Genomic DNA, 260,292 nt, shown 5'->3' with positions numbered 1-260,292 from the left:
ATGGAGCTGGAGGCCATTATCCTTAGCAAACTAATGCAGGAGCAGAAAACCAAATACTGCATGTTCTCACTTGTAAGTGGGAGCTAAGCGATGAGAGCACATGGACCCAGAGAAGGGAACAGCATACACTGGGGCCTCCTTGAGGGTGATGGGTGGGTGGAGGGAGAGGAACAGAAAGAAATAACTATTGGTTAATAGGCTTCGTACCTGGGTGACAAAATAATCTGTACAACAAACCCCCATGACACTAGTTTACCTATATAACAAACCTTCATATGTACCCCTGAACCTAAAATAAAAGTTAACAAAAAAAAGTACTCATTCCATGTAAGTAATGACGGTGAAAATGCGTCTGTTTAATCCTTATTAGCATGCTATAATGCCATTTGGTTTAATCAAGTAGCTAGTCATTTATTGGACTCTAAGATTATTACACGTGACTCCATGTGTTTTTATCTTTGATGTCTTAAATATGCCTCAAGAAATAACTGCAAAATCTAATACTCTCACCCACCTGTACTTCGCCAGAATCAAAGATAGCATTGAGCGGGAAATAACAGTGTTTTGTTTAAATGTGTAGCCCTGGATATAGAAGAGGAGCCAGCATTTTCCATTGTCATTAAGAAAGTGACAGTAAATGAGTAGCAAGTCCCTCTGAAAGCCTGTCTCTATTAATATGCTGAGAATTCTGTTGCAATCTTGTCCTTATTCGTTCAAGCACATCATAGTGCTTTTCATCACAGCAGCAATATACTGCATAATGGCAGGTTTTAGTCTGTGTTGACTTCTAAAGGATGCACAGGGAGGAGCCTGAACCCTTGAGCTGAAATTTCCAGCTTCGTCTATGAGACAAATAGGCTCGTCATCTCATTCGCTACATCAGAAGAACATCCTGGGGGAATTATTTTGCCCTCAGCTTCCAGAAGACAGGTGATACATTTCTAGTTGTTCATGGTTGTGTTATGTACTTTTCGTGTCTCCATGGATTATTCTCTTTGATTGCAACTTGTGATTTACCATCTTCTCTGTTTTTTGGGGGGTGTTTGTTTTGCAGGGGTTTTTTGTTTTGTTTTGTTTTGTTATTTGTTTTTGCTTTTGAGACAGAGTTTTGCTTTTGTCACCCAGGCTGGAGTGTGATGGCACAGTCTCAGCTCACTGCAACTTCTGTCTCCAGGTTCAAGCAATTCTCCTGCCTCGGCCTCTGAGTAGCTGGGATTACAGGTGCCCACCACCATGCCCAGCTAATTTTGTATTTTTAGTAGAGATGGGGTTTCACCATGTTGGCCGGGCTGCACTCGAACTCCGGACCTTAAGTGATCCACCCGCCTCGGCCTCTCAAAGTGCTGGGATTACAGACATGAGCCACCATGCCCAGCCATTATCATCTTCTCTGGCCACTTTACCCCCATCTCTGTCAGTCCTTCCTATGCTAATATAATAATGATGACACCAGTGCAGAGGAAGGGCTCAGTGTCTATATCTCGGTGAGGTTCCTGCTCCACAGCACTGGGTCCTGGCCTCAGTGGAGCTTTCACATAAGAACAAGCAAAAGAGAAAGCTACTGCTACAGAAAAGGAACAAAGCAAACCATGCAGAGTGTGGATGCAGGGAAGGGATGATGCCAGAGAAACCACAGATCTAAGGATATCAGGATATCACTGCTTAAGCACCACTTTGAAGCTGATTCTAGGGAGAAGCAGGATAAGCTATGTGGTAGAACCACAAAGAGAGCCACGGCCAATAAGGAGGCTCATGTCCCAACAGCATCCTCACCCCCACCAAGGTGACGCAGGCCGAGCACCCTGGCTTCTGGGCACAGGGCAACTCCCGCAGCCTGCTCTCTTCAGGGCAAACCTCTTTAGGAAGGGTGGTGAGGTTTCTCCTCCTCACTTTCCTGGCCCCAGAGACTCTATAGGAACCTCCCAATCTCAGTAGAGTAGCCTTGGTCTGGTCTCCAGCTGAAGCGTTGTCTAGGAGCCTGAACTTAAAGAGATTCTGCTTCTTGAACCTAGCAGGGAAACTGAAGTGGAGGTGTTGGCAGCTGCCTTATTTCCACTTCCAGTTAAGGGCTCCTCTGGTTGTGTATTTGTCATTACCCATCCTGTGAAAAGGCTCTTTTGTTACAGATTCAACTTCTAACCTGAAAAGAATAACAATTGATGTGTTGAGTAGAAAGCATTTCATACTATTTTCTGCTTTAAAATGACTCCTTTACATAATGTTTAGGCCCCTGTGCCTTTTGTTTAACATGCTTTTGACAGTCTAATTCTTTAAAAGGAAAGCACGGGAGTCAGACAAAGGAATTTATCGTTAGACACAAGTGAGTAGAGTAGGCTAAGACTAGGATTCTCTTTCTGTGGGCTTTGTTAATACGATCGGCTGCCAGGCAGACCGGTCTACACAGCAGCTAGAGGCAGACAGCAGAGGGCCGAGCTGTAGATTATCAGGGCTTCCTGGATTCATAACTACTTCCTCCCCTCACCCTTCACAGAGAAGCCAGAAGAAGTCCACAAAGCTAAATCCTGTAGCTCTTAGAATACCTGAAGGAAACAGTATCAGCTAGATTCATGCCACATCCTAGGACTGGCCTGGAAATAATCTTTTGAGCCCTAGAATAGGTCTGGTGAATTCAGTCATTTCATGACTATTGACCACCTACTATGTGAGATTGTTTTAGGCACTGAGAGTACAGCAGCAAATGACAATGACCAAAAACAATCCCTGTCCTTAAGGGAAATTCTATTTTAATACGGGAGACAGACTATAAGCAAGGTAAGTACCATATCTGTTATGTTAGTGGCATATGCATTAAAACAAACACAGCGGGGAACCTAGGTTAGAAATGCTGGGCTTGGGAAGGTGGTGAAATTTTAGATGGGGTGATTCGCGAAGACCTTTCACAGAAGATGACTGTTTAGTAAAAGCCAAGGGAGCAAGCCATGCAGATGAGATGACTGGAGGAAGAGCTTTGCAGACAGAAGAAACTGCAAGTGCAAAGGCCCGATAGTGGGAGTGCGCCTGGTAAGTTTGAGGGACATCAAGGAAGCTGTGGATGGAGCAGAATGAGTGAGGGGAGGTGGTAGTCAACGAATGCAGAGAGGTAATAAGGAACCAACGACAAGATGGCCCTTAACTCTGAGGGAGACGGCAACCACTGAAGGGTTCTGAGCAGAGGAGAGACTTGACCCAATCAAGGCTTTAAAAATAATTCTGGCCACTATCATGACAGTAAGTAGAAGCACAAGGATAGAAGCAGGCAGACCACTTAGGAGGTTACCGCAGGAACCCAAGTAGGAGTTGGTGATGACTTTTTCACCTACCCTCACTTCTGAGGCCTAGAAGGAGCAGAGAGGCACATCCATCATATCCTAATGGTCAAAGCAGGCACAGGCCAGGTCAGACTCAGAAAGGGAGATGGATCCTGCTTCTCAATGAGAGACATGTCAAATAATTGCTGTCCTCTATTCTGCCACATCGACCATCCTTCTGGGTTTTCCTGGGCCTTCTTGGATATTCACTAAATATTTTAGCATCTGGCTCATAAATTTCTTTTCTGCCCCAGTTTTTGCTACCATTCAGGGAACTTCTACATCTAAACCAAGAACCCAGAAAACACTTTAACCTTGATTTCCTGGATTCCTGTGATTTTCCATCCCCTTCTGTGTCTTAGAAATATGAACTCATACCTTTTCACCTCTGTCATTCCCAGGACAGTTGCCTACAGTACTTCTAGTCCTTCAACTCCTCTATTAATCCATGAGGTCTTGCACTGATTTTCCTATTGAGATATGATCCTGTGGTCATCTCTTTCACCACTATCTTTTCAGCTCTCTCAACTCAATCTGCCCGGATCCTCTGCATCTGCCATCTGTCCTCTGCGGTGGTTACTCTGTAAACCCCAAATCAGGAATTGTTATAAGCATCTGCCTTCTTCACTCGCATCTGTGCTGCTGTGTAGCAGACACTGCTAGAGGTGAAAAAATTTACATGATATAGATTTGTACTACTCCAATTTTATGATTTTTATCTTCAGATAGGTCCTGAATGCCAATTAGCAATCCATGATTGTTCCATGTCCCTGATCCAATCTTCCTAGTCCCCCAAATAGCTATTTTAATTCTTTACTAGTCTCATCGAACCCCCTAATCCCACACCTGCTTCCTCTTAGATGAAAATTTGATTCTCAGTTAACAGAAATAATTGGAGCTATCAGTTGCAGCTCTCAACTCTGAGCCCCTCAAGTGCAAATGTGTCTGCACCTGCAATCTACTTTTCTCCTTCCTCCATGTTGGAGGAAAATTCAGCACTCTTTAACCTCTTTTATCTTCAACATCTTCTTCACAATAGCCTCAGGTTGTAAGACTATTTACTCAATCCCTTAACTTTGTAACATACTAGTTATTGACTTATCTAACTGCATCACAACCAAACATGAAAGAATGGCCTTATCTTACTACCTCTGTTTCTTCACTTCCAGTCTAACTTCAGTGCACTTCGGCATGGATTTACCTTTGCACTGAAACTGCTCTTGCTGAGGGCAAAAATGGTTTCCTAATTGCTAGCTCCAATAGATCCTGATTCTTAACTTACTTTCTCTTTCTGTGGTATTTAGATCTTTTGACACTCCCTCATTAAAATTATCTCCTCCTTTTCAAGGTGTCTGTGACACCAATATCTTTGCAATTCCCCTTTGTTTCTCTAATAAATTCACCGTGAACTTTCCTGGGCTGCTTTCCTTTGCCCACCTCTTACATGATGGTCACCACAAAGATCTTCCCAAGGTGCTCCTTTCTCATTGCTTGCCCTGAAAGAGGGCACCCACTTCAATAACTTCAACCCCTATCTGTCTACTACTGACTCCCAAATACTAAGTCAGCTCAGGCTTCTCTCTGGAACTGTTTCATTTAGTCCATATGTATTGAGTGCCTTGGGTGTTCCAGGCTCTGTGTCATGTGCTAATAACATCAGTGACAATGAACAAAAGAGGCACGACAATGCTCTCACTTCCTGAACTTATATGCACTTCAAAAACTGGACTCTTCTCTCCCCATAAAGTTTCCCTTTATTATTCCCTATTTAATTAATAACAGCAATATCCATGTAGTAACTGAAGCCAGAAATGTATGTCATTCTTGATTCCTCCCAGTTGTTTATGACCCCCTTTTTTTTTTTTTTTTTTTTGAGATGGGGTCTCACTCTGTCACCCAGGCTGGAGTGCAGTGGCATGAGCTCAGCTGACTGCAGCCTCCACCTCCAGGATTCAAGTGACTCTCCTGCCTCAGCCTCCCGAGTAGCTGGGACTACAGGTGCACACCACCATACCTGGCTAAGTCTTGTATTTTTAGTAGGGACAGGATTTTGCCATGTTGACCAGGCTAGTCTCAAACTCATGACCTCAGGTGATCTGCCCACCTCAGCCTCCCAAAGTGCTGGGCTTACAGGCATGAGCCACTGTGCCCAGCCCCTATCCATCATTTTTTTTATTTTTTATTTTTTATTATTTTTTTTTAGATGGAGTCTTGCTCTGTCACCCAGGCTGGAGTGCAGTGGCATGATCTCAGCTCACTGTGAACTCTGCCTCCCGGGTTCACACCATTCTCCTGCCTCAGCCTCCCGAGTAGCTGGGACTACAGGCACCAGCCACCACACCCGGCTAGTTTTTTGTATTTTTAGTAGAGATGGGGTTTCACCATGTTAGCCAGGATGGTCTTGGTGTTCTGACCTTGTGATCCACCTGCCTCAGCCTCCCAAAGTGCTGGGATTACAGGCATGAGCCACTGCACCCAGCCCCGTTATTTTTTATAAACACCATTCAATCTCTGCTCCTCGGTCTATTCTCAATTATACTGACAGTCCAGCTTTGTATCTGGCAATAGGTTCAGAAGAGTTTTATTAGGTTTATGTATTAATATTTGATCTATCTCTTCAGTCCAGACTGTATTTGTATAGGTTATCCTTAAGCAAAAGTATCAATCCTATTACCTTCATATAACAAAAGGAAATTGATTGCTTTTTACTTAAAACAAAACAAAACATTTCTTGGCTTGTTGTGTATTGAGCAGGCTCTCAGCATCTTGCTTCTTCTTGACACCTTTGCCGAATATGTGATGATCCAACTGCCTCAAAGTGTGACCCAAAGGGAGAACTCAGAGGTTGGTGCTCTGATGGAAGCTTACATATGCATTTATAGTCCCTGACCTTGGCAACTGTAATAGTTTCCTTAATTGGGTCTGCTTTCAGTAACCGGAAGGCAGTCATTCATTTTTTCTTTTTTTTTTTTTAACTTTTATTTTAAGTTCAGTGGTACACATGCAGGTTTGTTACATAGGTAAACATGTGTCATGGAGGTTTGTTGTACAGGTTATTTCATCACCCAGGTATTAAGCCTGGTATCCATTAGTTATTTTTCCTGATCCTCTCCTTCCTCCCCACCTCCACCCTCCAATAGGCCCTAGTGTGTGTTGCTCCCTTCTATGTGTCCATGTGTTCTCATCATTTAGCTCCCACTTATAAGTGAGAACATGCAGTATTTGGTTTTCTGGTGCTGTGTGAGTTTGCTAAGGATGATGGGCTCAAGGTCCATCCATGTCCCTGCAAAGACATGATCTCATTCTTTGTATGGCTGCATAGTATTCTATGATGTATATGTATCATATTTTCTTCATCCAGCCTATTCACAATAGCAAAGACATGGAATCAACCTAACACTGCAACAATGATAGACTGAAAGGCAGCATTTTAAAGTGGCCCTTTGGCTATTTGTCAATCTGTGTGTGATATAATTATTCTTCTAATTGTTGGCAAGCAAGATAGAAATGCGCAAGTCTGTAAATTCATCATGTCACACTTTCCTATTTGTACATGAATGTTTGTAGCAAGTGTTTGAAACAAACTTTTTGGATTGCAACAAAGGTTGCTGGATTGTTGCCATTTTATTTTTTGCCCCTAGTCCTCCCTCTCACACTCCTCAGTTGTTCTTTTAAACTACCGCTTATGTGATCTTTTGAAAACTTTAATGTAATCATGTTTTCCTCTGTTTTAAGCCTCTCACCATCCCACCTTCCTACAGGATAATAGACAAGCATATACGAAAGTTTATGATCAGTCACTACCTATGTATATACTATTTCTCAACATTGGTTGGTATCCTAACAGGTAAAGGACCAAAAATATCCAAGGTATTACAGTATATTCATTTTCCCCTTTTGGTTCATATTTTACAGCATCCTTTGTCATGCTGTCAAATTCTATGAGCCAGGTGCAATATTTCAATCCCTCCTTCAATTCCTGCTGCAAATTTAGACCTAAGAGTGGGAAATGGGGAAGAGTATTTACTTTTGAAGTTTCAAAAGTGAAAGAAAGTTTGGTATAAACCAAGAAGTGATCAGTATGAAATTTCAAAGGACAAAAATGAAAACTTAGCAGCAGGATTTGGATAATATACCTCTATAATTTGTATTGAATTGTCCAGTATTTTCAGTGTAATGCAACACAATGTCTCTTCTCACTGTGAGAAATAAAGAACTGTACTTAATAATGAGGAAGTAAATAAGGAAGTAATATTTGAACTTGCCAGATCCTTCTTAAATGTTCATGTAAACTGAGAAGATATTTGGAAGAGTCTATGAAAAGATAAAAACGCAAAATATTTTGAGATAGGGCACTGGGTTGTTTCAACAGCTTGTCTCATAAACAAGAGAATTTGTAAATACCTGCTGCTATGGAGTTAACCTGGGTATATTGATTTTCTAAAAGACTTAAGCAACCTATGAAATTATAAACATTTTTGAAAATGAGTAAGATGAAATAGCTTTAATAGTATACATGGGTTAACATGAATATTTCAGAATCTTCTTTGGAATTTGATCTTTGCTCCAAATGGGAAGGGGCAAAAAATACCATTTTAGAGCAAAACTGTCTCTTGGGTGGCTTGCCCATGTCCAGGTGTTTGCTGTGAAGAGACACAGTAGTTGGAGTCCTCAGCCTACACCGTCACTCCCTGCAACTCTCACCACCTGGTTCACCATGGCTCACTCTAGGGGCCCTGAGTACACATGCTGAGTCAGGCAATGATGAAGCCACGAAGCCAGAAAAAGATTCTGACTATCTGGGAAATTACAGAACCATTCATTTCTGCAGCACAATGTTTACCCATGTGTTGAGATTTCTTGAAAACAAAAAAAAAGACAATTGATGAAGGACTTGTCACTGGGCTTAGCCTTGCCGCTATGCTGAATTTAAACTCTCTTTGTCTTATAGTAGAGAAGTTTCCTTTGAAATATCGTGCATCTGTATGAATATCACATAATAGTGTTTATTTTTGCTTACTTTTTTCCATGCGAGTAATACACAGACACAGAAAAATGAATTCCCAGATTGACCAATAAGAAGTTAGGCAGAAAGAATGTCTTCCTTTATTAACTTCTGTACTCCTACTTCTCTCCTTGGAGGTCAGTATTATTAACAGATTGAATTTCATTTGTTCTAGAAATTTCTGTACGTGTCTACATACACATACGCGTTTTTTGTGTGTTGTTTGTGTGTGTGTGTGTGTGTGTGTTTTTGAGACAGAGTCTCACTCTGTCGCCCAGGCTGGAGTGCAGTGGTGCGATCTTGGCTCACTGCAATCTTTGCCTCCCAGGTTCATGCCATTCTCCTGCCTCAGCCTCCCGAGTAGCTGAGACTACAGGCGCCCGCCACCACGCCTGGCTAATTTTTTATATTTTTTAGTAGAGACAGGGTTTCACCGTGTTAGCCAGGATGGTCTCGATCTCCTGACCTTGTGATCCACCTGCCTCGGCCTCCCAAAGTGCTGGGATTACAGGCATGAGCCACCACATCTGGCCACATACACGATTTTAAAACATACACACAAAAATGGAATCAAACTAAAAGTTATTCCGTGATTTCGTTTTTCACCTGAGGGTCATGGAGATTTTTTCCATAGGTGTATATGGAGTTCTGTCTCATTTATGTTAATGTCAGCACAGTATTCCATGAAAAGGAAATGTTCTGTAATTTATTTAGTTACACCTATGCTGCCCCACCCTCTGTCTCAGTTGATGGACTTTTACTTATATGTAGGCTTTTCTTATCATAAACATTGTGGCAAGGAATATTACTGTAAAGAGATCTGTGACATATATAAGAATATCTTTTGGGGATAGAATTGAAAAGGTAAACTTGCTGCATCAAAGTATATGTCCATTTAAAGTCATGACAGATCCTGTCAAATTGCCTTCAAAAGTCCTTCACTTTTTACATTCCCATCAACAGCTAGTGCTCCCTTCTTACATATCTTCAGCAACGTTTGAAATTAACACTCTTTCTATTTTTGCTAATCTGATGGATAAAAGATGATATTTCATTTTAATTCAAATTCCTTTCACCGTGAAGCAGTTGAATTTTTTAAACCGATACATAATATTTTACACATTTATGGGCTACTTTAAACAATGTTTATTTCTCCTTTAGGTTCTTTTGAATTTGCCTTCTAACTTTTGGTGTCTTGCATTATATGACAGTGTGCATGTTTTATGAAATCAAATCTGTTACACTTTTTACATATGATTTCTGTGCTTTGCTTCTCCAGCTCTTAAATGCCATTCACTATGACAACAATGAGAGAATAAAATGAAAGAGAAAGAGGGGGTTATTAAGCAGAAGGAATTGCTCCACGCTCACTGAAGGCCAGTGGCTTTCCAAAGAGCTGGGGAGATGTATTTTTCCATGGGGCCTTAACAGCCACTTGTTATCTGTCACAGAGCAGGCCCAAGACAGAGCATCTAGTTACACCCATTCAAATGCATCCCACATAACCTCATTAATATCTATTCTATTTTATCCCACTAGGGGGTAATGTTGGGCTAAAGACCATTCCTGGTGACTAAATTTGAAGCCAGCATTCAACATGTTCTGATTGAAGTTTTATTTCTGTGGTCAAAACTAAAAGGATCCATTCCTCCCTTAATGCTAGAGACACTTAGGAAAAAAAAAAAAGAGGGAAGAGCTTTGAATTCAAGTGTAACTGAAATGATATTATCAAGAAGAGCTTGACAAAAGCTTCTGCTCCAGACAGCACTCAGCAGAGACAATGGATTATTCTATTACAGACACAGGAAGCCACGGACAAAAAGAGGAAAAGATTCAATGGAAGAGAGATGATGTCCTTCATGATGCAAACATCACCTAACATTAAATATTTCCACAGGATTTTATTTCTGCTTAAAATCTAATTTCCTCTTGGGTTCATGGCCTTAAGCTGGCAAAATCCCCTCCTAAAACACTGTCAACGTCATATTCCTGCAGTGCCAGTGTCTCATGGGTCACAGAGCCCTCCTCCGTGGACTGCCTAACTGGCACTCTTCCATCAGAGAGCCAGCGTGTGGGAACAGGTGACTCCCCGGTGGCCTCACTCACAGTCATAGCTCATGGAGAAACACAATGGGTGGAGGCCATTTTTTTTTCTCTGCCCCCTCTACAATCACGTACAAAAGCACCTTCTAGGTAAGATCACCCTTCAAACTTCCAAAGATCTCCCCCTCTCCAAGGGCACTCAGTGTCATGGTACACTTTTAATTTTCTCTGCAAAGGAGGCAAACTCAATTCCTCTTTTAACAGCTCCCTTAAAAATATTAAAGATCTGAATAAAGAAACTTAAAGGTCAAAATGATCCAAATTAAATGAGACAATTGTTTAAGGATTCAAGGGTGTTACTTTTTTTTTCTTCTTTTCTTTTCTTTTTTTTGAGACAGAGCCTTGCTCTGCTGCCAGGCTGGAGTGCAGTGACGTGATCTCAGCTCACTGCAATCTCCACCTCCCGGGTTCAAGTAATTCTCCTGCCTCAGCCTCCAGAGTAGCTGAGACTATAGCTGCGTGCCACCATGCCTGGCTAATTGTTTTTATTATTATTATTTTTAGTAGAGACTGGGTTTCACCGTGTTAGCCATGATGGTCTTGGTCTCCTGACCTCGTGATCCGCCCGCCTCAGCCTCCCAGAGTGCTGGGATTACAGGCATGAGCCACCGCACCCAGCCAAGGGCATTACTTTTAAAACAATACAGCCTGGACCTTGTCAGAAAGATGGAAGCAGGGTGGGCCTTCCAGTATTCCACTAAGAAGCTCACAGACAACACCACCAGCACACAAAGTAGGATAATTTTCTTTCCTGGATTTGGTGAGACAAAGAGGAAGAGAGAGAGAGAGAGAGAGAGAGAGAGAGAGAACTGTACGCATGTGGGAGAAAGACATAAAGAGCTCACTAAGTAAAAGAGCTAGGCTGAATTTCAAGAACATCCAGAGTAAAGGAGGCCAGCCCCCTTAGAGATTTTCACATTCTGTTTCTTTTCTTTTCCTTTTTTTTAAGAGATGGGGTCGTGCTATGTTGTTCAGGATGGTCTTGAACTCTCAGTCTCCCAGGTAGCTTGGATTATAGGTGTGAGCCACAGCACCCAGCTACGCATTCCATATCTTTTTTTTTTTTTTTAGACGGAGTTCCACTCTTGTTGCCCAGGCTGGAGTGTAGTGTCATGATTTTGGCTCACTACGACCTCTGCCTCCCGGGTTCAGGCAATTCTTCTGCCTCAGTTTCCGAGTATCTGAGTTTACAGGTGTCCCCCACCACATTTTTTAGCAGAGATGGGGTTTCACCATGTTAGCCAGGCTGGTCTTGAACTCCTGACCTCAAGTGATCCACCTGCCTTGGCCTCCCAAATTGCTGAGATTACAGGCATAAGCCACTGTGCCCAGCCTACACATTCTATTTCTGACTGTCACCTTTAGCTCTGACTGACCCCAAGGTATTGAGAGGAGCAACAGGGCCAAGCTACCTGAACCAGGCGTCAGCAGGTAACACAGTCACTTGTCTACACTTCCATGGATATTTTCTACGGTTTCCCTTCCCCATCTACAGACAGACAGTTTGGAAGTGGGAAGACATATTATGCCCAGTTTAAAGTCTGTAATTTGAGAGCCTGGGGAGGGGGTAGAAAGGGAAGAGTAGCAAAAGAGCAAAGCGGAGCACAGATCACTGGAGCCCTCTCCTGGGAATAAATGTTCCCTCCCCACACACATCTCTGCCCTTCCTAAATGGACTCCCATCTCTATCTTCTTTCCCTCCCTCCTCACTAACTGCAGCTGCCAATTTGAAAGTCTTGTGAGTCAAAAAAAACAAGCCTGGAGATTTCTGTGAGCTCTCTGATTCCCAAGAAGAGGAAAGGAAGAAAATTAGTAAAATGGCTTAGTGAAGCTAAGCCTGTGGGCAGACTACCCTGAGTTACCTGTTCTTCACTCTGCCTGTATTTTTCAATATCTATTTATAATACTGCCTGAAATGCCACTAGGCAGAGCAATTTGGGTTTAGTACTGTCCCCAGACGTGGGCAGTTGGTGTCCTGCCTTGGGCCTCAGGCTTTAGTGGGCTCTGCCTTGTCCAGCCACTCTGACTATGCTGCCCCCACCACGCACTGCTCTGGAAGGACCAAGGAGACTGTTGTCAGGGGGACTGTGCCAGTCACCTTGTCTAGACCACACTCTGGTAACCAGAATCCCATTACCCTGCCCAAACAGCTCTGAGCCCCTCCTAGGACCTGCCCAGTCTTCTCCTCATGCTCGTGAGAGCAGAGCCATGTACCTAGGCATGGCACCCTGGGCAGAAGGGTGCCTAGGAGTTGCCTGTTGGGAGGATTGTTTACAGACCCTCTATATATAAGCTGGGGTGTCACATCCACATGCACAACGCCATCCACAGTGAGTTACAGAATGGTGGGGGGTGGGCCTAGGGCCTCCATGTGTACTCTTCCCCGACCCAAACATGCTTTGGGTAGGCAAGCTTGGGTTAGCAATATTTCTTTTAAAAGGGACTACAATACTAACTCATTAGTATGAAATCAGTTTACAAACTCACCATTGGACTCTACCACTATAGATAATGTCAGCAAAAAGAGTCAAACTCTGTAAAATATTTGAAGAGGTTTATTCTGAGCCAAATATGAGTGAGCAATACCCATGACACAGCCCTCAGGAGTCCTGAGAACATGCGCCCAAGGGGGTCAGGCTACAGGTTGGTTTTATGTAATTTAGGAAGATATAAGCTATCAGTCAATACATGTTAAGATGTGTATTGGTTCAGTCTGGAAAGGTGGAACAACTGGAAGTGGTGGGTAGGGGGGTGCTTTCAGGTCATAGGTGGGTTCAAAGATTTTCCGATTGGCATTTGGTTATTATCTAAAGACTTGGAACCAATAAAAATGAACGTCCAGGTTGAGGTAAGGGATTGTGGAGACCAGGCTTTTATCATTCAGGTGAAGCCTCCAGGTAGCAAGGCTTCAGGGAGAAAAGAATGTAAATGTTTCTTATCAGACTTAATGAATCTGTTCCATCAGTAATTCTGAAAGGGAGGAGGTATAATGAGGCATGTCCAATACCACCTTCCCATCAAGGCCTGAACTAGTTTTTCAGGTTAACTAACTTTGGAATGCCCTTGGTTCAGATAAGGGATCCATTCAGATGGTTGGGGGACCTGGAATTTTATTTTTCATTTACAATAAGCAGGATCAAGAAGAGGTGGAGAAGACACTGAGTTATATGCCTGGGTCCTGTACCAATGCTGTGCACAATCAGACATCTAATCAATGACTCTAGCCTTGGGCTGACACCCTGAATGACATTACTATTCACCTCATGACAAGCAGCCCAATCGCAAGCCTAATGCCGAAGACAGGCATGTCTGACAAGTTTCATTGTGTAAGCCAAGTCCTGGCTTGTGTGTTTTGTTGGTAAGGATTCCAACACATTTTCTGGAGTCACAAAAAAAGGGTGCCATGATCACTTAGCCAGAACCACAATTGGAGCCAGATAGAAAAATAGCCACACATGTGCCAGGTGTTTGCCACCCTTGGTCAAGCAGAAGTATTTGAAAATTTCCTGTGGGTATTACTCTTTAGACTCAATCCTATCTTAGACTGGAAACATCCTAAAGAGGCTAAAATAAAGACTAGAATCCTAACTAAAATATCTGGGTTTTTATTTTCTGAAAACCAGAGTTACCTTCTTTCTGCTAAATCTAAGTCGAGCGGATGGTCCTTAGGAATATGCATAAAGGTGATTGCCATATTCTTCTCAACTTTTCCTCTTAAGTAATTTGTCAACTATTCATCAGTGCAGGAGCAAGAGGCTCAGAAGCCAAGCAAAATGGCTCTCAAAGAGGCGAAGATGCTGAACAGAGATTTTGGTAGTCTCTTGACATTAGAGAAATAAAAGTTGTGGTTTGAGAATGAAAAGAGAACAAGGATGTAAGAAGCCAAAATCCTGGAGAAAATGTAAATATGGAGAAGTTAACTCTGAATGGGTACCCCTTTCCCTTCAAGGCGTTTTCTGACTCTTAACATGCAAAGCAGCAGGTTAGGAAGCTGAGTCAAACTTCAGGTATTCTCTCTGAACAGGGAGATAAAAATTATTTCAAAGTCTGCCAAGGAGTTGAGATCCTAGAAGATGCCCCAAACTATTAGGTGGGATTCCTGAAAATCTATATCTTAAAAGTACATATGGGCCAGGCACGGTGGCTCATGCCTGTAATCCCAGCACTTTGGGAGGCCAAGGCGGGCAGATCACGAAGTCAAGAGCTCGAGACCATCCTGGCCGACATGGTGAAACCCTGTCTTTACTAAAAATACAAAAATTAGCCGGGCGTGGTGGCACACACCTGTAGTCCCAGCTACTCGGGAGGCTGAAGCAGGAGAATCGCTTGAACCCCGGAGGCGGAGGTTGCAGTGAGCCGAGATCGCACCACTGCACTCCAGCCTGGTGACTGAGGGAGACTCCGTCTCAACAACAACAACAACAACAAAAAGCACATGTGAATAAAAAATAGTCTTTATCAAAGCTGAAACCCAGACACCAGTTTAATCACAAAGATAAAGAGAGCTGTGCCTATTTTCACTGCATGGCAAAAAGAAGCTACATCCTCTCTGGATGAATATAATATTATCCAGATCCTATATAATTTTTCATATATATGTATGACATTTAATTTTAAAAGTATCAAGTATACTATGGGACAGGACTAGAGAAAAAAACAGAAATAAAATCAAACCCACAGATGATCCAGATATTGGCATTATCAGATACACACAGGCTTTTAAAAGATTGTATTTAATTTGTTTAAGAATATAAATTAGATGGAGAATTTCATGAGAAGAATGGAATAAAAATTGAATGCAAATTTCATAACAGATAAAAATAATAACTGAAGTTAAAAACTCAATGGATGAGCTGTGTAGAAAACTAGACATAGCTAAAAATGTCCAGCCCTTTCAGTACCCATATATGCTATCCACCAGGTCTGCATATATTCACCCACTAGGGGCCTGGGAACTGGGGAACTACCTATCCCATTCCAACTCTGCTGGCACCTGACCACTTCCTCCAGGGCCTGAGGTCAGGCCAACCCACCCACCCAACACCACCACAATGAACGCCCACTTACACGGGCCTAAAGGGGGGGGGTCCCCGCTTTGCAAGAAGCAGCAATACTGCCACATCAGAGAACAGGCGAGCCTTAAAGCTATCTGTATCAGTTTGAGTGATGGGGTTATGTCTGAAACCATGTCCTTGGAGAGTCACAAAACAGACATTTCCCATGGCTCTCAACCACATTGTGGTCTGGAGATAGACTACAATGTGCATTTAAACTAGGAGTCAGGAGAAGAGCTTCGGAAGACGGCAGATAGGAGGCAGGGTTAACGTGCATCTCCCACTTGGATGGACAGAACAGTGTGTGGAGATTCACACTGTGAACTTTTGTTCCAAGAACCACACACAAATGTACCAGGAAAACTGAAAGAATTGAGAGATCTTTGAAAGAAATGGCACGCTGCTGCAAACTCAGAAAGACAGGTCAATATGGTTGGCTGTGTCCCCACCCAAACCCCATCTTGAGACATAGTTCCCATAATCCCCACGTGTAATGGGAGGGAACTGGTGGGAGGTAGTGTAATCATGCGGGCAGTTACCCTCATGTTGTTCTCATGATAGTGAGTTCTCATGCGATCTGATGGTTTCATAAGGGGCTTGTCCCCCTTTTTGCTGGACACTTCTTTTTGATCCCACAATGTGAAGAAAGACCTATTTGCTTCCCCTCTACCATGATTATAAGTTTCTTGAGGCCTCCCCAGCCATGGTGAACCATGAGTTAATTAAACCTCTTCCTTTATAAATTACCCAGTCTCGGGTATGTCTTTATTAGCAGCTTGAGAACAGACTAATACACAGGTGAAAAACTGTGAATTCCCAAAGTGTGAGCGGGGGAAACCTGCCTCTGAACACACATCCCCACTGGGGAATCTGAAAACCCAGATCACCAGAGAAGGACTTAACCTTACCTACAGCTTGAATGGATTTAGAGAGCCACACGAAATATAAAAGTAGAAACAGCAGTGGGAAGAGACTTGCAGCCACTCCCAGTCTCCTGCTCAAGCTAGGGGAAACCATCCCTGATTCACAGGGGTCCTTAGGGAAGGCAGCCAGCAGAATTAGGGAGGGGTCACAGGGTGAAAGAAGCTTCCAAGTGAATTTTGTGATAATCTCTATTGGGCATGGACTTCCTTGAATAGAATCCAGGATGGAGACTACTGGGGGAGTGAACAGGAACTGCTGCAGATACAAGTGCAGAAGCTGCCACCATTGTGAGCAGATGGGGAGGGGCAAGGCCCGAAAGCCCTGCTTGCTTTCTCAGCAGGGAATCTTATGGCCTGGGGCAAGTCTGAGTTCTCTGTGCAGGCTGCCCGGATATAAACTCAGTGCCATTAGCGGGGCACTGTGGGAGTGAGATTGGCCTCACCAACTGCATAGGAGCTGGGTAAGGCCTTTTGCTACCAGCTATCCCCTACTTCCCTGGTGAACAATACTGCTAAGTAGAGGCAGCCATACTTTCCCCTAGAACATAACTCCATTGGCTTCAGAACCACCCCTCCTTCCCCCACAGTGGCCATGGCAAGCCCTGTCCAAAAAGAGTGAGCTCAGGCCTGCCTAGCCCTCCCCCAACCTGATGGTATTTCTCTACGCACTCTGGTAGCCAAACACAAAAGACATAAACCCTAGGGAGCTTTGTGCCCCCCTTCCACCATTGCGTGAGAAACCAGAACACTTCCCCTAGCCAATGTAGGGCAAGCTTATATCCCACTGCTAATACTGTAGCTGGTGCTCTCTTCCAAGTGCTACCCCCTGGCTGGAGGCCAACCAACTCAGCCGATTACAGAAACTCATGAATAACACTGCTCCCAAGAAGAAGAAATCAACAGCTAATTCCACTGCCTACAACATGTGGGCTAACCAGAGGTCCTGAGTCCATCTGAGTGGCAACTTCACTGCTAGCATAACCAGCATTTGAGAAAGCACACTAAACATATCTACAACCAAAGATCCTCACAGAGTCTATGTTTCTCCCCTGCCACCTCCACCAGAGCAGGTGCTGGTATCCATGGCTGGGAGACCTGAAGCCTGGTCACATCACTGGACTCTTTGTAGGCATTCCCTAGCACCAGCCCAGTGCCTGTTAGCTCTGCTGGGTGGCTGGACACAGAAGAACAGTAACAATCGCTGCAGTCCAGCTCTCAGGAAGCCGCATCCCTAGGGGAAGGGGGAGAGCACCATATCAAGGGATCACCCTGTAAGACAAAAGAATCTGAAAAGCAGATATTTTGGCTGGTGGGTAGTTTCTCACAGCAAAGACCCAATTGTAGTCCTGGGTGCAGTAGGGAAAGTCTTGTAGGATACGATGAATTTCTCTGAGTTTCTCTTCAAAAGTTTAGCCTGCTAACTTCCTTGCCCTTTGTCCTCAAATCTAACTTTCTTGTTCTCCATGCCACCTTGCTCCTAGTTACTGTAAACAGCCTACCCCCTTCCCGTCAGCTCTAATCAATAACTCACATCTTTTCTCTTAGTTACCTGCACCCATTGTTCCCCCAAAACTGTACATCTCACATGCTTCACCACTGTACCTCATGTCCCCCTTCCCTTCCATATTTAGAAAAATATTTACAAGTAGCTAATCAGGTCAGTTTAGATTGTGTGGTCCAACCCCAGCCCATGGGGAAGTGACACAGAGGTAGGAATTGCATTAACAATAAAACCCCCCTGCTTTCCTTTGTTCCCTGTGCTCTTGCGACCCTGATTGACACGAGTAGCACCCTTCTGCAGAAGTAAATTGCTTTGCTGAGAAAACTTTTGCCTGAGTGCTGGTTTCACTTTGTGGTACCAAGCATTTATTTCTAGAGCATTTTTATCTCCAACAATCTGGGGGCTCATCCGGGATTCCCATTCTCCTCTGGGGGCTTGTGCAGGTTTCCCATTCTCCTCTGAGGAAGGGCCTCTAGTCCTCTCCTGTGAGGAGATGTGCCCCGCTGCCTAGTTGTGGTGGCCTCAAGGGTAAAGGAATGAGACCCACACAGTGAGACAAATAAACCCAAACTCTCAGCAATGCAAGGAATAAAAAAGCTGGCAGCTTGAAGAAATGAGGCTCACATACCGTGGCAACCAGGTAACTCTGTGCACACACTAAAGTAAGAAAAGTCGCAGGGGCAACAAAGTATTTCCTTGGTGGTCAGAATTCTGGAGGTTGAAAGTGTGTATGAATGATCACAAGCACTACTATTTGTGGTGCTGTTTGTGTGAGTGGTACTAAGTACTACTGCTGTGCAGAGTGAGTGAGTCCAATCTGCAGTTCTGTGGTCACCTTATACAGCTTAGGGCAGCCCTTTGGGGGTCCCATCTGGGGTTTATACTGACCCACCATCAATGCTAAGAAGGACATGAAATATTCCCGCCAAGGAAGCAGCCAGAGTGGATGAAGTGAAAGTAAAGTGCAAAGAACCTCCAGCAGGTAAGGCTAAAGGATAGGCATGAAATCCTTAATATGAAGGATTGAGCCTTAACAAGTCCCCCAAGGAATAATAGGCAAGAAATTTCTAATATGAAAAATTGAGCCTCAATAAGCCTCCAGAAAAGGATAGGCAAGAAATTTCTAATACGAGGGACTGAGCCTAACTAGGATCCAACATAAGACATACCCCAAGCAAGACAAGGAATACAAAAGATAAAGATGATACTACAAATACCTCCTCCAATAGTCCCCTAACTTTCATGTGAAAATATTAGAAAGATAATGAAAAGTTAGAAAAGCCATTTCCCATGCCTAAATACTCTAGCACATAGGATCCCCTAGACCGTCTTCCCCTCTCAGTGCCCTCAACCCTTCCCCTCAAGCAGTCGTTTCCGTCCCTGACCCCACTTCAGATCCTTCGCCTGTCCAGGCACCTAAGTCACCAGGCAGCTTTTGTTAGGTTGTCAGTGTCAAAGATCTGCCACAATGTGTCGTCGGCATTGTCTGGCCCCTGTTGCACCCCCATGATTGGCAGAGCCCACACTCCTGCCCCCCAGCTGGTCCGGCATCCAGGCACCATGTCAATGGCGCCTCCACAGGACATGCAGATCGGGCCACAGCCCACACCCTGAGCAGCCTGTATTATAGGACGTCTGCCTTACTTCTGCCAGGGCCAAGTAGTGCAAGGCTTCGGCTGAAGCTCCAGGCAGCTAGGCACCCCCACAGCTAATTTTCCTAAGCAAGTAAATAATCTTCCAGCTGATATATCCACTAGCATTTGTTGTAGTTGAGCCAGTGTTAGAAGTAGAAATGTACCACTAGAAAAGTATTACTTGTGTGTAAATATGAAACTATTCTATTTAAAAAAAAAGGATGATTTACATTAACTACTAATACTTCACTTGACCCAGCAAGTTTCTTAACAAGAGATCCAAATCTAGGAGAAATTCCTTTCAGGACAAGACAATACTTGTTTATAGATGATTCCTCCCAAGTGATTGAAGGAAAAAGACACAACAGGTGTTCAGTAATTGATAGAGAAGCTCTTAAAGAGAGTCAGGAAAATTGCCTAATAATTAGTCTGTTCAAACTTGTGAGCTGTTTGCACTTAGTCAAGCCTTATACATTTAAAAAAGTTTTAGACTGAATAAAGTCTTATTAATAGTAAAGGCCAAAACCTTGTTCATAAGGAGTTAATCACCCAAGTATTGAATAACCTTCAGTGCCAGAAGAAATAACTATTGTCTGTCCATGTCCCTGGACACCAGAAAAAGCTTGTCTTTCAAGAATCAAGGAAATAACGTAGCAGATCAGATAAGTCAAGCAGGCCTCTGTTTCTTCTGAAATGTCTGTTTTCCACTTAACTCCTTACCTTCCTCCTCCTACCCTGATCCCTGTTTTCTCTGCCACTGAGAAAGAAAAGCTAATGAAAAATAGATGCTAGAGAAAGCTCAGAATGAACTTTCTCTACCTTGTTAACAAACAGGACAACAAAAAGATATCCTGTCCCATCTGCATCAGAAGACCCACTAGGGACCCCAAACCATGTGTAACACAGTTCTTAAAATTTATAAATGTATAAGAATTTATACCCTGGCCAAACAAGTTACAGATAGTTGCTTACTGATAAACGAACTACAAAAGAAATTACCCCTCAGGAGAAGGAGTCCAAGCTTAAGACCACTCCAAAGTACCTAAATTGATTACAGAGACATCTCCAATAAGTCATCTAAAATACTTACTAATGGTAACAAATCACCTCACTCACTAAGTCAAAGCTATTCCCTTTGCAGATGCAATAGCCAATAATACAGTTATAGCATTAATTGAAAATATAGTGTCCAAGTTTAAAATCATTAAAAAGCTATCCCAAGCCCTAGACATTAAATATCATACTCCTTGGCACCCATCTTCATTAAGGAAAGTAGATAAGACAAATCAGATTTTAAAGAACCACTTAACCAAATCAGTTCTAGAGACTCAGTTACCATAAACCAAATACCTTCCTGTTGCCCTGTTAAAAATCTGGACTGCCCCTCAGAAAGTATTAGCCTTTCTCCTTATGAGATAGTCTAGAGAGTGCCTTATTTACACTCCACTGCTGACCTTCCCACATTTAAAACAAAAGACCAATTCCTCAGGAATTACATACTTGGTCTCTCCTCTACTTTCTCTTTTCTTAAAACCAAAAGTCTCATAGTATAAGTGCCATCTCTAGAGTTCCCGGCACATCAGCATCAGCCCAAGGATCATGTCCTCATCAAAAGCTAGAAAGAAGGAAAACTCAAGCCAACCTGGGAGGGACCTTACCTAGTGCTTCTAACCACTGAAACTGCAGTCTGGACAGCAGAAAAAGGATGGACCCATCACACCCAAGTCAAGAAAGCACCGCCACCCCTGAAGTCATAGGCCATTATCCAAGAGGAGAACTCCCTCAAACTAAAGCTAAGAAAAGTTTAACTCTCTTTCATCTATTCTATTATTCTTTCTTCTTTCCTCATTCTATTGCTGACCTTGTTATCAAGGTAACTAAGTCAGACTCACCCCATATCATTACCTTTGATGCTTGCCTTGTTATACCTTGTGAGGAGTACGAACAATGGCAAAGGCAAATCTCTACCTTAGAAAAATATCTCTACCACTTCAGAGAAGCCACTGACCCTGCACCTTGCTCATGGCGGAGGTACCAAGACACCCCAAGTTAAGAAATATGTTCTCAAAAGGCAGATGTCATCCTAACCACCAGAGAACATGGCAGGACTTCCCCACAAAAGGCTGTACCAACCTAAATCTTACCTCCGCCTTTCCAAAAGAACCACCCCCTCTAACTGTCAACCTTACCGTTGGATCAGTGATTATCTCCATTAATGCCCCTACCTCCACCAACCCTGCACCCCCTTTAGAATGCTTTTACAGCTTAGGAGCAGAGGACAATAGATACGACCCTATAGGCTTTTTCAAAATATGCTTTATTGCCCCCCTTCCCTTCTCCTTCTAAACCTTCTACCCTGTCCGACAACAATGCCAAAGTAAATATTGTAGAAGTGAAGGATCTAAGACAAACTCTAGCAGTTGAAACAGGATATCAAGATGTAAATGCCTGGTTGGAATAGATCCAATATTCCATCCACATGTTAAACAAAAGCAATTGTTATGCTTGTGCGCATGGCAGACCAGAGGCCCAGATTGTCCCCTTTCCACTAAGACAGTCCTTCAGTCTACCAGACATAAGCTGTATAGTAGCTCTTTTCCAGGATTCCACAGCCTGTGGCAACAAGTCATGCCAAGCTCTCTCTCTGTTACATCCTGAAGTTCAACACCCTGAAGGCAGCCCCCAAGGGCCATCCAGCTTCCATCTCCCAACATCAATTTCACCTTGTGTCTCACACAACAGGGGGAGAACTTGGTATTCCTTAGAAGCTTAACAAGATGTAGTGAGCTCAAGCCCTTCCAAGAGCTTACCCATCAGTCTGCCCTTAGTCATCCTCGAGCAGATGTATAGTAGTATTGCAGTGGACCCTTAATGGACACCCTGCCAAGTAACTGGAGCAGCACTTGTGCTCTTGTCCAATTGGCTATCCCTTTCACTCTAGCATTTCATCAACCAGAAAAAGAAAAACCACAACACTGAAAAATAAGAGAAGCCCCTTATGGGTCTTTTGACTCTCAAGTTTACATAGATGCCATTAGAGTCCCACAGGGAGTGCCTGACAGATTCAAAGCCCATGACCAAATAGCTGCAAGATTTGAATCTATATTTTTACAGATAACTATTAATAAAAATGTAGCTTAGATAAATTACATCTATTATAATCATCAGTGGTTTATTAATTACACCAAGGATGCTATCAAAAGAGTAGCTGGCCAATTAAGGCCTACTAGCCAAATGGCTTAGGAAAACAGAATAGCTCTAGACATGTTATTGACCAAAAAGTAGAGTTTGTGTTATGATTAAAACCCAGTGTTGTACCTTCATCTCAAACAACAATGACCCCAATAGGAGCATAACAAAGGCCTTGCAAGTACTTTTCGCTTTATCCAATGAATTAACTAAAAATTCTAGAGTCAATGACCCTATTTCAGGATAGCTAAGAAAGTAGTTTAGTAAATGGAAAGGAATCATAGCCTCAATTCTTATTTCTCTTGCTTTCATAATAAGTGCATTCATTCTTGTTAAGGTTGTGTCATACCATGCATCCGTAGGCTCATACAAAGGATTGTACAAACAGTACTTACTAAAGCTTCCCTTATTTCTCTTCCACCTTATTCAAGTAAGCTTTTCCTTTTAGAAAATCAAATCGAACGGCAAAGCCAAGACTTGTTAAAAAAGTTTGAAGAGGCCGGGCATGCTGGTTCATGCCTGTAATCCCAGCACTTTGGGAGGCCGAGGCGGGTGGATCATGAGGTCAAGAGATGGAGACCATCCTGGCCAACATGGAGAAACCCCATCTCTACTAAAAATACAGAAAAAAAAAAATTGCCAGGAGTGGTGGCAGGCGCCTGTAGTCCCAGCTACTCGGGAGGCTGAGGCAGGAGAATCACTTGAACCCGGGAGGCAGAGGTTGCAGTGAGCCAAGATAGTGCCACTGCACAATCTTGAAGATAACATCAGAAAAACACTTCTGTACATTGGCTTATGCAAAGAATTGATGACCAAGAACCCAAAAGCAAATGCAACAAAAACAAAAATAAATAAATGGGATCTAATTAAACTAAAAAGCTTCTGCACAGCAAAAGAAATAATCCACGGAGTAAATAGACAAGTCATAGAGTGGAAGAAAATATTCACAAACAATGCATTCGACAAAAGACTAAAATCCAGAATCTATAAGGAACTCAAACAAATCAGCAAGAAAAAAAAATTCCATCAAAAAGTGGGAAAAGGACATGGATAGACAATTCTCAAAAGAAAATATACAAATGGCCCACAAACATAAGAAAAAATGCTCAACATCACTAACTATCAGAAAAATGCAAATTAAAATCACAATGCGATACCACCTTACTCCTACAAGAATGACCATAATTTAAAAATCATAAAATAATAGATGCTGGTGTGGATGTGGTGAAAAGGGAACACTTTTACACTGATGAGGGAAATGTAAATTAGTACAACCACTATGGAAAACAGTATGGAGATTCCTTAAAAATTTAAAAGTAGAACTACCATTTGATCCAGCAAGGAAAAGAAGTCATTATATGAAAATGACACTTGCACATTCATATTTACAGCAGCACAATTTGTAATTGCAAAAATATGGAGCCAACCAAATGTCCATCAACCAATGAGTAGATAAAAAAAAATGCAGTATATATACACCATAAAATACCTCTCAGCCATAAAAAGAAATGAAATAATGGCAATTGCGGCAACTTCTACGGCGTTGGAGACCATTATTCTAAGTAGAGTAACTAAAAAATGGAAAATCAAATATCGTATGTTCTCATTTATAAGTAGGAACTAAACTATGAGGATGCAAAGGCATAAGAATGATATGATGGACCTTGGAGACTCAAGAAGGGTGGGAGGGGATGAGGCATAAAAGACTAATGGCACAGTGTACACTGCTCGGATGACAAGTGCCCCAAAATCTCAGAAATCACCACTTAAGAACTCTCCATGTAATAAAAAATCACCTATTCCCCAAAAACTATTAAAATAACAAAATTTTAATATAAATAAATAAACTATGAATCAGAAGCCCTGTAACAGGGGTGTGATAGGGAAACGAATCAAGTTCCTGCCTACCTGGGATGGGGAGCAGGTACACCACCCTTACCCCCTCTCAGAGGCTCCAGGCACTTCACCAGGAGCTCCTCCCAGCCACCCTCAGCAGGGCTGGTGCCTGCACTTGCCACTGGGGTATTCATGGGCAAATCAGGGCCTCAATCTCTGCCCAGCTGTGTTTCCCCACTCCCACAGAACAGGAAGCTCAGAGCACCAGGCACTCCACTGTCTAGCCCTTCACCTGAAACAACAGAGAGCACCTCACAGTAAACAAAGAACAGGTACACACCTACCTGCTTGTGCTGCAGCTGACTCTTACCCACAAGCACCATCTACTGGCCTGTAGGGCAAACCACACAGCCCAATATAAAATCCGCCAATAGAAGTGCATAGGGCTATAGAAACAAAGCCCAAAGACTCTACCCAATCCACTCCTCTCCAGATGAGAAGGAACCGGTGTAAGAATTCCGGCATCATGAAAAACCTGAATGTTGCGGTACCACCAAAGTATCACTATGTCTCCAGCAATGGCCCCTAATCAAAATGAAAACCCAGAAATGACAGATAAATAATTCACCAGCACTTTGGGAGGCCAAGGCAGGCGGATCACAAGGTCAGATTGAGACCATCCTGGCTAACACGGTGAAACCTCGTCTCTACTAAAAATACAAAAAATTAGCCAGGCGTGGTGGTGGGCGCCTGTAGTCCCAGCTACTCGGGAGGCTGAGGCAGGAGAATGGCGTGAACCCGGGAGGCGGAGCTTGCAGTGAGCCGAGATCGCGCCACTGCACTCTAGCCTGGGCAACAGAACGAGACTCCGTCTCAGAAAAAAAAAAAAAAAAAAGAATTCAAAGCGTGGATTGCAAGGAAGCTCAACAAGATCCAAGATGAGGCTGAAAATCAACACAAAGCAACTTCAAAAGCAATGCAGGAAACGAAAGAAGAGATAAACATCTTAAGAAGAAATCAATCACAGCTACTGGAACTGAGAAACTCATTTAAGAAATTTCAAAATATAATGGAATGCATTAACAAAAGGCTACATGAAGTAGAAGAAAGAATTTCAGAGCTTGAAGACTGGTCTTTCAAACTAACCCAGCTGGACAAAAATAAAGACAAAAGAACATTAAAAAATTAACCAAGTCTCCAAGAAAGATGGGAGTATATAAAGCAATGAAACCTGCAAATTATTGGCATTCCTATGAGAGAAGGAGAAAAAATAAACAACCTGGAAAACATATCTGAGGAAATAATTCAAGAAAATTCCCTAATCTTGTTAAAGAGGTAGACATCCAGATACAAGAAATCCAGAGGACACCTGCCAGATAATATACAAAATGAGCATCACCAAGGCATATAGACAGAGACTAAGTTCAACCCTAAAGAAAAATTCTTTAAGGCAGCTAGAGCAAAAGGTCAGATCACATACAATGGGAACCTCATCAGGCTAAAAGAGGACTTCTCAGCAGAAACCTTACAAGCCAGAAGAGATTGGGGGCCTTATTTTTAGCATTCTCAATGAAAAGAAATTCCAACCAAGAATTTAATATTCCACCAAACTCAGCTTAATAAGCGAAGGAGAAATAAAATCCTTTCCAAACAAGTAAACTCTAAGGGAATTTGTTAACACTAAACTAGCCTTATCAGAGGTCCTTAAGAAAGTTCTAAAGATGGAAATGAAAGAATAAATCTGATACCACAAAAACACACAAGTGTATAACCACAGAACCTATGAAGCAACTACACCATCAAGTCTACAAAACAACCAGCTAACAACATGATGACAGGATTAAAACTACACTTATCAGCCGGGCACAGTGACTCACACCTGTAATCCCAGCACTTTGTGAGGCCGAGGTGGGTGGATCACTTGAGGTCAGGAGTTTGAGACCAGCCTGGTCAATATGGTGAAACCCTATCTCTACTAAAAATACAAAAATTAGTTGGGCATGGTGGTGGGTGCCTGTAATTCCAACTACTTGGGGGAATGAGATAGGATAATTGCTTGAACCCAGGAGGCAGAGGTTACAGTGAGCCGAGATCACACCACTGCACTCCAGCCTGGGTGACAGAGCAAGACTCCATCTCAAGAAAAAAACAAACAAACAAACAAACAAAAAACCCTCACTTATCAATATTACCCTTGAATGTAAATGGTCTTAACACCCCACTTAAAAGGTACAGAGTGGCAAGTTAGATAAACAAGTCCCATGTGTCTTCAAGAGATCCATCTCATATGTAATGATACCCAGGGCTCAAAGTAAAGGGTTGAAGAAAGATCTGTCACACAAATGGAAAACAAAAAAGAGCAGAGGTTGCCATTCTTAATATTGATAAAACAGACTTTAAACAAACAATGATCAAAAAGGTCAACAAAGGGCATTAAATAATGATAAAGGGTTCAATTCTACAAGAAGACGTAACTATCCTAAACATATATGCACCCAACATTGGAGTACCCAGATTCATAAAACTAGTACTTTTAGACCTATGAAAAGACATAGACAGCCACACTATAATAATGGGGGACTTCAACATCCCACTGATTGTGTTAGACAGATCATTGAGGCAGAAAACTAACAGAAATTCTGGACTTAATTTTGACACTTGAACAACAGGACTGAACAGACACCTACAGAACACACAACCCATCAACCAGAGAATATACATTCTTCTCATCTGCACACAGAACATACTCTAAGATCAACCACATGATCAGCCATAAAGCAAGTCTCAATGGATTCAAAAAAGTTGAAATCATACCAACCATACTTTCAAATCATAGTGGAATAGTAATACTAATCAATACCAGAAGATCTCTCAAAACCACACAGTTACATGGAAATTAAATGACTTACTCATGAATGACTTTTGGGTAAACAATGAAATTAGGCAGAAATCAAAAAATGCTTTGAAATAAATGGAAACAGAAGCATAACATACCAACATCTCTGAGATGCAGCAAAAGCAGTGTTAGAAGGAAAATTTATAGCTATAAAGGCCTGCATCAAGGAGTTAGAAAGATCTCAAACTAACAGTGTAATATTGAACCTAGAGGAACTGGAATAATAAGAACTAACCCCAAATCTAGTAGAAGAAAAGAAATAACTAAAATCAGAGCAGAACTGAGTACAGTTGAGACCCCAAAATCTATACAAAGGATCAACAAAACTAAAAGATGGTTTTTTGAAAGGTTAAACAAGATCAATAGACCACTAGCTAGATAATCAAATAAAAAAGAGAGAAGATCCAAATACGCACAATCAGAAACGACAAAGGTGTCATTATGACTGATCCCACAGAAATACAAAAGATACTCAGAGACTATTATGACCACCTTTCTGCACACAAACTAGAAAATTTAGGGGAAGTGGATAAATTCCTGGAAACACACAACCTCCCAAGGCTGAATCAGGAAGAAATCAAAACCCTGAACAGACCAACACTGAGTTCTGAAATTGAATCAAATAAAAAACCCAGCAACCAAAAAGAGCCTTGGACCAGATGAATTCACAACTGAATTCTACCAGACATACAAAGAAGAGCTGGCACTAATCCTACTGATACTATACCAAATAATTGAGGAGAAGAAACTCCTCCTCAACTCATTCTACAAAGCCACCATGACTCTGATACTAAAATATGCCAAAGACACAACTAAAAAAGAAAAATACAGGCCAATATCCCTGCTGAACACAGATGCAAAAATCCTCAACCAAATCCAGAAACACGTCAAAAAATTAATTTGCCATAATCAAGTGGGCTTTATTCCTAGGATACAGGGTTAGTTCAACACATATGCAAATCAATAAATGTGTTTCACCACATAAACAGAATTAAAAATAAAAACCATATGATCATCTCAACAGATGCAGAAAAAGCTTTTGATAAAATCTGACATCCATTCATGATAAAAACCCTCAACAAACTAGGCTTCAAGAGAACATACCTCAAACTAATAAGAGCCATCTATGACAAACACAGCCAACATTATACTGAATAAGCAAAAACTGGAAGCATTCTCCTTGAGAACTAGAGCAAGACAAGGATGCCTACTATCTCCACTCCTACTTAACGTGGTACTGGAAGTCCTAGCCAGAGCAATCAGGCAAGAGAAAGGAAGAAAAGGCATCCAAATAGGAAAAGAAGAAGCCAATTTTCCCTTTGCTAATGATATGATTGTATACCTATGAAACCCTAAAGATACTGCCAAAAGGGTCCCAAAATTGATAAATAACTTCAGTAAAGTTTTAGGATACAAAATCAATGTACAAAAATCAGTTGTATTTCTATACATCAATGGTATTCAAGTTGAGAGCAATCAAAATGCAATTCCATTGACAGTAAACACACACACACACACACAAACACACACACAAAATATCTAGGAATACAGATAACAAAGGAGGTGTACAGATAACCAAGGCATATGTACCCTCTGAACCTGAAAGTCGAAATCAAAAAATATTTTCATTAAAATAAAAGCTTGACCTAATTGGCTTATGTAGAATCTCATCTCCAACACCTGGTGAAATATTCAACACCTTTCTCCTAAGACATAGACAAGGTTGACCTCTATCACCACTTCTCTTTAATATTATTGGTTGGTGCAAAAGTAATTGCAGCTGTAGACTGTGAATTTTAAATCCTTATAACTAGGCTCATCTTTATTAATCAGAATAGAAACCATTGCAAACAACACACTTTTGCCAACAAGAAATTTGTTTATTCCTCTAGCATAAAAAATCTGTGCTTCAGGATTTGACAAACTCTTGGAAAGCATTTTCTGCATCCTGCTGGTTGTGAAGTATTTTCCCTGCAAAAAGTCATTGAGATGCTTGAAGAAGTGGTAGTCCGTTGGTGAGAGATCAGGTGAATATGGCAGATCAGGCAAAACTTCATAGCCCAATTCATTCAACTTTTGAAGCGTTGGTTGTGTGATGTGTGGTCGGGCATTGTCCTGGGGAAGAATTGGGCCCTTTCTGTTGACCAATGCCGGCTGCAAGTGTTGGAGTTTTCGGTGCATCTCACTGAGGCACCCACTTATCGAGCTTTTTCACCTTTCCAATTTGCTTCAAATGCTGAACAACCATAGAATGGTCAACGTTGCTTTCTTTGGCAGCTTCTGGTGTAGTTGTAAGAGGATCAGCTTCGATGATTGCTCTCAATTGGTTATTGTCAACATTCGATGGCTGGCCACTATGCTCCCCATCTTCAACTGTCTCATCTCCTTTGCAAAACTTCTTGAGCCACCACTGCACTGTATGTTCGTTAGCAGTTCCAAATGCATTGCTGATGTTGTGAGTTGTCTCCACTGCTTTATGACCATTTTGAGCTCAAATAAGAAAATCACTTGAATTTGCTTTTTGTATAACATCATTTCCATAGTCTAAAATAAACATAAAATAAACAGCAAGTAATAAGTCATTAGCAAAACAACATAAAGTGAGAAATGTGCATTAAAATGATATATAACATAACCCCATTTATTTAAGAATTATTCCAATATCAAACGGCAAATGTCAACAATGCAAAAACTGTGATTATGTTTGCACAAACTTACTAAAGGTCCTAGCTGGGGCAAGAATTCAAGAGAAACAAATAACATTGTAAGGATTAAAAAAGAAGAAGGAGAAACAAAACGGTCACTCTTTGTAGACGATATGATGGTGTAGCCAAATAATCCAAAAGCTATTGAAATTAATAAGGGGATTTAGATGGTGGCTGAATATAATCAATACACAAAATTTATTTTAGTTATTTACACCAGAAACTAACAAACTAGCAAAGAAACTTTGAAAGCCATACCACCTACAGAAGCGTCCAGAAACATAAATCTCAAAATAAATTTAACAAAATATGTGTTAAGACACTCCCAGCCAAGTTGGGAGGATCGCTTGAACCCAGCAGTTCAAGAATAGCCTGGGAAACATGGCATCTCTACAAAAAACACAAAATTAGCCGGGGTTGGTGGTGCACACCTGTAGTCCCAGCTACTTTGTAGACTGAAGAGGATCACCTGAGCCTAGCAGGTGGAGGTTGCAGTGAGCTGTGATCGCCACCACCGCCCTCCAACCTGGGCAACAGAGTGAGACCTTGTCTCAAAAAAACCTCAAAAAACAAAAAACCTCTACACTGATAATTACAAAATGGTTTTGAAGGAAGGTAAAGAAAACTTAAACAAATGGGAGAATATATTTAAGGAACACGGCTGTGCTTTGATCAAGGAATAGGCTGACGCGGACACCCGGGCCAGAGTTACTCAGGGAGTTTAGAGTGCAGGCGTATAACTCCACTTGTTATCACAGCCATGTAGCCATAACATGAGAAGGCCATCTCTCGACCTATGCCACTATTGTCTGTAAAAGGTATAATTGCCCTGCTGACACTGCACAGGCGCTGATGCCAAGAGAAAGAGAGAGCCAAAGCTGTCGGTCTTTGCAGATACACATAGGGGAGTCAGAACACAGCTCTGCTCACTCATGCCCAAAGAGAGAAAGAGTTAAGCTGCTGACCCTGAAGGCAAGGGAGAGCTGGCCATGCACGCAGCTATGTGGGAGCTGCAGGACTAAGCAGCTGAGACAGGGCAGACAGTGTGAGAAAGCTGTTGATGAGAGCTGCTGCTGAGTAAATTCATCTTTCACCTGCCCACAGCCTCCTGAGTGTTCTTTCTGCTCATCCACCCACTCCCTTCGGACCTCAATATGACATTTGGCGTAGTCATGAACCTGACAATATATTACATTCATGGATTGGAAGGCTCAATATTATAAAGATGTCCATTTTCTCCTAATGAATCTATAGACAAAACTCCAGTCAAACTTCCGTTTCGTTTTGTTTTAGTGGAAATAAACCTGGTTCTAAAATTAATAGGGCAATAGCCTAGAATATCCAAGGCAGTCTTAAAGAGCAGAGTTCGAAAACTACTGAATACTAAACCTTATATTTAAGTTGTAATAATTAAGACAATGTGGAATTGGCACAGGTGAAACAGACCAATAGAATAGATTGAAGAGCTCGAAACAGACACATACATAAAACGTTTGATTTAGTACAAAAGTTGCAATGAAGAGCATTGGAGAAAGTTCAGTCTTCCCAACAAATGGTGATGGTCAATCCATATGAAAACAGACTTTTCCTCATTCCCTCAAGGTCAATATTGGTGGTGCTTATTTAGCAAGTTCAAGTAGAAATCCCAAAAGGATTTTTTTAAACTTTGCCACAGTTGCCACACCATATGGAGCCTCAGTATCAGGGCTTCTCACGTCCCATCCTCTCTGAGATTCAGAAACAGCTGGACAGCCCTTGGCCTCAAGGAGACAGATTTGTAGAGCCAGCACTCATGAAGGTCAGGCAGTTCCACTGGCAAGTGTCCTCATCCAATAAGGTCAGGTGTCCCAAGAGGCAGTAGGATCACTGCTAGGAAGCCTCTAAGAAAGTCTTCTGTAGGTTTCCAGGAAGATAAGAAGAGTAAGGGGCCAATAATCCCCTAAATCTTCTTAGTATTTGAGTTTTCCTGGGCTTTAGTTTGTTCCAATGTTCCACTACTAGAGCTTTCACTGATCATTCATATTGATCTTGTCTACATCTTTGTTCATTTCCCTCCATAGTTCTAGCAGAAAGCTTTGAATTTGATAATAGCCCTTACTTTCTGTCTATAGTAATAATAATAGCTTCCATTTAGTGTGTATGCAATGTACATCAAGAAAATTATGTTCAATATATTATTTCTTATTCTTGTAACAATCCTCCTAGGCTAATATTTATTATTCCCATTTGACAAAAGGGGAAAAGTAAGGAACTTGCCCAATCTCATCTAGCAAGCAGGCAGTAAAGCCAAGGTTCAACTTCAAGCCTTTTTGATTCCAAAGCCCAAGACTTTCCACTGAAACATACCGCCTCCCATGTCATCGATATGCCAGGGCTGAGACCCTAGGGATTTGCCTGGCCTGGGGTGAAGGTGGTACTTACTGGCTGCAGAACCCTTCACTGCATACTTCTGAGCTCAGCGGGGCAGTCCTCACCCACAGGAGGAGGGACTCGCAGGTGGGTGAGCTGACACACTGGGAAGGCAAAGGTCCCAGGGTGTGCAGCAACACACGCAGTATACCTGTTTTATTACTTTATTCTCTTAACTAGTTTCTTTGGATCAGGTCTACATTTCTGATCACCTCCTGAATTTACAGGCACCTACTCAAAACTTTATGAACAGCTATTTGAAACAAACCCCTTGGCAACAGAGACATTGTTCTCTGTTTCTCCAACTAGTACCTTGCTGGTCACTCCTGCTCAAGTCTCCTTTGCTGATTCCTCATTATCATCTTGATTTCCAGTGTTGAAGTGCCCAGGTCTAGGTCCTTGGTCCTCTTTTTTTTCTCCATTTGTGCTCACTAGATGATCTCATTCAGTCCCATGCATTAAATACCATCTGTATGTTGATGACTTTCCCCTGATCGAAGAATCACACACCCACTTGTTTGATTGAAATTATGACTTGGACATCTAATAGACATAGTAAATCTGATGTGTCCAAAGCTGAATTCTTTATTTCACCCACTCCCTTAAACCTGCTCCTCCCATGCTACCTCCATTCTTCCCTTTGTTCAGGCCAAATTATCTTGGAATCATTCTTGGCTGCTCTTTCTTCTACCTCCATTTCAAATATGTCAGAGAATTCTGTCAGGCCTGAACTATTCTAACCACCTCCTCTGCTATTCCCCTAGTCCCAACCACCATCACATCTTACTTGTATTTGGCAAATACCTCCTAATTGGTCTATCTGCTAGGATCATATCCCCCTACAGTTATTTTTATTTTTTATTATATATGTATAGATATATATACATACACACACACACACACACACACACATATATATTTTTCTTTTTTTTGAGACAGAATCTTGCTCTGTCGCCCAGGCTGGAGTGCAGTGGTGCAGTCTTGGCTCACTGCAACTTCTGTCTCCCAGGTTTAAAAGATTCTCCTGCCTCAGCCTCCCGAGTAGCTGGGATTACAGGCACCCACCACCACGCCCGGCTAATTTTTGTATTTTTAATAGAGCGGGGTTTCACCATGTTGGCCAGGCTGGTCTCGAACTCCTGACCTCAAGTGATCTACCTGCCTTGGCCTCCCATAGTGCTAGGATTACAGGCATAAGCCACTGAGCCCAGCCTACAGTTATTCTTTTTAAAAATGTAAGCCAGATCATACACTTCTCTGCCCAAATGTCCAGTAGCTTCCTATCACACTAATAATCAAATCCAAAGTCTTCACCATGGCCCAGATGCTCTAGCTCTGGTGGCTGCTCTAACTGGTCACTTACTGCTCTGACACATCCACCTTGTCCCTCTGATCTCTTCGTTGTTGCTTGAACATTCAAGCGCATTCCTGCCACAGAGCCTTGGTGATTGTAGTTCCGTATGCATGGACTACACTTTTCTAAGCTATAAGCATGGCTTGTTCCATCACTTCATTCTGGTCTCTGTTCAAATGCTACCTTATTAGTGAGGCCTTCCCAAGTAATGCATCAAAAACAACAGCCCCCAATTGCTGTATGTCTCCCTTATCTTTCCTCATAGCACTTATTTATTGCCTGAAATATTACCAGTGTATTTATTTATTATCTTTTTTACCCTTTCCCCTACCCCTAGTATAATTCCATGAAAGCAAATATTCTTTCACGTCCTGAAGGCCTAGAACAGTGCTTGAAGCATAGAGAGTATTGAATAATATTTGTTAAATAAATGAAACTTATATTGAGCTCCTACATGTATAAAGCACTATGCTAAAGGATGAAATAAACATGAAGTAAACACAGTTAACAAAAATCCTGTTATAAATGAGGACAGGATTATATACCCAATCATAAATTAGATTAACCCTAATCATAACTAAACAGAGGGATGGAGGGGATCCCTCTTTTAAAAGCTATACAGGGGATTGAAAATAGTAAGTGATTCCAAGTCATTACATATGTTTATTTTATGTAAAGTTTTAGAATCCAGCCTCAGAGGATGGCCAAATTCCAGTGGTGCCTTAACTGGCTCTGGGGGCAGGATAGCAGGCTGGGTGAGGGGCTAGTCTAAATTTTCATCTTAGGAGCATGGTGGAGGGAAGAGAGTATTTTCAGGCCCAACAGAGATACGAAACATTTCAATCATCTTCTCCTACCCTTCTTTCAGCTTCTGTGAAACACTGTTCTCATGGACAGTGACAATGCCTCATACTGAAAATTCACTGTTTGATTTTTTTAGTTGAATTTTCACTAGAAGAGGCAAGCTTAAATTTTCAAAGAGAACAGCTATGTATAACTCTTCTGAAACTCAGAACATAAAACTTACAGGGCAGAGGATTCCTTTGGAGAAACTTGGAGCTTGATAATCTGGAGTTTAAAAAAGGTACTAGAAAAGGAATGTTTTCTCCTACTTTCCTGAGCCTAGAGTTTTCTGTTCCTTTTCATTATATTCATAGAAACTTCTACAGGTAATAAATGTCTATATAGTAGCAACTCTAAGTACTCATTTCCAGGCTGGCACCCCCAAACCATGAAAAATTATATACTGGTAAAAGTTTTGGTCAGTACTTACAGGACTGTTTGAAATTTAAGGACCTAAGTTATTTAGCTGATTAAAATTAAGACCATATATGACAAAGTATACATGTCACAATATGGATTCCAAAGCAACTTATGAAATAAAATGAATCTAATGTGCTGAAGAGGATTGGAGCCAAGAATCTCTGAAACAGTGGTTGCCAGTTGTTAAGGACATGCCTGGAACACATGATCTAAAGGAGAAAGGGCACTTAGTTGCCCTGCTAGCTGGCCCCAGTCAAGTTAGTTATGCACATAAATTGGTTCATTTAAAATACACATTGTGCTTATGTGTGTCAGACAAGTGGAAGACACAGGAAATACATTGATGTAGCATTCTGATCCTCAAAGATCTCCCAATCTATCAGAGGATATAAATGCAAAATTAACAATTACAAAACAGTGGGGAAGTGCAATAGAAGGGACTTGTGCAGTAAATATGGAATCACTGAAAAAGTGTCTAACCACCCTGGGGGCAGGGTAGGGAGGAATAGTTAGGGAGGAAGAATGGGGAAGGCGACATCTCCTCTGAGTCTCAGGGGTGAATAGGAGTTGGCCAAACACGGAGGAGAGAAGGGCATTCCGCACAGAAAGAAGAGCATAAGAGTGAGGCAGAAGCAAGAGAGAACATTTAGGAGGAATGAAAATCAGTTTAGTGTTGCTAGGATGTAAAAAAATGTTTCTGCTTTTGCTCCCTGTCTCTTATTTTAACTCTATATATCTACCTATCTATCTATCTATCATCTATCTATCTATCTATCTATCTATCTATCTATCTATCTATCTATCTATCTATCATCTACCTATCTATCTATATCTATCATGACTTTTCATTCAGAAGTTTTAAATTTTGATCCAATAAAATTTCTCAATAGTTTCCTTTATTTCTTTTACCAACTTTGTCTGATTCAAGTATGCTTTCCCTATTCCAAGTTAATAAAAAAAATCTTGTATATTTTGTAGTGCTTTTATTATAGTTTTTTCTTTAATAGTTAGGACTTTAATTCATGTCTTTTTGTGAATGAGATTTAAAAGAGATTTCCCCCCATGTTGGAAGTGCCATTGTTTTTCATATAAAATTAAGAGTAGACAGTAGCCAAATTGTACAGTGTCCTAGATGATATAATAAAGACCTTAAATTTTGTTCAAAGTCTGATGACAATAGATTTAAGGGGTTTTTTATTATTTTAAATTTATTTCGTATCCAGATATAGTAAAACACAGTCTTTTTGGTGTATAGTTCTATGAGTTTTGACAAATTCATAAAGTCCTGTAACCACCATTGCCATGACTATGATACAGTAGAGTTTCATCACTCTCCAAAAACTCAACCCCTTTGTAGTCAAATCCTTCCCTGCTCCTGAGAACCATTGGTCTGTTCTCCTCTATAGCACTGCCTTTTCCAAAATGTTATACGAACGGAGTCACACAGTGTGTAGCCTTTTGAGTCTGGCTTCTTCCACTTAGCATAATTCATTTGAGGTTCCTCCATGGTTCCTCCATGTTTCAAGTGTCAGTATATCATTCCTTTTCATTGCTGAGTAGTATTTCATTGTTCTATAAAGATACCACAGCTTGTTTATCCATTCACTAATTGACTTTCTGAGGCCCTCCCAATTTCCAGTCTCTGAAAACTGGGGTTTAGGGAGTAAGGCTATTGTTCAAATATTATATTTTTTGCATTTCATGTTTTCTCTTTTAAAAATCATGTTTGTGCTGTTTTATAAACATGTTGATAACAACATGTAAATTTGTTTAACTGGCTTCAATGCTCACTGCCAGTCCTTTCATATTCCAACTTCTTCATTTTTTTAATTGTCTAAAATGTTTAAGTTTTTATAATTTCAAAGTCATTAGTAAATCTCAGGTTAACATAAACAACAGGTATTCAATAAATTTTTGATTAATGTAAACCTTAATATGGCCAAATACATTCAACTTGATTCTATGTTTTGTCTTAAGAACAAATTTTGGTGAATAACTTTCCTGGACAAGTGTAAAACTTGCCTTGGAATTATTTTGTTTCGCTTTGTATTATTTCACAAACAAAATCACAATCTCAAATGGTATTTTTTGAATAGATGGAAGTTGCAAAGGGAACTTAAGCTCAAATTTAGTTTTTAAATTTCAAGTATAAAAACTCCAATTACCACTGTACCATGAATATTGACTAATTCATCTAAGTAAGCATTTTTTTTTAACTATACTTTAAGTTCTGGGATACATGTGCAGAACGTGCAGGTTTGTTACATAGGTATACACGTGCCATGGTGGTTTGCTGCACCCATCAACTCATCATCTACATTAGGTATTTCTCCTAATGCTACCCCTCCCCTAGCCCCCGACCCCCTGACAGGCCGGGTGTGTGACGTTCCCCTCCCATGTCCATGTGTTCTCATTGTTCAACTCCCACTTATGAGTGAGAACATGTGGTGTTTGGTTTTCTATGCATTTTTATATGTTTTGAACCATCATTCTCAGGAAAGTCTAGAGTTTTACAAAATCTTTGAGTGCAAAATGTTTAAGGTTATTCTCCAACTATTTAGATATGACAAACACTTTTACTTCATTTTAACATGGCAATTTATTAACAGATTTTTTTTATCTAAGTTTTTCCATTTATTCAAGATCATGGAATTTAAATAAAATAAAGCTGCATTTAGAGCTGATAAGTGGATTCACAGGTGATACTTTGCCTGTTAAAATGAGCTTTTAGGCCAGGCGCGGTGGCTCACGCCTGTAATCACAGTACTTTGGGAGGCCGAGGTGGGCGGATCACTTGAAGTCAGGAGTTCAAGACCAGCCTGGCCAACATGGTGAAACCCCGCCCCTACTAAAAATACAAAAATTAGCCAGACACAGTGGCGCATGCCTGTAACCCCAGCTACTCAGAAGGCTGAGGCAGGAGAATCTCTTGAACCTGGGAGGCAGAGGTTGCAGTGAGCTGAGATACCACCACTACACTCCAACCTGGGTGACAGAGTGAGACTCTGTCCCAAAAATAATAATAAATAAAATTTAATGTCAGGTACGGTGGCTCACGCCTGTAATCCCAGCACTTTGGGAGGCCGAGGTGGGTGGATCACAAGGTCAGGAGATCGAGACCATCCTGGCTAACACGGTGAAACCCTGTCTCTAGTAAAAATACAAAAAAAATTAGCTGGGCGTGGTGGCGGGCACCTGTAGTCCCACTACTCAGGAGGCTGAGGCAGGAGAAAGGCCTGAACCCGGGAGGTGGAGCTTGCAGAGAGCTGAGATCACACCACTGCACTGAAGCCTGGGCGATAGAGCGAGATTCTGTCTCAAAAAATAAAATAAAATAAATAAAATAAAATAAAATAAAAAATTTAAAAATTAAATGAGCTTGTGGCACCTTAACTAGTAAACTGTGAAAAGAAGAAAACTATTGATAGAGATGTTTATCTCAATATAGGCTGCAATCTATACTACTAGAAAAAACATTATTATTAAAACGGTAAATATAGTGTCCCATTTCAAAAAGACACAAATAATAAACTAGGGTCTGATCACATCCAAAATGAATCACATCCAAAATGAATAGGCTCATTCACATTGCAAACTATCTGTTAAGCAGAGCACTGTGCACCAGTTATCAGTCCCAGGGGAGCAAAACATCATACTCTGATTACCGGTTCCAGGGAAGGACTCTAAACACTTCTGCCCTTTGCATATTGACATCAGAGTAGGCAAGGGAAACACAACAAAGTCAAGTGCTGGATGGAGCAACGGGTTAGCTTTAAGAGAAGAGACAGAGCAAGACCAGCTTCAGTAGTGTGTTATGATCTCCCATGCCCAGTGGGTCTCTTCTGGCAGCTGAAGTAGGGCAGTAGGCTACACATGCCCCTCTCCTGGGGTCGACAAAGGACCCCAACCTCCCAGGGGAGTTTGAAATACTGAAAGCTGGTGGCATGCCTAAGGGCCACTAATGCATACTCTTATGCAGAACAAAGGAGTACATACTGAGTCTCAAACAGGGAAAGATATTCCTATGCAAGGTGATAAGCCCAGTGCAGGTTGTGTGGGCTCTTAGTAAGCAAGTGTGCCCAGCCCAAGGCCCATTCGTATGTGGCTAAGCAGGAATGGAGAGGCGGCATGCACAATGGCTTTCCCAACACTATCCTTTTTTTTTTTTTTCTTGCTTGCTTGATTTCTTGCTTGCCTTCTTTCTTTCCTCCTTCCTTCCTTTCTTTCTTTCTTTTATTTTCTTTTTTTTTCTTTTTTTAGACAAAGTCTCACTGTCACCCAGGCTGGAGTTCAGTGGCAGGATCTTGTCTCACTGCAGCCTCTGCCACCCAGGTTCAAGCAATTCTCCTGTCTCAGCCTCCCGAGTAGCTGGGACTACAGGCGTGTGCCACCACACCCCACTAATTTTGTATTTTTAGTAGAGATGGGGTTTCATCATGTTGGTCAGGCTTGTCTCCAACTCCTGACCTCAGGTGATCCACCTGCCTCAGCCTCCCAAAGAGCTGGGATTACAGAAATGAGCCACCACCCCCAGCCACCCAACACTATCCTAACCAGCTGTACCTGGGTGACAACTTCTGCTCAACAAGACCGTAAGTCTGAGTACCTCTATGGTTTAACCCTTGACCCTTTTTCATTTAAAAGCCATACATGTGAAAGTCATCACATAATTTTTAAAAAGATATGGGCAAAAATGAAACTTATGTGAATTCAGACTTTGATAGGTAGCTGCATCTCCCAGAACAAATATGGAGATCATAAAACAAATTAAAGTTACCGTAGGAAAATGAAATATCTATCATGCATATATAGAAACTTGATGGGTTTTAAGTAAATTTAGATAATAAGCCAAACAATTTACTAATGTAAAAAGCCACAAGTAAAGGACATAATTTGAACAGACAGCTATTTAATAACTCACTGAAGAAATATACAAAATCTGGAAACGTTTACCAAAAGTTAAAGATTGACGAATGCTATTGAAATGCAAAAGATTCCATAATATTCTGACAGGCTTTTTTTACACTCCTATCACGAAGATTTCCATTATGTTTTCCCAAATATAATCTCGAGAACACCGGACAGCTCTCACCCAGAGGCTGGTTAGGTTGACGGCTCTGGTCCTGAAAAGAACACTTCCCTCAGGAAACGGTAGTCACACCCCTCCGGTTAAATTTCAGAAGTCCTGCTGAAATACATAGAGATATAACCCTTGCATTGCTTTATTTTATTTGTTCTGACTTTTCCAGCAGGTATTTCGAACGCAGATGACATTTCTAGGTTAATTATGATGTTATTTCTATTCTTCTACCGCTTATTCTCTTGTCTCTGTACATTTCCGGGAGCTAGGGCGCAAGGGGTTGTTTGCTCTCCCACCTGCCCGGCAGGTGATAGAGGCAGGAAGGGAGCGCCGCCCGCCTGGTCTTGCACCGCGCGGGCATAGGATGCTTGGCTGGAGCTGGCGCCGACGCTGAAGGACTCGGCGCGATGCCACGAAGCCCGCGCACTTGCCCTGGATCCCTTCAAGCCGAAGCTCTGCTGCGGCAGCCAGCGCGGGTCCGGGGAGCCCCCAGCCAGCTGGAGCGGCCCCTCCAAGCCTGCAGCAGTGCGCCTCCTCCAGCCTCTTGGGCTCTTGCTTCTGATCCATAATCTCTCCATGAACAAGCCTGCATGTTCAGGTGATTTTTACCAAGTTCTGAGCTTTGCAATATCTTATAATTGGATCACTATTCTCTTTTTCATATTTATCATTTCTCTAATCAGTTTTCTTGTCCAATGTCCTCCACATTTGGGAAGTTTTCTGGTCTGTTCTCCAATCACTGATTTAAATTGCATTAGCCCCTCTAAGACAATGGCAAGTTCAGGAATGCAACTTCATTTCTGATTCAGAGTGCCTTTCTGCAGGTTTGGCATAAAATTTATTCTTGGTTATTCCTATGCTTTCTGCATCCTGGGGTCGTGCTATGCATCTTGCACAGTGCCAAGGGTGGGAAGAGGCTCTTCAAGCAGCCTGTCTCTGCTGCTTTCATGCCACATGTAGGGCCGGAGAAACTACTCTGTAGCTGCCTTTCTTTCCTCAGGACCTAGGGGTCAGGGAGGAGGAAGAGGACAGGGCATGTCTGTTCTGGGTTAAACTGTTCTTGGAAGCCATTACCCCTACCTGGGAACTCTCTCCCTTTCTGGACTTAGGTTTTGGGAAGTAAAACATAGAAAGAAAGAGTTTTCAGGACAATATACCTTTCCATCCTATCTCATATCTCCTAAAACAATAGGCATAAACCCAACTACCTGCGTGAATGAGACAAAGGGAAAGGGGGAAAATAGGGAGGAAAAAAACCTCACTGTATTACTTTTGAATAAAGTAATATTTCAAAATGCTAAGTAGCCCTCTGCAAATTGTTTATGTCTTCCACCAAAGCCCAAGTCAGATTTCCATTTGGCTATTTAAATTTTGATTTACCTGCATTTCCTTCTTGTCTCTCCAGATTCCTTTTCTTCTCAACTTGTCTGCATCTTATCTTAATTTTCATTGAAGCATGATTTCTCTTTGGGCTTTCTGCTCCATTTTTCAAAAATCATGTCTTCTTTACATCACTTTTAATATACTACACAATTTTTCTGAAATTTTCCTCTGGCTCCTGAAAAAATAAGTTATATTTGTTACCATGCTTCTTTTTTTGTTTATTCATTCTTTTCTTGTCATGTTTTAGAGGTGGGGTGTTGCTGTGCTGCCCAGGCTGGCATGCAGTGACTATGCACAGGTGCGATCCCTCTACTGATTAGCAGGGCAGTTTTTACCTGCTCCATGTCTGATCTGAGCCAATTCACCCCTCCTTAGGTAACCTGGTAGTCCCATGCTCCCAGGAGTTCACTATTTGGTGCCTAACTTATTGCAGACACCCGATCGGCACAGCACACTATAGTCCAGAACTCCTGGGCTCAAGTGATCCTCCTGCCTCAGCCTCCCGAGTAACTGTGACAATAGGCATGCACCACCACACCCGGCTTATTCATTCTTAACCCAAGGGTGACAGACTAAAGTCTTGCCAAAAGAGGCCTATGCAGCTTGTCATTGGCACTTGCTATGGGTTGAATTGTATCTCCCCCACTACCACCACCAAATTCATATGTTGAAGTAATAACTGCCAGTACCTTAGAATGTGACCTCATTTGGGAATAGGGTTGTTGCAGGTATAAAGATGAGGTTGTCAGGGTGGGCACTATTCCAATATGGCTGGTGTCCTCACAAAAAATGGAAATTTAGACACAGACAGACACCCAGGGAGAACACCATGGAAAGACGATGAACACAGAGACTGGGGTGATGTTTCTGTAAGCCAAGGAACTCAAACCTTGACAGCAAACCACCAGAAGCCTAGGAAGAGATACGCAACAGAGTCTTCTCAAAGCCCTCAAGATTTCAATCCCAAAGCCACTCAGATCTATCTAAAACATAAAATTACTTTTGTCACTTCCTGATTTAAAATCTCCTCATTATTTATGAGATAGGAGGATCAAAGCCTCTGGATTTGCTCTGCCTCCTCAGGCTCAAGTCCAGTCTTTTGCTTTCCCCTGCCTTGCCTTTTATGGTCCAGAAATACCAATGAGCTTTTTTTTATCCAAACTTACCATGGTGTTCCTTGACTCCTTGTCTTGGCTGTGCAGTCTCATCTGTCTGGCATGACCTCACTCCCACTTCCCATGCCCTCGTCTCTTGTCTGGGTAACTCCTTCTCACTCTTCAAGATTCGGATCCCTTTGCACCTTCTTTGGGAAGCCCCCCAGATGCCCACAGCCAGGGCCAGAAACTCTTCTTGTCTAATCCCGATTCACCGGGAGACATCTTTAACATTCTATTTGCCATGTTATATCATAATCATCTACCAATGTGTCAGTATCTCCAGACTTTAGCCCAGGGTATGCAGTGGGTGCTCAACACATGTGTGTGGAATTAGACATTTATTGAATAAACAATTGCTCCAAGAATGTTGGAACAGCTCTGCCCAATGAATAGATACCCCAAAGGCTGATCCCCTTCATCACCTACCAAGAAATCTTGAATAAGAATGTTTCTAGCAAAGGATCTAAACATAAAGGGTGCACCTCAAAAGGACAAAGATCCAAAAACATGAGGTGGAGATCATGCCAAAGGATGGCTTCTAAGGTGAACTAAACTCCAAGTACTATACGTCATTATGAAATTCAGCAAGGCAAAGAAACCCTCCAAGACAGTGATCATAAGGTCATTCTACAGATCGTAGGAAAATAATAGAAAGGAAACTTTACTCTTTTGTCTCTGAGATTCAGACATTCTAAAACAAGTCACATATGTGTTTCCAAGTAATAATTTTAACCACATGAGTAAATGTAAAAGAGTGAGCTTTTGGCCAGACAGGTGTCTCACGCCTGTAACCCCAGCACTTTGGGAGGCAGAGGTGGGCAGATCACTTGAGGCCAGGAGTTCAAGACCAGCCTGGCACCATGGCAAAACCTTGTCTCTACTAAAAATACAAAAATTAGCTGGGCGTGGTGATGCGTGTATAATCCCAGCCCAGCTACTGGGGGATTGAGGCAGGAGGATCGCTTGAACACATGAGCCCTGATTGTGTCACTGCACTCGTCTGGGCAACAGAGTAAGACCCTGTATCAAAAAAAAAAAAAAAAAAGAATTAAAAAAGCGTGAGCTTTTATGGAATTTTAGGCACACAAATATATTTGTACACCTAGGTGTTTTCTCCCTCTGCTTTTCCTTCAGACGAAGCACCCTGGGCAGCTCAGATGTGTGAATTCCCTGCGGGAGGTTCCCCATTACCTGCTCACCATATAATGCATTTCACTTACTGTATAATAGCTCAAACAACAAAGTGAAAACTGTTGAAGGTAATGATTTCTTTTCTGTATTTTGCCCTGTTCCGTCATGCTGTAGATGAAATAAAATCCTTCTTTGTCCTGGTGTGGGAGCTTCATCTTTCCCAGACACTCAGGATCAATAGACGGACACAGGAGGGCCTGCAGGGGTTTGTTCATAGAGGCAGGGCACTGGCTGAGAAGGCCTCCTGGCTTGTCCCCTGGCTCCCACATAGTGCTGGAAATAGGCAGACGACCACAGACATCACAAAGAATGCTTCCAATGTAACCTCAGTTCATCTTTGCTCCTTCCCCCACTGTCTGCCTCACATTCACTCTAGGGCTGCAATTCTTCACCTTTAACCAAGTCCTTTCTGCCAGGCAGGACGCACCACTCTGCAATTTCCATTTGTCCGGGAGATTAGAAAGAGGAGGGACAATGGAAGGAGAGGGCCCTGTCATTGGGCTGTGACCTCTCACCTGGCAGCCATGTCCTCATCTGTACAGGGGCCCTATAGTCACGGCATACCAGGAGCCTTGAGGCTTATTGTTAGCTGGAATGTCCCCATTTCACCCTCAGACCGTTCCTAAAGGGATCTAGGAGCCAGTCCTGCCACACCTCCCTGCATAGAAACTGTGTCCCAGCGTGGGTCACAGAATCATGGACTTGTAGGATCTCAGGATGTACAGGGCCTTTTTATGTTTTTTAGTGAAATCCTTAGTTCAATCTTTTGGTTCCCTGCAACAACCTACAAAGTGGTCATCCAAACTGTATCAATAGAAAATATAATTATAACTATCACTTATTATGCCCTTTCCAGGTGCCACTCTAGTTACCATGCTAAGATCTTTACCAGTATTCTTTAATTGCATTTTCACAATATCACTATAACAATCATTACTGTCCCCATTTTATAGACAGGAAAACAGGAGCTTTAAAAGATTAAAGAAGTTGCCTGAGGTCACATAGCAAATGGCATACTCAAATCTATATCTTTCTGACAATAAATCTAATGCTCTGAATGAATACTACATCAAACTGCCTGAAATGTAATACCTGCATTGATAGAGAACTCATTACCCCAAATAGCATCACATTCTATCTCTGGATCACCATTTTTACACTTATCTAGAATTTGCCCACCTGTAGTTTCCACTCTTCGGCACTAATTATTTTGCTTAATTGCGTACAGAACAAATCTACCCCGTCCACTGGCTATGCCTTCAAGTATCTGAGAACAGTAATGTCCTGTTCGGTAAGTCATTTTCTCCTTTTCACTCTCTGGTCCTTCCACGGGGCTTCAATCCCCATACACCTCGTTTTTCTAAATTTCATAGGTCACTTTTCCTATCTCTTCTACCAGGTTCTACTGAAGATGAAAAAAAGTGCTTTTTTAAACCGAAAGTATTGCAATGTTTATTTTGTCTTTGTAAGTTCCTTAGTAATATATACAAATCAAGTAAAACATATATGTTGCATGTGATATTTTAACTTTTGATATGACTTATTGAAAAAATATATAAGGATACACAGCCATTGTGTGTCTTCAAATCATAGGAAAGTATCATGTCGCGAATGTATTGGGAAGGCAGCTGGGGTGTCATGTAGTAGTTGAGAGTTAGGGGGTCAGGCACATCCTCAGTGTACCATTTACTGGTTCCGTGACCTAGGAGAAGTTATTTAACTTCTCTGAGCCTCTGAGTTTCCTCATCAGTGAAGTGGGAATAACAATAATATATGCCTCCAAAGGCTGCAATGAGGACTAACTGTGTTAAGTTTTGTAAAATGCCTAAAATATTATAGTGTCTGGCACTTGTTCAATGCTATATATTTGTTAAATACATGACATGAATAAATCTTTCATTGAGTTATGAGGATTAGGTACATCAGGTGCTTAGCATAAAGAGTGATTTGTTAATAAGAATAGGCTCATGATGCAGGAATATTCATCACGTATGTAAATAATCTGAAGCTCAGAGAAGTTAAGTAATTTGGCCATGCTTACCCAGTCAGTTAGTATCTTAGTGAGAATTTGAACATGGGCCTCCTGGTCTCTTAATCACCATGCTATACCACTTATATCAGCATAGAAATGGAATATCTTCTCCTTAACGCAGAGTTTGATAGTCTTTTTCTCTTTGTATTGGGCTGGACTAAGAAAACCCAATCCTGTCCTCTTTCTACTTTTTCTCTATTCCTAAGAGCACTCCCCTTTCTCTGTTGTATATCAGTTCCTAATGGTAAACACTTGAGCACCACTATTCTGTACGTCTCTCAGACAATCCCACATCTAGATGCCAAGCTGAGGTTGGCATTCTCACTAATTTGCTGTTATAAATATTAAGCTATCATAAGCGTTAGCCTACATATGACTCTTCCATATTTTAGTTAATTATTTTAGGGTAGAAATCCAAAAGTGGAATTACCAGAAGTGGATATAGACATTCTGGCTGGGTGTGATGGTTCATGCCTGTAATCCCAGCACTTTGGGAGGCAGAGGCAGGCAGATCACTTGAGGCCAGGAGTTTGAGATCAGCCTGGGCCAACACAGCGAAACCCCATCTCTACTAAAAATACCAGAACTAGCCAGGCATAGTGGCACATGCCTGTACTCCCAGCTACTTGGGAGGCTAAGGCACAAGAATCTCTTGAACCCGGGAGGTGGAGGTTGCAGTGAGCTGAGATTGTGCCACTGTACTCCAGCCTGGGTGACACAGCTAGACTCTGTTTCAAAAAAAAGAAAAAAGAAAAAGAAAAGAAAAAAATAGACATTCTCTTGGCTCAGTGTATACTGCCAAATTGTTTTCCAAAAAAATTGTGTCAATGTATAACACCATCACTAATATAGTATTGATATTATGGTTATTACATTTTAAAATTCATAATTTGTAATTATAACATTCATAATTTATTACTATTTATAATATTAATGTAAATGTATATTATATATAAATGTTATAGTAATTATAACTTTGGTAGTGACAAAGTATTAATTTATTAGGTGAAGTATATGCTTTTTTATTAGTGATAATAAATATATCCTCTCTCCCATTATAAAAGTTTGTATTTCTTCTTTTAGAAATTGATTCTTCTGTCATTTGCACATTTATCTGTATAACTATAACAGGGTATTTCCCAGTGGTGGCTAATGAGAGAATTATGGGAAAGTATAGAACACTATTCAAATGCAAAGCACTGTATGATTTTTATTTAATAGGAAGACATTTTGTGCAGCGATTTCTGATTGACCACAGTTTGATCAAGTGCATTTGTTAATGTGTTCTACATTTTTAATAAGGAAAGGAGAATTTGTTACATTCAGAACTTGCTGCCACTCCTTTGCTACGTCATAAAGGGTCAGTTGCCCTTGCTCATACTGACCTATTCTTTACCTCTCTGCTTCTTCTTTGTGCCAGAAGAGTAGAAATCTGACCCTTTGGGGATACCACCCTCTCCCCTACTGCTCTCTCCAACCTGAGGCAAACTTTCTCCTACTTCCCAGAGCCTGTCAGAAGTGGTGAAGCCAGCCTGCTCCCTGGAATCCAGAACCATTTTCAGAATCTTGAACTTCTGTGACCTCTCAGGGTCTCCTTGTGTGAAGTTTTTGATGTCAGCTTCTCCTGTGACCCTTAGAAGTCACTATTGTGTCTAGTACATCCCAGGTGCTCAGTCACCATTGAACTACAGTCATACTATCTCCTGGCAAAGGCTCTTAACTGTCCATGTTAGCCTGATATTAATATCCCGGAAGCTTATACTGTCATTCTTCCTTCCAGGCTTAAATAAGGCAGCCCCTTTATCCTGTCACAGGTCCTCTCTCCCTACCTATCCTTACCTGTTTTGGATAACAACCTTTCTTATTTCTAATAGATTTATTTATTTCTCGCATTTCCTTCCCTTATCATAGTTTTCCTCTCACTTTCTCCTCTAGTTTGTCATACTCTGACTTTAAAACATGCAAACATGTGCCTTATGGGGAAAAAAAGGCAATTTTAATTTACCTTGCTTCTTCTTTACAAATGTATTGTGGCTTCTTCTTATAGTCCAAATCTAAAACTCTTTACCCACCCACTGCCTTGAACTCCTTCCTCGTTGTGAAAGTAGGATGGGGCAAAGAGAGAATGCATGCCCCTCCCAACTGCTCAAACAAGTAAAGGTGCTGTTACAGTTATCTTTTGCTACCTTAATACAATAATTACTTTATTATATCTCACAATTTTATGGATCAGGAATTTAGACTGGGCTCAGCTAGGCGATTCTTCTGCTTTACTGACATCATTGGAGATCACTTGGTGGTATTCAACTGTCAGGTAGGCTTATCTGGAGGGTCCAAGATAGCTGTACTCTGGTGCCTGGTGCCTTGGTAAAGAGGGATGATGATGTGGGGCTCTCCAGCATGAACAGCCTCAGAGAAGTTTGCTTTCTTACATGCTGGCCCAGGGCTCCAAGAGCAAATGTTGCAGTGAGTAAAGCAGAAGATACAAGGACTTTTATAATCTGGTCTCAGAAGCCACATGGCATCAGTTCTGTATTATTCTATTGGTCAAAGCATTCATAAGCCTGCCAGATGCAAGGGGAAGGCATATGTACCCTCATCTTTTGATGGGAGGAATGTGATGGATTTGCAAGTATGTTTTAAAGCTACTACAGACAGAACCACTGAGAAAGATTCATGGGTAGCTTTGGGGTGAGGACTGGGAATTAACCTGTTGATAGCAGAGGTTCACTAGAGTCAACAAGGAATAAGGTCTCCTCTTGTACACTTTAGTCATACTATACCAACATTCTTAACCACTGCTTAGCCATCAGCCTCACAACATAACAACTCCATCATAGTTGTACTCCCTAAGATCACCAACAATGTTAGAGTCAAATCCGGTAGGTTTTTCTTTGTTTTTGTCCTCCTGACATTTTTTCTAAACTTGACACTTCAGACCCAATCTTTCTTTAATCATATTCTTAAATACCAGTTCTATCACTGGATATGTTACTGTTTCTTGTTCTCACTCTACCTTTGACAAAGCCATTCTTTCCAGACTATAACTCTGGGTCTGGGTCCCCCTATGGTTTGGCCCTTGAACTCTTTTCCTAGTCCTATTTGACTAGCCCCATTTTCCCGTGAAAAGCATGCCCCTTTCATTGCATCCATATCATGACTACCAAATACCTCCTCTATTTCTTCCTCTTTTAGCACATTAAATGCAGCTTTCTAAGCTCTCTATCTAGATATCAACAGAATTCTCTCCAAATAATTCTAAGACTTTAAAAATTGGTTTAATCTTCCTACCCCTAAAATCACCCCCCTTACCAACTGCCTCATGACAATCGTTGGTACTGTCACTGAGCTTGCAACCCATGTTCTTAAACATAGAGTAACCTTTGACTCCACATCTAATCATTCATAAAGCTGTATTGTCTGTCAAATTAAATGTGACATTTATGTGAGAGCACTTCATAGTCTGTAAAGCACTACACAGGTGATAACATGAAGCTACACTCATAATGGATTTGCAGGCTCTGCTTCTCATTTGGCTTCTACAGCCTCATCCCTCACCAACTTCTTGCCCTACCTCTCTCTTTCTTCCCCATCACCCAATTTCCCAGTCAGTCAGGCCAACAGAATGCATTCTATATACGCGACTTGCTTTCCCCAACATCTTTGCCTGTATGCATGCCACTTATTTGCCTCAGTTGATCTTTATTTCAATAAGTGTTTGCAGAGGAGAAACCTCGCTGGCTCCTTCTCCTTTCTATTTTTTTTCAGAGGCTACCCGTCAGGTCAACATTGCCTTTTTCAAGGAAGCTCTGCAAGCCTGACCTCCCTTGGAAGTGCCTTAGGACTGGCTTCTTGCACAGTACACAACCTTTACTTATAGAGGGTTTGGAGATTATTCTTTATTCATGTCTTATTTCTCCTGCTCCTGGAGGAGATGACTCTGACTTCCACTGACTCTTTTGGGGGGCTTAAGTCAGGGTTGAGTACCAGAGGCCCTAAATAGCTGGACGTGGATTCCGGTAATATCAAATTGATCTTTGGCTTAACTGAGAGGTTCTGAAAGCTGGGACCTGACCTTGTCCATTTCCCTCTTTCTCCAGTTTCCTATTATTTCCCACTGTTTTTTAAAAGTTTTTTGTTTTCTTAAGTTTTCACAAGAATAAACACTGAAAATAAAATTTGCACAAAGATCGAACTAGGAAAGGCCACACAACCAACACGTATTACATCATTATAGGTAAGTTAGCAGGGAGATTTCAGACCTGGGCTAGCTCTGGAACCACATTTTACACTGTTGAAAATAAAAGCTGGAGTACAGATGACTTTCCCAGGTTCACAGAGTTGGTAAGCTGGAGAGCTGCACCTGGAGCCAAGCAACCTGCCCTGTCCTTTCCACTGCACCCTCTAAGAAATCTAATCAGAAGGAACAGGTGGTATCTCATTTTGGACGGTGCTTTAGCAATGTACTATTTGCTTTCTAGTGTGTCTATTGTCTCGTTTGACATCTTCTCTCAAAAAAGTGATGAAACGAAACGCTTTTTTTGACAAGTTCAGAGTGTTCTTGGTTCCTGTGTGGAATTCTTCCAAGTCTGAATTTGGTAGTGGGAAGAGAAGGAATCCGGAGGAAGGAGGATGAGAAGTTTAAAGGAGAGGAAAGGGAAGCAGAGAAGGCTGCAAGGTGCCTGCAAGATGTCTGGGGAGTTGGAGGAATGGGAGAGTGCCCCGCTCTTCCTTCTGGGAGAGCTCCAGCTAGGCAGGACCTTTCACCAAGGCTCTGATATCGTGCTGGTTTCCGAAAGCCCCAGCCGAGGGTGTGCAGCCAAAGGGTGACAGAAGGTGAGGCACGTGTGGGGGCGCGGGTGCTGACCGCCGCGGCGCGCCCTCCCTCCGACGCGCGGTGTGCGGGGCGCAGACAACCAGCGGCCAGCCCAGGGCTTTCGGGGAGCGAAGCAGGGCTCCCGAGGCACCGGGCGAGAATGGGAATGGGAGGGACCCGGTGCTCCCGGACACGCCCCCGGCAGGTCCCACGCCCGGGTCTTCTGAGACCTCGCGCGGCCCAGCCCGGGAGCGGCCCGGCTATATAAGTCCCAGCGGAAGACCGGAACGCAGAGGGTCCTGCTGGCGCGAGGGTGGGGAGGAGGGGACGCGGGGACTCGGCCCCCAACACCGCGCTCCGTCTGCAGCCGCCGCCTCTGCACCGCCGCTGCCCGGCGGTCGGTTCAAAAAACAGAAATCGGGTTTGCTGCCCGGCGGACAGGCGTGAAGAGCAAGGGAAAGGAACTTCCTCCACCTTCGGGGCTGGAACCCTTTTCCTCTGCATCTCCAGTCTCTGAGTGAAGATGGGGGGCCTGACAGCCTCGGACGTACACCCGACCCTGGGGGTCCAGCTCTTCTCAGCTGGAATAGCGGCGTGCTTGGCGGACGTGATCACCTTCCCGCTGGACACGGCCAAAGTCCGGCTCCAGGTAGCCAGGCAGAGGGGTATGACAAGGGGTCTCAGGGCAGAGGGGACGCTGTTGCGTGCATTCCATTTATTCTCTGCTTTGGTGTAACCACTGTTTCTAGGTAGGGTAGGTGACCTTCCAAAGCAGTCTGGCCTTGTCCCAGGGCTGGTGCTTTAGGATGGGAAACTGGAACTTTTTCTGGGATTAGCTGAAGAACCACCAGGGCCACAGAGAATGGGTTGACCATGACTACTACCAAATTCTCCCAAAATTTAGGGTGCACTTAGTATTCTAAAAGCTGAGAATATTGGCCTCTCCTGAGTTTACTAGTCAGGTGCTTTTTCCTTTCTTTGATTCTTCGGGGGTTCTGTCCTATCCTACTGCCCTAGGGGTTCTGGAGAGTTCCTGGGGAGGGGGATATTCAAAATGTGCATTGTAGCCAGCCTCCCCCCATCTGCGCGTGCGCGAACACACACACACACACACACACACACACACACACACACACACACACACACACACACGGTAGAGGGAGGTGGTTGGAAGAGGGATGTTGCTGAGAAAAGAAACGGAAAATAGGAACACAGGGGGAAATCTTGGCTTAAGAGTGAACTCAATTTCGCTCCATTCTGTTCTGCACCTTTCTTATTTCCAGGTCCAAGGTGAATGCCCGACGTCCAGTGCTATTAGATATAAAGGTGTCCTGGGAACAATCACCACTGTGGTAAAAACAGAAGGGCGGATGAAACTCTACAGCGGGCTGCCTGCGGGGCTTCAGAGGCAAATCAGCTCCGCCTCTCTCAGGATTGGCCTCTACGACACGGTCCAGGAGTTTCTCACCGCAGGGAAGGAAAGTAAGCCGTGAGAGTTCCTGGGAGGGGCAGAAAAGCCTTGGGCTCCGCTCTGTTCCAAAAAGTGTAACACACAGAGGAGTGGTTTTCATAACAAACTGGAGAGAAAACATTCATATTTGAACTCTCCCTTCCCCAAATATTAGCTCATTGTTCATAGAAAGAAAAAAGTATGCAAAATCGATTTTTTAGATGCAGATTTATACTTGTAAAAGTCACCCAGTCATGGAAGTTTTGTGCCCAATTTGGATCTCCATCTGGAGAATATGGGTGGGCTACAGAAAAATGTTTAACTTAAAGTTCCCCAAAGAGGGAAGTATATCAGAAATATCTATGGAGCTTGTCAGAAATCCAAACGAGGACTACCATGGTCCTCTGAGTCTGAATCCTCAGGCTAGAGACCAGAGTGTCTTTCCACAAGCTTCCCTCATCATTTGTGTATGCAACAAAGTTCAAAGCCTTCTGTTTGAAGCAAGGAAAGCCAGACTTTTTGAAGAGAGTTGAAAGGACAGGAAAAGACATATTTCCTCTTAAGAGGTTCCTCATCAGGTCCAGGAAAGACCAGAGCAGAAAAAGTGGACGAATGCTGTAGGGAGTTTGTTTAGGGGAAAAAGAAAAGGAAACATATTTCCTGAGTGCCAGTGCACTCTAAGAATTCCTGTCACTTTAGGTAGCATTTATTTGAGGGCTTAACTATGAACCAGACATTGTTCTAAGTGCTTCAGATACATTATAACTGGAAGGGTATTAGTACCATTATCCCTTGGCAGATGGGAAAACTGAACACAGAGCAGATTCATCACTTGACCAAGGTCACACAGCTGGGAGGGGGCAGAGCCAGGGTTCAAACCCAGGCAGTCTGGCCTCGGACTCCAGGCTCCTAACCCTGTTCTCTACTGCCTTCTGTACTTCTCATATGATTCTGCCCATCATTCAAACCGCACAACACTGCTGTGAGTAAAAAGTGTTAGCCAAATATCAGGGCAGTTAAGTAACATGCACAAAATCACACAGCTAATCAACATCAGAGGCACTTTCATGTGGAGTAGACAAGCCAGAGAGAAGATGTGCTGATGGCAAAATGAATACATTAAGTGAAATCCACCTTGTAGATTTCATCATTTCTGCTGTGAGTAACCTTCAATACTATAATTTTATGGGATAATTTATAAATGTTATCTATACAAATATGTAAGTTATACTTATCCACACAAGTACTTTCAAAGTGAAGATAAAGTCTGGATGTTACTAGATCAAAACTGCATTTTGATATTTATAGATGTAGCAAGAGAGGAAACACAAAGGAGGTAAAGCTGCCCTTTCAGGTGGTTTTCTTCACAGATTGACTGTTCTACCAATTGTTGTGGACTTTGGGCACCAAATTAATAGGATATATGTTGGCAGTGTTCTATGTTATATAGATTCAGTTTATTTAGTAGGCTTTATTGAACTGCCATGTGCCAGTAACTATGTTAGATGTTTAGATGGCAGATGTGTCTCTAGACAGAGCTTACAGTTGAGAGTATGGGGTGTGTGGGGAGAAGTGAATAGATGACTATATTCCATGACACATGCTGTATTACAGTACAGTCCTACTTCACTTAACGATGGGGATACATTCTCAGAAATGAGTTAGGAGGCAAATTGGTTGTTGAATGAACATCACAGAGAGCACTTACACAAACCTAGATGGCATAGCCACACCTAGGCTGTATGGTATAATTTATTGCTCCTAGGCTACAAACCTGTGCAGCATGTTGGTATTGAATACTACAGGCAATTGTTACATAAAGTTAAGCGTTTGTGTACCTAAAAATAGAAAAGGTAATGCATTACACTACAACCTTATGGGGCTGGGATGTCACTAGGTGATAGGAATTTTTCAGCTCTGTTCTAATCTTACGGGACCACCATCACGTATGCAGCACATGACTAACTGTAATTACAAGATGGTGGCTATATTAAACAGAATGAGTTAACCTAGCCATGGAGGCATGGTCCGTGAGATTTTCCTGAAGAGTTAATGTCTGGATCAATTCTGGAAGGGCCAGCAGGGGTACTCCAGGCAAAAGGGTGAGAAAGGAGCTTCCAAGTAGAGTGAAGGTCATGTGCAAAGACTCAGTGAGGAGTCGAGTGAACATAGCACAGGGAGGACATGTTGGTGAGGAAGGAGGGGTGAAGCCGCAGAGACGGGAGGAAGCCAGGTGACAGAAGGCCTTGCAGGCGGTGCTAAGGAGTTTGGATTTTATCCTTACAGTGGTGGGAAGTCATTGTAAAAATATTAAGCAAGGGAGTGGCATAAACAATTTACATTTTCAAAAGATCACTTTGGCAGCAGATAGAGTATATATGTAAAAGGAGTAAGAAAGAGGTAAGTTAGAAAGCAAGAAATGATCAGGGTATGCCCTAAAGCACTGGCAATAGGGAAAAAGAGATGTCAATCAGAAAGATTGAGAAAGTATAATTGAATTGACTTGGTGAACAAATAGAAGTAAGGCATAAGGGACAGGTAGAAATATGAGATGACTTCCAAGTTTCTGTTTAAAGATACCCTTTATTGAGAGAGGATGTATAGAAGCTGTCTTAGGGGGAAGACAAGAAATTTGGTTTAGGCCATGTCAACAGGTAATGGCCAGTAGGCACATGATTCAGTTTATTTAGTGGGCTCCTTTTAGGAGAAAATCTGGGCCAGATTCCAGGAAGTCACAGCAGGGACTACCAATAGGGTCAAACAGCAGAGAGTGTGGAAAGGACTGAAAAGTGATCATTATACATAACAAATAGAAGCTCACTGATTTTCTAGTAAAAACATCTTCAGCAGAGTAGCGTGGTATAAGCTATATTGTAGGGCACTGAGGAAGAAATGGGCTCTGAGAAGTAAAGACAAACAATATGTTTTGTAAATAAATTTCTTTTAGTTCTTAAAAAAAAAAAAAAAGCCTCTTTTCCAGGAAGCTTGACTGGGAAGTGAAGAGAGGGATTTGAAAGTTGGAGATTGGAGGATAGGATGAGTACATCAAGATACACTACGTTGTAGTGCAGTGCATTACCAATGTGAGCTAAAAGTGAAGGCATTTGTAATCATATGATATTGCTAATTAAAAGACAGCTGTCAATCATATGCCCAGGCCCTGGTAAAGCATGATGAGAAGAGTACAATCATGATAGTGATTTAAAAATTGCTGCCAGTTTTGTGGATTTTCTTTATGCTAGACAGTGTAAGCTCTTTATCAATATTATTTAACTCACACAACTCTAAGAGGTAGATATTATTATCCCTTTTTGACAAATTAGGAAACAGAATTATAATGACTGAGAAAGTCTCTGCTGAGTAAATGTTACTGAACCTTAATTTTATGTTAACTTAATGATAGAAATGAATATTGGGCTTCAAGACTATTTGTATTTAATGATATCTGTCTTGAGCAACATAAGCTAATTTTTTCAAAATTTTAAGACAAAAATCACTTTCTTCTCTCCTGTCTTCTTATTTTTGTTCCCTTCACATGTTGTAGCCTAACACTACTTGATGGCCCATTTTGGTGCAGTTTGTCCACTGGGCTTCTTCTAAGGCCACCAAGTCCCATAATTAACATGATCATTCGTGGGAGAAAGATCAAGCCTCATTGGTGATGGGTGCCTCCTCACAGTCGAATAATACTGAAAAGAGAGCTAAATGTGGGAAAGAACCAAGCTGAGCACAGGAAAGAATCAGGCCACTGTGAAAATAAGCATTGTGTTTTCTTGTTCCTTGAAAGTCTTCATTTTTAAAAAATTTCAGACACCTGAAGTTTTCTAGCCTTACTCTGAGTTGATGCACATTTAGTACATGATCAACACATGAACAAGCATTAGAGAAATAGAAAAGCTGTAAGAATACAAAAATATGGGCCAGGTGGGTGGCTCATACCTGTAATCCTAGCACTTTGGGAGGCCGAGGCAGACGGATCACCTGAGGTCAGGAGTTCAAGACTAGCCTGGCCAATATAATGAAACCCTGTCTCTACTAAAAATACAAAACTTAGCAGGCTGTGGTGGCACGTGCCTATAATCCCAGCTACTTGGGAGGCTGAGGCAGGAGAATCTCTTGAACCCAGGAGGCGGAGATTGCAGTGAGCCAAGATCGCACCACTGCACTCTAGCCTAGATAACAGAGCAAGACTCCATCTCAAAAAACAAAATACAAAAATATGAACCACTGAAAATTAAAAAGACATGCATGCATTCTAGGTCTTTAATTTTTTTCTTAATAATTTTTTTTTCTCTCTGGATAGCAACACCTAGTTTAGGAAGCAAGATTTTAGCTGGTCTAACGACTGGAGGAGTGGCAGTATTCATTGGGCAACCCACAGAGGTCGTGAAAGTCAGACTTCAAGCACAGAGCCATCTCCACGGAATCAAACCTCGCTACACGGGGACTTATAACGCGTACAGAATAATAGCAACAACCGAAGGCTTGACGGGTCTTTGGAAAGGTAACTAACTTCAAAGTGGGTTTTATAACCACCAAAGCACATACATACAACTAGCAACTTATTGTAAAGTAGAGTTAGTAAACATTTTCTTTTTTTTTTCCCCAGGGACTACTCCCAATCTGATGAGAAGTGTCATCATCAATTGTACAGAGCTAGTAACATATGATCTAATGAAGGAGGCCTTTGTGAAAAACAACATATTAGCAGGTAACTTCCCATTTCATATAACAAACAGGTCTGCACCTTTAGAATTTCATCTTGGAGCTTCTGCAGCCACCTTATACTCAATCTCTTAACTCCAATAGTTTTCTCTTTTTAAAAATTAAGTAATTTTGAACCATATATAACTTTGTGAGAAGCAGGAAAAGACCAAAATATTAAGTTTAAGAAGTTTTGCCACAACAAAAATATTTTGCAACAAAAATAACAGGCAATTTCATGTCAGCATTATTCTCATTTAATACTAATATATGGGACTTTTGTTAGAATCTTATTCTTTATACAGCAGAATTCAGGAGGTAAGTCCATCCTGCATACTATATCCAAAAGATCTAGTTATACAAGGAGCTTATCAGTGGTCTCATCCAAAAAGTAATACCATAAGATAGGTTCTTAAAAATAATATTCTAACAACTTCTAGAGACATTGAAATTTCCCTTATTTCAATAAAAAAGTATTAGATGCTCATATATTAGGCATTATTACAGGCCTTAAAGGCACAGAGGAAACTAACAGGTTACTTTCCTAAAGTGTTAACAATCTATTAAGCCATTTACTCTTTACCTTCTTTTTCTAGTGCAATACCTTTCTTATTTTATTTTATTTATTTATAAGACATCTTCATTGACCTACTGTTATCAATAGGTTTATAAAGATATGACAGATAACTAAATTGCAAGCCCCCAGAAGTCTGATGTTGACCTGTTTCATCGATCCATTTTAGATGACGTCCCCTGCCACTTGGTGTCGGCTCTTATCGCTGGATTTTGCGCAACAGCTATGTCCTCCCCGGTGGATGTAGTAAAAACCAGATTTATTAATTCTCCACCAGGACAGTACAAAAGTGTGCCCAACTGTGCAATGAAAGTGTTCACTAACGAAGGACCAACGGCTTTCTTCAAGGGGTAAGATATGATCTTGTGTATCTGTAATGTGTTCTGGCTGTCTGTGTGCTTTGGGACACTCTCATGTCAAGCAACTGACATTTAGCTTACAAGCCTTAGTATATTCATATACTTAGTATTGACTTTTCCTTGCCACAGATTTCTCCAATCCACCAATTCCACTGTGCCAGAAAGTAAAAAGCCATGATATTCAAATTTTCTCAACTTTGATCAAAGGCTCATTCAAGACCAGTGCCTTTTCCATTGGTCCCAATCTATTGGAAATGCAGACAGTATTTTGCCTTCTCTGGGCAAGAAAGTTATAAAGTAGAGGGAAATCATAATAGAGAGCTACGAGAGAACAAGATTTGATTTGATTTAATTTGATGGACTCAAGTTTTAACATTGTAAAACTAGAGATAAGACATCACCAATCTAGAAAAGTGATGCAGAAAAGTATTTGATTTGGGTAATTTTACACTCACCTAGAAACAAGTGTTGTGTAATAGATTACATATTTCCATAATGCAATGTTGTATCGGAAACTACCTTCCTAAGAAAATATAGTATGGGCTCAGCGTGGTGGCTCGCACCTGTAACCCCAGCACTTTGGGAGATGGAGGCAGGAGGATCACTCGAGCCCAGACTGGGCAACAAAGCGAGACCCTGTCTCAATAAAAAATTTAAAAATTAGCTGAGTGTGGTGGCACGCACTGATGGTCCCCTCTACTTGGGAAGCTGAGGCAAGAGGATCTCCTGAGCCCAGGAGTTCAAGGTTTCAGCGAGCTATGATTGTGCCACTGCACTCCAGCCTGGGAGACAGAGCAAGGCCCTGTCTCAAAAAAGAAGAAGGAGAAGGAGGAGAAAATACAGTATTAAGTAATCTGTCAATATATTCCACAAGGATTACACTAGTGGTTTAATAATAAAATTCTATTACCTTTTTAAACTGTAAGGCCATTCCTCAAGCTTTATAAATTAAGCATGAATGCAGCATACACATTTTATAAAAAGTTCCAACTCATCATAATCTGTACTTATGGTACATTAATACAAATGAAGTTCATTATAAAATTAACTTAAAATGGATATACCAGTTATTAAACCGTTAACCATTTAATAATTTTATTTTTTTCAAATTTAAAAGCCTTTTGGAGAAGAAATACTACAACATGGATGAACCTTGAAAACGTTATGCTAAGTGAAATAAGCCAGACACAAAAGGACAAATACTGTATGATTACACTTAAATGAGGTACCTAGAGTAGTCAAATTCATAGAGACAGAAAGAATAGAAGTTACCAGGGGCTGGAGGTAGGAAAAAATGGAGAGCTGTTTAATGGGTAGAGAGTTTCTTTTTGGGGTGACAAAAAGGTTCTAGAGATGGACAGTGGTGATGGTTACACACAATGTGTATGTACTTAATGCTACTGAAATGTAATTTTATGATTTTTTTTTTTTTGCAGCAAAATACCCCACATTGGGAAGTGAAGAGAAACATGTTAAGAGACTTGAAGGAAAAAAATTGGGGCAGAGGGGTGTTTTTTATAGGTTAAACAATAAAAGCCATTTAAACAGTAACAATTTCTCTAAGGACAAGAATCGTCAAGATTGAGACAGCACTGATTTCTTTACTCAATACTTCTTTGGTTTCTCTTCTTCCTTCCCCCTTCTAATAGTTTCCTACCTCCCATTCAGAAAGCAAAGCAAAACAAGCAAAAATTCCCCCTTCCCTCAAAAAAAGGAAAGAGTTTTTGAAAAAGTTCATGTCAGTGAAGAGAAGACATGTTTTGGGAGTGAAGGATATTTGTGGATTTGTATAGATGTGATCATCAGGGCTGTGTTGTTTTGAAGTAATATAGGACATCTAGAGGAAAATGTATTTTCAGCAGAGGGAAAGATGAAGAGTAGGTACTTTTAAGCATCTTCACTTGAGGAGTGGCAAAATGAGAAGCATAACCTGCTATAATCACTTTAAGAATTTCAGGCTGAGTGTGGTGGTGCAGTCTCTAGTCCCAGTTACTCCAGGAGGCTCAGGTGGGAGGATCACTTAAGCCCAGGAGCTCGAGGTTGCAGTGAGTTATGATTACACTACTGCATTCCAGCCTGGGTGGCAGGGTGAAGCCTCATCTCAAAAATTAAAAATAAAAAAAATCAAACAAACTAATCAAACGATGACATGCACTTTTCTAGGTTGGTACCTTCCTTCTTGAGACTTGGATCCTGGAATGTCATTGTGTTTGTGTGCTTTGAACAACTGAAACGAGAACTGTCAAAGTCAAGGCAGACTATGGACTGTGCCACATAATCAGCTTCAAGAAAATGATGTAACATACCAGTGGGAATCTTGCTGACTGGATCATAAAAACAAACAAAACTTATTCACTTATTTTAACCTAAAAAGATAAAGGAATTTTGGCAGAGAATTTTTGACTTTTTTATATAAAAAAGGGGAAAACTAATGCCTATTTAATTTTTTTTTCTCAGTGTCTTAAGAAGGGGAAAGCAAAACATTCAGCATATACCCTGGCAAATGTAATGCAGATAAGCTACTGCATTTGACCATTTCTGGAGTGCAATTGTGTGAATGAATGTGAGGAACTTTAACATGTTTTAATTACAACTCCAACTGGTGGAAAAGAAACTGAGTGAAATGCAGTTTATATTTATAAATACTTAAAAATGAAGTTATTAAAAATATTAGTTATTTATTAACCACAGTTGTCAGTTAATATATTCAATAAAGTATTGCTAATACCTTTTAAAGTTTGTCTTTTGAGATCTATACCTGGGTGTAAGAGTCAAGTTCACCTAGAATACAAGACTGCCCAATAGCAAATGCGGGTCTTTAGAATCATAGGCATGAACCTACTCTGAATGTTATTAGTATAGATTTTTAATGTTTAGAGTCCAGATTTGATGACATCTTTAACAACTTCTAAGACACTATATTCATTTTGGCAGGATTGTTACTAGAGTCCTGGTATCTGTGCTAGCATCACATAATTTTAGAGCTGGAGGGTACTTCTGGGAAGACAGAGGAACAGTTTGAGATTCCTACTGAGATGAAAACGAATCTTCATGGAATCTTTCATCAAAGCCAAATTCAAATTCATCATTAGCACCTGTAGTAACCTTTTCAATGCCTACAAACTGCATGCAGAAGAGATAGGGAAACAGTAAAACAGATATTAAAAGAAGTTTTTAAGACAAAGCCCAGCCTGATTTTAAGCCAAATCCAAGGATTGGCAGCTTGGATGAGCAGGAAGGTTACAGGCTGCCAGACATCATTCTAGTTCTGTTTTAATCAACTCCACGTTACATTTACTATCAGGGATTCTCACCTCGCCCTCATGCATGTCTTCCCCATTCATTACCCGCAAAAGTGTCTTGTAGCAGATGTCTTCTGTGTCCCATACATAGCATTTTGCTCTTTAGTGCTTGCTGGCCTGACTTCCTATTGTCATGTCAGCATCTGCCCTTTTTAGGGTCTCTGGCCACCAGAGCCAGCTTTACTCACCTGTGCATGACATTCTAGAAGAGCAGCAGGGAAAATAACACAGCCCCAGTGCAGCCCTTAACCACCAATAACTGGTAGTATTTGGTGTACAAATATCTCAGTTCCCTCAACTGTCAGGTGGAATACCGCTGAGGGATCAAACTCTAGTAACACACAGTAGTGTTTTGCTTACTATGGTTAACTAAAAAATCACAGGGTCTTCATGCATTTGGAAAGGATACTTTATTTCTTACAAAGGGTTACAGCCTACAAGGTGGTCATTCTGCAGGCTAGAAAGCATAACCTCCAGCAAAGAACAGAGGCAGGCACTTCTAGGGAAGGAAGAGTAAGACAGAAATTTAAGTTGAATGGGTTGGCCAAGTATACGTATTCAACAGGCTACAGGTGGATTCATGAATATTCATGAAGGCAGTCCTGATGCATGCATGTTACACCTTGGGGTGGAGGCTTAACATTTAAATGTATTACAGTTAGGCCCTATACATGAAAAGGTGAAGCAGTGACACGAAGGCACACAATGCACCATTTCTGTAAACAGGCCAGAGCCAGTCCACGGTGGTTGGTCTCTTATCATGAGAAAGCTACTAAAATCCTCTTGTCCAGTTAAAACTGTAGTTATGGCTGGTGGAAAATGGGCTGGAGTCAGTCAACACTTGGTGAAGCTGCAGTTGCTTCAGACACTCAAGGCCAGTGTTTGTTTAGCTGCTCGAGAAAAACAAAAATCTTGTGGCAGTTAGAACATAGTTTATTCTTTAAGTGTAGGAGTGTGTGACTTAATCCTGCCTGGCATGTCCTTAGATCCTGTTTATAATTTGGCATCTTATAGCTCACAAGTGGTATGAATGTGTACACAGAAAATCCAAAAGAATTGGCATACATAATAAGAGTTTGGCAAAGTGGCTAATAAAATCAATATTTAAAAGACTAGATACCTAGATTTCTACATACCAGCAAAAGGAAGTTAGAAAATAAAGCTGTAAAAATGTGTAACAGCATTTTAAAATAGTACCTGGGAATAAATATAACAAAAGATGTGTCATATCACTATGGAGAAGACTACAATGCTACAAAGAATATTGCCACAAAGTGTCTGTTCCCTCAGTCTGTGATCTCTATTTTAACATTCATGCTGGTCAGTTGTGTCTAACCCATCCAACGGAGGGAGTATAACAAAGTGTGTCTGACCTTCCATTCTATCATGGCCAGGAATTCAGTTTTGAGGGTTTCTCTGGGGTCCCCTTGACCAAGAGGGGGTCCTTTAGTCAGTGGGAAGCTTTAGGATTTTATTTTTAGTTTACAACATTTGTGGGCTGACTTCTATTCCCTGTCTCAGTTCCCTACTCCTTTACCAGTGTTTCCTGGGATCACCTCCCAACTGAATTGCAAATCCTTTCCTGACGGTCTGATTCAGAGAATTCAAATTAGGACAAATCACAACCTTCAAATAGCATGTTTGTTTCAAGAATAAGGAAGAAAACATATAACTTTATTTCTTTGCATGGGACCCTGATCAGGCAACGGGCAGTTGCAAATGGAGGGAAGCAAGTTGGCCAATTCCTGGTACAGAGAAATGTCAGTCATCAGAAGATATTTGAGGATCTGCTATGCTCTAGACACTGTGTATACTACACAGTGGTACATAAAGCAAGCATAGGCTCTGCCCCCATACAGAAGGAAATATAAGGGAATCGATCTGGTATCAGATGGTACCTAGGGATTTACCAAGTGCTTTGATAACAGCCTAAGTGATCTCATCTGATAGGGACACAACTGTGGGGGGAAAAGCCCCTACAGGCCTGAGAATCACCACAAAGTTTTTCTTTCTCATGCAAAGTTAAGTGGCAATAATCACAGTCTGTTCCTTAACAAGGCAAGCCATTACTTGAAACAAGGTAAGATATAAAGTCTACAAATCATTCTTGCTTCTTTTTGTCTTCATTTGTTAAAATTGGAAAATTTTCATTGTGGAATATAACACATATACATGAAAGTGCATAAAGCAAATGAATATTTTAATGTATTATTACAAAGTGAACTAACAGGTAACCAAAGTGAAGCTCAAGAAATAGAAAATTGCAAGCACTGCAGAACCACCTCCACCCACGGGATCACAACTTGAGACCATCTTAACTTCGCTTTCATGGTAAATGGTTTTCCGTGTGTTTTTATATGGATTCACTAAGTATACATCCCTAAATTATATGGCTTGTCTATTTTTAAACTTCATATAAATGGAATCATCCAGTATGTTTTATGTGTGCATCTTTTGACCAATATTACAAATTTAGAATTCACACAACAGTAGGCTAGCTAGGCAGCTCTGCTAATCTTAGCTGAATTCAGTTGGCCTTTAAATTCAGGCCATGGGTTTTTGACCAGTTCTGATCAACTCCATGTGGCTCTGATTCATCTGGTACCCATGGACAAACTGAGGCATGCTCTTTTTCATGGTGATGGCAGAGGCGCAAGAATAAGCCCAATTGCTCAAACCTATTTCAAGCCTTTGCTTATGTCCACTAACATTCCATTGATCTTGGCAAGTCACGTGGTCAAGCCTAACATCAAGGAGCAAGGAAATGCACTCGTTATTGGGAAACGGAGAGGACTGAATATTTGCTGAATAAATCCAAACTGGCACAGCACATCTGTTCAACATGGTACTAGAAGTCCTAGCTAGTGCAGTAAGACAAATAAATGGATGGAAAGAAATAAAAGTTACTGCTCACGAGTGATATGAATGTGGACACAGAAAATCCAAAAGAATTGGCATATATGAGTTTGGCAACGTGGCTAATAAAACCAATATTAAAAAGTCTATACACCAGCAAAAGGAAGTTAGAAAATAAAGCTGTAAAAATGTATTATATAAAAGCATTTTAGGCCGGGCGTGGTGGCTCATGCCTGTAATCCCAGCACTTTGGGAGACGGAGGCAGGTGGATTACCTGACGTCAGGAGTTCGAGACCAGCCTGGCCAACATGGTGAAAACCTGTCTCTACTAAAAATACAAAAAATTTAGCTGCTCATGGTGGCGGGCACCTGTAATCCCAGTTATTCGGGAGGCTGAGGCAGGAGAATCACTTGAACCCGGGAGGCAGAGGTTACAGTGAGCCGAGATGGCGCCATTGCACTCCAGCCTGGGTGACGGAGCAAGACTCTGTCTCAAAAAAAAAAAAAAAAAAAAGCATTTTAAAATAGTACCTGGGAATAAATATAACAAAAGATGTGTGGTATCACTATGAAGGCTATATAATTCTATTGAAATATTTTTTTAAACTATATAGGTATATAACATACTCTCAGATTGGAAAAAACTGTTTTCACATTTATCTTACAGATTTAATGCAATCTGTAGAGTCAAAGCATTTATTTTTCTCATTAATGGTCTGTCCCTAGAGGGAAATGATCTGCATTAAACTGCTCCATAGGTCTCCAGTCTTTCTAAATTTGATTCCAATGTTTTACTGTTAAGTGTATTTGTTGTAGTTTATAAGGATATACTTTATAAAATTAATCACTATTTCTCATTTACTATTTTTTAAACATAAGTGGTGAATTTTTATCAAATGTTTTTTCTGCATCTAAGACCATCATGATTTTCAAATGTTAATATGAAAAATTACATTAGTTTTATTCTGATGATCAACTGAACTGAGCCATAATTGATCACATATTAAAGCAATATATCTATATATGCAGGTCATTAATATATTTAGTAAGCTTCCAGATTCAGTATGCTAACATTTTGTTTATAATTACTGCATCTAAAGTGACATTGGCATACAATTTTTTTTCATAACTGTTCTTGTTGAGTTTTAGTCATCAAGGTTATGATAGTCTCATGAATTGCAGAGTCTACATTCTATCATTTGCAAGAGTTTGTGAAAAGTGATTTTACTCTTTAGTGTGTCATTCAGCTCACTGATGCAAGCCATATAGAACTGCAGTTTTTAGTGGAAAGGGTTTTAATTGCTAATTCAGTTTAATAGGGCTAGGACTCTCCCCCTTCCTTGTACAGTTTTGGTAAGCTGTATTTTTCTAGAAATTTTTGTATTTCACTAAAATTTTCAAATTTTTGAAAAAATTAATTTTTTTCACCATCTGTAGAATTTGTAGTGATGTCCCATATTTCATTGACATTATTGCTTTCTCTTTTATTCTTAACTAGTATCAAGTTTATCAATACTAGTCTTTTCAAGCAAAAGCTTATTTCTGTTGATCCCATATGCTTGTTTTCTATTCTATGCATTTTAAGCACTTATCTTTAATTCTTTAATATTTCTTTGTCTATTTTCTTTACGTTTATTGTGTTCTTCATCAAACTCCTTAAGATGGATGTTTTGTCTTTAATTTCCAGCCTATTTTCGAATATATACGTATATTTAAACCTATAATTAGCACTAACTTTAATAAAGTTAGTACTAATATACTAACTTAGCCTTATCCAACCAGATCCACCTATTTTTGTTTATTTCAAAGTAAGATATACACACATACACACACACACGCACACAGAAATGCTATGCAGCTGTAAAAAAATGATGTATTAACATGTAAATAGATCCACTTTATGATGGATAATAGAACTTTTATGTAAAGTTAAGAATAAAACAGCGCAGTTTAGCATGAATTATTCCTACTCTTTGTAAGAAGGGGCAGCTGGAGGTGGTGGCATCTTTTTAAATACAGGAAATTTTCAGTCTCATAACCACTTGTTTCTCATCCAACACTGTAAATAGGTAATCAGCAGTTAACAAGTCAAGAAAATCAAAACTTTTTTCTGTATATTCTGATTTACCTACAGCAACACGATAAGAAAAATAAGAAAAATGTTTAATGAGCATGAATGACTAAATGAGGGAATATGGAAAAAAAGAAGTATCAACAGAAAGGCTTATAACAATTTCAACATGTTTTTTATTTGCTCACTTAACATTCCAAACAAAATGACATTTTACACTATTGCTTTTACTTAAGAAGTCAACTGCCTTATCCAAAGTAGACAAAAATCCCAATTCCTTTAAGTGTCCAAGTGGTACTTTTTCCCCCAGAGAAAGCTACTTGAATACTTTAACAGAAACATAGAATCGTCCTATAATAGTAAGGTAGTAGTTGGGTCTTACCTGTACTACATTTAAAACTTTTCTCATTAAAAACTGAATACAGAAAAAAACCCCAAACACCTCCAGTCATCATTCCTCTCAGATTTTTAACAATTCCACTAACCTTCATTAAAAATTGCTTTTGTAGAGAGGTGTATAAATATGAAAATGGAAAATAAGCCTCCCCTCACCTGTTCATAGAGAAGTGGGATAAAACATTTATCCTGAGAAAACAGCTGCTGGTCCCTGTTATTTCAAAAAGGATAATAAACATTATGGCCCTCCAAGTCAAACCTCCTATCTTCTGTGCCATGATCATGTGTAACCTTTTCTGTTCTGGCTACGAGCATCTACTTTTCACACTCATGTGATGCTTCTCCTTTGAGCAAATCTTTGATGAAGTTGTATTTCACTGAATGTTCTCAAAGGGGAGAAAGAGTGCATGCGCAATTATAGTACTGGAACAAAAGTGAAGAGTACATATATTTTCACGTAGAAAAAATACATACAAATCCAAGTAGCTCCTAAAAATGGAAATCAGATGGGCATTTTTAAGAAAAAGATTGTTTTCTGAACTGTAAATGGTGCCAGTAAGACACTGATTTTTATATCTAGCTACATCACCATATTTATGTACAAAGAGAGGTTGGTATAGGTTCACTGATACCCCCAATTTCTCCCATTTCTTTAAAGATTGTCTTTCAGATCCTATTAAAACCATAACTGTTAATTTTTTAGACTACTTCCTGTCACTGGCACACTCTCTTCAACCTGGCACATACAAAAATTCATTTCAACATCTATTTACTTTTTTGATGCTAAAACTAACAATTTTTCGGCTACTTCAATGCCACAATATTCTATCACTACTTTGGCATTTTACTAATTATTATAGAAACAGGTAAGATTCTAAATATGGATTTTAAGACTACGTAAAATTCCAACTACGTATGTCAAAAGGGAAAGTAGGAAGGTAGACGCAATTATATTTTTGTTTTCATGTATATCATTGTCATGAGTCTGAAGGCTCATGTTGCATTCTAATTTACAACTGACATTGGTGACATTTTGCTTGGCTTCTAGACTCAAACCCTAGAATTTATTAGTGGCTTTTAGATCAATTTGCTGTAAAACTATCTGAAATGGTTGCAGATTATTTTAAGCAAAAACAGAATGATACCTATAATGTACAAATGGAGGTGGATTTAAAGAACATATTATTGAGCAAGCTTTATAATGACATTTTCTTAACATCATCATAGTTTTTCTTCCTAGAAGGGAAAAAACTTACTTAAAATTTTCCCCTTCTATACTTAAAGCATTCTTAAGTATATTGATAAATGTTTAAATCAGCTCAAGCTCTCAGCTGTTGGAAGATCAAAACACAAAGATAAGCATTTTCAACACAAACATCAAAAGATGAACAGAATTGCTTTCCATGTAATAGTTAATACCTTAATACAATGAACTTGTCAGGATTTTGCGATATATTGTATAGCTGGACAATAAAGCATGAAAATATTTTTTAAAAATTAAGTGAAGATATTCCCAAAGTTGAGATGTCCCCTACAAGAAACCAATTTTTAAATTCCTGTAATACTGAAAAGCTAAATTGCCACTATTGTAATAAAGTGAACCAAATTTTTAAAATAATTTTAACTTATTGAGAAACTAATTTTAACGCATGCACTTTAAATGTATGTGCTATACAACACTGCATCTTATTTTCCAATTGGATATGTCTTACCACTCTTCTAACAAGTTTGAAAGAAAGAGGTCTGTCAACAGACACGAGCAAATACTTACAAAGTCTCAGGTCTTGCTCTATCACATACTAGCCAGTCCTTAAACACTTGATATATACCCACATTAAAAGGTGTGCTAAATATCGTCATGTTTTAGATGAAATTATGTCCTTAAAAGGTTGGTTTCTGTAGGATTTAAGGAGAACTTAAACTTTGCTGCTTTAAACTTTAGTTTTGCTATCAGTACAAATGTGTAAAACGCACCAAGAAGAAATCATTCCCATAAAAATCTCATCACTATATAATCGTTGACAGCACTTGCTGCCCTCCTGAGATTTTAGGAGAATCAACCTATATAAAATGCACAGTCGTCAAGTCATCTTCAAGCTATTTTAGTATCCCACAAGCCATTAACATAAAGTTCATACATGGTTATCTAAAAACACCATGGAGTCAAAGAGAAGCAAGAGTTAACAGTAAGTCAAATAAACCAATGATGTTTAACTGAGATTTTTTTAAAACTTAAGCTTTCTTAAGTTTCAAAGACAGTTTTACTTGAACAGAAACTGTCTTTTATAATCTTTTTGTCTTTTATATAATCAAGATTTTCTTGGCAAATACATCTCTTTTCGTAAACATACATAGGTAGAGAAGTTTCATATGTAGGTAGAGCGGTTTCATAAGCATACATAGGTAGAGAAGAAAACACTAAGGTTCTTTTCTACAACTGATAAAAAGCAAATACTGAAGATGAGAAAATGCCTTTAAGCTTTCAAATAACACTGTGGCATTTTAAAGTGTGTTATTTAAAAACAAAAAAGCTAGTCACCAATACTGTCATTCTCTCATCAGTTATGCTCAATAATCACAGAAACCCAAAAGGAGGCCCTAATTCTTTATTCTCTCTGCTGTATCTCTGCTCTATTTGCTACTAATGAAGCAACGTTATGACATGTAATTAAGATGCAAACAAAGAAAACCATAAAGAAACACTCTTGCTGTTAATTAACCTAGAAATAAAAATCAGACAAAGAAAATTAAAAACAGCCATTTCCAAACTAAAAACCAAAAAAATCTTAAAGAGCTTTGAAAAAGATACCAACTTGACCCTATAACACATAAAAACGATAATTGATTTTACACATTTTAATCAATTTAATACAAATACCTGATTTATACTTTTACACCAACGGGCTAAGTCCCAAGTTCCAAACTGTAGTTCGCATGACTCTACAGAGGGGATCTTTGGAAGGATAAGGTACCTTTGGAGAACAGTGTATACACAATTGTAAACATACACTGATTGTCCACTAGCTTTCTTAAATAGAATTTCTGAAATATTTTTGTAGGAAATTATATATAAGAGTGTAATTGATCAGATAATTCCTATTACAACATATAAATTCTGTTGAATGTGCAAAATGTGGTAGAAATAGAAGATACAGTGGATGATTTATACTTTTAAAGTAAGTGCTACATTACAATCCAGTAAAAGTCCTTTAATCTTTTCATGAAACTTCTCTCTATACAAATTGAAATACATAATGCTTTCTGGTTCTTCTTCAAACCAAAACTTGTCAAATTCATAGACAAGATAACCTGCAGTTAAAGAAAAACAAAACATTTAATCCTCAATGTTGAAATCACATTCAAATCATCTCATCTTTACAAAGTATATAACCATCCTTTAAATTTCATATTAGAATACAATAATCAAAAGTAATCTCAAAACTATTAGAAGCCTGAGGGACTTAATAAGACTTAATAAACGATTTAGTGTATATTTACTATTTGTCTCAAAAATCAACAACGTCCCTCAAGTTTAAAAGATGTAGTACTTTCAGCTGGGAGCAGTGACTCATACCTGAACTCTCAGCACTTTCAGAGACTTAGGTGGGCAGATCGCTTGAGGCCAGGACTTAAGAGACCAGCCTGGGCAACATGGTGAAACCCCATCTCTGCAACAAATACAAAAATTAGCCAGGCATGGTGGCATGCGCCTGTTGTCCCAGCTACTTGGGAGGCTGAGGTAAAGGTATCACTTGAGCCCAGGAGGTCAGGGCTTCAGTGAGCCGTGATTGTACCACTGCACTCCAGCTTGGTTGAGAACCTATCTCAAAAAAAAAAAAAAAAAAAAAGATGTAGTACTTTCAAAAGATACCTTGAGAAAAGTTTCCCGAGAAACTTCCGAAGCACAAAAATGCAAGTAACGAAAAAATGTTGGATAAGGCTGAAGTGTAGGAAAGTTATTTCCTACTCGATTTCTAAATCTAAGAGTTATTTCTACTTTTTTTTCAATGAACTATCAGCATCTTCTCTTTTTTAAAAAAAATACATCCACTCTAAATCGGCTTAATATTTTTGGCTTTCAATATCCTCATTATGGTAGCCAAATTAACCCCCAAAATGTTAAATGTATTTCATGAAACCGAACTTGTTTATACACACACACACACACACACACACACACATATATATGTAAACTTAAATGTGAATTTAAAACCACCCAACATCAAAATATCTATCAACAAGTACATAAACAATGTGTAGCATATAATGGAATATTGTTCAGCAATAAAAATAAATGAGCTAATATGTCAATTTTTTAAAAATAACAAATAAAAAAGCTATTAATACACACAACAAATTATGCAGAAAGAAACCAGACCAAAATGAGTAAAAACTGCATGATTCCACTTAAATACAATTCTAGAAAATAAATGCAAACTCATCTATAGTGACAAAAAAATTGTGGTTCCTAGGATGGTGGGGGGAGGAGCAAGAGGCATGGATTACCAAGGAGTACATAAAAACTTTCAGAGGTGGTGACTATATTCACCATTTGGATCATGGAGATGGTTTCACAGGTGTATACATATGTTAAAACTTATCAAATCATACATGTTTAAATATGTGCAGTTTATCATATGTCATATAATATGTGCAGTTTATCATATACCTTAACAAAGCTGTTAAAAAGTAAAGCAAAAAATAAAACCACCCCAGTCCTACTTTGTATGTAATCAAATGTATTTATTGAATTATTTTTTAAAATATTTCTACAGTGCTCACTAAATGCTCATATACTGTCAGAGCAGCCCTAGGATGCAAGTACTATGTTGTTATTCCCACTCTACCGAAGATGAAAGAGAGGTGCAGAGAAGTTAAATGATGTGCCCCAAATCACACAGTTTGTAAGTGGTCTCTGTTGCAAAAGTCAATGACTTTACACAAAAGGGTGGCTAGACTATCATGATTGCTTACTATGTAAAATGGAAATCCCATTTTAATAATATTGGTCATACAGCAAACATTAATGGTTAAAATCATCATATTCCCACACTGAAATATCATTTCATAAGAAGGCCAGTTTAAGAAAGATTTTTGGATTATTCTCAATATATGATAAAACAGATTTTTGTCAACCATGATATATGGGTAAAATCAAGAAATGAAGCCTCTGGAGAAATACCATCTGCTATCTCTATCCCCCATACACTGTTAGGGATGTATAATTAATACATTTAGAGATTAATGTTCTGCCTAGTATGATAAGGCAGATAGCTATCCAAATTTTATGGCCATACCATTTGTTTCAGTATATCTGGTTATTATGTTTTAGATATTTACCATTCTTATGTCCTTTAAATTACTTTTTCATTACTGTCAGTAATGTGGCCCATTCAAATGACTACATGGGCCTGGAACAAACTGCTCAAGTTAAAGCACTAGGAACTTCTTGCTTCAGAGTGAGGCTATTGATCTATAATATAAATCAGTGTCAGAGAAAGACTAACTTGAAGAATGGAGACTATAATAGCTAAAGTGATTTAATGTGACATCAGGAAACCACAGGAAAAAATACTGAAATTCTAGGAAACTGGCAGGGCCATCCTTGGCATAAGAATCCCAAAGTTTTGCAAAAAGTGATGGAAAAGAGCTGTTTTCCATGATGCACATATTTTGTCCTTTTGAGTCCAGATGTTTGGAACACTTAAGACTCTGTAGAAATTACCATATGAAATGTCTAAACCTGAAATTCCCTGCATGAATTTACTGCAGAGGTTAAGGATAAGAAAATCATAGGAAGGGGGATTAACTGTAAACCTGTATCTCACTGGGGTGATGAAAATGTTCTAAAAGTGGATTATGATGATGGCTACCCAATTTAGCTCATTAAAATCCATTTAAGTGTATATTTAAGATGGGTAAATTCTATGTTATATAAATTATACCTCAATAAAGTTGTTATTGAGACATAACTTTCTTATTATACAAACTTGAGGTGTTACTATTTTTTTTTTGGAACCACCAAACCAGAAGTCCAGCTAAAATTTTGGCCCTACAAAACTAGAATGGAGACATCCTAGACCGGAATATACAAAAGACAGAGGTCCCAAAATCCTGAGCCCTCCTGCTGGACTAGTGGTAACTTCCCAGAATCATGGCGGATACCTGCTCACAGTTTGGACATACAAGATGACAATGGAGCTAAAAAGCTAAACTACAAACGTTTCCAGCCCTTCCTACACAGGACGCATTAAAACAAAGGTGATCAAAGGAAAAGGGGGAGATGAAGGCAGATCATAGGGAAACAAAAAATGTGGAAACTCATCTCTGAACTGTTCTTCCTTCTGGAGAGAAACTATGACCTTGGAACTAATTTGTGCAAACTAATTGATCCTACTCCTCTACCAAAAAAGTATGCCCATTCAAAGACAAGGTTTCAAGTTATTATTCTAGTTAGAACAGGTTCCTCTTAAGAAGAAAAGCAGAACCTTATTTAAGATGTGAAACTTCCAATGGTAATGGGTATAAGAATGAAGTTTTTGGGAAACTTCTGCTTAAAAGGTACATAGGTATATGTGTATGTGCATTTTAATGTCTCAAAATAATTGAAAATCATAAGCTTCACTGTTTCCAGGATGATCTACAGCTCTTATAGATTGAGCTGACAGGAGGCAACTGAAAGGGTTCTACAATGACTTTTCTACCTCAGATATTACACTTTAATGTCCTTCCTATAGAGGAGCCAGCCGAGATGGTGTCAGGGTGCTGGAGAGCAACAGTTCCCACAGATCCTCAAGTTCCCTGGTCTTTAGGGGAAAAATACTGCACAGAGGTCATTCTGCACTGCTTTCTAACCTACCACCCTCCTGTATATATTGAGATATGGGAAACTGCTTAATTGTTTGGGGAGTTTTCAAATTCTTTTTTTTTTTTATTTTATGAAGATTTATTTTTTAAGTTCTAAGGAACTTTAGTTTTCTTATTTGTAGCTAATTCTCTTCTTAAAATTTATTTATTTTTTACATTAATTAGTCTCTTTTCATTTATTTATATATATTTTTATTATACTTTAAGTTCTAGGGTACATGTGCACAACGTGTAGGTTTGTTACATATGTATACATGTGCCATGTTGGTGTGCTGCACCCATTAACTCGTCATTTACATTAGGTATATCTCCTAATGCTAACCCTCCCCACTCCCCCAACCCCACAACAGGCCCCGGTGTGTGATGTTCCCCTTTCTGTGTACAAGTGTTCTCATTGTTCAAGTCCCACCTATGAGTGATAACATGCAGTGTTTGGTTTTCTGTCCTTGCGATAGTTTGCTGAGAATGATGGTTTCCAGCTTCATCCATGTCCCTACAAAGGACATGAACTCATCGTTTTTTATGGCTGCATAGTATTCCATGGTGTATATGTGCCACATTTTCTTAATCCAGTCTATCATTGTTGGACATTTGGGTTGGTTCCAAGTCTTTGCTATTGTGAGTAGTGCCGCAATAAACATATGTGTGCGTGTGTCTTTATAGAAGCATGATTTATATTCCTTTGGGTATATACCCAGTAATGGGATGGCTGGGTCAAATGGTATTTCTAGTTCTAGATCCCTGAGGAATCACCACACTGTCTTCCACAATGGTTGAACTAGTTTACAGTCCCATCAACAGTGTAAAAGTGTTCCTATTTCTCCACATCCTCTCCAGCACTTGTTGTTTCCTCACTTTTTAATGATCGCCATTCTAACTGGTGTGACATGATATCTCATTTATGTTATTTATGTTCAATAGGTAGCTAATGAACAAGGGATATATTCATTTAAAAAAAAAATTAGAGGCAAGTTAGCAAAGTCCCAGCAACAACACTTTGGAATGGTAAAGGAAGGCATCTCACGCCTGCTAGAAATCTTCAGTACACTTGGGTAGAATCATCAATGCTGTCCTTAGGAACCTGAAATCTGTTCCCTCCATTTAAAGACACGTTGCATTGGCTCCTACTTTGTGTAAGCATCCTCATATGATTCTTTATCCTTATCCATTAAGGGAGAAAAAGGATCTGGACATACAGTTGCTGGGGTTAAAGCAGAGGTTGGGCTGAAGATATACATTTTGGCATTTAATGCACATTTGGCATTTCAAGCAAGGGACCAGATGGTACCACTTAGGAAAAGTATGAGGGCTAAAGAGAGGAGTGGGCACAGGGCTGGGCCCTGAGGTGCTCCCTACATCTAGTAAGGCAGTAGATGTCTACAGGAATTCCTGTGGGGCAAGAGAAAAGCCAGGAGAATGTGGCATCAGAAAAGTCATGATAATGTTTCGAAAAGAAACGTGTGGTCATTTATGCCCAGTGCCACTAAAAGGATCAAATAACATGAAGAAAAAACATGGCGATTGTATTAGGCGGCAAAAAAAAGTTGGTGTCTGAGAAAAATCAGTGTGAGCAGAGTCATGGAAAGAGAAACTAAATTGGAATTAGATAAAAACTGGAGATGAAGAAATGAAAGAGCAATTATTGAAAAAGTTTCATGAACAAAGAGAGCAGAGAAATGAAGCAGTATCTGGAGGTGGACACTGCACTAGGGGGAAGTTTTGATTCTGAAGATGACAGCTCCTCACCGAATGCAGTGACTTTGTCTTCTTCTCTGCTACATCCCCAGGGCCTAGAACAACATCTAACACACAGTAAATGAATAAACTTCCCAGAGAAGAGCATGTCTAAACTGAGATTTGGAAGACGAGAAGGCATCACCTGGAAAGAACAGAGGGAGCTGGAATAGTGTTCAGGCCAAGTGAATGTCACTTGCAAAGGCACAGAGTCAAGAGAGAGCATAATATATTTGAGCAACTAAAAAGAAGACTGGGATGCCTCCACTATAGAGTCTGTGGGGGTGAGAGGGGGGCTGGTATATGGCAAAAGATGAGCCTGGAGAGGTTACCAAGGTTCAGATTATGCAGGGCCTTATAATGGGAATCCTTTGAAGAATTTTTGGGAGTGGAGTAAAACGATCAGATTTTCATTTTAAATAACTATACTTTCAATGTGGAGAAGAAATAGAAGAGTGTTACCATAAAAAAACTGCTAAAGTCTATTACAGTAACCTAGTAACAAAGGCCTGATATTGTATAGTTACAATGGGGATAGAAAGACACAGACACATGCAAGAGAAAGTTAAGATGCAGACAAAACTGGAATTAGGGTGTAAGAAAAGGCAGGAAAGTTTCTGCGAAAAGGAGACATGGATATTTTCAACAATGGAGATGAAGAAATTATGATTTGGCCACCTATTATCTAAGTAGTTTCTTATATGCTACCAACATTCAAATGACATTCTAAAGACACAAAAAGATCAAGAAGAGTACTGTGTGAAGAAAAACTAGATTTGAGTTCTTTGCTTCTGAACAATAGCTTCAGAAGATGGACTCATTCAATTAAACCTTCAGTATTCAAATATTATCACTAAAAGTGAATGGAACAGAGAAAGTAAAGACAGCTTTAGGAACAGTTACTCAGTACCTCTAACCTACCACAAGAAAATTTGGCCTTGAAATTCAAGGCAGGGGGAGGCGAAAAGTTCCTCTAAATTAAATTTCCTTCCAAAAGTAAAAAAATAATCTGCAAATGGTCTGTCCTTAACAGCATTCATTAACCAGCATCCAAGAGGGAAAATATATTTTGTAGTTAGCTGGAAAATGAATGCCTAGAGAAAAATTACATGAATCTTAGATGTGTCTACATGTGAAATATTGCCTTTTATAATCAGCAAATATAAAAACTGAAGTATGGAATACTCTTGGGGACCCATCTTCCACTGTTTTCTTGTTTTTCAAAGACCCTAAGTAATAAAATGATAAACATAAGTTATATACTTCACAGAGGCAACAGATTAAAATATATATTATACATTCCTAGTGGTTTAAGAATTATCTTAGAAAGATCTAGTTTTAACTCATTTTAATACTCACAATAAAACTGATGAAAGTGTTCCATTGTTGGTATACCAGGAACAAGGTTATAGAGATGAAACTTCAAAGCTTCACTCTTCAGTAAGCTATAAGCCATCTCTGTAAGATTGATTCCAACTATTGCATAAGAATACCTATGTCAGAAACATTACCAGTTATACCAGCTAGCCAAATAACTCATAAAATAAATTAAAATTATGTTAGGAATTAGTAGAAAGTGACTTCAGGTTTAACACAGTATTGATTTTATGATAATCTCTACATGGTAAGAAAAATATACTAGAAAGAATTTAACATTTTTGCTTTTTAAAGCCTGTATATTTTTCTGGATATAATCTAAGAAATAAAAATAAAGCTCTGTTCACATGATATCTAAAACTAAAATTCTTAAATAAAAAATGGGTCAGGGGGACTATAGACACCAAATCTCATTGATTTCTAAAATACACTGGATAATCTGGATAATCTGATATTTTCTTCTCCATTATCAGGCTACTTATTTTTATGATCTACCATTGTTACTATGCTTTTTCAAAGATTAGATACCATCAGAATATTTTTAAAAATAACGGTAAGGCTAATAAAACCACCTCAGTTTGAATTTCACTTTACAATTTTCAAAGCTATTTCCCATTTTCCTATTACTTTTCCAAACTATTTCCTCTTCCTATCTTCAAATCTATTTCTCAAAAGCATTTTATAAGGGCCCTTATCTCCATTGTATAGATAAACTATATCTTGTGATAAAAATATACTGAAATACATACAAAATTGGTTTACAATCACATTTTTCCTTAAAAATAATGTATCACGTAATATCCTTTAAAAAGTTCTTATTAAAATACTTCATTTTAAGAAATACCTTGATATACCTTCAAATTCATTAAATCATCTAATCATTATAAATGCAAGAGATTACGGCTTCTTTAATATACCCAGCTTACCCTAATTTTGGATGATTTGAACGGGAAAGAATCTGATGAGCTTCACTAGTGTAATTTTCACTGAAATACCTAAAAAGTTTAAGAAAAATAATCAAACGAATGTACGCCATTCAAATATAAGATATCCAGAACCAATTTAAAAAGCTACTGTCAAAATCATAGCCCTAGTATTGCCATGAGTATCCTGATATCTGTCTCAAATCACTTCAGTGATTCACAAATGCTTCTGAATCAAAATTTCCCAAGCTATCAGGCGTATGTAGTACAGAATATAGGTCGTTGACAAGACTGTAAAGTATTTTAATAAATAGATAATATAAAAAGAGACTACCTTAAAAAAAAAAACAAAAACTAAAGTTTTTTGTTTCTTTGCTGGTTCTATTTCTATAAAAGAGTCAACATGTACCTGTTAGGACACTCTTCCTTACATTTAGGTTCATTCCTTCTACTACAATTTAAGTCTGTGTTGTTTAGTGCCATTTTCAGTGCAATCAGAAGGGAGTCAACAATCTTTTTGCAATGAGAAACCTCCTTCATCAATCATATAACTAAAATACTAGCTATAAAACAGAAGTATTAGCAGTATAAGAGAGATGTATATGAAACCATCTATTTGTAGGCACATACATCCTTTTGGCCTACACCAAATCTATTTAACCTTAGGATCACCTCAAAATGATAGACACACACACGACTAGATGCTCACGTAAGGATAAAAATAAAAAATAAATGTCCATGGTTTATTTACATTTTAGAGGACAAAATCATTGACATTTTCATAAAGCATAGAAATTTCTAATTAACTCTTCCCTCTTTATTCTTCTAGAGAGTATTAATATACACTTCCTTATTTCTTCACTGGCTCTAATTTTCAACCCATTACACCAGGGGCTGTTAACTTAGAAGTCCATGAATTAATGATAATTTATGAATGAAGGGGAATCCAGGAACCATCTTACATTATGGGCTTTTTCTATATATATATTTCTCGGGGAGAGAGTATACAAAGCTTTCATCAGATTCCCTAAGGGATCTGTAAACACCAAAATAGTTTTAAAAGTCTTGCTTAATGCAATGCTTTCCTAAGTCTCTAATTTTTCTACTTTATCCCTAGATTGACTCTAAAATGCCCTCAGTTGACTATATTTCATTTTTGTAATAATTCAGCATTGCATTTTAATAGTCAAACTACTCTTAAAATATTCAATCTGTAATATAGAACAACTTTTAATTTCCTTCCTGAATTTAGTTAACCTCAATCTTAACAGTATCAAATGGTGAAAAATAAATATCTGTAAACAATTAAAAAAACCATCAATATTAACCTAATTTAGCCAATATCAGGATTTTTTCACAGTAAGAATTATCCAAACTTTAATAGTCTAGCCTTCCCATTCTAGACATTTTATAGTCTATAAATCACAATTTCATGGACAGACCCAAACACTACAATTTGTACATTTGCATATCCTTATAGGAGGAAATTAATCTTCCAGGCTATCTTCTAGAATAGTTTTGGCTATCAATTGTGACTTCACTTACATATTTGGGGATTTTGATACATGTAGCTAATCATAAGTATTAAAGAAGATAAAGGAGAGAAAGTTCATACGGTAGTCTATACCAAGTCAGGAATGCAGGTAGGTAAGTTGTCACAGGTGGTGAAGAACATATGTAAAGAGACTATTATCACCTTATCTGGTTATATTTGCCAAAATAGAATCAGAGAGCCCAGAGAGAAAAAGCAAGTGAATAAAGGCAGTAGGAGCATACATAATTCTTTAAGAGGTATCAGAATGGAAATCAGAAAGAAAAAGGAGAGGAAAGCATTGGTAAGTAAAGAAATCACATACACAATTATATTTCCACCAATGTCTTTTTTTTTTTTTTTTAAAGACAGGGTCTTGCTCTGTCACCCAGGCTGGAGGTGGCACAATCATGACTCACTGTAAACTTGAATTCCTGGGCTCAGGCAATCCTTCTGCCTCAGCCTCCCAAGTGGCTGGACTACAGGCAAATGCCACCATGCCTGGCTAATTATTTTTGTAGAGACAGGGTCTCACTATATTGCTCAGATTGGTCTCAAACTTCTGGCTTCAAGTGATCCTCTGGCCTCAGCCTCCCAAAGTGCTGGGATTACAGGTGTGAGCCACTGTGCCTGGCCTCCAATATCTTCATATTGTTGCCAACACATTAGCAAATACTTCCAGCACTGCAGTTATTAAAATTCAGAGATAGTATGAATCAACTAGATCACTTCTTATTAGAAGTAACTAGATCAGAGATTAAATGTAATTTCATTTAGGGAAGAAAAGAAAGTTTACTTTCACTTACACAAGATTGATTAATCCAAGTATGCCCATGCCTCTGAAGTCTGTCTTGGGATCATCACCCTGAAAACCAATTTCAGCCCACTGCTTGGAGATTCTAGCGTTTAACTTCTTCGTGGGCATTAGAAGATTCCAAAGCTGTACAAATATATTTCCATTATTGAGACATTTTCTTTCTCATAGCTTGTAACTAGTAATTTAATGCTATCAAATAACTTTTGTAGAAAAACCACAGGTTAAGCAAAGACTTTAGAACATTTTTCAATTATCCTAAAACACGCAGCACATTTATTCCCATTAAAAAGCCTGGTATAAAGAACAGATTTTGAAAAGATAACAAATAATACACAAAAATATTAAACAATGAGATGTCTTTATTTACTAATTAATACAGATATGCCCAGAACTGGTAAACTGCTTGAGAAAAACACAGTATTTCAGGAACTTAGCCCTTGCTTCAGATACTGTATAGTTAAACAGGCTCTATTATAATGGTGGGTTAATAGTCCCTATCAGAATGAAAATAGGTGTAAGACAGAAGAGCATGAAGAAATGATACTGATAGCATTCCAACTTGTTTTACAAATTTTCAGTTTAAAAAAATACGATTTGGTTTTAAATAAATATCTTTAATGATGAGGATTTAAGAAAAACTATCAAGCCGGGCATGGTGGCTCATGCCTGTAATCCCAGCACTTTGGGAGGCCGAGGCAGGTGGATCACGAGGTCAGGAGATCAAGACCATCCTGGCTAACACGGTGAAACCCCATCTCTACTAAAAATACAAAAAATTAGCCAGGCGTGGTGGCAGGCGCCTGTGGTCCCAGCTACTCAGGAGGCTGAGACAGGAGAATGGCGTGAACCCGGGAGGCGGAGCTTGCAGTGAGCTGAGATGGCGCCACTGCACTCCAGCCTGGGCGACAGAGCAAGACTCCATCTCAAAAAGGAAAAAAAAAAAAACCAACTATCAAATATTACATACCAATAAACTAATCAATGCAAAATAAAGAAAATTTATTGTTTAAATTCAATACCACAAGCCATCAAATGAAAGAAGCTTACAGAAGTTGACTAAAGAAGGTTTGTGAAAATTTGCAAAACAGAAATACTTTCATTTTTTTCCCATTTCATTACCATTTAAAGCATTGTTGAATAAGGACCCCTAATGAAAGGAGTATTCTGTTACCTAAAATAAAATGTGAAGTGACCTTGCTTTAAAACAGGGTCAAGACTGGCTCTGAAGCTAAATTCAATCATTACATTAGGTTTACCTGGTCACTACTTTTATTATCAACACCTGTGACTTGCTTACATTAGCCTCTCTCCATGAATTCTGCAAGGAGTTTGATTATGCCAATGATAAGGCCTCAGTGACGTGGTGAGAGCCACAGTGTACAACCACTAGTATTAAAAATTTAATATGCATGAATATTGAATTTCTGGGTTCCATTCCTGAAAATTCTAATTTTGTAAGTCTAAGGTGGAACTTTGGAGTGTACATAGTAAACGCTATTTAACGCTAGTAAAGGTGGTCCTCGGACTACACTTAAAGCAAGACGGATTACATAGCTCTTCACCCAGTAAGACTGCTGAGTATGTGTAGTGTAGAACTGAATTTCACCATGAAGCACCAAGGTAAAATTCCCTGGACTAGAGGGCTAGGACTTGTACTTTTTTCCCTCAAAAGGAAAGGTATCGTGTAGCAAGGGCCTAACATGAAGGGAAAAATGATGACAATGGGGACAGAAATAGCAGTTAATCCTCAGTAAGTGCCAGGTACTATTTTAACTTTAAATATAAAAACTCATCCATACAATAACCCTTTGAGATACATATTTGTATTATCCTCATTTAACAAAATACACTTTTAATGAAAAAAAAAAAGCCTTTATTGTTTTTAAACTTGTATCGCTTAGTGTTACTTAGATAGTATCAATGTTTGTTTCCACAGTACTTTTTGTTATAAAGAACTCCTAATTCCAAGTGCAATGCACTATTTTCTTTAACGATTTTAAAATAAAATTGGAATAGGTGTAGAGGATGGGCAGGAGATTCAGCTCTGTTCCAGGCCCTACCATTCTAGTACTAAAGCAAATCCCTTCATCTCCCTGGTCCTTAGAATCTTCATCCCTCAAACGAAGGGGCTAGTCTAGATGATCTGTAAAGCTTACTCTAGGTCTATTACTCTTTAATTTTGGCACCTCATTGGCTTTATGCATTTATACTTTAGAAATAAGAAACAGGAAAATCCTAAGTAAATAATTTTTACTTTCTTAAAGTTTAAATCTTTTGTGGCATTACTTGGCAATTAACATTCCATAAGTCCCAAAAGATTGGACATAATAATCTGAAAAGGGACACACATGTTTTCAACTTGTAAGTAGCTGAAAAAATGCTTAACTTATATGAGCAATTTGTATAAAAAGTAGGAGAAAAATCTGAAACTTGTAGACATGTACTTTTTGGTTGAAAAGATCTCTATAGGTTTTTATTTCAGAAATAAAAACATTAAAATACAATTTATTTGAATATATTTATTCATATAAATATATATTCATTATATATTTATAATAATGCTTATCAGAAAATGATAAAAATAGCTAACTAAAAATCTTTCCATATCAGTGAAATCCAGCATAATAAAATTCTCTAAGGGCAAAGAAACCATATAAGCCTAGCCATATAAGCCTCTAGAATTTGCAGACTTTACTTAGCTGAAGCCTGATTTATTTTTCTAGCGTTCAACAACTCCACATAAAGAAAACAGAAATTTACCTTCATGAGTAGCTCTTCATGCTGTAGGTTATCAGAATCATATGGCCTTTTCCTCACACTTTCTACATCCAAATACAGCTGTTTATAACCAGTTATCTGCAGTAAGCACATCTTCATGCAGATTTTAAAACTAAAAATGATAAAATTATTTTTAAAAAGCATACCCTCTTATCACAATAAAGTCTTTCATAGCCTGTTGTTCATATGTCTATTTAGAAAGCATTTCCTGGCTTTCAGTTTAATATAAGACCCACCAAAGGCCACCTTAAATACAAAACATTATGTAAAGTACTATATAGGATACAAGGCCTAGAAAGAGGGCAAGACATGGTAGGAATGGCAAACTTCACAACTGTAAGGATTTGTGAAGGATTTTCTCTTCATGTTTTCTCTGGGCAATCCTATACATTCCTAAATCTTTATTGCCAGATACCACCAGTAGACTTAATTTTCCAAGTATATATAAAACAAATAGCTCCACAACAGGTTATCTCAGCTCTAAATAAAACTGCTTCTCTTCCCTAAAGAAACATGCTCTTTCTTTAGTGTCTAGATCTATTAATGACATCTCTACCCGTTAGTTCCCCAAGCTACAACACTCCAAGTTCTGACCTGCCTCTCTCCATCACAATGTGTCAAAAGATCCCCATACGCTAATCCTTTCTATCTCTGAAATGTCCTTCAAAGCAATCCTCATAGCACTCTTTCTCCTACTTCATTTATGCCTTTGTCATCTTATCTGAATAACTCAAATTTCCTATTCTTTATTCCTTCTGCCAGCCTCCCACATTATCAAATCTACTCTCCATCTTCCTAAAATACGTATCTAAAAATGTAGCTTGTTTGCTTAAAAACCAGAGGACAACATCTACATCCTTCAGTATGGCATACAAGACTCTGCAATGTATCAATCTAGCATTTCACTCATTTCTCCAGCCACTACTCTGCTCATATTCAATGATCCAGCTACAAATAACTCCCTATCATTCCAGATACAAAAGTATTAATATTTCTATGTCTCTGTGCCTTGTTGGCACTGTTCCCCTACCCATTCATCAAGGTCCAGTGTAAATACCACCTCTTGGGTGGAACTATCCTCACAGTTCCCTCCTAGACCGTTCCTCGTCTCAGCTGAAATAAATTGTTCCTTCCTCTATATTCACATAGAAAATGCTGAATGAAGGAAAAAGTGTGAAATACTATGTCAACATACCAGCGCTGGGAACACAGAAATGGGATAAGTCCTCTTCTTATGGAACTTAGAATTTACAGAGGGAAGGACAAGAGTTAATCAATGACTACAGTACAATGGGTTAAATGGTATGATAGCACTATGAGATGCCACAGCAATGCACCTAACTCAGAACGGAGGAGCCTGGGAGGACCTTACTAGAGGAGGACATAGGAACTGTATTTCAAAAGACATAGTAGCCAAAGTTATTAACCTTGGGAAAGTCATGGTAAGACATCTTGAAGAAGGCAGATGATATACTGGCATTAGTACTGGACTGGAAACCAAGAGATACAGGTTCTAGTCCTGATTCTATCACTGCCCTCTCTGGATCTCAACTGCTCCTCTTGTGAAGTGAGAGCGCTGAATCAGATGATCTCCACAAAACCTTCAGCTCTAAAGTGTTACAACAGTGTGTGGTCTTGATACCTCACAGGCTATAAATGCATAATAAAAAAGAATAATGTAAAAAACGCACACCTGGCATCCTTCTCAGGGTTAATATTCTTTTCCTTCATAATATCATCTACACATTTGTCCACTTCACTCTGAACAACATGTGTCGCCTTCTGTAAAACCTATTTATGTAAAAGAAAGCCAAATGAGAAAAATTCTTTGTAGCTGAAAAAGACATAGTTGTGAGACATTTAATCAACCTTACAAAGTAGATATTAAAAATGCAAAATAAACCCAGTTTGTTTCAACCAGTTTATTTCACACTTTCTCTAGGGCTAAACTCATATATATATATATATAGTTTTATAATAAAAGAACAGCAACGTGATGTACCAGAGGAAGGCTTCCTCAACTGAGTCAACAGGTTCTCAGCTGATGAGTTCTTAGCAAATGAGCTGCCACCATAGTGTTTATGAAGTAGATATTTTAATTACGTAATAAAAATCTTGAATGCATAAGTTTAAAAAATCAAATGCAGAAAAGAGTTGAATCTCAAAATCTTGTCTCCAGAGATCACCACTGGTAACAAACTGGCATTGGCAAAAACAAAATCAGATCAAATTTGAAAAACTGTAGGAATTTACTGTGCATACTGAAGAACAGTTCACAAACTAAGATTTCAAATCAAAACTGGTAAGAAAAATAAAAATAGAGTCCTTAGTTTAGATATACCCCAAGGCGAGAGAGAGAGAGAGAGGGAGAGAGAGAGAGAAAGAAACAGATTTCCCCAGAGAAAAGTAAAAGGTGAGAAGAAAATGATCAAAGATCTATTAATAACAATCAGTAAAGATACTGATATGGTCAACAAAGTCTAGCTTGTCCAATCCTGAGATAATATGGGTACAGGAAGAGTGTTGAAGCTTAAATACCAGCACTGGTAAAAGGACTACCTTCGCCATGGGTAGTCATGGCAAAAGCCATACCTTTTGCATGTATTACAAACTCCTAAAACATTAAAAATCCAGTTCAATGTCACTTCCTCTGTGAAGTCGTCCCCAGCCCTAGAGTTACCTACTTCCTTTCAGTCATACTTCAGTTAGAGAGCACTGACCACACCATATTTTCTCTATGTTCTCCACCAGCATTTGTCTCTCTTATTTACTCTTATATCTTGAGCGTCTAGGATAGCATATTACTGATTACATGCTCAAAACTTTGTTAAATACATTATGAACAAATGACTGATTGAATGAACTTGCCCAAGGCATATATAAATTTAGGGCAGAGTCAAGACAAGAAACCACATCTAGTTTCTAAGCAAATACTCTTTCCTATATATACTATTCCATTACTTTTTTAAAAATTGATTTATAATTTAAATACAGTGAAAGGCACGGATGTTGTCTGATCCGTTTTGACAAATACATACATCCAGATAATCCACACCCCTACTATGATACAGAACATTTCTATCATCCCAGAAAGTTCGTTTATGCCCCTTTTCAATCAATTCTTCCTTCAAGAAGCAACCACTGTTCTGATTTCTACCACCATAGCTTAGCTGTGTGCACATAAATGGAATCAAAGTACGTACTCTTTTGTGTCTGGCTTCTTTTGTTCAACATAATGTTTCTAGGATTCATCCACATTCTTACTCATATCCACATTCTTTCTCATATCTGTAATTTGTCCCTTTTAATTGTTGAGTTGTATTGCATGAATATACCTCAATTTGCTTATTCATTCTCCTGGTACTGGAAATTTGCATTGTTCCCAGTTTGGGACCATACTTTATTATACTTTTGGTAAATATATATTTTCATTTCTTAGACACCTAAGAGTGAAATTACTAGGGCAGTATGTGCTTAACTTTGAATGAAATTGCCAAAACCACTTTCCACGGTGATAATATCATCTTCTGCTCCAACTGGTGTTTCCAACAGTAGTGTTGTTCGTCTATTTCATTTAGGTAACTTTTAGGTATGTAGTGTCTTCTCATTGTGATTTTAATTTGCATTTCCCTGATGACTAACAATGCTGAGCACTTTTCCAAGTGTGTATACATACACACACACACACACGTATATATACACTTTTGTCATGTGACTGTTCAAAGCTCTTGGCCATTAAAAATTCTGTTGCCTTTTTATTACTGAGTTATAAAAGTTATTTACTAGATACAAGTCCCTTATCAGATATATATGCTGCAAATACATTCTCAGTCTGTGGCCTGCCTATTCCTTTCCTTAAAGGTATCATTGATAAGCAGTTTTATTTTGATGAAGTTTAACTTTTCAATTTTTTTAAGTGGCAGCATAACTCAAGATGGAAGATATTCTCCTATGCTTGCTTTCAGAAACTTTAAAGTTGTAGCTTAAACATAGGTCTAACATCCGTATTAAATTAGTTTTCATATATGGTAAGAGATTGAAGTTGAGGTTTCTTTTTTCCCCCATACATACCCAGTTGTTCCAGCACTATTTATTGAAAAGACTTTCTTCTCCTCATTGAATTGCTCTGATACTCTTGTTAAAAATTATGACACATTAGGTGTGGTCAATTTCTGGTCTCTCATCTGTTATATTCATCTTTTGACTAGAAAGTCTTAAAGTCAGGTAGTAGGGGTCCTTTTAGAAGGTTACGTGGGCTATTCTAGGTTCCTTCCATTTCTTTACAAACTTTAGAATGAGCTTGTCAGAATCTTCAAAAGTAGTCTGCAGGGGTTTTTACTGGAACTGCATTGAATCCATAGATCGATTTGGGAATTAACATCTTAATTCTGAGTCCTCCAATGGATGAATACAGTGTATGGTTCCATTTTCATCTTTCTCAGCAATCTTCTCCGGGAGTTTTAGTGCAGAAGTCTTATGCATCTTTCATTAAATTTAGCCCTGAATATTTTATGTTTTCTGGATGCTTTTGTAAGTGGTATTGTTCTTATTTTCCAAAAGTTTGTTGCTAACATACAGTAGTATACCATGTCCTGTAACACTATTAAATTCATTTACTAATAATGCCAGTAGTTTTTGTAGATTTCTTAGGATTTTCTACATTCACAAAGTACGTCATCTGTTAATATAATTTATTTCTTTCCAATCATTATGTCTTATATTGCTTCTTCTTGCCTTATTGCACTACTTAGGATCTCTAGTATGATGCTGAATAAAAGCAGAGAAAGTACATATATTTGTCTTGTTCCCAGTTAAATGTGGTGAGCATTCAGTAATTCAGTGTTATGTATCATGTTAGCTGCAGGTTTTTCACAGGCTTTCATAGGTTGAGAAAGTTCCTTCTATGCCTAGTTGAGATTTTTTAATCATGAATTGGTACTGAATTCTGTCAAAAGTTTTTCAGTATCTGCTGAAATGTTCATATTTTTCTGATTTACTCTGTTAATGTGGTAAATTACATACATTGATTCTGAAAACTCAACATGACAGGCCAGGTGCAATGGCTCATGCCTGTAATCCCAGCACTTCAAGAGGCAGAGATGGGTGGATCACCTGATGTCAGGAGTTTGAGACCAGCCTGGGAAACATGGTAAAACCCTGTCTCTACTAAAAATACAAAAATTAGCCAGGCATGATGATGTGCACCTGCAACCCCAGCTACTCGAAAGACTGAGGTGAGAGAACTGCTTGAACCCGGGAGGTGGAGGTTGCAGTGAGCCGAGATCATGCTACTGCACACCAGCCTGGTCAACAGAGCAAGGCTCTGTATCAAAAAAAAAAAAAAAAAAAAAAAAAAAAAACAACTCAACATGACATATTATCCTTTTTATGTATTACTGGGATCAATTTGCTAGCATTCTGTTAAGGACTTTTGCACCTATATTCATGAAGGACATTGAACTGTAATTTTCATATATTATATTGTCTATATCTGGCTTTAGTATCAAGATGATACTGGCCCCACAAAGTGTGTTTCTTTCTATTCTATTTCCTAGGAGTTAATGTAATAGTGGTATTATTTCTTCTCCCTTAAATGTTTAACACTTCACTAGTGAAGCCAAGATTAGAGATTTGTGAAAAAATCTGAAATTACAGTTTCTATTTCTTTTGTAAGTATACTACTATTTAGATTTTTAATCTCTTTTTGTGATAGTTTGGTAAGTTGTTTTTCAAGGACTTTGTCCATTTTGTATAAAATCAAACAATTTACTGGCATAAAGTTGTTCATAGAATCCCCTTATTATACTTTGAATGACTATAGGCTGTAGTGGAAAAGTAGAGGCCCAAAAATGCAAATGTGCATCACTATAGCATTAAAAGAAAACTAAACTAATGCCATAAAATGTATTTATTATTCAACTATTTAACAGCTACATTATTATTTAAACCCTAAGACAGCAGCTGCAATAAAAAGACAGCCACCAAAAACACTAATAGATTGCCAAAGTATTCCTCCCTAACTTTCAGAAATTCAAATGCCTGTATATGCATAAGTACAGTGGAGCTTTGCTACATTGTCATATATTGCACGGAAGCCAGACTTCTTAGCAGAATATTGAATTAGACTCCTCAAATTCTAATAAGTCATTAATTTTTATTTATAAATCCCGGTTTGTTAACCCTTAATATCTAATTGATAAATAGTCCTTAATCTAAAATATAAGCAAATAAGATTCAATTTTTAACAAAGAAAGAATGCACACTGTGGAACAGTGTACAATCCAACATGATCATACTTCAAGATCACTGCTTTAGGGAATCACTCTGAATAGACTAAAATCACTTTTATTCACAGCAATCATTGGTAATGCTAAGTACTCTCAAGTACCAAAGAGGTTTTCATGAATATCAAATTTCTAAAATGATTATGGTATATATTGGCTTAATTATATTATCATTAATATTATTAGTAACCACTATTTGTTGAATACTTACTAAGTATTGGGCATTCTCTTAGACTGTTTTCATAGTAATATCTCTAATTTCAAAACAACTATGTGGGTATGAATAGCTTTTAGAATGAGAAAATAAGTAACTTGTACAAAGTCAAACAACTGGTAATTGATAATATCAGGATTTGAACCCAGACTTTTTTATCGAATAAAAATGTAATTAGGTAAACCGAAATATCACAAAATGAGAAATAGATTTACCCTACAAAGTAAATGGAATATACAAATTAGGTGCAATACACACATAAATTATATTTTTAAATTGATAAGGCTACCTCTGTTTATTGGAAAGTTTGTCTTAGATTTAAAACCTTAAAAGAATAAATCGTAAGTGATTTAATTTCAGTATTTACCCATTTGTTGACCACTCTCTTTGCAGGATGCCCTCCAAAGTACTATAGCAATTTCTATTTTTGAATAATGAAGTTCATAAGAATACAATTTTAATGTTTACTTTTCAAGTGAACTTTTTAATAGCAAGAAACAGAGGTAAAAAATGATGAACATTTTATTTTTCTTTAACTTGTAACCACTACTTCAAAATCCCCAAACAGTCTAGTCTACATTTACCTCTTCCTTCTCTAAACTTCTACTTACAATTACATTCAATTCCAGTCTTCTTTTGTATATCTTTTGAATATCCCAAAGACCCTGGTTGAATATGGAACATGTGGTAGTCATTCATATCCTTGAATGGATTTGACCAAGGCACTGGAGTTCTTAAATGTAGCATCTTATGTATTGTTCCACTTAAGCTTGGCATGATTTTACCACACATACAATCCCATTAATAAATTCTGTGACCAAAACTGTTGTTACAAATGCAGTTATAACAATTACACTGATAGATGTGATACTGAGTCCCCAGTTCCAGAACCTCTACAGTAAATTAGTAAATAAAAGAAACACTACACGCTATTCTGAAAAAAGTAATTTTCATTTACTTATGATTCTTTATCCTCTTATTTTTCTCACTTATTCATTCATTCACTCAATAAATATTCAGAGTCCTTATCACATTCCAGGCACTGTTTCAGGTACTAGAAAAACATCAGTGAACAAAACAACAACAAAAAAAAACAAGCAATGCCTTTTTCTTTTCAGGAATGGAAAAATAAGTAAGTAAAATATTTAGTATGCTAGTGATGGTCTGTGCTATGGTGAAACAATTAAGGAAAGGGGATCATAAAGAGAGACAAAGGTATACCCTTAGGTAGAGAATGGTCATGGAAAATCTCATAGAGAATGTCGTAACTGAGGAAAAACCTGAAAATGAGGAAGTGAGCTAAGCTTTTAAGCGGGAGAAGATAATTCTACTTAAACAGAAGACCTGGTGCAAAGGTCATAAACCAGAAGCATGCTGATGTGTTTGGAAAATAACAGGCAGCATAGTGGTGATGACCAGTGAGCAAGGCAAGAACAGTAGTAGATAAAGTCAGAGAGTAATGAAGGGGACCAGATAAGAGTTTTAGTGGACAGCAATGGCAGTGTTGGACAACTTCCAGGCTGAGAGATGTCAAGGTATTTGGAGGAACACACTACTGAAAAAATTGGTTGGAAGCTGGGATTGTGGGTATAACATAAAGAGCTCAGCTATGGTTTTACTCTCTTTACAATGTCGAGGCTTAAAGAAAACAGATCTCACAGAACAATTCATTCTAGAGGGTTCAGCACCCAAATAGTTCCAAACCAACTTGTTTAAGGTCAGTTTGAAAAACACACACAGTTTCCTATCGAAACAAAGTTAAAGCAGTTATGATCCACAACAGTCCCCAGACAGCATACTAATATGCTATTAGTGCCTCAAGACACTGCCCTCACCAGCAGGAACGGCTGCAGCAGTATCACCTGGGAACATGTTAGAAATGCAATCAGAACCAGACCAGAAATTCCGGGGATGGGTCCCAATAATCTGTGTTTTAACAGGCCTCCGGAAGATTTTGATTCTTTCCTAAGTTTAAGAACTACTCTTGTAATGGACCTGAAATATAACACCTCCCCAAGTGCATCTGCTAAAATTTGTAATATTGTTACTTTGGGAAACTGCATCCTATGTTTCAAATAAAAGAACTATACAAATAGATAAGGTATAAATAAATTTTGAGAACCAGCAACTTGTTAGCTTTCAGGACCTCCGCATCCTCATTTTAAAAAATATATTAATCACTCTCTAACAATTCTGAACAAAGGAGTGTAACTCTGGACTCTTCCCCCAAATATTCACTTATATATATGAGTTATTCTTAAATAGACCATTCTTAAAGAGTATAACTAAATCATTAAAGTACCTATTTTAAAGGTTACTCTTCAGAACATAACAGATATGCTTGCAACTCTCAAGAAGGTCTATTTTATTTCTGGCACGATTCATATTACTAGACAGTAGCAAATCAACATTTTTGACCTTGAGCCACATTTTACATCATGATCAAGAACATTCATGTGGATGTCCAAAATACACACAGATGTACACAGAAATATTTAAAATAATTATAACAGTATAAAAAATTCCTAAAATACATTTAACCATATTATGACCAATGGTTTCTAAATATTTTCTGTTCTATTCCTATTATTGTTTAATACTGGTTGTGTTCTATTATGGGATTTCAAACAATGGTCTAGATGACCCGTATTCTATCCTTGCCACACCAAATAATCTACATGTAGACAAAATTGTGAACTACAATAGGGAAGTAACAGCATGTGGTAGACTGAATTATTGGTCCCAATTCTTCATTACCTTGTAATTGAATTATACAACCTACTCCCTACCATAGCCTTACGGTGGGCATATCATATTTCTCCACCCCTTGACTTGGGCTTGGCCATGTAACTTGTTTTAACTAACAGGTTGCTAACAGACATGACACAAAGAGACTTAAAATATGTTTGTGTAGTTGGGCCTTTAGTTATCCATGGTGAAAACATTCACCAGATACCTGTTAACCCCCTACCTGAGTCCCAGATGAGACAAATGGAATAGACAGGAACTTGGCCCCAGCTTGAAGTAAGGCTTCTCCAGCTGACCCATAAACATATGAGCAAGAAACAACTTATCGTTTTATGCCCCTGAGATTTTATTATAGTTTGTTACACAGCAAAAGCTGACTAATACATAGCATGAATTATGACTTATTTTAGCTCAAAAGGTACACAACCCAGGGTTTTCTCTATCCTAAGTTGCTTTTCTCTCATATAATCTATCCTGAGGACACAGTCTAAAAGACGACTTTCCTCCTAAGGCCCTGCTTTCCTAAAAGCTATCAACTCTTAAAGCAAAATAAACAAATAAAACCTCAGAACAGGACAAATTATTCAAGTATTTTCTTTGAAATACACACGAAAAACACATATATAGAGAAATGTTTGAAAACAGAATATTACCTCTAAACGGGGAAAATTTCACTCAGTGCTCACTATAGAAAACACTCTTCTAGCAGGGCACTTTTTATTTTTTTAAGAAAAAATATGTCCACGTTAAGTTTTCTAGAGTTACCACCTTTATGTTATCCTACCTTATTCTTGGAGTATGTCAAGGAATTTTCTGAAATGACAAAAAAAAAAAAAAAAGATGTTATCACTTAAATACTGTTTGTCAATTACCCTATAATAAACAACTAGTAAAAATATCAAACCAGTAACAAACTAATAGTTCCAGGAGATATAATTTCTATATAACAGGAAGCATTTTAAAATTTAATCTTACAGTATAAATATATGATTTCAAAAAACTCAACCAAACACAAAATACCTATTCAAAGAGGTGACACCAACCTCATTACCTGGGGTCATGTGTTTCTGTTTAGACCCCAAAGTGTCTACTAACCACTGCAAATGCACCCATAATTGTGTCACAGTAGCTCAGGTCCCAGAAACTCATCTTAAGACTACAATGAGAGTGCTCTCTACTGCATTTTCATTTGTTAGCCTGAGCCTTTAGATTTGAGGTGATAGCAACCAAATCGTACAACAAATAGGCAAGGACTTCAGATTATCTGGTCAACCCTTCTGTCACCAGACAAATAGCTTCTCCATTCCTGGTTTCTATATCAAGAATCACAAGAACATTTTTATTGGTCTATTTAAAAAATTTTCTGGCACATTTACGAATAATCTTTTCTCAGCAATTTGAAAAATTTAGGAAAAATGCTTTTGCCACAAACAAATGCCTTTATATATATTCTTCCCCCACACTATAAAACACCAACCCATACTGTCTGAAGAGATTTCTTATCAAGAGGTACTTTGTTCTTTTGAGTAGTCAAAAGGGCAAATTAAAAGAGCAGCAATAATTTAAGTCAACCATGAAGTTGTAAGAAAACTAGGAAAGTAATTAAACTTAATCAACCAGCTGCCATGAGGCAGCGTCTGTCTGTCATTCTTCCGATGTTGTCTTGGATACAGGTTCCATTTGCCAATACTCCACTCTCTTAACCTGACAGGGGTTGATTTCTCAGTCGAAGCACACTTGATCAACACAAAAAAAAAATCTGGCTAATTCACAATTTTCCGTTTAACACAGAGAGCATGAGCTAGAGCACTTCTCTGCTCTTCCTTACCCTGGCTGAAAAGAAGCGACTTCAAACCACAGTTCTTACTCATCTGTGTTCAAATTTTAGAGTAAAATTTTCAATGAAGCACTGAAAACTGATGTATTTTAGAAGGTAACAGAGCAACACTGTTCAACAGAAATATAACACAAGCCAAAATGTGACCCATTTGTGTACTTTAAAATTCTCTATAGCCACATTAAAGTAAAAAGAAACAGATAACATTTTAATATATTTTTAACCCAACATATCCAAAATATTACCATTTCAACATACAAAGAATATAAACAATTACTGAGACTTTTTACATTTTCTTATAAGTCTTTGAAATACAGTTTATATTTTACACTTACAGCACATCTCAATTTAGACTAGCCACATTTCAAATGCTCAATATAATGTGGCTATTGGCTATGGTATTGGACAGTGAGAATGAGTCTAATAATCTTTCCTAGAGACCACTGGATACATAATTACGGGCCTTTCATAAGTAACAGTAAGAAAGTAAAAGACTGATGAAGGATCCTAAGTATAAAAATGGATGTAGACTGAGGCACTCATTCTTCCCACCATGTGAGTGAAAATTTCAAAGGGATTATATAAGTATAGAAATTTTTCACCAGAAAATAGGTTGCAACTATAATCTAAGGAATAACCGATAAACTTCAGGAGCCAGAGAAGATAATTCTTTCCACACATAAGCAATTAAATAACCACTTTCTTTTTCTATAAATTCATACAATTTTAGAGCTGAAGGAGTCAAAGCGGGACTTCAGAGCTTATGAAATTCAGTTTAAGTGACTTGTCAGGATACAAAAGAAATACATCTGTCACTGTGAGTCCTGAGAAAAACACTCAGTTAAACTTTTATTAGTACTTTTTCTTTTTGAATAACATTACCTATCCTGTGTGTCCTTTGTGCACCTACATAGGTATCAAATATTCGCTGCAATTCACACTTCCCAGTCATCTGTCGTAATAGCCATTTCATCCAAAATCGAAAAAAGTGCCCATAGAAGAACTCCCACAAAGAAATAAACATTTTTTTTTCCTGGAGGAGGGAAATATACAAGACAAGCTTAATGACCTTAAACTGAATTTTAAAATTAAAAAAATTAGTTTATACAACTGATCAAATCTCAAATTATGTATCTATTATTTCATTGTGTCTGTTTTGTGACAGTTTAATTAGGCATTTAAAAACAATAGCAGGTGTAATATATACCGCTATTAATTAAATGATGATCAAATGGCCAATTTATCACTTTTTCAAAACTAAAATTCAAACAATGTACTCAAACTATTCAGTGGCTTGAAAGAGTAACAGAATGGTTTGCACTTTTTGCTAAATAATTGTATTTCATATCTTAGTTTCCTAACTTCCCATTCTTTGAGAACTGGGGCTCAACAGTTCAAGATCAAGAGGACTCCAACTAATCAACAATTAAAATATATACCAAAACATCAGAGTTGTTTTTATAGAATACACTCTTCTTATCCCATGTGGATAATTCGTTACAACTGTCCCAGTCAGGTGATGCCAGCAAATAAAAACACTACAAACTTAAGTATACAAGTTGAACACTGAGTATATAACACCTTAGCTCATTCTTGATTTTCCATTCAATAGGTCAAGGGCAGAAATACTGACAAGTTTTTGTTTTGCTAAGTACACACTCGATACAACTATATCTTATGCCATAAGAAAATTCTTCAGCTTCTAAATGAAAAAGTCAGGGAGATACTAGTGAGAGGGAGATACTTAAAAACAAAATTGCTCGTCTCCTTCCTGCCTTAAACATTCCCACAGACACGTCATCTCTGGACTAGGGCCTGAGGAGGGACTGTCGAAGTTCGAAGTACCCGCACGTCAGTGCAGAAACAGCGCATAGCACAGCTGGGTTGATCATTATCTTGAAAATCAAGCCATCTAGTCCGCGCTCATTAGGACAAAAGCGCAGAACTGCCGAGCAGAGGGGATGCACGCGTAGCGGCGCCTGAGCACCCCAGGGCTCTGGGCGTCTCTGCGCCGACCCCCCTCGCGCGCCGCCCGCGAATGGGAGGGCAGGGCTCGCACAAAGACCCGCCGGCCCAGGCGCCCCCGGGTTCCCGCAGAACCCCGCGGGGCTCGCGAGCCCGCGCGCTCTCAGCGCAGCCGCACCGATGCAGCCGGGGCAAGAGGAAAAGAAACAGCAGCCACCTCACAGGAGCGGAAGAACTAGGGGGAGCAGGAGCTGCCTCGGTTTCCCCACTGCAAACAGCCGGCAACGGAAACGACGGAACACTCCCTTCAAGCACCGCGACCCGGAAGTCAGGGAGAGAGGCCGCGGACCCGCCTTCCCAGGGCCACTGCCCGCCCCGCCCCTCCGGCCTCTTCCGATTGGCCCGCGCTCCACCTATTGCTAACGCTGGAGAGAGGTCGAGCTGAGTGGCCCAGGCGCGAGGGCTCAGATACTAGGGACGCCCAGACGGTTTCCCTGGCAACGGTGGCCAGGAGCCCCGCCCCGCGCCGGAGTAGCGCCTCCTAGCGCTGCGCTGGAGACTTTTCCCTCCTTGAACCTCAGGTCCTTAGCGCGGGTTGACACCTTATACTATTCCTAGGCTCCAAGCGCGGAAGAAACCCTGTGCTTACGGTAACTTATAGTGCCTTAGTTACAAAAGCGCTTTCATCTGCATTGAATCTTAATTCTGTGAAGTAATTATGAATAACTCCACTTTATGCACGAGAAAAGGGAACCGGCTACTTGACTGTGGCCAATACGTGGCAGATGAGGAAAGTCCATGTGTTGAGAAACGAAGTTTGGACTTTATCCTATAATACTATAGGTCTAAAAGTTAATTTATCAAATGTTTATTCCCTAACTGGTTGTTTTTGTTGAAAAAGTAATTTCGTGATTACTTTTTAAAAACCTCAAGCAGTAAGTTTCTTAATTCAACAAGTATTTGTTGATTGTTAGCACAGGCAGTGTTCCAAAAGGCAGTCAAACACGAAACAAACAGCTAAATATTTAATATGTCAGATGCTACTAAATGTTAAGGGTATAGGGGTTGTTAGCTAAGGGGTAATGGGGAGTCTGTGGGGGAAGTCATTGCATACAGTGTGGTCAAGGAAGTCTCATTATTAACGTGGCATTTTGGCCTCATTGAACGAAGTAAGGGAGTTTACTGTGGGAGTATCTGGAGGGAGAGTGATCCAGGCACCAGAATGACAAGTGCAAAGACCTTGAATTGGGAGGGTTTTTGAAATGTTGGAGGAAGAGCAAGAAGGCCAGGGTGGCTGGAGGAGAAACAGCAAGGGGGACAGTAGAATATAAATACAAAGGACAACTGATACTGAAAACAAATTCCCCCATCCACCCAAAACTCCTGATACCTCCGTCACCTTGCTCAGAAGCAACCAGTATTACTTTCTTGTTTCTAATTCCAAAAATATTATATGCAAGTGTATATATGTATATTCCTTCCAACTCCTTGAATTGAAGCAAGTGATACATACTTTCCCACATCTCAACCAGCATTTAAAAAATGGACTAATTGTAGAACACTAGCCATGTGCAGGGTGCATAAGCCGTCATCCCTGTCCCGTACCAACAATGAACTTGGTAATGAAGTCTGGATAGACACTACAATAGTAAAATCACAGAATCTTAAATCTTAAAGAGAACTTATAACTATCATCTAATGTAATTTTTAAAATTATAGATTAAAAGATTTAGAAAGGCAAAGTGCACAGCCGATTTGGCAAATTGACCTGTAAACTAACTTCTATTTCAGGAGGATCTCCATTATTACACAAACTTTTACATAGTAGAAGGTGAGATAATTCTATATGTAATCCTTTTGCCTTTTCAAAGTGCTATACTAAGTGTAGGCAGTGCAGTAGAGGAACTCTCTCCTCCTTGTTTCCCTGCTGCCTGTTTGCCCACTTCCATTTATGTCTTTCCCCAAGAGAAGAGAATGCTGATATGTTTTGTCAGAACCAGAGACATTGATTAAGCTGCATTTATTATAAGCAGGGTCACTGTACATTAAAACTTCTTATGCATACCTTTTGCCTCTTCCCTTTTCCACTAATTCACTTGCATGTAACTGGCAGATACATTAAACAAATCCTGTTTCTCAGGAAAGATTGTCCATCTCTATTTCTTATTCTCTTTGGTTTTCTTCTTTCTTGTGGCTAGCTAAAGGTTAATTATATCCTAAGATTAAGATTCTGGTTTCATGGAGAAAGTGGGACCTTCTCCATCTAGGTCCCTAGGTCTCTCAACCTGTGTGCATCTACGTGGCCTTATCAGATACACCTACATACAAACCAAAGGCAATAGAGGAAGGAAATTTGGTTATATTTTTTAGTAGTACTGAGGAATCTCTGCTTTCTTGGATTCTCAGACTAAACAGCCATGGAACTGTTGATTTTAGAAACTGCTTAATGGAAAGAGTTCTTTGGTATGACTTTTTTTTTATTATACTTTAAGTTTTAGGGTATATGTGCACAACGTGCAGGTTTGTTACATATGCATACATGTGCCATGTTGGTGTGCTGCACCCATTAACATGTCATTTAGCATTAGGTGTATCTCCTAATGCTATCCCTCCCCCCTCCCCCTTCCTGTCCCCGGTGTGTGATGTTCCCCTTCCTGTGTCCATGTGTTCTCATTGTTCAATTCCCACCTATGAGTGAGAACATGCGGTGTTTGGTTTTTTGTCCTTGCGATAGTTTGCTGAGAATGATGGCTTCCAGCTTCATCCATGTCCCTACAAAGGACATGAACTCATGATTTTTTATGGCTGCATAGTATTCCATGGTGTATATGTGCCACATTTTCTTAATCCAGTCTATCATTGTTGGACATTTGGGTTGGTTCCAAGTCTTTGCTATTGTGAATAATGCCGCAATAAACATACGTGTGCATGTGTCTTTATAGCAGCATGATTTATTGTCCTTTGGGTATATACTCAGTAATGGGATGGCTGGGTCAAATGGTGTTTCTAGTTCTAGATCCCTGAGGAATCGCCACACTGACCTCCACAATGGTTGAACTAGTTTACAGTCCCATCAACAGTGTAAAAGTGTTCCTATTTCTCCACATCCTCTCCAGCACCTGTTGTTTCCTGACTTTTTAATGATTGCCATTCTAATTGGTGTGAGATGGTATCTCATTGTGGTTTTGATTTGCATTTCTCTGATGGCCAGTGACGGTGAGCATTTTTTCATGTGTTTTTTGGCTGCATAAATGTCTTCTTTTGAGAAGTGTCTGTTCATGTCCTTCGCCCACTTTTTGATGGGGTTGTTTGTTTTTTTCTTGTAAATTTGTTTGAGTTCATTGTAGATTCTGGATATTAGCCCTTTGTCAGATGAGTAGGTTGCAAAAACGTTCTCCCGTTCTGTAGGCTGCCTGTTCACTCCGATGGTAGTTTCTTTTGCTGTGCCGAAGCTCTTTAGTTTAATTAGATCCCATCAGTCAATTTTGGCTTTTGTTGCCGTTGCTTTTGGTGTTTTAGACATGAAGTCCTTCCCCATGCCTATGTCCTGAATGGTAATGCCTAGGTTTTCTTCTAGGATTTTTATGGTTTTTGGTCTAACGTTTAAGTCTTTAATCCATCTTGACTTGATTTTTTATAAGGTGTAAGGAAGGGATCCAGTTTCGGCTTTCTACATATGGCTAGCCAGTTTTCCCAGCACCATTTATTAAATAGGGAATCCTTTCCCCATTGCTTGTTTTTCTCAGGTTTGTCAAAGATCAGATAGTTGTAGATGTGTGGTATTATTTCTGAGGGCTCTGTTCTGTTCCATTGATCTATATCTCTGTTTTGGTACCAGAACCATGCTGTTTTGGTTACTGTAGCCTTGTAGTATAGTTTGAAGTCAGGTAGCGTGATGCCTCCAGCTTTGTTCTTTTGGCTTAGGATTGACTTGACGATGCAGGCTCTTTTTCGGTTCCATATGAACTTTAAAGTCGTTTTTTCCAATTCTGTGAAGAAAGTCATTGGTAGCTTGATGGGGATGGCATTGAATCTATAAATTACCTTGGGCAGTATGGCCATTTTCACGATATTGATTCTTCCTATCCATGAGCATGGAATGTTCTTCCATTTGTTTGTAGCCTCTTTTATTTCATTGAGCAGTGGTTTGCAGTTCTCCTTGAAGAGGTCCTTCACATCCCTTGTAAGTTGGATTCCTAGGTATTTTATTCACTTTGAAGCAATTGTGAATGGGAGTTCATTCATGATTTGGCTCTCTGTTTGTCTGTATAGGTTTGCTGTTTGGTGTATAGGAATGCTTGTGATTTTTGCACATTGATTTTGTATCCTGAGACTTTGCTGAATTTGCTTATCAGCTTAAGGAGATTTTGGGCTGAGACGATGGGGTTTTCTAGATATACAATCATGTCATCTGCAAACAGGGACAATTTGACTTCCTCTTTTCCTAATTGAATACCCTTTATTTCCTTCTCCTGCCTGATTGCCCTGGCCAGAACTTCCAACACTATGTTGAATAGGAGTGGTGAGAGAGGGCATCCCTGTCTTGTGCCAGTTTTCGAAGGGAATGCTTCCAGTTTTTACCCATTCAGTATAATATTGGCTGTGAGTTTGTCATAGATAGCTCTGATTATTTCGAGTTACATCCTACCAATACCTAATTTATTGAGAGTTTTTAGCATGAAGCGTTGTTGAATTTTGTCAAAGGCCTTTTCTGCATCTATTGAGATAATCATGTGGTTTTTGTCTTTGGTTCTGTTTATATGCTGGATTACATTTATTGATTTGCATATGTTGAACCAGCCTTGCATCCCAGGGATGAAGCCCACTTGATCATGGTGGATAAGCTTTTTGATGTGTTGCTGGATTTGGTTTGCCAGTATTTTATTGAGGATTTTTGCATCAATGTTCATCAAGGATATTCGTCTAGTATGACTACTAATCATCAACTTGTCACAGTGTACAGTATTTGATCCACAGAAGACCCAAATTAAATATCAATGCCCCTTTGGGAGTGTGTGAAAAGGGGCATTGATATTTAATTTATACTGAAAAGGAAAACTTTATATCCATTTTGTTAACAGTGAAACTGTTGCTTCTGTGGAAGCATTAAAAATATAAAGGGCAGTGGCAACCCTGCTTGGTTTTATGATGATTAGTGTTGAGCTTCCCTGAATAATATGCCTCTGCCCCAAACTATTGCAGAAATTGTGATTAGGGGGAATCCCTCATGCATAGGTTCCCAGTATAATACTTTTAGTGAGAAAACAAGGATTCGAATATACAGAATGCCAAGGCAGATTTGTTCTCACAGCTACCGATAATGGGTTTTATCAATAAAAAGAAAGTTTAAGCTGTTCAGAAGAAAGCTAATGGGCTGGGGTGAAGATACTGACCAGAATAAGAGAAATAAACATTTAATGAGGTAGAATGATCTTTAAAAATTTTTTGAAGGGCAAGTGAGGGGAGAAAATAGAGAAGGAAGAAATTGACAGGATCCCTACAAAGGGTTTGACAGCACATTAACAATAGCTTAGAGAAGGGAAACCTACTCTAGCTCCTGCATCCAGCTCACCTAAGCTACCCTATCAGATCTGTTCCAATTATCCCAGCCTGGAGGAGTTTAAAGGCAGCAATGATGAAAAAAATAGGAAAATAAAGTGTGTTTAGCACAGGGTAATGATTTTAACTTGTCTATTAAGGTTGCGGGTAAAAGGATAAATAATGAGGGAAGGATGGGCACAGTGGCACATATCTATAATCCCAGCACTTTGGGAGGCTGAGGCAGGAAGATCACTAGAGCTCAGGAGTTCAAGACCAGCCTAGTGAGACCTCTTCTCTACAAAAAATAGAAAAAATTAGTCAGGTGTGGTGGTGCGCACCTGTAGCCCCAGCTACTCAGGAGGCTAAGGTGGGATCACTTGAGCCTGGGAAGTCAAGGCTACAGTGATCCATGACGGCACCACTGCACTCTAGCCTGGGCAACAGAATGAAACCCTGTCTGAAAAAAAAAGAAAAAGAAAAAGAAAAACTTGAGAGAGAAGAAATCTTCATATGACCCCTGGTGGAGGGTCCAAGGTTGTATGATATAAGTTAATGTTGAGTGTCAGATGATAGTGGGAACCTTTTTTGGAATTATTGGATGTACCATAATGATGGTGCAAAATGTACCATAATAGCAGGGGAATAAAAAGACAATATTAAGGTATGAAAATGGAAGTTTGGAGCATATCGAAATATTACAGTAGATAACACCAGAATCACTGTGAAGCTACAGATGAAGAAATAAAAAACTAAAATCAAATTCCTGCCTTTACCTGTGTTGATGGAAAGCCAAACTCAGTAAAATATTTCAAGACATTTATTCTGAGCCACATGTGAGGACCATCACCTGTGACATACCCCCAGAGGTCTGAGAACATGTACCCAAGGCCACTGGGTTACAACTTGATTTTATACATTCTAGGGAGACATAAGGCATCAGTCAATACATGTCAGGTATATATTGGCTTGGTCCAGAAATGTGGGAGAATTTGAAGTTCTGGTGGGGAGGGGTTTATAGATCATGGGTAGATTCAAAGATTTTCTGATTGATAATTGTTTGAAAGAGTTGAGTTATTATCTAAAGACCTGGAATCAACAGAAAGGAGTGTCTGGGTTAAGATAAGGGATTGTGGAGACCAAGGTTCTTATTATATAGATGAAATCTCATAGGTGGCCGCCCTTAGAGGCAATAGATGGCAAATGTTTTCTATTTAGACATTTAAAAGGTGCTAGACTCTCAGCAAATCTCTTTAGGATCACAAAAACACCTGGAAAGGGAAGGAGATTCTCTACAGAATGCAAATTTGTCCATAAGAAACAGCTTTGCAGGGCCATCTCAAAATATTTTGGGGTAAAATACTTTGATACTTCCAGGGCCTGCTATATCTGTTGTGTGATGCTATACTAGAGTAAGGTTGGAATTTGGTATCGTAGTGCTACAAAGAGTCTGCTTTTTCAGTCTTAAGATCTCTGTTTTAATATTAATTCTGATCAGTTGTGCCTGAATTCCAAAGGAGAGTATAATGAGGGATGTTTGACCCCCCACTTCCCATCATGAGCTTAACTAGTTTTTCAGGTTTCTTTGACATCTGCTTGACCAAGAGGAGGGGGTCCATTCAGTTGGTTGCAGGTGCTTAGAATTTTGTTTTTGGTCTACACCTGAATATGTAATGAGAATGGATGTGATGAAAGGTCTTGTCCTTACCAGCTTAAAGCCAAGCAAAATGCCTTTAAAAGGTAGAGATGTCTGCCCTCCACTTGGTTTTAATTAGTCAGGCAATATGGAAGCCTTGAGACTCGCACAGACCCTCCTTTGTAGTAAATAATCAGGCAGTGTCAGATTGTGGAAGGACACAAGAAATCTTATCTTTCATTAAGAAACAATGGGAGGGAGAGTGCTAATCCCCACTAATGCTTTCTATTAATCCTATGTGGCCCAGGAGAAAAAGAACAGGCTTTGGAAAGAACAGTTAACTATCATGTTTTAAATAAGGTAGTTTCCATGATTTAAACAAGTGTCTGTTGTGCTAGGCATTGCACAAGCTGTACAAGAGGTCCAGCAAGATAAATTTGACTTTTTTTTTGTGCTAGATTAGGCTAATGCTATCCTTTTGATCTCACTCAGAGAAGTCAAGCACAGTTTGCTGGTACATGAGAAGGAATGTAATATATCTTTAGGGTCCTTCCCCAAGGATAACCAACTGCTCCAACTCACTGCTACAATTTGGTGAGATTATAATCATTATCATCATCAAAATGAAGTTAATTCATTATATTGATGACACTGTGAGGATTTCCTGCTTTGAGGAAAAAACTCAAGGACAGTTGAGGGCTACAGTGGCAAATAAGACTAGTGGGATGGTTAATCAATCTAGCTGAGATTCAGACTTTAGCCCAGTCCGTAAAATTTCTAAAAATAACTTTGGGCCACCAGAGATATTCCACAAACAGTATTATGTTCCCTTTAGGACCCTGCCAATAGAAAGAAGACACAATATCTTGAGGGACTGTTTGACGAGCTGTGAAAATTTGTAATGGGCAGTGGCCCAAGTATGCTACTGGGACCTTAGGATTCTAGCACATTCACACATGATTTTAGAAGTTTCTGACACTGGAATACAGTACATGCAAACCACCTTGTGGCAGCCACTGAGATTTTTTTTAACTCAAGAAGTTCCTGATAATGGGGCTAGAGAGCCCACTTGCTGGCATGCTACTGGACTCCACTGAAATCAGTCCCCATAACTTAAGAGCATCAAATTATATTAAGACTTGAACTAACTATTATATCACAAGTGATATAAAAATTAGGTTGTAATAAAGAGGAAGCTGCACAACACAATTTTCAAAAGAATTCATGTCAGGAGAGGTGTCTCTGGGGAGTTATAATTCATACGTGAGCAGGTAGCGTCCTTGCTTTAGAACTAACTAAATAGGAGACCCCTTTTGTTGCTGAATGATCTAAACCTCATGACTCTCCACCAAATAGAACAAGTTTCTCGGTTTGTCCATGAGAGTTCCTGTATAGCAGGAATGCCAATATAAAAGTCTGCTATTATTTGCCTATGCCCAGTAAAAACTCAGTCAAATAACACAAGGTAAGTTCAGGCAATGGGCTGAGAGCAATGTTCATGACAGTGGAGGAAGAACCACTTAGTTGTTTACCTCAGGGCAATGTTTGGATATTTACAGAGTCAGATAGTAACCAATAGTCTAGCTATGTGGTCAGGAATTTGATTTTTTTCATTATACTTTAAGTTCTAAGGTACATGTGCATGACGTGCAGGTTTGTTACATATGTATACATGTGCCATGTCGCTGTGCTGCACCCTTTAACTCGTCATTTACATTAGGTATATCTCCTAATGCTATCCCTCCCCGCTCCCCCCACTCCATGACAGGCCCCGGTGTGTGATGTTCCCCATCCTGTGTCCAAGTGTTCTCATTGTTCAATTCCCACCTGTGAGTGAGAACATGCGGTGTTTGGTTTTCTGTCCTTGGGATAGTTTGCTGAGAATGATGGTTTCCAGCTTCATCCATGTCATCCCTTTTTATGGCTGCATAGTATTCCATGGTGTATATGTGCCACATTTTCTTAATCCAGTCTATCATTGATGGACATTCGGGTTGCTTCCAAGTCTTTGCTATTGTGAATAGTGCTGCAATAAACATACGTGTGCATGTGTCTTTACAGCAGCATGATTTATAATCCTTTGGGTATATACCCAGTAATGGGATGGCTGGGTCAAAAGTCCCACCAACAGTGTAAAAGCATTCCTATTTCTCTACATCCTCTCCAGCACCTGTTGTTTCCTGACTTTTTAATGATCGCCATTCTAACTGGTGTGAGATGGTATCTCATTGTGGTTTTGATTTGCATTTCTCTGATGGCCAGTAATGATGAGCATTTTTTCATGTGTCTATTGGCTGCATAAATGTCTCCTTTTGAGAAATGTCTGTTCATATCCTTCGCCCACTTTTTGATGGAGTTGTTTGATTTTTTTCTTGTAAATTTGTTGAAGTTCTTTATAGATTCTGGACATTAGCCCTTTGTCAGATGGGTAGATTGTAAAAATTTTCTCCCATTCTGTAGGTGGCCTGTTCACGCTGATGGTAGTTTCTTTTACTGTGCAGAAGCTCTTTAGTTTAATTAGGTCCCATTTGTCAATTTTGGCTTTTGTTGCCATTGCTTTTGGTGTTTTAGACATGAAGTCCTTGCCCATGCCTATGTCCTGAATGGTATTGCCTAGGTTTTCTTCTAGGGTTTTTATGGTTTTAGGACTAATATTTAAGCCTTTAATCCATCTTGAATTAATTTTTGTATAAGGTGTAAGGAAGGGATCCGGTTTCAGCTTTCTACATATGGCTAGCCAGTTTTCCCAGCACCATTTATTAAATAGGGAATCCTTTCCCCATTTCTTGTTTTTGTCAGGTTTGTCAAAGATCAGATGGTTGTAGATGTGTGGTATTATTTCTGAGGGCTCTGTTCTGGTCCATTGATCTATATCTATGTGTTGGTACCAGTACCATGCTGTTTTGGTTACTGTAGCCTTGTAGTATAGTTTGAAGTCTGGTAGTGTGATGCCTCCAGCTTTGTTCTTTTGGCTTAGGATTGACTTGACAATGCGGGCTCTTTTTCGGTTCCATATGAACTTTAAAGTCGTTTTTTCCAATTCTGTGAAGAAAGTCATTGGTAGCTTGATGGGGATGGCATTGAATCTATAAATTACCTTGGGCAGTATGGCCATTTTCACGATATTGATTCTTCCTATCCATGAGCATGGAATGTTCTTCCATTTGTTTGTATCCTCTTTTATTTCATTGAGCAGTGGTTTGTAGTTCTCCTTGAAGAGGTCCTTCACATCTCTTGTAAGTTGGATTCCTAGGTATTTTATTCACTTTGAAGCAATTGTGAATGGGAGTTCATTCATGATTTGGCTCTCTGTTTGTCTGTTATTGGTGTATAGGAATGCTTGTGATTTTTGCACATTGATTTTGTATCCTGAGACTTTGCTGAATTTGCTTATCAGCTTAAGGAGATTTTGGGCTGAGACAATGGGGTTTTCTAGATATGCAATCATGTCATCTGCAAACAGGGACAATTTGGCTGTCTCTTTTCCTAATTGAATACCCTTTATTTCCTTCTCCTGGCCAGAACTTCCAACACTATGTTGAATAGGAGTGGTGAGAGAGGGCATCCCTGTCTTGTGCCAGTTTTCAAAGGGAATGCTTCCAGTTTTTGCCCATTCAGTATGATACTGGCTGTGGGTCTGTCATAAATAACTCTTATTATTTTGAGATATGTCACATCAATACCTAGTTTATTGAGAGTTTTTAGTATGAAGGACTGTTGAATTTTGTCAAAGGCCTTTTCTGCATCTATTGGGATAATCATGTGGTTTTTGTCTTTGGTTCCGTTTATATGATGGATTACATTTATTGATTTGCATATGTTGAACCAGCCTTGCATCCCAGGGATGAAGCCAACTTGATCGTGGTGGATAAGCTCTTTGATGTGCTGCTGGATTCAGTTTGCCAGTATTTTATTGAGGATTTTTGCATCCATGTTCATCAGGGATATTAGTCTAAAATTCTGTCTCTTTGTTGTGTCTCTGCCAGGCTTTGGTATCAGGATGATGCTGGCCTCATAAAATGAGTTAGGGAGGATTCCCTCTTTTTCTATTGATTGGAATAGTTTCAGAAGGAATGGTACCAGCTCCTCTTTGTACCTCTGGTAGAATTCAGCTATGAATCCATGTGGTCCTGGGCTTTTTTTTGGTTGGTAGGCTATTAATTATTGCCTCAATTTTAGAGCCTGTTATTGGTGTATTCAGGGATTCAACTTCTTCCTGGTTTAGTCTTAGGAGGGTGTATGTGTTGAGGAATTTATCCATTTCTTCTAGGTTTTCTATTTTATTTGCATAGAGGTGTTTATAGTATTCTCTGATGGTAGTTTGTATTTCTGTGGGATCAGTGGTGATATTCCCTTTATCATTTTTTATGACGTCTATTTGATTCTTCTCTCTTTTCTTCTTTATTAGTGTTGCTAGCAGGCCATCAGTTTGGTTGATTTTTTCAAAAAACCAGCTCCTGGATTCACTGATCTTTTTTGAAGGGTTTTTTGTGTGTCTCTCTTCTTTAGTTCTGCTCTGATCTTAGTTATTTCTTGCCTTCTGCTAGCTTTTGAATGTGTTTGCTCTTGCTTCTCCAGGTCTTTTAATTGTGATGGTAGGGTGTCAATTTTAGATCTTTCCTGCTTTCTCTTGTGCACATTTAGTGCTATAAATTTCCCTCTACACACTGCTTTGAATGTGTCCCAGAGATTCTGGTATGTTGTGTCTTTGTTCTTATTGCTTTCAAAGAACATCTTTATTTCTGCCTTCATTTTGTTATGTACCCAGTAGTCATTCAGGAGCAGGTTGTTCAGATTCCATGTAGTTGAGCAGTTTTGAGTGAGTTTCTTAATCCGGAGTTCTAGTTTTTGATTGCACTGTGGTCTGAGAGACAGTTTGTTATAATTTCTGTTCTTTTACATTTGCTGAGGAGTGCTTTACTCCCAACTATGTGGTCAATTTTGGAATAAGTGCAATGTGGTGCTGAGAAGAATGTATATTCTGTTGATTTGGGGTGGAGAGTTCTGTAGATGTCTACTAGATCTGCTTGGTGCAGAGCTGAGTTCAATTCCTGGATATCCTTGTTAACTTTCTGTCTCGTTGCTCTGTCTAATGTTGACAGTGGGGTTTTAAAGTCTCCCATTATTATTGTGTGGGAGTCTAAGTCTCTTTATAGGTCTCTAAGGACTTACTTTATGAATCTGGGTGCTCCTGTATTGGGTGCATATATATTTAGGATAGTTAGTTCTTCTTGTTGAATTGATCCCTTTACCATTATGTAATGGCCTTCTTTGTCTCTTTTGATCATTGTTGGTTCAAAGTCTGTTTTATCACAGACTAGGATGGCAACCACTGCTTTTTTTTGTTTTCCATTTGCTTGGTAGATCTTCCTCCATCCCTTTATTTTGAACCTATGTGTGTCTCTGCATGTGAGATGGGTCTCCTGAATACAGCACACTGATGGGTCTTGACTCTTTATCCAATTTTCCAGTCTGTGTCTTTTAATTGGAGCATTTAGCCCATTTACATTTAAGGTTAATATTGTTATGTGTGAATTTGATCCTGTCATTATGATGTTAGCTGGTTATTTTGCTCGTTAGTTGATGCGGTTTCTTCCTAGCATTGATAGTCTTTACAATTTGGCATGTTTTTGCAGTGGCTGGTACCGGTTATTCCTTTCCACGTTTAGTGCTTCCTTCAGGAGCCATGTAAGGCCGGCCTGGTGGTGACAAAATCTCTCAGCATTTGCATGTCTGTAAAGGATTTTATTTCTCCTTCACTTATGAAGCTTAGTTTGGTTGGGTGTGAAATTCTGGGTTGAAAATTCTTTTCTTTACGAATGTTGAGTATTGGCCCCCACTCTCTTCTGGCTTGTAGAGTTTCTGCGGAGAGATCCACTGTTAGTCTGATGGGCTTCCCTTTGTGGGCAACCCAACCTTTCTCTCTGGCTTCCCTTAACATTTTTTCCTTCATTTCCACTATGGTGAATCTGACAATTATGTGTGTTGGAGTTGCTCTTCTCACGGAGTATCTTTGTGGAATTCTCTCTATTTCCTGAATTTGAATGTTGGCCTGCCTTGCTAGATTGGGGAAGTTCTCCTGGATAATATCCTGAAGAGTATTTTCCAACTTGGTTCCATTCTCCCTGTCACTTTCAGGTACACCAATCAGACGTAGATTTGGTCTTTTCACATAGTCCTGTATTTCTTGGAGGCTTTGTTCATTTCTTTTTATTCTTTTTTCTCTACACTTCTCTTCTCGCTGCATTTCATTCATTTGATCTTCAATCACTGATACCCTTTCTTCCACTTGATCGTATCGGCTACTAAAGCTTGTGCATGCATTACGTAGTTCTCGTGCCATGGTTATCAGCTCCATCCAGTCATTTAAGGACTTCTCTACACTGTTTATTCTAGTTAGCCATTTGTCTAATCTTTTTTCAAGGTTTTTAGCTTCTTTGTGATGGGTTTGAACATCCTCCTTTAGCTTGGAGAAGTTTGTTATTACCGATCGTCTGAAGCCTTCTTCTCTCAACTCATCAAAGTCATTCTCCATGCAGCTTTGTTCTGTTGCTGGTGAGGAGGTGCGTTCCTTTGGAGGAGAAGAGGCACTCTGATTTTTAGAATTTTCAGCTTTTCTGCTCTGGTTTCTCCCCATGTTTGTGGTTTTATCTACTTTTAGTCTTTGATGATGGTGATGTACAGATGGATTTTTGGTATGGATGTCATTTCCATTTGTTAGTTTTCCTTCTAACAGTCAGGACCCTCAGCTGCAGGTCTGTTGGAGTTTGCTAGAGGTCCACTGCAGACCCTGTTCACCTGGGTATCACCAGCAGAGGCTGCAGAACAGCAAATATTGCAGAACAGCAAATGTTGCTGCCTGATTCTTCTTCTGGAAGCTTCATCTCAGAGGGGCACCTGGCCATATGAGGTATGAGTCAGCCCCTACTGGGAGGTTCCTCCCAGTTACGCTACTTGGGGGTCAGGGACCCACTTGAGGAGGCAGTCTGTCTGTTCTCAAATCTCAAACTCCATGCTGGGAGAACCACTACTCTCTTCAAAGCTGTCAGACAGGGACGTTTAAGTCTGCAGAAGTTTCTGCTGCCTTTCCCTCAGGTATGCCCTGCCCCCAGAGGTGTAGTCCACAGGGGCACGCAGGCCTCCTTGAGCTGTGGTGGGCTCCACCCAGTTTGAGTTTCCCGGCTGCTTTGTTTACCTACTCAAGCCTCAGCAATTGTGGACACCCCTCCCCCAGACTCGCTGGGGCCTTGTAGTTCGATCTTAGACCGCTGTGCTAGCAGTGAGTGAGGCTCAGTGGGCATGGGACCCTCTGAGCCATGTGTGGGATATAATCTCCTGGTGTGCCGTTTGCTAAGAACATTGGAAAAGTGCAGTGTTAGGGTGGGAGTGACCCGATTTTCCAGGTACCGTCTGTCATGGCTTCTCTTGGCTAGGAAAGGGAATTCCCCAACCCCTTGTGCTTCCCGGGTGAGGCGATGACCCGTTCTGCTTTGGCTCACCCTCCGTGGGCTGCACCCACTGTCCTGCACCCACTGTCTGACACTCCCCAGTGAGATGAACCTGATACCTCAGTTGGAAATGCAGAAATCACCCATCTTCTGTGTCACTCACGCTGGGAGCTGCAGACTGGAGCTGTTCCTATTCGGCCATCTTGGAACCTTCCTGTATTTTTTTTTTTTTTAAGAAATGTTGTCTTTCTCTGTCACCCAGAGTGGAGTACAGTGGCACAATCATAACTCACTACAACCCTGAACTCCTGGGCTTGAGCACTCCTCCCACCTCAGCCTCTCAAGTAGCCAGGATTACAGGTATGAGCCACCATACCCAGGAGTCTGAGAATCTTGGTAAGTTAACATTAAGAATACCCCAGTGCAGGGGATTTGACTGTGGAAGGCCCTACGGGATTTCCAAGGAAGGATGATAGTGGGTCAAACAGATGCCCAAGATAAAAATCAAATTGATTCCGAAGATGAAGAAAATGTGAAGATGATCACCTGCCATTCCCTAGAAGCAGTCACCTCGGCAATTTCCAAAGCCATGCAAGAATGTGTGAAATAATTATATATTCCACCTGTTCCTTACCTAAGCCACTAATACGACAAGAGACCAATGAATGCTAACCCAAAAATAGCCATTTAAAAACACCATTTGGGAAAATCTCCTGGGCACAGAAGTCTGAGCATATGGGCCAGTGAACTATATAGGATTACTATTTGTAGCCCCCCCAGAGGATTCAAGTAAGCTTAACACATATGTCATCTTGAGCTAAGGCTGCAGCCACAAACACTATCAAGGACTTGGAACAGTGTATTATACAACCATTTGGTTCCCTATCATACATCTCACTGTACAAAAGAAGGTATTTTATGCAGCCACTGTGCAGAACTAGCCCCCTCCCCAGAAAGAATCCTAACATGATATGGACATGTCAATATCATATTCCACCTATGGAGTAACTGTCAAATTACTTTTGACATGAGAACAGATAATTGAAATATTTATTATTGAAAATACAGTATAAAACATGGGATATGAAGGGCTGGCTGGCTCATTCAGGTGACTGTGTGCTCTGTCCACATATGAGGGGAAGGAAGGGAGAAACAGATTTAAAAAGGCTTTTTAGTGCTAGAGGAGGGAAGGAAGAGGTGGAGGATGCTGCTCTGCTAGAACTCTCTCTCTTTCTCTCTTGCATTTGGATGATCCAGTGGAAGAAAAAATTGCTGCTCAAGACACAACTTCTATTGCTTTGAACATATATGTACATATTTTTCAGGAAACCCCTATGCTGGGTAGTGACTTCATATCATGTGGCCAAACAAGGATTGGCTGTAAGTTCACCCATTTTTCCTCTCACCCCATGTAGTGGGAATATAGCTATGTTGCACTTGACTGAGGCAGCCCTGCCACTTCTTCCCAAGAATGGACAAAAGGCAAGGCCCTGGCAAGTTTCCTACTGCTGTCTTCTTTATGGGTTGATGGTATGACTGAACCAGAGGCCCCTGCCTGGGAGACCACATCTATGTTCTGACAGGTGACAAATGGAAAAAAGGTGAAATATTAAGAGAAGGAAAACAGGAGAACAAGTAAATGATGACTCTGGGGAAAGTACTGTCACTCTTAGCCCCTAGAGTGTCTCAGGGTGAGAAAATAATACACCTGTGGCTCAGGTGTAAGGACACATCATGGTTGATGATGGAATAAATCTTCAGAACTGTTCTCCTCCCAAATCAAATTAAAGCTGATTTCCATGACTCAGGATCCCTGAACCCCTGCCTGAATGGTAGCAGATTGGCACTGTTTTTTCGGTTGTGATTTATGGGTTATGCTTATTTTTCTAGTTCTTTTCTAGGTACTCTATGTGGTTTCCTAGCCTTCATTGGGACCAGGGATGTGCCTTAGGCTTCTCTCACTGCTTCCAGGGGCAGTTGAGGCTTCAGGCAGCCTACACGATGCTTTTTTGTTAATTAGAAAAAGATGCACTCCTTACTCTAAACAGACACAGTCCTGCACCACAGTTTATTTGGAGCAAGTGCCAATCTTTAGCCTTCACCTTAGCCTTCCTTCAGGGCCCCTTTGGTAGGACACAACTCATATAACTATACTCAGTGATCCTGGGGCCTGATGTCTTATTTCAGAATGCCAACCTTGCTGGAAATTGTGTGTGTTTGTTTCTTCCTGGTGCCAACTGCACCTAGCTGAATCTCCAAGTTGTCTCTTATTTATAGATTTTCTATTACTGTCCTATACTTACCTGCTAGGTTCCCTGTATTAGTCAGAAGTCTTTCAGGTACAACCTATAGAAACCTTACCTCAAACTGATTTAATTGATGAAAGAAATGCATTAGCTCATGCAACTAAAATAACCATATATTAATATAGACTTAGGCATGACTGGATTTGGTAGGTAATCAAATGAAATCCTTCAGAGCTGCTTCCACCCTAGTCAGCATTACCCTCTGGCAAGCTCTCACTTCCTACAGACAAGATGGCCCTAAAAACTCCCGGTCTAGATTGAAAGGTCTCATAATTTAGCCTCTTTTGGCTGATTTAAGTCAAGTGCTGAACTAATCTCTGTGTAAAGGGTCAGAGACTATGATGATTGGTCGGAGCTAGGATGTTTGTGAACCCTTCCTGCATAAAGTTGGCAGAGAGGGCATTAGTTCCTCTATCACTCACCTGTTGCTGCAAAACAAACCATTTCATATGTTGTGGCCTAAAATAACAATTTCTTATAATTAGGTGGGTTTGCTGAGCTCAGGCAGGCAGTTTTTCTGCTGGTTTTTCTGGAGGTCTCCTAGACAGCTGCATTCAGTTGGAGCTTGGCTTGTGCTGGAGTATTCAGGTTGACCTCTCATCACAGTGCTCCTCTCCAAGGAGCTTCTAATCAGTCAGTCGTTTGACTTAGACTTCTTCATAGCATGGCAATTGGGCTCCAAGAAGGAGGATGCAAAAGTTTCCAGTCCTCTTAAAGCCTGGTTCAGGAGACCCAGAATATCTCTTCTGATAATATGTATTCATTAAGGCAAATTATAAGGTCAACACGGAGACTTCGCCTCTTCTTGCGAGGCGCAGCACACAGAGATGAGAAGAATTGTTAGCGAACTACCACAGTTCCCCTAAGAAAAACCAAAGTCATGTTACAGTGGGAAGGACAGTTAAAAGACCACATCAGGGCTGGGCACGGTGGCTTATGCCTGTAATCTCAGCACTGCGGGAGGCGGAGGCAGGTGGATCACGAGGTCAGGAGTTCGAGACCAGCCTGACCAACATGGTGAAACCCTGTCTCTACTAAAAATACAAAAATTAGCTGGGCGTGGTGGTGCACACCTGTAATCCCAGCTACTCAGCAGCCTGAGGCAGGAGAATCACTTGAACCTGGGAGGTGGAAGTTGCAGTGAGCCGATATCGCACCACTGCACTCCAGCCTGGGCGACAGAGCAAGACTGTCAAAAAAAAAAAAAAAGAAAAAGAAAAGAAAAAAAAAATCAGTCCCTGTCACTCTCTGTTGGACGCTCTGATGCTTATTACTGGTCTGTACCCTATTCCTGTTTCTGTTCATCCAGTTGTTGGACCACACGTTCTGCTGACTGGAAGGGGCATCCTCCTTTTGTCTGCAGCTCGGACTTTCAATTTGGGACAATCCTAGAACCTGATGCCTCTAAAATTACTGTGTCTTTTTTCAGCTTATCAGGCCAGTCTTGGTATGTCCAAGGATAGTAGAGATAAATTTTTGTAAATATTGTTAAATTCCAGAATATAATGGCCAAGGGACATAATGAAATGTCCCTCACTGGCAGCAAGAAATGTGGTGTTGTTATTAAATAGGTGTTTGGGGATCATTTTGCCAAAGGGGATGGACTGGGTTTTTCTAAGTCTGATCTATGATTCTATGGAATGCTATTGTGCAATGATTCTCAAAGTATGGTTTCTGGACCAGCTGCATTAATAGCATGTGAGACCTGTTAGAAATGCAAATTTTGGGGCCCCAACATTAACTTACTGAATCAGAAATTCTGAGGGTGGGACCAACCATCACCTTGTGTTTAACAAGGTGATTCTTATGCATGCTGAAGTTTGAGAAGAATGGCTGTCCAAAGTCATTATCTTTCAGATTGTTTTCACCTTCAGGATCCTACATACAGATGACACTAGAAAGATCTGTCTCCACTAAGTTTACTTTTCTGTGCTAGTAATAGTTATGAGACCACCATTTAGATTAAGGTTAACTAAAGAAGCCTTGATGGGTGTTTGTGACACTGGTAATATCCTCAGAGGATACTCTTTCCATTCCTATTATTTTAGCAAATATTTATCTTTAGCCTGACAGTTCTCGACTTCCCATGGTCTAGATGTAATGTTAACTTAGACAAAAATCACAAAGGAGAACTCTGAAGGTCCTTGAGGATGTTACTGCATCCTCTATCTGGATTTCCTGGAGTAAAATTTACTGTTGGCTTAACTGGTTTTAGGTAGGTTGACTGCAGGTGGAGGCTTATGTTTCAATCAATACCTTTGATCTGTAAGGCACCTTGAAATATGTAGTGTGGAATATGGTATGAAAATGTCAGCCAGGCACGGTGGCTCACGCTGGTAATCCCAGCACTTTGGGAGGCCGGGGCGGGTGGATCCCTTGAGGTCACAAGTTCGAGACCAGCCTGGCCAAAATGGTAAAACCCCATCTCTAATAAAAATACAAAAATTAGCCAGGTATGATGGCACATGCCTGTAGTGCCAGCTACTCAGGAGGCTGAGGCAGGAGAATTGCTTAAACCTGAGAGGCTGATATTGCAGTGAGCCAAGATTGTGCCACTGTACTCCAGCCTGGGTGACAGAGCAAGACTCCATCTCAAAAAAAAAAAAAAAAAAGAAAAAGAAAGAAAGAAAATGTCATGATCTCTGTCTTCTAGGGACTCATAACATGGTAGAGGAAATAAAACGTGCATAACAATTATATATAATGCAGATTGAGGGCTCTGAGAAAGGGTCCAAGTGCTACAGGAGTTCAAAAAATGCTTCATGGAGGAAGTCCCATTTCAGCTCAGTCCTGACTAGTTTTGATAGGCAGGAATATGAATGTGTTTGGGGTGCAGTCCACATTTGAGCATAAAGAGGAAGCTGAAGTCAAGAACCAGCAGGTGAATATTTATATCCCCAGCACCTCATTCCATAATTGGCACAGAGTAGATGCTCAATAAATATCATCTGTCCTGGTTCATAGGCAAACCATTGACCCATTGGCTGAGTAGCAGATTTTTTTGTTTTTTGTTTTTGGGGAAAAAAAGAAGAAATAATATGTTAAATGTAAACATTGATTGGAAGATACATTCTGATTTCAAAAACCTTAAAATGTGAAAGGAAAGTGCTTTTCTGAATTTTGAAAACATGGTATTTAGTGAGTTTGAGCAGAGTAGAACTTTTGAGTACTGCAACAGAGGCATATGCAGCTGGAAAGGCAGATGGAATCAGATTATGGAAGACCCAGGACTCTAGGATAACACTTTTGATTTTTCAGAAGGAATCACGGGAGGATTTTTGAACAGGTAGTCTGCTGTAGGAGAAGTAATAGAGTCAATGAGAAAATTATAACTGCTTTGTATGAATAGCAACAGAGAAAAAAAGAACAAAAACGTATTGAGCACTTACATTAAGACAGGAAGTATGCGTATGCTAAGTTCATTTTTTTAAAAATTAAACAATGTTAACATTTTGCCTTTTCCTCCCAATGTACTTGTGTATGTACATGTGTGTGTTTGTGTGTGTGTGCTGCATCATATGTATATATATTTGATACAGAATATTTGTACATATTTATGGAATACTTGTGGTATCTTGTTACATGTCTAGAATGTGTAATGATCAAGTCAGGGTATTTAGGATATTCATCACCTCAAGTATGTATCATTTCTATATATTGGGAACATTTCATGTCTTCTGTTTTGAAACATGCAATACACTATTGTTAAATATAGTCACCCTACTCTGCTGTCAAACATTAGAACTTATTCCTTATATGTAACTCTATGTTTGTACCCATTAACCAACCTCACTTCATCCTCCTTACCATTCCAAGCCTCTGGTATCTATCATTCTACTCTCTGCTTCCATGAAATCAACTTTTTTAGCTTCCAAATATGAGTGAAAACATGGATATTTGTCTTTCTGTGTGCCTGGCTTATTTCACTTAACACAATGACCTCTGGTTCCATCCAGAGTGTTGTTGCAAATGATATGATTTCATTCTTTTTAATCGCCAAATAGCATTTCATTGCTAAATTATTATGAATGTTATTTAATCTCAGCCAATTTGAACAGATATTGTCTATCCCCTCTTACTGATCAGGAACCCAAATTTAGGGAGGATTAAAAACTCTTCCCAACACTATGTTGCTAGTGAATGATGACACTGTTTACCTTCAAACAAAGTGTAAAAAATAGTTACATATTTAATATGGACATTCTGTTTTCCTTTCTAATAGCACTGTACTCCTTACTTATACTAATTTCTTGAATCCAGAAACTAGTAATTGACTTATTTGGGAAAGAGGGAGATATTTTGAGAAACATTATCATTCTGATTTCAGTTAAGGTGATGTGTCAGAGATGGATGGCTGACCACCAAAGGTTTGTAATCGGCTTGTGTGGTAGAGGTGTGCAGGGGAAGCAGCTAGCCAACCAGAAACTAGAGTTTCCACTGCTTTTGCCTCTAGTTTTCTCACCAATAGAATTTGAGCAGAATTAAGTTGTGTCAATTCTGGTCAAACTTTCTTCTCCACATTCTTTTTCCTAATCCTCTGGTGGAGTGAAGAGGATTTCTAAACCTTAGAGGAGAGAGGAAGCAACAAAATGGAAGGGGCTGTGCCTCTGACTGATCACGTGGAAAGCTACAAACCAACCAGAAACTCTGGGATTAGACATTACTTGAGCAAGAAAAAAAAAAAAAACTCTATTACGCCATGGAGGTTTAGGAGTTTAGTTGTTCCTGGAGCAGGTATTAACTAATTTGTTGCTGATATGTTTGAATCAAAGTTAGGAAGCAAATAAATAGCAAATATGAAGAAAACGTGTTTGTTTGGATTTGTGACTTGTATTAAATAGTTATAAAGATTTGACTTATAATGGTATATAGTTTATATTAAAATGCCAAATGTATAGAAAATTTTAAAAAGCAGTAAGCTTTCCTTTTCACTCTTTGGATCTAAAAATATTGATCCAGTTATAGTGTCTCTGCATTTAAAGAGTTTTGTCACATAAGGTCTCAGTGGTTTGATTAATTATTCTTCTGTGCTTAGCACCATGGTCTCTTCAGGTTTTCCAATAGAGATGGACTATGTGGATAAACTAAAGCACTAGCTTTAGATAATTCTACTGGTTTTCTCCCTCTGATACCAATGAAAATCTACTGACACTCAGAAGCAATTAGAAAATCTATTGATATTCAGAAGCAACTTAGAAAGATTTAATAACCAGAACCTCTTGATTATTAAACTAATTTTCCTCAACTTAGCAGTGGAAATGATCCCAGAACTTTATTTTTTTAGGCATATGTACTTGTCCTAGTAAACCTTTTTACACTGCAGTTTTTCTTCATACAACATTGGCCTTGTAAGCTATCAAGATGATTAAGCTTATCAAAATTTTGTTTGGTTCCCACTGTTTGGACTGACCCTACCCACATTATGTATGCCGTCTTGTTTCAATTATTTATTGTTTACTTGATGGCATTAGTTCTCTTTTAGAAATTTCTTTATTTTTAATAGACAATAATTGTATACATGTATGGGGTATAGTGTGAAGTTTTGAGGCATGTATACATTGTTCAATGATCAAATCGGGCTAATTAACATATCCATCATGTCACATACTTATTTCTTTGTGGTGAGAACATTTCAAGTCCACTCTTTTAGGACTTTAGAAATGTACAATACATTATAATTGACTATAGTCACCATGCTGTGCAAGAGATCAGTGGAAATTATTCCTCCTGTCCAACTGAAACTTTGTTGGGAGGGTTAATTCTTAAGCAGCTGTTCCTTCTCTGTTTCCCATGCTCCCTTGTAGAAATGGGATGTCAGCTTCTGCCCACAGCCAGGTCTTTTTAGAACTTGTGTATCATGCATGACTACACAGCAAAGGAATGAGGGAACCCTTTTTTCTCAGGCATCTACCGCAACTATCCTTCCCTAGACCTCCATAACCATTTATGCTAACACGTGTAGGTACATTTCTTTGGACAACTACCAGTAATTCAATCTGCTTTGAATATATTTCTCCCTCAACCATGGGTGTAACTTAGGATCATTTTGGAAGCTCCTATCTGCAAGTACCTAGGGATATATATCAAAATGAAAGGCAGAGGCCTTACATCACCTTGTCCAACCCATGGCTGGTGGGCAGCATGTAGCTCAAGACAGCTTCGAATGCGGCCCAAACCAAATTCGTAAACTTTCTCAAAACATTATGAAATGTGTGTGTGTGTCTGTGTATGTGTGTGTGTGTTTTAGCTCATCAGCTATCATTAGTGTTAGTGTATCTTATTTGTGGCCCAAGACAATTTTCCTTCCAATGTGGCCCAGGGAAGCCAAAAGATTGGACATCCCTGCCCTACATACTAAATAAATTCAGAGAAGGGGAAATCAGAGAGGTCTGCTGTAGCCAGGTTTTGATTCATGAAACAGATGAAACATGAGACCTGAAGATGTGGAAAAAATTTCAATGGTCAGAGAGGACACTGGACATTGTGGGCAGGGGGCAGACATACAGAGAAAAGGCACAGGAGGAGAGAAGTGAACGTGACATGTTCAGAGTAGGATTGAAAAAAGAGTCTGGCAGGTGCCAGAGGCATGTAAGGGCACCCTGGGAGATGAGAAAGCAGTGAGTGGCCTTCGATTGAGTGGGTCCATTTTCATTCAGGAATGGAGCTACGTAAACAACAGTGACAGCTGACTGTGGTGAACTAGGAAGAGTATCTGGTATTGAAGTGTGGATTGCAGAGGGTAGATCCTGCAGACAGTGAGACCAGTTTGAATGTCACTGTGATCATCTGAGTATTGGGGATAGTAGCTAGCAACAGAAACACAATCCTTTAGGTAAGTAAAGATTTTATAAATAATGAGATATAATGAACTAGAGTCCAAATGATTATAAGAAGAACTATGATGCCACTGATAAAATCAAGGGACTCTGGGAAAACAGCTATTAATAGCTTGGTGAGGAAGTTTGGACATCTTGAATCTGATGTGGGACATTCAAGCTGAAGGGCTGGGTAGGCAACTGAAAATGCAAAAACTGGACCTCAAGTAAGAAGGCAGTGAAATGCTGAGTGTGGAGATCTCTCTTTATGCTGAATAGCTTCCTTCTCCCACCCTAATCTTCCCTACGTTTTCTCCAACCTGCTCCACAGCCTAGAAGCCAGGTTTGGACCATCCAGTACATCAAGCTGAACTTTCTTGTGTTCTGGTTTTCAGTAGAGCTCAGCCAAAGGCAAGCACCGGCAACAGACTGAAGGGGTGAAGGAGAACATAGTTGAGGTGTCTCTTTCTCCTGGCTCCTTGTTTTGAGATCTGGCTGGGTCCCGGCTCAATGGAAAGTCACAGCTCCTAGCCATTAGCACATGAGAACACGCAGGCTATAATGGCATCCTCAGGCTGGGGTATGTTCAAATCTTTCGTCCCCTTCAAGGGGACAGAAGCCAGCCCTTCCAAAGTGCAGGGCTGATTTGAAGTAGAATGTTTATATTATAACAGACTGCCAGTGAGTCCTCAATGAGAGGAGAGCTTAGAGGGGAGAGATCAAGGAGTCCATAGAGAGTCTCATCCTACTGATGCTCTAGTGTTTCTCAGCTTGGGTAAAGCTTTGATAAGCCACTCGAGGAAAGTCACCTAACAGTTATCGCGCACCCACCACGTGCCAGGCAATGGGGCGCTTTCCCTAGTTTATCGTTTTTAACGACCAGTAGCCCTGGCCAGCGGTTTATAGCACGCGCTGAACCCTAGAGCAGGAAGCAAAAGGTGCAGAAGTTCTGTGGGAAGGCGGCTTCCCAGGGCGGGTGTGCTGGGGACCCACGCGGCACCGCGGGGAGGGGGCTCTGCGCGCTCAACCCCGTCCCGGGCACTATCCGCCGCCTCCACCCGCCGGCCTCCCGCAGCCTGGCCAGCGCCATGAGGACCAAGCAGGTGAACTTGCTGATCACCCTGGTCGCCGTCGCGTTGTTCAGCTTCTCTTGCTTCTGCATCTACAGGATAACTCAAACCAGTAAGCGGCGGGCCCTCCTCCCGCCTCCTTTCCCGCCGCGGGGGCTTCGGGGCTGCAGGAATGCAGGCGGGGCAGGGTCGGCGGGTGCGGAGGCGATGCGGGAAGCTGGCGGTGGCCGCCCGCGCTGGCACTGGGAGGCCCGCGTCGGTGCCTTCCCGAGGCCGCGCCCACCCCGGTCAGCGGCGGCTGGGCTGTAACCGGCGCCCCGACCTCCTCCTCCAGGGCCGCGTCCGGCCTGCACGCGCGCTAACGGATCTGGCCCGGGGTACCCGCCGCTCCCTTTTCCTCAAAGGTTCAAGGACCCCGTCTGTGCACTGCTTTTCCCCTCTCCTGTTTTTCCTTCTCGAAACTATGGCTGTCTGACCCCAAGAACTGCTCTTACACAGCCAGCATCTTTCCGCATCTTTCCTCCTTCGTGGTCCGGGTTACATCACCAGGCCCCGCTTCATGCCTCCCTCCTCCCTGGAGTGTTTTTTGCGTACCTGAAAAGAGGTGGTAGAAAGGAGAGGGACGTCCCTGACCACCTACAGCGCCGGCCCGGCTCCTGGACTTCTCCGATGGACCGCAGGCCTGTGTTCCGCTCCCACACACACTCAAGATGCAATTTCTCCTGGCCCATAGAAGTGCCAATTTAGGAAACAAAGGTACAGGTTGCCCAGTTTAATTTCAATTTCAGATAAACAATTATATATTAGTATAAAAATTGCATGGGACATAATTATTCTAAAATATTTACGTCTTTTTTATTTTAATTTCAAATTTAACCAGGTATCCTATATTTGATCTTTTAACCCTAGTTGTCCGCGGTGTAAAATTTTAGCATTCAACTAGTTAAATTTTTCAGTTTAAGACTTAGGAACCCTGTAAATTATGAACCCAGCCTTCCACGATTGCTCTTACGTTGTTTTCAGTTAAATTTTCGTTTATTTACACATGTATGACTTCAGTGCACACAAGGTAATCTTGGTAGGAGTGCTGAGGTTGAAGTTTGGGAGTGGCTTCATGTTTTAGCCCTCCAGTTAATACTAGATTTTATCATCATATACACAAAATATTCTATATCCTGCTTGTTTCAAAGATTAGGAATGCATATTAATTTATCTGCATTATAATATTTCTACTAATCTTTATAGTCATTTGACATAGTTTCCCTCCTCTTCATTTTCTATAAAGAACATCATCCAAATGTCTATTTTAGCACAATGAACAATAAGCACACTTATAACAAAAAATAAATGATTTCTTAAATTAGAAAGCAAAATGTAAAGTTTTATAGTAATTTTTTTTTTTTAAGACAGAGTTTTCGCTCTTGTTGCCCAGGCTGGAGTGTAGTGGCCACTGCACTGCAACTGATGCCTCCCAGGTTCAAGCAATTCTCATGCCTCAGTCTCCTGAGTAGCTGGGATTACAGGCATGTGCCACCATGCCCGGATAATTTTTGTATTTTTAGTAGAGATAGGGTTTCACCATGTTGGTCAGGCTGGTCACAAACTCCTGCCCTCAGGTGATCCACCCACCTAGGCCTCCCAAAGTGCTGGGATTACAGGCATGAGCCACCGCACCCAGCCTGGTAATTTTGGAAAGTAATTTAGAATGTTAACCTCAGAAGTTTTAATACCATTAATGATTTTATAATGAAACTGTAGACTTTGAGATCCTTACAATCATTTTGGTGTGTTTTCTGGTTATGACAGGGAAAAAGAAGTTTGATTCCTCAAAGCATTTATGTCGTCATCATTCATATGTTCAAGTTCAGAAGCAAGATACTGTTCTTGAGAATGAAACACTCTTAAAATAACAGACAAATCAGATTTTTTCATTTTTTAGGTATGCCTTACTGTGGAACTTAGCTCTAAAATAATTAGGATATCAATCCTATAATGAGCTGTTCTCACATCAACAAAAGAAAACACAGACTTCACTTAGTTTCTGAAGTAATGATTTTTATAAAGCACCAGAGATAGTTCCAATGTCTTAAAAATTTAATCTATAGTTGTCATTCCTATCAGTGAAAATTTAGGAACATTTATTAGAAAGATGGCCACCACCTAGTGCTTTATTCTTTCTCCCTCTTTAAAATTAACTAAATTTTGCCAGGCGCAGTGGGGTGGCTCACACCTGTAATCCCAACACTTTGGGAGACCGAGGCAGGTGGATCACAAGGTCAGGAGTTTGAGACCAGCCAGGCCAACATGGTGAAACCTAGTCTCTACTAAAAATACAAAAATTAGCTGGGCATGGTGGTGCGCCTGTAATCCCAGCTACTCAGGAGGCTGAGGCAGGAGAATTGCTTGAACCCAGGAGACAGAGGTTGCAGTGAGCCGAGATCGCGCCACTGCCCTTCAGCCTGGGTGACAGAGCAAGACTCCATCTTGGAAAAAATAAAAACTAAAAAATAAATTAAATTAAATTAAATTAACAAAATTTTCTGGATAGATAACCTTTTTGTTCATTTTTATAAGCTCATAGTATTAACAGTTCACAATCTGATGAACAAATATGCAAGCTCTGTGAGGACAGAACATACTTCCTGTTTTTACCTGTTCCGTTGTGTTCACTACTGTGTCCCGCATGTGGAAAACTACATGGCATGTAATGAGCGTGCTAAATATTGGATGAATAAATGAATGGTTGAAATAATGAAAGACTCAATGAGTTTAATAACTACCTATTCATGTTGTAGGCACCAAGTGAACGGCATCAAAGGACACCCCCTCCCTTTCATGAAGCTTACATTCTGCTTACGGGAAGTAAACAACAAACAAATGATATAATTACTATATGATATCAGGTGTTGGCAGGGTTAGGGAAAGGAAAGTGCTGTTTTAAAGGAAAGGGCTGTCAGAGAAGGATTACCTGAGCAAGTTATATTTGAACAGATTCTCAAGTGAAGTGAGGAAGCGTCATGTGTGGATACCTGGGGGAAGAGTATTTCAGACAAAGGGAAAAGCAAGTACAAAGGCCCTGCGGTGGAATCTCCTTGATTTGTTCGAGAAACAGCCAGGAGGCCAATGTGAACAAGGGGGAGAGTGATAGAAGTATTATATCATGGGGACCATAGTAAGGACTCTGCATTTTATTCTGAGTAAGATTGGAAGCCATCAGAGTTTTGTGCAGAAGAGTAACATGATCTCACACATACATTTAAATATTATTGGATGTGTGCTATGAAAGAAAGAAAAGAATCGCGGGATGCTCCAAGAATTTTTAACTTAAACTAGGGTTTCTCAACCTTCGCGCTGTTGACATTTTGGGTTGGGTAATTCTTTGTGGGGAGAGGGCAGTCCTATATATTGTAGAATGTTTAGCAGCATCCGTGGGTTCTATCCAGGAGATGCCAGGAGCAACACCCCCTCTCCCATTGTGACAGTGTCTCCAGGCATTGGCAAATGTCTCCTGAGGGAGAAATCATCCCTGGTTGAGAATGAGTGGCTTAAATAATTAGATAAATGGAGCTGCCATTTACCGAAATGGCAAAGGCTGGGGTAGGAGCAGGTTTGGGGGTAAGGTCACTATTTCTCTTATGTATGAAGTGCTTATTAGAGATCCCAGTGAAAGTGTTGAATAGGCAGTTGGATATATCAGTCTGCATCAGGATTAGCAGTATAAAGTTGAGAACTGTTAGCATATAAAGCCATGAAATGGGATGAGATCACCTAGGGAGTGAACAAAAGGAGTAAGTCTTGGGGAATTTCAGTATTTCAAAGTAAAGGAAAAGCTAGAAAACTGAAAGAGCTAAACCAAGAAGATATTTCAAAGACGAGAGTGCAATAGTGTCAAATAATGCTGAGAGAACATTCTCTAGTAATGAAAAGCCATCTCACTCACAATCTTTGAAGTTATCATTCCCACATTCTTAGTGAATGCAGCAGGCCCTTGATCGCCAGAGTCTCAGTTTGAGTAGTACTTCATCCGGGTTACCTGGAGATGATAATTAAGGTAACTGTTTTGCCAGTGCCTGTCATGGAATTCTAGTGTCCTATTTTCCATGGGCAGTGTGGTGGGTTGTCATTGCATTTAAGCCCAAGTACATCAGGTAACCAATTCCAGATTTTCTTCTTTGAGAGTGTTTCCTGGGTAATGCAACCACTCCAGGAGCCCCTAGTCATCTGCTAGCTACCTCCCTTGGAAAAGCCAACACTTGCCTGCCACTTCCATTGACAATCCTGGCCCTGTGGCTGGCCTGCTACTACTCTTGCCTCTGGCCACTGCCTCAATGTCTGACACCCCAGCAAAGGCTGGCAGTTTGGTGGAAGAATCACCAAAAGGAGAAATACTACCTCCTTTCATACACCCTCTAATTTAGCACAACTGCCTCCCATTGGCAAAATATAATGAGAATACCACTTGCAAGGAAATCTGGAACAAGCAACAGGTTTCCAGTTTGATCATACAAAGGAAATTTAGAGCGGCCTATAAAGACAGAGTGTCAACAGACACAATTTTTAGAAACTCTTGGAACAAAGAAAACTAAACAGCATCTTATATAGGGACATCCATAAGTATGATAAAATTACATTTTAAAAAGTAAAGGAACAGGCCAGGCACGGTGGCTCATGCCTGTAATCTCAGCACTTTGGGAGGCCGAGGTGGGCAGATCACGAGGTCAGGAGATCGAGACCATCCTGGCTAACACAGTGAAACCCCATCTCTACTAAAAATACAAAAAATTAGCCGGGCATGGTGGTGGGCACCTGTAGTCCCAGCTACTGGGGAGGCTGAGGCAGGAGAATGGTGTGAACCCGGGAGGCAGAGCTTGCAGTAAGCCGAGATCGCACCACTGCACTCCAGCCTGGGCAACAGAACAAGACTCCATCTCAGAAAAAAAAAAAAAAAAAAAAAAAAGTAAAGGAACAATAAACAGATACAGTTTGGGAGAGTACCGTAGTATCATCATGAGATGGGGTGGGAGAGGAATCAGAGGTGGAAGCAGAGGCATCGGGTAACTTTCAGTTATTAGCTTGAGTGATGAGCTATTAATTTTACATTATGTTGCAGAACTTACCTATGTATTACATGTCTTCTTTTGCATATATAACTTTTTAATCAGTTAAAAGAATTTGTATAGTGGGAATAAGGAAGCAAGAAAATGGAAATGATAGACATACAGTACCCAATTCACTTAAAGATGTAAAAACAATAAGAATGTATTTTTGAAAAAGTTCAACTTGGGATATAAATACAAATGACTTTTTATTTTTCCACTAACTCCTCATATGTGTTGTATTGAGCCCCCTTCTCTGCTTAGATGTTTAGAGAGACAATGAAGACTTATTCTGTGTTTTTTTTGGTCACTTTCGGTTATTCAGTCTCATTCCTGTTTTTAAAGACCCTGTTTCATTATTTTTAGAACTTTAATCTCCTAGTCAACTTGAAACTTTCTTTTCCTTTCCCTGCTGGACAGGCAAGACTTGTGGTTCAAGGAAAATGGAATGGCAAATGAGAAAATGGCAAAACTTCCACAAACACTAGTGGCTTAAAACATTTTTTTTTTTTTTTTTTGAGACAGAGTCTTGCTCTGTCATCCAGGCTAGAGGGCAGTTGCGCAATCTTGGCTCACTGTAATCTCCACCTCCCGGGTTCAAGCAATTCTCCTGCCTCAGCCTTCTGAGTAGCTGGGACTACAGGCGCGTGCCACCACTCTCAGCTAATGTTTGTATTTTTCATAGAGACAGGTTTCACCATGTTGGCCAGGCTGGTCTCAATCTCCTGATCTCGAACAATCACTTTTTTTAAACTCTTGATTTAGTAATCAGAAATTCATGAAGGGCTCCACTGGGCAGTTTATCTATAATCTGAGGTGGTGTCAACTGGGACATTTGGAGCTGAAGGCTCTACTACTAAGAAGTCTTTTTCCCTCGCAGCTCCAGCATCTCTCTCTCCTCTCCCGACACAGTGGTGCATCCTCCAAAGCCTCTCCTCGTGGCTTGTGTTTGTTTCTCACAACATTGTGGTCTTAGCAATATTATACATTTTCCCCCCCACAAGGCAACTACCTTTTAAAAGGCAGGAAGTGGAAACTGCCAAGCCAGTTAAAGGCTGTACCCCAAACTAGTACTGCATTACTTTTGCTATATATTACTATAGTGAAAGCAGTCATAGGGTGAACCCAGATTCAAGGAGGTAGAGAAATTGACTTCTTGATGACTGACTGGGAAGGTCAAAGTGCACAACACCATTTGACCTGGAGGCTATCTTTGGAGAAACAGTCTGCTGCACCCCCATCCTCCTTTCTTGTGTTTCCCTTGTGGTACTAGGGTGGGAAAGAGCTGGGGGGACAGAGGTTTTCTTCCATGACAGGAGCCTGGTGGTTTCAATTTCTCTGGAAGACACTTGGATGTGGCAGATATCTGATGCTCTTGTAGGGGTAGTTTGTGGCTGCTTTTGAGGGCCTGCTGTGGTGTCTCCGCTCTCTGTTCCCTTAAGGGATATCCATCTCCTGCTTGAATTCTTCCTCCCTACCTCTGCCGTTGCCAGAGCCTCTTGTTGCTGGGAATCTTCTGCCTGGCAGATGACCTTCTTGTAGATGACCTGCAATATTCACTTGAGCCACAGCCGACTCCTGTGTCTTTGGTGCTTCAAGCTGCATGCCTGCAGGCTACTTCATATGTTCCCCCTCTTGGCTTAGTAGGATCTCTCCCTTTCTCCTGCCCCTTTTCATCTGGCAGCATGAGAATTTTGGTAGGTCTAGCAGTTCCACAATTTTCAGGGTAAAAATGTTCCTCAGCCCCTGAATTGGTGAGGAGAGGACTCATTCTAGAGCACCCAACTTTATTTCTTGGGGATCTCTCTTCCCTTGATGGAGGGGAAACACCCTCATCTCCATCCAGTTGGGGGAGTGTTTCACCAATGTGTATGACCTTGTGGGAATATGCCGACAAAATAGATTGTTATTACTGTCCATGGGGCAGAAGAGGGGTTCTCAGACGCAGCTGTAAGTAAGCAGAATTCAAGGTCCAAATGTGGGTTATTCAAGAGAATAATTGAAATGTCCTGTGGAATTTAAAATACATGTACAACAACAATGTATGCCAGCAATTACAAGAAAAGGTAAGAGAGGGAAATGGAGTTAAATTGTACTAGACTTGTAGAACTATTGAGAAGTGAGAATGTAAGAATTGGTATTTGACTATTAAGTCGAGGATTCTTGTTGAAATATCTAGTTGAACCACTAAAATAATAGTAAAATAGCATAACTATATCACTATTTGCATTAAGTGTCCCAAAAAAGAAATTAAAATATTTCATGATTGGATATATGACAAAATTCAACTTGATGGTTACTAAAAGAGACATATTTGAATTTTAAAGGCAGAAATTTTGGAAGAAAAGGGATGGAAAAATACCCACAAACCCAAACCAAAATAAAGTTGATGTAGCTGCATTATGTTATCAAGCAAATGGGCTCATGGCCCAATGTATACAGAAGCCAATAACTTTAACACTGGCTTTTGAGAAAAGAAATTTTTTTTTGCAAAACCAGCCAGCAAGGAGATCAGACTCAGGCTCAAATGTTTGTCTCTTATTGGGTCTGGGCCAAGTTTTAAGGGATCATAGGACAAGGGAAAAGATTTAGGAACGCTGGCTTGGCAGGGTCTAGTTGGAGGGCTTCCAGTCTGGCCATTGATGGTAAGGTATGTTGAGGCAAATTTTAGCTCCAGATCTTCTGGGCCAACAGACCCATCGCATATGAAAGAGTTCCAGCGTTCAGGTTCTGGTCATGTCCCAGGCTTCTTGATTCAGAGGGAGGATTCATTGGTTCTGGGTGTGGTTAGAGGTCAAAGTTTTTGCTATTGCACTTGCCCAGGCTATATGAATTGCAATTTTGGGCTCTGCTACACCTACAAGGTAACTGGACACCTTTCAACAAAGTAGGTCTGGTTTGGGCTGGTCTTGTGGTTTATCAATATCAGCAAAGAAGACTCTAAAACAAAGTGCAACATAAATGTTGAATAAACATAGAAAAACCACTAGCAATCGAGAAAATGCAAGTTTAAAACATGAGTTACCAGTTCATGCTATTCTGTTCCTTAAATTAGGAAATTGGACATTTAGTGAGAATGTGGAGCTTTGGGAATTCAAACTTCCCTTGGAGGAGTACACATTCAGTCTCTTCCGTTATGAAACATATGCCTTTCCTATGTCTTAGGAATTCCACTACTAGTAGGGTTGAAATGAGTGTACAGCCTTATCAATGGTTTATGGCCAACATATGTTCTCACTGATCAGTACCTATACCATACATGTTGTTAAATATTTTAAATAACATCTCTACCACCAGATATATCCTAGGGAAGCTCTTGAACATGTTTACTAGGAGACATGTACCAGAATATTCTTGGTAGCATTTCTTATAATTGTTACCAACAATAGAAGAGACAAACATGTTGTGGTATATTCAGTACATTGGAACATTTTACATCAGTAAAAATGAATAAACTACAGCTTGATTCGTCAACATAAATAAATCTCAAAAGCATAAATTGAGCTAAAGAAGCAAGTACAGAGTTTTATTTATTAAGGTATAAAACCAAGTGTAAGTCAGCTTGCAAAAATAGTAAAACTGTAAAGGAAAGCAATAAATGATTAATACAAAATTCAGGATTCTGCTTATCTGGGGGTAGGGAGGAAGGGGAATTGGATCTGGGAAGGAAACAAGTAGAATATCTAAGGCTAAGGTAGTTTGTGATGGGTTCATGGATGTTTATTTTTATTATTATCCTTTAAACTGTCTTATATACGCTTTGTAATGTCTAATATATTCTGCAATAAAACCTAATGCACAGAGGGGCCACTCACAGGGAATTTAAAGGGCTTAGTACATAGTTTGATTTGATTATTGCAAAGCATACATGGGGGGAGTAATCTGAAATGTACTTTATGTTTTTAGTTTCATCTTCTAGTAATTACCTTAGATATTCTTTATTTGGAACCACATTGGGTACAAGTATACTAATAATAAATTTAAAGTGACCTGCCAATGCTTTATCATTATACCTTTTGCCCTTCTATTTACCCCCTGAGTGACTTACATACGTTCCCCATGATAAACAGTAGTAGGCCATTCTTGCATTGCTATAAAGAAATATCTGAGACTGGGTAATGTATAAAGAAAAGAGGTTTAATTGGCTCCCAGTTCTGCAGGCCCTACAAACATGGTTCTGACATATGCTCGGCTTCTAGAAAGGTCTCAGGGAGCTTTTACTCATAGCAGAAGGCTAGGCCGGAGCAGGCAGGCATGTCACATGGCAAAAGCAGGAGTGAGAGAGAGTGGCAGGGAGGTGCCACACACTTAACCAGATCCCAAGAGAACTCACTATCATGAGGATAGCACCAAGCTATGAGGGATCATCTTCCCCCATGACTCAAATGCCTCCCACATTGGGGATTACAATTCAACATGAGATTTGGTGGGGATAGATGTTCAAACTATATCACATACAATACCATTTCACACTCTATGCACTTATGGTGTTGTTTTCTGAGGCTGGAATGCCCTTCCCTTCTTTCTGCTGTAGGCAAGCTTCTGTACATACAAGTTCTCAAGTCTTCCTTCTTCTCTGAAACCTTCTCCACCTCTCCTACTCCTCAGTTCTCCTTAAGAATTAATCATTCCTGCCTTCCTGTGCCTGTGGCACTTTAAGGATAATTCCATTTTAACAATATATTATAATTAGTAAAGTTTAAATATATGCACCATTCCCACATTCCTTGCAGTCTGATTGTCAGGAGCCAGATTTTATTCATATCAATTTAATTTAGAGCAGGAACCAGATTTTATTCATGTTTATTTACCTACCACATACATAGCACATGGCAAGTATTTAATGGAAGAATAGAAATCTCAGCATGCTTCTTGCTACTGGAGGTGTTTAGTGAATGAAGTGAGGTCAAGTCACGTTCATGGCCATGTTGTATAGGACCTGGTAGACCAGGGCAAGTAAGCACTCAGGGAACTATTTATAATCTTTGAGCAGTGTTTCCAGAAGATTAATCAGGGATTGGAGGTGAGAGACCAATTAAGAGGCAATTATAATAGTGCAGCTAAAGGCAATAAAGCTTGAGCTATGGTAGTATCAATGATGATAAAGAGAAAACCATGAAAGTGGTCTGTCACAGCCCTTCTCAAATTTTAATGTGCATAGTAGTCAACTGGGAATCTTATTAAAATGCACAATCTGATTGTCTGCATCTGAGGTCTGGGGTGAGGCCTGAGATACTGCATTTCTAACAAGCTCACAGCTGATGCCGGAGACTTATGCCATCCAGTGTGGTAGTCAGGTGGCTTTGAAGCACTTGAAATGCAGCTAGTGAGTGCACCTGAGAAACAGCATTTTTTATTTTATGTTAACTAGTTTGAGTCTACATTTAATAACTGAAATTGTGCAAAATATTTCTCCATTAAGCAAAACTGTACTGTTTTGGTAGGATTACATTTCACTGTAATTATTAAAATTTAGCATCTGAATTGAGATGTACTGTGAGTGTAAAATACACGCAGGATTTAGAATATTTAGTACAAAAATGTAAAATAGCCCATTGTTTACTTTTATGTTGAAACATTTTGGATATATTGTATTAAATAAAATATATTGTTTAAAATTACTTTCACTTGTTTCATTCATTTCTTTTCACTTTTTAAAATGTGACTACTAGAAAATTTTAAATTACAGATGTGGCTTGCATTTTATTTCTACTGGAACACAATGCCTTGGAGCCTTGCTGTGAGAGGCACAAATCAGTGGCACTTAGGATCTAGCCTGGAACCTATTTTTAATGTGCAGAAGTCACATTCACCCATTGCACACTTGAACTGGTGTTTGTTTTCATAATTTCACTACAGAGATGCCCAATTGACTCAAAGCATCTAATTATTGTTTATTTCAAACCTTTGCAAAATAGTGTTATAACATTTCATCCTCACTAAATACCTGGGTAAATATGCAAGTAACTTAAATATTTTAAATAGAATATTGATGAATGAATTACCAGGGAAAAATGTACAAGAAGCAGATGTAAGATTAGAGATTATGTCCTTTAACATTTCTTTATGATTGTTGCTGTAAATACTGCTTCCTCTGGAGAAAACTCTTTCTTTTCGTGTTTACCAAATTGATCCCTAGAGACTGACCTACAATGTAGAAACCCACATAGGTTGCATCACCCATGATATATTAACTCGGAACACACAATCCATTTTGCAAAGAGAACATTACCTGGGAAACCCTAATATCATGAGCTTAAACTACATCTCCCTCTAAGGTTTGTAAGCATCTTCAAATAGTATCTACAATATGAATATTTAAGGCTTATCTGGATAGGTGCAGTTCTTTTGATTAAAGCATGATTCAGTTTAAGAATGACTAAAGTTAGTTCTTAAACTGACAAGTCCATTCATTTCATTAATTTATTTATTCATCAAGCATATATTTGTATAAGAGCTATATGCAAATCAGTTTCAGATAGTTGGAATTTAGCAGTAAAAAGTTCTTGCTGCTCTCATTCTAGAAATCTCTGGAGTGAAACATGAAAGCAGTCAATACATAATATGAAGTCAGGTGGTGATAAGTTATTTGAACAATGAGAACACATGGACACAGGGAGGGGAACATCACACACCGGGGCCTGTTTGGGGGTGGGTGGCTAGGAGAGGGATAGCATTAGGAGAAATACCTAATGTAGATGACAGGTTGTTGTGTGCAGCACATGTATACCTATGTAACAAACCTGCACATTCTGCACATGTACCCCGGAACTTAAAGTATAATAAAAATAATAATAATAATAAGGGAAAGACGGCTGTGCTATCTTACAAAGGATGGCAGGGTAGGCTTCCCTGAGGTGGTAATGTCTTAGCAGAAAACTGAATGAAATTAGGGACTTTCTGCCACAACAGGATATGTGATAAAACAATGAAAGGATATGGGGGAAGAGCATTCAGTGCTGAGAACATTGCAAAAGCCAAAGCCCTAAGGTAGGAGAGTGTTTGGCTCGTGTGAGGAACAGCAAGGAGGCCAGTGTGGGTGATGCCTCAGAGTGAGGCAGGAAGGGTAGGAAATGAGACCAGGGAAGAACTCAAGGACTGATCACACAGGGCTTTGTGGGTCATGGTAAGGACTTTGGTTATTTTTCTAAGTGTGATGAGAAATATTTTGGAGGGTTTTGAGCAGGGGAGAGGAATTATCCAATTTTTGCCACAGGCTATCCACTTGTGTGCTCTTGTTCAGACAAAACAGATAAGTGAAAAAATATTAAATGTTTCAACCCAAATGTATCATCATTGCTTTTTTTTTTTTTTTTTTTTTTGAGACAGGGTCTTGCTCTGTTGCTCAGGCTGGAGTGCAGCAGTGCAATCATGGCTCCACTGTGGCCTTGATCTCGTGAGCTCAAGCAACCTCCCAAAGTGCTGGGTTTACAGGTGTGAGCCATAACATCCATCCAACATACTGACTTTATTTCCTTTGAATACATAACCAACAGTGGGATTGCTGCATTATGCAGTTCTATTTTTAATTTTTTTAATAATTTTTTTTTATTTTTTTATTATTATTATACTTTTAAGTTTTAGGGTACATGAGCACAATGTGCAGGTTAGTTACATATGTATACATGTGCCATGCTGGTATGCTGCACCCACTAACTCGTCATTTATCATTAGGTATATCTCCTAATGCTATCCCTACCCCCTCCTCCCACCCCACAACAGTCTCCAGAGTGTGATGTTCTCCTTCCTGTGTCCATGTGTTCTCATTGTTCAATTCCTATCTATGAGTGAGAACATGCAGTGTTTGGTTTTTTGTCCTTGTGATAGTTTACTGAGAATGATGATTTCCAATTTCATCCATATCCCTACAAAGGACATGAACTCATCATTTTTTATGGCTGCATAGTATTCCATGGTGTATATGTGCCACATTTTCTTAATCTAGTCTATCATTGTTGGACATTTGGGTTGGTTGCAAGTCTTTGCTATTGTGAATAATGCCGCAATAAACATACGTGTGCATGTGTCTTTATAGCAGCATGAGTTATAATCCTTTGGGTATATACCCAGTAATGGGATGGCTGGGTCAAATGGTATTTCTAGTTCTAGATCCCTGAGGAATCGCCACATCGACTTCCACAATGGTTGAACTAGTTTACAGTCCCACCAACAGTGTAAAAGTGTTCCTATTTCTCCACATCCTCTCCAGCACCTGTTGTTTCCTGACTTTTTAATGATCACCATTCTAACTGGTGTGAGATGGTATCTCATTGTGGTTTTGATTTGCATTTCTCTGACGGCCAGTGATGATGAGCATTTTTTCATGTGTCTTTTGGCTGCATAAATGTCTTCTTTTGAGAAGTGTCTGTTCATATCCTTTGTCCACTTTTTGATGGGGTTGTTTGTTTTTTTCTTGTAAATTTGTTTGAGTTCATTGTAGATTCTGGATATTAGCCCTTTGTCAGATGAGTAGGTTGTGAAAATTTTCTACCATTCTGTAGGTTGCCTGTTCACTCTGACGGTAGTTTCTTTTGCTGTGCAGAAGCTCTTTAGTTTAATTAGATCCCATTTGTCAATTTTGGCTTTTGTTGCCATTGCTTTTGGTGTTTTAGACATGAAGTCCTTGCCCATGCCTATGTCCTGAATGGTAAGGAGCCTCCATACTGTGTTCCATAATGGCTACACTAATTTATATTCCTGCCAACAGTGTGCAAGAGTTTCTTTCTCTCCATATTCTCACCTTTTGTCTCTGATAATAGCCATTCTAACAGGTGTGAGATGGTACCTTGTTTTAATTTGCGTTTTGCTGATGATTAGTGGTATCAAGCACTTTTTTATGTACTTGGCCATATGCATGTCTTGTTTTGACAAATATCTATTTGAATCTTGTGCCGATTTTTTACTTTTTTTTTTGCTATTGTTTGAGTTTCTTATATATTTTAGATATTAACCTCTTTTCAGATGTATGGTTTGCAAATATTTTCTCCCACTGGACAAATTTCAACCCATAGATTGTCTCTTGGGTTGAAATATTTTCAATTCATGTTGTCTCTTCACTCTGTTAGTTGTTTACTTTGCTATGCATAAGCTTGTTTAACTTGATGTAATCCCATTCATTTATTTTGTCTTTTGTTATATGTGATTTTGGAGTCATATCTGTAAAATCATTGCTCAGACCAGGTCAATAAGCTTTTTCCTAATGTTTTCTTCTAGTAATCTTACAGTTTCAGGTCTTACACTTAAGTCTTTCATCCATTTTTAGTTGATTTTTTATGTGAGTTGAAATAAAGATCTAATTTCGTTCTTCTGCATGTGGATATCTAGTTTTCCAAAACCTTTTTATTAAAGACACTGTTCTTTCCCTATTGTGTGTTCTTGGCAACTTTGTCAAAGATCAAGTTACTGTAAATGCATGAATTTCTGGGTTCCCTATTTTGTTCCATTGGTCTATGTGTCTGTTATTATGCCAGTACCATGCTGTTTTGATTACCATAGCTTTGCAATATATTTTGAAGTCAGGTAGTGTGATGTCTCCAGCTTTGTTCTTTCATTCAAGATTGCTTTGGCTTTTTGGGGTCTTTTGTGGTTTCATATGAATTGCAGGGTTTGTTTTTCTGTTTCTGTGAAAAACGTAATTGGATTTTTTTAAGGATTGCATTGAATCCGTAGATTGCTTTGTGTAGTATAGACATTTTAACAATATTCTTCTAATCCATGAACATGTGATATCTTTCCATTTATTTGTGTCTTCAATTTCTTTCACCCAGATTATATAGTTTTCAGTGCACCGTTCTTTCACCTCCTTGGTTAAATTTATTCCCAAGTATTTTATTGTTGCCATTGTAAATGGTGTGGTTTGACTGATTTCTTTCCTGGATAGTTTGTTGTTAGTGGATAGAAACTCTACTGTTGATTTTGTATCCTGAAACTTTCGTTTATGTGCATCATCACTACATCTTCACAACAGCTCTGAGGCAGAGATTTTTACGTATGCATTTACACCAGAAGGAGCAGAGGCAAATAAAAATTAAGCAATTTTCCCCAGATAACACAAATATTAAGTATATTATATATGATTTGACACCAGAGCCAACAGAACTCTTAAAAGAATATTCTGTAATTTATTTAGCAAATGTCCTACTGTTGGGCACTTTGGTCATTTCCAATTTTTAAAAATAATGCTAAATACTATGGCCTATGTTAAATATCCTTAGTCCAAATCTGTGTATATATTCCTCATAATTTTCTTCAGATAATTTCTTAGATGTATTTTTGGGGGGTTAATGGGATTACACTCTAATACAAATCTGATACACACACACCATGGAAAATTTGTAAAACAAAGAAGATCACAGAGTAATAAAGGAAAAAATCATTTATAATCCCACCTTCCTCTTATCACTATATTTAACATTTTGTTCTTTCTTTCCAGTCTTTTATATTTGTACCTATGCACGTATTTACACATGTGGTATATACTATATGTATATAGTACTGTATATATACATATATAATACATATATAGTACTATATATAACTATATTGAAACTTATACTTTACATTCTTACCTATTATAGAAAATTGTGTGACACCATTGCTACATGTACAAATATATACATATGTTTTCATTGCAGATAATCAATTAATTAACTGTAGAAACCATATTTTGGAGTTTAAAGAAAATATGCTACACTTAAGAAACAAAACTGAAAAAAATAGCCAAGAGATGAAAGTTTTGAATCGAATGAAGTATGAAATTACAAAGAGAGAAATTTTGTCAGGAAACTTAGGTTTGTGTTGATTTTGTTTTTGTATATTGTGGTTTGTTTGTTTTGTTTTGTTTCTGGGAATGTAGATTCAATGTCTTATGATTTTAGGGCCTCTTCTCTCTATAAACTTAACTATATCAGTACTGGTTCTTTTATTGTGAGACGTGCAAAAATCAGGTAAGAGATATCACTGACCTACGTCCTCTCATCTTGACCTCGAAAGTAGTCTTCCTGTGCTTTCTGGCTCTCTGAATTGCACCACCATCCATGATCCATTCAATAGATGCAACCAGAAACCTGAGGATCACCTCTGACCCCTCCCTCTACCTCTTGCATACTTCCATGTCAGTAAAAGCAATCCTGGTTGATTCACCATTCTATATATCTCAAAAATTTGTCCACATTTTCCATCATCATTTCTGCTACATTAGTCAGGCAACCTTCCTGCTTTACCTGAGTAACTAGTAACATACAGCTAATTTTTCTCATATAAACCTTCAGTGGCTTTCCATTTCTCCAGGACAAAAAGTCCTGCCTTGTGCATCCCCTTTGTACTCCAATCCTCCCCCTACTCTTAATCCCTGGCAACCACTGCTCAGATCTCTGTTCTTATTGCTTTGCCTTTTCCAGAAGCCATGCAAATGCAATCAAACAATGTGTAACCCTTTGAAACTTGCTTCTATCACTTAGCATAGATTTACCCAAATTGTCATGTCACCAATTGTTCTGTTTATAGTGCTGAGTAGCATTTCATTGTATCGATGTTCAATGGACATATTGTTTATCCTCTCACCAATTGAAAGGCATTTGGGTTGTTTTCAGGTTTGGGCAATTACAAATAGATGTTACTATAAGCATTCATGTATGTGTGTTTGGTATGAAGAGAAGTTTTAATTTTTTTAGAATTCATATGTAGAAGTAGGATTGACAGGGCATAGGTAAGTATATGTTTAATGTTATAAGAAACTGCCATACTGTTTTCCAGAGTGGCTGTACCATTTTTCACTCCCTCCAGCAATGTATGAGAGTTTAGTCACTCCAGTTTATTATAGCCATTTTTTTTTAAAACAGGCTCTTGCTCTGTTGCCCAAGCTAGAGGGCAATGGTGCAGTCTGGCTCACTGCAGCCTCCACCTCCTGGGTCCAAGCAATCCTCCTATCTCAGTCTCCCAAGTAGCTGGGACTACAGTCATGTGCTACCACACCTGGCTAATTTTATTTTTTGTAGAGATGGGGTCTCTCTCTGTTGCCCAGGCTGATCTTGGACTCCTGGCCTCAAGCAAGCCTCCCACCTCAGCCTTCCAAAGTGCTGGAATTATGGGACCATGCCTGTCCTATTATAGCCATTCTAATGTTACGATATCTCATAGCTTTATGTTGTATTTCCCAGAAACTAATGATGTTGAACATTTTTACTATTTGCCATCCAGATATCTTCTTTGGTGAAATGTCTGTTCAAACGGGGAATGCAATGGCACAATCATGGCTCACTGCAGCCTCCACCTCCTGAGCTCAAGGGATCCTCCCACCTCAGCTTCCTAAGCAGCTGGGACTCCAGGCGCATGCCACTATGCCCCACTGCGTGTGTGTGTGTGTGTGTGTGTGTGTGTTTAGAGATGAGGGTCTTGCTATGTTGCTCATGCTGTTCTCAAACTCCTGTTTTGCCAGTTTCTTTAACTGGGTGATTTTGTTTTCTCATTGAGTTTTGAGAGAGTTCTACACATTATCCTGGATACATATCAGATGGATATGTGATTTGGAAATACTTTCTTCCAGTTGGTGACACTCTTTCATTCTCTTTCTGATGCTTTCAGGGGGCAAGCATTTTTAATTTTTGATGAAGTCTGAGTTGTGAATTTTTCTTTTATGTATTGTTTTGTTTTTTGTATTGTTATATTGTATCTAAGATCTCTTTACCTATATCAGGGTCATGAAGGTTTTCTTTTTTGTTTTTAAAAAAATTCATAGGTTTATGTTTTACATTTATGTCTATGAACATTTTTAGCTAATTTTTATAAACAGCATGAAAAACAAGTCAATGTTCAGTTTTTTCCACGTAGATGTCCAAGTGTTCAAACACCTTTATCAACTGTCTTTTCTGCATTCAATTACCTTTGCAACTTTGTCATAAGTCAGTCAACCATATTTTTGTGAACCTACTTCTGTATTCTATGATCTGTTCCATTGTTTATATATCTATTTTTTATATAATATCACACTGTTTTGACTACATTGCTATGTATTATGAATTAAAATTGGGCAACGTGCGTCCTCTAACATTTTCTTTTTCAAAATTGTAGAGGCAACTTCTAATGAAGTTTACAAATATAGTCATTAAATTTTAGGGGCTACAAAGCAAAGTTATAAAGATACAAATTTAATAAAGTGATATTAATCAAAGTAGCAGAGTAAGCCAATTACAGCATGTTTCAGTTATACTTTTTTCATTTGGAACTGACAGTTCCATTGTCCTCTGTGTATCTTATAATTCTAGGCTTAAATTAAATATTACTTTATAAATAAATATGAATAATAGTTGAGCTATATTTAGCATTATTATTTTAATAATTTACATTTTAGAGTATTTGTTTTATATATTGAATGCTAAATTAATCTGTGAGTTTATTAACACCCCTTTGAAAAAATTATTCCAGGGGGAGAAAAATCCCTATGATCATATACTCAGAAGCATTATTTTTTTTTCTTTCAGTTGCACAGAAAGCAGACATATTAAATAAAAATGAAACAGTATCTAATACATTTGAAGACTTAAAGTTCTTTTTTCCTCATCTAAGGAAAGAAGGTAGAATTTATCCTGATGTAATCATTGGCAAAGGGAAAACTGGTGGTAAGAAAACTTAGAATTGGAAAATTAAATAAAGGTATTTTGATCTTTGGGGACATACTTTTAAGTTTTAAGATGTAATCCATTATTATCTTAGATTGATATGCAGACTACAGCCTATCTGGCATTAATTTGGATTACTGGAAGTCAGTATATTGTCTGGCAGAAAATAATAGTTTCATAAACACTTGGTGACTTGAATTCAAATTTAGCATAACACAAATGCTTTGAAAATAAGTAATATAAGTCAAATATACATTAAGTATATGCCAAATGTTTGGCAAATCTTTTCTCCTTGTTTTTGGAAATCTATTCTTACCTGGTTATTTTCCTGTTTCCCAGTCTTTCTGGAGACCAAGGTCAGTAATAGCTTTATACAACAGGTGATGTTTGAGGTAAGGCTTGACAAATGAGTTCAGGTTCACCAAGTATACAAGACAAGAAGAAGCTTTGGAGTTTGAAGCAGGAATATTAAGCTAAGTCTCAGGATACTTACCTTTCCTATAAACCTCACTCATTCCAGTGAGTGAGTCACTCTAGGCCAGGCCCATCGGCTCCATGTTTTAACACACAGTTTTGTTGGAACATAGTTATGCTTATCCATTTACTTGTTGTCTATGTCTGCTTTTGTGCTCCAATGGCAGAGCTGAGTAGTTGCAACAGAGATGGTATAACCCAATAGCCAAAAATGCTTACTATCTGCCCCTTTATTTAAAAAAAAAAAAAAGTTTGCTGACCTCTGCTCTAGGCAGTTCCTTGGGAATAAGTAGTGTTGTTTTGTATCATATGCCTCTGATGACATCGTTTATCTATTGCATTCTGTGTTCCACTTACTGAGTTCTATGTTTTCTTACATTATCTCATTTAATCTTCACAATCCAATGCAATAGGGCCTATTATTGTCATCTCTGTTTTACACCTGAAAAAACTGAGGCTTAGAGAAATTAAGAAACTTCTTGAGTTCATACTTGTAAAACTCTTTACCTGTATATACATATACATGCATATGTGTTGTGTGAATGTGTGAGAAAGTACATGCTAGACAAAAGCTATAGTTTGTAGGATGAGGAAAAGTTGAAAGACACACTCAAGAAAAACAATGCATAGAAATGATAAGATATTAGACACCAAGAATAAACATAACCTTGCATAAGCACCAGCAAATATAAGTGGAAGCCCATGACACAGAGTGAAAGGAAGGAGAGAGAGACATGGTGGTGTTTGGGAGGAGCAATAGACCTCCCTGTGTAGGGGGTTGGAGGGTTGAGATAACCCAGTTATCAGAGCTGTGTTAAATCCAGAATAATTTTCTAATTCCCCAACTATTTATTGATCTCCAATCATGGTGTATGTATTTATCCTTCTTTTGAGGCCCTTTTGGTGGCTTTTCTCAATTACCAGAAGGGATTTAAGGAAGATTCTTTTCCAGGCAACTAAAAAAATCCTAACACATGAAACATATGTAAGAGGATTGAAGCCTGTGGCAAGGCCTACTAGGGAATCCATCATCAGTCTTGTTTATTCTGTATTCTAATAGATCTTGGATAATTTCTGCTCTCTGTAGCCCCTCTATAACTATTTTTTATTGAGCCCCTCATCATTTTGTGCCTGGTTTATGGAAACAATTTGTAATTTATCTTGTGATTTTAGTACCACCAAAGTCAATCCATTCTTCATACTTTCCTCGAAGATATGTTAGTAAAATTCATCACTGATCATACTTGACTCTTGCTTAAAATCCTTCAGTAGACCCTCAGTGCACATGAGGTGAAGTTAGCCCCTTGGCAGGGTATATGCAGAAAAGGCTGTATCTTTCAAATCTCAGTCTCTGCCGTGCCTCTCCTTTCCAGAAACCACAAACCACTTGCAGTTCTCACAGATAGGCCAAGCTCTTTGAGAACAGATAGGACAAGCTTCATATATTCTGCATGTGCTAACCACTGCCTATAATGAACATACCTCCTCTGGCAAACCATAACTGATTTGTAATGTGACTCCCTTATCCAATACGACTTTTCAGCTTAAATGACAACTTCTCTGTGAATTCTTCCATGTCTCCTCATTTAATAAGCTTCTACTCTGTTCTGGGCACTTCTTAGGCCCTGGGATATGGGGTGAACAAGACATAGACCCCACCTTCATAGAGACAAATGATAAGGTAATTATAATATAAAGTGACTGGTGCTGTGATAAGGGAAATACCAGGGTGGAGCCAAAATTCTATGCTATGCTTTCTGGAAGAAGTGTCATATAAGTGACATGAAGGGCAAAAGAATTGGAGTAGACTAAGTAGGGAAGTGGTAGGTGGTGGATAGTGGAAAGTAGAGGGTGGTCATCCAGGTAGAGGAAAAGAAACATGCAAAAGTCAGATGGCAAGAAGGCCTAGAAAGGATGTGTGTCTTGCATGCACAATTGGGGCTGGAGGGTATTAGTAGCAAGACCATGGACACAGGCCAAATAATAAAGGGGCTTGCCCCTTTATTATTTATTCAATTTCAACTTATTATCATTACCATGTATCAGTCTTTATGTTAGTGCTGGATTTATAATATAAGCACACATGAAGGTGTCTCTGCTGTCATCAAGCTGACATTCTAGATAGGAATGAGTTACAACAAAAGGAGTGATGAGTACTATGAAAGATAAGGTAAGAATGCATAGCTGGTGAAAGGATTAAGCATCAATTTGTGATCAAAATGACTAATATTTAGTTGAATCCTGAGAAATAAGTAGAATTATCAAAGGAAACTAGAGGAATAAGAGTATTCTAGGCAAAAAGAATGGCGTGTGCAAAGGCTTCGAGGTAAGAGTGGTATTTCGTCAATTCGAAAAGTGTGGGTAGTTGAAAAAAAGGGATAGATCAGCACCAGGTCACTAAGGGCCTTTTAAATTCTTGTAAATGCATTGTAAGGCATAGGAAGCCATTCCAGGAATTGCTTTTATACTGTATCTTACAGCTTGAAACTTGAATCCTGCCTCGATCTATCCATAAAAATCAATTCCAGGTGGATTGCAGCTCTAAATATGAAAGGCAAACAATAAACTATTAGAAAATCACTCAGAAGAATGTCTTTATGACCTGAAGATAAGCAAAGATTTCTTAACAAGACCCAGAAAACCCAAACAACAAAGAAAATGGATGACAAATTGCACTACATTACAATTAAGAATTTCTCTTCATCAAGGGGCAAAACATCGAAAAGGGAACCAAGAGTGGGAGATAATATTTAATAACACATATAACTGACAAGGGGTTCATATTCAGAATATATAAAGAGTATCAATATAATCAATAAGAAAAATGCAGACAACTCATTAGAGAAATGGGCAAGAGCTTAAACAAGGATTTTACAAAAAAGAATAGCCAAAAGCCAATAAGTGGCCGGGCACAGTGGCACATGCCTGTAATCCCAGCACTTTGGGAGGCTGAGGTGGGCAGATCACTTGAGGTCAGGAGTTCGAGACCAGCCTGGCCAACATGGTGAAAACCTGTCTGTACTAAAACTACAACAGTTAGCCGGGCATGGTGGTGCATGCCTGTAATCCCAGCTACTCGGGAGACTGAGGCAGGAGAATAGCTTGAACCCGGGAGGTGGAGGTTGCAGAGAGCTGAGATTGAGCCATTGCACTCCAGCCTTGGCAACAGAGTGAGACTCCATCTCAAAAAAAAAAAAAAAAAGCCAATAAACATGTGAAGATATGTTCAAACTCAATAGCAATCAGCTGTTCCTTCCAAAGTTCCTAGTTTTTCTTAAGTAAATACTTCTCAGTTTATCAGGGCCCTGAAATGACTGTTTTGACCTTTTTTTTTTTTTTTTTTTGCAGTTTTATTACTGCTTTCTAGAAAGAAGATTTTCTGAGTTTCTCACTTAGCCATTCTGGAAGTCCTTATCCCTATCTTAAAGAGGGGGACATAAGGCTGGAGATGTTGTGTATCTTGCCTAAGCCCATATGGCCAGGTACCAGTATAGTTACGATTGGTAGCCTCAATCTTAGCTGCACCCGTACAGCCAAGATGTGTACATCTTGGAGCCCTAGTGCTCCAGCTATTCTTGGGCAACAAAAGTTACTTAGAGATGTGGATTCATTCCATCAAATCATTTAGAAATTACTTCATACATTCTTTCACAGATGAAAATATTTCATAGTAATTTTTTCCTGTTTTGGGTTCCAGTGTCTTGTTAGGAAAAGAAGAGAGAATTGACCAATATGTGACATTTTATACTCAGTTAGATGAAGCTATAGTAAGTGGAAAGTGGTTAGTTTTATTTTTGCTACACCAAAATCTTTTAACATAAGAACATCTTGGAGTCTGTTTAGTGCTTTTACTAACAATCCACTGCAAATTTCCTCAAAAAGAAAATGAAATATGTGATAAAAATTAACACAGTTTGGATTATTTTTGTAATACAGTTTCAAACACTCATTTTATTACCATAAGACTAACCCAAACATAGGAATAAGCATAGAATGAATGCTAAACTATGTTTTTCTCTGTGGTATGGAATGATGATTTCATACTCCTATGTCCACAGTTTCTTTTGCGCTGGGTATTTCTACTGTTAACAGAGGAAATTATAGTTACCTGAAACAGACACTGACCTCTGTTGTCTCCAGGATGACGCTCTCCCAAGAGAAGGATTCTGTAGTGATTGTCTTGGTCGCAGATGTACGTATACGAAATAAGGAGCTCTCCTTATTCTCACCCTATGGTCTCCAAATTCCCTTCCTCAATGGTAATAATCATTGTACCATGTTGAAAACTGTTTTCTTAATTTTAAAAAGCTACCCATAGATGCCTTTTTTGGATACCAGACAACATACTTAATACTTCTTCGATACTGCTGAGAAGGAATTAAATATGTAAATCTAAAAGGACAACATAATGGCTTCATGTGGGAAATATAAGATTGCTAAATTTGAATTGCATTTAATATAGAATCCCTGAATCCCTGACTACTATATGGCTCAGAAGTTATATTTACAAACAAAATTAAAATTATTAAAATCGATGCTAGTAATAAAATGTGCCCAGTCCAATAAGAGTTTGGTATATGAATCAAGAGATAATTTGTATTAAGCAACAACACCTATGATTGAGAGACTTTCTTATGCTTGAGAGATTGTAGGTGATTTTTATACACATTTATAACCTGCATTACATCCCTGTGAGGTAGCTGTTACTGTCCTGATTTTAGGGATAATGGACCTAGATTTTACAGAAGGTAAGTAACTTGCCCAGTAATTAATAGAGCAGATTCAAGCCTAGGTCTCTCTAATGACCCCAAAGATTTCCACTGTTCCTAATACCATTTAAAACTATAAAGTACTGTGTGAATATTAGCACCATAAGACTTTTTGGAGAGAAATTTGGCAACGTATGTTAAATTTAAATGTATATGTACTTTGTCTCAGAAATTCAAATTCTGGGAACTTATCCTAAGGAAATAATCAGGCAAGTGTATAAAAACAGTAAAAATGGTGGGGCATGGTGGTTCATGCCTGTAATTCCAGCACTTTAGGGTGTTGGGGCAGGAAGATCACTTGAGCTGAGGAGTCTGAAATCAGCCTGGGCAACATAGCGAGACCCCCATCTCTACTAAAAAAAAAAAATTCATAGCTAGAAATGATGGTGTGCACCTGTAGTCCCAGCTACTTGGGAGGTTGCAGCAGGAGGATCATTTGAGCCCAGGAGGTAGAGCCTGTAATGAGCCATGATTGCACCACTGCACTCCAGCCTGGGCTACAGAGCGAGGCCCTGTCTCAAAAAACAAACAAATGAACAAGCAAACAAAAACCAGTAAAAATATGGCAGTATAGTATGGAAGTTGAGAACAGACTCTGGATTTAGAAGTCCAAGGTTAAAATGCCAGCTTCTCTACTTCCCAACCAGTGAACTTGAGCAACTTACTTAATTTATCTATGCCTCATTTTCTTTTATCTCTAAAATTGTGATAATCATATTGCCTATGCCATAAGGTTGTTGGGGGATGAAATTAGCTAATATATTTAAAGTACTTAGAGTGATGTGTGGCACATAGTAAGTGCTAAATAAATAATTATTTCAAGGATTTTCAGTGCATTGTTGGGTTATGAAAGCATAATATTGGAAACAACCAAAATATCTACCCATAAGAGACTGATAAAATACCTTGCTATATATCTCCACAATGCAATACTTGGTAGGCATTGAAAGAAGAATGAATATCTATACTCACTGATACAAAGTGATGTTCATGTCCTATTGTTAAGTGAAAAAAAGCTGTAAAGCATCATGTTTAACATAATGTTATCATTACGTTAAATAGGAATGAAGGAAAGAAGGAAAAGATGGAGGGAGGGGAAAATATATAGAAACAAATGAAATATATGAAGAAAAAAGAAAATGAGCAAACTTTGGAATGATATAAAGATATCATTAATATAAATAATGGTTATCTCTAAATGCTGGGATTAAGAAGAACCTTTATTATCTTTTCTTTATTCTTTTTGTTATTGCTTGAATTTTCTATAATAAAGATGTCTTTGAATGCAGAAAAAACTCAAAACAGAACAAGCAATAGAAGAACTATTAGAAAAATAGAAATGAAAGATTAAAATCATTGCATCCCAGTTTAATTTATTAACATTAAAAGAAAGCATGCACATAATCTCCAAAATGTTTCATCCTATTGCCTTATTTTATATATTAGAATCCTAACTTCTTTGCTGTTAGCACAACCCATGTCTGTCTAAAATGTTTAGATTTGTAATAAAACATTGGAGGAAGATTTTTAAATGGAATATAAAATGCTTACGAAATATGACTTTGACACCATGTTTAAAATACAATATGTTTCAGTGTGAGACAAATAGCTAGTGATTCAATTTATGGTTAAGAGCCTCCAGTACTATAGGAGATTTATCTACATCATGTCTGCTATTTTTAAACAAGAAACCTGAGTACATACATCCAGAGTTGCCTTTCAGAGTACTCAGGTTCAACAACAGAACTGTGATTGTTCAAAATATTTTCAAAATTTTGTGTTGGAAATGCTTATGGGCCCTGAGGCTATATCTTGTAAATGCCACGTTATTTTTTAAAAAATTATCCCAAGAGGGTAAACCATCAAAAGCTTTTTGCAGGAGTCTGTCATCTAATCTAGCACACTGTTCAATGAAGAGCCGGTCCACAAAGTTTATTGTCAGGAAGGCAACTTGGAATCAAGCTGAGTAATACTGTCTGGAGAAATATGATATAATTTTGAAGTAAGCTTATTGTCATATAATACTCAGGAAATGAAGAGTAGTTTTCAAAAGGAGTAGTTCTTTGAAATAAGCCATTCATAGATGACCATTTTTAGACTAAAAACATCTTTAGATATATAATATTTTATGTAATCTTATATATCTAAAAAGTATATAAATTTAAGGGTAAATTTTGGATTATAATATTTCACATTGTGGCAAAGAGAAAAGAATGAAATATTTCCTGTATTCAAGTCAAATTTTTTAAGAACATGGATATTTTTAAATCTTTTAATAGAAAGTAAAAACACTAAAAATTATTAGTATGCAATAGCATTTCACACACAAATTAGATTTATATATAGCAAAAGAAGTTGTATTAATAGAACTATGAGACATGCTTAGTTTCAGTAAAATATTTTTCTCATTTTTAGAGTAATGAAGATTATTTACATTCTGTTGTTAAAATGATTACAAAAAAGTAAGTACTGTCTGATATATTTTTAAATTAGCCATTCTTTCATTTTTCTATCTTATTTTTTTCTGTCCAATTGTATAATTATTTTCTTAGTGATCATATTCTTTTTAATGAGTATAGCTGGCAGAAAGAACCTGTAGTCCTTTCTAAGCTGTGATGAAGTATGGCTTAATGGTTTTCCCAATTTTGCTGGATATCTACCAATTAGAATTTACATTTTTCATGTTATACTGTTTATCCTGCATGAGAACCATTGGTACCGAGAGAAGCCCATTGAGCTATTTTTAAAACATTCCTGTATCCTTTACTGTGTGAAGTTACTTCACCACTTCTGCTTATAATCTCCTTCAGCTGTAAGCAGCCGAAGCACATACAGATTAACTAATATGAAGCTCTTTATCAAGCAAGATGCTGTGGAATAGACCCTGCCTTCCAAATCCTAAGTTCAAATAGGTGATACAACTTGAAAAAGAAATGAAAAGAGAGAGAAGGAAGGAAGGAAGGAAGGAAGGAAGGAAGGAAGGAAGGAAGGAAGGAAGGAAACAAAAAGGAGAAACGAGAAACGAAAGGAAAAGGAGGGCCAGGCATGGTGACTCACACCTGTAAGGCCAGTACTTTGAGAGGCCAAGGTGGGTGGATTGCTTGAGCCCAGGAGTTCGAGATCAGCCTGGGCAACATGGCCAAACCCCATCTCTACTGAAAAAATAGCCCCCAAAATTAAGCCGAGCCTGGTGGTGTGCACCTGTAGTCCTAGCTACTAGGGAGGCTGAAGTGGAAGGATTGCCAGTGCCTGGGAGGTGGAGGCTTCAGTGAGCCAAGATCATGCCACTGCACTCCTGCCTGAGTGATAGAGTGAGACCCTGTCTCAAAAAAAAAAAAAAAAAAAAATTATAAAATAAAGAAAGGAAGGAAGAGGCTAGCATTGTCCTAGTGGTAATGGGGAATAAATATGACAACATGTAGACGAAGAAGTATTTAATTTAACTCTACCTGCAAATATCAAGAAGGACTTTCCTGAGAAGGTAATAATTGAGCAGAGTCTGAAGGAATAAGTAGACATTCTTCAGGCAGACAGGGGGAAAATGTCATGCCTGATAAATAGAATTGCTGAGGAAGGCAGAGAGACCAAAGAAGGAGCATGCTAAACTTTTGAACATGTAAGTCTATTTTGGAAATGGGTATTTGGAGTTAAGGCGGAAGGACTGGTGGGAGATAAGGCAGGTGCTGTTGACATCACGAAGGGCCTATGCACCATGCTAAGAAATATGCACTCTGTGCTGTAGACCAGGGCTGCAAATGTGGCCTTCAGGCTGAATCTGGCTGACAGGCCGTGTTTTGTTTAGCCAGTAAAGTGTTTTGCTTTGTTTTATTTTTCCTCACCAAATAGCTCTAGTGGCTGAGGCAGTTAGTTGTTCTAGTCAAAACAATTCCAGCTAGTAAGTGTAGAATGAATGGAATTGGAGAATCACCATTTTGAAGCGCGTCATTAAGTGAGAGGGTTGGGGGAACTTTACTAGGAAGGTATGCCTGTCAGTGTCCGCACAGGAAAACTCCTGGTCGTTCAAATAGAGGAAACAGGCAATTTCACACAAACAATTGGTCAAAACAAGTTTCAGAGGACTGAGAGCACAGAAGGGAGAAGAAAGAGCACAGAGCAGCGGGAAGGAGAGGACATTAAACCCGGGGATCAGAGGCTCTGGAAATCGGCCTCCTCAGCAGCTGGAACCTCCGCCACCGCGGGAGCTGAAAGAGGAGGCGTATCCTTGGCTTCGACTGCATTCCAGGCTCTTGTCACTTACTGCTTCCCGCAGGCAGAGGCCAACCGGTACCCCGCTAGCAAGGGCGTCCCGCAGGACAGGATGCACTGCAGAGCAGAGGGGTGCGATGTGCAGTGTAAGCTGTGAGCAGCCAGGGTCCAGGGACCCCACCCTCACCTCCAGCAGCTCGGGGTCGCTGAAAGTCTGGCGATGGAAATGATGCCAAGAAAGAACTATTGAGAGTTATTCCCCCGACTTAAACAAAACAACAAAACAAAAAACCCTGAATGCAATCAAGCCTTAGGAGCTGAATTCCAGTTTACAGGATACACAGCAAATAAAGGAAGCCATCTGGGGCGAAACAATCAAGATGTGGGACCTTCTGCAGAAAACTGACCCAGGTTCTTTAAAAAGTGGAATGGCGATGGGGGAAGAAAGAAAAATGACGGTGACCGGTCTAGATAATAAATTTTAAAAAGAAATAGGGATAATCAATTACAATGAGCGACCTTATTTGGGTACTTGTTTGAGCGCCTACTCCCCCAAAATAGGCACTTTTTAGACGACTGGGGACATTTGAAAATTGACTAAGTATTATGTGATGTTAAATAATCATTTATAGTTTTGTAAAGTGTGAATAATACCATTGTGGTTATCTAAATAAATGTCCTTTTTAATATTCACACTGAAGAATGTAAGGGCGAAATGATATCCAGCATTTGTTTTAAAATACTTAAGCAAAAAAGGGGCAGCTGCGTAGATGAAACAAACGTGGCAGAAAATAAATGGTTATTGAAGGAAACTGATTTGGGGTTCATTATATTTCTATTTTTGTGGATGTTTGGTAATTTTTATAATACATATTTAAAGAAATGAATGTAGACTATTATCAGTAAGTTCAACTGATAGGAAGAAAAGTCAAAACACCTGTCTTAAGGGACACAAATACTGTTTGGGAGGTTTTGAGGTGGAAGCACCTGGAGTTTTTACTTGTGCTGCAGTAGAGAGAGGAGGGGCTGATGAAGCAAGGCAGGAGGGAACTGGAGACTCAGGTGGAGGGAGCTTTAGACAGCACTGAGACCAAAGAGGAGATGAGAGCAGGTGAAAGAGTAGAAAAATTAATTTGTTGGGGGAAAGACAGTGTAATCATCTTAAAAATCCTTTTTTAAAGATTTCTCTTTTCTCTGTGAAGGAGGTAAGCCCCTGTGTTGAGAAGGAGGGATTCATTGGCAGTGAAGGAACTTAGGGTAGTGAAGGCTTGAAATAGGTGATTTATGTGAAGGGAGAGGGATTAAATAAAGATTAAACAAAACACCATATACATCTAGTTTTTCCCCTAAAAGACTCCCCAGGAAAAAAGTTACCTTATACTTGAACCCTTAAAAAATCTTCTCATACTCAAGGATGCCTTCTCAGTTGCTTTATTCTGAACAATAAACTACTATTTAGAGAAGAGAAGACACATTATCCTGAAGTGGCCTCAATCTATGCTAGTTTGGTATTCTTATAGGAGACTTCTGACAGAATCAATTAAAAAGAAGGCAAAGGTGTAAAACAATTCCTGGAGATATGACCGCATCATTGTAAGCCTTTTGAAGATCACTTAAAAAAGTTAGAGTATGTGGTTACTTGTAAAGATCTCCAATGAAAACATTACCTAATGTATGGGAATACTTCTGATTTGCTACAAAATTTTCAGAGACAATGTCACTGGTTTTAGAAATTGCCGTATTGTAGTTAGAATTGAAAATCAAGGATACTGGAAAACTATGTCAGGTGATTCAAAAAGTGATTCTAGTGGTGATAATTATATTGATAATACCAATGCAGGATAAAGAGTTGGAATAAAATTATTTTTTGTGAAAGTAGAGTAAAGCAATAATCTAAATGTGAATAATATAATAGTGAATATTCACTATTTAATATTCACTACTTTTAATATTCACTATTAAATTATAATAGAATAATTTAATAGTGAATATTAAATTTAAAACATTATCAAAGGTAATATAGACATATAACTTTTAAATTTACATGTCTAAACTTTTGCCTGTTTAATTTAGCTAAAAACCCTTTTCCTAGGTTTTCTCATTAGGGTAATGAGAGATTTTTTATATTTGGATTAGTCCTAGATTGAAACTATATAATTTTTAAAGGACTCATCTATGTTTGTATATAACCTCATATGAAACTGTATATAACTATGCACTTTACATAAACCTATAGAGTTGTAAGATTTCCACTCTTGTATGACTATAAGGTAAAATCATTCATTTTTAATGGCAACAACCTAGAGTTATATTATTTTCTCCAGTCATTGGAAACTAGCAATTCCCATATAATTAAGTCAAGGGCTTTTGATGCTGTATATAAATAACCTAACAAGCTATAAAAGTTTTAGAGAGTCCTAGAAAGCTGTCAACACACAAAATTTCAAGTATCTTACTTAAAACAGATTGAATAAAACCGAGACTGGAATCTTTCTCTCCATCATGACTGGGAAATTATATCATCAAAGTAGAAATTGTAACTTAACTTTTGGTGCTTTTTGGACTTTGGATGGAATTTTCTAGAGGACAAAATTTGTGTATCTCTGTAATCTAAACTTTTTGATGATTGTGTATTCTGCAACTTGATGTTATTTCCCTTTACCTCTACTAAATTGCCGCACAAGATCTTGTAATTTAAAGTTACACAAATTCATTTAAAAATTTAGATATTATGTTACTAACTTTTACCACAAAGCAAACAACCAAACTCTCCATTCTTTTTTTTCCACGCCAGTATTTTCCATTCCCCAAGGAACATATTAGAATTCGTTTTTTAAAAATCTTTTCATTTGATATATCATAAAATCAGAGGGCAGCCAGTAAGACTTTCATCCCCTTCACTCCTCCACTTATGCTCCCACCAAAATAAATGACCAAAAACCTTTCCACTAATGTACAGAGCCTGGGAAGAATTCCAGCATGTATTTTGAACAGTTCTTTCCCCCCAAGTTTTTAAGTTACTATTCCAGTTTTACAGATGAGGAAATTAAAGATCAGAAAAAATAAATTACTTCCTTGAAGTTAGGAAGTAAAACAAGCAAAATTGGCACAGAGACTTTTCTAGGTCTAAAACCCATATTCTCTCTAGCACAATATGCTACTCCAACCCCATTTTCATGGTACATACCCATTATAAAACATGAGCTTTCTTCCATGTGTGTTTGTGTGTGTTTATATATACTCAGGCAATCCTTGATTTGCAAGATAGCATGGGGCCATAAAAATGATTGTGCAAGTTGAAACCGTGCAAGCCAATATTAACAAACAGTGGGAAAAAAATCACAATTATTCCATGACCTTTAAACGTATGTTAAAACATTACTCTCTGTCAACTATAAATACACAGAAAAATGAAAAATATTGTTAAGCCAATTTATTACACTGTAATTTAAAACATTAAAATTATTGAGTATTAACGATTTGATTTCTTTTAAAAATTTTATCAAGAGTAATTTAAATGGTCCTTGCCTTTTTCTTATCACAGAACTTAAAATACTGAGCAAATGTCTTTTCTATGCTTCAGCAAATTGTTATACTCCTTTCTAAGTTTGGATCAGTTCCAGCATTTTATCATTTTTGTTTTCAATGTCATGAAATATCTCTGAGAGTTCCTTTAATGTGAAGTTTTTCAGCAGCATCATTTCCTATGTGACATAATTTCACCACAACCATTTTTCTTATTTGTCAGTTAAGTTCACCTTCACTAAGTTCCCTTTGTTGCATCTCTAGAGTCTCTCAAATAGAGGAGGTGTCAACATTCCCATGATCAGCTCTTTTACAGCACATCCAAATTCACTACCAGCATTCACTTTCTGCACTTTCTTCTGTCAGCCAATTTCCTCTTTGGATTACCTACTTTTGTTAAATATCATGTAGGCTTATCACTGGGAGGCGAGGCAAGACAACCACATGTTTTGCTGTCAACAGGTGAACTAAATAGTAGATGTACAGTGACCAGTCACCAAAAGACTTTGAAAGAAGTGATGCAATTAGTCACTAATGATGATGTGCATCTGCTATTTATATAGTGATTTGTGCATTGAAGAGCTAGCAGTGAAGTTTGTACTTTACACAATTGTTCACAATATATCATGACTACAGTGTTGTTGTGGGAGACTGGTGTTATTTAACTAAAACACAGTAACTGAAATTTATACATTCAGAATTGTACAAAGCAAGGACTATCTTGCCCATAATGGAGATTATGCATATAAAACTGTAAGCTTTTAAATTTTTTATGTAGTGCAAAATAAACATTTCCTTGAACCTTTAACATGTTAAAAATAATGTAATGCCTAAATTCCAATCTCATTTAAAATCATATTATCTCTAAAGGAAGACCATTTAAAAGTTTCTACTTGGTTTCCCATCCTTTACCTTGATGGTACAAGATTTATATTGGAATTTTTGTGAATCATATTTTATGTAGTTTAGTGATGACCTTGTTGGTCTATCAACATTAACGTTTAAAAATAAAGATGCTAAAGAGTATACATAGTCCTCCAATGAGTTGTGGACAAGAGTCTGACTAAATCTTTGCTTGCTGGGGTAATCTAGTTTCAGGAGCCACATTGCTATTCAGTAGGACTCTTATTAAATTCAAAATTATGCATTTAAAAATCATCAAATGTTCTTGCTTTCTTGCAGTCACTGCGTTCTCATAATCCATGAGTTTCATTGTTTCAAATGTCAGAGTACATATCTGGCTATAAACTTTAAAAATGTCAAAGTACCTGTAATTTTTATAAGAAGAAACTAATTTTATATTGTGTATTTTAATATGTCTGTTATTAATTTATAAAAAAATGCTTTGGCTAGTTTTATGATGCTGGTATCATATATCATCAACATGTGAAATAATTCAAATCAAATATTATGTGGCCATGCATAAGAAAATTATTTTTAAGTATTTATGTTATTCTGGAAAATTAAATATTCAATTATAAGTCTGCATTTACTTCCATTTATAGATTCAAAAGGCAAGTGAGGTCTGGATCCTTAGAGGTCATTTCAATACCTGCCTTTTTATACTCAAGCATGTTAAATGCCAAGCACTTAGCTGAGGCCTCACAAAAATTAGCCAGGTATGTCATATTAGAAAATAGTAGCCTTAAATAACTAACTTCTTCTGATAAAATCTTGGAATCAGCTCATATTAGAAACTATTTCAGACAGTGGTGTTCTAGAGTTGGCTTCTACTGGCTTGCAAGACCCAACTATGTGCATCACTTCCCAACTCTGTGTTCAATAACATCGAGTTGATAGCATTAGCCACAGTAGGAGTATTTATACCGTGGAAATGGGCAAAAGCTACAAAGCAGGATGTCCATCCCTCCACCCCCAAGTCAGTTGTTAAACATTTACCAGCACACCACTGATGGTCTATGTTCACGTTTACAGACAATAATTAGCAAAGGCATAATAATGAGGAGGGGGAGAGCCTGGGATTATAAATCATTACAGCTGGATTCTAGTCCCAGCTGTTCTGTTTGCTGGTCATTGTAGGCAGGTAATTTCACCTTTTTTTCTTAGCTTTCCTAACTTTCTAGTGTGTATAATGACACCTATATTGCATAATTGGAAGAGTCATTATGAGAATAAAATATATTTGTGAAAGAATCTTAAAAAATTAAAAGCTCTATACACATACAAAGGATTATAATTTGGGGTATTAGTGTGGTAAGTATTATGGGAAATGTAATAATTTGGTCCCTCAAAACTTAATAAAGAAAAAGACATGCCAGAAATCAGAAAAAGGTCTTATCCCAGGAAACCGATTAGCCTTCTTTTGTGTTAAAATTATAAATGGTGTGTCAGAATCTAGGAATCTTTTAAGCGTTTTGTTTTGCTTTTAATTAGTGGTCCACATTATGCCCAGTTTTTAGAGTCACAAAGCTGGGAGTCATCCTGGATCTTTGTTTTTCCTTCAGCCTTTTATATCTCTGTTATTGTTTCTTTTTTAAAATCTCTCTACACATTGTCCCTCTCATCCTCCTTCCATTGGCTTGGATTTAGTTCAGGCCTTCACTATTACAGAGTCCCTAATCCTAGCCTTACCTAGCCTCTCTTACAATTCATTCTTCATGCTGTACCCAGAAGAATATTTTCTCATATGAGATCAAGTCCAAAGTTTCCCACATATCATAAAATATCCTTCATGATCTGGTCTGCCAACCTTGCAATCATTAACTTCCTTCTGTCAGCTCTCTGTGCCCTAAAACTAAGTGGCATGTTCTTCCACCCTTTCCACAACTTTGAAAACTTACTGTAAGATAGCCAACATTGTTGATATCTTCACGTAGCACTTATCTAATTGTTGTAATTTTATTATTTTTTTTCATATGAGGTTATGAGACGCAGAAGGGCAAGAATGACCTTGGGTACTGCTTTTTTTATATTCAGGACCTGGTCTGGTTTCTAGCTTAGTATGAGAATAAAGTTTCTTTGGGTGAGTTTATATCCAGGCAACCCTATGAGCAGGGATGAGCTCTTGCCCCAGACTACAAGCCTCCCCACCGAGAAAGCAAGCAGGGCTCTCATGCCTCACCCCTCCCTGCCTGCCCACACCTTTGCACCTTTGGCAGTGGCTTCTGTGCTCATATCTGCATTTCCCATTCACCCTGCCCCCAGATTATGCTCAACAAAATTTGTGCTCAGTCAAAATTATTACAAACTTCAGCTAGGAGTTTCCTTCACCCTGTGACCCCTCCCCAGTTCCACTGGCTGCCTTCCCTTCCCCAAAGAACTCTGTGAGATAAGGCCAGGAATGACGTCCCTGGGCTGGAGTTGGGGACCAGGAGTGCCTACAGGGCTCTTCCCGCTGCTTCGTCTACTTTTATATTTCTCTTGGCTTCCTAAATCCATTTCAGCTCTAGGTAAGGTTAAATCCTTCTCTCGTGTTCTGGATTTTCAGGTTCCTCAGTGGGGATGTGTGTATGGAGGCCAACTTTTCCCCCCTTACTCTTTGGGAACTCGCAGTTTTTCAGCCATCTCACAGAGTTTGCAGTGGCAAGCCAGTTCTTTCAAAGGGTTTGTGAATTCTTTAGGTTTTCCTGGTATGTTGCTGCAGTGTTTCTCGAAGCAAACGTTCACAATATGAGTCTCCAGGCACTGTTCTGCCTGGCCAAGCAGGAGCTGCACATTAGTCCTGTCTCCTATCCGCCATTTTTTTTCTATAATTTTCTCCTTAATTCTTTTCAGTTATCATTCAAAATTTTTGACTCCCTAGAGTTCAAATTGCCCCAAATTTGGCCACAATCAATCAGCTGCAGAGTAGTAATTCATACAATTACTCCATTCCCTAGCATTGGGAGAGTTGGGGCAATGTGTGCTCACGTATTTCATCAGAGGCCAAACATAAAGTCACCTTGTGAAGGGAGTTAACATTGGGTTTCTTCAAGAGGACCATGAAGAGTTCCAGAGGCTTGTGAAGACTACTTTCAAAATAAAAACAAAAAAAGCAACCTTTCCCTTCCAAGTAAACCAAGGGGTAAGACTTAGGGGAAATGGTTTAAAGACCCGTAAAAAGAAATATTAATACTCTGTAGCAGATAGTTAACCCTAAGAATTGGGGAGAAAACTCTTGGATGATAGAATCAATAAAGAAAGCTGTTAGGAGAGACATTGAAAAAAGAATAAAGTTTCTTTATACTTTCATTTGAACAAGACCTAAAATCAGAAAGAATATTAACACTATTATCTAGATCAAAACTTATCTAGATAGAAATGTAAAACAAATGGGTTGTGCTTATCCTGGTTTAGCAATGGTAGACACTGTTCATTGAATAAAGATGGAAAACTTTTTAGTATAAGCATATTCAATTTTACTTAATTGAAATTAATTAAAATTAGTTACTTAATTGTTGCTAGTACTCAGTAAACTGCCAAAGAGTTTTTTAATTACTAAAGTATGCTTATAAATAAAAACTAATAATGACAAATATTAACAGATATTATTGATTACCTTTAGTTGGCGAATCAAACAGGTATTGGATTTTTGCATTTTGATGCTGTATGCCCAACCCAAGGCCAAGTATTATTTACAGGTCAGAAATTGGGGTGTGTGTGTGTGTGTGTGTGTGTGTGTGTATACGCCAATTATATCTGTAGATAGATATAATTTAAATTGAAAGTGTTACTTTCTCCCTCCTTCCTGTAATTTCTTCTTCCTCATTGTATTCCTCCACCTTACTTTATATTCAGAAAATAGAAAATACTCACTGTATTAAAATGCCAAAGGAAGTTTAAAATTGATTACATATGAATATTCTTACTAGGTTCACTGTTACAGAGAAAATTATAGTTACCTGAAGCAAACTGAAAAGAAAATCTCAAAAAAACGAAATTGTAGTGCCTATATTTATTTCTTGGCTTACAATTTTATTAGATTAAGCAAATGCATTTTGAGCATTTGTCAGACATTGTATACACTTATCATTGCTACCCTAAATTTATTCATAATACTTTATGAGTAACACAGTTCTCAGTGCCTTACTGTATTTGTAAAAGTAAATAACTTATATATAGTTTGTACTCTATAAATCTCTCCACATTGTTAAATAATAATGATGTGTTTCTAAATAGTAAGTATGGACCACACTACATAGACAATGTGCTCTTATTCGAAGAATTTGCAGAAGAGAGTTGTAGACTAGAGAGAAAGTTAGAGAAAGGCCTAAAGCAAGGTCTTCTCTTTCATTGGAAGAAAAAAAAGGTCCCTTTTGATTCCTAGTTAGTGGCAATGTCATGAAAACACAAGATCCAGCCAATGTACTCTTCCCAATTTGAAACACCACAGTTCTATTCTGTGTCCTCATAGTGTGCCTGAGGACTGCCACATTTTTCCTAATTACTTATGAGGCCCTCTTAGTCTACAGATTATGCATAATATATATTAAATAAAAAAGAAAACTCATTTCCATTGCCCTGTCTCTCTTATGGAGGATATTTTTAGGCTTACACCATTATTCTTTTTTTTTTTTTTTTTTTCTGGTGGTGGTGTTACTTTTTTTTTTTTTTTCTTTTTTTTTTATTATACTTTAAGTTTTAGGGTACATGTGCACATTGTGCAGGTTAGTTACATATGTATACATGTGCCATGCTGGTGCGCTGCACCCACTAACTCGTCATCGAGCATTAGGTATATCTCCCAATGCTATCCCTCCCACCTCCCCCCACCCCACCACAGTCCCCAGAGTGTGATATTCCCCTTCCTGTGTCCATGTGATCTCATTGTTCAATTCCCACCTATGAGTGAGAATATGCGGTGTTTCAGCCGTAAAAAATGATGAGTTCGTGTCCTTTGTAGGGACATGGATGAAATTGGAAATCATCATTCTCAGTAAACTATCGCAAGAACAAAAAACCAAACACCGCTTACACCATTATTCTAACCAGCTAGTTGTGGAGTTGTGGATGAGAGTGCTGGTTGCTTTTTGGCTTCTCTTTGCTGGGAACTATCTGGAGATAGAACGTGGCACCTTTCATCACAAGCATAAAGCTACTTAGTCTTAGCTATGGTCTGAATGTTTGCATCTCTCCCAAAGCCTCCCAAAGTTTTGTTTTTGTTTTTTTGTTTGTTTTGTTTTGTTTTTGAGACAACGTCTTGCTCTATCGCCCAGGTTGGAGTGCAGTGGCACAATCGCGGCTCACTGAAGCCTCAAGTAGCTGGGACTACAGGTGCACACCACAACACCCGACTAATTTTTTGCAGTTTTTATATAGGCAGGGTTTGGCCATGTTGCCCAGACTGGTCTCAAACTCCTGGGCTCAAGCAATCTGCCTGCCTCATCCTCCCAAAGTGCTTGGACTATAGGCGTGAGCCACGGCTCCTGGCCTCCCTCCCAAAATTAATATGTTAAAATTCTCACCCCCAAGGTGATAGTATTTGGAGGTGGAGCCTGTGGGAGGCAATTAGATTATGCAGGCAGAGCCTCATAAATGGGATTCGTGCCCTTATAAAAGATACCTCAGAGAGCTAGCTAGCCCCTTTTACCGTGAGGACACAGTGGAAGCCATCATCTATGAGGAATAGGCCTTCAGCAGACATAAGCCTGCTAGCACCTTGTTCTTGGCCTTCCCAGGCTCCAGGACTATGAAATATAAGTGTTTGTTGTTTATAAACTACCCATTCTATGGTATTTTGTTATAACAGCTCAAATGGACTAAGACAGTCTTAAACTAGAAACTGAAGTATTTGTGAGGATGAAAGTGGATTTAGATAAAGAGACTCTTTCAAAGAGGGATTTAGATGGAATGTTTAGTATTTAGGAAAGAAACAGATACTCTCTTGTCTGGTTAATCTCAGAATCAAACATGGAGCAGGGTGTGGTGTCTCATACCTGTAATCTCGGCACTTTGGGAGGCCAAGGCGGGAGGCTCACTAGCCCAGCAGTTGGGAGGCCAAGGCAGGAGGATCGCTTGAGCCCAGGAATTCGAAACCAGCCTGGGCAGCATGGTAAAACCCTATCTCTACAAATAATGTAAAAATTAGCCAGACATGGTGGCACGTGCCTGCAGTCACGCCACTGCACTCCAGCCTGGGTAACAGAGTGAGACCCTGTCTCAAAAAAAAAAAAAAAAAAAAAAAAAAAGGAAATCGACTAACTGTAAATACCTTCAATTAATTGAAACTGAAATAAAATTATTATTTTATAAAAACATTTTCTTCAGTATATTCAGTTGTATTTTTTATTTTCAAGCTAATATAGCTTTACTCAATGGAAGCGTCAAAGGTACTAATGTCTTTTTGGATTTTTTTTTTTCAGCTAGAAGATGATATCATAGCTAAAGAGATGTACTTTACAAAAATAACAGATTTTGTAGGTAATATCAGTTCAAATAATTGGTTTTTTATTGAGTTTTCAATGCTTGGATTCATAGGTAAGCAATGGATTTACTTTGTTGGATCAAGTTTTTTAGCACACAATAATTTAAAACATTTTAAACAGTTTATCAGTTTATTACTAAATGAAAAAGAATGGCATGATTTTTATAAAGACACTATTATCTTAACAGTATAATCAGATACAAGTACCTAAATTCCAGATAATGTATTTTCTTAAACCAAACTTTTTTCTAGAGAGATCAAATTGACATTTAGACACATAAGTCATAGAAACATAAAAGAGTTACCATTTATTAAATGCTTGCTGTGAGTCTGGCACACATGTTAGCTGAGTAGCTAAGATGTACTTTTCTCTACTTTACAAGAATACTGAAACTCAGGTAATTAAAATTGTAGAGAAAGGGATTTTAACTCAGTCACTGCAATTTCCACTATGCTGAAGCTGACAGTCTTAAAAAATATAAAAACATAATAGAAATTATACCCACCACAGAAAATTTCCAAATACTATACCCATTATGAGATTTTTTTTTACTACCCTTCCTTAGATTTTCCTTTTAAATCCTTCAATTTTTCTTTCTTCACTTCCATGCTTTTTTCTTTCCTTTGAACCTCAAGTATTACCATACTGCTTATTTTATGGTGCATGACATTATTGATTCATACAGGAGCTCTTCCTTATGTATTCTTTCCTTTTATTCCCAATCCCTACACCCTCTTCCTGCCACTCTTCAATATATTGTTCACTCTAATATGTTCAAAATACACTTATAAATATGCAATATCCATGTGAAATATTTGGTGCTTTTCATGTTTGTATATTCCTATTCCTTACATTTTTGTCCTCAAAACTTGATTTCTAAATTATCAGCATGTTGTTTTATGTTCATTTAGTTTATTGGTTTTTTACTGTTACGTAAGTGCTGCATAATGATGATCACTGAAATTTATGCATTCAGAATTGTGCAAAGTGAGGACTACCTGTTTTGCACATAGAGATCATGCATATAAAACTGTAACCTGCTTTTAATTTTTTTACGTCAACAATCCCATGATCAGCTGTCTTATAGTCACATCCAAATTCACTTCCAGCATTCACTGTCTGTGCTTTCATCTGTCATCCAGTTCTTTCTTTTGATTACCTACTTTTGTTAAATGTCATGTGGATTTATCATCAGAAGGCAAGGCAAGGCAACCACACGTTTTGCTGTCTACAAGTGAACTAAATACTGGATGCACAGTGACCCATCACCAAAAGACTTTGAAAGAAGTGATGACTTATCACTTATCACTCACATTTGGCTTATCTATTTCCTGAGTGGCAGACCTTAATTGCTTCCAATTTTCTGCTACCATGAAAAAATGAAGTGACATATATGTCCCCTGGAGTGGACCACTGAGGATTCACATAGTTCTAAGTACTGCCAATTGCTTTACAGATTGGTTATACGGTTTACGCTCTCATAAGCAGTGCGTAAAAGTTCGTGCTTCCCCATATGCTTGACAACACTTGGTTTTATCTATTATTATATGTATATATTTGCCATTCTCAGTATAAAGCATTTCTGGGATTGCTAGTGAGATCCATCTGTTGTTCATATACTCACTCGATGACTTTTGTTTTTCATGTTTTCTGTAAAATTTTAAGGGCCCAAAGGTTTTTCCTCAGCCTTGGTTAAAATAAGAAGGAAAATTATTGTTAACAGTAATACCCAAAGTAAAGCATGCAGACAAAATAATCTTGCTGATGGATTAGTCTGAGAATTTAAAATTCTCAAAAAAATTTATCTTTCTCAGCAAAGTCAAGTAAGAGACACATAGAGAATGCTTACATTCTGATCACAAGAGCACATTGAACAAGGAGCACTATTTATGGGATGCCAAATCTTATTCAAGTTTTAACTTACAAAAGTTTTTCTTTTAGTTATCATAATAGCAATTCGGTTATTCATTATTTGCTAAAAATATGAGCTTGCCAACTAGAATTTTACAGCATGGTGACAGCAGGTTAGGAATTGAATCAGCTATTTTATACATCATTAAATCACTTGCTTTGGTTACTACATAAATAGGTGCAAAAAATTAAAAAATTAAAATACAATTATACATTTTATTAAGTGACCCATATAAACTTAAGTTCTAGTGAAGAATGAAGCATGCTTACATCCTACTTTCATATTTATCAAATCATTAGATGTATTTTACATTATTTACTTTGAAGTGAATATGTACCTGAATCTTATCCCTTCAACTTCATTTTAAAATTAAAGATGCAGTATATAAGAAAAAAACTATTAGACCTAATGGAATAATATTTAAAAATATAGTAAATCTTTAACAAATATAAAAGAAAAATAACATCCTGTTAAAATAATGCTCAAATATTGAAATGAGAGTACTTTAATAAAATTAAGTACTAACAACGAAAAATGTAGTAGATTGATAAAGTGCTACAAAAATCAGGTAAAAAATACAGTTTGTACAAAATTAAGTTAAAGATTACAACGCCTATATATTTCATTCTATTCACTTGTCTTTCACTTGATTTAGACAATCAATCCTCATTAGTTATCACAATTGATTTCCCGAGAGTATTGACTATTCTAAACCTGCTTATATTCTCCTTCAGATGTGGTAATCCTTAATACTTAAGCAGATATAGTGTTTAATTTTATCATTGTCTAACTTCAGCAGTGCTTTAATCTTTATTTCTAAGGAATGGGACATATTTAAATATTAATAACTTTTGCTTTTTCCCATGTTAAAGGAATGAACAACTACATATGAATTATTTGCATCTCATTATATTTTTTTCCATAGGAAAGCTGTTTAGATCTGAAGACTTAACTCACTTTGTACGGTTTTTTTTAATGTTCTACAAAGAGAAACCCATAGACTGGCTCTTGAATGACATTTTTCGGGTAAAGGTGTGTGACACAGGAGAAGATCTTGTGAGTATTTACTTTATGAATACCAAATATTTTAGGAAAAATATTATCTATCTAACGTAATTACCTAAAATTTGTTTACCAAACCAAATCTGATAAATGCACCAATTTTTAAAATTTCTAATATCCCAAATTTTGATCTTTCTACCTATTAAATGAAGTAATGAGAGACCCCTAAAATGCAGTGAAAAGTAGAAACAGAGGGACAAAAACAGAGTGAACAAATAGAAAAAAAAATGATAGACGTAAATTCAAACATGCCAATACTTACATTAAATATAAATGATTAAAATACACTATTAAGAGTTCATCAGGGTAGATTTTTCAAATGATGCAACTACTGAAATCAATACTCAGTTCAAATATTATAGATAGGTTAAAACTTGTGGATAAAAAAAATATATACCATACAAACACAAATCAAAGGAGATTTGCAGTAGTAGCTATTTATTTATTTATTGAGACTCATTCTGTAGCCCAGGCTGGATTGCAGTGGCACAATCACAGCTCACTGCAGCCTCAACCTCCCTGGGCTCAGGTGATCCTCCCACCTCAGCCTCCTCAGTAACTGGGACTATAGGTGCACGCCACCATGCCCAGCTAATTTTTGTATTTTATGCAGAGACAGGTTTTTGCCATGTTGCCCAAGCTGGTCTCAAGCTCCTAGGCTCAAGCCATCAGCCCACGTTGCCCTCCAAAAGTGTTGAGATTACAGGCATAAGCCACAATGCCCAGCTTGTAGTAGCTATGTTAATATCAGAATACACTTAAAAGCAAAGAAAAAAACAGTCTAGGGATCAAGAAAGATGTTATATATAATAAAAGGGTTAATTTACCAAGAAGACAACAGAGTCTTGAAATACATGAAGCAAAAACTGACAGAACTAAAAGAAAAAATAGGCCAATCTACAATTACAGTTGGAGATTTCAACTGTCCTCTCTCTCAGTAATCAACAGAACTGATAGGCAGAAAACCAGCAAGGAGACAAAAGAACTGAACAACACCATCTGCCAACTGGATTTAATTGACATTTAAAAACCACTACATCCAATAACAGTAGAAAATACATTCTCAAAAAACAGATACAACATTCACCAAAATAGCCACATCTTGGATCATAAAACAAAGCTTAACAAATTTAAACTGAAATGATTTTTAAATGTATGTTCTTTTTTTTTTCTTTCTTTCTTTTTTTTTATTACACTTTAAGTTTTAGGGTACATGTGCACATTGTGCAGGTAAGTTACATATGTATACATGTGCCATGCTGGTGCACTGCACCCACTAACTCGTCATCTAGCCTTAGGTATATCTCCCAATGCTATCCCTCCCCCCTCCCCCCACCCCACCACAGTCCCCAGAGTGTGATATTCCCCTTCATGTGTCCATGTGATCTCATTGTTCAATTCCCACCTATGAGTGAGAATATGCGGTGTTTGGTTTTTTGTTCTTGCGATAGTTTACTGAGAATGATGATTTCCAATTTCATCCATGTCCCTACAAAGGACATGAACTCATCATTTTTTATGGCTGCATAGTATAAATGTATGTTCTTGTACCACAATAGAATCAAATTAGAAATCAACAACATAAAGATAACTGAAAAATCTCAAGCACTTGGCAATTAAACAACATACTTCTCAATAAACCCTAGGTGAAGGAAGAAGTTTCAAAGGAAATTAGACAACTCTTTGAAATGAATGAAAATACAGTGTTACAACGCTTCTGGAATGCAGCTAAAGCACTGCTTAGAGAGAAAGCTTATAGACTTAAATCTATATCTTAGAAGAGAAGAAAGATCTCATATTCATAATCTCCACTTCTATATTAACAAACTAGAAAAAAGAAGGGCAAAATAAAAGGCAAAGGAAGAAAGGGAAGAAAATAATAATAGTAAAAGAAAACAGCAAAATTAAAAGCATAAAATTAATAGAGAAAACCAATAAAACCAAAAGGTAATTTTTTAAAAAGAGCAATAAAACTGCTAAGTTTCTAATAAGAGTGACAAAAAATACAGGTTATCAACATTAGTAAGAAAGTGGGAGTTCCACAGCATACTCCACAGATACTAAAAGGATAATAAGGGAATACTGCAGGCACTTCCATGCATATAAAAGAGCAACTTAAAAATGAAATCCATCAAAAATTGTAAGCTATCAAAACTCATCCAAAATGAAATTGGTAACCTGAGTAGTCCTATATCTACTAAATAAATTAAATTATTATTTTTAAATCCTGAAAAGGAAATTTCCATGTCCAAAGGGTTTAAAGGTGCATTCTACTAAACAGAGATGAAATAATAACAATTGTATATAATATCTTCTCCAAAATAGAAGAGGAAAGGGTACATCCCAATTCTTTTCATGAAGCTGGCATTATCATGACATGAAAACCAGACAAAAACAGAGCAAAAAAGGAAACCAAGGCCGCATATCCCCCAATTATATAGACAGAAAAATCTTCCAAGTAATAGTGAATTGAATCCAGCAATATGTAAAAAGAAAAATACACCATACTAATTGGTATTTATCCTATGAATACAAAACTGGTTTGTTTGAAAATCATACAGCGTAACCCACCAATTTAAGATTCTGAAGAAGAAAAGCCACATGTTAATATCAACTGATGCAGAAAAATCATTTGACAAAATTCAAAATTCATACATAATAAAAACTCCCAGCCAATTAGGAAAAGAAAGAAATGTCTCTGACATGTTAAAGAGCATCTAGAGAAATCCCATAGCCAACTTAGTGTTTAATTGTTGAAACCTGGCTGCTTTCTCTCTAAGATTAAGAAAAAAATAACCATGTCCATCCTCACCACTCCTATTCAACATTTTACTGGAAGTTCAAACCAGTGCAATAAAGGGAAAAACAAAGGCACATGAATTGAAAAGCAAATGCCATGATTGTCTATGTAGAAAATCACAAAGAATAAACACACACACACACACACACATACACACACACATCCTAGAACTGATAAATGGGTTTGAGCAAAGTTGCAAGATACAAGGTCTATACACACAAAACTCCATCATTTTTCTGCAAAATAGCAATGAAAAGTTGAAAACCAAATGTATTAGTCCATTTTGACACTGCTATAAGGAACTACCTGAGACTGGGTAATTTATAAAGAAAAGAGGCTTAATTGATTCACAGTTCTGCATGGCTAGGGAGGCCTCAGAAAACTTACAATCATGACAGAAGGTGAAGGGGAGGCAAGGGACATCTTACATGGCAGCAGGAGAGAGAAAGCCAGGGGGTAATTGCCACACATAAAACCATTAGATCTCATGAGAACTCACTCACTTTCATGAGAACAGCATGGGGGAAATTTACCCCATGATCCAATCACCTCTCACCAACTCCCTCCCCTGAAATGTAAGAATTACAATTTGACATGAAATTTTGGTGGGGAGACAGAGACAAACCGTCTCACCAACATTTTAAAATTACTTACAATATTTAAAAAACATTATATATAAAATATTTATGTATCTATATGTGTACACATTTAACAAAATATGTATATTGTCTATATGCTGGACACCTTAAAATGCTAATAAAAGGAACAGAGAGACATACCATGATCATAGATTGGGAAGCTCAATCTAGTAAAGGTATGAATGTTACCCTAATTGGTCTATGGATATAACACAATTCTAATCAAAATCCCAGCAGGAATTTTTTGGTAGATATTCTACCAAAGCTGATTCTAGAATTTTTAAGAGAAGACAAACAAAATAGGTCTACTAAAATAGTTTTGAAAAAGAAGAATAAAGTTGGGAAAATCACATTATTCAATCTGAAAGCTTACTACAAAGCTACAGTAATCAAGACAAGCCACCTTTATTGGCAAAAGGATAAGCATAAAGTTCCATGGAGCAGAATAGGCAGTCCAGAAATAGGCCCACAAAATATAACGAACTGATATTTTACAAAGTGTACGAAATTCAATGGAGAAAGAATAATCTTATCACAAATGTTTACTGGATCAATTGGTGCCATATCTCTCAACCATAATGCAACCTAAACCTCACACTTTATACAAACATTATTTCAAAATAAATCATCTATCTAAACACAAAAAATCATCTATCTAAACACTAAAATATAGAAAAATATAGAAAATATAGAAAAAATGTTCAGGACCTACGGCTGGGTGAAATTTTTTTAAACGACACTAAAAGCATTTTAAAAAATTGATAAATTGGACCTCATCAAAATTAAAAATGTTTGTGCTGCAAAAGGTACTGTTAAGAGGATAAGACACCACAGACTAGGAGAAAATATTTGTAAATTCCATATCCAACAAAGGACATGTATTCAGTATATGTATAGAACTCTCAAAACAGGTAAGCAACTCAATTTTTAAAAGGGCAAAAGATTTGAACAGACACTATCCAGACTCCATAAAAGTAATGATTGTCCTTACAGCAATATGAAATAAGCTCAGCTTTATCAACAGGTTGTTTTGAGGGTGTATTTGCAGAGCCATTATTTTATATGCTAAACTGTAACTCCTCAACCAATTTTATCTGATGCTAATTTAGTTTCAAATTAAATTAACTCTAGACCATTAAATTACTTTACAGTTAAAAGAGAAACTGTTAATATTTCCTATGTGTTAGTACTGGGTAGAAATGCATCTAAATAAATGTGTTATGTAAAAAATTACTATACATATACATTTTAGATTTATTTTTCTGAATCTTCTATGTATAAAAATATATAAAATAATTCTCAGTGATCATCATTATTTCAAATGTTTGTGGGGTTTTTATTGTTTGTTTTGTTTTTGTTTTTGTTTTTTAAAAATGGAGTCTCACTATATTGCCCAAGGTGGTCTCAAACTCCTGAGCAATCCTCCCACCTCACCTCTCAAAGTGCTGAGATTACAGGCATAAGCCACTGTGCCCAGCCTTCAAATGTTTGTTTTTAATAGGAGTGGTGCCATAGGTCATCCTTCTTATTTTTCTTTTTGAGAAAATTATCCAGATTCTTTCTCATTGACTATAAATTGGTTCTTTGTTTTAATATTATATTTTATACTCTCTAAGAAGAAATTGAGGTGCTATAATTCAATAAAGAAATTAGTCAATGAATATGGGAAGTGAAAGAATGCTGTAGTCTGACAGATATGGATAGAAAAATAACAAGCATTTTATTTGAGTTATTGTAATTAAAAGAAAGAGAGGAAATATAATTGGTACAACACTAACCTGCTTTTCTAAGACAGAGTTCATGCAAATACATGTTGTAATGAAAACCCTTTTTTACCCCAACTCCTTTGCTCTATTCTTATGAAGAAAAAGCTAAGAATTAAATATTTTGTTTATATTTTTAAATATGAAAATAGAACTCTAGCAAAAACTAAGATGTAAAAATTCTACCATCAGTAAACACAATACAAAGCAATACCTGGGTTTTTACAGAAGATTGTTGTTTCTTTTTCCCCAGAGAAACTGTATGAAACGAAAGAAGCAAATACGTATTCAGTATAAACCTTCTCTTTTCCAGCATGTGGGTATACATTCATCATTCCCTAGAAAAGAACAATATGAAAAAGTAAGATTTTGAAATGTAACTTTAGTAACATACAATGTTTTATAAACTTATAAAATACTATTTAGAAAAGGAGTGGTGACATAAGACACTATAAAATATGGTTGTTTAAGCAGAATTCATCTTATGACAGTACAGTATGTTGTGAAGAGCATTTATAAATTAAGCAATCATCTTTTAAAGCCCCAAGTTATCTATCATGGTAAGAAGAATTCAGCCTACATAAACTATTTTGCCTTACTGTTCCCAGTTCTGCAATTTTAAGAAGACTAAAAAAGAGTTTTGAAAATTATAATAAAGTTCACTCTTTTAGTCTAAAATTCAAAATTATACTAGAATATTTCAAAAATAAAATCCCTCTACTATTTAATTTAAATGTATCAGAATTTTTATTTCAGACCACTGTTTGTTTTACCAGATGAAGAAAAATTTAGCATTGCTTGAATTTTAGTCATTCTTAAAATTTTGCATCATTTTCAGATATAATATTTTTGATAATTAACTTAGCCCTTTAGTGTAGTAGAAGAAACAAGGAATTCAAGGTCAAAGCACCTAGTTTTCAGTCCTGGTGAACTAGGGAGTACATATATGATATTGGGCAGGCTCTAACACTCCTCTGAGCTTTCTTCATCTGTAAAATCTTCAAAGAGTTTAAATGATCCTTCAGGTTTCTTCCACCCTCGACACCTCTACCCTTAGTGTCTTTACACTATGAAAGAAATGCTTGCTTTAATCCTTTGTCAATTGAATGAGAAATAGACATATACATCTTCCCATCATTCATGACTCTCCCTCTTTCTGCTTTTTCTACTTTGTGTATTGTAATGCACGATTTGGAACCATGCCTAGAACATAATGTGAACTCAGTAAATGTTAGCTGTTGGCTATCAAGCAAGGTGGAATCCAATAAAGAAAATGTGTCCAACAAGACAAATATGTGCCTGGAATAATGAAAATGTAACTGTTGTGAATCTTTGTGCAAAAAGTCACACCATCAGAATACATAACTGTAGATGTGATGCAGAAATAGATTGGTCTATACCATTCTCTTTTTTGATGCTATTATAACGGGATTCTTTCATTATATTTTTTGGCCAGATATGATATTTTAACCTCACCTTTGTAAATTCATGGCATATTAAGTAAATGTAGACATAAACATTCATATTTTGATGTTATAATGCTGGCTTTTTTCCTTTTGATACCTCACACCACACAAAACAGAAGTCAATAACAATTTAATAATATGTCAAATGTGATTATATTTAAATTATTTTTTAACTTTTTAACAGGATGTCTATTAGGAGTTTCATGTTTCTAAAGCTTTAAAAAGTATCAAAATCATTCTTTGGAAATAATGACATAATAAGGATTAGACTATTTCTCAACTTTCTTAAGTGACTACATCATATTTTAAAATATTAATCCGTCAATAAAGTGGCAAGTATAAGAAAATTGATATAAATATATAGACAATCATCAGATATTTATTAATTTAATTTTAAATTATTACATTCTATGAATGTTCAACTTTTGTTGCTGTGTTTCCCTTAATATTCATTTCTTTAAGTCTTTTTAAAAAACTTTTGGGTAAAATTTGTTCTTTAAGTAGTTAAATTTTGTTTTACCCTTATGATAAAACTTTTTTTTTTGAGAAGGAGTCTCGCTCTGTTGCCCAGGCTGGGGTGCAGTGGCACGATCTTGGCTCACTGCAAGCTCTGCCTCCCAGGTTCACGCCATTCTCCTGCCTCAGCCTCCCAAGTAGCTGGGACTACAGGTGGCCACCACCATGCCGGGCTAATTTTTTTGTATTTTTAGTAGAGACGGGGTTTCACCGTGTTAGCCAGGATGGTCTTGATCTCCTGACCTTGTGATCTGCCTGTCTCGGCCTCCCAAAGCACTGGGATTACAGGTGTGAGCCATCATGCCTGGCCATGATAAAATTTTTTAAATGTAAGATAAATTTTCTACAGTTTTATTAAGCAGAAAAATAATTTTATTTATCTCTATTCATCTAGCTTGTAGTTCAAAAAATAATAATTTAATAAAACAAAAATATGCCTTTTTAGTGATGAACTTTCTTAAATAGTTTTTAAATTTTTTGAAATTTGCCTAGATCGTCAGTTTAAATGCTTTTTATCATTTCATATTCTATGTCTATGATAAACATACAAATTTCTTTTGGAAACAAAATATTTCCACATTTGTTAACAAAACCATACTTTCTGAAAATTCAAATAAAAACTTAAAAGAAAGTTTTTTCTTAATTGATAAGCTAATAATGTGTATTTCTATGATTTTCTACCTCTCCATTGTATACAAAAAGTCATTTTCCATTTATTACAGTGCACTGGGCATAGGGCCAATTATTTAAATGTACTGCCAGTAGGGTTGCCAGATAAAATACAGGACACCCAATTAACTTTGAATTTCAGTTAACGACTTTTTTCATGTATGTCTCATTTGTTTTGTTGTTGTAGTAGTTGTTGCTAAATCTACCAAGCCTAGTTGGAGGTGATGAAGGGGCAGGGAGTAGAAGATACTTCCCATAAAAATGCTTTAACTGAAAAGAATACCCACACACAGAGAAGAAAGGATCAGCACAAGAACTCCAGCAACTCAAATGACCAGAGTGTCTTCTGTCCTGCAAATGACCACACTAGTTCTCTAGCAAAGGCTCTTAATCAGGCTGAAATGGCTGAAATGACAGAAATAAAATTCAGGATATGGATAGAAATGAAGATCTTCAAGATTCAGGAGAATGTTAATACTTAATCCAATGAATCTAAGAATCAAAATGTAACAATACAGGAGCTGACAGATAAAATAACCAGTATAAAAAATAATCTAACTGACCTGATAGAGCTGAAAAACACACTACAAGAATATCCTAATGCACTTGTAAGTATTAACAGTAGAACAGACAAAGCTGAGGAAAGAATCTCAGAGCTTGAAGACTGGCTTCCTGAAATAAGATAGTCAAAAATAAACAAAAAGAGTGAAAAAAGAATAAACAAAACCTCCAAGAAATATGAGATTATGTAAACAGGCCAAATCTATGAATCACTAGCATCACCGAATAAGACAGGGAGCAAGCCGACAACTTGGAAAATTTATTTCAGTATATTGTCCATGAAGGCTTCTCCACCCTCGCTAGAGAGGACAACATTCAAATTCAGGAAATGCAGAGAACCCCTGCAAGATATTAGAAGATCATCCACAGGACACATAATTATCTGATTTATGGAAGTCAAAATGAAAGAAAGAATGCTAAAGGCAGCAAGACAGAAAGGGCAGGTAACCTGTAAAGGGAACCCCATCAGGCTAACAGTAGACCTCTCAGTTGAAACCCTGCAAGCCAGAAGAGATTGGAGGCCTATATTCAACATTCTAAAAGAAAAAATATCTTCAACCAAGAATTTCATATCCAGCCAAACTAAGCTTCCTAAGCAAAGGAGAAATAAGATCCTTTTCAGACAAGCAAATGCTGAGAGAATTCATTACCACCAGACCTGCCTTACAAAACCTCCTGAAAGGAGCACTAACTATGGAAAGGAAGGACTGTTACCAGTCAATGCAAAAACACATTTAAGTACACAGACCAGTGACATTATAAAGCAACCACACAAACAGGTTTGCATAATAACCAGCTAACAACACAATGACAGGATCAAATGCACACATATTAATACTAATCTTGAATGTAAATAGGCTAAATCCCTCACTTAAAAGGCAGAGTGGCAAGCTGGATAAAAAAGCAAGTCTTCAAGAGATTGGTATGCTGTCTTCAAGAGATCCATCTCACATGCAGTGACTCTTATAAGCTCAAAATACAGGGATGGAGAAAAACCTACCAACAAATGGAAATCAGAAAAAAGGCAGGGATTGCAATCCTAATTTCAGACCAAACAGACTGTAAACCAACATGAAAAAAGACAAGGGATTACATAATAGTAAGGGGTTCAATTCCACAAGAAGAGCTAACTATCCTAAATATATATGCACTCAACTCAGGAGCACCCAGATTCATAAAGCAAGCTCTCAGAGACCTACAAAGAGACGTAGACTGCCATACGTAATAGTGGAGACTTTAATACCCCACTGACAGTATTACACAGATCATCAAGGCAGAAAATTAACAAAAGATATTTAGGACCTAAACTCAACACTCGACCAAATGAACATAATATATACCTACAGAACTCTCTGCCCCAAAACAAGATATACATTCTTCTTATAACCACATGGCACATACTCTAAAATCGACCACAAAATTGGACAAAAAACAATCCTCAGCAAATGCAAAACAAAACCTCAAAATCATACCAACCATGCTGTCAGACCACAGTACAATAAAAATAGAAATGAAGACTAAGAAAATTGCTCAAAACCATCCAATTACATGGAAATTAAACAACCTGCTCCTGAATGACTTTTGGGTAAATAATGAAATTAAGGCAGAAATTAAGAAGTTCTTTGAAACTAATGAGGACAAAGGTAAAACATACCAGAATTTCTGGGACACAGCTAAGGCAGTGTTAAGAGGGAAATTTATAACACTATATACCCACATCGAAAAGCTAGAAAGATCTCAAGTTAACAATCTAACATCACAGCTAAAAAAAAAACAAACAAACAAAAACAAAAAACTAGAGAAGCAAGAGCAAACCAGCTCCAAACCTAGCAGAATACAGGAAGTAACCAAAATCAGAGCTGAACTGAAGGAGACTGAGACACGAAAAACCATTCAAAAGATCAATGAATCCAGGAGTTGGTTCTTCAAAGAAATTAATAAGACATATGGACCACTAGCTTAATTGTAATAACGAAGAAAAGAGAAAATATTCAAATAAACACAATTAGAAATGACAAAGAAGACATTGCTACTGACTCTACAGAAATACAAATAATCATAAGAGACTGTTATGAACACCTCTATGCACACAAACTAGAAAATCTAGAGGAAGTGGATAAATTCCTGGATACATACATCCTCTGAACACTGAACCAGGAAGAAAGTGAATCCCTGAATAGACCAACAACAAACTCCAAAATTGAATCAGTAATAAATAGCCTACTGAACCAAAAAAGCCCAGGACCAGACAGATTCACAGCCAAATTCTATTAGATGTTCAAAGAAGACCTGGTACCATTCCCACAGAAACTATTCCAAAAAATTGAAAAGGAGGAACTCCTCCCTAAGTCATTCTGTGAGGCTAGCATCATCCTGATACCAAAACCTGGCAGAGACACAACAACAACAACAAAAACTTCAGGCCAATATCCTCAATGAGCATCAGTGCAAAAATCCGTAATAAAAAACCAACAAACCAAATCCAGCAGCACATCAAAAAGCTAATTCACCACAATCAAGTAAGCTTTATCTCTGGCATGCAAGATTGGTTCAATATACACAAATCAATAAACGTGATTCATCACATAAACAAAACTAAAGACAAAAACCACATGATAGGCTTTCAATGGTACTGGTACAAAAACAGACACATAAACCAATGGAACAAAATAGAGAGCCCAGAAATAATGCCACACATCTACAGCCATCTGATCTTCAACAAAGCTGACAAAAACAAGCAATGGGGGAAAAGACTTCCTATTCAATAAATGGTGCTGGGATAACTGGCTGGCCGAGTGCAGAAGATTGAAACTGGACACTTTCCTTACACCATATTCAAAAATCAACTCAAGTTGGATTAAAGCCTTAAATGTAAAACCTGAAACTATCAAAACCCTGGAAGATAACCTAGGAAATACCATTCTGGACACAGGAACTGATAAAGATCATATGATGAAGATTCCAAAAGGAATTGCAATAAAAACAAAAGTTGACAAATAGGTCTAATTAAACTAAAGAGCTTCTATATAGCAAAAGAAACTATTAACAGAGTAAACAGACAACCTACAGAATGGGAGAAAATATTTTTTAAAAACTATGTATTTGGTAAAAGTCTAATATCCAGGATCTGTAAAGAATTCAAAGTTACAAGCAAAAAACAACCCCATTAAAAAGTGGGTAAAGGACACAAACAGATGCCTTTTAAAAGAAGACATACATGCAGCCAAGAAGCATATGAAAAAAAATGCTCAGTATCACTAAGCATTAGAGAAATGCAAACTGAACCCAAACCACAGTGAGATACCATCTCACACCAGTCAGAATGGCTATCATTAAAAAGTCAAAAAATAGGGCTGGGCATGGTGGCTCATGCCTGTAATCCCAGCACTTTGGGAGGCTGAGGTGGGTGGATCACCTGAGGTCAGGAGTTCGAGACCAGCCTGACCAACATAGTGAAACCCCATCTCTACTAAAAAAAATACAAACATTACCTGGGCATGGTGGCACGTGCCTGTAATTCCAGCTACTTGGGAGGCCAAGGCCAGAGAATTGCTTGAACCTAGGAGGCAGAGGTTGCAGTGGGCCAAGATCGCACCATTGCACTCCAGCCTCGGCAACAAGAGCAGAACTCCATATCAAAAAAAAAAAAAAAAAAAGGCAAAAAATGAAAGATGCTGGTGAGGTTGCAGAGAAAAAAGAACACTTATACAGTGCTGGCAGAGTGTAAATTAGTTCAACCATCATGGAAAGCAGTGTGGCAATTCCTCAAATAACTAAAAACAGAACTATCATTTGACCCAACAATCCTATTACTGGGTATATGCCCAAAGGAATACAAATCGTTCTACCATAAAGACACATGCACACATATGTTCCTCTATTCACAATAGCAAAGACACAGAATCAACCTAAATGCCTATCAGCGATAGACTGGATAAGGAAAATGTGGTACACATACACCATGGAATACTACACAGCCATAAAAAAGAACGAGATCATGTCCTTTGCAGGCACATGGATGCAGCTGGAGGCCATGATTGTTAGTAAATTAACACAGGAACAGAAATACAAACACTGCATGTTCTCACCTATAAGTAGGAGCTAAATGATGAGAATGCATGGACACATAGAGGTGAATGACAGATACTGGGGCTTACTTGAGGGAGGATGGTAGGAGGAAGGAAAGGATCAGGAAAAATAACTATTGAGTACTATGCTTAGTACCTGGGTAGCAAAATAAGCTGTACACCAAACCCCTGTGACACAAATTTACCTGTATAACAAACCTACACATGTACCCCTGAGCCTAAAATAAAAGCTTTTTAAAAAAAAATACTTTAACTGAATTATTACTTAAGGTCATGCCCTTGACTTTTATTAAAGGATGATATATTAGTACTGTATAATATTTTTGCATTTTCTTCAAAACTGTTATTTAAAGTTTTATGATTCTCTTTTATGTGAAAATACATGCAACAATTCTCTTTTAGAATTTGATGCTGGGAAAAGATATTTCTCAAAAAACTGTCATGATTTATTTGGTTTTGTGTGGGGTTTTTTCCCCTTTGACTAACAAGAAATTCAAAACTCATTTCATATGATATGTAGTATCCATATAATCTTATATTAAAAGCAGAATTTCTTCAGTCCTCATTTTAAATTTAATCTCTGGCTTTCTCTCATATATTATTATTAAAGGATTATTGTGTTTTCACTTTAAATTACCCTAAACCTTTACTATAGTTTTGTTATAAAAATCAAATAAAATAAATGTTTTAAATTATTTATATATTACCTACAATGTTTTGTTGGCTGTAATGATAATCTGACTATAAAGATTTCCCCGGAATCCCACAGATGGCAATCTGCTTTCAATCATTTTAACAACATAAGAGTATTAAAATTGGCATTGTCTAATACATCTTGAGAATCTTATCTTCTACCAATATAAAGTTACCTTCTCTATATAAAAAGGGTGGGTGGTATCAAAGAGGATACAATAAGGAAATAATATGATTAAGAAATTGCTATGAAAATAATTTCATCTTTATGAATTAATATATTATTTCTAGATGTTACGTTTTTTATTTTCATTTCAGAAAATATGAAGATAAATAAGAAGAAACTCCATAATACCTGGAACTTCAGATAACCTTGATATCTAATGGCATGTTTCAGAAATTGTAGTAATGAAAATACATAATTATCTAGCAGATAAATAAACAATGAATAAACTAGTAGACTTGAAAGTACTAAATGACTTCTTATGTCAAGACAAGGTAGAACATTGATTTATATTGCTTTTACCCTATTACAATTTAATTTAAAAATACTAAAGGCAAGGAAGTTTTTTTTAAATTAACAACCGTACTTTATTGACTTCGATAGTGAGACCATCACATAATCTCAATAAACAGTTAAAAGTTCGAAAGCTTGCTATTGTCAGGGAGAAATCTGGGGTGAATTGGTATATGCCGTTACCCATTTTGTTAAGACACCTAAAGAAATAGAAAGCACAAATTTAAACAAGCCTGGATCTGACAGTGCCACAATGTCTTCTTGTCTTTTAATAGATGCATTTAAAACTATAAACTTATCCCTATGTGCCATTTGAACCGATTATCAAACATCTTGATATATATGTATTCTTATAGTCATTTAGTTCTAAAGATTTCATAGTTTCTCTCATCATTGCCTTCTTAACACACAGATTATTTGGGAGGTTTTTTTCCCCAAATATATTGGTTTTCTCCATCTTTTATTGTTAATTTCTAAATTACTTGCATAGTGGTTATAGAACTTTACCTGTGTGATAAAATTTTGAGAATTGTTGTGAATCTTTGTGTTCCATATGACTTTGGAAAGAATGTATAGTTTCTGTATACTCCCTTTTAAATATGTTGTATTCATTTGTTTTTAAAAGTGTTGGTTTTGTGCTTTAAAAATATCTCTTAAAAGTATTCCTATCTATTGGGTGCAAGATTCTCTTATATCAGGCTTTCTAATTTGGTTGTTGAAAACTTTTCACTCCTTACTAATTTCTATATGCTTGATCCATCAGTTTCTTACAGGGGCCCATTAAAATCTATTTTTCTTCTTGATGTTATTCTGTAAGGTACTACTTATTTTGAGCAATAATAAGCGATATTTATTTGTTATCCTTTAATCAAATATTGTGAAATTCTTCATTTCCCATTGTTGCCTTATTCTTGAGTGCCAAGATCTCACACATTTGCCTCAGTATGAACGGTATCAAATACCAATGTATAAAGATAATATGAAAGATGAACTATTTCTGTGTGTCCATTTCATTCTCACCTTTGAGAAGAAAATAAAGTATTGTATGTATGTTAAAAAGATTTTAAATTTGACTTAAATTTTGAACTTTGGAAATTAAAACTGCCGAAGCATAGTCCTGGATAATATGAAGAATTACAACTAAGTCTAGGAACAGTATTTCTTGAAAAGATAGCAACATTCCTTGAAAAGGTGCTTACTTGGACTTCTTATCCTACCGTTGAAGACTAGAACAAAATACCTAAATGATTAGGACCATAAGCTAGGATAAATACTAAAAGAGCCTATCCAACATTCTGCTGAATGTCAAGAGAAAACTGAGATGATTCCAAGGGAATGCTGCTGCGGTGCTCAGAAAGAGGCATTTGAACCCTGACTGAGATACAGTAAGAGTGAAAGATGCTACAAGAAAAAAGGGGGAAGAGAGTTAAAGACAGCCTTAAAAGTCCAACCCAATTACCATTGTCCTTAAAGAAATGATTCTTGATTAAGAGTGGGTGGCCAGCACAAAGCATTTCTAGAAAATATTTCTAATGTAGCCAAAAGAGATGCCCCTAACTTCCGTCCTCACCCCTGCTGCTTGCAAATGTGGATGCTTAGAGGATCCCATTTACCATCCATGGCCTTTGGTCTGAGATACATGAGGAAGGGGAGATTTGGAGAACCCCAGACACTTCATCTGGAGTAGACCAGAGCAAATAGTGCTTCATTGGTTGGTTTGGGCATTTGTTTTATAGCATTTATGCTGATTTTGCTTTATTAAAATCACTCTTCTTCAAACCTACATGAAGACAAATGATGACGTATAATAGATAAGTTTGTAGAAACCAGATTCTCCTGAAATCTTTTTTCATAAAGCTACTTTTGAAGCAAATAGAAGCTCTGCAAACATTAGAGACATAAGTAAAATTATCTCTATTGCCAAAATTTATCTCTCAAGTATTGAGATAAGAGAGCCACGAACACCTGCATTATTTATTATTGACTATATGAAGTAAATAGCAATGTAGAAATATTACTACTAATAATTAGTAATTAATAGCAATAGTCAATGTGGCTCCACTCTTGGGTAGAGGAGAAAGAGACACCCTCTACTAACATAGGTGTGTAAAAATGTCTCAGGGTTAATTGTGTACTCTTGCATAGACCTTTCACCCAGTAGTAGGTTTGTGACAATTGTGAACAAATTTACCAAGATAAATCTGGGCAGGCATTCCCATGGGAACACATCTCCTTGTGTTTCCTTTTATTAAAAACACCCTTGGCTTACATTTTTAGACACTGTGTTCATTTTAATGGTAACTCTGGTAATGAATTATGAGAAAATTTATATAAGCTGACAGATTTTTGTTGTGCTGATATTAGTCTTCTTTCTATAAACCCAGATAAAATGTATAATTTCTTAGAAAACAGTTTACCAAAATTAATGCCAGTAGAGACAGAAAGCTTAAACTAACCAATTTTCATAGAAGAAATAGAGAAGGTTATCAAGAAAAAACAAATGATCACAAAGAGACAACAGACCCAGATAGTCATCTGCACAGGGAAATTCAACCCAACTTTTAGAGACCAAATAGTCCCAATATCTTTAAATTGTTTCAAAGCATGGCAAATAAAGAAAATTTTAAAATTATTTTAATGATATAAATATAACATCAGCACCTAATCCTGGTAATGGCAGCAAAAAAAAAAAAAGAAAAGTATAGAGCAATATCATTTATGACAATTGATGCGAAAATCTGAAATACAAGTTAGAAATAGATTCCCAAGCAACATTCAAAAAAAAAAAAAAAAACACCACAACCATGACTTGATATTTATACAAAGAATGCAAGAACTTGTTAGCATTCTGTTAGGAAACCTACTATTAGAGTGCACAATACTAATAGGACTAAGAAGAAAAATCACACGGTTACCTCCACAGATGCTTAAAAAGCCTTTGAAAAAAATTCAACTTATGTCCTATTAAAAAAAAGAAAATTGCAATGAATTAGTTCTTAACATATGGAAATAAACACTCTCATACACTGCTTGTGGGAATAAAAAATGACACGATTCCATGTACCTACAAGACATCCCAGCCATTCCACTCCTAGTTATTCAAGAGACTTGAATAACTCTGTATTAGGCCTTTTTTGCATTACTATAAGGGAATATCTAAGACTGGGTAATTTATAAAGAAAAGAGGTTTAATTGGCTCATGGTTCTGCAGGCTGTATAAACATGGCACCAACATCTGCTCAGCTCCTGATGAGGGCCTCAGAAAGTTCACAATCATGGCAGAAGGTGAAGGGGAGCCAGCATGTCACATGGTGAGAGCAAGAGCAACAGAGTGAGAATGGGGAGGTCCCAGACTCTTAAACAACCATAACTCACATGAACTGAGAACTCACTTATCACAAAGGAGATAGTGCTAAACCATTCATCAGGGATCTGCCACCATGATCCAGTCACCTCCCACTAGGCCCCACCTCCAACACTGGAATCACATTTCAACATGAGATATGGAGGGGACACACATTTCAACCATATCAGCATCTTTATTTATAACAGCCAAAAACTAAAAACAATCCAAATGTCTATTAAGAGGTGGATGTATAAATAGTTTCATATCTGTATGGTGGAATACTACTGAACAATAAAAAGGAGCAAACTATCGATGCACACAAACACATGTATGGATCTCAGAATCATTATGCTGACTGAAAAAAGCCAGAGAAAAAAAGAGTACATGCTATATTGTTTCATCTATATATAATTCTACACATGGCAATCTAATCAATAATGACAGCAAACAAATCTGTGATTGCTTAGGGATAGAGGGCAAGGAAAATTTGGGGGTGATTAATATGTTCATTATTTTTGTGGTGTTTCTTGGGTGTATATATGTCAAAAGTCATCAAATTGCATGTCACTCAATATGTCACATTGCAACTAAATATTTTTCCCGAAATTTAGGGTTAATCCTGTCACTCTGCTGTTTAAAATAATCTGATGGTTCTATCTGAAGAATAAAGTTTAATTATCTGCCATCATTCAAGCTCCTTAATAAACTGGCCCCAATGTACTATTCCTGAATCATTTTCTGACATTTACTTTCATGCCCTCTACATCTAACTAAAATGGACTAGTTTCCATTCTCCGGATATCTCATGCTGTGACCATGATAGCCAGAATATCCATTTCCTCTGCCTTTGTCACACAGTTCTAATGTCACTTCTTTGATGAAGCTTTCATTTAGGAAGAATGAGTAACAACATACTTTATGCTCCCATAGCATTTTGTCTATGCTACTATTATATAATTTCTCATATATTATAGATATTTGGTTATATGTCTATTTCCCTAACTACATTATTAGCTATTTGAAAGCAGGAGCCACGTGTTTGTCAGTCAAAATTTTTGCACACTGCCTAGGACACAGAAGATGCTCAATAAATGTTTGTTAAGACTTCTAGTAAGAAGTGAATAAAAGCACATGAGCCTTCCACTCTGAATTCTTATTAATATATTCATTAAAATAGATAACTAGGTACCCCCTGAAACAACATTCCAAATTGAGAATAAGAATTAAACACATATCAGAAACTTGGAGTTTTACATATTTTCACATCAATGGGTCAGGTTAACAACCTGTTTAGCTCACTTTCTGAGCTAAAACGCTAAGACTAGAAGCAAGAGTAGGACTTGGCTGATTTAATGATAGCCGCAAACAAGGAAGGTGAGGAGCGGAGGCAAGCAGAAAGTAAAGCAGGGTCTCAGTGTAAAAGGCAAAAATGTCCTCATGAAAGCTTCTTAGGGAAAAGCTTTTTCTTGATGCTTTCTTTTACCTCTGTGTGCCAATTACATTAGATCTAGTGGTATTTTAAAAAGCCTTGTAACTGGTCTTCAATGAGAAGAACCGTATGTGATGGCATTGTTGTACTTACCACTAGAGAGGAAGCCTAGTGGAAAGCTTCATCTTTCCTTCCTCCAGTTTCTTGTCAATGCCTTTCATTGGCTGACCCCACAGAAACCATTAATGCCATCCATAAAGGCCACCTGCATGGGTCACAGAGCAAAGTGGAAGAGGATAGGGACTACATCTAGTGGGGCAAACAGAAAATATTTAGCATATTTCACCCCCTTTGTTAGCGTATATTCTTGTTCATATATCTTGCCTTGGTGAAAAATGTATTCACACAAAATCCCCAGTAACATATCATTATGAGGTGATGCCAAGTCAGTTATACTCTTACCTGAAACCTAAAATCTTAGCTACCACCTGTGCTTCCACATAAGTAGCAAAGGAAAAAAAGGAAGCCAAAGGAAACAGATCACAAGACCCATTCTGAGGTTTGTGATGAGTCCTGGGTTGATTTTCAAACTTCCTTCTTTGATAATTCTTTTATGGTCCTCTTACCCTCTCCTGATACTTGAATGGAAGGGGTTGTATGAAAATTGGTGTGACTCAACTTTTCTTCCTGTAGAATTTGGGCCCTTGGTGGATGTATCTTCCATTGATCAATACAGTTGAGTAAGGACTTACTAAGAAGTGCTAGGTTTTAGATATAGTTCTCTATTGCCCCCATTTTGTAACAGAAACCTATTTTCTCCTTGGTAATCAAGATCAATCACACTGTATACTAACCTTTCCTGCCTACTGGTTAAGCAGTACAGACTGTTAAGAAACAGCCCCACATTCTAATTTAATGGAACTATGATTGTTCCCTCCTCAAAGCATTCCTCCCTGGGGCACTGGGACATTCAAACCCATTGAACTGAAAGTCTTGAGGATAAGAACAAAAATTGTGTTCAGGAGAGGATTTGTTGTAATGAGAGTGGCCACTTCCCCCTCACCGTTGTTTCCTACATTGGTCACCAGATTAAGACATAGTAAATCCAGTAGATCAGCACCCCAATTTCCCAGATGTTATTTTCACGAGGAGCTACAACTGAGTCTTCCAAAAGCCATTCCATCATTCTAACAAGGCAACTTCTTTTGGGTGATATGGTACATAGTCAGACTAGTGAATCCATGGGGGTAAGACCATTATTGCACTTCCTTCTCATAATATGTATTTCTTGTTGGAAGCTGTATTGTGTGGGCTACCATGGCAATGGATGAGATATTCTGTAAGTTCATAAATGGTAGCTCTGGCAGAAAGGGAATAGACAAATCCACAACCAGAATGTGTATTTCTCCTTTGAGGACAAATAGCTGCTTTTTCCATCATGAAAGCATTCCAGATCCTCAAAATACTGCTAGACATCTGCGTGATCCCCATAAAAGATAATTCCAGCAAGACTTCCACATTGGCCTCTGCTGTTGACAGATTGAGAATTCAGTTACACTGGTAGCTAGATCACCCTCATGAATTAAAGCCCATTTTATTAAATCAATGCATGGCCTCAACAGCTGCCTCCATGACCACTTTGTATATGGGGCCTTTGAGCTTGCATCGTTGGCCAGAAAAGGGGGCTGACGTGGATATTCTTATCCATCTGGATTTTGAGAACCTCCTCTGCAGTGGATACCTGTAGGGGGGCTTTATGTGGAACATACATATCTTCACACTCTGTGCCCACTCCAAGAAACCCATCCACAAACCTCTCTTACAACCTGCCTCGCGATCAGCATGTCATTCTTGTTCTTTCTACATCCCGGGTCAGCCAGCCTATCTGCTAGTCCACATATTATGAAGATCTATATTAAGGCTATCTTTCTTTCCACATGAGTAGACAACCAGAAATTCTGCCCACTGGAATGATTTCAGCTCACCCCTGCTTTTCCAGGACTTCCCTGAGTGGGGCTGTAATGTAGCAACTGTCCACTTCTCACTGCTACAAATATAGCAGGGCAGATCCATCCACAAACCAGGTGGTACTTTTTCCTTCATTGTTAACTGGTCATAGAGGCCTCTTCATCAGGCCATAGATGCAGAGTGAGAGAGAAACAATAAGGAACCGTGTGAATCTGAGCCATCAGCATATGCAGTTTTGTTATGCTTCCTACACATGATCACATCTGTCCAATTTTGTGACTTGGTGAATCCGATTACCTCAATTCAGGTCACTTCATGTCTTATGGGCAGGCATTCAGTGTTTATGAAGATCCAGTAGTACACCAGGAGTTGCTTTTCAAGTGGAGAATTGTTGTCAGCAGAAGAGAGCATCTCTTACTGCAAAATCCTAGTGGTATGTTCTGTGATCCTCTTATTAGAACTTAACAGAAATTCCTCACCATGTCTTTATCAGCCATTGACACTTCTAATGCCACTGAATCTCCTGAGTCATAAGGCCCAAGTACAGGGACACTCCTTCTGTAGTGTGAACCTGTGGCAAGTTTCAGGCCCCACTCAAATATGGAAGTTTTACAGATACCCAGGAAATGTGTCCTAGCAAGCTGTCCAAATGTGGTGTATGTTATATCCCAAATCTGAGTAGGCCTGCCAGGTGTTGTGTCTCTTTCTTTTTGGGGGGTGGCCCAGGGTACAGCAACTTGTTTCTCACGAAGTGATATCTTGTCATAGCCCTCACTCCATGGAGCAGGGAACAAACACGGGGGATTCTGTTAGTTACTGCATATATTTAGCCCTATTACATATTCTGGAACTAGAGAAATACTACAGGTAGGGGGCTGTGACTTCACTGGACTCCTTTGGCATAGGGACTTAGGCCAAGACTCCATCTAGCATGTGACCTCCATAAATTCACAATCTGAACATAAGTACATGACGGTGCTTGGAGTCTTTAGGAATTAGTGTCAGTTCAGAAACAGTACTTTAAAAACTCTAGAAGGTCTGGATATTTCCCTTCAGCTAGTGCATAGTCACCCTGGTTGCTCTGGGGAAAATTTGGGGAAAGAATCATAATATACATGACTATTGATGCTGTAAGCTCCTTCCTCAAGAAAACAGCCTTCCCTTAGTACAAACGTGCATCCAGTAACTTTGAATATCTCATTGAATGAATGGTTTTCTGGAAAAAATATTTAAAATTATATAGCAGAAAGTGGAAAATCTGAGTAAATGAATAATAACTCAGGAAAATTCAATGAACCAATCCACCAAAACATTAATGCCCATAAAGTTATAATAAACTTTTCAAAATCTCAAAAAACAATATAAAATTTCATACTATATAAATGATTCCAGGGCATGAGAGAATTCTCAAAACTTCCTAATTCATTGTATAAAATAAACTTAATTCTGTTATCAGATTCAGGCAAGAAAAATTATAGACTATCTCAATTATGCGTACATATGTAAAAAGGCTAAAGAAACTTCATAAATAGAACTGAGCAACAAAATAATGGAATAATCAGTTATGAAAATTTAGTGTCTTATTCTTTTTGGCTGCTATAACAAAATGGCGTAGACTAGGTGGCTTCTAAACTACAGAAATTTATTTCTCACAGTTCTGGAGGCTGGGATGTTCAAGATCAAGGTGCTGGTAGATTTGGTGTCTGGTGAGGGATTGCCTCCTCAAAGATGGCACCTTCTCACTGTGTCTTCACATGATGACAGAGGCAGAGAGTTCCTGGGGCCTTACCCTTATGACCTTATCACCCCCTATAGTCCCAACCTCCTAATACCAGACTGTGGGGGTTAGGATTTCAACATATGAATTTTGAAGCAACATAAACATTCAGACCATTGAAGCTGTCTTTATTCCCCAAAAGCAAGATTGTTTCATATTCAGGAAATTTATGTATTAATAATCTCAACATGGGTTGAAAAGGCATGTACTGGAATTCAACACTCATTTCTAACTATTAAAAACTACTGAAAAATAAAAACAGGAAATTCATTTCACAGAAAGAACAGTATTATACTATGATAATTTTTAATGTTATTTATTTAATTGTACAATTAATGCATAATTACATCCTTGTTATTAAAAAAAACTATTACCAACAAGGCGAAAGTTCTACCTGACAACCAACCAAAATCCCAGTCCTTTTCCCAGAAATTATTTCTGATTTCAATTTGGTGTGAATACTACTGTATATTTCCTATGCATTTACATACATATGTACTTATTAGACTATATGGTATTGCTTTGGATTTTTAAAAGCCTTTGGTTAAAATGCCAGTTGATTTTTCACTCAATATTTGTTACTTAATTTTTTCTGTGTCACCAACATGGATCTAATTCTTTCTTTTTAACATCAACACAATATTCTAAAATATGAATAGAGCATAATTTATTTAGCATTTCCTCCTCTGATGCAGAAATTGATCCATTACTATTTAAATATTTTTTTCAGTGTTACAACAGTGTTTCAATGTACATTCTTCTGGGTGCCTACTTGAGCATAGAGTCTTTTTCCTAGTTTAAATAATCAGAAGTGGTATTGCTGACTCAAAAGGTATGAATATTTTTAATTTTAACAGATACTGCCAAATTGCCACCAGAAATAGCCATATCAACATATATCCCCAAGAGTAGTGTTTGAAAGCAGCAGTTTTCCCAAGTCTTGCCCTTTGCTATTAGTGAGCTTTGAAATTGTTGCCAGTCTAGTGAAAGCAGTATTTTGTTATAGTCTTAGTTTGCCTTTCTCAAATTACAAGTAGGGTTTAAATTTTCTCACATATTTATATCTTTCCTGATTTTTTTTTTTTTTTGAGATGGAGTCTCGCTGTGTCGCCCAGGCTGGAGTGCAGTGGCGCAATCTCGGCTCACCACAAGCTCCGCATCCCAGGTTCATGCCATTCTCCTGCCTCAGCCTCCCGAGTAGCTGGGACTACAGGCGCCCGCCAGCATGCCCGGCTAATTTTTTTTTTTTTCTATTTTTAGTAGAGATGGAGTTTCACCATGTTAGCCAAGATGGTCTCGATCTCCTGACCTCATGATCTGCCCGCCTCGGCCTCCCAATCCTGATTTTTTTAATGAGCTATTTGTCTTCTTCTTCTTCATTTAAATATGAGGTTCTTAAAACACATACAGGAACCTAATTAAACTCTTAAACTAAATATTAATAGTTTGTCATATATGCTAAAATTACTTTTCTCAGAAAGTCTTTTGTCTTAAACTTATTTTGTATTGTCTTTTGACATACAAAATTTTCAACTTTGAGATAGCCAAATATATTAATAATTTCTTTTATGACTTTTGCACTTTTTATATTGTTAAAACAACCTACCTACCCACATCAAGCATATAGTCCCATATATTATATTATAAAACTTCTATAATTTTTAAAGTTTAGGTCTCTATTTCCATTAAAATAGTGTGTGTGTGTGTGTGTGTGTGTGTAATGGTAGAAAATCCAACTCTAAATCTTTCCACCCCAAATGTAGAGCCAGATGGCCCCACTGATTTATATATTTATTAGTCCATTTTCATGCTGCTGATAAAGACATACCTAAGACTGGGCAATTTAAAATAGAAAGAGGTTTAATGGACTTACAGTTCCACATCGCTGGAGAGATCTCAAAATCATGGCAGAAGGTTAAAGTCACACCTCACATGGTGGCAGACAAGAGAAGAGAGCTTGTGCAGGAAAACTCCTGTTTTTTTAAACCATCAGATCTCATGAGAGTTATTCACTATCACAAGAACAGCATGGGAAAGACCCACCCCCATGATTCAATTATCTCCCACCAGGTTCCTCCCATGAGACTTGGGAATTGTGGGAGTTACAATTCAAGATGAGATTTAGGTGGGGACACAGCCAAACCATATCATTCTGCCCCATCCCCTCCAAAATCTCATGTCCTCACATTTCAAAACCAATCATCCCTTTCCAATAGTCCCTCAAAGTCTTAACTCATTTCAACATTAACTCAAAAGTCTGCAGTCCAAAGTCTCATCTGAGACAAGGCAAGTCCCTTCCACCTATGAGCCTGTAAAATCAAAAGCGAGTTAGTTACTTCCTAGATACAATGGGAGTACAGGCATTGGGTAAATACAGCCACTACAAATGGGAGAAATTGACCAAAACAAAGGGGCTACAAGTCCCATGCAAGTCTGAAATCCAGCAGGGCAGTCAAATCTTAAAGCTCTCCTTTGACTCCATGTCTCACATCCAGGTCACGCTGATGCAAGAGGTAGGTTCCCATGGTCTTGGGCAGCTGCACCCCTGTGGCTTTGCAGAGTATAGCTTCTCTCCCGGTTGCTTTCACAGGCTGGTGTTAAGTGTCTGCAGCTTTTCCTGGTGCACAGCGCAAGCTGTCAGTGGATCTACCATTCTGGGGTCTGGAGGATGGTGGCCCTCTTCTGACAGTTCCACTAGGTGGTGCCCCACAAGGACTCTGTGTGGGGGGCTCTGACCCCACATTTCCCTTCGGCACTGCCCTAGCAGAGCTTCTCCATGAGACCCCTGCCCCTGCAGCAAACTTCCGCCTGGGCATCCAGGCGTTTCCATACATCGTATGAAATCTAGGTAGAGGTTCCTAAACCTTAATTCTCAACTTCTGTGTACCCACAGGCTCACCACCTGGAAGCTGCCAAGGCTTGGGGCTTCCACCCTCTGAAGCAGCAGCCTAAGCTGTACGTTGACCCCTTTTAGCCATGGCTGGAGCAGCTGGAACACAGAGTACCAAGTCCCTAGGCTGCACAGAGCAGAGGAGCCCTGGGCCCAGCCCACAAAACTGTCTTTTCCTCCTAGGTCTCTGGACCTGTGATGGGAGTGGCTGACATGAAGACCTCTGACATGCCGTGGAGACATTTTCCCATTGTCTTGTGGATTAACATTTGGCTTCTTGTTACTTATGAAAATTTCTGCAGTGGAGATTTTCATTTCTATCACATTGTCAGGCTGCAAATTTTCAAACCTTTTATCTTCTGTTTCCCTTTTAAAACTGAGTGCCTCTAATAGCACCCAAGTCACCTCTTGAGTGCTTTGCTGCTTAGAAATTTTTTACACCATATATCCTAAATCATCTCCCTCAAGTTCAAAGTTCCACAAATATCTAAGACGGGGCAAAATGCTGCCAGTCTCTTTTTTTATATATGCTGTGTGGTATGGATTGAAAAATGTACTTATTACATGTGAATATTCAATTGTACCACCACAATTTGTTGAAAAGACTAGGCTTTCTCTACCAACTGCATGTGTACCTATGTTGAAAACCAGTTCCCCACACTGTCTTATTCTGTTTTGTGTTGCTATAACAGAACACCTGGGAATGGGTAATTTATAAAGAAAAGAGATTTATTTAACTCACAGTTTGGCTAGCTGGGAAGTTCAAGGACATGGCTCTGGCTTGTGGTGAGGCTTTTGTGCTAGGCCAAAAGATGGCAGAGAAGGTCAAAGGGGAAGCAGACGCATGCAAAGAGGGAAAACCTGAGGGGCACCCAGCTTTATAACAACCCATTCTCATGGGAACGAATCCAGTCTTGTCAGAGCAAGAACTCACTCACTACTGCAATGGCATCAAGCCACCTACGAGGACAGGACCTTCATGACCCAAATACCTCCCATTAGGCCCCACTTTCCAGCACTGCCACACTGGGGACCAAATTTCAACATGAGTTTTGGTTGGGACAAACCAACCATGTCCAGGCCATAATACATACACATGTAAGTCTATATAGAATCTATTCTGTTCCATTGATTTGTCTGCCTTGATAGTAATACTCTTTGATAACTCTTTGATAACTATAGCTGTATATCATTCTATAAATCCTAAAGTCGGGTAGTGTTTCTGAGGGGGGTTATCTTGAGACACTAGATAAAAACTCAGCATGGGCTCATTCTGCCAACTATATAGTTTAACCAGACGAATTCTGGGAAAAACAATGATGACTATTGTCATTACTATTATTTACTATTGTTTGATATTTTTGTTAAAGTAATAAGGAAAAAAACCTCAGAAAATAAGTATAATAAAGAAAAGATCATTTTCTGCCATAGACATAATTACACATCTTGAAAATAAAAGTCAACCCACTGGAAATACTTGTGGAATACTTGTTTCCTTTTCTCTATTTTCTGCACCATTAAAAAGCACATTCCTAAACATATGAAAATATACAAACATTTTTAAAGTATTATTTGAATTATCTAGGTTCTGAGTCCACTCATTGTATTTGAGTTAAAACTTCATTCTGCATAGCTCTTTAATCCTGATAATCAAGGCATTTCCTATATTCTGCATTTTTCAAGTGGCAAGGTGTTGTGGAAAGAGTACAGGTTTGAATCCTCACTCTGCATCTTAAGATCTGTGTGAATAAGTTATGTAACTGATCTGGGTCTATTTCCTCATAAGTAAAATAAGGATGATACCTGTGGGTCAATTGCATATAGCAACTTGCACATAGTAGACCATTAATAAAACACAGCTCTGATTTTAATTACAAAACAGGCTTCCAACAGGACATCACTCTGTTCCATCAAGCAGCGTGAACCTTTCTGCTTTTTTTTTTTTTTTTTTTTTTTGACACAATGTCTCACTCTGCCATCCAAGCTGGAGTGCAGTGGCACTATCTGGGCTCACTGCAACCTCTGCCTCCTGGGATCATCCCACCTCAGCTTCCTCCCATCTCAGCTTCCCAGGTAGCTAGGACTACAGGCATGCACCACCATGCCCAGTTAATTTTTTTGTAGAGATGGGGTTTCATCATGTTGCCCAGGCTGGTCTCAGGCAGCTCGGCTCAAGCGATCTACCTGCCTCAGCCTCTCAAAGAGCTGGGATTACATGCATGAGCCACCATGCCATGTCACCTTTCCTGCTTTTTATGTTTTTCTAGATTTCTGATTACTCTAGTCCCTCCCATCTTGATTACATTGCCTTGGTCTCTTCCCAAATCTCTCTTCAACTTTGATGTGTCAGAACACTTCACGACTCTACCATTCAGCATTACCTTCTGGGACTCCTCCACTTGTATTATTAAACACTACATCACTCTCAAAAGCCATACCCCGGTCATATTTTCAGATTATTTTTTCTCCTCTGACATTATCACACTGTATTATTCTGATGAAAAGTGCCTATTAAACAAATTATAAATATCATATTCAATCATCCTTTCAATAAGTGGCAAATAATTTTGGAGATATGTTAAGGCCTTAAATTTCAAGGTTAGAGATTAGATTTCATGCTGTGGGTAATGAAGGGTCATTGGAAACTATTGAATGAGCTGAGGATTAAACTACGAAGTGTAGGTGGGAGGCTCTGAAGGGGGGCAACTAGTTAGGTAACTCTGAACAACAGTTTCTAAAGTAGTGAGAATCTAAACTAGAGAAATGGCACAGGGACTGAAGGGGGTGAGGACCTCTTTTAGATGATTTTATGGAGTTAGAGTTTAATTTACAGAGGCAGTGAATGTAGCAGCCAAAGAGTAAAAAAAATGTTCTCAAGGTTTTGAGTACTATGTGACCAAGAAGATACTACTAAATCTTGCAAAAATTCACTATTCTTACATTTTTAGTTTTCAGCTTCCTCACTGCAAACTTTGAATGGATCCTTTAAAAAATCCCTCTCTAGCAGTTCAAGTGTATTTGTTATGGGCCACAGAAGTATGTTGAATAATAGAAGTCAGAAGGATGGAAGAAAGAAATAAAGGGGATAATATTGTTACAAAGTATCTCAAACAAAATGTCTTTTTAACCAGTAAATTTTAACACTATCCAAACACTCTCCCAGAGGTGACAAAGTCAAAAGTTTAGAAATGCTGGTCTTAATTAGTGAAGCAATGTGAAAAAACTCAGTGATCTTGACCCCTAGCCAATAATGATACATTGTGCACGGAATGCCACCAAACCCTTAAGACTGAAACTCTTCAACAAGGGTGTTAGACTCACAAGTCAATTAAATGTCGTTAATTAATCTTCCAATAAAATTAAATTGTTATACCAAATTCAAAGTCAAGATTTACTATAAAATATTAAGTAGTAAAATTAATATTGATCCAATATATAAAAGGCAAAGCAGCTTGTGATTGCATAATCATAGCATAAACTACGTTTATGCTAAGTTTTATTTCAATGTGTTTGAAACTACAGGCTCTGAGAGAGACAGGCCTGATTTACATCCTGTTTCCACTGTTTATGTGTTGTGTAACTTCGAGCAAGTTGCCATCAGTTTCATCACCTGGGTTGCCACGAAGGTTAAGCAATGAAGGTAAGCCCCTTAGAGCACAATCAACACAATAAATGTTAGCAGCTCTTATTAATAGTGTTGTTCGAGAGAAAAAGAACATATTGTTTTATATACAATGTATTTATTAACACTTAACGTATCTGTATTTGTCATATACACACACCAGACAGGAAAGCTCCTTATTAATCACCATGACCGCAGATCTGTTAACATCTAGAACTCTGGAGAAAGCCTAGAGCCCTAATCTTGCTGCACTTATTACTGGACGTTGTTCATAAATATGATTTACATAAAATTCAGGACCCAATCATTGCGCAACAGGAGGTAGCACGGTCTGCAGAGAGGGCGGGAGCTCAGAAGAGGAAAAGTCTTCGGACTTGCAGGGGGAATTCCTCCTGGGCTAACCCGGGAGCGGGGTCCACGCCACAACCGGCCAGCGGCGGCACAGGCTCCATGTGCGGCTCCCTCTGGAGGCGGTTGAGCCCCTCGGAGCAGGAGCGCGCAGCGCACACCTCGGGCATCCACTGCCTCCCGCCCGCCACCGCACGCGCATGCGCTGTTAGTAGTCGCTGCTGCGCGGCCGCCGGCGGGACTGGTCTGAAGAGACGCGGGGACCAAGTGGCAACGACTTGGACATCTGAGCTGTCACTGCCGAAAACAGGCCGCAAGAGAGGTGCGTGAGCAGCAGGCCGCGTTCCCGCTGTCCCGCTGCCCTTTGCGCGCAGATTGGGGTGAGGAAGCGGAGTCGTTGCTGCTTCCCCCAGGCACCCCGTTACTTTGCCGCCAGAGGGCTGAACCGGTCGGGGCCAAGTGAGGGTAGATGTTGAGTCTGGCGATGGGGCTGCAGCGAGCTAGGGTCTTGACTGGGCTCTGGCGGCCCCGTGGGTGGACGCAGGAGGTGGTGCCACCTGGGACCCTTTGTGTCTCCAGCACCGCCGCATCCACCTGCTGCGCCCGGGCTGGGGCGGACGAGCACGGGGACAGCTAGGTGCCTAGCCCGGCCGGCCTCCCCTGCGGGCTTGAGGAGCCACCGGGAGCCGAGGCCGTTATTCCAGCAGTTGCCATTGCAGCGCCGTTCCACGCTTGAGCCCCGGGGCGCTCTCCCAAGGGTTGTAGAGGGGGCCCGGGGCGCGTCTGGGCGCTGCTCACTCTGCTGACTGCTCCTTACAGAAACCCAAACGAGATCAAAATAGGCTCGGCTGTCTCAGTCTCCACTTATGTGGAAGCGAAGGGACCCCACTTCACGGCGGTGGGGCCAGGGACTGTTGGCCGCTCCCTCGATACCCGCGCAGAGCCCAGTGTGCGCCGCCGGGGGGCGGGCGAAAGGGTTGGGTTGAATCCAGAGAGGCCCTAATTACTAGACTCATTATCGCCCCAGGCCTGTTTACCATCAATCAGACACTTTCGCTGATTTTATTTATAGCATCTGCCCAAGCAACAAAGAGGAGGTGTTTGCTTGGGAGTTAAAAGCAAATGGCAACCAAAGCTCAGGACTGGGAGAGAAAAGGTAAATAACGTGGCCACGGGAAGAAGTCTCAAATTAGAAAAGAGTTCATTAACGTATAAACTTTTTGTTGCTTAAAAGCAGGCAAAATCCCGATCTCATCTGATGATTTTGCTTGCTTTACAAATGTCGACATCACTCGAGGTAGCCCTCCTTTGGGTCATTGTAAGTTTGACCTGTTTTCAGTTTGGAGTTTTGCTTTCACGTCTTATTGGTTTGATCTTCCCGTAACATTTAGATCTCATCTCCAAATCCTCAGAACAAGATATTCTGTACTCTCTGTCTTAGCTAGTTGATAAGGTTAATTGTTGTGTGTAAATGATGTAAGTATGTTGATACATCTGTCTAGAAATTGAAGTGTTGTAAGTTAGCTGTAGTACTTTTTAAGTACCTAATAAATATTGGTGTTTTTAAATAGAAAACTAGAATTATGAACTTTAAAGAATCTTTGGATTGTCTAGTTCACGTCACAAATGAGAAAACAGGCCCAGAGCAGTTTTTATCACTTGTCTTCTTAATAATAAAACTAGAAACTTGGTGCGATGGTGCCATGTTCGGTGTACTTTTTATTATATCATTCTACATTGCATTCCTGAAGCCACATGACAACTAAAACTTTAAGTAATAGGTGATTGTCAAACACCACTTCTGGAATATACCAGTGTTGGTCTGATCCTCAGTCAGCCATTAAAACTGAATAACAGCAGAAAGGCATCACAGTTATAAGAAATAGCATGTACAAAAAGTGTGTTAAATAGATGTGTTGAGAGTGAAAGAAGGCCCGGCGCGGTGGCTCACGCTTGTAATCCCAGCACTTTGGGAGGCCGAGGCGGGCGGATCACCTGAGGTTAGGAGTTGGAGACCAGCCTGACCAATATGGTGAAACCCCGTCTCTACTAAAAATACAAAAATTAGCCGGGCATAGTGGCGCGCGCCTGTAATCCCAGCTACTCGGGAGGCTGAGACAGGAGAATCGCTTGAACCAAGGAGGCAGAGGTTGCAGTGAGCTGAGATTGTGCCACTGCACTCCAGCCTGGGTGACAGAGCAAGACTCCATCTCAAAAAAAAAAAAAAAAAAAAAAAGGAATTACAAAAATGTGTCACAGAAACATAAAGTGACTATAGTGTTGGAAAAGTGGCAGCTGTAGACTTGTTCAATGTAGTGTTGCCAGAAACCTTCAATTTGTGAAAAATGCAATAAATCAACGTGCAGTAAAATGAGGTATGCCTGTATGTACACACACACACACACACACACACACACACACACACACACTATTGATTCTGCTTCTCTGATGAACTCTGACTAATAAAATGACTCTCTTCAAAGTAATGACTCAGGGATTCTGCAACTTTCTACCTTGGAATTTTGCCATTTTCAACCATGACCTTCAAAATTGCTTGCATCAAACCAGAAGGGGAAAAATCATAAAGAATTATAATTCATAATTATAGGAAGTTTTTATGGGCAAGGGCTGACAATGGCAAACAGGTCTTCTATTTACATTCTGTTGGCTGGAACCAGGTAATTGTCACATCTAGTGCCAAGGAAATTACCCTTGTGATCAGCCAGCAACTTCTCCCACACTTTACAACACATATTGCATATCCTGTGATTGTCTTTTCTTTGTGTGCCTTACTTACCTTTGATGTGACAGTGAGCATTACTTCAATACCAGTACATGAGCTGCACTTCATAATTTGTAATTTGGGGGTGGTAGTGGAGAACCAGTAGGGTTTTTAGGAGATATTGGTGTAATTATTTAAAGTAGACCAGACTACTTGATCTAGATTTCAAAGATTGGGAAGAATGGTATCTCATTCATGGATAAAGTTACTTGTGCTTCAATTTGTTATTGAACTACCACAGAAGCAGTGCAGAGAACATACATGAGATCAAAGATACATGTTGGTGCAGAAGGATGCAGTTCTTCAGTGCCTCCCTTCTTATGAAGGCACAACTGATATTTAGTGATCTCAGCAAGCCTCATGGAGTGAGGAATACATAAGAAGCTTGGAACCCTGGGCATGCTACCTTTTAATTTATAAGGAGGGAAGAGGGTGACATTAGCACTAAATGTTCTACCCTATACCATATAAACAAATTCTTGCTGTACTAAAATTATATAACTTAAAACAACCATACAGATCAATAAAGAAATAGATAACACCACAAGCCAACTAAACATAATAAACATATGGACAACACTGTACCCAACAATAGCAGAACACACATTTTTCTTAACTGCACATAGAACATTCTCCAGGATAGACCATATTAGACCACAAAACAAGTCTTAATGAATTTTAAAAGATTAAAATCATACAAAGTAAGTTTTCTGAACACAAAGGAAAGAAACTAGAAATCAATAGTAGAAGGAAAACAAGAAAAATTCACAAATATGTGGAAATTAAACAGCACACTCTTGAACAATGAGCCAAATAAGTCTCAAGAAAAGTTAGAAAAACATCTTGAGACAAATGAAAAGGAGAACAAAAGATACCAAAACTTATGGGATACAGTGAAAGCAGTGTTAAAAGGGAAATTTATAGCTTTAAACACTTACATGAAAAACAAAAGATCTCAAGTTAACAACCTAACTTACACCTTGAGGAACTAGAAAAAGAGCAAACGAAACCCAAAAGTTAGAAGAAAGAGGGAAATAATAAAGATTAGAGCAGAGAGAAACAAAATAGAAAATAGAAAAACAAGAGAGAAAACAAGTGAAATCAAGAGTTAATTCTTCGAAAAGGTCAACAAAAAAATTAACAAACCTTTAGTTAGATTAAGAAAAATGAGAGAAGACTCAAATAACTAAAATTGGTAATGAAAGGACATTACATCTGATTCTACAGAAATAAGAGGGATTATAAGAGAATACGCTGAAGGATTGTATGGCAACAAATTGGATAACCTAGATTAAATGGATACATTCTTAGAAACACACACCCTATCAAGATTAATCATGAAGAAGTAGAAAATCTGAACAGACCTATAACTGGTAAGGAGATTGAATCAGTAAACAAAAACTTCCCAGCAGATAAAAGCCCAGGACTAGGTGGCTTCACTGGTGAGTTCTACCAAACATTGAAAGAATTAACACCAGTCCTCCTCAAATTCTTCCAAAATATTGAAGAGGAGTAAACACTTCCAGATTCATTCTATGAAGCCAGCATAACCCTGTTATCAAAGCCAAAGACACTACAAGAAAACTACAGAGCAATATTGCAGATGATTATTGATGCAGAAATTCTTAACAAAATACTTGACAACAAAATTCAGCTGCATATTAAAAGAGTTATATACTATGACCATGTTGGATTTATTCCTAAAATTCAAGGATGATTCAACATAAGAAAATCAGTGTACCATGCCACATTTACAATGTAGGGAGGGGAGAACACGTGATCATCTTTATTCATGCAGAAAAAGCATTTGACATGATTCAACACTCTTTCATAATAAAAAACACTCAGTACACTAGGAATAGAAGGAAACCACCTCAACATAGTAAAGGCCATATATGAAAAGCCCACAGTTAACATCAGACTAATTGGTGAAAGACTGAAAGCTTTTCCTTTAAGATCTAGAATAAGACAAGGATGCCTGCTTTTTCCACTTCTCCCGAGCCAGAGAAATTAGGGAAGAAAAAGAAAGAAAAAAGACATTCAAATTGAAAAGGAAGAAGTAAAATTATCTCAGTGGATAACATGATCTTATATGTATGTACAAAACCCTAAAGATTTCACGAACACAATACAAAAATCTGTTAGAAATAATAAATGAAGGCCAGGCATGGTGGCTCATGCCTGTAGTCCCAGCAATTTTGGAGGCCAAGGTAGCCAGATCAGTTGAGTCTAGGAGTTTAAGACCAGCCTGCGCAACATGGCAAAAACCATCTCTACAGAAAAATACAGAACATTAGCTGGGCATGGTGATGCTTGCCTGTAGTCCCAGCTACTCGAGAGGCTGAAGTGGAGGATCACCTGAGTCCAGGAGTTCAAGGCTGCAGTGGGCCATGATGGTGCCACTGCACTCCAGCCTGGGTAACAGAGTGAGATCCTATCTCAAAAAACAAACAAATGAATTCACTAAAGTTGCAGGGTAAAAAAACTAGCACACAAAAATTAGTTGCACTTCTGTATACTAACAATGAACAGGAAATTAAGAAAACAATTCCATTTATAACAACATAAAAAAGAATAAAATACTTAGGAATAAATCAAGGAAGTAAAATACTTGTACATGAAAAATTATGAAATGCTGCTGAAAGAAATTAAGAAACAAATATTAATCAATGGAAAGACATTGTGTTCATTGGGATTGGAAGACTTAATAAGATGGAAACACAACCCAAAGTAATCTACAGATTCAGTGCAATCCCTACCATAATCCTAATAGCACTTTTTGCAAGAATAGTAAAATTCATATAGAATCTCAAGGGACCCCAAATAGCCAGAACAATCTTGGGAAAGAATAAGTTTGGAAATCTCATATCTCTGTTTCAAAAATTACAAAGCTATAGTAATCAAATCAGTGTGAGACTGGCATAAAGACAGACATATATATCAATGGGACACAATAAAGAGCCTAGTAATAAATTCCCACATATATGTTCAAATTTTTTTTTTATAAAAGTGCCAAGACCATTTTGTGAGAAAGGACAGTCTTCTCATGAGATGATATTGGGGAAACTGGCTATCCACATGCAAAAGAATGAGGTTGTAACCTTACCTTAAATCATAGACAAAAATTAACTCGAAATGGATTGAAGACTTAAACATAAGAAAACTATAAAACTGTTAAAACATGGAAAGCTTCATGACATTGAATTTGCCAGTAATTTTTATATGACACCAAAAGCACAGACAACAAAAGAAAGTATATATAAATTGGAAAACTCAAAATTAAAAAGTTCTGTGCATCGAAGAACACAACAAAATGAAAAACCTATGCAATGGGAGAAAATATTTGCCAATCATATATTTGATAAGGGGTCGGTATCCAGAATTTGTAGGAATTCCTACAACTCAAAACAAAAACAAAACCTGATTTTTTAAATAGGCAAAGGACTTGAATAGACATGTTTCCCTTGAAGATGTATAAATAGCCAACAAGCACATGAAAAGATACTCAGTATCACTAATCATCAGGGAAATGCATATCAAACCACAATATGATACTACGCCATATTAGGACCTATTACAATGACTGCTATTAAAAAAAACATAATTTTGAACAAATGTTGGCAAGGATATGTAGAAATTGGGACCCTTGTGCCTTGTTGGTGGGAATGTAAAATGGTAAAGCCACTGTGGAAAACAGTATGAGGATTCAAAAAAAAATAGAATTATCGTATGACCAAGCAATTCAACTTATGGGTATATACTCAAAAGAATTGAAAACAAGGTCTCAAAGAGTTATTTGTATACCCATATTCATTGTAGGATTATTCACAACAGCCAACAGGTGGAAGCAACCCAAGTGTCCACTGACAGATGAATGTATAAACAAAATGTGGTGTATACACACAATGGAATACTGTCCAGCTTTAAAAAGGAAGGAAATTTGATACATGCTACAACATGGATGAAGCTTGAGGGCATTATGCTAAGTAAAATAAGCCAGTTACAGAAAGACCAATACTGTATGATTCCACTTATATGCAGTACCTAGAGTAGTCAAAATCATAGAGATAGGTATTAGAAAGATGGTTTCCAGGGGCTGGAGGGAAGGGTAGTGGGGAGTTGTTAAAAGTGTATAGCGTTTTAGTTTTAGAGCATGAAGAAAGTTTTGGAAATTAGTTGTACAACAATGAGAATATGTTTTACCACGTGATTTAAAACAATTTTAAATGCATAAATTAACTACTTCATTTTCTTGTAGTATTACCCCAGCATCTGGCCTCTCAGAGTTTCAGTACAGACTTGTCAATAGCATACCTCTCTCTAAGAAATGAGATGTGACAAACCTCATAGTTTTGTTTGGAACTTCATAACATGTTGGCACCATTGTGAGACAGATTTCAATACTGTGAACTTCATGATCTAATTCTCAATTGTCAGCTTGTGCAGCACTGAAGAATGATAGGATACTGCAGCATTACGCAGAAAGTATTAAGTCTGTATTTCTGATTTTTTTTTAAAAAAAAAAGAACAAATAAAAACAATAGAACTGCATTGTCTACAGAATGCCTTCTAACCAATTGCAGTTCTTTAAAAATCTCTGTTTTTGTTTTGTCGATTGGGAATAGTACCTACGCTATTCATGTCCTGGGCTGCAAAGATTAAATTAGCTAGTCCTTTGATGTGAAATAAGATCATAGAATTTTAAAGAAGAAACAAACTTTCAAGATAAAGTGTTTTCTGAACTGTTTTCGAAAGCATTGGAAACTATTTCTAAGGAAAAGTCAGGAAAAACTATAATATAGAATACAAATAAAACTGGGGTGCTCTGGTTGAATTAAGGGTAGAGTTCCAGATAGAGCACTACCTGCTTGGCTTCCTCTTAACTCTTTCTTGGCAGCCCAGTACACCAGAGCTCAAACAAAGCACTTAGAATGTATTTTTTTCAACAAATTAATTATTTGGAACCTAAAGTGTACATTCATTTGAAAGAGAGGATATGGGTCTAAAGTTATATTAATGTTCATTATTACTAGTATTATTTTATGTGTTTTTATTTTGCTCAAAAATGATTAATAGCCAGTCAAGCAAAGTGCCTTTTACTATGTAACATGGAAGGCCCTTAGACTTTTAGAATAATGAAGCTTTTAGAGTTCACAATTAATAAGCAATTTGCAGATATACAAATTTCTGTGCCAATAACTAGGAAATTAAGGAAATAAGCCTATTTCATTGTGTCAAATTGATCCCTTTACATTTACTTCCTATCCCAGTTATACCTCTTTTGTGATTTAGAGAGATCAAATCCTAGTTAATGACAGCACCCAACATTTTTGTCTTTGTCCATAAATATATAAGTAATTATGTAATTGTGGAATTATAGGAATTATATATGCAAAAGAACTTTCTCCATAGCAGTCTACCTGATTACAATAAGCCCTATATTTGTTTGATCTTTTGAATGTGCTTTGATTTTAGTAAAACACTACCACATTAAATTCGTGATAAAACATTTTTTGTATCTTTTCTCAGCATTTATATATAAATGTATTTTGGTTTTATAATTATAAAATTTCCATTTTTATGTTTATATACACTTAAGCAACATTATAATAAAAACAATTTCAGTGAACGTTTAGGAATCATGATATTTTTAAAGAGGTCTACATATTATTTGTGTTTGATAACTGCCATCATCTTTATCTTTAGATTTTTTTTTTATTATACTTTAAGTTTTAGGGTACATGTGCACATTGTGCAGGTTAGTTACATATGTATACATGTGCCATACTGGTGCAATGCACCCACTAACTCGTTATCTAGCATTAGGTATATCTCCCAATGCTATCCCTCCCCCGTTCCCCCACCCCACAACAGTCCCCAGAGTGTGATATTCCCCTTCCTGTGTCCATGTGATCTCATTGTTCAATTCCCACCTATGAGTGAGAATATGTGGTGTTTGGTTTTTTGTTCTTGCGATAGTTTACTGAGAATGATGTTTTCCAATTTCATCCATGTCCCTACAAAGGACATGAACTCATCATTTTTTATGGCTGCATTGTATTCCATGGTGTATATGTGCCACATTTTCTTAATCCATTCTATCATTGTTGGACATTTGGGTTGGTTCCAAGTCTTTGCTATTGTGAATAATGCTGCAATAAACATACGTGTGCATGTGTCTTTATAGCAGCATGATTTATAGTCCTTTGGGTATATACCCAGTAATGGGATGGCTGGGTCAAATGGTATATCCAGTTCTAGATCCCTGAGGAATCGCCACACTGACTTCCACAATGGTTGATCTAGTTTACAGTCCCACCAACAGTGTAAAAGTGTTCCTATTTCTCCACATCCTCTCCAGCACCTGTTGTTTCCTGACTTTTTAATGATTGCCATTCTAACTGGTGTGAGATGGTATCTCATTGTGGTTTTGATTTGCATTTCTCTGATGGCCAGTGATGATGAGCATTTTTTCATGTGTTTTTTGGCTGCATAAATGTCTTCTTTTGAGAAGTGTCTGTTCATGTCCTTCGCCCACTTTTTGATGGGGTTGTTTGTTTTTTTCTTGTAAATTTGTTTGAGTTCATTGTAGATTCTGGATATTAGCCCTTTGTCAGATGAGTAGGTTGTGAAAATTTTCTCCCATTTTGTAGGTTGCCTGTTCACTCTGATGGTAGTTTCTTTTCCTGTGCAGAAGCTCTTTAGTTTAATCAAATCCCATTTGTCAATTTTGTCTTTTGTTGCCATTGCTTTTGGTGTTTTAGACATGAAGTCCTTGCCCATGCCTATGTCCTGAATGGTAATGCCTAGGTTTCTTCTAGGGTTTTTATGGTTTTAGGTCTAACGTTTAAGTCTTTAATCCATCTTGAATTAATTTTTGTGTAAGGTGTAAGGAAGGGATCCAGTTTCAGCTTTCTACATATGGCTAGCCAGTTTTCCCAGCACCATTTATTAAATAGGGAATCCTTTCCCCATTGCTTGTTTTTCTCAGGTTTGTCAAAGATCAGATAGTTGTAGATATGCGGCGTTATTTCTGAGGGCTCTGTTCTGTTCCATTGATCTATATCTCTGTTTTGGTACCAGTACCATGCTGTTTTGGTTACTGTAGCCTTGTAGTACAGTTTGAAGTCAGGTAGTGTGATGCCTCCAGCTTTGTTCTTTTGGCTTAGGATTGACTTGGCGATGCGGGCTCTTTTTTGGTTCCATATGAACTTTAAAGTAGTTTTTTCTAATTCTGTGAAGAAAGTCATTGGTAGCTTGATGGGGATGGCATTGAATCTGTAAATTACCTTGGGCAGTATGGCCATTTTCACGATATTGATTCTTCCTACCCATGAGCATGGAATGTTCTTCCATTTGTTTGTGTCCTCTTTTATTTCCTTGAGCAGTGGTTTGTAGTTCTCCTTGAAGAGGTCCTTCACATCCCTTGTAAGTTGGATTCCTAGGTATTTTATTCTCTTTGAAGCAATTGTGAATGGGAGTTCACTCATGATTTGGCTCTCTGTTTGTCTGTTGCTGGTGTATAAGAATGCTTGTGATTTTTGTACATTGATTTTGTATCCTGAGACTTTGCTGAAGTTGCTTATCAGCTTAAGGAGATTTTGGGCTGAGATGATGGGGTTTTCTAGATATACAATCATGTCGTCTGCAAACAGGGACAATTTGACTTCCTCTTTTCCTAATTGAATACCCTTTATTTCCTTCTCCTGCATAATTGCCCTGGCCAGAACTTCCAACACTATGTTGAATAGGAGTGGTGAGAGAGGGCATCCCTGTCTTGTGCCAGTTTTCATAGGGAATGCTTCCAGTTTTTGCCCATTCAGTATGATACTGGCTGTGGGTTTGTCATAGATAGCTCTTATTATTTTGAAATACGTCCCATCAATACCTAATTTATTGAGAGTTTTTAGCATGAAGGGTTGTTGAATTTTGTCAAAGGCTTTTTCTGCATCTATTGAGATAATCATGTGGTTTTTGTCTTTGGCTCTATTTATATGCTGGATTACATTTATTGATTTGCGTATATTGAACCAGCCTTGCATCCCAGGGATGAAGCCCACTTGATCATGGTGGATAAGCTTTTCGATGTGCTGCTCGATTCGTTTTGCCAGTATTTTATTGAGGCTTTTTGCATCAATGTTCATCAAGGATATTGGTCTAAAATTCTCTTTTTTGGTTGTGTCTCTGCCTGGCTTTGGTATCAGAATGATGCTGGCCTCATAAAATGAGTTAGGGAGGATTCCCTCTTTTTCTATTGATTGGAATAGTTTCAGAAGGAATGGTAGCAGTTCCTCCTTGTACCTCTCGTAGAATTCAGCTGTGAATCCATCTGGTCCTGGATCCTTTTTGGTTGGTAAGCTATTGATTATTGCCACAATTTCAGATCCGGTTATTTCTCTATTCAGAGATTCAACTTCTTCCTGGTTTAGTCTTGGGAGAGTGTATGTGTCGAGGAATTTATCCATTTCTTCTAGATTTTCTAGTTTATTTGCGTAGAGGTGTTTGTAGTATTCTCTGATGGTAGTTTGTATTTGTGGGATCGGTGGTGATATCCCCTTTATCATTTTTTATTGTGTGTATTAGATTCTTCTCTCTTTTTTTCTTTATTAGTCTTGCTAGCAGTCTGTCAATTTTGTTGATCCTTTCAAAAAACCAGCTCCTGGATTCATTAATTTTTTGAAGGGTTTTTTGTGTCTCTATTTCCTTCAGTTCTGCTCTGATTTTAGTTATTTCTTGCCTTCTCCTAGCTTTTGAATGTGTTTGCTCTTGCTTTTCTAGTTCTTTTAATTGTGATGTTAGGGTGTCAATTTTGGATCTTTCCTGCTTTCTCTTGTGGGCATTTAGTGCTATAAATTTCCCTCTACACACTGCTTTGAATGCGTCCCAGAGATTCTCGTATGTTGTGTCTTTGTTCTCATTGGTTTCAAAGAACATCTTTATTTCTGCCTTCATTTCGTATGTACCCAGTAGTCATTCAGGAGCAGGTTGTTCAGTTTCCATGTAGTTGAGCGGTTTTGAGTGAGATTCTTAATCCTGAGTTCTAGTTTGATTGCACTGTGGTCTGAGAGATAGTTTGTTATAATTTCTGTTCTTTTACATTTGCTGAGGAGAGCTTTACTTCCAAGTATGTGGTCAATTTTGGAATAGGTGTGGTGTGGTGCTGAAAAAAATGTATATTCTGTTGATTTGTGGTGGAGAGTTCTGTAGATGTCTATTAGGTCCACTTGGTGCAGAGCTGAGTTCAATTCCTGGGTATCCTTGTTGACTTTCTGTCTTGTTGATCTGTCTAATGTTGACAGTGGGGTGTTAAAGTCTCCCATTATTAATGTGTGGGAGTCTAAGTCTCTTTGTAGGTCACTCAGGACTTGCTTTATGAATCTTGGTGCTCCTGTATTGGGTGCATATATATTTAGGATAGTTAGCTCTTCTTGTTGAATTGATCCCTTTACCATTATGTAATGGCCTTCTTTGTCTCTTTTGATCTTTGTTGGTTTAAAGTCTGTTTTATCAGAGACTAGGATTGCAACCCCTGCCTTTTTTTGTTTTTCATTTGCTTGGTAGATCTTCCTCCATCCTTTTATTTTGGGCCTATGTGTGTCTCTGCACGTGAGATGTGTTTCCTGAATACAGCACACTGATGGGTCTTGACTCTTTATCCAATTTGCCAGTCTGTGTCTTTTAATTGGAGCATTTAGTCCATTTACATTTAAAGTTAATATTGTTATGTGTGAATTTGATCCTGTCATTATGATGTTAGCTGGTTATTTTGCTCATTAGTTGATGCAGTTTCTTCCTAGTCTTGATGGTCTTTACATTTTGGCATGATTTTGCAGCGGCTGGTACCGGTTGTTCCTTTCCATGTTTAGCGCTTCCTTCAGGAGCTCTTGTAGGGCAGGCCTGGTGGTGACAAAATCTCTCAGCATTTGCTTGTCTGTAAAGTATTTTATTTCTCCTTCGCTTATGAAGCTTAGTTTGGCTGGATATGAAATTCTGGGTTGAAAATTCTTGTCTTTAAGAATGTTGAATATTGGCCCCCACTCTCTTCTGGCTTGTAGGGTTTCTGCCGAGAGATCCGCTGTTAGTCTGATGGGCTTCCCTTTGAGGGTAACCAGACCTTTCTCTCAGGCTGCCCTTAACATTTTTTCCTTCATTTCAACTTTGGTGAATCTGACAATTATGTGTCTTGGAGTTGCTCTTCTCGAGGAGTATCTTTGTGGCATTCTCTGTATTTCCTGAATCTGAACGTTGGCCTGCCTTGCTAGATTGGGGAAGTTCTCCTGGATAATATCCTGCAGAGTGTTTTCCAACTTGGTTCCATTCTCCCCATCACTTTCAGGTACACCAATCAGACGTAGATTTCGTCTTTTCACATAGTCCCATATTTCTTGGAGGCTTTGCCCATTTCTTTTTATTCTTTTTTCTCTAAACTTCCCTTCTCGCTTCATTTCATTCATTTCATCTTCCATCGCTGATACCTTTCTTCCAGTTGATCGCATTGGCTCCTGAGGCTTCTGCATTCTTCACATAGTTCTCGAGCCTTGGCCTTCAGCTCCATCAGCTCCTTTAAGCACTTCTCTTTATTGGTTATTCTAGTTATACATTCTTCTAAATTTTTTTCAAAGTTTTCAACTTTTTTGCCTTTGGTTTGAATGTCCTCCCATAGCTCAGAGTAATTTGATCATCTGAAGCCTTCTTCTCTCAGCTCGTCAAAGTCATTCTCCATCCAGCTTTGTTCAGTTGCTGGTGAGGAACTGCGTTCCTTTGGAGGAGGAGAGGCGCTGTGCTTTTTAGAGTTTCCAGTTTTTCTGTTCTGTTTTTTCCCCATCTTTGTGGTTTTATCTACTTTTGGTCTTTGATGATGGTGATGTACAGATGGGTTTTTGGCGTGGATGTCCTTTCTGTTTGTTAGTTTTCCTTCTAACAGACAGGACCCTCAACTGCAGGTCTGTTGGAATACCCTGCCGTGTGAGGTGTCAGTGTGCCCCTGCTGGGGGGTGCCTCCCAGTTAGGCTGCTCAGGGGTCAGGGACCCACTTGAGGAGGCAGTCTGCCTGTTCTCAGATCTCCAGCTGCGTGCTGGGAGAACCACTGCTCTCTTCAAAGCTGTCAGACAGGGACATTTAAGTCTGTAGAGGTTACTGCTATCTTTTTGTTTGTCTGTGCCCTGCCGCCAGAGGTGGAGCCTACAGAGGCAGGCAGGCCTCCTTGAGCTGTGGTGGGCTCCGCCCAGTTCGAGCTTCCCGGCTGCCTTGTTTACCTAATCAAGCCTGGGCAATGGCGGGCGCCCCTCCCCCAGCCTCGCTGCCGCCTTGCAGTTTGATCTCAGACTGCTGTGCTAGGAATCAGTGAGACTCCATGGGCGTAGGACCCTCCAAGCCAGGTGCGGGATATAATCTCATGGTGCGCCATTTTTTAAGCCTGTTGGAAAAGCACAGTATTCCGGTGGGAGTGACCCGATTTTCCAGGTGCCGTCCGTCACCCCTTTCTTTGACTTGGAAAGGGAACTCCCTGACCCCTTGCGCTTCTCGAGTGAGGCAATGCCTCGCCCTGCTTCGGCTCGCGCACGGTGCGCGCACCCACTGACCTGCGCCCACTGTCTGGCACTCCCTAGTGAGATGAACCCGGTACCTCAGATGGAAATGCAGAAATCACCGTCTTCTGCGTCGCTCACGCTGGGAGCTGTAGACGGGAGCTGTTCCTTTTCGGCCATCTTGGCTCCTCCCCGCTATCTTTAGATTTTGTGCCATTGGCTCTTTGTTTTTGGATGAAGGCCTGCAGCTATAGAATCTGTTTCCTACAAGATTTGAAGTTTGTATTTTCACTTGCTCAAAGCACAATTTAAATAATTTTGTCAGTGATTTGTTTTAAAAGCCATCCTAGAATAAAGGAGCTATTATGGAGAAATTATTTATTTCTACATATACTTAACACTTATTTTCACAACTTTGTTTTATTTTCACTAATTACTTTTAATTTCACAGATAATCAATATGCGTTTCCAAGCCTTTTGGCTATGTTTGGGTCTTCTGTTCATCTCAATTAATGCAGAATTTATGGATGATGATGTTGAGATGGAAGACTTTGAAGAAAATTCAGAAGAAATTGATGTTAATGAAAGTGAACTTTCCTCAGAGGTATGGTTATTGAGAAATGGGTTATAAATTATTCCTTTACATAGTACAATGAAGTGATTGACCTCTGATGATTCATTTCAGTTCAAATAATCTTCATTTTAGAGATAGATAGAAAAACATTGATTTTTTTCCTAAGTATCTTATTACTTTATTTTTTAGAGTGCCCATGTAATTCAGAAATTTGTTCATGGCATCTAGCACAGTTTCTTAAACAAATAAATATGGGGGAAGTTTTTACTATCAAAACAGGAGTTTGTCACAGATTAAAGAGAACTAAGCTAATAGTAAGGTTTTTATTCATACTTTTGACATTGCTAGATCTTTTCAAATAAAAGGCTATATAATTTGCAGTTCCTTGAGAAGTAAAGTATTTGTCTTTATTTCTCTGAGAAAAGAAAATGCTAAGGAGGAGGATGAATTAGAAAAGGAAGTGAGGGTGAGGGGTGGGCATTTAGTAAACCTGACTCGTGTTTCTCTCAGCATTGTTAAAACGTATATTTTGAAGTAGTGATTAACAGGAGTCTGAGAAATTGCAGGGATTTTTGTATACCTTGATGATACATAAGAGCTTTTACATTGAGGATATTCATATCTAACCTTGTGATAATCAGAAATATTTTTGATGGTGAGAAAGCATTAATTGTATTCTGCCAGCTACTGTTTGAAGGGCCGAAGGGAATAATATGTAGTTGTTACAGATTTCTTTACTTCATTTCCTCTTATTAAGTATTTTTCATTTGCAAATGTGTTGTTTCATTGTTTAAGGTGAACAGTATGTTTCCCCTGTTAAATTGAAGCTCTGTAAGGACAATTTTTTTTAAAGCCTATTTCTATAATCTGCAGAAAGTAAGTACTCCGAGTACTAATAATTACTGACTTGGATACGTTACTACAGGGTCTTTGAAGGTTAATATTAATACTTCAAAGAAATTGACAGGTAACTACCACTCGACTTATTTGGTGATACTTTGAGAATATGATAGGAAGTGGGAAAGAATGATTTTTGATGCTTCTAATTTTATAGCATGAGTAATCTACATAGGGTGAAGTATAAATAAAGGGCAAAATAAACTGATTTTAGGGGTGGCCTATCAGAAGGAAGCCTCTTGTGACACCACTGCCCATTTTGTCAATCTATAAAAATATAGAGAAGAGTAAAGTTGTAATTCAGTAAACTTCATAGAAGATTGGCAGTTTTGGTAGCTGAATCTTGACCCTGTCAGTAATTACGTGGAATTTTGTGTAATTACTGATTTCCCTCCCTTAGACAGGAAGTGTTTTGCTCTCAGGGTAGGATAGGGACAATGAAAATAGAAAAAGTATTTCTGCACCCTTTTCCCTAAAGCCTACTGGAAGAAATCTCACTAATCATACAGATACAATCTAATCTCACTAATCATACAGATACAATCACAGGCTGATTCTGAGAGGATCCAGACTAACCTATTACTTTAGGCAAATTTTTATTTATTCATCCTCAGTTTAAATTATCTTTTGATAGTTTATCAGTCTTTACTCTTTTAAATTATTTTGTTGGTAAATTCTGTATCATGTAGTAAAAATGTATGAGCTTTGGAGCCAGACAGTCTTGGCTTTATATGCAAGTTCTACAATTATCTAACTGGACAGCAGTAAGCAAGTTACTTTGTCTGTCCCAGTTTCCTCATATATAAAGTGGTTACTAATGATACTTCCCCCATAGAAATATTATAAGAATTAAAGGAGCCACTATATCATCAGCAATACCACTGCCACCATCATCATTATTGCCACCCTAACAGCTAACACTTCAAAGGCACTTGAAACAATGCTTTGTTAATAATTGCTTTGCAATGCTATCTCCATAGAATCTTTTCACTCTCTGGGTTCCTAATCTTGGAAAATTATATTATTATCTTTTAGGGTACGTAACAGTAAAACTTAAGAGTTAATTTTAAAAGCCTATGTGCTTACTAAGCTCTACATCTTACATGCTTTTCATTATGCTGTTTCCTTTGCTCCCAAAGAGTTTTATCCATAAATATTGTCACTTGTCAGAGTCCCTTTGTTCCTTCTGTGTTAGAAGGGGTCAGTGTATCCACTGTTTGTACGTATAGTATTTTTGTCATCATGGTATTTGTTATATTTTCTTGTACCTTATCATTACTAGGATACAAAGTTTTGTATCCTATTTGAGTTTGTCACCTCATATCTGTATTACCTGTATGTGCATTACATACTATGTTCTTCACTAGGAAGATTATTTAATTGAAATATTTGTGAAAATGAATAACTTTAGACTTGGAAAATTTCTTTTCTAGATTAAATATAAGACACCTCAACCTATAGGAGAAGTATATTTTGCAGAAACTTTTGATAGTGGAAGGTTGGCTGGGTGAGTATTCATTCAAGAGAATGTTTTCTTTGATTTATTAGCTTTTTTGAAGTTATTAGGTTTTGGCCTATGAAAATTATCTCTACTACAGATCTGTAAAAAATTTTAAAGTAGTTTAATTGACAATGTAAATCAGTACTTAGTATATTTTTGTAATTGATAGAATGTTTAATTTGAATAGTTATTTATTCAAAGAAAATATACTAATTCCGAATGCAAAGATGAAATTTATAACATTTCTTTATTCTCTAGGACAGATTAACACTCTTAAGTTCAGATGACAAATATGAGTACTGCTCTACTCTAAATAATGGAAAAAACAAAAGTTAATATTAAAATGATTATTATGTGTCAGATGTCCTTTAAAAAAGTAGATAATTACCATATTTAATCCCCATTTTACAGGTGGAGAAACCGAGGTTTCTTGTACCTTACCTGTGATCATACAGCTAGTAAATTATAGATTCCAAATTCGGTTTAACTCTAGCCCTTCAGGATTATGTGTAGGCATCCTTATTTAGCATCTAAGTATGAATTTATTGTTGAATGAAAAGTGACTGTATTGGGTGATCTTTTATTGTGTTTCTGTATGCCTTATATCTATAAATTGCTGATTTTATTGTTAATGACATATATGTATGTTCAACTTTATTTACAGATGGGTCTTATCAAAAGCAAAGAAAGATGACATGGATGAGGAAATTTCAATATACGATGGTAAAATATTTATTTAAGTATTAGATATAACCAGTATGGCCTGGAGTTCACTAACCTTTGAGATTAGATTTTTGTTAAATTGTGTTGGCTGGAGTCCCCCACCCTGCCTCACAATAAAATGTTCAGTCTTTTATCTTGTCCCTCTTCAATATTTCTGAAAAACCCTTCACTATTTCTGAAAATCTCACTCTTAAGCCAGTTAATCTAGTTTTCTAACTGAACAGTTGAATTTTCACTCTACTGCTGTTAGTCTTTTGCATTTCCTGAAGCAGTATTTCCCAGGCTACTGCTGTCTCTATGGTTTCATCTCAAGCATAGACACACCTAGATCAAATTATAATTTATGGTAAGATTCTCCTAGCAAGTAAAAAGCAGAGGATAGCTAATGAGAGCTACAAGATATGTGGCTGCTTCTGGAATCCTCATCTCCAGGTCTATATCCATTATCATAGGGTGTCTGATAGGATTATCTTCAACCTTAGCTCTAGAAAGAAATGTCCTATAGGCAGGGGTCATATTGTCTTCCCTAATAGGACTACCCTAGAGTATGACCAAATATTTTCTTCTTTGTGGTCTAAAAACCAGCCTCCTTGATTGTTATATGCTGAAGCAAGATCAGCCTCTTCTCACAGTGACTGATAGTGATAATTTCTTCTTTCTCAGAGGACCTCATACTCATAAACATGTGGCCCTGCACTCAGACTCTGATAAGCAGTTACATCACAACAACAAAACAGATAGCATGTTGGATGTCAGCTATCTGCTTCCTTTTCATAGTTTCTGTTTAGTGTAAGATAAAGATCATACCTGCATGTCTTCCTTTGCATGGTGTTCGCCATCCCAGCAAATCCCCTGTGTATATATATACACATATATACATATATACACAAATATATATACATATACACATATATGTGTGTGTGTGTGTGTGTATATATATATATATGCTTATCAACTCCAAAAAGGACACCACCATATGCACAGAAAAAGCAGTAGTGGGATTTCTGGATCAAACAGTAGATCTACTTTCAGTTTTTTAATAAACCTCCGTGCTGTTTTCCATAGAGGCTGTATTAATTTACATTGCACCAGCAGTGTATAAATGTTCCCTTTTCACCACATCCATGCCAATTGTTTTTTGACTTTTTAATAATGGCCATTCTTACAGGGGTAACGTAGTATCTCATTGTGGTTTTAATTTGCATTTCCTTGATGATTAGTGATGTTGAGCATTTTCTAAACATGTTCGTTGGCCATTTCTATATCTTCTTTTGAGAAATGTCTATTTATGTCATTTGCCTACTTTCTGATGGGATTAATTTTTTTCTTGCTGATTTGTTTGAGTCTCTTGATTCTGGATACTAGTCCTTTGTCAGATTCATAGGTTATTAATATTTTCTCCCACACTGTGGGTTATCTGTTTACTCTGATGATTATTTATTTTGCTGTGCAGAAGCTTTTTAGTTTAATTAGGTCCCATTTATTTATTTTTGTTTTTGTTGCATTTGCTTTTGGGTTCTTGGTCATGAATTCTTTGCCTAAGCCAATGTCTAGAAGAGTTTTTCTGGTGTTATCTTCTAGAATTTTCATGGTTTCAGATCTTAGGTTTAAGTCTTTAATCCATCTTCAGTTGATTTTTGTATAAGGTGACAAGTAAGGATCCAGTTTCATTCTTCTATATGTGGCTTGCCAGTTTTCTCAGTACCATTTATTAAATAGGGTGTCCTTTCCCTAATTTATATTTTTGTATGCTTGGTCAAAGATCAGTTAGTTGTAAGTATTTTGCTTTATTTCTGGTTCTTTATTCTGTTCCAGTGGTCTGTGTGTCTACCTGAGACCATTACCATGCTGTTTTGATAATATGGCCCTGTATAATTTGAAGTCAGGTAATGTGATGTCTCCAGATCTGTTCTTTTTGCTTAGGATTACTTTGGCTATTCAGGCTCTTTTTTGGTTCCATATGAACTTTTGGATTTTTTTTCCTAATTCTGTGAAAATTGTTCTTGGTGTTTTGACAGGAATCACGTTGAATCTGTAGATGGCTTTGGGCGCTATGATCATTTTCATGATATTGATTCTTCCAATCCATGAGCATGGGATGTGTTTCCATTTGTTTGTGTCATCTATGATTTTTTTCAGCAGTGTTTTGTAGTTCTCCTTGTATAGATAGATCTTTCACCTCTGTTAAGAATATTCCTAGGGATTTTTTTTTTTTTTTGCAGCCATTGTAAAAGTCATTGAGTTCTTGATTTGATTTTCAGTTTGGTCGTTGTTGCTATGTAGCAGTACTACTGATTTGTGTACATTGATTTTGTAAGCTGAGACTTTTATTGAATTGATTTTTCAAGTCTAGTAGTCTATTGGATGAGTCTTTAGGGTTTTCTGGGTATGCAATCATATCATTAGCAAACAGTGATAGCTTGACTTCCTCGTTTCCAATTTGTATGTCCTTTATTTCTTTCTCTTGCCAGATTGCGCTGGATAGGACTTCCAGATAAAGTTGTTACTTCTTAAAATAAGACCTTTATAGGGGGTGAGAGGCAAACTACAAGTTAGTGATAATACAATTCACCATCAATGTGAGAGAAAGAAAACCAAGTACATTAATCTTTTTCAAAAAAATATAATATGACCAAATTAGGGGGAGATAGAAAAGAAACTTGGAAACTTAATAAAAACACACACATTTTTAAAAGTCTAAAAATGTATGTACAATTATAGACCAAAAATTACCCCTCTTTGATTTATAAGACTGTGTCTGGTTCTTGCATTATTTTTCTTAGAAAGAAAAAAAATGATATGAGAGCATTTGTGATTCAAAAGTGCTCATTAATGAATATTTTGAGTTGACACAATACTGGAAAATAGCCAGTTTTGTCGAATTGAATTTTCTTGGAATAGGCAATACCTATCATTTTCAAAACAGAAGATTTTACACAAATTAATATAAGTTGATTTTCTATTCTAAAACCAGTAAAGGAGTAAAGTCTAACATATAACTTTTGGGCTACAGGTAGCCCACCTAGCTTTGCATTGTATGTGCCCCATAATCTAATTTCAGGAATGTCCTGATCTTAACATGGAAAATTGTAACCCAGAGAAGGCCTAACTCAGTTTTGCCTTGTTGTAGCTTAGCACTTATGCAGTGCTTTGCTGCCTTCCTGGCCAAAAGTTCTGAGAGCTGATTAGTGTAGCCTGATAAGGGTTTGTGTGAATTAAGCATGCAGTTTTCAAAATGAACTTTAAATCTTTACAATAACTGCTGCAAGTAAGAAAAGTAGCTGATGAGTATTGTGCATTTCAAAATAAATAGACTACTCATTTTGTGTTATGTGTCATATGCAGTTTCAAATATGTCATTTTAAAAATACAATATTGACATACCCTATTGAGACAAACCACATTTTATAATTTCATTGATTAAAAACTCTTTCATAGAAAAACCAAACTAATTCAGCTTTAAGAGTGACTTAATTAGACACTATAGTGTTTGCTATTAGTTTTCACAACTTTAGTTAAGAAGATGAAATCATTCTTTGATAGAAAAAAAAAGATAAATGAGCAGGCATACATATATAGTTGAAGATATTTCCTGATTTAAAATTTTTATTTTTCCCAAGTCAGCCTTCCTGGATAAAAATTATTGTTCATAACTGCTGATAAATAATTCTTAGGTCAATGTTTTCTGTTTTAGTTTAATTTGCTTTGCTTTATTTTTTAGGAAGATGGGAAATTGAAGAGTTGAAAGAAAACCAGGTACCTGGTGACAGAGGACTGGTATTAAAATCTAGAGCAAAGCATCATGCAATATCTGCTGTATTAGCAAAACCGTTCATTTTTGCTGATAAACCCTTGATAGTTCAGTAAGTGTTGCTATGTTTTTGAATACTTTTTCTGAATTTTGTATTAGCTTTGGCTTCTGAATATAGCTTGTATTTTGAAAATGGATGTGAAAATCTAGATCTTCCTTTTTCGTTTCACTTAGTTAAAACACAAATGTGCATATACACACAAACATACCCATGCTTTCAATAAAAAGCAGGTAAATGATAAAATTATACAAAGATCAACCATTCTTATGGCCTAGTACTAATATTTATATTTGTTTATTTCAAGGAGTTGTATGTGGGCTATTAAGCAGTATATTTCCTTTGGTCTGAGTGCTTGTATTGACTAAATGAGGAATAAATAGTTTGGCTCTCTTAAAAAAATTTAAAAATTATGTGATACATACTGTAATATATACAATTCTGCTGTCATAAACTATATAATGCACCATTTTTGTTTTACTCTTAAAATTACTTGTTATCAAAATATTAAACTTAATATATTCAGAACAGAATAATAAATATCGCTATTAAACCAGTGATAAGATTCAAAGGCAGAAAATTTATTTCAAAAATAAATGTTTATGAATACCAGTGTCTTTCAAGCAGGGACCCCTTTTAAAGGTCACATTCTCACAGATAATCCTTTCTTTCAACCTCTCCACCTCCCCACCATGCCTGGCATGGTGCCTCATGCCTCATGTGTGTAATCCCAGCACTTTGGGAGGCCTAGGTGGGCAGACAGCTTGAACCCAGGAGTTCAAGACCGACCTGAGCAACATGGCGAAACCCCGACTCTACAAAAAAATTTTAAAAATTAGCCAGGCATGGTGGTGCCCAACTGTAGTCCCAGCTACTCTGGAGGCTGAGGGTGGGAGGATCACCTAAGCCCAGGAAGTCGAGGCTGCAGTGAGCCAAGGTCACACCAGTGCATTGCAGCCTGGGTGACAGAATGAGATCTTGCCTCAAAAAAAAAAAAAGAAAGAAAGAAAGAAAAAAAAAAGAGGACCAATAATTGAATAGCAGTCTTTCATATGTTTAAAAACAATTCAAAGGAGAGTGAATGTTTGTCTCCTCTTAATATTGATAAAATGAAATGGGGTAAATAAAATGAAGAGATTTATATTCAATGCTATAAATGCTGATTTACAACATAACTTTACTATAAAGCTGCTTTTCCCAAATTGTGTACATGTTAATATATATGAATATAATTGAAGATGAAGAATATTCTAACTCAAAACATAGGAAGTAAAGGCCTGGCACAGTGGTTCACACCTGTAATCCCAGCACTTTGGGAGGCCAAGGTGGGTGAATCACGAGGTCAGGAGATCAAGACCATCCTGTCTAGCATGGTGAAACCCTGTCGCTACTAAAAATACAAAAAAATTAGCCGGGTGTGGTGGCAGGCGCCTGTAGCCCCAGCTACTCGGGAGGCTGAGGCAGGAGAATGGCGTGAACCCAGGAGGCAGGGCTTGCAGTGAGCCAAGATCATGCCACTGCACTCCAGCCTGGGCAACTGGGCAACAGAATGAGACTGTCTCAAAAAAATAAAAAAAATAAATAAAAATAAAATTTAAAAAGGAAGTATGTTAGCTCATTAAAGACTGAGAAGTTCTACATATGAAAACCTGTTTTCAGCATTACTACTGTGTTTCCCAAACACATTTGATCACATAAGTTTATTTTCCCACCTAACAATAATTGCTATTTCATGGAACAATTTGAGAAATGATACTCTAAAGAAATTAAGGTTACCATATACTCTGCATATGTCCTTGGTTTTCCTATGACTGGAAGTTTAGCAGTAGTCAAGCTGTATGATAAACATTTTGTTGATCCTCTAATCCATTGTGAATCATTTATACTAGGTAAAAGTTAATTATTTGAAAACTCTAAAAGTTTGCAGTATAAGAAATGGACAAAGTGATTGAATCTAGGCATAATGGAACAATGAAACTATGTTCACATTTATGCAGCCACAGTACAAAATTGTTTTTTCCAGTTCTTACCTTTTTACAGAATGCTCTGTCCTGAGATAATCTATTATAAAGCAAAATCTTTTAATTTTTTTCTAAAAACAGTGACCTTTAAGTCATATCATGCACCACGTGTTCTACTTATAGTCTTCAAATACTTAAATTCCATGAAACAAAATTTTGTCAGCTATTGCTTAAAATAAAGATAAGACTTTGAGGAAAACAAACTGTCCTCTATTTAAAAAATGAAAAAGAACAAAAGAATACCTTCCTTCTGATTATCATAGAAGCATTTTGAGCATGTATTTGCCACTCATTGGGCATGATATCCTTTAATCATCATAACAGTCCTTTGAGGTGTAAGTATGGGCCATATCTGCATATTATAGATGAGCAAATAGAGACTTAGAGCTTAAATGACTTGCCATTACCCAAGGAGTCACTAGAGTAAGTGGCAGAATCAAGAATAACTCTCAGGTCATTTTAACTTTAAAGTACATGCTTGTGGCCACTGTTGTAGATATAGCTTAAGAAATAAAGCATGGTAAAAAGTATAGGAGAAAATCACCCCTTTCAAATCAGAGATACTTAAAATTTTGTTTCCTCTTTTTTTAATACAAAGTATGTACACCAATTGCGTTCAAACTGTTGAAATTTTGTATGCTATCATGTTTTACCTTCTTGTCACTAAATTTCTTCAGATACATTTACAACTATAGTCCTTTATTAAAATGATCATTATTTCTGGTTATTTCTCTAGTTTTCATGTCTTTTTGTTTTAATTCATTTAATGAAATCATAACCTTTTTTGTTTTTACTGTTTGACAGCCATTTCCTCGTTGATTTTTGTCACATATAATTCATTAATTTAACAACAAAAAATCTCGTAAGTCTATGCCTCATTGCCATAGCAAGGCTATTTCCTTTTAAAGTTACCAATAAAGAAAAAAAACTTTGCTGAGAATTACACTGTGTTGTAAATTCATAAGAGACTCTCATGTTCATTCTTTTAGCTGTTATACTAAACAGTGAAAATGTCCCATATCTCCTGGCTGTTTAGGTCTGAAATCCAGCTTATTGACTGAGATTATGAATCTCTTTGCTGGAGCTATTTAATTAAATGTACAACTTATTTAACATGGTAAGGTGTAATGAACTCTAGGTATCTAAGATCATTAGCAATTTCTTAGAAATCTTGCTGTAGCTGTGGTTCTTACGGCCTTTGTTTTTTTTTAGTTTATAAAGTTTAAGTATAGTGCCTACCTTATCAGAATTTGAAATTTCCTGTTGTAGTTTTAGTCACAGTATCTTATGCTTAATTTATCAGTTTTGATGGAAAAAAATTTAAACAAATTGATTGGTTTGTCTGCAGTTGATTGTAATCATTCCATTTTTAATATTTTAATGATGTGTCTTGTTTTAGAGTAGTAGAAAAGCGTTTCTGCTTATTTCCTATAGGTTGTAGATATGCTTTATATGAGTTTTCTGATAATGTAAAAAAATTTATACTTACATGAATTGAGAATAATAAGATTATATTTTAAAGAGCAATTAGTAAATTTTATTTATCAGTAGTACGGTTCTTTTTCCCTTTATTCAGATATGAAGTAAATTTTCAAGATGGTATTGATTGTGGAGGTGCATACATTAAACTCCTAGCAGACACTGATGATTTGATTCTGGTATGATATTTTAATATTTAAGAAAACCTTATTAAAATTAATAAGTATTTTTAAGGAACAATTGATAAAACTGAAAATTTTGTCTTCAACTGAAATTGAAAAGAATTGTAGATATCTTTTTTCAATGTGAATTTACATAGCTCTTACAATTCGCCTTCTAGTTTTATATAAAGCTGTGTTACTTGAAGGCATCAATTTTATAATCTTTAGCAACATGAAAAAGTTTACCATGTCTGTAGGACAAAAACTACGTGATACTTATAAATTCTTTTGAAATATAGCTTAGAGTTATTTTCTTTACAGAATAAGACTCTTAAGTTTGTTTAGAGAAGCATAACAAAGCAAAGCAGTGAAACAAAATGGCCGAAGAACCAAATTAAAAGGGGTTAGCAACCCACAGAAAGTAACTAATTTTAAAAACTTTTCATGATGAAATAGGTTTATACTTCTAAGTGGTTGTATTAGGACCATTGGAAAGTTGGGGATATTTCTTATAGCCTTCTCCTGTAAAAGGCTGTTTCAGACTTTCTGCATATAACAGAAATACGATAGATGAGACATCAGGGGTATATTTTTCAGAACACTTAGCTGTACATAAGCTATGAAATGTAGATGGGAGACTTTTTCATGTACTACTCATTATTATTAGGATCAAGTGAAGGAGAGGCCATTGTAGTATATGTTGAAGCTCTTGTTTTAGATGAACACTTGAAGGTAGGATGACAAAAAAATCTAATGCCAAGTATTTCTATAAGCACTTTATCTGATTAATTCACTTAATCCTTAGAGAACTCTTATAAGGTAGGTACTATTATCATCTCCATACTTCAGAGGTGATGAAATGGAGGTGCAGAGAGCTTTAAAAAATTTGACTCAGGGTGACACCCAACTAGTTTAGGAGGCAGTGGTAGGATTTGAACCCCAGTATCTGACTCCATACCCCATGCTGTTACCCACTATGCCATGCCAAATAAAGAGAAATTCATGTCCTCGTGTCTGTTTTTATGTCTGAATGAATCTCTCTTCATCTTGTGCTCAGAGGGTCATTTTCTGGTATCTTCCTAAGTAATAGTAATGGGTAATAATTTTAGTCTTAAGGCCATAAATATGCTTTCCTCTAATGCCTAATTCTCTCAATAAAAATATTAGTAATATAGATTTACATAGAGAGTTAAAGCATATTATGGTGTTGCTAGAGTATTTTCAGCTTCTGTCCCACATCTTCAGGAAGTAGTGTGTACTTAAAAAAATCTATATTGAAGTAAAATTTGTCATTTTTCCATGTCCTTTATTGTCACTTGTGTTAAATAGCTAGCTCTTTGGTGAATTACCATTTAATATATTTTTGTAAACTCTACCCATTGGATAAAATACAGAAATGCATTAAATAGTCTGTGATTCTGGACTAATGCCAAGACTCATCTCTCTTTGAAGGAAAACTTTTATGATAAAACATCCTATATCATTATGTTTGGACCAGATAAATGCGGAGAAGATTATAAACTTCATTTTATCTTCAGACATAAACATCCCAAAACTGGAGTTTTCGAAGAGAAACATGCCAAACCTCCAGATGTAGACCTTAAAAAGTTCTTTACAGACAGGAAGACTCATCTTTATACCCTTGGTATACCCTTTTAATTCATTCATGTATTCAAAAATATTTGCTGACTATTGATGTATTCATGGCAAGTGCTTTACAAGAAAACAAACGTGTACCCCATCCTGAAGGAGCTTATCTTTTTCAGAAAATAGGACATGTATAATGACAGCACAGGTAGAAAATAAAGTACCATATAAGAAAGAGAGATGAGGCACAGCTAAGAGTTCACAAGCAATATTACTTCCAGCTTAGAGACTTGGAACAAAGCTCGGAAAGATTATATTTGAACTCGTCTTGAAGTACAGATAGAATGTTGAAGACAGTAGGGTGAAAGGACATTTTAGATGTTGTGACAGTGGTGCTGTAAGAACAGAAAACTAGAAAATAAAAAGAAGAGGCCAGAACAGAAAACTAAAAAATAAAAAGGAAGAGGCCCTTAATGCCAGACTAAAAAGTTTAGACTTTATTCTGTAGGCAGTTGTGATTATTGTTATGTCCTACCTTGTGTTGGTTGTGGCATGTACTTCGAAAGGAGAAGCATTGAGCAGCCATATATTAATATACTTAAGTAAATAGGAATTTGCATAGATATGGGGGTGAGGGACATCATAAGGAGTTGTTTCTCCCATTCTCAAGTATAATGGCTGTAGAGCTCTAGTCAGCCCACTATCAAAATCAGAGCATATTGGAACCTAATAGGACATTTTGAAATGGCCCTATTGGCTTCCTTTCTCACGTCTCAACTCCACCCAAGATTAAAGTATTTCAATCTTTTTCCCCAAATGCTGCAGTTGTAGAAACATTCATTTTGTCTGCTCGGGCAATGCCCATTTCATCTTCAATATCAGATGTGATATAATAAATATCTTTATGAAATAATTGAAAAAACTAGGCATTTGGGGGAACACCAAGTAAACTGTAGAAATAATGAGAAAATATTACTAGAACAGAATAAATTAATTTTTTGTGTTATACTTACAACACTTTAAGATGGTATCAAAAAAATTAAATGCTGAAAAAGATTAGCTTGTATTTTGTAACTATAAAAGAGTGAAGCTGACTCGTTATGAGTCCCAAAACAGAGCTATTTGGTATTATTTTTTATTTGAGAAGTAATGGAGCATTTTATTGTAAAAAATACAGTTTAAAACAAAATTTTATCTTTAGGAAATGTATCTAGTGATTTTAGAATGTTTTAGTTCAATACATTGGTTATTCCTCTATTTCTGGTTGGGAAAAAAGCTTTACCCATGGAGTTAAGGGTAGTTACATTATTTAGAAGATTATCTTTAAAGCGTATATCAAAATGATAACTATAATTTATTTAAATTGGTCCCTTAGTGATGAATCCAGATGACACATTTGAGGTGTTAGTTGATCAAACAGTTGTAAACAAAGGAAGCCTCCTAGAGGATGTGGTTCCTCCTATCAAACCTCCCAAAGAAATTGAAGATCCCAATGATAAAAAACCTGAGGAATGGGATGAAAGAGCAAAAATTCCTGATCCTTCTGCCGTCAAACCAGAAGACTGGTAAGCAAATAATTCGGTAGCAAAGCATTATCTGGCATAACTAGGTAATGAAACAACATATAAGTGAAGTTTACAACCCATGAAGTTTATTTTTTTAAACATCAGAACTACTTATTTTTAGTATTTTGGGTGAAATATTTTCTAAAATGGATTTTACACTTCCCTCCCTGTAATTTTTTTTTATTTCTATTGATAATTATGTTGCATTTTTCAATATATATTTATTTTTTATGTTTTCAATGCTGTGGATAAAAAATTTCATAAATCCAAAATACCAGTGCTTTAATTTTCATTCCTAGTTTGATCTTTATTGTATGTGTGTGAGAGTCCGAGGTGGGCAGATCACCTGAGGTCAGGAGTTCGAAACCAGCTTGGCCAACATGGCGAAACCCCATCTCTACTAAAAACACAAAAATTAGCGGGCATGGCGGCGGGTGCCTGTAATCCCAGCTACTCGGGAGGCTGAGGCAGGAGAATTGCTTGAACCCAGGAGGCAGAGGCTGCAGTGAGCCCAAGGTCGTGCCACTGCACTCCAGCCTGGTGACAGAGCAAGATTCTGTCTCAAAAAAAAAAAAAAAAGAGTATGTTTGCCCTTAAATGAGAGAAACCACATATAACTGCTTCATTCTGATTGTTGAAATGTGTTAGAATTTGTTTTACGAAGTACTAAAAGAAATGCTCCATTAAATTTTAACTTTTGGTTACTCTGAGCACTCAGAAACTCAAGATGACATTGGTATCAGGCAAGCACAAATCTATACATTTGTAAAGTTCATTATTTCTGTTTATTTTGTAACTCATTTGGAAAATCATGAAGTGGCCTCTTGTTTAAAATTTCTATCTTTCTGTAATGATGAAAATTGTATTAGTAGTTCAGTACCTTATGTTTATATACTTCAGAATTTACTAAGTGTTTTGTTTTTGTTTTTGTTTGAGATGGAATCTCGCTCTGTCACCCAGGTTAGAATGCAATGGCGTGATCTCAGTTCACTGCAGCCTCTGCCTCCTGGGTTCAAGGGATTCTCCTGCCTCAGCCTCATGAGTAGGTGGGATTACAGGCATGTGCCACCACGCCCGGCTAATTTTTGTATTTTTAGTAGAGATGGGATTTCACCATGTTGGTCAGGCTGGTCTCGAACTCCCGATCTTGTGATCCTCCCGCCTCAGCCTCCCAAAGTGCTGAGACTACAGGCTTGAGCCACCACGCCAGCCTAAGTGTTCTTTTTAAAATAAGAATGCTAGAATTAAATAAGGAGAGTTTTAAAAATTATATTGGAATAGGGAAGAACTTTCCAAATATGACATAAAATCCAAGAATCCTTTAAAAATAAGTTCAACTACATGAAAATAAATGATTTGTATATTGCAAAAAAAAAAACCTCCCTAAACTATTTCAAAAAACACACAAGAACCAGGAAAAATTATTTTCAATCATATAGCTGACAGAGAGCTAATTTCTTAGTATAAAGGTAATGAGCTAAGAAAAAATAGTTTTTGTGTATCACTTATGCTACTAAATGTACATTCAAAGTTCAGTGAGATACCATTTTTCACCTACCACATGGGCAGAAATCAAGAAGTTTGGTAACACTCTTCGCAAGGACAGGAGAAAATAGGTACTTTTGCATGCTGCTGGTAGAACCGGAAGTGGAGTGTAACCATTATAGAGAGTAATTTGGATGCTACTATCAAAATTTAAAATGTCGATACTCTTAACAATTATATTTTCACAGATGAGAAATGGCATATATTCTAGGACATTCACTCTAGCATTGTTTGTATTAATAATAGTAAAATTTTGGAAACACTAAATGTCCTCCAAGAGGAGATAAGCTAAATAAATTATGGTGTATCCTCAAGTAGAAAACTATGCAACTGTTAAGAATGAAGCTATATATATATATACACACATATATATATACATATATATATACATATATATATATGTGTGTGTATATATATATATATATATATATATATATATATATATATATGCTCCAGCCAGGCATGGTGGCTCATGCCTGTAATCCCAGCACTTTGGGGGGCTGAGGTGGGTGGATCACCTGACGTTAGGAGTTCAAGACCAACCTGGCCAACATAGTGAAACCCCATCTCTACTAAAAATACAAAAACTTGGCCAGGCGTGGTGGCAGGTGCCTGTAATCCCAGCTACTCTGGAGGCTGAGGCAGGAGAATTGCTTGAACCCGGAAGGCAGAGGTTGCAGTGAGCCGAGGTCGCACTATTGCACTCCAGCCTGGGAAACAAGAACAAGACTCCACCTCAAGAAAAAAATAATAATAATGGAGCTCCTCGAACAGTCTTGACACATAGTAAGCATGCAATATATATTTGTTGATGAATGACTGAGTTTTTAAGTAACAAAAGCAAGGTCTAATACATTATGTATAGAATGCTATCATTCGTATTAAAAAAAAGAATGTATACGTGTGTGCATGTATGCATAGAGCACAACAGGGAATATGTACCAAAAATTGGCAAGTTAGCAAAAGATTTAGGTGGGTGGTAGATGAGGACAAATAACAGGCACAAACAAAAGGGAGGGAAATAATTTTATGGTACCTTCTTAGTGTTGTAACATGCATTTTTAAACTTTCTGAATAATTAGTAATATAAAACGTTGTATTTACAGGGATGAAAGTGAACCTGCCCAAATAGAAGATTCAAGTGTTGTTAAACCTGCTGGCTGGCTTGATGATGAACCAAAATTTATCCCTGATCCTAATGCTGAAAAACCTGATGACTGGTAAGCACTCTTCATCTTCAAATGTCGATTTCAAATGTTTCTTACATGCATTTTTGTTACTAGTTTATATGACTGATCTGAGACTTGAGGTTACTGTATTTGCTTTGTTTTAATATCCTAAGGAATGAAGACACGGATGGAGAATGGGAGGCACCTCAGATTCTTAATCCAGCATGTCGGATTGGGTGTGGTGAGTGGAAACCTCCCATGATAGATAACCCAAAATACAAAGGAGTATGGAGACCTCCACTGGTCGATAATCCTAACTATCAGGTAACAACCGCTTGTTCCAATTATTTAGTGAAGTTAAAAATGTTGTGATCTTTTCTATTTAAATATCTAATTACCTATGTCAACTTTTGGAAGTTTCATTTTTAATTTTAAGATGTCAAAGAAAATAGACCCCAACTAATTTATATTTTAAAAGTAGAGCATCAATTATTTAATTTTCTGGGGAAATAAATCACTTCATACTATATTCTTCCCTAATTATCAGTTGATGCTCACTTTGAAATAAAGTTCTATTTTAGAAGTAAATATAAGAAGTGAATTTTGATCAAATAGACTCATATTGTACATTTTAGTAATTAATGCCTGTGCTTAATTAATGTACTTATTATTTAGTATTATTAAAATTCTGATTTTTGGCCAGGTACGGTGGCTCATGCCTGTAATCCCAGCACTTTGGGAGTCCAAGGCGGGCGGATCACGAGGTCAGGAGATGGAGACCACCCTGGTCAACATGGTGAAACCCTGTCTCCACTAAAAATACAAAAAATTAGCCAGATGTGGTGGCGCACGCCTGTAGTCCCAGCTACTCAGGAGGCTGAGGCAGGGGAATCTCTTGGACCCTGGAGGTGGAGATCGCAGTGAGCTGAGATCGTGCCACTGCACTCCCGCCTGGCAACACAGCAAGACTCAAAAAAAAAAAAAAAAAAAAAAAAAAAAACCTGGCCTGGCGTGATCTTGGCTCACTGCAGCCTCTGCCTCCTGGGCTCAGGCGATTCTCCTGATTCACCCTCCTATGTAGCTGAGATTACAGGCACACCCCAGCACGCCCGGCTAACTTTTGTATTTTTAGCAGAGACGGGGTTTCACGTGTTGGTCAGGCTGGTCTCGAACTCCTGACCGTGATCCGCCCGCCTTGGCCTCCCAAAGTGCTCAGGTTACAGAAGTAAGCCACCGAACCCAGCCCTGATTTTTTTCTGATATCAATCGACATCTTTTGAGTGTATCTAGCTTTTTATATTAAAAGTTTCCACGTTATCCACTTAACCCTCTAGTTTTATCTTAGTAATTATTTATGGATACATTCTAACATTATATATATGCAGTTTCATATTCTAATTACTCACTGTAGTTTTTATTAAAAGCATTTAACACAAAATGTTTCTTTTGGTAAATTTTTTGTCTGATGTCTGTCTCTTTTATTCGACTTTAAACTCCATAATACAGGAACCATGTATGTCTCCATCATCTGGCATAGTGCCTGGCCCAGAATACATACATGTGATGGTGGAGTGAGTCAGTGAGCAATGATATTGTTGAATGTATTTGATTTAATGGACAGTTTAATCATTTAAGATCTAATGGAAGTTTTAGGTTGAGTAGTTGTGCCGAGATTCAACCATACCTGATTAATGATATTTGTCATGGGTACATGTTAAATGGAGTAACTCCATTTTTGCTATACAATGATCTTTCTGATTTGGACAACTTGAATAACATTTTGCAATGAATAACTTTACTAAATCTAAAAATTTGTCCAAAGTAGACAAATTATGAAATTTATTCATGTTTCCGTTTATGTTGGATTTTCCCTTTTCCTTATTTTGCAGAATTTAAAGTTAGTATCACTCATAGGGAACATTGTGTACACAGCAAAAGAAACAAGATTTTATATCCAGGATATTACTAATGAATTAATATCAGTTAAAATTCTCTTTTTTCCAGTTAGCATTGCGAATTTCATTCAACAGCAGCTACTTATTAAGCAGCATTTATAATGAAGTTATTTTATTTGAAAATGTCTTCAATTACTTTTCTTCCAGGGAATCTGGAGTCCTCGAAAAATTCCTAATCCAGATTATTTCGAAGATGATCATCCATTTCTTCTGACTTCTTTCAGTGCTCTTGGTTTAGAGCTTTGGTCTATGACCTCTGATATCTACTTTGATAATTTTATTATCTGTTCGGAAAAGGAAGTAGCAGATCACTGGGCTGCAGATGGTTGGAGATGGAAAATAATGATAGCAAATGCTAATAAGGTATGGTGTTGACCAATAGCAGTAGTGATATAACTATGAATAATAATACTTGGTCTTGGTTGTAGGTTATTCAGATGGCTCTTTTAAATGCAAATAAATGTGCAGTAACTACTAAATGCCAAGGAAATGTGTTTGAATAAGTTTATGTAGACAGAATATTTTGCTTTTTATGTTACTTCATTATGAGCTATATATGCATATGTAAGTCCTCATTTTATTCATTAAATTATAACATCGTTAATGGGATTTAATGCTTATTTACTGTTCATAGAAGAAGACTACTTAATATCTTTGTCATCTTGCCAGTTCAAGACCTAAGTGACAATGATAATCTAAATATTACTGTTTATTTAACTATTTTTTACTTAGAGGAATGTACAAAGAATTTATAGTTTAACATTATTAAATTCTGTTCCAGTTTTTTCCCGAAACCTTAACACTGTTTAGAAAAGGTTGGGCTAAATATTTCAACACAATGCATCTTAGAAAATGTATCATTAAATTCAGTTGCTATAAAGAAAAATTCTTACCTTACATTTGGTTCCTTGGGTCACTAGCGAAAAACCATCAAAAGAGTAGGTGAAGAGGGATTCTTGTTTTGAACCTCTTGTAACTAAAACATTTGATTTTTTAAATTTTATTTTAATAAGAGAAATAATATCCTTACTGAGGGTCTTATGTGTGAAATGTGTTTATATAAAAAAGAAAACAATTCTGAGGTATGATTTTTAGTAGGTTCTTTAAAAGTACAGAATGAATGATCAGAGTACAGAATGAATGATCACTTCAAATAAACCAGGTAATACATCCATAAAAGGTAGTTCTATTCTGAAATTTACCAAAAAGGAAAATTACCATTTTTCTTGCCAGTATGTTAGAAGTTTCCACTTTTGTCATAACATACCTTCTGCTATCAAGTCTCACTCAGTGATGCATGCTAATAATTAAATTAGACTTTACAAAGTATAAGGTGGGAAAATGAAACTTCTTTTACTTACGAGTTCATCACTCCTTAATGTAAAATGCCTGAGTAAATAAGTTTTTTTGTATCTTGTGTTACCCAGTAAAGGTTTGTAAAATTTGAATTGCATTTTTATGCTTATCTCGTCTATAGCCTGGTGTATTAAAACAGTTAATGGCAGCTGCTGAAGGGCACCCATGGCTTTGGTTGATTTATCTTGTGACAGCAGGAGTGCCAATAGCATTAATTACTTCATTTTGTTGGCCAAGAAAAGTAAAGGTAAAGAAAATGGATTTCCTTCAACTTTTTTCACCCAAATTTCTTGTTAAGAGTTCTATAAATTAAGCAAGTGATTCTTAAAAGTAATAAACTAAATGTCTCATAAGTTTTACTGATAGTTCATTATGTATGTTATCAATTATTGCAAAAAAAACTTTCAAAATAGCACTCTGCCTTTAGTAAAAATAACTTATGTTAACTACCACAGAAAAAATATAAAGATACAGAGTATAAAAAAACCGACATATGTATACCACAAACAAAAGGAGTACTAGAGCAAGAAGAAAAGGAAGAGAAAGCAGCCCTGGAAAAACCAATGGACCTGGAAGAGGAAAAAAAGCAAAATGATGGTGAAATGCTTGAAAAAGGTAAGATGATGAGAGTGATTTATAATGGAGACTCTGGGTAAAGCTCATAAAACAGTATATTGCCTTGAAATAACTAGTTATTACACTTGTTTATTATCAAGTTTATACATCTGAATCTCCCAAGAATATGTGACTGTGGCAAGAAGGAATAATAGTCCTCTGAGCAGCCACCCTGTTTATAATTTTTGCATTCTAGGAAGAAGGAGATTTAAATAGTGTTCAGTTGCTTGAGAGCCTAGCAGTTAATGAATCCCATAGGCCATAGCTTTTTGCAAGGATGTTTCTTGGCTCTGGGAGTGTAGAAGATGAGATGGAGGGTGATAGAGGGTATCTATCATGGCCTCTGTAGAAAAGGAATAGATATAAAACAGATGATTGCAGCAACAAAATCAACACCAAGTCTTCCAACAGCTATTGTTAGTCAGATGCTTATCATATAGAAGAAATAATTTAATTAATTTTCTGAAAGGATTGCTGAACCTATATCCCCTTCTCACCCTATGTTAAACTCTTGAAGATGTTAGAACTGAAGTCACCCTTTGGTGGCTCTCCGCTGAGACCTCCTTACATAAGGTAGAAATAAAACTATTGATTTGCCCAGTGTCCCAAGCCAAATGTCTTGAAGCACAGTGTTTAACTCACTTAATGAAACAGTTGACTTAAAAACACATATGTGTCTATCTATTTTTTAAGAGACAGTATATATATATATACACACATATACATACACATGTTCATGTGTGTATTAGGATAAGTATCTAAAACAACAAATGTTTCAGGTTGTAAGTTGCCAGCCTTGTTTTTGTAACTTCTTAGTGCTTAGTATATTGATGTCTGGATCAGCCTTATTTTGAGGGAATTTAAGTATCAGAGGGGCCTGCTTGTATAAAGGTACTTTCACCACTTTCTCCTATACACATAGTCCCACATTGGAACTACGTAGAAGAAGTAGAGTTGATTTTTCAACTTCCCTTTCCCCAAAGCCCATTCTTGGTGGGGGTAGGAGTTTTTACTTTATATAGCTCCTAGGACGTGCTTAATATCTTTTGGTTAATAATGATGACAAAAGTTGGAGGTTCTGCTAAATGGAATCCTAAGGAGGGTCAATAACTGAAAAAATGCATGATGTCCACAGAGAACAAACATAAGTAAATAACATATTGAAGATTAAAAGATCACCAAAAATTAAAGGAAGTATTTTCCAAGACAGGAACACAGGAAAGATTATTATTTTTCGGTTTTCATATTACAGCAGACTGAATGCTTAAGAATTTTTTAAACTTGTCCCCAAACTCAAATATGATTCATTTATAAAATATGATAATATAATGAGTATTTATAATTTTTAAATTTTTGAATGGAAGAAGTTGCTTCTAAATCTTGGAATAAATCTTGGAATTTAAATAAATCCCCTTCATTGTATTTAATACTTTTCAGTAGCAAAATTCTAATTTATTGAGTCTTTGCTTTTAACAAAATCTGTATTTTAGAAGAGGAAAGTGAACCTGAGGAAAAGAGTGAAGAAGAAATTGAAATCATAGAAGGGCAAGAAGAAAGTAATCAATCAAATAAGTCTGGGTCAGAGGATGAGGTAACAGAAAATAAGCTGGTTTCTATGTATAGTTGTTATCCATAAAAAGTTTTTTCAACAAAAGCACCAATATGGTTTATGAAAGAATTTTTGCCATATTTCTCTCAGCTTTTATAAGAGCCTCTATATTGTTTTTAAAACATATCCATAAGGAAGGAAAGAAAAATACTGTAATTTATATTGTCTCAATGCCTAGTAAAACAGTATAGAGCAAGCCTGTGACGTACAAAATATAAAGATAGAATACATGTATCCAAAATTATGACTTTCTCATTGAAATTCTATTGAAAAGCATAATAAACACATTGTTTGAATATTTAAAAGATAATTATCATTATTATAATTTTTATAGCTGTTGTAAAACATCTTTATTGTCTCAACATTTTACTCTCACGTTTTAAAATGTTTCATTCATTGGGTAGTTGAGTACTATCTGCCTGATAGGGTATTTTTCTCAAATCTTTAGTGAACTTTTCTCCCCCCTTATTAGTCTACCCCTTTTTGTGTCCTGATATAAAATGGAACTTTGCACAATGCTTTTTTTTTGTAAGTTATTATGGAATGAGAAATCCCGAGTATAATTAGAGCCAGAGCTGTCTTTTTTCTTTTTTATTTTTAACCCAGCATAAACCAAAAACCAGTTTTCTCTGGCCCTTAAAGAGCTGCGTAGCCTTACCCCACAGAGTCACCATCCTAACATATTACATTCCAACTATGTAGGTAGGATAGAAGTACAGTTCTGTCTGCTCTTGCATGTGATGAAATGAATTTTGTATTTTATCTATTTAAAGAAATCCTCCAAATAAATTTGCAATTATTGTTAAGTCTTTCCTAATGTTTAATCAGTACACATACTGGTTGCTGGTCTTCCTGCCCTCTGAGTTTTTATAGGGACTTTGGGACCATTATTTAGTATGAATATCCATATTTAGGGAGAGCTAGGTGAAGAGAATTTCTTCCAGAGCCAAGTTTTAAATAATCATTGTTTCTGCTGTGACTTTCTTAAAATAATACCTGCAGTCATTTACTTGAATATGTATTATATTTACATTTACTTTACAAAACATTTTGTGTACCTTCGAAAACATCTTAATTCCATCTTTCAGTCTTTCCATCTTCTTATGTGTATGTGTCAGTGAGCTAGAATACATCGATTTTTGTATAGCCTTGAGAAATAACTATAACTTTATTTCATATAATACCTTCATAATAGCACTTGATTGATAGCACGTATATTTTAGAGAATAATAAATATATTGTTTACTACTATCTACTAGTTACGTGTTATACTAAAAGAAACCTTTTCATAATTATTTTTTCTAGATGAAAGAAGCAGATGAGAGCACAGGATCTGGAGATGGGCCGATAAAGTCAGTACGCAAAAGAAGAGTACGAAAGGACTAAACTAGATTGAAATATTTTTAATTCCCGAGAGGGATGTTTGGCATTGTAAAAATCAGCATGCCAGACCTGAACTTTAATCAGTCTGCACATCCTGTTTCTAATATCTAGCAACATTATATTCTTTCAGACATTTATTTTAGTCCTTCATTTCAGAGGAAAAAGAAGCAACTTTGAAGTTACCTCATCTTTGAATTTAGAATAAAAGTGGCACATTACATATCGGATCTAAGAGATTAATACCATTAGAAGTTACACAGTTTTAGTTGTTTGGAGATAGTTTTGGTTTGTACAGAACAAAATAATATGTAGCAGCTTCATTGCTATTGGAAAAATCAGTTATTGGAATTTCCACTTAAATGGCTACACAACAATATAACTGGTAGTTCTATAATAAAAATGAGCATATGTTCTGTTGTGAAGAGCTAAATGCAATAAAGTTTCTGTATGGTTGTTTGATTCTATCAACAATTGAAAGTGTTGTATATGACCCACATTTACCTAGTTTGTGTCAAATTATAGTTACAGTGAGTTGTTTGCTTAAATTATAGATTCCTTTAAAGACATGCCTTGTTCATAAAATCACTGGATTATATTGCAGCATATTTTACATTTGAATACAAGGATAATGGGTTTTATCAAAACAAAATGATGTACAGATTTTTTTTCAAGTTTTTATAGTTGCTTTATGCCAGAGTGGTTTACCCCATTCACAAAATTTCTTATGCATACATTGCTATTGAAAATAAAATTTAAATATTTTTTCATCCTGAATACCCTATTTGACAGGTTATTATTGGGGAGGCTTTATATTATTTTCCTTATTACTAAGGGATTCTAATGGCTGATTTCAATTCTTCATGCTTTTATATATTTTTTTTTCTTGTTTCCAGTGGGGTTGGAATGCTTTTGTATATTTATCTTTTTTTTTTTCCTGAACAAGTTTCAATCTATTTTAAGTCTGTCATCTCATCTATGAATAGCTTCAAAGCTGCCACTGAGGCGGATAGGAGCAACTATTATTATTGCTCTTCTTTTTAAAGCAGTTACCACGTCACTAGACTACATTAAAATGGAGCTGTGTTGTTCCACTTAAAATATTTTATTTATGAAATTCTTATGTCTGGGTAACAGGTTTAGACTCTTTGGAAGAGGATCTAAATCTTTGAGACCACAGAACTACTTGAATATTAACTACCTAGAAAACTTTCCGCTTGTTAGGTAAGATTTTGGATTCCTTCATAGACGTACACATACCCCATCTTTGGGCAAGCCCTAAACTATTACAGGTTCCCATACAACTCCTTCCCCAGTAGGTAAATTTAGAACTTATGAATAAGGAAAATAAGTCTCTAGCTTCTGCTTTTACTGAAGGAAGCCAAACATAGCCACTAATACTATTCACTCCTTAATTCAAAGAGTGAATTGAAAAAGAAAATAAGTTATTTACTCCATTGCTATACTCTGAACTTCTATAAATTGGTGCTAGAAAATCTTAATACATAGTATTTAGCCATACTTTGTATTTATTTAATATGAACTGAACACATCTTGCAAGCATTCTCCCTCTCTAGCTCACTTTGCATTTGGAGTGTAATAATCCTAGATGAGAATATTTCTGAAGGTAAATCACTACTTCGGGACTTAAATTTTTTTAATCAAAACCTTCTTGCCTGGGAAGTCTCTTGCATGTGAACATTTTTTCTAAAGATTGTTTAAAGCTTGTTTATGTTTTTTTACTTTTTTTTTTTTTTTTTTTTTTTTCTTTTTTTTTTTTTGAGACGGAGTCTCGCTCTGTCGCCCAGGCTGGAGTGCAGTGGCGCGATCTCGGCTCACTGCAAGCTCCGCCTCCCGGGTTCACGCCATTCTCCTGCCTCAGCCTCCCGAGTAGCTGGGACTACAGGCGCCCGCTACCACGCCCGGCTAATTTTTTTTTGTATTTTTAGTAGAGACGGGGTTTCACCGTGTTAGCCAGGATGGTCTCGATCTCCTGACCTCGTGATCCGCCCGCCTCGGCCTCCCAAAGTGCTGGGATTACAGGCGTGAGCCACCGCGCCCGGCTGTTTTTTTTACTTTCTTGATTGCAGATTCATTTGTTTGGTTAAACTCCATGAGCTTGCAGTGGTAAAATTTGAGCAACTGAATTTCCCAAGTCACTGCTAATTCCTGTGCACACACTCGTTTGTGGATGTACCATAACTGACAGGTTTAACCAAAACTAAAACTCTAATTTATGACCTGTACTACATCCATGCAACAGACAGTCTTTCTTAATAATCAAATGGCTTTTTCCTTTTACTCCCTGACTCTATTGTTCAAAATGACCTACATTTTATCCATAAAGGAGAGAAATAGTGTATTTTGCTTTTCTTTATTTTTGTTTGCCTTTTCAGAGGCTTTTTAACTTGATCAGTGTAAAGTAACATCCGTTTTCTTGAATATTTTTTACTGATAGTCTTGCTTCCATTAATAATTTCTCCAGGAAAACTTCATGTTTCTAGAATTAGTCTTTTTGAGGTATCAGTCCACATGTGGAGGAGAAACATGATGGAACTGCTTACATGCTAAAATGAACCACTAGAAATGAATTTAATGTATGGTAAAATTTCAGAATTCTAGTCCAAAAATGGTTTTGTATTCAATAGAAACTATTCAGAATAGTTAAAACATAAATACATTACACTCTAGGGTTCTGTGAACAATTTTTTGTTCTCTTTTCAATTGTGGCTATATGTTTTAACTTTAGCAGGATTTAAAGATTGTAAGATGGCTAAAGTAAGATAACTAAATATTTTATATGTGATTTATTAAAACATAAAAGAATATCTGCATAAATTTCAACAATTTCTTCCCCCCCAAAAGTATATAACTCCCATGTATTTCATAGTATGAAAGCTGAGTTTGGGAAATAAAATTATCCCTAATCTGAAAGGTCAGATATGGGGCAAGTTGATGGGAGAGAGAATGCATGGAAAAGCAGAGTAGTTTTAGAGAAGATGGGCAACATGATAACTGGAAAAATGGGCTTTTACCACCTAACATAGTCATCACATATTTTGTGTTTGTTAAATGAATACTTTTTTGGTAAAATTTGGGGATATTTCCAAGTTTTAATAGTACTTGATAAGCCATCTATAAAGTATACATTTTAAAACAAGATAAAATACATTGTAAAATTGATTACAATGAATGTACAACTTCAGCTTCTGTTTTCTCTCAACCCACCCTTTCATAGGTCCAAAGGCCAATGGCCAACATAAAGTCCCTGTTATATTAAATGTGCCTTTTTTGTTTGGTTTGGTTTTTGTTTTTTGAGGAGACACAGTCTCACTCTGTTGCTCAGGCTAGAGTGCAGTGGCACCATGCAGCTTTGAACCCTGGGCTCAAACAGTCTTCCCACCTCAGTCTCCCGAGTAGCTGGGACTACAGGCAAGTACCACCATGCCTGGCTAATTAAAAAATCTTTTTTTGTAGAGACATGGTCTCACTGTGTTGTTCAGGCTGGTTTCAAGATCCTAGGCTCAAGGAATCCTCTTGCTTTGGTGTCCCAAAGAGCTGGGAATACAGGTGTGAGCCACCACACCTAGCCTTGTAAATTGGTCTTTTAAATACCGTTAATCTCTGATTTCAGTGAAATAAACTACAGCTAGTTTTCTGATAAGAGTAAGAGGGAATTAAGTTTCTTCCAATTCTTAACCTTTCATGTCTTCACATTATCTGTTCTTTCATGATTTACAAATGGTCTTAACAACTAATCTCTGGTGTCCACTGGCAATAATTTTGGATGCATGCACATTGAAGAAGAATCTAATGACAATCACCAGAAAGTGTTCAGGGAAAAATAAAATTTTTATTGGGCAAAGTAAAGAATGGCTTTACATTCTAAAGATCTATTTTGCTTTTCTTCAGACGACAAAATTAATTTTAGATTTTATAATTCAACTACCATATTTCTCTTACAAAAGGGACTAGATCACAGGGAAGAGTGACAGGAATAGAGATGCGACATTAACTAGTTGGAACTAAATGCATACATGATTTTGGTTACTCTTCTACAAAAGGTTTTGTTGCTACAATTCCATGACCAAAAATCTCTGAAAAGTTAAAGATTTTCCTAGCATTTTGGCAACAAAACTCACCTGGTAGCTGAGCCTCACTTCCCCGGCAAGGTTTTATGTATATATGTAGTCTTTCTTTATCCTACTTTAATACTCATTTTGCTACAGAAATGTTAATATACTTGATTATAGGTGTTGCCCCAAACCATATTGGTGTCTGAGTCATAATATTTTATAAAATCTGGAAAACTCCAAATTCTAAGACATCTGGCCCTACAAGTTTCACACGAGGATCTGTGATGTGTAGTAACCTGCTGTGAGTCCAAAGGGAATATAAAGAGGACACATTTTGCATAGAATGGCAGTGTCAATATTGGGGAAATTCGTATTGGGAAACAGTGGGGAAAATGGGTGCCTTAAACTATTTGGGATGCTATAACAAAATATAGACTGGGTGGCTTATAAACAAATTTATTTCTCAGTTTTGGAAGCTGGAAGTCTGAGAGATCAGTGTTGAGGGCCCTCTTCCAAGATGCAGACTGCTGTCTTCTATGTGGCAAAAAGAGAGCTCTCTGGGGTTTCTTTTAATAAGGACACAATCCCATTCATGAGGGCTTCACCCTCATTACCTAATTATCTCCCAAAAGCCCCACCTCCTAAAAGCATCACATTGGGGTTAGGATTTCAACCTAAGAATTTTGGGAGGACACATTCAGTCCATAACAAGGAGTATGCTGATTTTTCCCTACCAAACATTATTCTACCAGCATGTAAACTAGGAAGTATTAAAGGAAAAACCATTCTGACACTTGTTAAAGCAGTAAAGAAGACTTTACTCAGGACTGTATATGTTAAGACCATCACCCAATAAGGGAAAGAAACTGGGCTCAACTAACACAGCAAATACAACTGAGGATTTATAGTCAATGAGCAGTGATGAGGTCAGTGGATGGAAAATTACTAAGTGGAGACATCAAGAGTAGGGTGATTCTTGCCAAAGACAGGCCAGGTTGACGATCATCAGTTATTGAGGATGGGATTATCTCTAAACTCATTTAGCAGGATTTTTGCTAAAACTGGACTAGTCAAAATCAGGGCTCAGAGGTGCCTGTCTAAAATTTGGTCGAGTCTTTTCCAGAAGCTGGACACAGTCCCTGTGCACACTGTGTACCACCTATATTTCTAATGAAGAAATTATCCTGAAGTATTGCATAGCAAAAACTAAGTATATAGCATTAGCTTACCATTAACATGACAAGCAGTGGGGATATATTTTGACACCTACTAATCTGATAGCTCTAGTTGGAAAAAGCCAGAATGTTAAGTGAATTGGCTATTCCTTGCTTTTAGCAAGGTATCAAAAAAAATTGACATTTTCAAGCAAAGATGGAAGGGAATAGACAAAGTTTTGATACAAGGAACCTCATGAAATTAAGCCAATTGTTTCTGAAGTCTGAATAGCAGCAAAGGTTCAAAATTATTTTTGAGGTGGGGGAGATTGGGGGGAAGCCCATGAAGACTTCTCTACCAATTGTTAAGCCAAAGGAACCCAGCTTTGCAGTGATGATCTGCATGTAACATTCCCAGTGTAATCTTATTTTTAGTTGATCTCAAGATAGCCTCCATTAAAGAAAGGCAAAAATAATACATACTTTGAGAATTTGGTCAAAAGCTTGGTTGTGGTTCCTCAGCATATGCAATCAGAAGCACATTGATAAAAAGGCTTGAGTTTTTGAGAGAATCGTATTCCAAAGAAACATGAGCTTGGCCTTAAAATGATGGGCTCCAAGTTCACACCAGCAGGAAGTGGACTGTCTTCACAATTCCCATGGAGTGAACACCCAATCTCTACTTCCGAGGTAGCCATGGAAGAAAATGGATAAGGAGTAACTTTCCAGAGGGGAAACCATGGAGTTCAATGAACAAGGGAGTCCCCTGCCAGAAATCAGAATCATAGTTGAATCAAGGAACTTCTCCACTGCTAGGGACAAAATCTTCATACATCTCCCAGGAGCATTCCACAATTTTTACGTTTCCCTTTATTCCATTTTCCAAATTGAGACTTTTTATTTGGCCAACCTGTCCCAACTACATTATAAATGGGCAGCAGCAAGGGTGAGAGCAAATAATTTGCCTATCAGTTTAGAGATTGTCAGACTATTAGAAGCCACATGTAAAGGGATGGACCTTTAATAGAGATCCTAGATTGTGAGCTGAATCACTAGCTGGATGAAGAGGGATTACTTTCTATGTAAGGGAAGATACTTGGTAGCACAAGAAGAGCTGTGGCTGAGGCTGCTAGCAGCCACCAAAATCTTGTATTTATAGCTGGAAGATGGCTTCTCAGCCAGGGACTACATTTCTCAGCTCCTCTTGTATCTAGATGTAACTAAGTCTCCACACCACTGGAATATGAGAAGATATATGAGCCATTTCCAGGCACAGCCCATAACACCTTGCATATGTACACTTCCATGTTCTTTTTCTGCAAATTAGAAGAATAACTAGAGTGACTTGAAAGCCATGATTTAAAATGGCAGCACCATCCTCAGCCAAAGTCCCTGAATAACTGTGTGAACAAGGGCTGCTAGCCTGCAATGCTGACCTTGGAACCACTGGTTGGGAGAGAAACGTCTATATTTATATTCTTTATCACTGGGTCTCTTGCTAAAGTAGCTTAGCCTACCCTAAAAAATACAACTTCCTTTTTCCCTGGAGATACTGGATCCTTTGAGTGCTTTGCTTTTGTTTTCCAAATTAATGTATAATAGCCTATGATATTTATATTGATAACCAGTTATAGTTTTATTAATAAAAATATTATTCCCCTAAATAATCAGTAACTGGGTACTTAAATAAGATACACTATTCTGTGGCATTGAATAACCCTGGATACACCACTGTACCTAAATACCCCATTTACTTAGGCAACTATATCAAAACACACACAACCTCTGAAATAGCTTTTTATTAAACGGCAAAGCAGAACTGCAACACAATTTAAATGTCTGTAAATTAGGTCACAAAAGGGATGCAAAATGTTTGCAGTTTGACTATTATATATTCACACAGCTAAAGTCATTCATCAACTCTTACACCAATACATAAGATTATTCCATGATTAAAAGCCCAAATCTAATAACCATAAGCTATATTAGTGGATCTCTTTTCATATTATAAGATTTTAGCAATACTTCCAATATTGATTTCCTTACCAAATGGAATCTAGAAGCTAAATTTTTAAAACTGTTAAAGGATGACTAAAACTCTTCAAACCCAGTAGCAGGGTTTACAGAAAATTCTAGAACAAGTGAGATAAAATACTGAGCAAGATAATAAGTATACATGTAAAACTTCCCATTTTATTCACTATTCTAATACTAATACACTGTTATGGAATTTTGCAGAAGTTGACCCACTGGGTACGAATCAACTTAGAGACCAAACTCTTTGTAACTGTTCTCATCCAGATGTGGCTTACATAAGGGTAGTCAAACTTAATCCACTTTCATATATATTTCCCAAAAGATCTACTCTGTGCCAGAGAAAACACAAATCTGGAGTGAAAATATTTGGTTACTACTGTTTACCGAGTACTTTTCCACCCTATTTCCATTTTTCCTCAAAATTTTCTATTTTAACATACACATGACCAGAAATTATATATTTTCAGATAATACAAAATGAGTTATTTTGGGCAAAAAGAAGTTTTTAACAACAAATATTCCCAAGTTAATTCAGTTTCAAAGAAAAACCTTCATTTTTAGCCTCCATCTATTTCCAATTAATTAAAGAGACACTAGCATTCCTATCTTAACACTAAATACACAAATGACAAGCCCTAGCTGAGACAGTATCTTATTTTGGTTAAGTTTCAACAATTAAAATACAGGTTACTCTCAGAGATGATTAACTATTAAAATTACTTTTACAAATGTGACACCAATTTTTTTCCTTAGCGGAAGGGAAATAGGAAGGAAGAGGCAAATGGAGAAGAGGCACAAGATGGTGGACAGGGTACATAAAGCTGTGCATTTAGTACATGATTTTGGTCACTTTTTCACAACATGGTGGTTATTTTCTTGTATATCTTACTAATCCTATAATAAAAGACAGTGCTAAACCTACAAATTCAATAAAACATTCATCTTTAAGTTTCATAAATATATGCAATTCTAATTATAAAGTCTCTACAATACATTTGCACGTTTTCATAGACTAACATAATACACAAACTTATGGAAGTCTCCTGTTATTGTGTTATTTTTGTCTACATCTGACATTATCTTCATAAATATTCAATGAAGCCACAAACAAAGGTACTGTAACTTTTGGAATCTATCCAAGTTTTAAAGAAAAAATGATCAGCAGCAATTCCATAAAACAGAAGGGTGTCAATCCCTTACTTTCTTTTGCTTTTTGTGTCAGTTGTTTGAAAAACACTAGAAGCTGACATGAGGTTTTCTATATATTGTCCAAGAACTTGGTTTTCTGATTTTAGCTTCAGATTTTCTTCCTTAACTGCATCTACTCTTGCAGAGAGATCTATATAAAAAATAAAAATGCCCATTATCAATAAAACAATGACAATGATTCCATATTACAAAATTCTTAGGATTCATTCTTAAATAATACAATCCTTAAATTTTAAGAATTTGGATTTTAGAGACAGCAAGGTAAACAAACTGAGTACAAATTAGTAGACAAATTCCTAAAAAGATATTTCACATTAGACTAAATGCTATTCTTCGTAAATAGCATTAATGTTGAGTAATTTTTTAAAAAGACTTTGTTTTTAAAATGTGAATTTTGGTTCATGTCTTATCAACATAAAACTATAACATCTTTACTAGAAATGTTTAAGATATACATCAGGTTAACACAACTGAATTCATATACTGAATACAGGCAGTCAGTTTCCAAGCAACTTATCATCTTGTATTGTAACATTATCAAGACATTCAACACATGCAGTTCCTGATGATCACATAAGAGGTTAATTCCGGCTGGGCATGGTGGCTCACACCTGTAATCCCAGCACTTTGGGAGGCCGAGGCGGGTGGATCATGAGGTCAGGAGTTTGAGACCAGCCTGGCCAACATAGTGAAACCCTATCTCTACTAAAAATACAAAAAAATTAGCTAGGCATGGTAGCAGGTGCCTGTAATCCCAGCTACTCGGGAGGCTGAGACAGGAGAATCGCTTGAACCTGGGAGGCGGAGGTTGCAGGGAGCCGAGGTTGCAGGGAGCCGAGGTTGCGCCATTGCACTCCAACCTGGGCAACAATAGTGAACTCCATCTCAAAAAAAAAAAAAAAAAAAGAAAAAGAAAAAGAAAGCTAATAGGGAAGTCACAGATGACTTTTATTAACTCTGTAAAATGTAAATCAGTGGGAGGTTCTAAGTGACATGATCTGCTCACTGTGGCACCAAAAACACAACCTCTTAATTTCATTAAAATTCAAAAGATGTTTCAGTGTATTAATTTTATGCAAGACTTAGAAAATGAAAAAATTCAGATGAATTCCTTTTTAATCTCCAAGGCTAATACATTGTTTTTACTTTAAAATAAGCTTTATTAAAGCGGACTTAGTAACACATTATGGGGACTTAAAAGGGGGTCTCATACTAGCCAGCATTATGTTAGGCTTCAAAGAGGGAAGCACAATAACAACATTTGACTTGACTGAAGTGCATCTGTTCTTTAAACTACCAAAGCAGGAAGATAGATATATATATGTGTGTACTTTGAAGTTCATTCTTTTAAAAATTATACATCCTAACAAACAAAATGTAGCAATATAAATGTTTACAAGTTCAATTAATTGGCTGTCATTCAAATAAACTACAAAATGCAAGCTAACCTTCAAGTGTGTGTTGGAGTTCCAACACTTGATTAATAAGTCTTGTTTTTTCCTCCAGTTCCACTTGATTTTCAGCATCAACTGCTGTAATATAAAGGTTCAAATTTACTATTAATTAGCATTAGGTACATTTGTGTAGGGTAGCACTTAAAAATCTGCAAAATGTTTTATATTCATTCTTACTTGACTTATACAAGAGCCCTGTGAAATAAAATTTTGTATCCCCAAATTGCAGATAACACCACTAAGGTAAAGAAGATAAAAACAACTTGCCAACCTCTCATAGCTAAGGAATGGAAGCTGCTTTGGTTGGTCCTTTCTAAAACTAGATGAGATATAAATAAGTAATTAGCCAAGATCAAAGTCTTCTAAACATGGTTTCTCTGCCCTTTCCATTGCTTAATAAAGCAAAAGCATCCACAAAACCAGGAGTATACAAAAAAGAAAATGAAGAACATACCATCCATGTCAGCATTCATCATCTTGGGTAACAAACTTTTGGGCCTTGGATACAAAATTCTTGATGAATGGTCTACAATAAGAAAAATTCAGAAATATAGACACATACAGCAATAAACTATAAGCCTGTTTTTCAAAGGAGGATGATTTTGTTAACTATGACATAGTAGGACTTTTCATATGCTTTACTAAGAATAAAATAAATGCCTAATGGGTAAATAAGCAAAGGATATAAATAGTTTGAGAAAATGTTGAGCTTCTTGATAATCAAAAAATACATAAATACCACTGTACAGTTATTATTTTTAAAGGAGATAATGATCAATACTAGCAAAGAGTTATGGAAAAACAAATACACAAACACTGGACACAAATTTTAAATATGTAATCTTTTTGGAAAGCAGTATGATAATAAGATTCATAAAAACATTTAAATCTTTTTTAACTGAGTGTTTTACTCTTGGAAATTTAGGCTAAGGACAATAATGCAAAGAAAGTTATATACATAAAAATCACTTCAATTTTATTTACAACGAAGTCAATCAGAAACAACATAACTGCCCACTCAAAGTCTGGTAAATTACAGTTGTGATTTTCTTTTTAAGAAGATATATTTTTATTTATTTATTTAGAAATGAGGGTCTTGCCAAGTTGCCCAGTCTATATTAAACTCCTGGACCCAAGCAATCCTCTTTCCTCAGCCTCCTGAGTACAGTTATAATTTCTAATGGAGTGGCTACTGAAAATAATTATGACTATACTACATGAAAGAATGTGTATAAAATTGCATATTCACTGATGTAAATTATGTGAAATATATATAAATATGCATAAAAAACATGAAAATGAAAAAATGCTCTGATATTAAGGATGATGGTATGGATGAAGATAAAATTTTTTCAAATATTCTTCTTCATTAAAGTATTGCTTTACATATACTGTTTAATTTTTTACAAATAAAATTCAAAAGATAAATACTAGACCATCTAAAATATTAATGTGGAATAAATGAAAAAATGTCCATTCATCAGCTCCTAGTCAGGGTTAAATCAAAACAGACTAATCAGGATGTAAATAAGTAAATAAATACTAACATTTTATTATGACAATGAAGACTTCTAAATATTAGAACAAAAAATTTCTATAAAACATGTTCTGCTCCATTGCTAACAATCATTTCATTCAATGTGTTCAAAATATATTAAATAATGTCACCAGATTATTACTGAAAACAGATTTGTTAACCAATCTAATCTACCACATTGAAGCAACCTAGACCTGTCAGTGTTATTCTTTCAACAAGTATTTACTGAATATCTTCTATGCCCAAGGCATTGTTATGCCTCCGTATCTTAAACAGTAGAAAGCAGACCTATTAAATAAGGATATCTACATACTAGAACTAGAATCACAATAAAGAGATATCAGTGTATTACACATTCTCTCACAGCTTCTGTTAATACAAATCTTGTTGTACTTCAGATACTAACATGAAATTTGAAAATGCCCAGTGTACATCTACATAAATCCTGTTACACTTTAGATACTAACATGAACTTCAAATTAAAATGCCCAGTGTACATATACATAAACTTCAAGTTTAAAGTTCAAGTTAGATAGCACTCACTAGTCTAGAAAAAAATATGAAATATCCCTTGTATAACATTATTAAATAATTAACTACAAATGGTATACAATTAACTTAATAATGCTGAATAAACCTACTCCAAGTCTTCTAGCATCTTTCCCCTTATCTAAACCGCACTTAAAGTTGCTCTGCCCGACCTCTTTTTCACATGATTTAATTCTCAGGTTCTCTGCATTTCAGATTACTAAAATTTTTCCAACAATTCTTTTTTTAAAAGTTATTCGGCCTACTGTAGTATTTAAAGACCACACTCCAAAAACTATTCCTCTCCATTGAATCAACATGTCTCTTTAACTATAATTGAAGAGGAAGAGTGTTAGTGAAAACTTGATTTGACATTTCCCTGACAGAGAAGCACACCTGTAACCAGGTACTACAGTCATTCTCTTTTCATACCATTTCAACCACTGATCCAGCTAAAAGAGGTCTGAGTAAGATGAGAGAGGCAACAGCCAAAAGCAAAAGTGATCGTGGGAGTGCTCAGCAAGAGTAAGCTGCAATTTGGCATCTGTCTTTGCTAAATAATAAATTAAAAGTGCTTCAAATTTCTCATATCCAATGATTTTAAGGCTACAGCTAGAACGAATTTTCATGATAGCTAAGAAGAGTTATAAGATATACAAGCCAAAGCAACAGATAATCAGAAAATCGACACAGCTGATTTTGAAGTTAGATATAATACAGTGATAGGGTAGTCTTCTTTTGCTTATGTTTCAGACTAATATTTAAATTAAACCAAAAAGTCTGCAAAAACACAAGTATTCCAAACTCACCAATATAAGAGGTAAAGAAAAAGAAGCCAGTTTCTGAAATTCTGACCACATATAATTCAAACAATAGAAAACCTATGCATGGTTTAGCAACAGTGTGACTTCATCTGAAAAAGTGAAAGAAAATAAAAAGCAGAAAAACAGGGTGGAGAGGGCTTATTAAAGGAAAAATTACTCTTACACTCAAGATTGGGGTAGAGGCAGGAGCACAAAAGTAGTGCCACAAGAACAGTGCTATAGGGTATACAACGCGAGAGAGTACAATACACACCACAGTCTATTGTAAGATTGCACCCCAAGTGTTGCACAGTGAAAAACCCGCCCACTGTATCTGGCAGCCCTACGAATAAGGGCATTACTCTTTAGTACAGTGGACCACAGCATTACCTGCTGCCTTTCCACGACAAAAGAACAAGAAGCAATTGTATTTTATTGTGATGTGATCAAATAGACCCATCTCAAAATGCTACTATTGTATTAATATATATTCAAAGTCTTTCAGTAGATTTAGGGCAATAAACTGATTTGTTTGACATATGGGATCAAAAGACTTGCTGAGTTCTTTATGTCAAAGTATTTTAGCCATGGATTTTTTCTTTTAAAATAGTATTGATCCCCAAACTGCCCAAAGTCTACATTAACACAGTACTACATCATAACAGATACTTAATACTGAGCTTTTCAAATTTTTCAACTATAAAATCCTTTTTTACCTATAGTTGCTATAACATCAATCTAATTCCATGTCAAATATGCTCTTAAGAGTTCACTTTCAACTCCTTCTGCTCCTATATATAAACGCAAATCTGATGAAAAACGAGAAAATTAAGACCAAGTCTGCTCAAGCGTGGGAACACTGAAATGAATTTGGGGCGCTGAGGCTGCTCTGCCTATCCTAAACCACCTTACCCCAGAAATGGACATGGTTCGCTGAGATTCTTCAGCTCTGATGTATGGCTAGGTCAGACCTTTCAAAGGTTTCTCAAAAAACACAGTGAATTCGGGTATCTAGCCTTGGTTAGTGGAAGGGAATCTAGAATTATTTTTTTGATTATTTAAGTCCACGAGGCAGAACGCATAGAGAGAATACAAACCAGGAAATGTGGCAAACATTGGGACAAGATTCATTTAATTAAATAATTTTTGCCATGCACACACACCTGTGACCAAAGACGATCATCTTACCAAATATGCCCCTATCTTATTTTACAGTATCTCTAATAGTGTACAATATCCGCAATATCATTCTCCTCAAGAGGCAGCCTGGCACAATGATTAACAACATGGATTCAGATTACCTGGATTCAAATCCTAGCTCTGCAATTTATAAGCTCTGGAACCCTGAGCAAGGTTAACACCTCGGCCTTAAGTTTCCTCATTTGTAAAATGTGGATAATAACCGTACGTATCTCATGGGTTTGTTGTGAGAATGAGTGGATAGATACAATGTGTTTGCAACAGTACCTAGTACATAGTAGGTATTCAATAAATGTCTGCTATCGTCTTCTCTACCTTTTAGCTCTAATTTGGGCAACAGAAAGAATTTAAAGAAAACCATCTGGTCCAGCTGCTTCATTTTACAAAATCAAGGCCAAAGATGACAATGGCTTACTGAAGACCACAGAAGTAGTTAGCAACAGGGCCAAGACTACAACAAATGCCCAGTGTTTTTTCCACCATTCCACCACAACTATTGTCACATCTGAGCCTGCAGATTTTGAGACTTTTTCCTAATACCCGTCCATCTTCAGCCACTCAACTTTTCTGCATCTAAAATTGATTTCACCATCTGTCATACTAGAGAACTACTAAGACTGCTAAAATAATGTCTTCGTGCATTAATGTGCTAAACGCTTTGCATATGTTATTTCATCAAATCAACAGAAGGAAACTGCAATTTACAGATATGGACACTAAATTTCAGAAAGTCTATATATCTTTCAGAAAAGCTGTTTCAGAGGTTTCACAGCCAATGTCTCTACCAAGAATTTGAACCCAGGTCTAACTTCACAGTCCATGCTTTTTCCATTATGCAATGGAAGAAACTTTAATATGGCCCTAATCTTAAGTTTGCCAAACATTTTCCTACCACTGATGTCAAACTCCTCTGGAATCTTTACTAAGCAAATGAAAATAAACTCCATTCCCTTCAAGCTACGTCAACTTCAATATAATGTCTGTTCAGATCTGTTCAAGTTCTGCTTTGACTTGTCCTGGTTAAATAAATCCAGTTTCAAATTCCACAAGATCAAGGAATTGTTTGGCCAAATGAGGATTTAAACGGAAGCTATATACTCTCAGAGAATGGCTAGCTACACTGATTTTAATCAGGAATAGAGGTACCAGAATACATAGGCACAGCTTTGGGTCCTCGGGCATAGACAACGTGTTGGCAACCTGGAATGGCATCTGTCCTTATTGTTGCGTAAGTCTGAGGTTGACACACTGTATAACAGAAGCCCTGCCTTTCAGGAATGTATCCTCTTTCTCCTTTCCAAACCTTTCTTCCCAAAACTTGTTCAGCAGGACTCTGGGGGAGAAGACGATCAGGAAACAAACCCAGGTGCCGCTTTCGCCGCCTGGAAAAATGGTCCAATCCTTATTTTACAGCTCTCTAGGCTCCCTCCCCACCTCAGCCTCCCCTCCCATCTCTCAGGCTCTCGCAGAGCAGCCACGGGAAGGTCCAGGCGTGCCAGGTCCCATTCCACCCAAACGCCCCTCCCGCAGTCCAATTCCAGAGCCGAGAGCTGCAAAGCGGCTCCCGACCCAGGAGCTGCGGGGAGAAAGCTGCACGATGTCTGCGTCAGGGACCGCGAGAGGTCCCTCTCCCAAAGAACGCCTGGGCCTGACAACGAAAACAGGAGAAAAAGAGGTTGCGCAAGGGTTCTGCCGGGAGCCAGGCCTCCGCCGCCCACCAAATGCCCAGGCCCGAGACCGCTCCTCCCGGGCCCCCGGTGCGCAGGGCCGCGTCCAGCCCGCCCCGCCCTCCAGGCCCTCGGAGGTACTGAGGATGCAGCTCTAGTCGCCAGGGGCCAGGCCCTCCGCTGCCCGGGACGGCCCTCACCTTCCGCTTGAGGCGCCGGGAGAGGGAGGGATCCGGCCGACACCTCAGGCCGGGACACTTGGACCAACTGACGCCGGCAGCTCCGCCCACTCCGCCCACAGAACGTGCGCCGTGAGAAGAATCCCATCCCGTTCCAGCCGCTCGCCTGCCAATCCTGACTCGAGAATACACGCCTGCGCATTAGCTGCCCGCCTCACCCCAGTCGTCCAATCTCAAAGCACCGGGATCCACCTTTGCCATAACAAAAGGACACTGACATCCAATCAGGATTGAGGTCGCTGTGGGCGGGACCTGGAACAGCGACAGCCAATGACAGTAAAGAAGCGAAGCTAAGCAGCGCTGGTGAAGCGGCTCATCAGGTCTATTAGGAAACCTGACAATTGGAGTGAGAATCCCAGTGTGGAAAATCAGGAAAGAGGCTGGTATGAGCGACAGAGAAGTCATTCAGGAAAGAGGTTGGTATGAGCGACAGAGAAGTCATTCAAGTTCAAGAAAAGAGCGTTTGCGAACCAAGCAGAGAAAGTCAACGCGACACCGTCGTTCCTTAATTCTAAAAGCAGACTTTTTCATATTTTTCTTATTTCCGAAATCGGAAAGCTTATAGTTGAGCTAGTGGAATGTTCCTCTCCTCACGCCCCTCCTCCCAAACTATTATTAAATCTGTAGTGCGTGGCCATTTAATATTTTAGAATTGAGAAAATACCCTAGTGGTACTGAGGCATAGCACTTGTGCTCACCTTACCCCTGTGGAGCCTCACAGCAACCCACAGAAAGGAACTGAAGCCTGAGCGTGAATACATTTCTTGCTCAAGGTCACATATACGGTATCAAGAGTGGAGTGTTCTTCGTGACACCGTTCATCGTAATCTAGCACTTGACACAAAGCGGCATCCTGCTTTAATATTCGTTGAGTACAAGGTAGACATCCACAGCAATACATTATTATTTTGGCTTTGGCACAGCCTCCTAAGCTGTAGAGACAAGCCTTATGTCTCCCTGTTTCTTGACTTTTTACTTCTGGCACAGTTTGCTGACACATCGCCTTAATCATTTTAAGAGCTATATAAAAATATCTTCTATTCAGTGTTTTGAGAACTATGCATTTGGCTGCGACTGCAATATTCAGTTTGAGGAAATTTACTAGAATGCAATGTATGAGCTAAATAAATGAAAAAAATCCAACATAAATCTAATAGGAGTGCCAAAAAAGAGAGACTAGAGAGAATGGATGCAGGCAGTATTCAAAGAGTAATAACTAAGAATTTTCCAAGATTGTGGAATATTTGAATTTTCACATTCAAGAAGTACTTATTCTTGAGCAGGATTAATATAAGAATTCTATGCAACGGTGAAATTGCAGGACACCAAAGATCAAGAGAAACTATTAAAAGCAACTTTTTGTTTTTGCTAGAACAGTATTTTTAAATATTTTTAATTGTAGTGAAATATACATAGAATAAAATTTACCATCTTAACCATTTTTAACTTCAGTAGTATAAGATACATTCCACATTGTTCTCCAACCAATCTCCAGAACCAATCTCTCTTTTCATCTTGCCAAACTAAAACTGTATACCTATTAAACAGCAACTCTCCATTTCCTATTCCCCTCATCCTCTGGCAGTAATCATCTTACTTTCTGTTTATCAGTTTGACTACTCTAGGTACCTCACATAAGTGGAATAATACAGAATTTGCCCTTTTGTGACTGGCTTATTTCATTGAGCATAATGCCTCAGAGTTCATCCATGTTATAGCATATTGCAGAACTTCCTTTTTAAGGCTGAATAGTTCTATATATCATTTATTATGTGTATTATACCACATTTTGTTTATTCATCTATCAGTGGACGCTTAGGTTGCTTCCTCCTTTTGGCTATTGTGAATAATACTGCTATGGACATGGGTGTGCAAATGTCTCTTTGAGACCCTCTTTTCAGTTCTTTTGGATATACACCCAGAAGTGTGTATTAATTTGTGCTGAATCATATGGTAATTCTATTTTAAAGCAACTTTTAAAAAAGTGGTATTGACACAAGAATAGACAAAAAGAAAATTAGGAAAAAAAGGATACCTGGAAGTTGGTATACAATAAAGATGTCTGGTGAGGAATAACTGTTTCTAAGGTTGTGGGGAAAAAACTATTATTCATTACTGTTGGGAGTGTAAATTAGTATAGTTACTGTTCGTGGGATATAGAAAACACAAGTTATGGTGGTTCTAGTTAAATTGGCTATTTATATAAAAATAAGAAATTCAATCCTGATACCACAACAGAAATAAAATTAAATTCCAAATGAAATAATGATCCAAAATGTGAGAAACAAAACTCTAAATTTTTAGAAGAAAAGCGTATGTCTGTATGATATCACCGTAGGGAAGAAACAGCACGATTCATTAAGGAAAGATGTAAAATATTGATTATTTTAAAATTTGGAAGTTTTACAAACAGAAGAGAAGCCATCTCTAATCAAGTTAAAAAACAAGCCACAGGTTGGCAGAATATAGTAAAACTCTCAAAATACAAAGAATTCAGGCCAGGCGCGGTCACTCACGGCTGTAATCCCAGCACTTTGGGAGGTTGAGGCAGGTGGATCACGAGGTCAGGAGATTGAGACCATCCTGGCTAACACGGTGAAACCCCGTCTCTACTAAAAATACAAAAAATTAGCTGAACGTGGTGGCGGGCGCCTGTAGTCCCAGCTACTCGGGAGGCTGAGGCAGGAGAATGGCGTGAACCCAGGAGGCAGAGCTTGCAGTGACATGGTGCCACTGCACTCCAGCCTGGGCGACAGGGTGAGACTCCGTCTCAAAAAAAAAAAAAAAAAAAAAAGAATTCAGACAAATCAGTAAGAAAAAGACAACTCAAGATAAAATATATGCAAATAACATAAGTAGGCCACTTACAGAAGAGGAAAACTGAAAGGCCAGAAAGGTTTTTAAAAAATGTTTACCTTCACTAATAATTGGGTAAAATAACATTAAAACAATTAGATAAAGGGGCATATTCATCAAGAAGACGCAAAATCCTAACCACAGTGCTACAAAATAGAAATGAATCAAAAATTAATTGAATTCAAACAGTTCATTACTCCCTGCTCTGCAATTTGTAAAACAAGTATACAGATAATTTAAGTATACAGAACTCAGGTCCCAAACTTTTCAGTATATTAGAGTCACCCGGGAATCTTTTAATTATTCTAGTGAACAGACCACACCTCAGAATAAATTACAGTCTTAAGGAGTGAGATACAGGCATTAGTATTTTTGAAAGTTACAAAGGTGATTTTGAAAAAAGGCTGGCAAATTTCTGAACTATTGATATAGAAGACCTGAACAATCCTATCAGCCAACTTGACCTAATGGACATTTGTAGAACATTGCACCCAATAACTGAAGAACATGCTTTCTTTTCCAATGCACTTGGAAAATTCATCAAAATAGACTCCACTGTGTATCATCAAACAAATCTCAGCAAATTTAAAATAATTGAAACAATGAAAATTATTGTCTCTACCCGCAAATTAAACTAGAAATCAGTAACAGAAAGATATTTGTAAATCTCCAAATAGTTGGAAATCAAACTATGTACTTCTAAACAAACCATGGGTCACAGGGAAAGTCACACACAGAAAAATTAGAAAGTAATTTGAAACTAAAATGTAAACATAAAAGGCAGCTCTTGCATGACTCAGCTTTCAGCTTATTTTCAGCTTTCAGACTTGGGAGGCTGAAGCAGGAGAATTGCTTGAACCCAGGAGGTGGAGGTTGTAGTGAGCTGAGATGGCGCCATTGCACTCCAACCTGGGCAACAAGAGCGAAACTCTATCTCAAAAAAAAAAAAAAAAAAAAAATCCCCCTTCTGAATAAGGAAAGGCTATAAGTACAAATAGAAACCACTGAGATTGCATAGAAATATTTGATTATAAGGTGAACATTCATGCGACCTGGACTATGTGAATATTGATAATATAGTTCATCTAAATAAAGACACAAAATTACATTTTTTTCATAGAGAATGGGGGAAGTCCTAATTGAAAACTGTACAAGGCAATGTATTATGTGGGGGAAGAAATTATAAATAATGAAATAGAGAACTTCCAAGATCTTTTTGATGTTCCAGTCTGGCACACTCTCATTGTGCACATACAAGCTGCTATTTTGTCTTAATTAGAGTGTTCTAAACATACTGTGGATATTTTAAGGTGAAATATGCTAAATGGAAGCATTTTTGATAACTTTCAAGTATAACCAGGTGTGTTGTCTGATGCTTTAAGCTCATTAATTTGCAAAACATGTTCCATCTCATTCCTAAATAAGAACTCACATTTTCTTTTTTACTCATTTTTTTCACTTGAAAGGTTATTGAATTCATTGGAGAATGAATGCTGTTCTGAATTTGGTGAGTAAATAATATAACCTATTTGTTAAAACTTGATTTCAAAACTAGACGTAATTGTATACTACAGACTAGTATACTATACTCAACAGTATACCTTATAGCTATTTGGTAAATTAAGGTGTTCATGTATACTTTTCTCAAGATTATAATTTCTGATAATAACCAAGAGTAAATAAATTTGATCAGTCATTTTCATTTATTTGTTCAATAGGTAGAGGAAATGTAAGAAATTACCAATGTACTTTTAGAGTTTTTTCAAGCAAGAATTCCAAAGGATTTCAAGGTCTTTATGGAATCAAGCTTTGGACTTTATCATAAAAATGGAAATAATTAGGAATGATTCTGTGCAGTCTCGGTGCTGTGAAAGGAGAATAAAAACTCGAGACTCCAATTCACTCTGCCAGAAAGAAAAAAATAAGCTGAAAGCTGAGTCATGCAAGAAGCTGCCTTTTCTTCTGTTCCTAAGCAGATAGCTACAGATAAAAGGTTAAATATCTCCATAGGTAGCTACTCTATGTTCACCCTATTTCATGTAAAGTGCTGATTTGCAGCGCACAAGATGAATGCATCATTCACCATTCCCCTACCTGCGCCTTTTCTCCTGCAAAGTAGATTACTATACCCTCGCTCTTACCTCTCCAACCCACTTTTCCCCTTTAAATACTGAAGCTCTCAAAGTCATCCTTGGATAAAGGAACAGACCAGAGACTGTTTCTGTGATTCTGTGTTCTTTTCTTCCAGGTATGTCCTTAACCTTGGCAAAATCAACTTCTAAATTGATTGAGACCTGTCTCAGATACTTTTTGGTTTACAGTCCTTATTTTTCTCTAGATAGTATTTTCAAATTAGCATTTTCCCCAGAATTGGTACTTATACCTCTGGTTGTACAAGATGAATTTTTAAAAATAGTTACATGTTTATTTTATTATAATAAATATGAATAATACAAGTAATTCTCAATTCACAGATGTTAACATGTTGCTTAGAATAAAGCTAAGTTCAAAACTGATTTTAATTAAATGGTTAATTTAATGTGGCAAAAATTATGATGTTGGTATATGATTGGTTCAGAAAACTCTGATCTGCCAACAACGTGACAAGCATTGGTTTGAAGAAGAAGAAACCTGGGTTCTTGTTCTGGCTCAGCCTAGATTGAATTCATTCCATTCTTTGCTCATTTAAAAGTTTAGTTTTGTGACTATATCGTGAGCTAGATACTGTGCAGCATTCAAATATTTGAAATTAACCATGAGACTGCAGGGAGTTAGTCACTTTCCTGTCCACCCCTGTTTCCTCAAGTGAGGGCTTGGAAGAGAGTTCGTTTAGCTTCTTAACATGGTGTAAAATAACATTAAGAACTGTATCAAACAACACTACCAGTGAATTAAGTGAATGGTTCCCTATATTTAAGAGTCAATCTTTGCTGGTAAGATTGTGTCTGACCATCCAGCTTTTGGCACCCTGCCTGCCACAGGTTCTCAAAGCATATTTTCTGAGTGAGTTGTAATTGAGCCACCTCATTCCAGCTTTTGTGATTTTGTGATTTTGTGATTCTGTGATTCTCTAAACACTAATCTACATTTTCAATCATGTCAGCTGGGTACTTGCTCACTAAAATTTTATAAAAATAATCTGGCTTTAGACTGGGCACAGTGGCTCACATCTGTAATCCCAGCACTTTGGGAGGCTGAGGCAGGTGGATCACGAGGTCAGGAGATCAAGACCATTCTGGCCAACATGGTGAAACCCCGTCTCTACTAAAAATACAAAAATTAGCCAGGCATGGCAGCACACACCTGTAGTCCCAGCTACTCGGGAGGCTGAGGCAGGAGAACTGCCTGAACCTGGGAGGCGGAGGCTGCAGTTAGCTAAGATCACGCCACTGCACTCCAGCCTGGGCAACACAGCAAGCCTCCATCTCAAAAAAAAAATAATCTGGCTTTAAAATCAAGATTAATCATATGTGTCTGGGACATTAAAGGAGATTCTGTTTTTAACAAGCATAAAGTAATTCTCTGAAGAGCATAGAAGTCAGGGTTACAGTGATAACTAATATTTTTATTTATTTATTTATTTATGAGAAATGGTCTTACTCTGTCACCCAGGCTGGTGTGTAGGGTCTTGCTCTGTTGCCCAGGCTGGAGTGCAGTGGTGCGATTTTGGCTGACTGCAACCTGCACCTCCCAGGTTCAAGTGATTCTCCTCCTCAGCCTCCCGAGCAACTGGAATTACAGGTGCCTGCCATGACACCCGGCTAATTTTTGTATTTTTAGTAGAGATGAGGTTTCACTATGTTGGTCAAGCTGGTCTCAAACTCCTGACCTCAAGTGATCCACCCACCTGGGTCTCCCAAAGTGCTGGGATTACATGCGTGAGCCACCACACCTGGCCGATAACTAATATTTTATAAAAGAATGCACCTGGCCTTCTTCCTTCTTGCCAAACGCCACCAACATGGTGTTCAGGCGCTTCGTGGAGGTTGGCCGTGTGGGCTACATCCCCTCTGGACCTCGTGCCAGAAAATTGGTTACAACTGTAGATGTTATTGATCAAAACAGGGCTTTGGTTGATGGACCTTGCACTCAAGTGAGGAGACAGACCATGCCTTTCAAGTGCATGCAGCTCACTGATTTCAACCTCAAGTTTCCACACAGAGCCCACCAGAAGTATGTCAGACAAGCCTGGCAGAAGGCAAACATCAATACAAAATGGGCAGCCACACGATGGGCCAAGAAGATTGAAGCCAGAGAAAGGAAAGCCAAGATGACAGATTTTGATCATTTTAAAGTTATGAAGGCAATGAGGAACAGAATAATCAAGAAGGAAGTTAAGAAGCTTCAAAAGGCAGCTCTCCAAAAGCTTCTCCCAAAAAAGCACCTGCTGCGAAGCGTGCTACTGCTGCTGCAGCTGCTGCTAAAGTTCTAGCAAAAAGATGACCGCTGCAGGCAAGAAGGCTCCAGCTCAGAAGCTTCCTGTCCAGAAAGCCACAGGCCAGAAGGCAGCGCCTCCTCCAAAAGCTCAGAAGGGTCAAAAAGCTCCAGCCCAGAAAGCACCTGCTCCAAAAGCATTTGGCAAGAAAGAGGTGATTAGAAAAGTAATAAAAGTTCTATTTGGGAAAAAAAAAAAAAGAAAGAAAGGAAAGGAGGCACCCAAGATTGCAAGCAAGGCTCTAAAATGCTAGGCTGCTCATGGATTTTTAAAATTGCATTATACAAACATGATCTTTACAGTTTTCTGTTTCCATGGTAACCATTTATGATAAAAATAATCAACTTGTTAGAGTTCCTCTGTCAGCTTTTGTCAGGATCTGGGATGTTACCCTACAGTTTGACCCTTGAATAATGTGGGGCTTAGGAGGTGCCAATACCCTGTGTAATGGAAAATCCATGTATAACTTTTGACTCCCCCAAAGTATAATTGCTAATAACCTATGTTGACTGGAAGCTTTACCAATAACACAAACAGTCAATTAACACATATTTTGTATATATGTTGTATTCTTACAATAAAGTAAGCTAGAGAAAAGAAAATGTTATTAAGAAAGTAAGAAGGAAGAGAAAATATATTTACTTTTCATTACGTGGAAGTGGGTCATCATGAAAGTCTTCATCTTCTTCATCTTCACATTGAACAAGCTGAGGAGAAGGAGGAAGAGAAGGGGTTGGTCTTCCTGTCCCAGAGGCAACAGAGGCAGAAGAGATAGAGGAGGAAAAGGGAGGAAGGAGAGTCAGCCACTCAGTGAAACTTTATGAAAATACATTGTAATTTCTGTCTGACTTTTTGCTTCTTTTCATTTCTCTTAGAATGTTTCTATATGGTAACACCTTTCTTCCACTGCTTTGGTTTCAGTGCCTTTATCAAAGAAGTTTCAGTGCCTGTATCATAGAAGACATGCCATTCTTTTTGTCCAAGAAGTCAAAAGCAGTCTTGAATAACTGGAACCCTTCTGCCAGATTGTCTAATGTCAATTTGTTTTCTGGCACTGCCTCTTCTATGTCTTCTTTCTCATCATGTGGCACTGGTTTGAAAGCACCAATCTCCACCATGTCTTCTTCTGTTAATTCCTCTGGTGTGGTATCTATTAGCTCTTACATTTCTCCAAGATCCAGATCTTGAAACCCTTCACTTTTCACTTTTTTTTTTTTTTGCCATATCCATATCTTTCATGATTTCTTTGATTGGCTCTGTGGTAAATCCTGTGAAGTCATGCACAATATCTGGATAGTTTTCTCTAGCAGGAATTTATTATTTCAATCTTCATGACCTTCACAACTTTTTTTTATAACAACGATGACATCTTCAATGGTGTAATCCTTCCAGACTGTCATGATGCTCTCTCTATCAGAATTCTCTTCCATGGCATTGACAGTCCTTTCCATTGAGTACCCTGTGTAATAAGGCTTAAGGGTTCTTAGGAGCCAAGGATCTAGAAGCTGAATTAAAGACATTGTGTTTGGGGGCAAGTAGACCACATTGACAGCTTCAGTTTTGACCTCATGGGGTTCTGGGTGGCCAGAGGCACTGTCCAATATCAGAAAAAAATTTAAATGTAGTCCCTATGGGCAAGGTAATTCCTGACCTCAGGGACAAAGCATTGATGGAAACAATCCAGAAAAAGGGTTCTCATTGTCCGGGCCTTCTTGTTGTACAGCTATTAAGACTGGCAGCTGATGTTTTTCTTTTCCCTTCAAGGCTCAGGGATGAGCAGCTTTATAGATAAGGGCAGTCCTGATCATAACCCCCCTGCATTTGCACAAAACAGTATAGGTAGCCTATCCCTTCCTGCCTTAAATCCTGGTGCTCACTTCTCTTCCTTACTAATAAATGTCCTTTGTGGATTTTTTTTTCCAGAATAGGGCACTTTGATCTGCATTAGAAACCTGTTCGGGCAGATATTCTGTCTCCTCAATGATTTTCTTAATGGCATCTGGGAACTTGTCTGCCGTCTCTTGATTGGCAGAAGCTTCTTCTTTAATTATCTTGACATTTTTAAAGCCAAACCTCTTCCTAAAATTATTAAACCATCCTTTGCCAGCATTAAATTCTTCAGGTTTACATCCTTCGCCTTCCTTTTGCTCTAAGTTGTCATATAATGACTTTGCTTTTTCTCAAATCACATCACAGTAGGTATGCCTTTCTTATAGCAATCCTGCATTCCCACAGAAAAACTGCATTTTCAATACTAGATAAAAAGGTATTTTGCAAAAAGTGTAAGTTTTTCATGCTTGCTGGTGTAGCTGCAGTGATAGCTTCATGAATTTCCTTTTCTTTTTTTTACAATCTTTCTTAAGCTGAATTCATTTATCTTGAAACGGTGGGCAACCAAAGCTGCAGACTTCAATCTACAATACATATCAAGCAATTCAACTTTGTCTTGTAATGTCATGAATTTTCTCTGCTTCTTGGGAGCACTTCCAGCATCACTAGTGGCACTTTGTATGGGTGCCATGGTGTTATTCAAGGTTTACAGTATTGCACTAAACACAATGAAAAAACACTAGAGAACCACAAGAGATTACTTTTTACTGTTATAGGCAATTTACCAGAGAGATGAACTGCTCACACAGAGATAATTAGCGTCCCATGGCATTTTAAGTGGATACTCACAGCACTTAAGCTCACAGCAATAGCAACAGGAAGTGGCTGTGAAATTATTACAGTAGTACAGTATGTACTACAGTTAATTTTATGCACTTATGATTTAATACAGCATCTGTACATTTGTTTACATTTCTCTCAACTGAAAATGGTGCCATGTGTGGTCTGTAAGCATGTGCATAAGTTTTGATAAATTGTAACTTTTTATAATAGATTTGTGATATTTTATGGTAATAAATAGTAACACAGACTAGTATCTACATATGTTTATGCATTTGTGACATACCTAATTTTTTTATATATTTCTAGGCTATGAAGTTTGTGAATTTTTCCAAATTGTCACAATCTCCAAAAAATTTTCCATTATATTTACTGAAAAAAATGCATACAAGTGGACTCATGCGGTTCAAACCCATGGTGTTCAAAGGTCAGCTGCACTTACAAGCTAACGATTGCCTGTTTCATGAATGCTGGCGGAAGACATGAGATGTCTGGGTCAGAGTCTAAGGACTCTGTTACTCCCAGCTCATCATGAGCTTCGTGCTGCTTTGTTGCTGTTACCTATGTCCCCCAAATCCCACAGGGACGAGGCAGAGGGCCCCTGTAGATGCCTGTACATGCAGTGGGTTATGATATAGGAGAGGAACATTGAGTTTGGGGAATCTTTGGCTTTTATGGCAAGTGGAAGCAAGCTTGCTCTTTAACCAGAGAGGCATTACCTCATCCCTTAAAGTTGCTCTCTGAAAACATACCTGAGTAAAGCCTGGGTTGGGGCCTGTATTCTTGGCATACCAGCAAGAATATGCAAGAAAACTCAGGGCCCATCCCAGTTTGCTTCTCCCAAAAACCTCTAAATTGAATGATCTTTAGTTCTGTGTCAAACTCCTGTTTTTCTTCCTCCTTCCTTATATAGTATCCTAAGGGAAATACTACAAAATGTCTCAGAAAATGTTGGTTGGATATCTAAAGTTTAAAAAGGAAGAGAACCACACCAGCTGGAGATTAAAGAAGCATCAGTAGAAGTCAGTGGCCATTAATAGAAATATTTTAAAAATAAGTCAAGTAGTATTTTTGTAGCTCCCTCCCTAACCTTTCTTTTCCACTATTTGACCAAACCCTACAACAATAAGAAGTAACAGCTGGGCACAGTGGCTCACGCCTGTAATCCCAGCACTTTCAGTGGCTGAGGTGAGCAGATCACTTGAGGTCAGGAGTTCCAGACCAACTTGGCCAATATAGCGAAACCCTGTCTGTAATAAAAATACAAAAATTAGCCAGGCATGGTGGCTTGGCCTGCAGTCCCAGCTACTTGGGAGGCTGAGGCAGGAGAATCGCTTGAACCCAGGAGGTGGAGGTTGCAGTGAGCCAAGTTCACACTACTGCACTCCAGCCTGGGCAACAGAGCGAGACTCTCACAAAAAAAAAAGAAGATAGAAGAAGAAGGAGAAGGAGAAGGAGAAGGAGAAGGAGAAGAAGAAGAAGAAGAAGAAGAAGAGGAAGAGGAAGAGGAAGAGGAAGAGGAAGAGGAAGAAGAAGAAGAAGAAGAAGAAGAAGAAGAAGAAGAAGAAGAAGAAGAAGAAGAGACACACCTGTCTGTAGCCGGTCTTTAGTTTGTTTTAAAACAATTGCTTAAAATTAGTAATTAGCAGGATAGTTAGTAACACTCATCGCAATGAAGCAAATCATGCCCAGTGTGAAGCAAAGATATGGCCAGGCTCTCTTTTTCCTTCTTCAGTGAAGGCAGAAAACTAAAGAAAGCCTTGCTACTAAGGGATAGGGGCTGTGTCTGTGTCGTGCTCAGAATAACTCTCAGTGTCTGCTCTAAAGGCTGATGACAACCAATTTAAATCAAGTTCAAGTCCCCTTCAGCCTTAGAAGAAATAGCTCCTCAAGTTATTGAAAGAGCCCAGAATTCCTTGCAACTCATTCTTTATTATAGAATTATGAGTTCTGGAGTTTGTAGATTTTCTTTTTGTACTACATGAAGCACATTACAAGAAAGTATCCTGTAGCTTTCATTTTGGGAGAAAATAGATGTAGTCCTCAGAGGTATTCTGAATCCATTCTTGTCACTCACAGAAGTTTCTTCACAGGAGATCTCCATGACTCTTTACATTTCAAGGTATTAATTTCACTTGGAGCATTGTGTGTCCCACCCAAAGAGTTTTACGTTAAAATACATTATTTTATTTATTTATTTAGAGACAGGATCTCGCTTTGTCACCAAGGCTGGAGTGCAGTGGCACAGTCATGGCTCACTGCAGCCTCAACCTCCTGGGCTCAAGTGATTCTCTTGCCTCAGCCTCTCAAATAGCTGGGACTACAGGCACAGAACCATGCCTCGCTAATCTTATTTCTTGTAGAGATGAGGTCTCATTATATTGCCCAGGCTGGTCTCAAACTCCTGGGCTCAAGCGATCCTCCCACCCTGGCCTTCCAAAATGTTGAGATCACAAGTGTGAGCCACTGCGCTGGCCTAAAATACAGTTTAATAGAGTTTTTCCTAACAAGCACCATTGGCCGCAACTGAAGTCAGCATTTTAACATTTTCATGTGACAGTCAGTTCTAGCTTTGATGTAAAAGTCCTAAAGTGTACTCTTATCATCACTTTCCAGAAAAAAAAAAAAAAAAACCCACTGCCATGCTGCAAGGGACCATTGACAGAAATGGTGATTACAGTGCTTGTCCCTACAGGTCTGTCAGCAAGATAAAATAAGAAAATCTGAGAGAAGTTGCCTGGCATGGTGTCAGTACTCTTGGCATACCAGCAAAAATATGTAGCGAAACTCAGGGCCCATCCCAGCCTGCTTCTCCCAAAAACCTCTAAATGTAATAATCTTTAGTTCTGTGTCAAATTCCTATTTTTCTTCCTCCTTCTTTATACAGTATCTTAAGGGAAATACTACAAAATGTTGCAGAAGGTGCTGGATGGATATCTAAAGTTCAAAAAGGAAGAGAACCACACGAGCTGGAGATTCAGGAAGCATCAGTAGAAGTCAATGGCCATTAATAAAAACATTTTTTATTAAAATATTGAATCTGAATAGAAACCTCCTGTACTTCATTTCTTAAATCCCTTGAGGGTAGTAACTGCATCTTCTCCATTGATATAGCCCCTGCCAAGCACAGTGCCTGAAGGCAGGTCCATAGACATTGGCTGAATAAATGAGTGCTCTGTCCCCAGTCCATACTTTCTCTGTGTCATAAAAAAGCTGACATGTCTGTGCTGCATTTGAGGATGACACTGGATTTCCACATTGCCTTTTCGCCTCAGAGCTTATATTACTTCCTATCAAGTTATCTCTCTGCCCCTCATCGCATCCCAGTGAGAAAGCAGAAAATCCTAGAAAGTCATTTTCCTTACTGTTCCGGTGGTGGCTCTTCACGCTTACAGAATGTTAGGCACACCTGGAACATCACCTAGAGGGACACTGACATCACCTCATCATAACATACATCTCTGACAACTGTCAGGAGATATTCCAAGTAAATGAAAAGACACCGTGAATGCCACTTAGGGGTTCTACACAGGGAACTATTAGTAACAAAAGCCTATTTATTCTCTTTGAGATGGTATGCTGGTGACCTCTAGTGGCAAAATTGGTTCAAAATCAGCTTCTATTTCCCACAAAATTTACTTCTTTATTAATTCATACTTTAATTTTATCCTTTATTTAGTAACATTCTCTACTTGTGGAATGTTCTTAATTATGCACAATGATTTGTGTCTGTTCATATCCAAGTAGCACAATTTTGGCATTTCACGAAATCACAGAACTTTTGAGCTGAAATAGTTCTCAAGGGATCTGTCAGTCTTATTTCATTATACCTGGAAAATGAGACCCAGAGGAGTCAAGTGGCTTGCCTGAAGCCTCACCACAGCGGGGCGACAAAAAGTCTTCTGACTCTAGCACACTGCCTGCCTGGTAGTAGAACCCAAGCGACTAAAGAAAAAATGGGATCTTGTTTAGAGTTCCATGTGGAGGAAGAGCATGGATGCTGTCCTATCCCTCACTATTGTATCCTGGGTGTGTGAGGAGCCTTTAATTCACAGGTCTTTAGAGAGAGTACAAAGCATCTGAAGGACCATCCCTGAGGAGCCTCACTCATATCTGCATGGGCATCTTTAGATCCCACGTCTCCAGCCTGAGTCTGACGTCATATTGAATGAGACTTCTGGGGTGTCTTGAGAGAGTAAATGTATTTTGCATTTGGAAGGATGTAAATTTAGAAGGATGTAAATAATCTGTGTCCAGAGGACCAGCTGTGGTGATTTTTTAAATGGTCACAAACCCCTTGACATGCCCTCACAGACATCCTCTCCTACGTTCCTTCCCCTTGAAGCTGAACAGGCTTGGGACTGCTTCCACCCAGAGAGTGTAATGGAAGTGACGCCGTGTGACTTCTAAGGATCAATCATAAAAAGTACACACAACCTTCCTTGTTGGTCTTAGAACACTTACTCTAGGGAAAACTAGCCACCAAGTAGAAATACAATTCCCCCCAAACCACTATACTGAAGAGACCATATGTAGGTGCTCAAAATGACAGCTCCAGCTCAGCTCCCAGCCAGCAGCCAGCTTCCACAGTGGCTGTGTGAGTGAGCCACCTTGG

General features: G+C 38.1%; 5 protein-coding genes and 1 pseudogene across 15 annotated transcripts; 4 read left to right on the top strand and 2 right to left on the bottom strand.

Annotated features, from left to right (window-relative positions):
- The first annotated feature begins 50,981 nt into the window (after positions 1-50,981).
- UCP1 (uncoupling protein 1) lies at positions 50,982-60,662 on the top strand. Its single transcript, XM_003820688.7, has 6 exons — positions 50,982-51,488; positions 52,123-52,321; positions 56,593-56,793; positions 56,899-57,000; positions 57,737-57,917; positions 60,090-60,662. Exons 1-6 carry the CDS (start codon positions 51,363-51,365, stop codon positions 60,202-60,204), a joined length of 924 nt encoding a protein of 307 aa, XP_003820736.1. The 5' UTR covers positions 50,982-51,362; the 3' UTR covers positions 60,205-60,662.
- Positions 60,663-66,309: 5,647 nt separating this feature from the next.
- On the bottom strand, positions 66,310-95,989 carry ELMOD2 (ELMO domain containing 2). 3 transcript variants are annotated; one of them, XM_003820687.5, is made up of 9 exons: positions 95,845-95,989; positions 94,545-94,695; positions 92,610-92,638; positions 84,273-84,370; positions 82,562-82,691; positions 79,791-79,924; positions 77,457-77,525; positions 76,513-76,646; positions 66,310-69,861 (listed from the first exon to the last, which is right to left on the bottom strand). In XM_003820687.5, exons 2-9 carry the CDS (start codon positions 94,684-94,686, stop codon positions 69,716-69,718), a joined length of 882 nt encoding a protein of 293 aa, XP_003820735.1. In that variant the 5' UTR covers positions 94,687-94,695; positions 95,845-95,989; the 3' UTR covers positions 66,310-69,715. The 3 variants fall into 3 exon arrangements, with proteins under 3 accessions (XP_003820735.1, XP_008972376.1, XP_034815058.1); XM_008974128.4 differs by having other exon boundaries at positions 95,850-95,973; XM_034959167.3 differs by having other exon boundaries at positions 95,508-95,963.
- Positions 95,990-114,738: 18,749 nt separating this feature from the next.
- On the top strand, positions 114,739-179,803 carry MGAT4D (MGAT4 family member D). Of its 7 annotated transcripts, none has more exons than XM_008974127.4 (11): positions 120,252-120,552; positions 136,171-136,326; positions 139,015-139,152; positions 143,685-143,818; positions 146,811-146,857; positions 153,632-153,745; positions 156,631-156,706; positions 159,428-159,542; positions 162,328-162,458; positions 167,919-168,026; positions 175,977-179,803. In XM_008974127.4, exons 1-11 carry the CDS (start codon positions 120,459-120,461, stop codon positions 175,983-175,985), a joined length of 1,122 nt encoding a protein of 373 aa, XP_008972375.1. In that variant the 5' UTR covers positions 120,252-120,458; the 3' UTR covers positions 175,986-179,803. The 7 variants fall into 7 exon arrangements, with proteins under 7 accessions (XP_054967830.1, XP_008972375.1, XP_054967828.1 ...); XM_055111853.1 differs by having other exon boundaries at positions 120,269-120,552; positions 162,391-162,458; XM_055111854.1 differs by lacking the exon at positions 120,252-120,552 and adding an exon at positions 120,982-121,196 and having other exon boundaries at positions 162,391-162,458; positions 175,977-177,950.
- An 11,638-nt stretch (positions 179,804-191,441) lies between these two features.
- Positions 191,442-230,464, top strand: CLGN (calmegin). Of its 3 annotated transcripts, XM_055111850.2 has the most exons (16): positions 191,733-191,877; positions 192,628-192,711; positions 206,318-206,470; positions 208,771-208,844; positions 209,503-209,561; positions 213,283-213,424; positions 216,968-217,049; positions 218,484-218,676; positions 219,994-220,183; positions 222,835-222,948; positions 223,071-223,221; positions 225,000-225,215; positions 226,330-226,455; positions 226,664-226,823; positions 228,314-228,414; positions 229,738-230,464. In XM_055111850.2, the coding sequence occupies exons 3-16, from the start codon at positions 206,327-206,329 to the stop codon at positions 229,816-229,818; spliced, it is 1,833 nt and encodes a 610-aa protein (XP_054967825.1). In that variant the 5' UTR covers positions 191,733-191,877; positions 192,628-192,711; positions 206,318-206,326; the 3' UTR covers positions 229,819-230,464. The 3 variants fall into 3 exon arrangements, with proteins under 3 accessions (XP_003820728.1, XP_054967825.1, XP_054967826.1); XM_003820680.5 differs by lacking the exon at positions 192,628-192,711 and having other exon boundaries at positions 191,442-191,877; XM_055111851.2 differs by lacking the exon at positions 191,733-191,877 and having other exon boundaries at positions 191,918-192,711.
- Positions 230,465-236,825: 6,361 nt separating this feature from the next.
- On the bottom strand, positions 236,826-245,915 carry SCOC (short coiled-coil protein). The gene is made up of 4 exons (XM_003820682.6): positions 245,678-245,915; positions 240,197-240,268; positions 239,737-239,820; positions 236,826-238,418 (listed from the first exon to the last, which is right to left on the bottom strand). The coding sequence occupies exons 1-4, from the start codon at positions 245,856-245,858 to the stop codon at positions 238,276-238,278; spliced, it is 480 nt and encodes a 159-aa protein (XP_003820730.1). The 5' UTR covers positions 245,859-245,915; the 3' UTR covers positions 236,826-238,275.
- Positions 245,916-252,518: 6,603 nt separating this feature from the next.
- LOC103786458 (large ribosomal subunit protein eL14-like) lies at positions 252,519-253,484 on the top strand (annotated as a pseudogene).
- The last annotated feature ends 6,808 nt before the right edge of the window (positions 253,485-260,292 follow it).

The sequence above is a fragment of the Pan paniscus genome, chromosome 3, assembly GCF_029289425.2.
Source record: "Pan paniscus chromosome 3, NHGRI_mPanPan1-v2.0_pri, whole genome shotgun sequence".
Classification (NCBI taxonomy): domain Eukaryota; kingdom Metazoa; phylum Chordata; class Mammalia; order Primates; family Hominidae; genus Pan; species Pan paniscus.
This window is presented reverse-complemented; position numbering and strand designations above follow the sequence as displayed.

Excerpts from the sequence above, each read along its gene's own strand:
- UCP1 (XM_003820688.7), top strand. The coding sequence starts at position 51,363 with ATGGGGGGCCTGACAGCCTCGGACGTACACCCGACCCTGGGGGTCCAG. Across the intron at positions 51,489-52,122 it reads CGGCCAAAGTCCGGCTCCAG|GTCCAAGGTGAATGCCCGAC; the intron begins GTAGCCAGGCAG and ends TCTTATTTCCAG. Across the intron at positions 57,918-60,089 it reads CCAACGGCTTTCTTCAAGGG|GTTGGTACCTTCCTTCTTGA; the intron begins GTAAGATATGAT and ends GCACTTTTCTAG.
- ELMOD2 (XM_034959167.3), bottom strand. The coding sequence starts at position 95,534 with ATGCGCTGTTTCTGCACTGACGTGCGG. Across the intron at positions 84,371-92,609 it reads TGACATACTCCAAGAATAAG|GTTTTACAGAAGGCGACACA; the intron begins GTAGGATAACAT and ends TTACATAAATAG. Across the intron at positions 82,692-84,272 it reads AACCCTGAGAAGGATGCCAG|TTTTAAAATCTGCATGAAGA; the intron begins GTGTGCGTTTTT and ends TATCATTTTTAG.
- MGAT4D (XM_008974127.4), top strand. The coding sequence starts at position 120,459 with ATGAGGACCAAGCAGGTGAACTTGCTGATCACCCTGGTCGCCGTCGCG. Across the intron at positions 159,543-162,327 it reads TTCAATGCTTGGATTCATAG|GAAAGCTGTTTAGATCTGAA; the intron begins GTAAGCAATGGA and ends TTTTTTCCATAG. Across the intron at positions 162,459-167,918 it reads GTGACACAGGAGAAGATCTT|AGAAACTGTATGAAACGAAA; the intron begins GTGAGTATTTAC and ends CTTTTTCCCCAG.
- CLGN (XM_003820680.5), top strand. The coding sequence starts at position 206,327 with ATGCGTTTCCAAGCCTTTTGGCTATGTTTGGGTCTTCTGTTCATCTCA. Across the intron at positions 206,471-208,770 it reads AAAGTGAACTTTCCTCAGAG|ATTAAATATAAGACACCTCA; the intron begins GTATGGTTATTG and ends TTTCTTTTCTAG. Across the intron at positions 220,184-222,834 it reads GCCGTCAAACCAGAAGACTG|GGATGAAAGTGAACCTGCCC; the intron begins GTAAGCAAATAA and ends TTGTATTTACAG.
- SCOC (XM_003820682.6), bottom strand. The coding sequence starts at position 245,858 with ATGCGCAGGCGTGTATTCTCGAGTCAGGATTGGCAGGCGAGCGGCTGG. Across the intron at positions 240,269-245,677 it reads CCCGGCGCCTCAAGCGGAAG|ACCATTCATCAAGAATTTTG; the intron begins GTGAGGGCCGTC and ends TTCTTATTGTAG. Across the intron at positions 238,419-239,736 it reads ACTCCAACACACACTTGAAG|ATCTCTCTGCAAGAGTAGAT; the intron begins GTTAGCTTGCAT and ends TTTTTTATATAG.